At 44.9% G+C, this 286,168-nt stretch overlaps 8 protein-coding genes and 1 long non-coding RNA gene across 16 annotated transcripts; 6 read left to right on the top strand and 3 right to left on the bottom strand.

Moving 5' to 3' along the window:
- The first annotated feature begins 10,207 nt into the window (after positions 1-10,207).
- LRP11 (LDL receptor related protein 11) lies at positions 10,208-45,123 on the top strand. The gene is made up of 7 exons (XM_058665168.1): positions 10,208-10,938; positions 18,687-18,844; positions 25,952-26,093; positions 30,928-31,053; positions 32,300-32,509; positions 42,807-42,896; positions 44,954-45,123. The coding sequence occupies exons 1-7, from the start codon at positions 10,335-10,337 to the stop codon at positions 45,106-45,108; spliced, it is 1,485 nt and encodes a 494-aa protein (XP_058521151.1). The 5' UTR covers positions 10,208-10,334; the 3' UTR covers positions 45,109-45,123.
- LOC118758287 (sialomucin core protein 24) lies at positions 35,921-36,826 on the top strand. The gene is given in 3 exon segments (XM_036494048.2): positions 35,921-36,128; positions 36,131-36,438; positions 36,440-36,826. Coding segments are annotated over 3 exon segments (588 nt in total). The 3' UTR covers positions 36,512-36,826.
- Positions 45,124-55,749: 10,626 nt separating the features above from the next.
- Positions 55,750-98,609, bottom strand: PCMT1 (protein-L-isoaspartate (D-aspartate) O-methyltransferase). 3 transcript variants are annotated; one of them, XM_058665779.1, is made up of 8 exons: positions 98,334-98,609; positions 86,902-87,006; positions 85,685-85,716; positions 72,326-72,430; positions 67,592-67,712; positions 66,143-66,228; positions 61,789-61,958; positions 55,750-56,539 (listed from the first exon to the last, which is right to left on the bottom strand). In XM_058665779.1, the coding sequence occupies exons 1-8, from the start codon at positions 98,551-98,553 to the stop codon at positions 56,527-56,529; spliced, it is 852 nt and encodes a 283-aa protein (XP_058521762.1). In that variant the 5' UTR covers positions 98,554-98,609; the 3' UTR covers positions 55,750-56,526. The 3 variants fall into 3 exon arrangements, with proteins under 3 accessions (XP_058521762.1, XP_058521825.1, XP_058521884.1); XM_058665842.1 differs by having other exon boundaries at positions 61,745-61,958; XM_058665901.1 differs by lacking the exon at positions 98,334-98,609 and adding an exon at positions 93,884-94,013.
- A 1,652-nt stretch (positions 98,610-100,261) lies between these two features.
- NUP43 (nucleoporin 43) lies at positions 100,262-114,272 on the top strand. The gene is made up of 8 exons (XM_004587302.3): positions 100,262-100,747; positions 100,962-101,084; positions 103,543-103,620; positions 104,497-104,677; positions 105,742-105,877; positions 108,380-108,531; positions 109,907-110,029; positions 113,934-114,272. The coding sequence occupies exons 1-8, from the start codon at positions 100,625-100,627 to the stop codon at positions 114,161-114,163; spliced, it is 1,146 nt and encodes a 381-aa protein (XP_004587359.2). The 5' UTR covers positions 100,262-100,624; the 3' UTR covers positions 114,164-114,272.
- Positions 114,273-119,981: 5,709 nt separating this feature from the next.
- LATS1 (large tumor suppressor kinase 1) lies at positions 119,982-158,149 on the top strand. 3 transcript variants are annotated; one of them, XM_004587301.3, is made up of 8 exons: positions 119,982-120,395; positions 133,054-133,550; positions 141,206-141,353; positions 143,734-145,223; positions 147,983-148,565; positions 151,912-152,094; positions 152,302-152,408; positions 157,603-158,149. In XM_004587301.3, the coding sequence occupies exons 2-8, from the start codon at positions 133,200-133,202 to the stop codon at positions 158,110-158,112; spliced, it is 3,372 nt and encodes a 1,123-aa protein (XP_004587358.2). In that variant the 5' UTR covers positions 119,982-120,395; positions 133,054-133,199; the 3' UTR covers positions 158,113-158,149. The 3 variants fall into 3 exon arrangements, with proteins under 3 accessions (XP_004587358.2, XP_058521331.1, XP_058521295.1); XM_058665312.1 differs by lacking the exon at positions 119,982-120,395 and adding an exon at positions 120,410-120,836; XM_058665348.1 differs by lacking the exons at positions 152,302-152,408; positions 157,603-158,149 and having other exon boundaries at positions 120,004-120,395; positions 147,983-148,260; positions 151,912-152,045.
- LOC131480547 (uncharacterized) lies at positions 142,544-171,034 on the bottom strand. Its single transcript, XR_009245620.1, has 3 exons — positions 170,947-171,034; positions 159,535-159,646; positions 142,544-142,721 (listed from the first exon to the last, which is right to left on the bottom strand). It is a non-coding gene; the product is annotated as an uncharacterized LOC131480547 (long non-coding RNA).
- Positions 171,035-171,095: 61 nt separating this feature from the next.
- Positions 171,096-213,495, top strand: KATNA1 (katanin catalytic subunit A1). 4 transcript variants are annotated; one of them, XM_058665458.1, is made up of 12 exons: positions 171,376-171,700; positions 171,827-172,007; positions 178,811-178,985; positions 183,342-183,499; positions 192,275-192,455; positions 200,849-200,970; positions 202,033-202,138; positions 203,643-203,801; positions 208,160-208,286; positions 210,829-210,963; positions 211,268-211,394; positions 213,146-213,495. In XM_058665458.1, exons 3-12 carry the CDS (start codon positions 178,824-178,826, stop codon positions 213,342-213,344), a joined length of 1,476 nt encoding a protein of 491 aa, XP_058521441.1. In that variant the 5' UTR covers positions 171,376-171,700; positions 171,827-172,007; positions 178,811-178,823; the 3' UTR covers positions 213,345-213,495. The 4 variants fall into 4 exon arrangements, with proteins under 4 accessions (XP_058521370.1, XP_058521441.1, XP_058521492.1 ...); XM_058665387.1 differs by lacking the exons at positions 171,376-171,700; positions 171,827-172,007 and adding an exon at positions 171,096-171,247; XM_058665509.1 differs by lacking the exon at positions 171,827-172,007 and having other exon boundaries at positions 171,376-171,657.
- Positions 213,496-223,063: 9,568 nt separating this feature from the next.
- GINM1 (glycosylated integral membrane protein 1) lies at positions 223,064-243,379 on the bottom strand. Its single transcript, XM_036493805.2, has 8 exons — positions 243,185-243,379; positions 238,539-238,598; positions 237,936-238,032; positions 229,068-229,219; positions 228,521-228,677; positions 227,794-227,927; positions 227,054-227,217; positions 223,064-223,264 (listed from the first exon to the last, which is right to left on the bottom strand). Exons 1-8 carry the CDS (start codon positions 243,305-243,307, stop codon positions 223,126-223,128), a joined length of 1,026 nt encoding a protein of 341 aa, XP_036349698.2. The 5' UTR covers positions 243,308-243,379; the 3' UTR covers positions 223,064-223,125.
- Positions 243,380-249,143: 5,764 nt separating this feature from the next.
- Positions 249,144-275,510, top strand: PPIL4 (peptidylprolyl isomerase like 4). The gene is made up of 13 exons (XM_058665592.1): positions 249,144-249,302; positions 252,820-252,887; positions 252,970-253,034; positions 253,830-253,947; positions 254,565-254,707; positions 256,185-256,281; positions 257,562-257,678; positions 259,126-259,250; positions 262,113-262,179; positions 264,799-264,910; positions 267,416-267,512; positions 270,929-271,076; positions 274,960-275,510. Exons 1-13 carry the CDS (start codon positions 249,233-249,235, stop codon positions 275,203-275,205), a joined length of 1,473 nt encoding a protein of 490 aa, XP_058521575.1. The 5' UTR covers positions 249,144-249,232; the 3' UTR covers positions 275,206-275,510.
- Positions 275,511-286,168: the final 10,658 nt, after the last annotated feature.

Consider the following 286,168-nt stretch of genomic DNA (forward strand, 5'->3'; position numbering starts at 1 on the left):
GAGTTTAAAAGAGAAAAATATTGTTTTATTTATTTATTTATTGAAAAGTCAGAACTACACAGAGAGAGGGAGAGACAGAAAGATCTTGCATCCTCTGGTTCACTTCACAGGTCGCCTACAACAGCCAGGTTGAGGCCAGGCCAAACCCAGGAGCAAGTGCTTCATCTAGTTGTCCCACATGGGTGGCAGGACCGGACACTTGGGCCACCTGCTGCTTTCCCAGGCCATTAGCAGAGAACTGGACCAGAAGAGCCGCAGCCAGGACAGGAACAGGCACTCAGAGGTGCTGGTTGGTGTCACACGCAGCAGCTGCACTTGCTACACAACGATGCCAGCCCCTAAAACAATATTTTCAAAGCTCTTTTGAGATGTATCAATGAATTAGAAGAAATCAACACTGAAGATAATACAAATAAAAGTCTGACCTCCAACCAGCGGGATTCTCGCTGAGCCCAGAGTTCTAGAATTCCTTGATGGCTGCAAATGATAGAGGAAGAGAAGGGTAGCTCCCACTGCTAGTGATCGTTGTAGATAGCTGGGAATGTAAAGAGCTCCTTACTCAACAGAAAGCTGAAGGACAAACAATGTGCAGAAACGGAAAGCATCGTGTAGGGGCAGACAAAGGATTCGAGTCACAACTGAACTGACGCAAAATGGAAAGTGATGCAGATGAAACAACAGACCAAAACCCGGGGTCCAGTGTGGTAGTTTAGTGGTTAAATTCTCACCTTGCATGCACTGGGATCCCATATGGGCACTGACCTGGCGGCCCCACTTCCCAACCAGCTCCCTGTTTGTGGACTGGGAAAGCAGTGGAGGATGGCTCAAGGTCTTGGGACCCTGCACCCGTGTGGGAGACATAGAGGTTCCTGGTTCCTGGCTTTGGATCAGGTCAGGTTTGGCCCTTGCAGCCACTTGGGGAGTGAACCAGTGGACAGAAGATCTTCCTCTCTGTCTCTCCTCCTCTCTTTAATTAATTAATTAAAAATTAATTCATTAATTTTTCTCTAAAAAAGAAAAATTAAAACCTATCAGACACAGACAAAAGAACATTGAGAGGTGCATTTGAAGCAGTTCATCCTAAAAAGTGTTCAGTGGAGAAGTAAATTTAAATGAACAGCACTGGTTGTGTACAAGGAGCTGCAATTCCTCCATGCAATGGCATAAACTTCTAACTAAGCCTTAGGTACTCCTGCCGATTTCAGGACCTACTGGTCAGTGTTTCCTCACCATAACAAAACAGGGTTATTTCAGCTCATGATCCTGAAGGGCAGGGTGTAAGGACCTCAAGTGGCAATGACCTGCCTGGTGGAGCCCTGGTTGGCATAAGGCGTGCCATGACAAAACACAGCGAGCTGCGTATCCACCTGTATGTACCTGTCCTGTCACATTCAGGCTTGAGAGCATCACCCTGATGATCTTATCTAACCTGGTTCACTTTCCAAAAGGCTCGCTTATAAACTCCACCATTTAGAGTTAACTCTTTACCTTCATTGTAGCTCAAAATGAGGACTGCATTTCAACATGTGAACACTTGGTAGATGTTGCAGCCACAACCAAACCGCAAGAAATGGAATACAGCCCATAAGAACTGTTAGAAACAGGTCTGCATAATCTTCAGCGTTTGGAATCACTGGACATAAACTGTAGCTGGGTTTAATGTTTCTTTCAGAAAAGTGAACATTAATATTTACTTATAAGTAAGGAATAAGAACATAAAGAACCAGGCAGCAGATTTGGGGAAAACAACAAGTAAATAACAACTTGCAATTCAAAATGTGAAGACTTGAAGGACGGACATCTCCCACTAAGGATGCAGAAAACTACACGAGAAAGCTATTCCCCCAACAGTGACGGAAAGTCAGGTTATCTGCAAAGTCACCACATTGCTTGGACCTGTTAAGAGCTGACCTTAAAACCAACAGGAGGGCAGAACTCTAAAGGACCGGCTACTTCCAAGAGAAAGCTGTCCCCTTTCATTGCTGACAGAGAGGAAAAGGAAGATGCGGCCGCTCTCTCCTCCTTTCCCCTCAAATTAGAAATAGGAAACTCCCAGTATACTTGAAACAAAAGGCAGGCACACACACAATTAGTTAGAGGGGGCAGTGCTCTATCTTATAGGAAACAGAATAAATGAACAAATTAGTACACCCATGAAAACCAACCTAATTTTGGGGATGTCTGTGGAATGCCTTACCTCACAATAGCCAAATACACACTGTTTGCAAGTGCACATGGAACATCACCAGGAACGGCCATTGTTGGATATAAAATGATCTCCGTAAGTATAAAGGGTTGCAACTATGGAAAGCATTTTGTCTTTTTACCATGAAGTGCACCACCAATCAACAGAAATTATATGTCGGGAAAATCCCCAACTGTTGAAATATCCAGCACAATACTTCTGAGTACCCCATAAGTCACAGAAAATCACTAGAAAAGCTAGAAGAAAGTTCCCTGTACATAACCACTGCCATTCCTTTAAATTTGCTTCTCCACTGGAGACTTTTCAAGCTGAACTGCTTCAAATGCACCTCTCAATGTTCTTTCATCTGTGTCTGATAGGTTTTGATTTTTTTTTTTGGAAGAAAGACTCATTTATAAAATTTATTTCCCTGAGGAAATTATTTGCAATGGGAGAAACTGGTGTCTCCAAATAATCATATAGAGAAATTCTATAAATTATACAGTTCAACTAGCTTCTGTCTAGTACATTAATTATGCATAAAATACTTTTTCTCTTATCAGTCTTAACTTTAAAACAGAAACACTGAGTGTCTTTCTAATATAAATAAGATATGGAAATTTTTTTCAATGTCCTCTTAATCTTAACCAAAGCGTTGTTGCAAATTTAGTTATTCGTGAACTTTTTTTTTTAAAGATTTATTTTATTTTTATTACAAAGTCGGATATACTGAGAGGAGGAGAGATAGAGAGGAAGTGGAGCTGCCGGGATTAGAACCAGCAGCCATATGGGATCAAGGCGAGGACCTTAGCCACTAGGCCACACTGCCAAGCCCTATTCATGAACTTTTAAACAAATTTATAAATTTGTTTGCAGCTCTGTTTTCACACTATCCCTTCCACCACAAACAGCATGACGTTGCATAAAACAAACAGACAACTACTTTCAGGAAGTTTCCAAGAAGCAGTGCAAGAGTGTAATCATTATGAGGATGGAAACTTGTGTTCTCCTGCCTGTGATCCTATGCCTTGCTGGGTTCTCTGCCCGGGGTCCCCTTGCCCCCGGTGCCACGGGATGAACTCCTCTCAGTGCACAGTGGCCCTCCTGAGCAGAGCAGGCAGCGACCAGAGCAGCCAATGTAGGTGGAACCCACCAGCGAGCTCTGAAGTCCACGGCTAAGTGGACGGGGTGGGGCTGAGGGCTAGAGTTCTGTGCCAAATACTGGGACACAGGCCAGGCTCCAAGGGCTTGCCAGGGAGCAGCCGAAACCCTGCTAAGAATGACACAGTGGGAGCAGGGATCAGGCAGGGCTATGGGATGTGGGAGTCCAGTCCAGCCAGGAGGACAGTGCTTCCTGTTCATGGACATGGTGTGTGTGTCAGGGGCGGGTGAATGGGGGAAGAGTGTCATCAATAAATCAAGTAGGAGTTGCTCAGGGGAAGGAATTACTTACTTGGCACAAGTAAAGGGGATGGTGGGAAGGTAGAGTTCCCTATGAAACTGCCTCCCTGAGGAGCAGTCTGCCTAAATTTTACAGCAAGGCTTAGGGGGTGTCCATGATCAGAAAAGGGGGAGTAGGAGGGCCCTTCTGGCTCACCACATACATGCAGGAGGCACAGGTGAGTCCTTCCTGCTCGAGTTATATTCATCTGCATAAACTGTACAGGCATCAGGTTTAAAAGCTATTTATTATATTGTCTAAAAGCAGAGAGACTAACAGGGAGAAAGACTTTCCATCTATTGGTTCATTTCCCAAATGCAACAGTGAAGACTGGGCCAGGATGAAGCTCAGAACTCCACCGGGGTCTCCCCTGTGGGTGACAGAATCCCAGGATCTCGGACCAGCACTTGCTGCCTCCCGGGACGTGCATTACCAGGGAGCTGGACAGGTAGAGACGTAACCCAGACCCAAACTGGGCTCTTGGTTGTGGGACACAGGCTTCAAAAGCCCAAGCCATTCATGGCTCCACACTTTCACTCAACTGGCTTCCTCTAACTTTTCTTGGTTGATTGGTGGCTGGGGTTCCTCTACATATCATGTTGTACCACCAGCTTTCTTGGCACATGTTTTGAAAAAACAAGTTGAGGCCCCAATGATTTCAGGTTGCCTCTGTTCCCTCTTACTGTCAGTTACAATATCCGAGTTTAAGTCCCTGTTTAAAGGAGCAGAGACACAGAATTTGGAGTGAGTCCTGCCCACCTAGAAGCTCTCAGGAACCACTCTGCACTTGCATCTGACAGCCAAAAATCATGCCAGTGAAAATACCAGATGGCCAACAGGTCATATCACGGCCTACTGGAACAAAAATTAACACACTAGACAGAAAAGCAAGCCAGAGTTTCTATAATGTGTCAGCCATGATATCCAAGATGTAATTTTTAAAAGTGCTAGGAGGCTAGTGCTGTAGTATAGCCAGTTAAGCAGCTGCCTGTGACACAGCATCCCATATGGGCTCCAGTTTCAACTCACCTGTTCCACTTCAATACATCTCCCTGTTAATGCATCTAGGAAAGCAGTGGAGTTTGGTGCAAATCCTTGGGCCCCTAGCACCCACATGAGAGACCCAGATGAAGCTACTCACTCCTAGCCTAGGCCAGGCCCAGCCTCAACTGTTGCACCCATTTGTGGATTAAATCAGTAGGTAGAAGATCTCATTCTCTGCACACACACACACACACACACACACACACACACACACACACACATATCCTTTCCTCTCTTTCTCTGCCATTCTGCCTTTAAAGTAAATAAAATAAATCTTCAGAAAAAATATAGAAGAAGTAGTGCTAGGGACCCCTGTATCCTGCTGTAACAGGAGCTCAAATGAGCTTAACAAAAGCTCACTGCTGACTGTGCCACTAATCAGAGTCTGTTTAACTTGACTAGAGAATGTTTGCTTGAGCTTTCTAGAAACTGGCCTTGAGGCCGGAAGCTCTGATTTATGACTACAGGCTGGGAATAGTCACTGGACCTTGGGCAGGCCACCTGGCTGGAGGCCATCACAGCTGACCTCAACTTCTGACTCCTTTGATTCTGATACTCCCCACCCCTTGACCTTCACTTCCCGTGCCATTCAAAAGCTCTCCTGCTGCTCTATAAGACAGTCTTGGTCATGGCTGTGCACTCTCTCAGGATTGCCAGCATTTTTAATATGCCTGATTTCCTGGCATCAATCTCAACTAATAGCTGTTGAGCAGCTAATTCTGGAACTTGAGGAGCTCCAAATACCAGCTGCTGCCACACCCAGTCGACCGTATTCCTATAGTGGGCAGTGTGCAGGCAAGAGGAGAGTGCAGCAGATGCCAGCCTAAACACTCCTCCTGGCAAAGGCCCAGGGACTATCACTTTCCAATCATCCTGGCCTTCCCACTCGGCAAGTTACTCATTCAAAGGGCCAGCGAATGGCTGCAGAACACCTAACCAGTCAAGCATTCTCCTGGACATGGTCCCAGCCCCACAACAGCCTGCAACGCTCCCTGTGGGTCTGGATGGAAACTCAACCAACTCGGTGCCGAACAGCACTTGGGGAAGCTCTGGGGAGTCTGTGTTTAGTGCAGGATTTTGCAAACTGTGGGTTACCTGAGAGAGGCATACCATTTCCGTGTTCAGAAAATGGCTCCAAAGAAATGGAGAAATTTTTCAAGACTGCACTTCAAGTTTTTTGTTGTTGTTTTGGTAGAAGCAGGTGTTTGTGTTTGGGACTCATGCACATATCAGAGGCCTGTGCTGAGGCCTGCTCCATTTCTGATTTCAGCTTCGTGTCAATGTACACTCTGGAGGGCATTATGAGGTCACGGTGGGAGACCCAGATGGAGTTCTCAGATACTGGGTTCTTGGGCAGTAATCTAGCAGATGAGAAGTTGCTTCCTTTTTCTCTACCTTGCACATAAATGAAAAGAATTTTCTTTTTCAATTTGCAGAACTGCAAATAGTGTTTGATACATCAGTCATTTTAATGCACTAGTGACACTTTTCCACTTTCAAATGACAAATTTTGGCCTTTTACATTTAATACTAATATATTCCTTTCACTAAAGAAATTTTTTTGTTTAATTTTTTGTGTTTGAAAGACAGAGTGACAGAGAGAGGGAATTAGAGAATCTTTGATCAACTGGCTCATTTCCCAAAGGGTCACATGACAGGGCCAGGTTGAAGCCAGAAGCCAGGAGCTCCATCTGGGCCTCCAACACATGTGGCAGGGGCCGGAGTCGTTGAGCCATCTTCTGTTGCCTTCCCAGACACATCAGCAGGAAGTGGGATCAGAGGCAGAACAGTAGACACTCAAATCCAGGAAGCTGGCGTCACAAGTGGCTTAACCCACTGCACCCCAATGCAAGCCCCTCTACAAACTTGCTGTAGTTCCCTCACACATATACGCAGTGGAACACTGCTGAGCCGTTAGAGAAGTTCTACCACCTGTGACAACAAGGATGAAGCCAGAGGATATTATGCTAATGAAATCATCCAGAAGCCGAAAATCAAATTCTACATGTGGACTCTTAATAAAGTCAAATTTGTAAAAGCAGAAAGTAAGACAATGGTTGCCAAGGGCAGGGGGGCTATTGGTCAAAAGAGTTCTCAGGCAGCGGATGTCCAGCACGGGGACAATGGGTAATACTGCATTGTGTACTTGACATTGGCTGAGAAAGCAGACCTTAGGTGCTCTCTCCACCAACCCACACAATCACAGTCACTGTTGTGATGGGTAATTCATTAACACGACTGTGGAAACCATGTACAATGTATATTAGAGCAAGTCATCACGCACCTTGGATAGATACAACCTTTCTTTTTCAATTATGTGTCAATAAAATCGAAGCAACTTCATGTAAACCAGGTGGGATAGAAAGCATGCTGGATGACAGAATCCAGCTGGAAAAGCTTCCCAGCATGATGTATCAACGGGCTGAGAGAAGCTAACCACAGCCAACAGCCATGGAGTCTGCCATAGGCCTGCCTCCACGGCAGGCACTTCAAATGCTTTGCTTCCCTTTATCCTCATCACAACCCTGGAAAGCACAGTGACACACTTATCCTTACATTACAAGCAGCAGGGGCTTCAAAAGGCCATGAGGCTTGCTTGAGGACAACAATCACCAGACGTTGAGAATCCCGACTCAATATCATGTTGCATTTAGCCAGCTGAGTTGTACAATGAGTTTTCACACATGAAAGGAATTCAAGACGTTCGTAGAAAATGAAACTAAAAAGTAAGTTTATTTTGGTACAAAAAGACATTGTGAAATCTACTCCTATTTTCCCTTAAACACACACATTCCCCCAAATTTAGGGGCTTGTGTAGGAAGCTAAGCCACCACCTGTGTTGCTATATCTGATACAGGTGTTGGTTCAAGTCCCGGCTGCTCCACTTCAATCCAGCTCCCTTTAATGGCCTGTGAAAGCAGCAGAGGACAGTCCAAGCGCTTGCATGCTAGTATCCATGTGGGAGACCTGAAAGACACTTATGTCTCCTGGCTTTAGACAGGCCCAGATCTGGCCATTACAGTCATTTGGACAGTGAATCAGCAAACAGAAGATCTCTCTCACTGTCTCTCCCTCTCTCTCTCTAACTCTGCTTTTCAAATAAAAATAAATATTTTTATAAAACAAGATTTGTCATTTATTTGAAAGGCAGAGTAACAGAGCAATAGGTAGAGACACGAAGAGAAAAGTTCTTCCATCTGCTGGTTCATTCCCTAAATGGCTGCAACAGCAAGGGTTGTGCCAGGCTGAAGCAAGGGACCTGAAACTCCACCTGGGCCTCCAACAGAACGGCAGGAGATCTGCTGCTGCTTTTGCAGGTCCCTCAGCAAGGAGCTGGATCAAAGTGGAGGGATCAGGAGTCAAACTGATGTTCTGATACAGGATGCTGGCAAGACAGGTGGCAGCTTAACTTGCCGCACCACAGTGTCGGCCCCCTGTTATCTCATGACTGCATTCCATGACTTCGCTGAAGATCCCAAGCACTCGGCAGGGAGAGCATCACCACATTTGGGATTACAGCCTGTCTATAACCCTCAGAGACCCCCTTACGCTCCTCTGCAATCCTTCCCTCCCTGTGCACCTCAGGGGCACTGGAATCACAAGGTCTGGCTGCACTCTGGTTGTTGTGAACATAATTCCCAGAGCTATTTTCTTCATCAGAGGAACTGTCAGGCTCTCTGTGGGTGTCCTTCCCAGACGCAGCTTGGAAACCTGCTCTGGACAGTGAGCTGAGGCCCACTGCTTCTGCCTTCCCCCCTCTGGGTCCAGCATGATCTGTTGTCTGATGTCTGAGAACATGTCTTCTACATTTTATCCTCCAGTTTTTGTCAAATACTCAAGAAATGCTGCACCTCATCAGAGCACGGGAGCTCGGTCTCATCCTGAATTGACTAGTCTTTCGCTGTCCCCAGGCGGCAGTAAGGGTCATACGTGTTCCGTCTCACTGAAAACTAGGAGGAAATCATGTCTGTCAAAGTGTAGGGGGTGGGGCTTGGCACCGTGGGGAAGTCCTCCCTTAGGACATCGTTTTCCAAACTGGAGCGTCTGCATGGGATCCTAGCACTGCCTGCAAGAGCACCTCCTGGCTCCTGTGCGCCCTGCCTGGCAGCGGGGCATGGCTCAAGCCCTTGATTTCCTGCCACCTTCCTGGGAGACTGGGACAGATCTAGCTCCTGGCTTCGGTCTGTCCCAGTTCTGACTGCTGTAGGCTTTCAAGGAGTGAATCAACACTTCACAAAGCTCTCTGTCTCTCGGCCTTTCCAAAACACAAGTGTTGAAAATGTGACAGGGCAAACTCCGCACTCATTTATGATCACTACTTAATATAGTGTCAAACCTGTCTATTTCTGATACTAATCATTACTGTTATAAATAGAAGAGTGGATGGCATCCTCACAAGCCAAAGTTCTCCTCACAGAAGTCGGCTCCAGCCAAGACCCGTGGCAGCAACCAGACCTGACACTGCCTCAAGGTCACCCTAAAGTGGCCACAGCTGGCTGGGGTACAGATCTCAACAGGTAGAAGGATGTCCAACCCAAAGCCGTCTGGACACACACTAGGGTTCCAAGGCGAGGTAAGTCAGCCTCAAAGTCACTCAAATGCACTGCACCAAAAGCTTCCAGTTTCTCTTTCACAAAGAAACATTTGGGTTCCTCCCCTTCCTCTCAGCCTCACCCTCCTCCCAAGACACCCCAATGACTTCCTCAAGGTCAGCTCCTCAAGGTCAGCTCCAACAGTTAAAAACAAACAAACAAACAAACAAATACAAATATTTAACCAATATTCGATTCACAGCGTACAATTAACCAGTCCAAAAGTTCTGGACACCGCCAAAAAGAAAACGAAACCAAACCAAAACAACGTAATGTTGTTAACAACAGAAAACCAAAAATAACACTAACTCACCAGAAACAATCCGGTGCAGAAGCCGTCGCAGCTGCGGACACCCCGAGGCGGGGACCCTGCAGGCTCGGCCACTTGTCCCGCATCCCGCTGTTTTTAGCCCGGCCCGGCTGGTGGTCCCCAGCCCAGGACCTGGCCTCTCCTCTCCGCGTGCCCGTCAGCGGCGCTGTCTCCATTCCCCATGGGAGTGGGGAACCCTGCAGGGACCCACGGTGCCCTCTGCTGGCTCCCGAACTGTTGGCCGTCCTCAGGTCGCAAAGTGACAGGTCCCTGAGGTCACTAGGGCTGCCTAGGCCGACGAGCCAACCCTGGCCTCCGTCCGCTGAGAGCACTGCTTAGTGAAGTTCGCCCACGCAGACGCAGCAGCCACGCCCGGCTTCCGAGGCCAGGGCGCGGGCTGGGCGGCGCGCCCGGGGCCTCCCTCCCACCGCCCGGCAGGAGCGTGACCGCGCGCCGAGGGCGGGACTCTCCTCAGCTCCGCCCCGCCGCGGCCGCTGTTCTCAAAGCCGGTGCTGATCCAGGACGCAGCTGCCTCGTTACTTCGCGGTTCGGGAATTAACGGCTCGCGGAAGAGCGAGCAGCGGCGCCGGACGGGGCCCGCTATGCCTCCCGTTTCGGCCGCCGTCCGCGCGCCCGCCACCTCGGGGCAGCAGCCGGGTCCCGGGGCCGCCGCGCTCTGAGGCCCGGGCCTAGCAGCCTCGGGGCCGCGCTCGCCCTCCCCCTCGCCACTCGGCCGCGCCTCAGCTCTTCCCTCAGGCCGCCATGGTCCTCGCCGCCCGCGAGGGTGCAGGCTCGGGGCGCCGGCGGCCGCCACGGCCCCGGGCTCTTCGCCGGCTGCTGCTTCTCTGCCTGTGGCTGGCGAGTGGCCGCGCGGCCGGGCCGCTCGCGGCGCCACGGCCGGATCTGCACGCGCAGCTTTCGGGCGTGGAGCAGCTGTTGGAGGAGTTCCGCCGGCAGCTGCAGCAAGAGCGGCCGCAGGAGGAGTTGGAACTGGAACTGCGGGCCGGCGGCGGCCCCCGGGAAGGCTGCCCGGGCCGGGGCGGCGGCGGCTACAGTGCCATGCCGGACGCCATCATCCGCACCAAGGACTCCATCGAGGCGGGCGCCAGCTTCCTGAGCGCGCCGGCGTCGGTGCGGGACTGGCGGCAGTGCGTGGCCGCCTGCTGCTCCGAGCCGCGCTGCTCCGTGGCGGTGGTGGAGCTGCCGCGGCGGCCCGCGCCCTCTGCCGCCGCGCTCCGCTGCTACCTCTTCAACTGCACCGTGCGCGGCCTCAACGTCTGCAAGTTCGCCCTGCTCCGCGGCTACAGCAGCTACAGCCTCAGCCGCGCCGCGGTCCCCGACGCCGCGTCGGCCTCGCCCGGACCCGGTAAGCGCGCGACGGAGGGGGCCGCTCGGGGTCAGGGTGCTTGGGTCTTCCTGCCCAGGCACCTGCTGGGCGCCGGGCTCTGCACTCCTAACGCTCGGGCCTAGTGACTCCAGGCGCCCCGGTGCAGGGATGAGCGGCTTTGCTTTTCCCCGGGCCCGAGGGGGAAAGGGCGGGGAGGGGGATGCAGAGCTGCTGGAATTTTCCTAAACCAGGAGAAGAAAGCAGCTTGGAGAGGATTCGCGGAAATTCGACATGGAGGAGGAGAACTCAGAAGAGAGACGCGACAAAGTTTATTTTAGCCCCGTGGGCTTTGTAAGGCGTGGTTTGCATCAAGTTGCTGCGACAGCTTAATTTCTGGAGTTTACCAACGTGCTCCTAACGCCCACCCTCATTGCCCCCGGCACTTCCAACCCGGGGTTGCCTCTGTCATCAGACCAAAAAAGAGAGGGGCTGTTCACTTTGGTGAGGAGCAGGAGAGAATTCTCACGTAGTTGAAAGAAAAGGGGGGGGAGTACCAGTACATCTCTTTTTAGCGCGATGGGTTTTGAGTTGCTTTTAATGAGGATTCAGCCTTTAGAAAGTGCCTGGGAAAGTGGCATTAGATGATGTTGCGGGGTAGCTCGCTGGATTCTTCCCTCAGTATAAAAGATGGCAGCAAAAGCCGGGAAGCAAGCACAGGCAGAGAGCTTCGACTAAGTCACAGGGCCCACAGAATCTTTAAGTCAAAGCCACAGGAAAGCACTTTGCCACGAATAGGGAAGTGGAGTGTCTAACCAGACACTCCACTTCAGGGGAAACGGCTTGGGGCTTTTAAGTTGTTTTTGTTTTTTTTTTTCTTACAATCATAGTGGATCCAGGAGTCTGGGCTGATAAATGTGTCCTGAATGAGGGTATTCAAGCCACTATCTTTCTTGTCCTAATCTTGGAGCATGGCCTGAGGCCTCACACTCTCTAGGATCTGGGCAGAGAAGCAGAAAGGAGATTCCCTTGGCCTTGGTTGTCTTGGCAACCACCAGGTCTTACTTTGCACAGCCAGCCCAGCTGGTGTGTGCAATGAACTGTGAGGTGGGGTCCAGTAAGTGCGCACTACCCCCTCTCCCACTCCAAGGCCCTGGACCTGGCCTCAGAAAATACTTGTTTTGGTGCAAAAACATTTCAAAGTGTCTTCATAGTTTTTTTGGTAAGACTCATCCCCACGAACTTTTTGACAGTAAGGATTATAGGAGTTGGAGATCGAGGTGACTGGGAGGCCTTGCCTGGGCCGCTTGCAGTCAGGCCCAGCGTGCTGTCCTCTGCAGTATAGCAGTTTGAGTTGCAGTAACTGGAATGATAGCATTAGTGGAGGGGGAAGTTTGGGGCAGCCTCAGCCTCTTTGGAAATCTTGATTCCAGATCCCACTTAAACCCTCCTCCACCTCTAATCTGAGATATCAGATGTCAGGGGTCACTGTGGCATGCTGGGCTTTGAGACAGTCACTGGAAGGCAGCGCCTCTGTCGGATCCCCAGCAGCCTCCCTGAGCCCCGAGTTCCATAGAGCCTTCCACTCTGCCCACAACCCCCTCAACCAAGAATCAGCCTGTGGTTCTCTCAGCGCCCATCTGGAAGAAGCCCACAATACCTCACAGAGTTACCGCAACCCAGGGCACAAATGAGGGAAGAGTGCACCTGGGGCAATCAACAGGAAAAAAATCGAGTTTCTAGAAGTTGCCGAATCATTTTTCTTCCTCCTTGCTTCTTGGCCCTTCCCTTCTATGGGGGGCGGGGGTTGTCTAAGAATTCCTTGTGGGAATTCTAAAAATGGCCCGTACAGGTACACGTCTCATTGTCAGAGCCTGCTTGGGTCATGTGGCTGGTTGGAAAAGCTGGGGGACTGAATGGGATGGTTAAATAAAGAGCCTAAGTTTGGGGTGGGAGCGGGAACAGTTAGGGTCCCAGAAGAGCTGAGAACATCATCTCCTTTAAGGGCTCCAGGACCACAGCCTGGAAGCCAGTATCTCCAGGCAGAGTTTGGGAACTCTGGAGAGACGATTAGAAAGGAAAAGGATAGGTGGTATTCATGTTTATAAAAGCTTATATAAAAAATAATTTTAGGCATACGTATGGTGACACATTAGATAAAAGTATTATATTAATAGAAAGGATTTGTGAGACAGAAGAAATAACAAAACGAAATGAATATGCAAAAACAGTTCCCCGAGTTAATAAACAAGGAAAGTGCTCAGTTTTAATTAAGGACAAATAATTTCAGCTTGTACTCACTGAATTGGCAAAGATAAAAGATTACTCTTAGATTGGCACACATGTACTTTATATGCTCTTTATTATTCATTTATTTCTACTGTTTTTGAAAGGCACAGAGAGAGAGAGAGCTGCTATCCACTGGTTCCCTTCTCAAGTGCCTGAAGCAGGCTGGGCTGCAGCAGGTTGAAGGTGGGAGCTGGGAACTCTGGTCTCCTGTGTGGGTAGCAGAGACTTAAGCCCTAGAGCGTCATCTTCCGCCTTCCAGAATGCATGCTAGCAGAAAGCTGGATTGGAAGAGGAGTAGCCAGGACTGAAAACAGGCACTCTGACCTGGAATGCAGGCATTCCAAGCAACATTTTAAACCTCTGTGCCAAATGCCTGCCCTTCTGTGGTCACTTATGGCGTAAATCAATGCCAGTTTCGTGGAAATCATTGAAGAGATACTTAACAGAGCATTAAAACACAAGTGATGTTCATGCATTTTTCTGAAGAATTTTTATTAAAATGATTCATGCTAAAGAAAAATATGGGACTGGCATTATGGCACAGTGGGTAAAGCTATTGCCTGCAACACTGGCATCTCTCGTGAGTTCTAGTTCATGTCCCAGCCACTCCACTTCCAATTCAGCTGCATGCTAGTGGCCTGGAAAAAGCAGTGGAAGATCGTCCGAGTGCTTGAGTCCCTGCCACCCATGTGGGAGACTGGCTTTAGATTGAAATAAAAGATAGAAGATTAATTTCTCTGTCTCTTTTTGAAATATATAAATAAGCCTTTTAAAAAAAGATGAACAGAAAAGCATTGTTTTGGCATTATTTATCATGGTGGAAAAAAAAAATTGTCACAAAACAAATGTCCAATGCTATAGGAAATCAAAATGATAGTTGTGAGTTTGAATTGTGTGGGCAGTACTAAATATATGAATAAAATACCCATAAGAAGAATATATTAAAAAGCTACTGATTAAATTCCAGATGTAAGACTGAAGGGTGTGTCAGGGTGTACAGAAGGACAGAGCTTGTGAGTGAGAAAGAGCTGGCCTGACATCTGACCTGGCGTGTATCACTTGTGTAATCTTGAGCAGCTAACCTGGCCCATCTGTGCAGCTTCCTTATCAGTGCTGCACAAATGCCTGCCTTAGGGACGTGTGGAAGTGAAGTGCAGTGCCGATGGAGCACTTGTCACGGTGCCTGGCACAAAGCTGGCATTCCAAACTGGCAGCTGGCAGCACTGTGAGCACCAGAGATAGGCCAAAACGGTGCCTACACAAAATACTTCTACATAAATAATATGTGGCGCCCAGCATGGTAGCTTAGCAGCTAAAGTCCTTGCCTTGCGTCTGCGCGGGAGACTCAGAAGACCCATCCAGCTCCCTGCTAGTGGCCTGGGAAAGCAGTCGAGGACGGCCCAAAGCCTTGGGACCCTGCACCCGCACAGGAGACCTGGAAGAGGCTTCTGTCTCCTGGCTTTGGATTGTAGCAGCTCCAGCCATTGCTTAGGGAGTGAATCAATTGGCGGAAGATCTTCCTCTCTGTCTCTCCTCCCCTCTGTATATCTGAGTTTGCAATAAAAATAAGTGAATCTTAAAAAACAACATTATCTCGGGCCCGGCGGCGTGGCCTAGCAGCTCAAGTCCTCGCCTTGAACGCACCTGGGATCCCATGTGGGCGCTGGTTCTAATCCCAGCAGCTCCACTTCCCATCTAGCTCCCTGCTTGTGGCCTGGGAAAGCAGTTGAGGACGGCCCAAAGCTTTGGGACCCTGCATCCTCGTGGGAGACCTGGAAGAGGTTCCTGGTTCCCGGCTTCGGATCGGCATAGCGCCGGCCGTTGCAGCTCACTTGGGGAGTGAATCATCGGACGGAAGATCTTCCTCTCTGTCTCTCCTCCTCTCTGTATATCTGACTTTGTAATAAAAAATAAATCTTTTAAAAAAAAAACAACATTATCTCTGTTATTCCAAGACACCAATGTAAAAGGTGAGGATTTTACCGGGCTCATAAATGGTATCTTAAAGCTCCCCTAAATAAAACTAAATAGCTATAATGATATTTTTCCTTTCAAGAAAGACAGAGTTTATTAATTTTTTATCATGTGTGTTATATAAGCAGTTACCTGATTCTTCCATCTTAAATCTTTGAGAGATAAAAAATAAAATATACATATATATGAATGTTCATATTGACATAATTTTATTCCCCTAAAAATAACATGTTAAATTTTCATACAAATAGCTGCTAACTCTAACGTGTACCTGCAGAACTAGAAGATGCTTTCCAGAATTATAAGTCGGTCAACTCTTGTGGAAACCATGAACCCTCAGAACCAGGGGGAGGTACCCTCCATAAAAGGCAGCTGGAGTGCAGATGCCTCCACTGCCGCCCGGGAGAAGCAGAACAAAGCTGTGGGATCGCCAAGGCAGGGAACAGACAGAACCAGTCCTCCTTAAACAGGATTGTTTCTTGGCTTACTTAAAAGTTACCAGACCTTAACTCTTTAAATGACTGTAAAAATAGGGCTTATCTCATAGACCCCTATAATAAGCAATTGTTTATTCCCTATAGCTATAAATTACTTAGTCGCTTGTGTCACAGAAACCCAATGTGATGTTTCTATTACCATAACTAGGTTTATTTTTAAGACTTATTTGACTTTATTTATTGGAAAGGCAGATATATAGAGAGGAGGAGAGACAGAAAGATCTTCCATCCTCTGGTTCACTCCTCAAGTGACCTCTAAGGCCGGAGCTGAGCTGATCCGAACCCAGGAGCTAGGAGCTTCTTCTGGGTCTCTCCCACATAGGTGTAGGGTCCCAAGGCTTTGGGCCATTTTCCACTGCTTTCCCAGGCCACAGGCAGGGAGCTGGACAGGAAGTGGAGCAACTGGGACACGAACCAGCGCCCATATGAGATCCTAGTGGTTACAAGGTGAGGACTTAGCCACTAGGCCACCCTTGGGCCTACCGTAACTTATTTTTAGAAGCTTTGACCCTCCAAAGAAAAACTGGATTCCAAAAACTTTTTATAAATGGGATTTAATTTAAATGGATCCACGTTTGCCTTAACTTTTAAAATTCAATCTGTCCTGTCTGTTAAACACTTTGTAGCACTCTTATTTTTAAAAGCTGAGGGTAAAAAAAAAAAAAAGAAAATCTATGTTAGAGATTAATTTGTTTTTATTCTGGTTATGTTCAAGAATTTTTTTTTTTTTTTTTTTTTAGTTATCTAATCGAGGTACAGACCTTGTGGCATGTGATTGAAGCTGCAGCTTGGAATACTCACATCCCATATTGTGGTGGCTGACTTGAGTCCCAACTACTCCATGCCTCTGATAATTCCCATTAATTCCCCTGGGAAACCGCATCGAAGTCCAAAATAGATTCCTCCCACTGACTTGGGGGCTCAGATGGAGTTTCTGGCTCCTGACGTGACCTGCCCAGGCCTGGCAGTTGTGGTGTTAGCGTGAACTTCGGGGCTCAGATGGAGTTTCTGGCTCCTGACGTGACCTGCCCAGGCCTGGCAGTTGTGGTGTTAGCGTGAACTTCGGGGCTCAGATGGAGTTTCTGGCTCCTGACGTGACCTGCCCAGGCCTGGCAGTTGTGGTGTTAGAGTGAACTTCGGGGCTCAGATGGAGTTTCTGGCTCCTGACGTGACCTGCCCAGGCCTGGCAGTTGTGGTGTTAGCGTGAACTTCGGGGCTCAGATGGAGTTTCTGGCTCCTGACGTGACCTGCCCAGGCCTGGCAGTTGTGGTGTTAGAGTGAACTTCGGGGCTCAGATGGAGTTTCTGGCTCCTGACGTGACCTGCCCAGGCCTGGCAGTTGTGGTGTTAGCGTGAACTTCGGGGCTCAGATGGAGTTTCTGGCTCCTGACGTGACCTGCCCAGGCCTGGCAGTTGTGGTGTTAGCGTGAACTTCGGGGCTCAGATGGAGTTTCTGGCTCCTGACGTGACCTGCCCAGGCCTGGCAGTTGTGGTGTTAGAGTGAACTTCGGGGCTCAGATGGAGTTTCTGGCTCCTGACGTGACCTGCCCAGGCCTGGCAGTTGTGGTGTTAGCGTGAACTTCGGGGCTCAGATGGAGTTTCTGGCTCCTGACGTGACCTGCCCAGGCCTGGCAGTTGTGGTGTTAGCGTGAACTTCGGGGCTCAGATGGAGTTTCTGGCTCCTGACGTGACCTGCCCAGGCCTGGCAGTTGTGGTGTTAGCGTGAACTTCGGGGCTCAGATGGAGTTTCTGGCTCGTGACGTGACCTGCCCAGGCCTGGCAGTTGTGGTGTTAGCGTGAACTTCGGGGCTCAGATGGAGTTTCTGGCTCCTGACGTGACCTGCCCAGGCCTGGCAGTTGTGGTGTTAGAGTGAACTTCGGGGCTCAGATGGAGTTTCTGGCTCCTGACGTGACCTGCCCAGGCCTGGCAGTTGTGGTGTTAGCGTGAACTTCGGGGCTCAGATGGAGTTTCTGGCTCCTGACGTGACCTGCCCAGGCCTGGCAGTTGTGGTGTTAGCGTGAACTTCGGGGCTCAGATGGAGTTTCTGGCTCCTGACGTGACCTGCCCAGGCCTGGCAGTTGTGGTGTTAGAGTGAACTAGCAAAGGAATCTCACTTTTTCTCTCTCACTTTGTTCTCCTCTCTCCCTCGTACTCTGTCCCTCTGCTGTTCAAATAAGTAAAGCTAAAATATATATATTATATGTGAATTAATATGCTAAATTTAATGTGCTTAATGTGATGTATAATACTATAATATACAATAAAACAGTATATCTTTATGTAACTACATGTACTTTAAATAACTATTTAATAAATATATATAAATATTTATTATTTGATAGGCTGAGTGACAGCAAATGTTTGAGAGAGAGAGCGAGCTCTTCCATTTTCTGGTTTCCTCCCTAAATGGTTGCAACAGCTGGGGTTGGACCAGGCTAGAGCCAAGAGCCTAGAACTCTGAGTCTCCTGTGTGAGTGGCAGGTGCCCAAGCACTTAGCCAATCCTCTGCGGCTTTCTCAGGTGCGTTATCAGGGAGATGGAGTGAAAGTGGAGAAGCTGAGAGTTAAACTGGCATTCATATGGGATACCAGCTTCACAGGCACTTAACTCATGGAGCCACAGCACCAGCCGCAATAAAAAGTCTTTAAAATTTTATCTAAACAAGTTTTTGAAGCCAAGTTGCTTATAAATATCAAGTGAAAAGTTCTTTTTAGAAAAATTCATATTTACACATATTTACACATTGGGTGGTCCTAGTGTGGTGTGTTATCAGCTTTGTGGCAGCCACTGCTACCTCCAGATTTCCTCTTCTGCATATATAAGAGCTACATTCCTTACTCCTCATGATTTTATTATGTTGTGTAACAACAGAACACAAGGAAAATCCAGAGGAAAATAATCTCCAGTGAATGTGCATTTTCTTGGCAGTTCTTGGCTGACCTGTATCTGTTCAACAACCAAGATACTTGCCTCATAAATTACCAAAGAATAGAGAATCCTCTCTCATGATTTATTTGCCTTCTTTCATAGAGAAGGATGAGCCTCCGCAAAGCAAGGCTGGACAGAATGTGGTCCTGCATCTACCCGCAGACGAGGTGACTTTGGATGGCCGCGAGAGCACGGACGACCATGCCATCATCCACTATGAGTGGACGCTGCTGCGGGGTGACCCATCAGTGGACATGAAGGTAATCCACGTGGCCTTTGCTAGTGGAAACTGGTGTCTCAGGGAAGGGTCTTCTCCTCTTGTGTCTGAATTTCTGTAAGCAGGCAGAGGAGGCTGAAGGTGGAGGATGCCATCTTGTTTGTCTGAAAGTGGATCATGCTGTAAATTTACTTTTCCACAGAGTAGGTGGTGATCAGGCTCCTTTGTTTTGAGTTCACCTTTGTTCTTGCTCCTTCTTCTTGACTTCAAGAACACAAAGACTGATGCTTTGCTTCCATGACCCACTTTTTGAAAGTTGTGTTTATTCATATGCTTGGTGCAGACTCCAGTAGAATATCTAAAGCTTACATAGTAGAGTTATATAAAGAGAAGAAATAACAGGGTGGGCTATTCTAACTCTTGTCCAGAAAGTGAACATTTTACTAGTCTGAGCCACGGAGTGAGGGTGTGAGTGGTAGGTGTTCCCATTTGGGTGCCCCACCCTTCTTCATGGACCCCTTCTGGGCTGGACTGGGATTGCTGCAGATGGAAGAGACCCACCTGAACAGTGGCTGCCTCGGCATCCTAGAGGGTGTTACGTTGAGAGACAAATGGTTTTTTTTATGAACTTTATCAGGTTGCTGTCCAGTTGGGAGCATTTTAAAGCTTGGACAGATCAACATCATGCAGACCGCTTGACTTAGAGAAGCTGGGAGGGGAGGAAGAGATGCATAAGAACTGATTTACAGACTCTGCTGGAACTAAAGCCAGGATGGTGGGCACCTAGTCCCTCAACACTAATTTAAGTTTTTCTTGTTTTATCATTTATTATTAAGGTTTCATTCAATGATTGTATAGCCTTAGAATTGGACTGTGCCCTCACCAAGCATCTTACCGAGTCCCTCCTTCATGCAGGAGTCCCTTCTCTAGTAACTCTGTCAGGCCTGCTACTCTGCCTGACTTTTCCAGGATAAAAACTCGCTGTTTCACCTGTGTCCTTCGACTTGCTAGTCTACCCTAATCGCTAGGGAACTGGGATGCGCCTCCCATCATTTGTGTGCATCGGTGCCAGGTCTTTCCTTGGAAAACTGTAGCATATGCCTCCTTTAGTTCTGAATAGAAGTCCTCAAAGTCTTTGCACAAAGTAAACATCACCACTTTGTCTACTGCTCTTAAACTCAACACCTCAGCTTCTCCTAGATGTTGCATACATGAATTTTTTCAGGCCGCCCACCCTCCAGCCCTTGGCTTTTCTCAGATTAATTTACATCCTTAAAATCTGCAAATGCTGATGGAACCCGGCTCTTTGGCAGCTGTCACCATTGATGATCCATACCTTGTCTTTGCATCTATTAATGAGGCATAATTTGCATGGATCATGTTAGTTGCACCACACAGAGGGTTCGTGCAGAGTATTCTGTTAGCCGGATCACCTGCAGCCTGCTCCACCTTTCATCGGAACTGCCATTCTGACGACTCCCCGTGCTATGTGATTGATTTACTGAACCTGAGTGCAGGGACTTCTCTCATCTTAGCTTTCGGCTTTTCATCTACAACAGAAATAATCCAGGACATTGAGTGTTACTGGTCATATTGACTATTCTTTCATATTTTGTGTCAGCTGCAAAATTGATGAATCAGGAATTTGGAGAACTGAAGTCGCTGAGGAGAGGTGTGGGGACAAGTCCCTGATCATGGTCCTGGGAAACTGCCCTGGGACAGACCCTGTTTCGAGGCACCTTGGGAATCTGTGTGTGCAAGCAGCTGCACATTTGCTTCTCATCATTTGGATCATCATACATGTTCCTAAAAATTTTATTAGCTAGAAATTACATTTATGGCTGATAAATAAAAATAGTGATAAACCAGGAAGTAAAGGTATATTGCAGTACATATCTGTACTCCCAAATAAAAGTAGCACTCCCAGTGAAGCATTTGAATATGCCTTCACAGTATCTTACTAGATTTTCTACCTTTGCCTATACCTGCCATGCCATAATATACTTAAATAACAGAAAGTTAAACTTGTAACTGTGACTAAGGGATTATACTACTGTGATAATATGAGGAAAAGTGGTGGGAGGGGAATGGGGGGAGAGAAGAAACACAGGAGGAGGGAAGAATCCTGTATCTGCAAAACTGTATCATTGAAAATAAAAGACAGAAAAAAGACTGTTGCTAGCAAATAAAAATAGGCAAAGATTCAATACTTAATTTATTGAAGATACTTATAAAGGAGTGAGAAAACTCGGTATATTCCTAGCCTTTTTGGCCTGAGTGCCGTGTCATCAAGCTCTGGAGCACTTCCTTAGTTGGGTGAGATGCCATCATCTTAGTGACAAAGTGGGAGAGCCATCTGCTACCGAACTGTGACTCTCCTATAATGATGTACATTCATTAACACTCCCAAAGTGCACATGCCTCTTACTGTGATGTCATCATAGTCGTACCAACCATTGATTAAGCACTGTGGTGACAGGTGGTTCCCCTCCTGCAGGCTTTGTCACTCTTAGGTGAGGCCTGAAAACTTTGTGGTCTGTGTGCCATCACTTCATAACAGGAACTTCATACAGAGAGATTTGGAACTCAAACCCACAGATTGATTTACATTCAGCTCAAGAGTTGTCTTAGTCCATTCTGAACATTGCAGCAGAACCCATAGCTGAGTAGCTTATAAAGCAAGCATTTTTCTGGCAGCTCTGAATTCTAGAAAGTTCAAAATCCAGGTACTTTAGTTCATAGGGAGCTGTTTTTGTTTGCTTGCTTGTTTGTTTGTTGCCACATCCTTCCTTGTTAGGAGGTGCAAAGCAGTTCCTGTTGCTTCTTTTCTGAGGTCACAAATCCCATCCATGACAACAGCATATACATGACCTGTGTCCCTCCTAAATTCCCTGTCCCCACAACACCATCACTTGGGATTCAGGTTTAGCAAGTGAATGTGGAGGAGAACAAACATTCTACAGCAGTGTTTCCAGAATATCATATGCAAAGGGAGCCTACTAAAGATGGATATTGTTTATACCAACAACTTCATTATTGAACCAAAGGCAGTTTCTCACTGACTTACCTAATAAGTACTTTCTGAAAATAGATCAGTGGGCCTATGTTGTTGCATATCGGGTTAGACCACCATCAGCCAGCTTCCCCATATTGGAGTGCTGGATTGAATCCCAAGTGCTCTGCTCCTGGTCCAGCTTCCTGCCAATACACCTGGGATGGCAGCAGCCATGTTGGAAACCAGGATGGAGTTCCTGGCTCCTGGCTTTAGCCCGATCTACACCTAGCTATTGTAACCATTTGAGGAGCCAGCCAGGAGATGAAAGGTAACTTGATCTCTCTCTGTCTCTTCCCCCCCCCCATCTCCTTCTGTTTGTTTGGGTCTGTCTGTCTTTCTCTGTAGCTTTACCTTTCACATAATTAATCTTAAAAAATAAAAATGGATAAGTGTTTTGTAACTAAATTATACAGTGATAAATATATGTGTGTATAAAACTTTGTGTATGTGTGTGTGTATCCACATACATGCATGCTTAAAATAAGCTCAAGCATGTATCCTAGCCATACTCTGAATTCCTAGAGCCTCAGTCCTGTAAGGGAGTACCTGATGAGTTCTGGCTACTCCATTTCTGATGTAGCTTTCTGGTCCTGTGCACCCCACCAGGGAGTGATGACCACTCAGGTGCTTGAGACCCGCCACCCTTGTGGGAGACCTCACTTAGAACCAAGCTCTTGGCTTCATGCTGGCCCAGCCCTGACTTGTGCAGGCATTTGGAAAGTGAACCAGCGGAAGGAAGTTCCATCTCTCTCCTCCTCCTCCATCCCTCCCTCCTGGTGTCTCTCTCTTTCTCTCCTTCCCTCTCTCTTTTCTCTCTGTATACATTTAAAATTAAAATGGGGTGAAAAAGGGTAAATTTGAAGAAGAAAGCAGCCCACTGTTTTATTAAATTGTTTAGGCTGTGTATATTGATACCTTTTATCCTGAAACTTAGATTCTGTGCAGTCCTGGAAATCTTTCCAGGGTCCTGTTACATGTGGGGCAATGTCAAGAAGGACCCCCGGGGCCTTGCACATGCACATCTTGCTGCTGTACTTACTGTAACCCTGTAGTGTTGGCTCTGTGAGTGGAAAGTGGAAGGGGGTGTGCTCTGGAGAAACCTTGAAGGTGATTGGTTCACATCTGCTTCTGGAGCCAGTCTCTCCTGTGTCAGAGCCGAGGTGCCCAGGGAAATGTGCAAAGTCCAGTGATTGGCCTTCCCCCAGGGTACTCTGCACTTCCAGCCCCAGCATGGGCAGGCACTTCCTGTGCACTCCAGGACTGGCACCTAGAACTCAGCAGGTCTCTCACCTTCATAGAGAGCCCTGGGTGACATCAGCACCCGTGGGACAGCCCCACCAGCTCCCTAGCGTCATCGCTTCCTCTATTGGCTTCACCTCTAACTCATTCTGTGCATGACTCAACATCCCTCTGTTACACACATTTGACAAATCCTCCAAGTGAGTGTCCGCCCCTTCACTTGCCCTACCCATGGCTGTGAGCCCTGGAGCCTCAGGGCTCCTTATCTACCTTCAGGCAGCGCAGTGGGGACGGAGCATTGCTCCTGCTGCACTCCATCCAGAGCTACAAGGCCCAGCACCAACACATTATGCACTGCTGCCATGTTCTCTTGTGTTCTTGAATCCTGAGAGTGCAGAGACTGCAGTGCTGCCCCGTGACAGTACTGCCACCTGATTCTGAGCTAGTTAGACGCAATTGGAGCCTGCTGTCACTCCAACACCCCCCTGCCCAGGCAGCCTGTACCAGGCCCTGATGTCATTGCTCAGGTTTCCTGCCCACTGCCCATGACCCCATCAAGGGGAAGCAGGAGGGCTCAGACTAGGATTGGAGCAGTAGGCATGGGCAGCTGTGGGCAGAGTCCAGATGTGTTCTAGAGTTTTAGTTACAGAATTTCCTGATGGATTCCGTGTGAGATGGGAAAGGGGGCCACATATAACCCTAGGTCCTCATGTGCAGTTCTGGCTTGAGTTCTGTATGTCTGGGACTTTGATCTTCTGTGTCTCCTCTCCTACTGACCTCCATCGTCGCTCACTGCAGACTTGTTTGAAGTTACTCTCTCCTTTCTGCTACCCTCTTTGCATTTGAATACTCAGTAAGTGGCTGCTGCTTGCTCTCCCTGTCAGCCTGGAGGTAAGGTAACAGCCTGGCAGTGAACAGTGCTCTCCCTCTTTGAAGCAAACAACAAAGGACAGGAGGCCTTCCCTGCCAGCTCTACAGCTTGAAGCCTTTATAAGGAACTGATGGACAGCTTGTTGGCCCACATAGACTGTTGTACATCTGCAGGCCTCAGTTCTGTCACCATCTCTGTAGGGAGGGACTCCAGGGACTGACCCCACCATCCCAGACTCAGTACCAGCTTGAACACCTGCTTGTCCAGTACTGCCCTGAATCTCCTAGGTCTTAGTCCCCTTGAATGCTCCGCCAGTCCACTGAGGTGTATATTCCTGGTGTCACCTACAGCCACAGGCCATAAAAGATGCCTTTCCCCTTTGTTCTCTCTCTCTGCTCTCACTTTCTCCCTGCCCCATGCTACCTCCCTCGCTGAAATAATCAAGGCCTCTCCTCTGGCTCACTTGCTGTTTCTGTTGTCATGGGTTTGTGGAAAAAAGCTAACCATCTCTCAGAATGAAAGTTTACCTACTGAGCTTCATGCAGTCATGGATTCTCTCAGGTTAGGTAAGGTGGCTGTTTGGCATGGCGGTTAAAATGCTGCTTGGGACGCCCACACCCCACGTCTGAATACCTGTGTGTGATCCCAGCACCGACGCCTGTCTCCAGCTGCCCATGCAGACCCTGGGGGACAGCAGTGACGGCTCAGGTAATTGAGTTCCTGCCACTGGGGAGCCCTGCATTGAATTCCCAGATGCCATGTTTGCTGCCCCTTCCTTCCCTGGACCATTTTGGACATTTGGAGAGTGAATCAACAGATGAGATCTCTTTTCTTTTCATACCTTTGAAATAACTAAATTTAAAATGCTGTAAGGGACAGGTACTAGTATTCCATCTTACAGATGAAGAAACTGAGGACTTAGGGCATAGGTGCAGTCACGTGCCGGTGTGCAGTATGGCGGGCATCCAATCTAAAGTCTGTTGAGTGACAGACTTTGTGGGTCACCTGGGTATGCAAACAAACTTGCCAAATCCCAGTGCCACTCGCCAGGCCCCTGACTCAGAACCCCCCAGCCTGAGGCTGGCAAAGCATGTCTTGATAAGGGCTTGGGTCATTAGTAAGCTGTGTCAAGTACATCACTGTGGCTGATTAGATTGTCTCTAAATTTGTGTAAGCATTCTTCTAGCATCTGTATGTAGGACTGACAAATCCTAAAGTGTCAAACAAGGTGATGTGTAGGAATCTAAATTGTAAAATTTCACACATGGAAACAAGTAGATGATTGTTATAGTTGGATGGGTTTTCTGTGATTTCAAAAGTCCAGGAAGGGATCCATGGAGTAGAATGTGCGACGGTCAGTGTTCATTGGCAGAAGACAATGTCTAAACTAGTTCCTTGAAGCAGAAGATTTTTCTGAAAAGCGCATTGAGCAGTTGACAGAATCATTAGGCGAGCTGAAGAAGCGGTCCTTGGGCTGAATGTCCAAAGTCACTTGCAGAGCCAGGGCTTGGATGCCATCGCTCTGGCCAAGACCAGGGACCGCCTGGGAGTGGTGCAAGGACGACAGAAGATGAGGCCCCCCCCCGGGTGGAGGGGGTGCTAAAGCAATGCCCACAGGGGGCTAAAGGCAACAAGTGGTGAGAGGAACTCAGCTATGTAACAGCAGCTGGAAAAGTGAGGGAACTCTCGGGTGAGTGCAGTGCTTGGAGAGGGACATACAGATTGGGACGAGCAACTACTAAGGACAGGAGAAGGGACCATCAGTCCATGGTACTGGCAGCTCAGAGAACACCAGAAATGAAGATTTCAAGTTGGATCCAAGCTGCCAGAATCAGGGTGTGGTTGAGTATTCATCGGCTTTGGACCCCAAGCAGAGGGGTGGCTGTGTCGCTGCTCCAAGGAGGAGCTGACTCCCCGTTCAGGAGCGTGAGGGGGCCTGTGCTTGGGGTCCTCGCCGACCGTGACGTGTCTTCTCTGTGTGCCAGGTGCCTCAGTCAGGGACCCTGAAGTTGGCCCACCTGCAGGAGGGAACCTACACATTCCAGCTGACTGTGACCGACACTGCAGGCCAGAGAGGCTCCGACAATGTGTCGGTGACAGTGCTTCCCGCGGCCCGCGCCACCAAAGGTGAGAGGGCAGTCCTTCTGCGACCAGCCCAGACCGGGCTGTCCGTGGGAGGGGGTGCTTGCCTGGCACTTTACATTCCGACTGTGCAGTCTATGGGCTCGTCCATTTTGGTTTTTGGTGTTGAATAAGAAAGTATAAAAATACAACAAAAATAAGTTCCGTTTTGCTTTGGGATAAGTTGGCACTGCTAGGTTAGGGGGGAAGGAAGGTATAAGAACAGACCATAAGATGCCCTGGAGTAGCCCCAGTCTTTTTTTTTTTTTTTGAAAAAAGACTTTATTTATTTTTATTGCAAAGTCAAATATACAGAGAGAGGAGGAGAGACAGAGAGGAAGATCTTCCATCCGATGATTTCAATCCCCAAGTGACCACAATGGCGGTGCTGTGCCAATCCTAAGCCAGGAGCCAGGAACTTTCTCCAGGTCTCCCACACAGGTGCAGGAACCCAAGGCTTTGGGCCGTCCTCGACTGCTTTCCCAGGCCACAAGCAGGGAGCTGGATGGGAAGTGGGGCCGCCGGAATTAGAACAGGCGCCCATATGGGATCCCGGGGCGTTCAAGGCGAGGACTTTAGCCACCAGGCCACCGCACCAGGCCCCCCAGTCTTTTCTTGACTTGACTCCATGAACGACAGTTTCTGGCTTTCCCAGGAAAGGACTTTGTTGAAAGTGATTCTGTTTGATGTGTAGGTTTGCAGCTCACAGCCAAGGAGCACAAATGAGGCAATCTAACTCATAGATGTAAAGTGGTGTGGGGGTTGGGGGCCTTGGAGGAAAGATGTTGGTCGCACTTTCAGTTGGATGGGAGGAATAAGTTTGAGTGATCTATTACACATATAGTGACTGCAGTCAGTAATACTTCAGTACAAAGGGGCTTCAGAAAGCTTACGGAAAAAGGACATTTAAAAGTAAGTTTATTTCGGTGCAAAAAAAAATTATGTCCATGCATAGTTTTTTCATTGTACACATTTTCTATGAACTTTTTGAAAACCTCATGTACAATTATTATTTGTCAATTTAAAGTAAAATATAAAAACAAGGGAAGGGCATACCACAGAATTAAATAAAAGCATGAATTGTTGGTAAAATTAATCATTCTAGAATTTAAAAAAAATTTTTTAAGGAATTTGAGTTAGGGAGAGACAGAAATCTTCCATCTGTGGGTTGACTTTCAAAATGATCCCAACAGCTGGGGCTGGGGCTGGACCAGGCCGGAGCCAGGAACCAGAGGCTCCCTCCAGGTCTCCCAGTGGGTGCAGGGAGCCAAGAACTTTGGCCTCTTCCACTGTCTTCTCAGGTACATTAGCAGAAATTAGATTGGAAGTACAACAACTGGGACTTGAACCAACACCCATACTGGATGCCGGCACCACAGACGGTGCCTTAACCCTCCATGCCATACCAGCAAACCTCACTTTAGAACATTTGCAAGAGAAGGAAGGAAAGAATGCAGCTAAGGACTAAAGTTAAAATAAATTGTAATATGCAAAGCACATTATATCCCTTTAAAAGCGCAATTTTAAAAATTTCCATGGATACTTTAAACAGATGCATAGGCACAGTAATATAGTTCAAACTGTATGTACTACTTTCTCACATTCTGTTGTACAATGTAAAACTCATTTATTTCATTCATTTGTGTTTCTTACCTTCCCAAACGTCCTCATTTCTCAGGTGAGCTTAGGTTAACAATAATACCCATCACATGGGACTTGGAGCATGGGAGTATATTCCAGAGAGATCGTTCTCAAACACAGCTGACTTGTGGATGCGTGCTGAGATTCTGGACACGTGAAGATCCTGATTCCTTGGTTTCTGGATTCAGCAGTTGTGCTAGCACCACGGACAGGGCAGTGCGCTGGTAGATGCAGCCCCTGTCCTCCTGTTGCTTGTAGTCTGTTAAAACCACTGTCATAGCCGTAGTAACTCTGGCATTCATCAGTATTTGATACTTGAATGGTAATGAGCCAGCACTTTGAGAAATAAGGGTCCAAGAAATGGAATGTGACTGTGACTTCTTGCACTATAGTGGATCTAGTTTTCCATCTAAAATGGGCCAGCACTGTGGTGTAGCAGGCTAGGCCTCTGCCTGTGGCCTGGCATCCTGTGGGGATGCCTGTCTGAGTCCTGCCTGTCCTGCTTCCCATCCAGCTGCCTGCCAATATGCCTGGGGAAACAGCAGAAGACAGCGGAAGTGCTTGGGCCCCTGCACTGACCTGGGAGACCTAGAAGAAACTCCAGGTTCCAGCTTGAGTCTGGCCAAGCCCTGGCCATGACAGCCATTTGGGGAGCAAATCAGCAGATGGGAGATTCTGTCTGTGGCTCTCTGCCTTTCAGATAAATTTATTTAAAAAAAGATGCATGTGGGAAAAGTTACATAGGTAACTAGAGATGTTAGCGTCCTGAGAAGCAGCTGTGGTGACTTGCATTAGCAGCATTAGAAAATGTGCAGCCGGTGACTCCTGTTCAGTTAGTTTAAGCTTCCCATGTAGACAGAGGGGAATGGCACATGCAGAGGCCACAGCCAAACTCAGTCCCTCTCTTGCACTATGGGGTCTCCCGTGATGATCGACGAAAGTGGAGAGTGTCCAGGCCAGCCTAGGTTGGAGTGGTGCTGTAGACTTGGTGCAGCTGCACAGCAGAAGCAGCCCATTGCCCAGCACCCCTTGCAGCAGGATCCCCAGAAGCATCACCTTTCCCATGTTCCCTGAGCAGGAGGACTCACCAGGCAAGACCAAGTCAAGTGCTTTGGGAGAAGTCATCCCCACAGAAAGTAGAAGATTGTTGCTTTTGTACACTCTGTACTGACATGGGCAGATGGCGAAAGCCTTGCCAGCCACTTGTTTACCTTGGCTGGCTCTCTCAGGCCAACTGCCCTGATCCCGGGAGTGATGTGCCTGCTGTACATTTCCAGACCTTCTCCACGATAATAGTAAAATGTTTCTGAAGTAGCAGCGAGTGATGTGAACCACTTCTGATGACTGATGAGCCACTTGGGTCGAGATCTTATGTATATGTCTTAATATAGAAAATGAAGAAGAAATCAGTATAGCATGAACTGTATCTGGGATCACTTACTGGTTATATTGGAAGGACTTATTACATAAATTATAGTTAAAGAAACATCACATGGAGACACTGAATAAGCAGACAGAGAAAGAGCTGTGTAGGATGGATTTGAGGAACATCAGAGTGCTGTTAAGGAGGAGGAAGCCCCAACCTCCCATCAACAGTGTCTAAATGGGATCATTTTCAATTTGTTCCACTCAGTGGATAAGTAATATACAGATGTGAGGCTTGGAACAAATCATCATGAGAATTCCAATGCCATAATGCTCCCCCACACTAGCAAACTCACAAAACCAAAGTCAGTTTCTGTCACCAATTGGGAAAATATAATGGCTTCTTACTTCCAAGAAAGAAAAAAAGAGAGAGAGAATGTTTCTGCCCCTTCTGTTGTGTCTGTTGGTCCTGTGATTAACTGCACAGTTGTTATAGTAACCAAGATGGCATCTACCTGAGTAAAGGTATCCTTTTTGTATGATCATCATTCTTTTTGATTTTGAATACATTAATATCTTGAACCTCTTTGTGTGTTGGGGAAAAATATAACCAATTCTAAGGGCTAGCATGCAGTTCAACTGTGATCAGGATCAGCTCTCCAAACAGATGTGTAAGATATGCCCTAGGCATCTCCTGGACCAACACATACTCCAAATGCATGTACCTAAGGTTCCACTCAAGTGTGCATGTTGTGCTTGGTCATTTGTTCCTGTAGAACATCATAGAAGTTGCCACTGTTCCCATCCTCCCAAAGAGAAACAGTGAGTCCATGCTGTCCCAATAAAACTGTGAGACTCCCTGGGCCCTTCAGGTCCAGTCACTCAGTGCTTGTGTAGCTAAGTGTAACAAAATCGCTGTAATCACACGTGCATGAAACGGCCTCTGAGACAGTTTTGGAGGCTCCTGTGAGCTGACTACAGACTCATTTTTTCATGGAAAAAGATCCACACCAGCAGCTTAACTGAAGTTAGGATTTTACAGTAGTCAGCAAATAGGATCCAGATGTAAAAAGCTAAGTCCATAAAGGGCATTACCCGGGAAACAAGAATGCAAGACACACTTAGGTGAAGTGGTGGTTCATGCATGTTCCACCAAGAGGTAGGGCTGTGTCAGGTGGCCTACCAAGAGGCAGTAAATGGCCCAGGGGAAAGGGATCCCCTGCTTGGGTAAGTGGGTGAATGCAGAGTAGAAGACTGAGGGGGCTTGGAAGTGGATGGAGGAGACCACCACTGCCTCATTGGCCATGCAAGCTTGGGACACAGCTCTCAAGCAGGCAACCCATGGGGTTTCTGCTACTCCTGCTCCAGCTGTTAGGTTTTTCCTGTTACCTGCATCTCTTTACCTCAGTACATTTTTAAAAATATTTATTTATTTTCATTGGAAAGGCAGATATGCAGAGAGGAGGGGAGACAGAGAGGAAGGTCTTCCGTCCAATGATTCACTCCCCAAGTGACCACAACGGCTGGAGCTGAACTTATCTGAAGCCAGGAGCCCGGAGCTTCTTTCCAAGTCTCCCATGTGGGTGCAAGGTCCCAAGACTTAGTACCATCCTCGACTGCTTTCCCCAGCCACAAGCAGGGAGCTGGATGGGAAGCAGGGCTGCTGGAATTAGAGCCAGCACCCATATGGGATTCCAGCACATTCAAGGCAAGAACTAGCAGCTGGCTACCGCGCCAGCCATCCAAGTACATCTTGGACACATTATTTGTCTGGCTGTGCTGGATGTCTGAGCTTTGCCTGTGCTCCCATGACCTGGGACTTGTTTACAAACAGGGTGCCTGGGCACTTGCTCACGCTACCACTTCTTCTGCGACGATGGCTGCTGCATTGACATCACCTTGGCTTGCGACGGAGAGCGGCAGTGTCCCGATGGCTCTGACGAGGCTTTCTGTCAAAACTGTGAGTTGGCTGTGTCACCTTGTCAGGGGAGGAGCTGGGAGGGGTGCAGAGGGCATGCCTGGGTTCTCAGAGTCAAATAGGAGACCAGTGTTCTTCCTCTTCCCGTTTATAGTTTACGTATATATGTATGTGTGTAAACTATATATGTGTATATATGTTTATAGTTTACATGTAAGGTTATGTGAAAAAAGATGGGTGTTTTTGAAAAAGATTGGGATTCTGCTAATTTGAAAGGCAGATTGACACAGAGAAAGGGAGAGATAGGGGGAGACTTCTGTTCGCTAATTCTCTCTCCCCAAATGGCTGCATTAGCCCTGGCTAGCCAAGAACTCTATCCAGATCTCTGACGCAGGTGCAGGAATAGGGTTAGTACTTGGGCCATCTTCCACTGCTTGCCCGGGCACATGAGCAGGGAGCTGAATCAGAAGTGGAGCAGCTGGGACTCAAGCCTGAGCTCATGAGACGCTAGCGTTGCCAACGGCAGCTTAGCTCACTGTGTTACAGGGCCAAGGCCAAAAGCTATGGGTAAGTGAGAATTCACTACAGGTCTGTTCTCTGTGTTATCAGTGTCCAATTATTGGTACTACTTATGTTTTTAAAACTTGTGAACTTTTTAGATTCTTCACATCCTAAAAAATGCTGTATCATATATGGCTTTTTCAATAAATGGCAATGAATTAATGTTCTGGCAAAATTTAACTTTTGACCCAAAGGTGTGGCTGAAGTCAGAGCTTACATATGCTATGTAAGTCACATACATACATACACATGCCTCCCCCACCCCCCGCCAAGAGAACCACCAGAAGCTCAGTGAGGCAATGGTTGGAGGAAACACGAAGTCTGAGAACCTTAGGATGATAATTTTCTCTTTGTTAATTTCTTTATACACAACATTTGGAAAACTAGTGGTTGAAAAAAATAAGGTTGGTTATCCATTCAAAAACTAGAAATAAGAGTCTTAGAACTATGTAAAGATTGTCAAAAATAATAAAAATAAGTAAATTAATTAAAAAAAAAGAAAAAATAGTCTTAGGGCTGTTTGTGCCTTGTTATTTTTTCTTTTTCTTTTTTTTTTATTAATTACATTGCATTATGTGACAGTTTCATAGGCTCTGGGATTCCTGTTTGCGCCTTATTAAGTGGGTTATTATTCCAAAGTAGGTACAGTTTTAAGTCAACTGCAAATGATTTTATGAAAAACGCAGAAAGGAAATCCAATATCTGACTAAGCTCTTCTATGCCTCAGTGGGCCTTGACCGAAAGATGGTGACCCACACAGCCACTACTCCTGCCCAGCCAAGAACGACAGCACTGAGTAAAGATGCTGGGGATGTGTCCTTATTGGAAAAGTCCCACAAAGCCACCGCCCCAGGCCAGCCAGCTGTGGTGTCCCACACAGAGAAGAACCACTTGGCCTTCGCGGGGATGGGAAGTCAAGTCATTCCTGTGATGCCAGGTGAGTTCTCAGGTTCAAGAGCCACATGAGTGTGGTTCCAAGCCAAGCTGAGCTTATACTTCATTGTAACTCTTCTTTCTTTTGGAAAGAATAAAAGAATTTGACCAAAAAACAAGTGTGGGGGAGGAAAAGCCTGATAAATTGCTTATTTGTAGGAAGGAAGACCTGCTTAAATAAAGGCTTCTCTCAGCATCCATGGGGAGTTGGTTCCAGGACCTCCCTAGGTACCAACCTCCATGAACCGCTCAAGTCATTTATATACAGTGGGGCAGTGAGCGCGCATAACCTGTGCTGAGTCCCACATACTTAGCTCTAGTTTGCGGTGCTACCAACTCGGTGTAAGTGTTGTAGGTAAGCATTGCACGCCATAATATTTAGGGAGCAGTATGAAGAGTGTTTAGTACAGAAGCAGTTTTTCTCTAAATATTACCAGTCCCTGGTTGATTGAATCCACGGATGTGAAACCCTTGTGCATACGTACATATGTACTCCAGGGACACCACCAGTGGGATGTGTTAGTATGTCCAAGTTGGGAAGAGAGGACACCTGGTGGATGGACACTGGTGCCCAGGATATTCTAGTTCAGGTGATTCTGAGCTGATGCTGCAGAATCCTGTGGTGTCTGGCACACAGCATTCACCCACAACATGTGATTGTCAACATGTTTCTCAGCTTGAGTCTGCCACCTGTGCTTGAAGTTCAGTGTTAGGCCTCCTGATTTAACCACTTCTATCCTGTTTTTATTTTCAAATAAGGCTGGTAAGATTTTAAAATACATTCAAGGTACTAATGGATTACTGATTCTATCCTATGAAATTTCTTCACCACATGCTTGTATTTGTATGATTATGTGACGTATGAAACAGAAATATACATGACCACACTTAAGTAAGCTTTTGTAAATGCCATTTCTGTTTCCAGTCTCTGCATACATTTTACTGAAGTAATTCATCACTGTTTTAATTGATGCCCATTGTCCAAGATATGGAAAGATGCAAAATAATTTAAAACACTACCCTTGACTGAACACTACTTTTTAAAAATACTGTGTGTTTACTTGAGAGGTAAACAGGCAGAGAGAGCTGTATGCTAGTTCATTCCCCAGAGGCCTAGAAGCTGGGAGCCAGGCACCCAACCCGTATCTCCTGAGGGAGTGACATTGAGCAGCTTGAGAACCGACGTCTAGTGCAGTGGGTCAGCCTGATTCTTTAAGGAACGTGATGGAACCTGGGTAAATCCGTGACCTCCCCATGGAGCCATGGTCACCTGGGCGAATCCGTGACCTCCATGTGGAGCCATGGTCACCTGGGCGAATCCGTGACCTCCCTGTGGAGCCATGGTCACCTGGGCGAATCCGTGACCTCCCTGTGGAGCCATGGTCACCTGGGCGAATCCGTGGCCTCTCTGTGGAGCCATGGTCACCTGGGCAAATCCGTGGCCTCTCTGTGGAGCCATGGTCACCTGGGCAAATCCGTGGCCTCTCTGTGGAGCCATGGTCATGGCTTCCCTGTGAAATAGTCCAGAGCTTACTTGTTCAGCTTTCTGTTGCAGGGACTAGAGTGAACAGCTTTGACCTTTAAATTCATTCAAAACTTTTTTTTTAAGATTTATTTATTTTATTACAGAGTCAGATACACAGAGAGGCGGAGAGACAGAGAGGAAGATTTTCCGTCCGATGATTCACTCCCCAAGTGAGCCGCAACAGCCAGTGCGCGCTGATCCAAAGCCAGGAACCAGGAACTTCTTCCGGGTCTCCCATGTGGGTGCAGGGTCCCAATGCATTGGGCCGTCCTCGACTGCTTTCCCAGGCCACAAGCAGGGAGCTGGATGGGAAGTGGAGCTGCCGGGATTACAACCGGCACCCATGTGGGATCCTGGCACGTTCAAGGCGAGGACTTTAGCCACTAGGCCACGCTGCCAGGCCTAACCCTAGATATTTCATATGTATCTGGACTTTCCTTTTGAAACTACAAGATCACACTTCCTGGAAGGTAATTGGAATGTGTTAAACCCTGAGAACCAGCACATCTGTTTAGCCACTTGTTTTATGATGCTATAGCATACCTGAGGCATGTACCCTATAAAGAAAGGGGTTTATTTTTCTTGAGTGCCTCGTCTCTTTGGCCTCCAGTAAGGGTCCCAGGGTGGGTAGTGCTGCAGTGGAGGGCGTGTGGAAGAGGTCACATGGAGGGACACAAAGCCATAAGGCTTTGGGTGTCAGACTTGCTGTTTCTGTAATCACTTGCTTACTTGGAAACTGAGAGAATACAATCCCTCCCAAGGATAGCATCCCCCGACTCTGATGAGCACTTTCCTAGGTCCTGCTTGAAGGTCCTGAAACCACAACCCCGCCAGCCTGGGAGCCAAGCTTCTGCCACATAAGTCCCTGGGGTTCGCATTTGAGCCATGCCCACACCCCAGTGTTTGTCATCTTACAGCACGGTGCCAGGATTCTGCTCTGTTCCTGCATGGAAGGAAGAGCAAGGGCGGGCAAGCTCCCTTCACACCCACCAGGATGCTCAGGTGGCTGTTTCCACGATTCTTCCAAGGGGAGCCGTTCCTCGGGAGTGGAGTTGCTTTCTGCTGAGGCCTGTGTCCTTCAGCCAGCTGTCAGCAGCAGCTGCTTCTGAAGTGCACCCTGTGATGCTGGGGCTCTCACAGGAACAGCCCTCTTAGAAGAGGCCCTCTCTGGGTTCACTCAGTCTGAAAGTTTTGGGTACTGTACTGGGAGAGATTTCTTTGTTATTGTTTGAAATTTATAGATGATCTACATAGCGAATTCTGTCTTGTAACCGCCCCCCCAACCCATATGTAAGTTGGTTCAAAGAACCACTTGATTTTAAATAAAATGACATGGCTCATGTTATCTAGAAATTAGTTAAATGCTACCAGCATTCTGACACGTTTAACTGTTACTCCTTTGTTGAGTAAAAATATGTTTGTAAGCAATGATATTTTTATTATTCCACTTTCATCAAAGGTTATTGGTACCACAGTATTCAACTGAGCAAAGAACATGTCAGGGAGGAGCTTTGTGCCACTATCATAAGACCTAGATTACATTTTTATAAAAGCAGACGCATAGGCCAAGTTTCAGAAGCTGTCCTGGTACAACGCAAAAGTTTCACAATACGAACATTTCCTGAAGGAACTTCCTCTCACCTGCTTCACAGACCTGTGGTTAGTCTCCCACTGAACAAACAGCAAGAAAGGACCACGCTAGTGTCTGTGCTGATTGGGCCACAAGAAACTCCAGAATATTCTGGAAGGCATACCTATATGGTAGCCACTTTCCCATCTAGTGTTTCCAGCTTTGTTTAAAACAGCCTCCATGGAGCCGAGTCTTGAAGGCGGCGCTGCAGGGCACGGAGGGACAGCCCGAGTGTGGTGCACCACAGCGCTGAGCACATGATGTCAGGCCTCTGCCGCAGGCTGCTTTGGGCCACCGCCTGCCTGGCTGCGCTCTGCATCCTGTGCGTGGACTCCAACAGTACCTTGGCCCTGGCCCTGGCCCTGACCCTGAGCAGGACTAACACCTCGACTGTAATGCCCACCATGATAGTGCTGACATCCAGTACGCCTGCCCCATCGACCAGCACTCCAGCACTAGAAACGTGTGCCAGCGTGGCAGCTGTGCCTCCTGTTCTAATACTGGTATTGGTGATGTTACCTGTGTTTGGTTAGAATGCAAAGAAAAGAGCTACTGTTCACATAATTCATCAGCGGGGTGCAAAGTGGTGAACAGCACTACTACTGCTACTGCTCCAGTGCCAACCGCTTCTACAGCTAAAACCACAACCCGGCCTGCAACTTCTACCACAGCTACTACCTCAGGTGCAACAAATACCACTTTTACCCTAACCTTATCACCTGGGCGGAAGTCCACCTTTGATACAGCCAGTTTTATTGGAGGAATTGTCTTTGTCTTGGGGTGTGCAGGTTGTAATTTTCTTTCTCTATAAATTCTGCAAATCTAAAGAACGAAATTGCCACACTTTGTAAACAGACCCATTGAATTCACAAGGACTGGCGATTCATTTGAGTAACTCACTGAAACCAAAATACTCTTTCTGAAGAAGTCCCACGTGGAAGACACTATTCCAGGATCTTTACATTTCCATGGGATGCATACAGAATGTGCAGGAACATCATTCTGGAAAAAAAATAGGTTAAACCATTTTGCTCAACAGGAATATTTACAATATTCTGCATAAATCCTTGTGGCTGTCACCTTTTATTTTAAATGGCTGCTGCTGTGGGTTATGTTTCTTTTCTTAACATGCCAAATGTAACTTTCTGTAAGTGATGGAAAATGTTGTCATAGCTAGACAACTGTGGGGAGTGGGGTGCTGAAGCCGCTCCAGGATTGAGAGGGGCCGTTGCAAGATGGCTGCTGGCCCAGGGCCAGGAGGCGGGGTTGGTCTCGCCAGCAGGTAAACAGGCAGTCACAGAGATAGGCTAATGCCCTCGCTGCAATTATGTCATTGCTACTGGCCTATCAGATAGTGCCAAGTGGACCCACAGGGAGAAGTGATTGGTGGAGAATGATAGCCAATAAAAGCTAGAGGACGGCGGACAGACAGACAGACGGACGGACGACCAATGACCAACAATGACGAGAAAGACGGAGAGACTACGACGGAGAAAGACGGGACAAGGGGGAAGAAGGACGGGCGGGAAGAAGGGTGGCGGAGAGAGAGCTGGAAAAGAGGGATACAGACAGAAACAGTAAAAGCAGTACGGAGAAACAGGACAAGAATGGAGAAATGCTGCAGAAAGTACGGGAGGAAATATGGGAATAAGGGTGGCAGAAAGAGGGCTGGAGAAGCGGGGAGGAAAGCTAAGGCCACTGGGGAAAAGGGTGGCGGAGAAAAGGGTTTAAATGCGGCCGCTTTTGGCAGTGAATGTCCACAACATTATGTCCAAATGTCCATTAACATTTACTTACATTTGCAAATGTCCCTTCTGCATCAATGGACTACTTGAGTGATGTCTGGCATTATTTTTGGTTGGGATAGATTTGGTTATGGTGTCCACCAAGCTTTCTTGAAAAGTCACTTCTTTAGTTAGGCAGGAAGGAAGTAAATTTCAGAATTACTTAGTCTTTAGATAAGATGATCATTTTAGGATTTTCAGACAGCAAATGTAACCGGTGTAATTTCAGAAACCCGAGGGGTTTTTAGTTGATCAGACTGTAGATTTTTAATGATGGTTTTTCTGAATGAATGTGGTTTTTCTCTTTTCTAATCTCCCTTCCTGGTTTTGATTCCTATTATGTAATAGGCATGCATAGTTTAATTTCTCTAGCTGTCTTGTAGCAGTTTTTGTCTAGCTGCCTCCCTCCCCTCCCAGTGGGTCACTTCTCCCTTGGCCTTTGACACATTGGATGAGCTCAGAGGCTTTTCTTAGTTTAAAATGGACTTTGGCTTTTCTAGGTCATAAAGGTTTTTTGTTGTTGTAGTTGTAATTTCTTTAGCCTTTATTGGCTGAATGTAGCACTTGATTTTCAATATTTTATAACAGGGAATGACAAATTGCTTCGGTTCGTTTCCTAAAATGAAACTCCTTGCATTTAGCAGATGGTATTAAAAGTTCTTAGGTGAAGATTTACTGTTGCCTTTGTTACTGGTACAGCTGAAGTTTGTTTTACTCGCACACTGTACATACACCTAATGTTTTCAAATGCCTTAATTGTTTAAAATCTCTGGCTTCAAAGGTTTTTGGGGAAAGGTAGGTTTACTTCACGTTTTTGTGTTTCCATTGATAGTACTACCCTAGGTACCTCACAAGTTTATTATGGTGCCATGGCTGGTAGCTGTTACAGAGTGCTACAGGATTCATTTGAAAATTGCAAAGTTTCCATTCTTCCTAAGGTGGTAAAATTAGCTACAGTGTAGTTATCATTTCCCTGAGTATGTGTTCCTTGCCACACGTTAATGTCCGCACGGGCAGCAAATGTGAAAATGCAGCTTGCTTTGAGGCCTCCGCGTTTTCCAGCACCCTCTGACAACAAAAGCGTTCTATTGAAATCCCTGAGATTTTGCAGATCTACAAATGATCCCTTGTAACAGAACTCAGCAGCCTTTTTCTAACCCTCTTCCCCCTCTTACCCCGCACCCTTTTAGTAATATGGTATCTTGAGCCATTAATAATTTTTGTTTTTTTTTTTTAATCTTGAAGATCTACGCAAACCTCTTCTGATTTGTCGTCTGATTTGTCCCTGCAGGTGTAGTTCTATCACGTACCTTATTTTACCTTTCAGATACTTGTTGCACAGGCAGACACTGCTGTGTTTAGGAAATTCTATTTTAGTTCAGCAGAACCAGTCTGTATCATGTACCAAACTGATTTAAAATAAGTCTACATGTTTATTGAATTTAAAAAAATGGAACAGCCTCCAGCCAGCTGCCCAGTCCCAGTGTGAATGTGTGCCTATGCATGGTAGAATCCAGTAGATCATGCAAAAGAGAAGGAAAATGGTTTCCTGCAACATGAACTCTTCTAGAAGGATCATTACCAAAAAGAAATAGTTGCAGAAGCTCTCACCGTCAGGGCTTTGTTCTGGTTGCCTATGCTGGGTAAGCCTGTAAAGCAAAGCCGGCCTCTTGTGTTCCATGTGCTGGAATCAGGCGGCCTGGGGAGTTACGGGAAACCCCTTCATGGAATGTGCACAGGAGGTTCACCTTTGAAATACCAGGGCCAGGCAAGGTGTCCTCTTACGGTTCATGGCCACCGTACCTCCCGAGGTCTCCTAAGCATATTCCCTTCCCCAGCATCTGATCCCTCCCCCTTCCTTCATCGCCCTCTTCCTATCCTCAGAAACCAGAGTTTCCAAGAAAATACAATTTAGTTTGGACAGATAAAGATTCAGATGGACTTGTGCAGTTTTATTTATTTTTTTTAAAGATTTATTTATTTTATTACAAAGTCAGATATACAGAGAGGAGGAGAGGCAGAGAGGAAGATCTTCTGTCCACTGGTTCACTCCCCAGGTGCGCAGCAACGGGCCGGTACACGCCAATCCGATGCCGGGAACCAGGAACCTCCTCCAGGTCTCCCACGCGGGTGCAGGGTCCCAATGCATTGGGCCGTCCTCGACTGCTTTCCCAGGCCACAAGCAGGGAGCTGGATGGGAAGTGGAGCTGCCGGAATTAGAACCGGCGCCCATATGGGATCCCCGGGGCGTTCAAAGCGAGGACTTTAGCCGCTAGGCCACGCCGCCGGGCCCTTGTGCCGTGTTTTAAACAGCATCCCCCTTCTCCCCCTAGGCCCCGCCACCCAGGTCTAGAACCTGTGCCAAGTACAGTTTACTGATCTCTTACCACATCTGTAATAGAGATTTGTCCGAGCCCTTTCTAAGGAAGCAGTTAAACGTTGTCTATAAGTAAGTAAATGCCATACTTCCTAGGTGTGTGCTCCGTATCTGTAATTTAAAACCAGCTGTTTCAAAAATCTATAATCATTTGCCTCAAATTCATTTAGGAACAAGGCATTGCATAATCAAATAAATCACAAAATAACGGGTAGTTTGTCCAGCAGGTCTGTTACATGTGGCACAGAGCCTCCCAGATCCCAATTCTCTGTCCCAGCAGGGGAACTCTCACTTATTCAGCCTGCAAATTAGAAAACTGAGATGATATTATGCTAGGAAATTCCTAACACATCAAGAGGACATAATTAGTCCTTTTATAATTTCTCCTTCCCTAGAGGAAAATTAGATCAAGAGCAACTATATGAAACCAACTATATGTCAGAAGCAATATGTGGTCTTATAATAAATGTGTTCTGTCCCTCCCCCATCCACCCAGGGGAAATAATAGGAAAATGGTAAGTTCCTTAGGACAAAATGGTAAGTTTCTTTTCATGCTTGGGATATGGTTCTGTGCATAGTAGGTAGGTACTCAGCAAATGTTCCTAAAGCATTGGTTCCTCAACAGTTAAATTACTGAGTACCTGCTCCAAGATAAACACTCCATCAAATCCTTTGGATGGAAAGGTAACTCAAAACATGTAAATGAGTTACTGCAGTACTGTGAGATAAGTACAATTAAGAAGCTAGCTATAAAGTATAGGGGTAAATAGAGAAATGATTATGTCTTGAAAAAAGTTGGAAAGTCTTGTCTTCTAGAGATCATTTTTAAGCTGATTGTTGGAAGAATTAGGGACTTGCCAAATGGAAAAGTCCAGGCAGAATGTAACACAAAGTGAAAAGGCCAAAATCTAGGAATGACAGAGTGTGTTCCTAGTTTGTTTGTTTGTTTGTTTGATTGTACTGCCTTTGTTTCAGGAAGAATTTAAGGTAATTTATGTTCCAGTCTTTTCACACTGGAGTGGTTAGAGATGAGACTCAAAGATGGCAGGAAGTATATTATCAAGAGTTTTGTAATTGATGCTTGAATATGAATTTTATATAATGGAAAACAAACCCAAGAGGACTGATAATCAGATTTGTTGTGAATTTTCTGAATATTGAATGAAGATAGAAATTGAAGATTAATATGTACATTTACATGATTTCATTTTTGTAAAAGGCAAAAGTGCATTTATGTGTGTTTATATATACTTGTATATACAAAGGAAAATGTTTCAAAGGATATACTTTAACTTGTTCACAGTGATAACCTCTGGGGAATGGGATTAGAGGGAAGGGGATTTATGTAGCTGTCTGTACACTGGGTGGGACAATTGTGCTTTTATTTCTGTATTTGAATTTTTAATAAATATGTATTATTTATATACTATTTTAAAAAATAAAAAAAAAACCAGCTGTGAGTTCTTAGAGCCCAGACCTCCTTGGTGCTGGAGTGATGTGGGAGCGGTGGGGTACAGTGCAGAGGCTCAGTCCTGAGTCCTAATTCCAGCAGCAGAGTTGCCAGGTAGTTAAGTTCTCTGAATTTCATTTCCTGCCTTGTAAGAGGGTAAGGTGGTTAAGGGCTGCAGGAACTATTATCTGTAAGTACAACTTACATCTCTCAGACGAGGTAGCAACTGACGTTTGGAAAAGTAGGGCATCATTAACTCCAAAGCAAAGTACTGCGCAGTCTCTTATATTATTATCAAGCAAAAGCTCTGGGGGCATGCACAGAAACTGACAGTATATAAGAAAATAATCTAAGGGATTACTTAAAACCGTAAAATATTGTTAAAGATACTCAGGTTTCTGTCTGCTGTGGTGACGAACAGGAAAGTGTTGAGTGGCAGGGAGCGTTAGAGAGGCTTTAAGGAGATAAATGTGTCGGCGCTCCCTCCATTTAACCCATGTCTGTGATGATCATTTTTAATCACTGATATCTGGCTCTTGTGGGTTCTGAGATTAAATTTACAATCTTCTGTTATCCAATTAACATTATGATAGAAAATCCCCAGGTAGTCTCAGTATAAATTATCAATAATTTTTATGCATCACCTTTCAGTAGTCTTATTTCAATCTCATGAATTACAGATATTTCTGTTGATGCCATGTGAGTTTAAAAAAAAAAAGCTTTAGCCATCTTGTCAGTAGATCACTTCTGATTCATTGCCGCTATTAGAACATTCAGATTCAGCCTTGAAGTCACACTATGAATGCTAACTACCCCCCATTCTGTATTATATTGATGTAATAGATACAAAATGCTTTAAAACTCTACATGGGAAAAAAGACGGCACAGCCATAGCCCATAAAGATCTCTGGATAAAATCCCCAAATTGGATCTTTCTTAGTGTGTTCCTTCAGTTGTATATGATAATGCTAGATGTGCTGGTTTTCATCAGCAAACTGGGAGACACACTTGAACTTAGACTCCCATTCTTGTTACCTACTTAATACTTGAGTGGACCCAAGTGAGAATCCTGAGCCTACACAGCAAAGCCTGAGGTTTTGGTGCCCCTGCCAGGGTGGTGGGGGCAAGTCCACAGCAGGGCTGAATGCCTTTTGCATGCACATGGTTCATTTTTCAGAGGCAAGCCTTTCCTGACTTTCTGCTTGCCTGGGGTGAGGTCCCGAGACCAGCATGGGCTCATTCTTTCCTTCCCTGTCCAGCGGGGGTGGAGCTGGAGTTGCAGCCCTTCCTTCCCCTCTCTGGCTGGTGGTTTTCTCAAGCTGGCCGCACCTAGGTATCTAGTGCTTTACTATCAAACAAGGACTTGATATTTATTAGAGAAAGAAATCCTGCAAGCCCTTTCTTTAAGTCCATCTTCTAAACACCAAGTAAGTTGAAGTGTCAATTCTGTATCAAGTAAAAGGGATTGGTTTTATTGCACATTATTTCCTGGAGTCTGATGCAGCTTCAGTGTATGCTCTGTTTATTTTCTGCAGACAGCAGTTCTCCAGCAAAGAAGAAAGAGGAGGAAACATATATTTTTGAGTCGAAGAGCAGTCGAGGAGAACACCCAGCTCCAGAAGCAGGTAAATGTGTGCTTTGGAAACACCTTGCCACCGGGTGAAGACAGGTGCAGGACTTTTAACCACTGTGCCACAGGATGAATGTTTTCCAGACAATGTGATGCCTCGTGAGCGGCTCCACTAGCAGAAGTGACAACCTTGGACGGGTCCTAACTCTGGATCTCAGTTTCTACATTGATGAGATGAGGACGGTAACCGCAACTGTCTTACAAGGTTGTTAGGGAGAAGAAATGGACAGTTCATGGGAAGCATTTAGAGCCTTGCTTGCCTGCATAATGAGCCACCTTTATAAATGATGGCCATCGTCCCTGAGTTACCTACTATTCAGAAGGGGTAAAGGGGGCTGGGTGCGCTTATGTACAGCAGACAGACTGCCACTCGAGATGCTCACATCCTGTAGCAGGTGCCTGGACCCTAATGCACACCTTGAAAGGCAGCAAGTGACTCAAGCAGCTCATCTTGCTATCCATGTGGGAGATCCTGAGTTCTAGGCTCCTGGCTTTGGCCTGGTGCAGGCTGCTGGGGAGTAAACCAGTGGGAAGGAGATAGCTCCATCTTGTCTCTCTGCCTTTCAAAAGGAAAGAAGTAAGGCCTGGCGTGGTAGCCTGGTGGCTAAAGCCCTCACCTTGCACGCACCAGGACCCCATACGGGCACTGCTCCACTTCCCACCCAGCTCCCTGTTTGTGGCCTGGGAGACACCAGAGGATGGCCCAAAGCTCTGGCCATTGCAGTCACTTGGGGAGTGAACCAGTGGATGGAGGATCTTTCTGTATCTCCTCTCTGTTAATCTGCCTTTCCAGTAAAAATAAATAAATCTTAAAAAAAAAAAAAGGAAAGAAACAAGATTTGCTAATAAAAATAAAATGGCATGAGAGTTCCTCATTGTGATGACAGAAGACCATGAACTGAAGGAGTTTAGGCAGTGCAGGGACTACTTACTGACCTTGAGAATACCCTGCTTCTATAATTTTGGTAGATCTCAATCAGAAAGAAGATGCTTTTGACACAGTTCTGTAGAAAGGCAGGCTTAGTCCTCTGTATCCTACAAACTAATTCATAAAGATGTAGGAAAGCAAAATATAATTCTCATAGATCTAAACATTGGAAAACACTTTCGCACGCCGGAAGTCTTCTTAGTGTCTAGACAATATTAAAATTCAATTTTTAGATGATAAGTGTCTGAGAATAAGGTAGATGTCACTCCCTGGAAGCCGCTCTGCTGGTCTGCTGGCCTCGTGGACTCGACCGGTCTCTTCCTGCATCGATCTGGAAGGAAAGCAGCCTGCCTCTGGCCACCATGCACAGATGGGCCTGGCAAGTCTCAGTTCTAGTTAGCCAGTGACCGCTCTGCTTGCGGGCCCTTCTGAACACCATCCCCATTGTGTGAAAAGAATGTGTAGTTCAGTCACCTTAACTGGGTATGAGGACATTATCATGGTGCATTTTAGAGGAAGATGGAAAACTTCCAAATCTCAAAACGCAGAAGAAACTATGGGAACCAAGGATTAAAAAGTAGACAATAACTTTGGATATTCATCAAATAACTTTAATGAGACAGTTCCTCTTCTACATCTTTAGATAGTCATATTTTATGGCCTGGCAACCTTGTATCTGGTTTGGCAGGTTGGAATGTTGTCTTAGCTTGTTGGTTCATTGTTAGTCTAGGATTAGGATAGTTAAATCTGAGCCCTGGAGTTGGGGTTGGGTCTCCAACCCAAGTCTTCTCAGCCTCCACACTAAGGCTTCTCTTGAAACTAGACAGACACATCTTGAGGTCTGGAAGCTGTTGTCTTCATTTACTACCCCCTGGATAGGTAGACCTGAGCTGACTGTTGAGTTTCAGTTCCTAAGAAATGGCTTAGGGCTCCTGGGATCTCTGCCTCCTTTAGCTTGCCCAAGCCCCTTGCACCTTCATCTGCAGCGCAGTGGCAGTGCTAGCACCCAAGGGAGCTGTTCAGCATGGACAGCTAGTGCCTGCAAGTGCTTGTCGCGTGGGAGGTGGCGGCTGTCCCTGGTACTGGTCACTGACGCCTCCTGTTGGCCTCTAACCTCTTCACAGGTGCCGTGCTGCCCCTGGCCTTGGGTCTGGCTATCACTGCTTTGCTGCTTCTCATGGTCACCTGTCGACTTCGACTGGTCAAACAGAAACTTAAAAAAGCTCGTCCCATTACGTCTGAGGAATCCGACTACCTCATAAATGGGATGTATCTATAATAAATGTAACCTAAGTAGCTTGCGACAGGGACGTGTTTCAAGTCCAGTTTATGCATACATCAAGCTCTGGCATTTACAACTGCTTTATCCATTTTTTTTCTTTTTTTGAATGGCCTAGATTCTGTAAATCTCAAATCTTTGTTGTAGAAAAATGTTTTTCTTAGGAAGTATGTGAAATATTTTAAAACTTAGCAAGTCGTAGAGTGAAAGACTTTTGCAAATCTAATTCTGATTTACATATATTGTCCCTGAAAATAGAAATTTGTAGTTAGCCAGGGCAAAAGGTCAGTCTATGCAGAGGTGAATTCCAGCTGGAGGGCAGTACTGACTTTTTGTATTTTAGGAGCCACCTGCTGGCCCCTTTAGCACAGCATTCCCTCGTTCTGTGGCCCAGATCTTTTCCCCTTCAGAATCTGTGGCTGAGAGTGGATCTCAAGAGAGCTTCTTCCGTTAGTGAGAAGTTATCAATGGCAGGGGCATCTGAATGCAAGCCCTGATGAGGAGGTTGGTGTAGCTGCAAGAGAGGTGACTGTGGAGTCCCCCCAGTACCTGTTACCACAGGAACTGGGGGGCATGTAGGTGGCATCAAGGTATGGTATGTAGGTGGTATCAAGGCATGTAGGTGGAAAAGCCCAGAATTTGGATGGCTGCTCCCTGGTCCAGAACGTAGCAATCCACTGATAATCATCTTTCCCCAGGAGTCTTTGCTGATGAAAGAGAAAAAGGAGATGTAAGTTAAAAAGGAGAAATTGACAATTTGTAAAATTGTCTCCGTGTCTAAGTGTCAGCAGGTTCCTCTATGCAATGGAATGAGCCAGCTCTTCTTATTTTTTAATATTATGAAGTGTTCTAAATGGGTAGCCACCAAAGCCAGGCTCATGTACTTTAACAGTGGGAGGGAGCGATCATTGAAATTCGTCCTTCTAGACAACGGGCACATCTAGCTTAGTATCACTCCCCTTGTCATCCATAGGCTTTTAAAGGTAATTTATTCCCATCCTCCCTTGATACCAGGTTATACACACTCTAGAAATTATTCTGCTAGAGGAATGTATAGTTTAGTGCCTGTCCATAATCACATAAAGTGTTTCTTTTTTTGTTTTTACCTTAAGTGGAAAATCTTAAAACAGTTGAAAAACACTCCAGGATCTACTACTCTCTATTTTTTAGACTCAAACTGAAGGAAGGTTGTTCCTTTGATAAAGGGTTTGATTTGGGGGGTGAGGGGAAGGTGGTTTAAGCCAAAATATATTCACAAAAGGAAAGTTAGTTCTAGAAGAATAAAATAATTGGGTAGCATTTTTGTTCCTTGAGAAATTCTAGCAATTCTTTGTTTGGAATTGAGTGAATTTAAAATTTTCAAGGGCAATTTAAAGTGAACTGCGTGAATGAACTTGATGTGTGTCTTCTGTGGTGTTGTGCAGATTGTTTTTATATAGAGAGATATCACCTATAGCCATATCTAATAAAATAAAAACTGTTGAGGCATGCATTGTTCAGCATATCTTTTATACATGAAAAAATTTAAACACAGTTTAGTGTCACTATGGTATTGAAATACTTGAGAAAGATGCCCCATATCTATGTAAGCAGTATTCCTCTAATAAATTGTATTTTGTTCTTAATCCTTTTTAAAACCTTTTACTACCAGTCTGTAAGCTGCTGTTGACTGAGCGCTTCCTGTATTATTTAGATCCAATCATCCCAATCCTGTTTGACAAAGGAGGAAACTAAGGAGAAAAGCAGCTTGCCCAGGGTCACACGAAGCATGTTGGGGGCAGGGAAACTTAAGGCACACAAAAATATTCTCAGATAAAATGGGATTTTTAAAACACTCTTCTTACATATGGTTATACGATTCGAAGAGTTCTACATCTAAGACATTAATTTGGGGGCAGATGTTGCAGTTCAGTGAGTTAGGCTGACACCAGGGAGGCCCACACTGACATCAGAGTAACACGCAGGAGTTCCAGCCGCTCTGCTGCCAATCCAGCTTCCTGCCAGTGAGTCCAGAGGCAGCAAATGATGGCCCAAGTGCCTGGATCCCTGCTGCCCCAGTGAGAGATGCACATGGCATTGCCATCTCCTGGCCTTGCGAGCAGGTGAGGGATACACCAGTGGGTAGGCCTGTTCTCGCTTTCCTGCTCTGCCCTTCTAGTAGGAGAAACTCAACATTCTGAAAAAACGATCTCAGAGGGAAAGGTGTCCACACTGTCCCTCTGAAGCCCACTCGTGTTTGTGTCTCATGTGCTTCCTAAGAAGGCCTACAGAAACCCTCGGGAAAATGCTCCAGCCTTCCACAGCAAATTCATGTTTCTAGTGTCCAAGTAGGAAGAGTTGGCCCTCCCAATGTCTTTTCAGAACCGAGGCCCTGGCTCAGTGGTTCCCCGGCAGGTTCTGCTCTCGTCAGCCACAGCAGGCCACGTGGGCTGCATTTTCTCTGGTTTTCCTTGACCTACACTGAGCTGTGTTTCTAGTTGTCCCTCAGGCTTGCTGTGGGAGGCAGGTGATACTGAAGGTTTTAGCTGGATTTCTCCCGCACACACACAGTGCGTGCCCCAGAACGCATGGCCCCTACACCGGCCATCTCAGCCTGCAGCTGTAACCAGGACCCCGTCCGTTCCGGTGTAACCAGTCTCATGTTCAGTTGACATTCTTGGGAAATCATGTCCTTTTATTCATAGTGGAGCTATTTCAATCATTTGTTTTCAAATCTCCAGGTTAATTACAAGTTCTTGCTATTAAAACTAGATGAGGCTGCCTACCCAGGAACCGCCGGGGCTGAGTACAAACGGGAAAGCTTAGTTTGCAGTTTGCTGTTCACAGATGTCCTCCTGCTTGCTCCCTTTCTGACCACCTCTGTGGGTATTGGCCCCACGCTGCAAGCGACTTTGCTGTCCCAGAGTCTGGTGTTCTGCAAATAAGGTGCATATTATAAGTTATGGCTGCTGTCATGGCTAGCTTCTTTGAAATTCTTTGGCTAAATATGCACCCACCAGTGGTGAAAATAAAGTCTGACGTCCCAGAGGTCTCTTCAAGGATGGATTGGCGTTTCCACATTTGCTTTGTTTGGGTCAAAGTATGTTTGCATTCCTACCTGCTTTATATCTCAAAGTGCATCAGTTTTCAAATCTTATATGAACTTAACTGTAAATCACAAAGAGATCAACTTACTCAAATTTCTTTTTAGAAAGTGACTTCAGGGGCTGGTACAGTGGCATAGCATATTAATCCTCATCCTGCAGTGCTGGCATCCCTATGGGAGTTAGTTCTAGTCCCAGCCATTCTTTTGATCTAGCTTCCTGCTTATACCTGGCAAAGCAGCGATGATGGCCCAGGGCCTTGGGCCTCCAAACTCATATGGAAGTCCTAGAATCAGCTTGTGGCTCCCAGCTTCAGACTAGCCCAGCTCTAGCCATAGAGACCATTTGGGGAGTGAATCAGTGAGTGGAAGCTCTCTGCCTCTCCTGCTCTCCCTTTCAAGTAAACAGAGTTATTTTTAAAAATTAGGAAACTCCTGAGAACAAATTTTAATTTAAAAATAACTTAGAAAATTTTGGGAAAACATATACTGATCATTTGATATTATTTTTAAAAAGATTCTAACATTGGGCCTGGCGGCGTGGCCTAGCAGCTAAAGTCCTTGCCTTGAAAGCCCCGGGATCCCATATGGGCGCCGGTTCTACTCCCGGCAGCTCCACTTCCCTTCCAGCTCCCTGCTTGTGGTCTGGGAAAGCAGTCGAGGACAGCCCAGTGCATTGGGACCCTGCACCCGCGTGGGAGACCCGGAAGAGGTTCCAGGTTCCTGGCTTCAGATCGGCACGCACCGGCCTGTTTCAGCTCACTTGGGGAGTGAATCATCGGACGGAAGATCTTCCTCTCTGTCTCTCCTCCTCTGTGTATCTGGCTGTAATAAAATGAATAGATCTTAAAAAAAAAAAAAAAGATTCTAACATTTTCATTTTTATATAGTCATCAATTCATGACCAAAGAACCAGAAATCCAACTAAATCAAGTAGCCTCAGGTGAGTCTCTGGAGATTTGTGTACGGAATAGAGAAATCAGAACCCTGAGCACATGCGTGTGAAGGCAGGTGAGGAAGCAACACCCGAGACTCTCTGGCCTGTTTCTCCAACTCCACCGCCTGTCTCCTGACTGCTCAGGAGCTCCAAGGTTCCAAAGAGGGCCAGGACTTTTCTTTTCCCAGAAAATAACCTTCTCATAATTGTCTTAAAATGTATTTAGTGTTTACATGAAACTTTACCATTTCTTTGATCCGTAATAGTTTCCACGCAGAATCCTCACAGGACAGTCACAACTGGAGGAGACAACAATGGATAGGGGTGCCAAGAGAAGTTATTCCCTGGGAAGTGATCGCCTGTGGAGAACTGTGAAGTGTCCAGGGTGTAGCATTCACATACTGATGTCCCCGGCTGCTTCAGGCCCCACTGTCCTGTCATTGCCATCACCTGATCTTTTGACATAATACAGTTTCTGTCATGGCCACCCTGTTGACACTGCGTCAGATGAGCTTTGCAGATTCAGTAGCTCTGGGATGGCCTCTGAAATTGACGAAAGGAAAGACAAATACCTGCGGAGGACAGAGGGGCACAAGCAGGAAGGCAGGTACCCGGGGCTCCCAGGCCCATGTGCTGCTGTCTGGGAACTAAGCTCCAGGCAACGGGCATCTCACAAGGAATTCTGGTCCAACACAAGATCGGCTAACAAAACAAAGCCCAAAATGGAAACCAGAACTCCAGTCCCTGCGGTGACACTAGAAGAATGGAGGAAGGCACAGCTCAATGGCTCAGTGGCTAAATCCTCACATCGCAGAAACCGGGGTCGCAAAAGGGCACTTGTTGGTGTGCCGGATGCTCTGCTTCCTATCCAGCTCCCTACTTCTAGCCTGAGAAAGCTTGACCCCCTGAATTGTATATAAACCCATGCCTTGGTCCCAGTCACCTGAAGCCTGTAGGCTCCCACTAGATCGGAGCCAAACCCCCTTTAGCTTCCACCCGAAGCCAACAGTCTCCCACCAGACCGGAGCCAACCTGTTGGGCTTTCACAGAAGCTAGCAGGCTCCCACCAGACCGGAGCCAACGCCCAGCAGGCTTCCACGACAGATAAGCTAAGAAGCGCTCTTGGTGGCTTACCCCATCCTGTTTGGTGTGTGCTCGCTGAATAAAGCTCTGATTGCAAGCATACATTCTCTTGACTGGTGGCGTTGTTTGAGTGACCGGGCTCGGTGTTCGCAACATATACCCATGTGGGAGACCAGAAACAAGCTCCTGGTTTCAGAACAGCTCAGCTCTGGCTGTTGCAGCCATTTGGGTAGTGAACCTACAGATGGAAGATGTTTCTGTCTCTCCTATCTGTAAAATCTGATTTGCCTTTCCAATAAAAATAAATCTTAAAAAAAAAATTCAAGGGTTCACTGCCATAGCCTAGTGGCTCCTTGCCGTACACACACGAAGATCCTATCTATATGGGTGCCGGTTCTAATCCCAGCAGCCCCGCTTCCCATCCAGCTCCCTGCTTGTGGCCTGAGAAAGCAGTTGAGGACAGCCCAAAGTCTTGGGACCCTGCACCCATGTGGGAGACCTGGAAGAGCTCTTGGCTGCTTGTGGGCTAAGGAGTTGATTAGCACTTGTTAAGCTGAGCACTACAGGGCTGGGGGCTAAAAGCGCCTGGTCTAATTGGACTCATCTGTACCCAGTAGTCTGCTAATGAGGGTGTGGGGGAAAGAGCATACAAGGAGAGCTGAAAGGGCAATAAAGGCAGACTTCGGAGAGACTTCCACCATCACGGGTCTCCTGTCGGTGCCTCATCCCCAGATCCTCGCCGTGTCCACGTTATTGGCTCTGCTGGCCAGAACAGCTCCTGGCTTCGGATTGGCTCAGCTCTGGCCATTGCGGTCACTTGGGGAGTGAACCAGAAGATGGAAGATCTTCCTCTCTCTCCTCCTCTCTGTATATCTGCCTTTCCAATAAAAAAGTAAATAAATCTTTAAAAAAATATATGACAGGTAACTTATAGATAACAGACTCGAATCAGCATTAGACATTAACGAAACTATAAAGACATACAGGGGGAATCAAGAGTGAGCCTGACAACCTCTTAACAGGTGGTCATGTGCACAGAGCAAGGGGTGGGGGGACCCTAGAGCAGAACAGGACAGGAGGAGGCTTGTATCCCAACCCTGGAGACTCCCGGATCCTCACCAAGGACTATCAGTATGGGCACCAAGGGCTATATCCCAAATGCCAAGGAGACCACAGGGAATTGGACTGCCCTTGTAGGCCAAGAACTCTGAGGTCATCCGTTCCATATCGGATCTCCCACATGGGATGGAAGAAGCCCAGATCCTTCCTCACAGGATCTCATGTCATCGGACAACAGCCAGGAGCTCCTAGCAGACCTCAAACAGAACAGTATACTTCCTTCGGGTCTTGGGAGGGGAGCTTTCTCTGGTCCTTACTTACTTCCAACTTTGAATCCCCACCCTCTCTTGCAATGACCATCAGGGTCGTTCCGGAGGCCCCCCCCCCCAAAAATAGAGACCAATAAGAAAAGCTTGGGACCAGACAGGAAGCAGTCAGCTTGGACTCACATATACCATACTAGTTACGACACAAAGATTAGTTACTCCTCACTAAGGTATTAAAGATTTCTCTGCGCACCCCCCTAAAACTGTTCTGTGCCTCAACTGTTGACATATGCCTTGTTAGAGTTATAAGCCAGTTTGGACTAGCCTAAAATGTGCCAAGTTCAGTAAAAATAATGCTTCAATACTATAAACTGCTAAATGCAAAAATGAAAATAGACACGAGACAGCTGAATAGTACCCTATAGCCATTTTAAGGTGTATAGCATCTGGTTGTGTATAAACTAAAATTGAAATGTCAACAAGAAAACTGAAAACAATCCAGGTAAAAAACCTGGTCTATTCAATAAATGCTGTTGGGACAACTGGATAGCAGCTTGCAGAATAAAGAAGCAAGACCCGCCCCTGTCGCACTATACAAAAATCAGCTCTAATTGGCTCAAGGACCTAAACCTACACCCAGAAACCATCAAACTATTAAAGGAAAACATAGGAAACACACTCCAAGATATAGGAACAGGGAAAAACTTCTTAGAAAAGACGCCTAAAGCAACGGCAATCAAATCCAAAATGAACAAATGGGACTACATCAAACTAAAAAGTTTCTGTACAGCAAAGGAAACAATTTAAAAAGTGAAGAAGCAACCAACAGAATGGGAGAAAATTTTTGCATTCTACACAAGTGATAGGGGACTAATATCTAGGATCTACAAAGAGCTTCAGAAACCCAGGGACAGTGAAAAAACAAACCCTCTAGCAAAATGGGCAAGGGAAATGAACTGACATTTCTCAAAAGAACAGGTTCAAATGGCTAACAAACATATGAAAAGATGCTCAGGCTCTCTAGCCATCAGAGAGATACAAATGAAAACCACCTTGAGGTACCACCTAACTCCTGTGAGACTGGCCTACATTCAGAATTCAAAAAACACCACATGCTGGCGTGGATATGGGGAGAAAGGCACCCTCCTTCACTGCTGGTGGGAGTGTAGGCTAGTACAATCATTGTGGAAATCCATATGGAGAGTGCTTGGAAAATTGCAAATAAAACTGCTATATGACCCAGCAATCCGGCTCTTAGGACTATACCCATCAGAAGTGAAATCTGCATATGAGAAGGGGATTTGCAATCCTATATTCACAGCAGCACAATCCACAATAGCAAAGTCATGGAAACAAACCAGATGTGCGTCCAAGGAAGAGTGGTTAAAGAAACTGTGGTACATCTACTCCATGGAATATTATTCAGCTTTTAAGAAGAATGATATTATTCTATTTAAAACCAGGTGGTCGGGCCCGGCGACGTGGCCTAGCGGCTAAAGTCCTCGCCTTGAACGCCCCGGGATCCCATATGGGCACCGGTTCTAATCCGAGCAGCTCCACTTCCCATCCAGCTTCCTGCTTGTGGCCTGGGAAAGCAGTCGAGGACGGCCCAAAGCTTTGGGACCCTGCACCCGCGTGGGAGACCCGGAAGAGGTTCCAGGTTCCCGACTTCAGATCAGCGCGCACTGGCTGTTGCGGCTCACTTGGGGAGTGAATCATCGCACGGAAAATCTTCCTCTCTGTCTCCTCCTGTGTATATACGGCTGTAATAAAATGAATAAATCTTTAAAAAAAAAAAAAAAACCCAGGTGGTCCCAACTAGAAACCATTATGCTCAGTGAAATGAGTCAATCACAAAAGAACAAATACCATATATTCTGTCTCCTATAAGGAAGCCAACATGGAAGGGGTGACTCCAGCGGTCCAATCTATGCTGTTTTTTGAGTGTCTGTTTGCTCTTTTGGCTGTATCTCACATGTTTTGATGCGGTTTGCTTTTCTCTAATAGAATTCATCAGGTGCCCATGAAGTGTGCGATGACGTCATGGTTCCTAAGAGACTTCTGTGTTTCCTTTTGGTTATGCATGTGTTGCTTACTCAGTGGCACATTATTTTATCAGGGTGCTACAATTCAATTTGTTTTTTTTTTTTACTTTTTTTTATTAATTATTATGCATTATGTGACAGTTTCATAGGCTCTGGGAATCCCCCCACCCCTCTCCACGCCCCTCCCCCCGGTGGATTCCTCCACCTTGGTGCAGTATTACAGTTCAATACAATTTGTTGTTGATGTTGTTGTTGTTAGTGTTGCTGCGATTGATGTGGCTGTTATGAAATGATGTCAATCCGAAAAAAAATAGCAAAAAAAAAAGTAATTTTCTTTGATGCTTTAATCATATTATGTCCCGTTAATAGGAGTATTTTCTTTTTTAAAAATGATGTGTTTAAATTGTATGAAAGGCCCGTGCTTTGATGATGATAGTCATGGTTTTTGTTTGCCAATTTGTTATGATAATATTTTTGTTGATTAGATAGGTATTAGAAGATGAATTAACCTTCCATTTAAGGGATGTGGAACATATTGTCTTGATGTATTGTCATTTTGGGTTTTGCCAGGCAAGACTTGACAACATTTTTTTTTTAAAAGATTTATTCATTTTATTACAGCCAGATATACACAGAGGAGGAGAGACAGAGAGGAAGATCTTCCGTCCGATGATTCACTCCCCAAGTGAGCCGCAACGGGCCGATGCGCGCCGATCCGATGCCGGGAACATATATATATATGTGTGTGTGTATATATATGTTCTAATCCCGGCAGCTCCACTTCCCATCCAGCTCCCTGCTTGTGGCCTGGGAAAGCAGTCGAGGACGACCCAAAGCCTTGGGACCCTGCACCCGTGTGGGAGACCCAGAAGAGGTTCCAGGTTCCCGGCTTTGGATCGGCCCTGGAAAAGCAGAGGAAGATGGGCTAGGGCCTTTTGTCTCTGCACCAACATGGGAGACCTGAAAGAAACTCCTAGCTCCTGGCTTTGGACCAGCCTAGTTCTAGCCACTGTGGCCACTTGGGGAGTGAACCAGCAGATGGAAGATCTCAATCTCAATCTCTAACTCTGCCTTTCAAAATAAATAAATAAATAAATAAATAAATAAATAAATAAATAAATAAATAAATGTCTTTTTAAAAAAAATAAAGAAACTAAGATCATTTTACAAAACCACAATGTGAAACAAAATCTTGGGCCCGGCATGGTAGCGTAGCAGCTAAAGTCCTTGCCTTGCACATGCCAGGATCCCACATGAGCACCAGTTTGTGTCCCACTGGCCCTGCTTCCCATCCAGCTCCCTGCTTGTGGCCTGGGAAAGCAGTCGAGGACAGCCCAAAGCCTTGGGAGACCTGGAAGAAGCTCCTGGCTCCTGGTTTTGGATTGGCTCAGCTCCAGCCATTGTGGCCACTTGGGGAATGAATCAACGGACAGAAGATCTTCCTCTCTGTCTCTCCCGCTCTCTGTATATCTGACTTTCCAATAAAAATAAATGTATCTTAAAAAAAATCTTAAACAGTGTTAACTGCCTTTTTATAAACACATTTTACAATCATCATATTAATAAGTCTATTTATAGATTAAGTATTGTTTGGGGCATGGTTGTCCTTAACCCTAATGTTCCTTGACTTTTTTTAAAATTTATTTTATTTTATTGGAAAGTCAGAGCGGAGGAGAGACAGAGAGGAAGATCTTCCATCCGCTGATTCACTCCCCAAGTGGCTGCAACAGCTGGAGCCGAGCTGATCTGAAGCCGAGAGCCTCCTCCAGGTCTCCCATGCAAGTGCAGTCCCAAGGTCTTGGGCCATCCTCGATTGCCCTCCCAGGCCGCAAGCTGGATGGGAAACGAGGCCAGTGGGACACAAACTTGCGCCCATATGGGATCCTGGCGAATGCAAGGTGAGGATTTTAGCCACCAGGCTACCACGCCGGGCCCACTTCCTTGATATTAATTCATTCACCCACTCATTCAGCATTTATTCTCTGCTACAGAACAAGCCCTCTTCTATGTGAGAAATGATACAATTCTTTGCCCTAAAGACATGTGAGCACATTCTACAATGGACTTTGGATTAATGCTCCTGCTCTACCGACTTTGTGATCCTAAGCAATATTCTGGGTCCAGTGGACATGATGTATTTTTCTTTCAGATTCAAAAACCACTACTGTGTCTTTTGCTTTGAACTTTATTTGGCAAAGCAGCACTGCATAAACTGTGCAGTAACAAGGACAGTCTACACAGCATGTTAGATTCATATACATTACCAGCAGCAAATTAGAAACAAAACAATACTAAGCTACAAATCTCCTATTATTTTTACAGAGAGAAAAAGAACTATGTCAGTTATGTCCAATCTGAACAGCTCAGTGTTTAACAGGACATCACCTGCCATCTGGAGTTTCAATATTTACAAATGCCTAGTTTTAAAGTAACAAAGCAGCTGATTGTATCTACAACATGCTATTCTATGACACCACATCAAAAGCTTTAAAAAGAAAGCTCATCTCTATGTTCTTAGTAGCATCTAACAGACATCCAAATACCGAGAATCTTAAATTGTAGAAGGTGGTGTTATCTGATACACAGAAGAAATTTGATAAATTAACATCAGAACAGAATTAAGTGTTCAAGAAAAGGAAAAGCACGCCTTAAACTCAATCATAACCTAAATTTTCCATTTTGCAGAACCCTTCTTTTTCTGTTTTAAAGTAAACTTGTGGCATGTGAAAGAAGTCACACACACAGTCTTACTCCGCAGCCTTCCTCCAGCAGTTGGGCTCTGTGCCTCTTTGAAGAATGAGAAAACCCTACAAAACCACACATTTTCATGCCGAAAATAAGGTGTGACAAAGTCCAAAACAGGCTGTGATGCTGTTGGTTCTCAAGAAGCTTTGAGGACTGAGATGAGCAATCCACAAATATTCTAGGCTCGTCAAGCTGATGCTCTTACAATTCATCCCTGGGGGAGAAAGACAGAAATGTGTGAGTAAAGGTTACACACTGCAAATCTCAGCTAAGAACTTAGGCAGAAGTTCCGAGTCGGCAAAGATGCACCAAGCCCCAAGCAGTGTACTAAAGACAAAAAATAAAAAGCAAGCAATTCCCAGGCAAAGCAAAGGTGGAAGCCAGTCACTTTGCACATCTTTCCTGCTACTACCAAATAAATATAAAACCTTGTGGACCTGGGTTGTTTGCTTTTTATTGCTAAAGAAAAACAATTTGTAAATGCAAGAACATGTTGAGAATAGAGTTTACATGACATTTTCTAGCTACAGTCACAAAACTGGACAAAATTTCTTTTGCTCAGAGAATCTGTTAGCTTCTATGAGCGGGGCAATCTCAACACAAACTATCAGGGAGAAATTCATCATTCCTCCTTCTACCCATGGCTAAGTTCAAAGGCAGCACTAACAACTCCAGAAGAAACCCTGTGCTGGGCCATGCAACATTGTACCTGGCCACATACTGGGCCATGCAACACTGTATCTGGCCACATACTGGGCCATGCAACACTGTACCTGGCCACATACTGGGCCATGCAGCACTGCAGCAGGCCATGCGCGGGCCGTGAGGCACTGCACCAGGCCATGTGCTGGGCCATGAGGCACTGCACCAGGTCATGCGCTGGGCCATGAGGCACTGCACCAGGCCATGCGCTGGGCCATGAGGCACTGCACCAGCCCATGCAACACTGTACAAAGCCATGCGCTGGGCCATGTGGACGGTAAAAGCCATACACTGGGCCATGCAGCATTGTACCTGGCCACATACTGGGCCAGTGTGGCACTGTACAAAGCCATGTGCTAGGCCATGTGGCACTGAACCAAGACAATTCCATATGGTATTTCAATTACACCTCAATGATGCCATAAGAGTGAAGAAAAAAAAAAAAAAAACCCTGAAGATGAGTACAAGAAAAGCCTACACCCCTCACATCTAAGGGTAATTTGAATGACAAAAATATTAGACATTCAACTACTTTATGGATAAAGAAGCATTTTTGCACTTTTAAAATATCACCTATAGACACACACAGAGAAGGAAAACGTTAATAACTAATGACCCTGGATGAAAACATTTAAGAATTCTTTGTACTAGTATAGCAAGAATTCTCCAATAAATCTTTTTGAAAAAGTTATTAAATTTGAAGAGAAAGTAAAATCAAGAGCTTTTATTTTATAAGCAAGCGGTGATTCAAACAATTCCCAGATAATCTGCTTTTTAAAAAATAAACCTTAAAAATTAGGCAAGAAAAAGTCTGAAAAATTGCTTTTCCCACAAACTGCTTTATCCTATTGCATTGGATTCTCTTTCAGGTGATAGAGTACCAGTTCTGATGCCAGCTGGTATGTTCATCTTAAGGACTAGTTTATAATTCTCATAGGACAGCTTTAGTTTAAATTCATGCAAACATTAAATATCCAGTCCACAAAGAATTTAACTGCAAAATGCTCTATTCATAAACTAAAATAAACAACTTTCAAGTTATACAGTTTTTCTGGATGATCACAATTTTTTTTTTAAAGATTTATTTATTTTTCTTGCAAAGTCAGATCTACAGAGAGGAGGAGAGACAGAGAGGAAGATCCTCCGTCCGATGATTCATTCCTCAAGTGGCCAGAACGGCCAGCACTGTGCCAATCCGAAGCCAGGAGCCAGGAACTCATCAAGGTCTCCCATGCAGGTACAGGGTCCCAAGGCTTTGGGCCGTCCTCAACTGCTTTCCCAGGCCACAAGCAGGGAACTGGATGGGAAGTGGGGCTGCCGGGATTAGAACTGGCACTCATTTGCGATCCCGGCACAGGTAATGCGAGGACTTTAGCTACTAGGTTACCACGCTGGTCCCAGTTAGTGGGTTTTTTGAGGTTAAAAAAAAAAAAAGCTTTATGTAGTTTGATAAAGTACTGAGAGGCATAAAAAGAAATGTAAAAGAGACAATTCAGAATATGCAGTGTAGGATCAGTTGGATTCTCTGGGGTCTACATTCTAAATTTTGAAATGGACAATTAATTCATAACTTTTTTTTTGTATGAAGGCATACCACCTAAGGAATAAATTAAGAGCTTAAAATATGAGAAACCCCGGCCGCTGTGGTCACTTGGGAAGTGTATTATCTGACAGAAGATCTTCCTCTGTGTCTCTCTTCCTCTCTATATATCAGACTTTGCAATAAAAATAAAAACAAATCTTAACAAAAAAAAAAAAAAAAAAAAAAAACAAGCATGAGAACCCTGAAACATTCCTGCTCCACAAACTAGGGAGCGACCTTGTTGCATGAATTATTGTGGCTATTAAGAACAACAAAAAAGCAGAGCCTTTGCCAGATTTAGCTGAAAGTTACACATATGTAAATACTTATTTAAAATGAAATACACAGTCTAATTGTGCTCCTTCACAACCTCCTCCCTTCACCACAGCGAGTCCCTTTCTGACTGAAGCTGGATCGGTTCACAGCTTGAATCACACTTCATTCCTGCTGCGAGTCTAAACTCCCTGCGCTCTAAGCGGCTGCTTGCCACGGTCGGTCTGGTTCTCTTACCCGACTACGCTCCCTGTGAGAGCAGTCAGTTTCAAGTTCCCAACTGAAGATTCCTGGTGCCAGGACTGCCTGGCAGAAGGGGCACACAAACACTTGCGGAGTTGATGCCTATCAAGGTCTTTAACACTGAACAAACTGCCGGAGAAAAGCAATGCATGCCACTTCTCCACAGGCAATTTCTTTTTCTTGTCAAGGACAGCTTAAGCATAGATTAGCCTAAAGAGGATAGAATACAGGGCACATAAAAACTAGATATCTACTCAAATCCAATCTAGACCTAAATGTTAAAGCCCCGTATCTACTAGGGAAGAGGAAGCAGGGTAATTGAGAACTGGTTTCCGACCACAAGCAGCACCTGAAGGCTGAGCCACATGCCATGCTGGTAAAAGTGAGGGCACACTGAGGCGACTCCACAGGTGGAAGTGACCTCTTCTCTCTGTCACTACTAGTTCTGTCAGGACCTCCTTCCCCAGCCCTCCCATGCCCTGGGCTTCCTGTCCTTGCTCTCAATGAGTTCTAGTAACGTTGTGTCCCCCTTCCCTGCTAGGCATAAAGTGGTAAAAGTGGCTGTTCCCCTGGCTATCCCTGGTCCCCAGACAAGTCACCATCCTTTACTGTTTCCCAAAAGCTTCCCCATTTTCCTGAGAAGACCTTCATTAAAGCCTCTGAAAACTCTTAAATACGATCCTTCCATACAATCATGTGAGGGCGTAACCATACCAGAAATGAAGGAAAGTCATTTATCAGCTGTCAGTACCTACATCTGATTCTAGCTGGCAAGCCCAACAGCTTTTCGCATGATCTCTTACAGCAGCGTCTGTGCTCCAGACTAAAATTCAAGGAAAAGAACTACAATGATATTAGGTGAGAAATGAACGCAATGCCTAATCAGATTCTTAGAAAAGTCAGTTTGAATTTAGTAAAATAAAATATAACTGTGAACAAACTATGATCCATTACCATTTTTGTAACTAAGCATTTACTCAAAAGGTGCTTTCCCCCTTTCCAGAAAACAAAATTGAGATGTTTATTAAATTTATAATCACTGTTTACTTATTAAGAAAATAATTGTCTTAAAATATTACTCCTGATGTCAAATGCAAACAGATTCCAGGACAAGGAAACTATAAAGCTTTTCTGACTCTGGTATCTACCTTCAAGTAAGTCTCAACCTGGCTAACGGCACCTGAATATACCGATGTCACTGCGTTCTAACCAAAGGGAGTGGGAGCCAAGGAGAGAGGAACAGATGGGGCTTGAGACAAAGCTGACATGATGACAGAACAATGGGCATCACATTTCGGGTGCCCCATGCTGTGAAGAGGGAAGGCATGCTCCTAGCCCTCTGGGTGGGCTTGTGAGACCTGGGCACTCATTGGATAGCTTACAGAATTCCCAACTTAGCGAGAACAGCTTAAAACTTGGCTGGTCTATTCTACAGAATGAAGAGAAGACATCTGCCTTTAAAATAGGCACAGCTCTGTCAAGACATCCATGAATCTGACTGAAAAACAGAAAACAAGATAGAATGTCCTTTGGGTTCCTGAGATTTTTAAAGTGGGACAACTGGGCCCGGCGAGATAGCATAGTGGTTAAAGTCCTCCCCTTGAATGCACCGGATCACATATGGGCGCCAGTTCTAATCCTAGCAGCCCTGCTTCCCATCCTGCTCCCTGCTTGCGGCCTGGGAAAGCAGTCAAGGATGGCCCAAAGCTTTGGGAGCCTGCACCACTGTGGGAGATCCAGAAGAGTTCCTGGGTCCTGGCTTCGGACTGGCTCAGCTCTGGGCGTTGCGGCCACTTGGGGAGTGATTCAACGGATGGAAGCTCTTCCTCTCTGTCTCCTCTCCTCTCTGTATATCTGCCTTTCCGATAATAATCATAATAATAATAAGTGGGACAACTGATCTCTTTTTCTCCTTGTAACCATGGCAGAATGCGGTGAACCAGGCAGGATATTATGGCCCTTTTTCCAGACTGAAGCTTTTGTTTCCAGGCCAGCAAAGCAGTTATGATACTGATTACACCTACAGGAACAGGGAGCTGGTAGTAAAACAACCTTAGACAGCACTGAAAGTTTTTTTTTTTTAAGATTTATTTATTTTTATTGAAAGGCAGATATATAGAGAGGAGAGACAAAGAGGAAGACCTTCTGTCCAATGGTTCACTCCCTGAGCGACCGCAACGACTGGAGCTGAGCCAGTCCGAAGCTAGGAGCTCTTCCTGGTCTCCCACGTGGTACAGGGTCCCAAAGCTTTGGGTCATCCTCAACTGCTTTTCCCAGCCCACAAGCAGGGAGCTGGATGGGAAGCAGAGCCACCGGGATTAGAACCAGCGCTCATATGGGATCCCGGGCGTGCAAGGCAAGGACTTTAACCACTATGCTATCACGCCAGGCCCCCAAGCACTGAAAGTTTCTTAAGGAAAAAACTACTAAAAAAATCCTTTGTGCCAACCAAGTCTCACCCTGCCTTTCCCAAAGATATGAGCTACATTGTAAGAAGGGGAGACCATGCAAAATGCTTCACATTCAATATGATGATTTTTGATGTTTCCATGACAGCATGAAGGTGGAACCAATACACAGTTCTTACAATCTAATATCTTAAAATTCACACCCTTTCACCTTGCATGTGTGGAAGAAAGAGCAGAAGATAAAATCACTTCCACCTGGACCACTGCTTTTCTTTATCTGTCAAAGGCACATATATCACCCCCATCAAAGGCTTCATTTTGACGCTTCCATCTTGTAGCTTATCGTACTGCTCCAACATTTGGTTTCCACCTGCAGGACCGACTGGCAATATCAATCTTCCACCAGGCTTTAACTGGTCTATTAGCTGGAGAAAAAGAAAAAACACCCCCAAAGTTAATAGATTTTAGATCTAGTCAAATGCACAGTCATCATTGTATGGGCAGAAAGAAGAAATGCAGTTAGTATACACAGGTGGCTTCAAAAAGTTCAGGGAACCATGGAATGAAAAGATAGTTTCATTTTGCTACAAAATATTTTGAAATCCATGCAATTATTTCACTATTAGCTTTTTCACTATACTTTGTAAGAGCTCTTACATGGATTTTGTTTTGTTACATGTTGGTCTGTCATCCTTCTCCACTACAAGCTCCTGGCGGATGCAGACTGTCTACCTCATCTCTATGCTTCTGGCATCTACATGGTACCCGGTACAACTGCAGTGCTTAGAATGTCTGAACTCAATCACCTAATATAGACCAATCCTCTTGGGAAGGGCAAAGGCAAGGCAGAAAATTCTAATGCCCTCGTGCCAATTTTGACTCTTTGTGAGTTGGACTGACTAAAGTTGGCCAAGAGGACAAGTGCAGAAAATCGATAAGAAATATCTCCTCTTAGCGGCATCACTTAAGCAAAGCTAAGGATACTTCAGTTGTGTAACACAATTTGGGAGTACTGGCAAGAGGAGTGACGTAGAATGGGAGAGTCTGCAGAATCAGTGAGAACACTCCAACTAGCGAAGAATCAAGACTGGCCAACAAAAACCTGTGCAGTCAGAAACTGCTGAAGTCATATGCTACCCTTTAAACATAGCTTTATGAATCACTACTCAACAGTAAGGAGCTGGCAGCAGCACCCCAGGAAAGGGTGTCCTCAATTAAAATGAGGTTTACCAGCTAGCCTATCTTGTTTTTCCCATTTCACTTTTTCTCAAAGTAACAATTGCAGGTGGTTTTTTTTTTTTTCCTTCTAAATCTCCAGGTGTATAATAAAAAGCAGCAACTGCTTCTCCATCCCAATCTTGCTTCCCACATCAAGCCAATTGAAATCCCTTCAGCTATGTCTCCTAAGTACCTTAATATTACCAATTATAAGGTAGATAAAGATTGAGCTTTCTCCAAAAAAAAAAAAAAAAAAAGGAAAAAAATTATTTGAAAGGCAGAGTTACAAAAAGGGAGACAGAGAGAAAGAGTGAGTCTCCATATCCACTGGTTCACCTCCTATTGCCAAAACAGGGTAGGCCAGGCCAAAACCTGGGGCCAGGAGCTCCCTCTGGGTCTCCCACATGGACACAGAGGCCCAGGCACTTGGGCCACCTGCTCTGCTTTCCCAGGCCCATTACTGGGGAGCTGGATTGGAAGCTGAGCAGCCAGGACTCAAACCCACGCCCACAGGAGATGCTAATGTGGGAGGTGGGAGCTTTACTGACTATGCCACAAGCCAGCCCCTGGACGGAGATCCTGTCAACATAGTCACAACTGCGCTTCCTTTCCTCAGTGCAGCCAATCATGTTTTTATGACAAACATTTTCAGTTAATGACTTCAAATATATTTTGCTGCCGAGTCAAGAGGTATTTAATGCTTACTTCCTTATACGACAATTTTCTTTCCCAGGCAGGTCAAATTAAAGACTTTTCTTTATTCATCACTTAAATCTTAATGCTAAGTGTCTAATTTTTCCACCCTACAACAGCTTCTCAGTGAAATCTTCAATCAAATTCATTTAGCTAGTGTTTCCCCAACCCTCCCTCTTCTTTTCTGTATACTCCCTTCTTGTACCTTCTTCCTCTTGCTCCAGATCTGAGCTGGTTATTCTCCAGGCCTGCAATATTTATGGCGTTCAACTTGGGGCTACCCACTGCAATAATCTTGGAAACTCCCATCACCTCTTCTTTAGCAAAATGCTGTATGTCCTAGGCCCCATGGCTTTCTCTTTTTGCTTTTTCCTACTGTCTCCCCATCCTCAAATCCTCATTTTTTAAAGGCATGGATTAAAAAAAAAAACTTATTTAGTTATCTAATCCTGAAAGACAACAATAGTTAGGCAGAGAGAGCTTCCACCTGCTACCTCACACTCCAAGTTCCTGCAATGGCCAGGACTCAGCTGGGCCAGGCCAAGCCAAAGCCAAGGACCTGAGTCCTCCTTCACTGAGTGTCAGGAACGCAATAGCCTGAGCCATGGCCTAGCCTCCCTGTGTCTACCTGAGCAGAAAGCTGGAGGCAGCTAGCTAGCTCAGGCACTCCCATGCGTAACACTGGTGTCTCAATTGGTGCCTTGACCAGCAGGCTAGCAACTCATCCCCAGCAAGGAATATTTGAAGAAAGAGAGTTCAGATTTGTAAATCTAAAGCTATCTGTATTCTATCTGCCCAGAGTTTAAGGCTAGGAATCATTTTTAAGTCAGAATCCAGTCGGCTTCAAAGACTTGATTCTCATGCTGTTATTTTATAATCTGATGCAGTTGTGATTACCAAAAGAAATTATCTTTTTTTTTTGAGAGCTTTTAGAATCTTCTTGTTATCCCTAATATCCTAAAATTGCATGATGATACTGTAGCTATTTTTTGTTAACTAGAAGAATTCACTGTACCCAGTAGACCTATCCAAGCTACAGAATCACATCGTTCAGTTTGGGACTATATTTTGCATAGGGCTAACTGTTCCTCATACGTCACCCTCTCTTCAGGCTCTGCTTCTCCCTCAGTCCCTAAGCCATTCTGGAGTTCCACAGAGCAAGCTTTCAGCACTGACATTCCTCTGTGCTTCTTTGGTTTCTGCTTTCTTGAGCCTCCAGCCATCAGCTACGGCCTGCTTCCTGTGGAATTCAAACTGCAAGGCTCCTTTGCTGTTTAACTGAGAATGCAGTCTCTGCTCTGGTTTGTTGTTTGGAGGTGAGATCCAAGAAGTGACATCAGCATCTTTACTCTGATATTTCAACTGTAAAGCCTTATGGATCAGCTATCTTAACAGTTCCTATAAGATATATATATAGACATATATAATACTTTCAAATCCTACAACATACAAGTTCATGTTGAGCTAACGTGACAAAAGTCCTCAGACCATCTCAGGGTTTCAGTGGGAAAGATGTGCCCCACACATCTACCCTCTTCCTAAGAAACACAAACTATTTCAGATTTGGACTGTTCACTCTAGGCTGCCAATCTAAAAACAAACCAAAAAAATTGATTAATTAATTAATTAATTAAAAGCCCTGCAGCCACGGGTACATATATGGATATTCACTGAGCTGTTCACTCATGACTTGTATGCCATTCTACTTTATTAACACTTCAGTTAAAAGCTACTGCAGCCACAGGCCTAGTCTCTGTTTTAAAATTACAACTGAGACACAGAATAAGGCATTTTTCCCAAAGTCACTCAGCCAATGGACCATAATTCAAAGACCAGAACTAACTCCCTAACTTTTACCTTCTCATAACTGATATGAACATACCAAAACAACAAAAAACTTTTACGTTAGGTATAGATAAGACTAGGCTGAAGAAACTATCATTTTCACTTCCTGGTCATCTGATCAAGAATTGGGTAAAGTTCCTAGGTAAAGGAGACTTAAGATTACAGTAAATTCATCCAGAGATTATTAAATATCAACACAACCTGACCAGCATTTACAAAAAAAAAGAAAAATACTGTACCTTAAACGTTTTCTTGACTATGTAATATCCATTTCGGTGACATCCTTCCTTGTTATTACCAAGTATATAAGACCTCCTCTTCTCTAAGATACAGGCAATGTCTAGCCCTATATTAAGTCGCCTTAACTACTCATCACAATAGTCCATCCTTGGTATACATATTTTCTTTTCCAGACAAATTATGTATCACATACTAATTGCATGCTTTGAAATCATTAAATTCCCTCTTAACGTGTATGATATATCTCTTCCAGAATACCACTTTTGTGAGAGTACAATTTATACATTTTTTTAGTATCTCCCATGCACTTAATATAACAAACACACCAAGCTAATTATCAGGTAAAGAATTCCACAGGAAATTTCCCACTTCTATTGCTGTCTTAGTTCTTACCTGGATAGAATATGGCTTCAAATAAGATAGCTATGTGCTGGAGACAGTGATTTTTGTGTCACTTACATAATTATTTACACATAAAAAAAAGAGCCAGCTAACTATAGCCAAAATGAGAAACATAATTACGTAATATCCTTCCAACATCTATAAGTCAGTTCTATATAACTTTTAAAGTTTTAGTTGAAGGAAACACACAGAGAAAAAAATCCCAACTCACTGCCTGAGGCACGACTGGGGCTGCAGCTCCTACATGAATAGCATCATATGGGGCTTCTTCGGCATAGCCCATTCGCCCATCCCCCACTGGAAGAAAACAAAGTTAGGCTTAAGAAATCTGTTCAGAGCAAAGAGTGGGAAGAATTACAGTACTGGAGATTTAAAATAGAGAAAAGACAGATTTTTCCGGGACAACTGCATATTCGTATGTAAAAAAAGTAAAATTAAGCCTCTACCTCAAACATATAAAAAATCAACATCAGGAAGACCAAAAACCTAAACAACTTAAGGAGTTTAGGATCATCGTGAACAGGACACAGAAATTAATGGAAAAAAACAGGAAGCCTAAATACATCTCAAATTAAGAATTTGTATTTATCAAAAAAATAATCAAAAGATGAAAACATAAGGGCTGGTAATGTGACTCAGTGGGTATAGCCTCCATCTGCAGTGCTGGCACCCACTTAGGCCCCAGTTCACATCCCAGCTCCACTTCCAATCCAGCTCCCTGTTCATACACCTGGAAAAGCAGTGGAAGCCGGCCCAAGTGCTTGGGTGTCTGCACTTACATGGGAGACCCAGAAGCAGCTTCTGGCTCCAGTCTTCAGGCTGGCCCACCACTAACCATTTGAGAAGTGAGTCAACAGAGTGAAGACCTCTCTGTCTGTCTCTGTAACTCTGCCTTGCAGTGAAATAAAACTTAAGGAAAAAAAAAGATGAAAATGGTATACCACAGACGGCAGAAGAGCTGTAAGACTGTAGCCACCAAAAAGCTAGTCTCTACAGCTCCAAAAAGCAAAGAAAAACACAATCCAATGTCTGAACAGGCATGTCAAAACAGAGGGAAGCTCAATGATCAAATCCATTAAAAAGTATGCAGCCTCACAGGTTAGAAAACACAATGCTAAAATCACAAAAATGTACATTGCTACCCACTCGCCAGGTGAACTGAGCCGCTGTTTTCCTGTCGTATTCTTAAAAATGAATGGAACAGAAGACACTAAGGGAAAGAGGGAGGCCGAGACTAGCATTACGTTTAGAACTTATCTATAAATCATATGGAATCTGTTAAAAACCAGCTGGGAATTACATTTTAAAAATTGTTTAAAAAGATACACATTCCTCATTAGTGGAGGGGTATGTACACCTCACTAATATTTCAAGATAGCCACTTCTTTTGTTTTTCTTGAGGGAACTTATTTAATAAAACTGTGGATGTGTGTTCATGATGTGTCTATAGCCGTATCAATTCTGTACTGCCCATTGAAATATTTCCTTTCCAAGTACAAATGCTAATTTGTGTGCTATGTGAATCTTCCATAGTCATTCAGTAAAATGATTTTAAATGAAAAAAAGAAAAAGCAATAATTAGCTCTTAGTATTAGCTTGCATAGAATCCTCTAAAAATAGAAGTTTTGTAGAGAAGTGTTCAAAGTTTGCTCATACTCACCAACCAGCTGCACCCTGCCAGAGGACAGAAGCGTTGGGTCGTCCTTTCTGACATTATTTATGGAGTCATCAACTAGCTCTTTAATGTGATCAATTCCTATTACTTTTCCACTACATCCCACCTGGAAAAGAAAATAATTCAACAACTCATTGAGGTAAATTCATTCTTCTCAAGTGTCATTCCTATTTAAAGCCTTATTCTCCAATAAGAAAAAAAAAAACAAACAAACAGCTTAAGCCTCCAATTAGATTGTTAAACAGTTTATCATAAATAATTAATCATGTATAAGTATAATCCTCACTGGCCATTTCACCTATCCAAAGTAAATTTTAAACTAATCAAATGACTGCAATTAGAGTACTATAATATTTTTAACCACTGGTTTGACAAAGCATAAACAATGATTTATAAAACTGTATTTACAACAGTACTCATACACACAAACATTTTTGCTTTCCCTTGTTTTCGTTCTTAGATTCTAGTTTTGAAACCAAAACTTTGGAGCAGGGTTTAACTGTCAATATTTGGCGGTGGGATTTGGTCAGTGATCAAGCTGGTACTTGGGATGCCTGAGTCTCTCACATTGCAGTGCTTGGCTTGAGTCCTGGCGCCTCTGATTCCAAACAGCTTCCTGCTAATTAATATCTTGGGAGCCAGCAAAAGACAGTTCAAGTCCTTGAGTCCCTAACAATGGCTCAGCTACGTGGGTTCTGCCACTTGTGTGGGACACCATCTGGGAGCTCTGGGCTCCTGGCTTTGGCCTGGCCTAGCACAGGTTGCCGTGAGCATTTCGAGAGTGAAGCAGCAGTTGAAAGATCTCTACATCTCTCTGCCTTTCAAATGAAATGAAAACAAATTATTTTTTAAACTTTCCAGTATTTGATGGTAGCACAATAATTTTTAATTTAAATTCCATGTAACCACTGAACCACCCAGAACATACAAGATCCAGGGCTTGGAAAGGCCCTAGTAGGGAAATTGTGGGCACTCCTGTGATGGGCTGCAGCTTCCAATGGTAAGCATGGGAACCTTGGTTGGGGATGGGCCCGGCTGGACAGGCAGTGGCATCCAATGGCATGAGTGTGGGCTGCACAGTCGTGTTGGTCAGGTTGAGCTAGGCTCCAACATTCATTGATGTATACAAGAGCCTAATGGATCGCGGGACAGATTAGACCAGTCTACTGCACACACTGACATGTTCAAGAGCTGAGGCTGGGGTTTGGCCTGGTGAGAATTACTGAGGGTTACCCCAACTAGGCTGCAGTTTTTGTTGGTGTGCGTGAGGACTGTGTGGTGGGCAGGAATGGACTGGGGACAGAACTGACCAGGTGACTGCAACCACCAGTGTGTGTGTTTGCTAATATGGGTGATGGACTGAGCCAGACCCCACACAGCCTGGCATACACAGGAGTCAGGTCTGGGGTCACCTCTGGTGAGGTTTCTTTGGGGACCCTCCAAACAGGACCATTGGACTCAAAACTCCAACCACGGGGAAAATCACAGATTCTGTGGTCTGACCGTGGAGTGAGTGCGTGAGAATTGGGTCTCCTCAGATGCAATGGACAGCATGCCCAGATGCACATGGGAAACATGACAACCAGTTTATTGAGGCCTGCAGAGGCTGTCTAGTAGTATAAAGGACAGAACAGATAGGACAGCTGGGCAAGAGGAGGCCTAAGGTGGACCAGGTCAGCTAGCAGACCTTGGAAGGATTTCCTCAACGCTTGAACAACAAAATCAACAGCATCTCAGGACTACTGAAAGCACTTAAGCAGCACCCTTGGAACATGCTCCACATCAGGGACCCTGGGATGACATCAGGTGGCTGTCCCCCAGTCCCAGGTGCTGATGTGGTTGGTCTGCTGGGAGCGGTCCTCTTCCCCTTCTACCCACATTCCCCAGATACAGGAAGAAAAAAGGAGATTGGAGGCAGTTGTCTAATCCACTTCCCCCATTCATCGACCCTCCCCACCCTAATCAGTGGTTTACATGAGCATGCATCCTTCTTAACCACCAAAAGAAAAGAAACACTACTTTTAAAAAAAGAATACAAAAATTTCATCTAAAAATGTAACTTTAAATATTAAAATATTACATAAAATATTTTATTTTATAAATGCCTAAACCTGTTTCTACTGCTTTAACTAGAAAAACACAAAAAGGACCCACCCAAAAGTTCGACCAAATTTACCAAAAAAGGCTATGAAGTCAGACTACCACGGTTCACATTTAAGCTGCATAACTTAGTTTAAACTGTTTGACTTTGTAGTTGTATACGCTAACTTCTCTTCCTATGGACTTCACTCCTCATCCACAAAATACAGGTGGAAAATGGCATACATCCCCTAAAGAATATGAAGATTAAATAGAAAACATAAAGCACCTGAAACGCTATCACATGGGAAACATTTGAAAAACATAAAAACCCAGAAATCTAATCATCGTTTTAATTTTTTTCACTATTAAAAGATTCATTTATTTGGAAACAGTAAATGTTCTTCAAAAACCAAAAACATGTCAATTATAAAGAAATTGTCATTACTTAAACATTATGCATTTTAAAAACATTTGTTCATGTATCTATCTAATAGGCAGACAAGGACACATGGAAAGACGGAGAGGTCGTCCGTGTGCTGGCACACTCCCCAGATGGCTGCAGCAGACAGGCTCAGCCAGCCCAAAGGCAGCAGCAGGCACTCCAGTACCCCAGGGTCTAGGCTCGACACCTGCCTCTGTTTCCTCCTGCTGCAGACCAGGAAGCCAACATTGATGGCTCAAATACATGGATCCTTGTCTCTCAAGTGAGACCCCTGGTTTGAGGTTTCAGTTCCTGGCCTTGGTCCAACCCCAGCCACTGCAATCCTTCGGGAAAAATGAGTGCATAAGAGCTCTCTCTTCTGAAACAAATAACTAAATAAATACATTTTTTAAACCCTTGCCATTCATTATTGAGAACCTGAAATTTGCAAAACAAGCAAAGCTTCTGGAAATAAGCATGTGAGCCCTTTATACGTGCCAGATGCGGTTCTCTATGTAGGGACACAATCATGTAAGGAATTAGCTCACTCCTGTCTCTGCAGAGCTTTGATTCTAGAGCATCTGCTGGCTGAACACTGGCAGCAAGGGACAATGGTTCTAGATGGATCCCCAAATCCCTACTCAATTAGACCAGAACCTTTCAATGGGGCTTCCAGACACACAATTTCTTGCAATTACCTGACTGACTTACCTGAGTAAAAGTGAACCTATTCTCCAAGCTGCTTAAGTGGGTCCCCTGCTTCTACCCTGCAGAATCCTCTATCCCTGGTACTAAGAACTGGAGAATAAAGAGTGCTTTTCTTAAGATTTATTTTTATTGGAAAGTCAGATATACAGAGAGGAGGAAAGAGAGGAAGATCTTCCATCCGATGATTCACTCCCCAAGTGACTACAACAGCCAGCGCTGTGCCAATCTGAAGCCAAAAGCCAGGAGCCTCCTCCAGGTCTCCCATGCGGGTGCAGGGTCCCAAATCTTTGGGCTGTCCTCGACTGCTTTCCCAGGCCACAAGCAGGAAGCTGGATGCGAAGTGGAGCTGCCGGGATTAGAACCGGCGTCCACATGGGATCCCAGCAGGTTCAAGGGGAAGACTTTAGCTGCTAGGCCACCGTGCCGGGCCCATGAGTGTTTTTCAAAAAGCCCTTTTCTGCCTAGCAGTTAAGCCACTGGTTAAGACAATCATGTCCCACACTGGAGTGCCCAGGTTCAATTACTGGCACACCTTGGGAGACAGTGGCAATGGCTCAAGCAAGTTGCCACCCACATGGGAAAACTGAATTGAGTTCCTAGCTCCCAGAATCAGGCTGGTCCACCCCAGGCATTTGGATAGGGAAAGGGCTAGCAGGAGTTCTCCATGCTTCTCAAATAACTTTAAAAACATGTTTAACTAAAACATAACAACAATAATAAAGCACTCCCTTCATTGCTAATAAGCCTGCAGGAGTGTGGACAAACTGGGCTTCATTCTATTCTGGCATGCCAAATGAAAACTTGGAAGAAGATACTTTGGGAGTATTATCTTGGGGTCACAAGGGCACAGCTTGTCTGATAATAATGCAAAATGGTAGAAGGAAGTAAAGCCGGACCAAGAATCAAAGAGAAAGCCACTGTCAGTAACAACGCCTGGACGTCTTCCAAACCTGCCAGACAAGAGACCAGCTGTGCCAGCAGACTTTTCCATTAATATAAACCAAATATATCACCTGCCAGTTGGGGCTGAGTGCTCTGTCACCTGTGACAACAACAAAATTCTAAGTGATGGAGTGGCCAGGTGTTGTCAAGAGCAAATTCTGCTGCTTGTGATGCCAGCACCCCCTTGCAGAGAGCCAGCTGCAGCCCTGGCTACTTCATACACTTCAACCCAGCTCCTGGCTGTACCTAAGCAGCGGAGGAGGATGGCTCCAGTAGCAAGTTCCTCCACCCACCACCCCAGCTGCCGCAGCCATTTGGGCAATCAATCAGCAGACAGCAGCTTTCTCTCTCTGTCTCTGTGACTCGTCTTTTCAAATAATTAAACAAATGAATCTTACAAAAATAAAAAAAAAACCCTAACTCATGCATCTGTCTACTGCTACCTTAACCAAAAAATAAATAAAAATAAAGCAAACTCAAAAGCCATCAAAACCACTATTGAACATTATACAGCCAAATCACAGCATATGCTTATGTTGGGGGTAGAATAAAAATAAAGTTCTTACCATACGTGCAAAACATGCAGTAAGGATTCCACTTCCAGATCCTACATCAAGAGCTTTAGCTCCTTCATGTAGCTGATCAAATAGAAGTTCTAGTGCGTATGCATGCTGCCAAAAAAACAGAAACCAAATGTTCACTTTTTCAAAACTCTCAGGTAAACATACCACGGCATATAACTAAATTCACCAACTTTCTCCCAATATTTTTCTATTGTCAGCTAAACAGTGAAAACATGTTATAAATGCATATATATATATATATTTACATGTATTTGCATCTATAAATTACATAAGAAAACTTCCATTATTTAATCAGAATTCTTACATTTGGGTAAAGAATTTAGGAAAAAATTCTCAGTAATTTTAGACTTTGTATGTGGAATTTTAAAGTTGAGTTAAAATTCACACAAAAGGATTCACAGTCAAAGCCCCAACCCACTCCAATCCCTAGGCGTCCAGTTTCACTCCCTAACGTAGGCAACCAAAGTTACCAGTTTCTTCTGGCTCCTTCCAAAACATTCCTTCTATGCATGTATGAGCAAATATATATGCATGCTTAACATATTATACTTTGAAAGACCTTTCATATCAATACTTGCTTGCTCATTCATTTTTATGCCTGAGGAATATATCCTCACATGGATATATTATAACGACAAATATCACAATAACAGGTTTTTAAGTAAGCTTTAAGTCTACAACAAACAGAACTGAAATAATTTTATAAGGTATATTTGTATGACAAAAATATAATCTTTATAAAAGTCTTATAAATTATTTCTGTATAATAAATTCAAAAATTGGAACTGAAAGAGCCAAGGAATACACATTATTAATAAATTATAAACAAAATCAGTTTATGCTTTGGACCAAATGAAGAAATAAAGATTTCCCTACTCCATCCTCTTTATAAACTTAAATTTTAGTATTTCTCAAAATAGAAGATTGAAACTAACAAATACCATCTCAAAAGCGATCCTTACATGTCTAGTATTTTCACTATTAAAATCATCAAATCTAGGGGCTGGCACAGTGGCTCAGCAAACTATCCACCTACAGTGCCAGCATCCCACATGTGTAAAGTTCAAGCTCCCACTGCTTCACTTTCAGCTCCCTGCCTATAATGTGGCAAAGCAAAAGAGGAGGGCTCAGGCCCTTGTACCCACATGGGAGACCCAGAAGAAGCTCCTGGCTCCTGGCTTTGGATCAGCTCAGCTCTGCCCATTACAGCCATTAGGAAAGTAAGCTAGCAAATAGAAGATCTCTCTATATACGTATCTTTTTTGTTCTCTCTCTATAAAATGCCTCTCAAATAAAAATAAATAATTTTTATGCAAATCTTTATCTTTGTCTCTCCTTATGTAACTTGCCTTTCCAATAAAAATAAATCTTAAAAAAAAAAAGGGGAAGAGGGACGGCATGGTAGCCTTAATGGCTGAAATCCTCATCTTGCATGTGCTGGGCTCCCATATGGGTGTCTGTTTGTATCCCAGCTGCTCCACTTCCCATTCAGCTCCCTGCTTGTGGCCTGGGAAAGCAGTTGAGGACAGCCTAAAAATTTGAGACCCTGCACCCATGTGGGTGACCTGAAAAAAGTTCTGGCTTCTGGCTTCAGATCAGCTCACTTCTGGCCACTGCATACTCTTGGGGAGTAAATCAGCAGATAGAAGATCTTTCTGTCTCTCCTCTCTGTTTATCTGACTTCATAATAAAAATATTTTTAAAAGGGGGGGACGGATGTGAGAGCGTTGGAAAACCAACATGATGGCTCAGTAGCTAAATCCTTGCCTAGCAAGTACACGGATCCCATATGGGTGCTAGTTCATGTCCTGGCTGCCCTACTTCCCATACAGCTCCCTACGTGTAGCCTGGGACAGCAGTAGAGGAAGGTCCAAAGCTTTGGTACCCTGAACCCACGTGGGAGAACCAGAATGAGCCCCTGACTCCTGGCTTCAGTTCTGTTTGGTTCCAGCCCTTTTAGCCACTTAGGGAATGAACCAACACTTGGAAGATCTTTCTGTCTCCTCTTCTCTCTGTAAATCTGTCTTTTGGATAGAAATAAATAAAATCTTTTTTAAAAACCACCAAATTGGGGCCCAGCACACTAACCTAGTGGCTCGCCTTGCATGTGCTGGGATTCCATATGGGCACCGGTTTGTGTCCTGGAAACCCTGCTTCCCATCCAGCTCCTGCTTGTGACCTGGTAAAGCAGTCGAGGATGGCCCAAAGCCTTGGACCCTGTACACAGGTGGGAGACCTGGAGAAAGCTCCTGGCTCCTGAATTTAGACTGACTCAGTTCCAGCTATTGTGGTCACTTGGGAAGCAGACAGAAGATCTTCCTCTGTCTCTTCCTCTCTATATATCTGACTTTCCAATAAAAATAAATAAATCTTTAAAAAAAAAGCTTTAAATCTAGTAGCAACAAACAGATTTTCTACCAGATCTAAGCTAACAAAAATATGTATCTATGAATCCACAATGATACATGCTTCATGCCAGATGACAACAGAGGGACATCATTCCCAATTTATATGCTAAAAAAATACTGAACTTAAGAAAACTGTCTTTGGATAACCATTACAGAAGTAACTGATTCAGGCGAAATCCATAAACAGATGCTGAAAACTAATGGATAGCATTTGATAGTTACATAATCACAAAGATACTTGTTTACTAATGAAGACATGTAGCTTTACAATAGAGTTCAGAGAAGCTTTTTCCGTAGTGTTGACAGCATCTTAACCTGATGTTCAAGGTTAACATCACCACTAAAGGGACATGTCTGCTGGGCATCACTTGTGGGGTAATAATAATTCCAGACAAACATACCATTCAAATTGTGCAGGAAACATCAAATCCAAATAGAACAACTTTCATAAAAATGTTATGGCCATAAAAGACAAGACTGAGGAACTGTTATTCAATCTTTCTTTAATGGCAACACGATCAGAACAATAAAATATAGATAAGGTTTGTAAACCGACTAACAATGTTGTATGCATGTTAATTTTGGTCAGATAAGAGAATGCCCTAAAATGCAAACTTAAAGAGCATCATTTTAAATATTTTAACTCTCTACATTTACAGGTAGACAGCCTAAACATTAAGATCTCAGGAAAAAAAACACATACTACATACACTTACACACACATGCATAAATGAGGAGGAGCTGAAAATAACAGAAAAAATGACAAAACAAATGTACTAAAACACTCTCTGGAGGACACAGGTAATGAACACATGAAAACCACACTACTCTTATTACCATTTCTTAAAGTACATATTTTTATCATCAGAAACCAGCAATGTCAAATGAAGGAATAGGAATTCTCTACTGTGCAAAATTAATCTAGGTCATAAAAGCCAGAATGCTAGCTACCCTGGGCAGGGGCCAACTAGGAAAGAGGAGGCGCGAACCTTCTGAAGCACTTTGTTCCACAAAGTACCTGATCTGAGCACTGGCTATACATATGCCCATGTATATAATTCCTGACATTTGAATGTTTGTGTGCTTTCCTGTGTATATGTCATAACAATAAAACTTTTTTAATTTTTAAAACTTCTATTTGAAAGGCAGAGCAACAGAGGAAGACAGATTTTCCCATCTATTGGTGCATTCCCCAAAAGCCCAGGGCCAGGCTGGAGTCAGGAGCCAGGGATTCCATCTGGATCTCCCATCTTGGGGACAGGGATCCAAGTACTTTAGCTTTGGTCACTGCCTTCTGTCTTCCAGGTGCACATTAACAGGATGCTGGAATCAGAAGTAAAGCCAAGACTTGAACTTAGACACTACAAAACGGGATGAAACATCCCAGTGTCTTCAGTAAAATCTATTACTTAAACTACTTACTTACATTTATCAGTCTAAAAGGCGAAGAAACAGAGAAATTTCCTTTCCATCCATTCACTCAATAGTAAAGGCTGGGTCAGCGTGAAGCCAGGAGCCAGAGAGTTCATGTGGGCCTCCCACATGGGTGGCAGGAACTCAGCTCTAGAGTCATCGCCTGCTGCCTGCCAGGGTGTACCTTAGCAGGAAGCTAGTTTGCAGTCTGACGGGTACTCAAACTCAGATGTCCAATACAGGATTGAAGCAGTCCATACGGTGACTGAAGCACTATGCCAAATACCCAACTCACCGAGCACTGTCTTAATCACTGTACCAAATGCTCATCCCTCAATGTTTAGAGGCTATTTTAATCTCTAAAATTTCTATGTATTATATAACCTGTGAGGTGAAGCAACAAGACCTTGCTGTTAGGAACTGTTTTTTTTTGGGAAAAAAATGTCTCTTCAGGAGCAAATTCAACATCAAAACACTCACATTCAGAATATAGAAAATTCTATAGGACAAATGGTTTTTGTCAATAATCAAAGGCCCTTTAAAATGAGGAGTCTATTAGAATTAAAAGCTTATGAATACAATATATGAACACTATTTTGATATTGATTTAAACAAATTAAAAACTGTTCAAAGGGGCAGGGATTTATCCCAATGGTTAAGAAGGCGCTTGGGATGCCAGCACATCATATTAGAGTGCTTGGGATCGAGACCTGGCTCTGTCCCTAATTGTAACTTCCTGCTAAGGTGTAACATGAAAGACAGCAGATAATGGGAATTCGTTACCCATAAGGGAGACCGAGACAGGATTCCTGGCTTCAGGATTTGGCCTGGCTCAACCCCAGCTGCCACAGGCATTTGGGAAATGAGCTAGACAACAGGAAATCTGTTTTTCTTTCTCTGACTCAAATAAATAGAATTTTTTTAAAACTTTTTTTTTTTTTAATGTGAAACAGGCATTCCATACAGGCACCAGGTGGAGTACTGGCTGCTCCACTTCCAGCCCTGCTTCCTACTGATGGTCTGGTAAAGCAGCAGAGGATGGTCCAAGTGCTTGGACACTCATACTCACATAGGCAACTTGAAATTCCACACTCCTGGCTCGAGACCAGCTCAGCTCCAGGCATGAGTGAACCTTCCTGGAAAGTGAACCAGAAGATGGACGATATCTCTGTCTCTCCCTCTCTCTGTAGCCCTGACTTTCCAATAAACACAAATAAATAAATCTTTTTGAAAAAATCTATGATTAGCACATTGTTGGTGGTGACTTTTAAGCGCTAAGACTGTTACATAAAGTTTCATGATACATACAATTTTGTGTTTGTGGTGTTGGAAATCTTCTATGATTCTCCACAAGACAAAGTTAAATATGTTAAGGCTATGTCTTCCTACAACACATAGAGAAAAACACCTTTAACAGATGCAGCCTCAAATAAATCAAGGGTCAGAGAATGAAATGACTTGGCTAATCTTAAAAATCTTAGTAACAGCCACTTTTTCTCCCCCTCCCCGCCCCCATTACTCTATCTCATCCCTCTCCTTTCTAAACAACTCAATTCTAAGTTGATGAAATTGAACTGAAAGAAGTGTAGAGAGAGGCTAGCAGCAATGTACAGACAAAAGTACCAGGAGCAGAGCAAGGGGGCATCTGCATTCACACGGGGTGTGGACCCAAGGCAGATGATGAAGGCTTCTGCCCAACAGGTATGGGATGTAAATAGTGGAGAAGGAGCAGCAAAAAAGACCAGCACTGACAGCAGAGGGAAACTGGCCACATACAGGAGAAGGATCAAACCAACATGTGAAGGAACAGGAGCCGAGTTCCTCACTATCCGAGAAGGGAGGTAAACATGGGGAAAACAGAAATCATGAATATATTCTAACATGAATAAGGTACACATCCTCAAAGTATCCCTCTTATAAAGTAAATATGAATTATAAATGAGTAACTCCACCATGGAGAAGTCTGTCAGATGGTACTTCAATGGGGTGAATATCTTCAAAAACAGGAAAAATTAGGGCAGATACTACGGTACAGTGAGTTAAGTCACCGACTAGGAAATTCACACCCCTTGTTGGAATGTATGGTTTGAATCTCACCTCCTCTTCCAATACAGATACCTGCTAATGCACACCCAAGTAACTACATCCTTGTCACCCATTTGGGAGATCTGGTAGAGTACTGTGCTCCTGGCTTCAGCCAATCCAACCAGGCCGATGTAGCCATTTGGGGAGTAAACCAGTGGGTGAAAGATCTCTCTTTCTCTTCCAAACGAAATTAAGCCATATGGTGAATCAAAGGTGCATGCCAGTGATGAGATAATGAGAACACAGAAACACTACCATCCTATTGCTACCAAAGAAGCATAACCTGAATATGATGATAAGGGAACATTAGACACACAACTGAATGAGCATAAACAAAAAAACAAAACAAAACAAAGAAGCCTGAATTCGTCTAGAGCCAATTGTGGCAGCGAGTGGTTAGCCAAGACATTAAGATGTTCACATCCGGGCCTGGCATGATGGCTTAGCGGCTAAAGTCCTTGCCTTGAATGCCCCGGGATCCCATATGGGTGCCAGTTCTAATCCCAGCAGCTCCACTTCCCATCCAGCTCCCTGCTTGTGGCCTGGGAAAGCAGTCGAGGACAGACCAAAGCCTTGGGACTCTGCACCCGTGTGAGAGACCTGGAAGAAGCTTCTGGATCCTGGCTTCAGATCGGTATAACATCAGCCGTTGCGCTCACATGTGAATCATCGGATGGAAGATCTTTCTCACCGGCACTCCTCCTCTATGTATATCTGACTTTCTAATAAAAAAATGTTCACATCCCACAACAGAGTGCCCAGGTTGGATTTTCAGCTCAAGCATCTAGATTTTAACTTCCGGCTAATGTATACCAAGGGCAACAGCAAATATAGCTCAGAGTAGTTCCCCTCGACCATGAGGGAAGGCTGGACTGTAATTCTGGCTCCTGGTTTCATCCTTGACCCAGAATTAGCCTGAGATATTATGGGGATTTGAACAGTGAACCATCGAACAGGAGAGTGTTCACTCATCCTCTATGTGTCTCCGTCTCTCCACTTATCAAACAAAAAATTGAAATTGCCACTGCCTAGCAGCAACACTTAAAATGACGAGCCACACTCTTGAGGGTCTGGGAAAAGCCGGAACTGCAACCGGACCCCTCACTGCCAAAAGCGGCTGCGTTTAAATCCTTATCTCCACTGTTCCTGTCCCCATTGGTCTAAGCTTTCCTCTGCCGCTTCTCCAGCCCTCTTTCCGCCACCCTTATTCCCATATTTCTTCCCGTACTTTCTGCTGCATTTCTCCGTTCTTATCCCCGTCTCCCCATACTGCTTTTACTGTTTCTGTCTGTATCCCTCTTTTCCACTTTCTCTCCGGCACCCTTCCTCCCGCCCGTCCTTCTTCACCCTTGTCACGTCTTTCTCCATCCGCCCCATCCTCTAGCTTTTTTACCGGCTACTTTTATATCATTCTCCACCAATCACTTCTCCCCGTGGGTCCACTTGGCGCTACGTGATAGGCCAGTAATCACAGCGAGGCCACTGGCCTATCCCTGTGACTTCCTGTTTACCTGCTGGCTAGACCAACTCCTCCTCCTGGCCCTGGGCCAGCAGCTATCTTGCAACGGCCCATATCAATCCCGGAGCAGATTCAGCATCCTGCTCCCCACAGAAATACTAAGGCCTTCAATCACAACTATCAGCTTTTTACAAACTTTTATCACTATAGCTAATATTTTTCTCTGTAACTCTTGCTCATCTCTTTTTAAGTCTAAATATAGTTTTTAAAATTTATTTTTATACTTATAATAGCAATTTCAAACATACAGAAAAATTAGAAATACAATGAACAAAGTTTTCTCCTAACATCAATCACCATCAGTCAATTCAGCACTTTTTACCAAACTATCAAAAAACAGACTGTAGGCATCATGACACTTTACTCCTAAATGCGCAGCATGCACCTGCCCTAAACCAGAATACCCTTCTTCACAACCACTACCACCAGCACAGCATCATCCAACATACTCACGACACCCAATTCTCTTCCATTGATACCAAAATGTCCTTCACACCTATTTTCTCCTAACAGTCAAGGTCAAGACATTGTTTTTACCAATCTATTCTCCCACTTGATTGTTCTCCAGAACACTGACTTAGAGTTCTGCCCAGTTGTCCCCACACAAATACCTCCCATTCTAGATGTGCCTATTGCCTCAGCATTAGAGTGAGATGCAAAATTCTAGCAAGAACACTGCACAGTTCCTAGCTGTGCACCTCCCACTGTGTTGCATCAAGGAAGGTCATAATGCAGGGCCATCTAACAAACAGCTACAGAAAGCTCAATTACTCAGTGAATATGGTGACCACTGACTGGGACACTCTATTTTCAAGCTGTATTTTCTCCTCATAATTACTAAGTAATACATGAAATAATTATTTGATACTACATGAATAATTTGTTCCCTAATAATTTTCTTCTGAATCATTTTAGATTCATTGATATTCTTTATTCATACACTGATGATTACAGAAATTTTAACCAATTATATCCTATCATAAATACATATAGAACATTTGTAAAAAGATCGTCCACCCGCTGGTTCATTCCCCAAGCAGCCACAATGGCCAGAGCTGAGCTGATCCGAACACAGGAGCCTCGAGCCTCTTCCGGGTCTCCCATACAGGTGCAGGGCCCCAAGGCTTTGTGCCGTCCTATACTGCTTTCCCAGGCCACAACCAAAGAACTGGAAGGGAAGTGGAGCAGCCAGGATAGGAACTGCTGCCCATGTGGGATCTCGGTGTGTGCAAGGCAAGGACTTTAGTCACTAGGCTACCACACTGGGCCTTAAATGCATACGTCTCAACAGTAAAAGGGCAACACAATTTAAAAATGGGTAAGGTATTTGAAGACATTCCTTCAAGAAAGATACACAAATAACCAATAAACGTATGCAAAGATCAACATAATTAATCATTGTGAAAATTTAAAGTAAATTCACAAGAAAATACCACTTCAATGTCATTAATAAATAATAAACACTAAAAATGTGGTAGGGCGATTAGAAGATTCAATCATTTGTAGAATTGTAAACCTGTATAGCCACTTTAGAAGAGTCTGAGAACTATTAAGCAGTTATAATACACCTGAACAAGTTCATTCCTAGATAAATACCAAAAAAAAAAAGTACACCCACACCAAAACTTGTATATATTATTTAGAAAAGGTAGTAATAATCCAAATGTTCAACAGCTGACACAGTATATCCACACAATGGAATATTATTTAGCCATAAAAAGGAATGAAGTGCTGACTTACACGCATAGACTTGAAAAAAGAAAGCTAAATTCTAAATGCCAATCAGAAAAGGCCAGGGGCTTGCATCATGACATGGCAGGTACAGCTACTACCTGCAATTACCTCCTTCCACATGGGTGCCAGTTAGCGTCCCAGATGCTCCATTTCTGTTCCAGCTCCCTGCTAATGGCCTGGACAAACCATAGAAGAGGGGCCAAGTGCTTGGGTCCCGGTACCCACGTGGGAAACCAAGTGGAAACTAGTGGCTCCAGACTTTGGCCTGGCCAAGCCCTGGCCACTATAGTCATTTAGAAAGCAGCCATTAAGAAAGTGAACTACCAGGGGCCCAAAGCGAGGGCTCAGAGGCACCAGGATCCCATATGGGCACCAGTTCTAATCCTGGCCACTCCACTTCCCATTCAGCTCTCTACTTAGTCCTAGGAAAGCAACAGAGGTTAGCCCAACGCCTTGGAATCCTGTACCCACATAGAAGACCCAGAAGCAGCTCAGATCAGCTCAGCTCTGGCCATTGCAGCTATCTGAGGAGTGAACCAGCAAATGGAAGATAATGCTGGCATTCAATAAAGATTCCAGTTTCAGTCCCAGCTGTCCCATTTCCAATCCAGCGCCCTGTTAATGAATCTGGGAAAGCAGAAGAGAATGGCCCAAACACCTGGCTTCTGTACCACATAGGAGACCAGGAGGAAGCTCCTGGTTCCTGGCTTCAGCTCTCTGGTCATGTGGGGAGAACCAATAGATGAAAATGTTTTGCCTCCTTCTCTGTCTTTCATATATACCCACACTTGCTCTGTGTGTGTGTGTAACTCTGCCCTTCAAATAAATAACAAAATCTAAAAAAAAAAAAAGTTTCATTTCTTTCAAAGGCACAGAAGCAGAAAGAATCCACCCATTGGTTTCCTCCTCAGGCGCCCACGGCAGCCAGGGACAGGTCAGGCCTAAGCCAGGAGTCAGGCACAGAACCTAGGCTTCCCACACAGGTGGCAAGGGCCCAGGCACTTGAGCCATCACCTGCAGTCCCCCAGTGTGTGAACTAGCATGAAGCTGAATCACATTTGCAGGAGCCAGGACTGGAAAGAAGGCACCTGAACAGGGTGTGCAGCATCCCAAGCAGCACCTCAGCCACCAGGCCAAATACGCAACAGCATAATTTCTTACTCATTAATTTAATTAAATGGGTAAAGTATAAAAAAGCAACTACTATTCCATGGTAAACAAACAAAACGAGATAACAGCTAAAGTGTAAAAAGCAGTAAGAAAAAAGCCTCAAAAATCAGATTTTATTTCTATTCCTGCACTTCCAATCATCTAATTCCCTGCCTTAGAAAAATTTAGCTTTAGTTTCTCTAGGAAAATTACATACGTATGTGCATCTATTCGGCTTTCATGTTCTACAGATCACTCTAAATATCCTCCACATCCTACTTTAAGTACTGTTTCTTGAAGATCTTCCCTTATTCATACTTTTAGCCCTTCCTCATTTAACAGCTACACAACACTTCACTAGAAGGATGTATTCTAAACTACTGTTAGTAGATTATTATTGGTTATTGCTACATTCTTCTATTACAAATAATGTGCCAATGAACAACTTCACTCACGAGATTTTTCACTTGTACAATATAGAGTAAATACCTTGAAATTAAAATTGGGGCTCTAGGATAGGTGATTGGCAAAATGGTTAATCCATCATTTGGGATATCCACAAACACTGAAACACCTGGTTCAAGTCCACTTCCAGTCCAGCTTCCTGGTAATACACCCTGGGAGGCAACAGGTAATGGCTCAAATAACTGACCACATAAGTGGGAGACCTAAATTGGGTTCCCGGTTCGTGGTCTCAACCTGGTCTGGCCCTGGCTCTCGAGGGCATTGGAAGAGTGAACCAGTAGACACAAGAACACTTTGAGTGGCACCAGCTCTAACTTCAGCAGCCCCCACTTTTATTTTTATTGTCAGATACACAGAGAGGAGGACAGAGAGCGAAGAAGATCTTCCGTCTATTGATTCACTGTCCAAGTAACCGCATTGGGCGGTGCTGTGCCAATCCGAAGCCAGGAGCCAAGAGCCTCTTCCGGGTCTCTCACACAGGTGCAGGGCCCCAAGGCTTTGGGTTGTCCTCGACTGCTTTCCCAGGCCACAAGCAGGGAGCTGGATGGGAAGTGCTGGGATTAGAACCGGCGCCCTTATGGGATCCTGGGCGTGTTCAAGGGGAGGACTTTAGCTGCTAAGCCATCATGCCGGGCCCTTTTTTTTTTCAAGGATTTATTTTATTTTTATCAGAAAGTCTGATATACAGAGAGGACAAGAGACAGAAAGGAAGATCTTCCATCTGCTGATTCACTCTGCAAGCAACTACAATAGCCAGAGCTGAGCCGATTTGAAGCCAGGAGTCAAGAGCTTCTTCTGGTCAGCCAACAACACTGACCCCACACCTGCCAAAATAATCTTGTCCTTTTCTCATTTTCCTCTGACTTACCAGTGTCTTACTTATTAACGTAAGGAATACACATATATTATCTATGCATATACCTATACATACTGAAATATGTCCTACAATGTCATTTGTGTTACCAATACTTCTCGTTGACAAGAATGGCAGGTTAAGCTGCTTCCACGGACAGCTGTATCCTGCACCAAGAGGCCTAGATTTGCATCCAGGCTCCATTTGGACCCAGCTTCCTGCTAGTGTATGCTGGGAGGCAAGAGATCCTGACACAAGTGTGTGGCTCCTACCACACCCATGGGAGACGGGAGATCAGGTGGAACCATGGGCTTGTGCTTCAGCCTGGCCCAGACCCTGGCTCCAGCAGACACTTGGGAGTAAACCTGAGGGCAAACATCAGTCCTCCCACTCGCCCTCATTCTCTCTCTACCTTTCCTCCCTGTCGCACTACCTTTCAAGTATTTCCATAAATAATGAAAAAATACAAACAAGTATTTCCCTCAGTTTGTCTTCCTTTATTTTTGCTTGTAATATTTTTCTTACTACAAAAATCCCAGGGCCTGGGACCATGGCCTAGCGGCTAGTCCTCGCCTCGAACACACTGGGATCCCATATGGATGCCGGTTCTAATCCTGATTGCCCCGCTTCCCATCCAGCTCACTGCCTGTGGCCTGGGAAAGCAGTCGAGGACGGCCCAAAACCTTGGAACCCTGCACCTGCATGGGAGACCTGGAGAAGGCTCTGGGCTCCTGGCTTCAGATTGGCACAGCACTGGCCATTGCGGTCACTTGGGGAGTGAATCATCAGACGGAGGATCTTCCTCTCTGTCTCTCCTCCTCTCTGTATATTTGACTTTGCAATAAAAATAAAATAAATATTTTTTTAAAAATCCCAAACTTTTATCATGCAAAACAGCAAATTTATGTTACAGTTTTTGTGTTTTTTTTATGCCTTAAAGAAGTCTCCTATTTCTTCTTTTAATATAATTATCAATTGACTATAAATAAATGGGCAAAACTTACTTACAGTAAATTTTATATATGAGCTTTTGCAACTCCAAATATTTGCAGAGAATTTGAAAAGCCATTGTTCTCTCCAGCTAAATCCAACACAGTCTTCATTCAAATAACTGACATTTAGAACACAAGAAAATTCTCAACAGATTAAAAGCGCTAGATCACTGCAAACAGGTCCTCCAAGGTCATGATTTTACAGCTCTTAGACTTAACTTCCCAAATAAACTGTAAAATGTTTAACTCCAGATTTTTTTTGTTGTGGCTGTTAATTTATTTATTTGAAAGAATTACAGAGGGAGAAACAGTGAGAGCAATCTTCCATCTGCTTTTCACTCCCTAAATGGCCATCACTCTCTCAGGGTTGGACCAGGTCCAAGCCAGGAGCCAGGAGCTTCCTCTGAGTCTCCCCCATGTATGTAGTTGTAGGAGCCCAAACACTTGGGCCATCTCCCACTGTTTTCCCAAGTGCTTTATAGGGAAGATGGATCAGCAGTGGAGCAGCTGGGACTCAATCAGTGCCCACATGGGATCCCTGCATTTGAAGAAGTGAATTTAATGGCTACGCCACCATGCCAGTCCCAACTTGAGATTTCTATAATATGTCCATTATGCTACTTTAAATTCTCCCCTTAATTCGTCACTTTTTTTTTTTATTGAAGAAGTTGCTCATAGAGAAAATACAATCCATTTACAACAAAATGAACCAAACTAACTTACCATGTGTGGAGCACTGATTGTTGCTTGGAAACCTGCAAAACAAGAGACTACTGATACATTCTGCCACAAAACACCAAATATTTCACATAATTCTGGTTCTAACGCCCATACACTATTTTCCTAATGATCCCTTTTTATTTTTATGATTTCAAGATGTACACTAGCTAACATGAGAACACAGAATCACGCCAAGGGCTAACATGCTCATCTCAAACAGTCCCAGGACTTCCAGAAATGCCCTCTGTACACTTAGTTAAGAAATGAGGGACTACAAAAAGTATTAGATTTTTTTGCATTTTTTCTTCAGATTTATAAAAAGAAAATAAGCTTTTAAATATATTAAAAATATTCAAAATCTTTGTAAAATTAAGTTGTTTCACATTTCCAACAACTTCAAAAGAACTTTCTGTGAACTTGAGCAAGTGACAATTAAAGCAGCTTCTGAGAGTAATGACCTACTTCCATCTAGCCTTTATCACCGATGCTAACTCACACAGTCCTCTCCTGGCTTTGAACTCCTACTTTGCTCCAGTGCTACGTCTCACAAAGTCTTTACCTGTTTCTGCCTCTGAAGCAGTTTTCACTGAGCACTGGGAGCAGGTGCCTTCGGGGTTCAGAAGTCCCTCAGGATCTTCTCTGCTGACTGACAGAGTACTTCCAGAGAGGACCGCATGGCAGCCCGTGCCGATGGCATGCTGAGGCCCTTCTAAGCCTCAAAGGCGCCCACTGCCAAGGCTCAGCAGTTAAGCAAAACCTGCTTCAGGAGAGGGAGGCAAAGGTAGACATTTCTAGATACAAACACAACCCAAAAAAATCAGGGCCAGTGAAGTAGAAAAATCAACAACAATTACATTCTTTTCCTTTAAATATTTAGAAAATTCGTGGCTTCCCAAAAAAGTCAGCAGAAAGGCCTGGAAAGAAAACTCAGCCCTCACCTACAACCAAGTATTGATTAAAAGTCCTGCTTTTTATTAAAATATTCTCTACGAGTTTTTTTTCTTTTATTAATCATTACATGTATTACAAGCCATGTGAGAAACAGATAAAGATACATCATCTCAGTAAAATGGATACGCCTGGGATTATGAAACTTACTGAGTCATAACATTCAAATTAGCAAGGCAATAAGAAATAAACATGTGTCCCAGTCCTTTTCCACTTACAAAAATAATAGTAAAAGAGAAAAATTCTCACATTTTCAGAAATTTAAAGCTTACCTATTGATTGTGGAGAATCCATATAAGGGTTACATTTTGCATAGTGGGAGCGATCTGTAGCCAGCATAACTTCAAATACTTTATCTGTCTTTATGATACCATTTTCTGAAATGAATAAGGGAAATCTTTTACTCAGGGAATGACAGGATCAAATAAATGCATCTTAGAATAATTATCCTAGCTACGCTACAGAGACTGGAATGAAAGAAAGCAAGATAAAGTATTCACAACACAAGTTAATACCAACATTACAGCTTCAGTGATGATAGCAGGAATGGAGGAAAGTGGAAGGATTCGTGTGCCTTCCATCGGGAAGCTCCACCTGATTCACTGTGCTTGGCAACAAGAGTGGGTGCAACAGGAGGAATGCCTGAGCTGCTGATCCCATCCACTGCTTTGAAAATTCCTCAACAAGGGTAAGAAATCAGGAAAACAAGTTATTCAGAGGCTAAATATCACAGAAACTGTCTGGGACTTGCAAGTTCAAAGCAATGGTCATAAAGAAGGAGTTTGAAAACCTGTGGGTTTTAAAGGTGCCAAGATCATTCAACAAAATTGTGGTTTTTTTACTGTTTTTTTTTTTTTTTCAACAAATAGTGTTAGGACAAATGGATGGCCACATGTGAAAAAATGAAGTTCAATGCTTAACTCGTACTGTGTGCAAAAATCATTCAACAATGATCAAAGACTTAAATATAATATTGTGGCAGCAGTTAATAGCTCAAGTACCTGAGACCCTGTCACCCACATGGGAGACCCAGATGGACTGCCTGACGCTGTCTAAAGTCTGGCTCATTCCCTGGCTTTTGGGACCGTCTGGGGAATGAACCAACAGATGGAAGATATCTGTCTCTGCTATTCTTTGCCTTTTAATAAAAAAACTTTTTAAAAGATGTAAGAAGACCCACATGATAGCCTAGTGCATAAAGTCCTTGCCTTGCATGCACCAGGATCCTATATGGATGCTGGTTCTAATCCTGCTTGCTTCCCATCCAGGTTCCTGCTTGTGGCCTGGGAAAGCAGTTGAGGACAGCCCAAAGCCTTGGCACTCGGCACCCATGTAGGAGACCCAGAAAAAGCTCCTGGCTCCTGGCTTCGGATCAGCTCAGCTCCAGCCTTTGGGATAACTGGAGAGAGAACCAGTAGATGGAAAATCTTTCTTTCTGTCCCTCCTTTTCTCTGTAGATCTGTCTTTCCAATCAAGATTAAAAAATCTAATAAAACACAAAAAAAAACAAAATATGACCCTCTGTCACATCAAAGTGCCTGGGTTTGCTGCCAGGTTCCAGCTCCAGATTCTAGCTTCCAGCTAATCAAAACCCTGGGAGGCAATGGGAATGGTCTAACAATAAAGTTCCTACCATCCACATGAGAGATCGATTAAATTTTATTTTTTATGATATTTACATAGTTGATGGGGGTGGGAAGGGTTGAGTATGTGAGAAAGGTGGGCAAGACCATTCTTTTACACATTTTTTTCTTCCTGTATCTAACTGGAACTATCCCCACTTTTGGAAGCACCAAGAGAATAAACCACTGGATGAGAGATTTCTCTATTTCTCTGCCGTTCAACCTGTAAAATTAAATACACACACACACACTTTCTTTGATTCTTTTCTTATTCCACAGGTGTAGAAACCTATGACATTAACTAAAATTACTAAGTGACTCAGAAATATACTAAAAAGCTAATATGGAGTAGGCACAGAGGCTAACGGATTAAGCTGCCAGTATTCCATTCTCTTTTTCTGTGTGTGGGGGAGGGCAGGGTGAGTGGTATGTGTGTCACTCTTCCTTTCAAATAAATAAGTTCTTAGGAAAAAACCTGCCTACATCAAGGTTCAGAATTCAGGTTCACTGAGCTAATACTGTGCAGTTCCCCACAGTAATTGCCCCTACAAGGTTATTATTTATATTTGAATTTGATCAGGATTCCACATTCTAAAAAATGCTTAAACAAAACCATCCTAAGTTACTGCACTGTTCTTCTAATTTAAAAACCTATGACATGTGTCAGTGTCCTGAAACATTTCTAGTAAACAAAGATATATGATACTTCATGTTGCATGTGTACCCAAGTTAGTGGTAAGTCTGCAAACATACTAGGCTTTTTGAACAAGTAAACAGCTAAAGAACCACCCATACCCAATCTGCATGTAGCCCTAGAGTCTAATAATTATAACAAAAAAGCAAACAAAAACAACGAAAAAGTAACTGTAACAGTTAATTTGGTTCAAATATCTAAGAGACCCAAATGAGAAGTTAGCAGGATGCAGAAGGGAAAATGGAATAGCATCCAAGCTATAAGCCACTAGAATGCTTGAAAAAAATAGGGCTTTGTTAATAAGGCATACATGTGCCTTCAAACTGGAGAGGCAGAGAGGAACACAAAAGAATCAAATCCCAGGAAACCAAATAAAACATACTATTCAGGACCTATGGATTAAATACGAAGAAAATGAAACTGTGGCATGATTTCAAGCAATTGGTGAAGTGTAAAAATAAGAAAAACTTCTGGGGCCCCTGCACCCATGCGAGAGGCCTGAAACAAGTTCCAGGCCTAGCTCCAGCAGCCACAACAATCTAGGGAATGAAGCAGCAGAGGGACGTGCTCTTCCTCCCTCTCCCTCTCTCATTGTCTGTCTCTCTCCCTCTCTCTGTATGTGTGTACATATGTATGCATGTCTCCCTCTCTGTAACTCTTTCAAGTAAATACCTAATTTTTTTTTAAAGTCAGCAAAATAAAACACAGCTTTATCGCCAGAACAAAAATCCCATTGACTCTGGCAAAAGAGCTGTTAACAAATTCAGAAAAGAGAGGGGAGAGGAAGTTTCCTAATACCCTTTTCCTACAAAGTAGTGGGGAGAGGATGAGGGATGTGCAGCCACTTTGGACATCCACACCTCCTGCTGCAGTACCTGGTTTGTGCCCCAGTACCTCTGCTTCCAGTCTAGCTTTCTGCTAACAAGACACCCTGGGAAGCAGACAATGGCCCAAACACTAGGGTCTGCCACTTCTGTTGGCATCCTGGAATGAACACTAAGCTCCCAGTGTTGGCTAGGAGGACAGTAGGCCTCTAGGCAGTGAACTAGTGGACTGAAGATTTTTTTTTTTTTAAGTAGACAGGCTTGGGAGCTGGCATAAGTTTGTAAATTACAGAACAGGAAAGAATTAAGAACACAAACTAGAGGTTAAAGGATACAACGTAAAGTTTCTGTTGTAAACCACAAAAGAGAAACCAAAAGGTACAATGTAACTATCAAGGCAAGGTTATGTCTCTAGTGTACAAGTGCTCATCCAACTTGGCACTATGTCAGCAAATGCTGTCTACAGTTGATAAAACGAGGAGTAGCATTTCAGGCATATGGCTTAGATATGAAAATAATCAGAAAAAAAATAATTCAAAGGGGCTCATCAGTCTGAGTTCAGGAAAGGAAATGTGGTAGACAATTTTCACTACATCCTTCTTACATTTTGATCATGTACATACAGTACTCAACTTAAAATTTATTTTTAGTTATCTTCACTGAATTATCATAATACGTGTTAATAAGAAGTATGATGAAAAGGGTTGTCTCTTCTTCAGTAATACATTTTAACTGGGTGCATTCAGGAGGATTCCGTAACTATGAGTAGGATTACAATTAAGTTCTTGTCAACGGGAGGTAGACAAAAATGACGCATGCAACCTCCACATTGATTCCCTTGGAAGGCCCTGCTCTCCTGGAATATGGAAATGTTTTCAAAGATTTATTTATTGGGCGTGGGGTGATAATGTAGCAGTTACAAAGTCCTCTTCTTGAACGCACTGCAATCTCATATGGGCACCAGCTCTAATCCCGGCAGCCCTGCTTCCGAATCCAGGCTCCCTGCCTGTGGCCTGGGAAAGCAGTTGATTACGCCCAAAGCCTTGGGATCCTGCACCCACGAGGGAGACCTCGAAGAAGCTCCTGGCTCCTGGCTTCAGATTGGTTCAGCTCCAGCCATTGCAGCCACTTGGGGAGTGAACCATCGGATGAAAGATCTTCCTCTCTGTCTCTCCTCCTCTATGTATATCTGCCTTGCAAAAAAATAAATAAATCTTTTTAAAAATTTAGTTATTTATCTATTTATTTATTTATTCATTTTTATTACAAAGTCAGATTTACAGAGACAAGGAGAGACAGAAAGATCTTTCATTCACAGGCTCACTCCCCACGCAGCCACGACGGCCGGAGCTGAGCCCAGCTGAAGTCAGGATTCAGGAGCTTCCACCAGGTCTCTGACGTAGGCACACAGTCCCAAGGCTTTGGGCCATCCTCTACTGCTCTCCCAGGCCACAAGCAGGGAGCTGTAGGGAAAGTGGAGCAGCCAGGATATGAACCGGCACCTATATGGGATCCCAGTGCATGCAAGGTAAGGACTTTATCCACTAGGGTACCACACCAAGCCCAGAATACATTAACTTTTGTTTTTAAACATTTATTTATTTTTATTACAAAGTCAGATATACAGAGAGGAGGAGAGACAGAGAGGAAGATCTTCCGTCCGATGATTCACTCCCCAAGTGAGCCACAACGGCCGGTGCTGCGCCGATCCGAAGCTGGGAACCTGGAACCTCTTCCAGGTCTCCCATGCGGAAGCAGGGTCCCAAAGGTTTGGGCCATCCTCAACTGCTTTCCCAGGCCACAAGCAGGGAGCTGGATGGGAAGTGGAGCTGCTGGGATTAGAACCGGCGCCCATATGGGATCAGGGGCGTTCAAGGCGAGGACTTTAGCCACTAGGCCACACTGCTGGGCCCCAGAATACATTAATTATAAAGGTAAACCAGCTCCAACCTTGCCAACGACAAGAGCATAGCAACAGGACAGAAGGAGTCTCGCTTCCCAACACCACTCAACCACCATATAAGCCCTGAACTGACAGTATTGGATTGTTTTTTTTTAAGATTTATTTTTATTACAAAGTCAGATATACAGAGAGGAGGAGAGACAGAGAGGAAGGTCTTCCATCCGATGATTCACTCCCCAAGTGAGCCGAAACGGGCCGGTGCGCGCCGATCCAAAGCAGGGAACCAGGAACCTCTTCCGGGTCTCCCACACGGGTGCAGGGTCCCAAAGCTTTGGGCCGTCCTCGACTGCTTTCCCAGGCCACAAGCAGGGAGCTGGATGGGAAGTGGAGCTGCCGGGATTAGAACCGGCGCCCACATGGGATCCCGGCGTTCAAGGTGAGGACTTGAGCCGCTAGGCTACGCAGTCGGGCCCAACAGTATTTGGATTGTTACGGGAGACAGCCACTGTGATTCTGGTCTTTGTTACAGCAGCTTAACACATACATAATGCATAAGGTATAGCAGTAGGAATGTGAGATCAGTCTGAAGAACAGAATCAGAGTTGGCGCATAGGAGCTAAGCAAGAAAGGCTTGTGCTTGCTACAGCAAGCTTTAGGCCTAAGCAGAAGAATGACATACACAAAGCAGCACACTGGGAAATCCAGCATGAGACAAAATGGACTTGAAAGGAGGGGAATTCAAAGGGAGACAGGACACAACATTGTAGTACTGAGGGAAAGCCATGGCTGACACCGACATCCCATGTCAAAGCACTAGGTTAAGTCCTGCCAGCTCTGGTGCAGATCCAGCTTCCAGCTAATGTGCTTTGGAAGGCGCTGGAGATGACTCAAGTACTTGGGGCCTGATCACCCGTGTACTAGACCCAGATAGTGATTCTGGCTCCTGGCTCCAGCCTGGCTTTTCCAGTTGGGAGATGCTGCTTGCAATGCTCACATCCCTATCAGAGTGTCTGACTTAGAACCAGCTTCCTGCTTACGAGCACCCGGGGAGGCGGCAGCAGGCTCAAGTATTTAGGTCCCTGTCATTTCTGCAAGAAACCAGACTGCGAGCCTAGCCCCTGGCTTCCATGTGGTCCAGCCTCCATGCTATGGATATGCAAACGGCAAATAGCAGGTGGAAAGATCCTTTCTTTTCTTTCAAATAAAATGAAAATAAATAATAAACAATGGCGGCGATAGGGTAGTGGTTAAAGTCCTTGCCTTAAATGCACCGGGATCCCATATGGATGCCGATTCTAATCCCAGTGGCCCTGCTTCCCATCCAGTCCCTACTTGTGGCCTGGGAAAGCAATCGAGGATGGTACAATGCCTTGGGGCTCTGTACCCACAGGAGACCTGGAAGAAGCTCCTGGCTGCTCCAGCCGTTGCGGCCACTTGGGGAGTGAACCATCGGATGGAAGACCTTCCTCTCTGTCTCTCCTCCTCTCTGCATATCTGCCTTTCCAAAAAAAATAAACAGATCTTTTAAATAGTAATAATAATAAACTATGTCGTTAAAAACACACTAAATCGGGCCGGCGGCGTGGCCTAGCGGCTAAAGTCCTCCCCTTGAACACCCCAGGATCCCATATGGGCGCCGGTTCTAATCTTGGCAGCTCCACTTCCCATCCAGCTCCCTGCTTGTGGTCTGGGAAAGCAGTCAAGGACGGCCCAAAGCATTGGAACCCTGCACCTGTGTGGGAGACCTGGAGGAGGTTCCAGGTTCCCAGCTTCGGATCGGTGCGGAACCGGCCGTTTCGGCTCACTTGGGGAGTGAATCATCGGACGGAAGATCTTCCTCTCTGTCTCTCCTCCTCTCTGTATATCTGACTTTGTAATAAAATCAATAAATCTTTTAAAAAAAAAAACTCACTAAATCTTGGAAAGGTCTTTAGAAACCTAATGTGCATTCAAATCTGATGATGGAATTCCTTTCTACAACATTCCTTAAATTGGTCTCAACTGTTAGCGATGTCAACAAATTCAATAACAGAAAACACTATTTTTCTTTATTTTTTCCGCATTAATATTTTTTTTTTCTGTATCTGGGGTGAGAGGAAAGATAAAAGGAAAAGCCCCACCCAGCCCAGGTTCCCGACATGAGGCATGCTCCGAGGGTCCTGCTCATTCAGTTTTGATAGTTCAACAGTTCTGAATTGCTGCCAGTCTCACCACTCCAAGCATGATGAAATCTCTTCAGAATCCACTGGCTGACATAGTCTCTTCATGGTTGTGGTTCTGAGATCAGCAGTTCAGTTGGAGGGATCCCCAGAGAAACTTCATCTGAGGTAATCCAAGACCCGATTCTTGCGAAAGTTTGCCAGTACAGGGCTCAACACAGTCCCTCACCCCAATTAGCTTATGCACATGCTGGTGGTTGCATTTGCTGGGTCAGTTCTGTGTCCAGCCCTGTCTCCAGCCCTGTCTCCACATGAACCAATGGGTGTTGCAGTCCAGCCTGGTCCTGCCCACTTCACAATGGGCCTTCACGCAAACCAGTGGGAGCTGCAGCCTAGCTGGGGTGACTCCCCATAATTCCCACCAGGCCTGCCCCCTATCCTGGTTCCCACACTTGCCAGTATGTACCAAAGGCTTGTCCAGTCTGTCCCACATCCCATTCAGCTCTCATACATGTCAATGGTCATTGAAGCCTAGTGCTACCCAACCTGCCCTATTATCCAGCCCACACACACTCTGATGGGTGCTCTTCTGTCCAGCCACCTCTGCCCCAATCCTGGTAGAAAACACTATTTTTCAAAGCTGACTTTGATTGTGAACTCTTTATGCCTTACAATACTCTGGTGCCAGCAAGGTGGTTCAACAGGCTCATCCTCAGCCTGGTAGTGCCAGCAATCCCACATGGGCACTGGTTGGTGCTCACTGCTCCACTTTTGAACCAGTTCCCTGCCAATGAATTGGGAAAGCAGCAGACGATGGTACCGGTCCTTGAGCCCCTCGAACAACCTCCAACCATGGTGTACATCTGAGGAACGAACCAGCAGATGGAAGTTCTCTCTCTGTCTCTCCTCTCTGTAAATCTGCCTTTCAAATAAAACAAAAATAACAACTTTTTTACAAAGTCAAAATCTGTCTTTCATTTTTCCTGGTTTGGGCCCATTTTAATGACATTTCTTCAACTATTTAAGCACCCTTTCTCTCTGCTAAAGGAAGAATCTCTGTCTGTAGGAAGGCATTGTGGCCCAAAGGGAAAGACACCGTGAGGTCAGCATTCCTCACCACCTCAGCTGCTCAGCTCCCAACGCAGCTTCCTGCTGCTGTGCCTGGGAAAGAAGCAGTAGATGGCCCACACCTGCGGCAGCTCCTGACACCCACGGGGGAGACCCACACCTGCGGCAGCTCCTGACACCCACGGGGGAGACCCACACCTACGGCAGCTCCTGACACCCACGGGGGAGACCCACACCTGCAACAGCTGCTGACACCGGTGGCAGAGACCCACACCTGCGGCAGCTCCTGACACCCACGGGGCAGACCCACACCTGCGGCAGCTCCTGACACCCACAGGGGACACCCACACCTGCGGCAGCTCCTAACACCCACGGGGGAGACCCACACCTGCGGCAGCTCCTGCCACCACGTTAGAAACCCACACCTGCGGCAGCTCCTGACACCCACGGGGGAGACCCACACTTGCGGCAGCTCCTGCCACCACGTTAGAAACCCACACCTGCGGCAGCTCCTGACACCCACGGGGGAGACCCACACCTGCGGCAGCTCCTGACACCCACGGGGGACACCCACACCTGCGGCAGCTCCTGACACCCACGGGGCAGACCCACACCTGCGGCAGCTCCTGACACCCACGGGGGAGACCCACACCTGCGGCAGCTCCTGCCACCACGTTAGAAACCCACACCTGCGGCAGCTCCTGACACCCACGGGGGAGACCCACACTTGCGGCAGCTCCTGCCACCACGTTAGAAACCCACACCTGCGGCAGCTCCTGACACCCACGGGGGAGACCCACACCTGCGGCAGCTCCTGACAACCACAGGGGAGACCCACACCACGCGCCAAGCTCCTGGCCTCTATCTACCCTAGCATCAGAGCCTGCAGCCACCTGGGAGTAAACCAGAGGATGTAAGCTCACTGGATTTCCATCTGTCTCTGTCTCTCTCTTTCTCTTTCTCTCTCTGTAACCCTATCTTTCAAATAAATTATTTTTTAAAAAAGAATCTCAACTCATCAAAGAACCATATAAAATACCAATCCTCCTATTATCTTCATCTTCCATATCTGACAATCTTTCATTGTCACTTTTAAAGCAAGTCTGCCAAAAAAGAAACTTGCTTCTTCCATAGCCTGAAGTTCCATTACACAGAACATGATACCACCAAGCATCTAGGTCTAGCAGAGCCCAGAACCTTCTGTGAGGTAATGCTGCTGCATCTACTCTGTCCCACAGGACAGCCACTAGCTTCATGTGGCTTTTACCTCTTACAAAATGATCAGTATGATGAAAGAACTGAATTTTTAATTCTATTTAGCTTTAAAGTAGATGTACATTGATATTGAAAATAAAAACATCATATAAATTGAATAGCATTCAATGTACTATAAATTACTTACTAGTATATTCCCACACATAAATAAAAAAGGACAATTAGCTAGAATTACTTAAGCAAGAAGCTGAAACTAAACTTGCACAAGTGTTGCAACCTGACTACTCTAACTTCCTCTCCCCAATCATAGGTCCAGTAGGAAGCCAAGCGCTTTCAATACCAACTGTGCTAAATACTCCTAACTAAATTTTCTGGGGAGAAAAAACTCCTTGGAAATTTTAACTAAGAACAGTAATGCAACACATTACAGTGATTATAAAACCACTGGGTAAAGATCTAGTCTTGGCTCACCACAAAGCTACCCAAAAAAGAAAACTTTTAAGAGCCTGATTACACATTCCAGCCACAGCCAAGCATCTATGGTGATCATCTACAGTAGGTGCAAATGACTTGATCACAATTCATGCACAGACTATTTCAGATACATATACTGCAAGAGCAGGCACTCAGACCCCATTAGGAAACCTTACACATGTATTTACGGCATATTGAGATTATGCACAATTATATGGGGACCCAGATCACACACACTTTACAATACTGCCTCAGTTACATATATGTCCCTTTCCAAATATCTGTTCGGAAAGTGAACACTGGCAATGACCGACAAAACTCTAGCATCTAAACCGTTTTTATTACTAAACACTAAAAACACAACTTCCTCATTTCAAGTATTGTTTTTAAAAGTCGGATGACAACAAAGTGCCAAGGACATGACTTGCCAAACACTATTTCTCTCTTTTGCCTTTGCAGTCCTAGCACAGAGCTAAGCACCTGCAGCCCTCAAAACACTCATGGGAAACCTCTCCTGAAGAACCTGGGGCGGAACCTAAACATTTTTGCAGCAAAACCAACAGTATTCTGTCATTTCATTTTCCACGAACTATTTGAAGTCCTTTGATACAGTGAATAATCAGTACGTATTAGGCAGGGAGGGAACGGATGAGTATGACTTTATTTTAGAAGATTCAAAGACTACTTTTTAAAAAATGTTCCCAGATGCCAAGTTGATTACAGATCCAGTGTGTAGGACAAACACGAAAAAGCAAATGGGGAGGAGAACAACAAAAATACAAAAACAGGATAACTGAAGATACCACGTGGCAGCATACGATTATTCGCAAAGTCTTCCCAGTTGGGATTATGTATGCATCGCGTTCTTTCTGGTCTCCTCAACAGACGGCGACACTGTATTTCAATTTAAAAAAAGAAAATGACACAGCATTCATCCCACCCTAAAATTATCATCAGAGGAAGGAATACAATAACTAAAGAGAATGGTATAAAGAAACTTCCTCCGCTGGGTTTTAAAGCCAGCGGTAGCTCTGAACACAGTATTTTTTGCTGGATTCGGGAATTCTGAACGCCCCCAAAACACAAGTCTCCCGGGAACAGCGTCCCGCCTCCGCCCCCACCCACCCCGGGCCCATTCTGTCCTCCTCCGTCCCCCACGGAGCTTCCCACTGGACAGCAGCCCGAGAAATTTCTCCCCGCATCCACAACAGCAGGACGCTCTCGCCTTCCTCCCCTCCCCTCGCGGGTATCAGACAGCCGCATCTCCCTCCGGAGGAAAACCCGGAGGGCGGGGGAGGCGAACAGGAGAGAAGTCCACGGAGGAGGAGGAGGAGGAGAAGGAAGGTAAAGGACCGCGGGGGCCAGCCTGCGGTCCCCTCGGCTCCCTGCCCAGCGGCCAGGCCCACCGTGAAATCACGCCCCTCGCCGGCCCAGGCCGGACCCGGGCCGCGCCCCCTTTTCGCCGGCGCGCCGGGGGACACTGAGCCCCAGCAGCGGCGGCGGCGGGGACCCCAGTGCACCATCTCCCGCTGCCCGTCCAGCAGGGACAGGTCCCGGGACAGCCGGTGGCAGCGCCTGCAGCTCGCCACCACCGTCCCGGCTCCGCAGCAGTCCTGCAACCGACGCGGAGTGGAGGTGGGGGCGGGGACCGGGGCTGGCCCCCAGAACGTTCCGGACGGTCCAGGGGACCTGGTCCAGGCCTAGCCTGCCCCAACTGCCCCACACCGGGCGGGGGTGGCACTTACTGCGGAGATTGTGGATCAGCTCCGAGTGGCTGGCGCCGCCGGATTTCCAGGCCATCGCTAGGCACACTCGGAGCAGGTACAGAACCACCTTCAGGGCGGCGACGGTCCCCAACAGTTTGGCCAAGAGTGAGACCACCTCCCACACGGTCACCGCCCCGCTCGCGTCCCCGCCGGAGCCGCCGCCGCCGCCGCCGCTGCCGCCACTGCGCGCTCCCGGCATCCCCCGCGGCACGCATGCGCCCTGCGCCGCCGCGCGGCCCGGGGCGCGGCCGGGCGGGGCCTCGGGGCCTCGGGGCGGGAAGGCCTGGCGTGTCCTGCCCCGGGCAGCGGCCGCTGCGGGCTCCTGAGGGCCGCAGACTGAGTCGGCGCCGCCGCAGCCGCTGCGTGACCCCTTCCCGGGCCTCGGGATTGGCCGCCCGGCCTGTGCCTGCGGTCCCCGAGCGCGGCGGCGGGATGACAGGCCGATCTGTACGGCGGCTGCTGGTGGCTCCGCTGTCGTCGCCGCTGGGTCAGCTGAGGCGAGCGGCGGGTCTGCTCCTATAGCTGTCCAGATTGTTAGACGGTGGGGGCTTCCTGAAGTCCTCCCTCACCCAACCCCGTTGACCAACGTTTCGTTGGAGGAGACTGGACGCTCGCGGTGCTGGAGCCGGGAAGGACCCCGAGGTCTGCAACCGGCTCTGCCCCTAATGCTCCGGTCATTAGCTTTTGTGACAGGGGCCTCCCTGTTAACCCTGGATTGTTCCCAACTCCCGCACACATGCGGGAGGAGCAGCGCCCTTCGGGGGCGTGGTGGGGGGAATGCTTGGCTGCTTCAGAACAAAGGGATCAAGCTACCATGGGGGACAGGTAGCGCAGTGTCCTAGGGCTAAAGTGTCCTCGCAACACGGGTGTGCGCTTTCAGCCCACAGAGCCTCAGAGAGGTCACTCTCGGTGTGGACGCTAGCTGTGTCCCTTGAGAGAGAACCCCTGGCGTGGACACTGCCTGCGGCGTCCGCATCCCTGACTCCTAAACTAGCATGGAGAGTGACAGAACCCAGCCACCACTTAGACCGTTTGGTAAACTTTCAGGAAACCAAAATAAAAGTCACAACTGATAATACAGCAGCCACAGATTTGAAATTCTAGTTCTTACCAGAGCTTGTCTAATGTGACATTCCAAACATACGCAATTCCTATTTTGTGGGATTCTGTGATCCGAAGTGGGAACACACACAATTGTTCTTTACACCTGCATCTGATAGGAATAAGATTGTTGGTGGGAAAGGAATCGCTTTACCAGCTGCCCCCTGCTACAGATTACCGAGGGTCTTCAGCCGGAGAGTCAGGTCCTCAATAGGACCACTGTCCTGGGGGGGGGGGGATGACATGTCCACACAGTGCTTCCATAAACCGCCCCTGGGAAGTGGGACCACCACTTGAGGACAGCAACCCATCTCAACCTCTCTCAAAGAACCAACACATAGAAATGAATACCAAAGGCCAAAGCATTTTTAAAGTGGAATGTCATGTTTCTGGTATTCAGTAGGATTCACATTGTAACTGCAAAGGAACTGCAATAAAAGAAAATGAACAGGGGCTTGCATGATGGCTCAAAGGCTAAAGCCTCCCCTTGCAAGTGCCAGGATCCCATATGGGTGATTCATGTCCCAACTGCTCCATTTCCCACCCAACTCCCTGCTTATGGCCTGGGAAAGCAGTGGAGGATGGCCCAAAATTTTGGGACCCTGCAGCTACATTAGAGATCCAGAAGAAGCTCCTGGTTCCTGGCTCTAGATCGGTTCTGATATTATACATTAGCAATGTAGGCAAAGAATTTGGGTACAAGGTTTAGGTTAATAAAATAGGTGCTTTCCCGGAGAAAGTTCCGTGAGAATTTAAGGATTTTGTGTTGTTTGCTCTTCACAGTGCCGTGCAACTGAATATTTAGGTCTTGGTGGGAAGGTGGTTTCAAATGCAATGATTCTGTTTCATAAGCTCTTTAAGTTTCACATTGCACAGTGCACAAGCACGTTGTCTCGGTGTTTCTGTGCTGAGGTTGCATGTCAGGAGCAGGTCCCACTGCACACAAGCCGAGTAGTGCTTGGTCGAGTTCACAGCCACCTCTGCCATCCCGGATCGCTCAGGCTCCGGTGCTCGGCGTTGTCAGCACAGCCGGCCGATGAGGATTGGCTCAGTGCAGCCACCGTCGCCCTGGCGTGGCCCGACCCAATCAGAGCTCCGCGGGAAGGGGCGGGGCGGGCCCGCGAGGCGCGCGTTGTGCCGGAGAAGTATCCGCCGCGGTCCCTTTAGGCATGGAGGAGCTCTTGTATGCCAAGTTCGTCTCTCAGAAAATCAGCAAAACCCGCTGGCGGCCGGTGCCCCCGGGGAGCCTGCAGATCGCCGAGACCTTCGCCACGGGCTCCTGGGACAATGAGGTACCGCTGCTGGTGGGGCGGGGGTGCCAGGTGCGCGCAGGCATCTGTGGCCGTGCTCGCCCTACGGGGTCCTCCCCGGCCAGCCTCGGTGTGCCGGAGCCTCCCGTCTTCCCGTGCTTTGGAACCCAGGTGGATTTGAGGCACTGTAAATTTCATTCCCTTTGCGAGAGTTGTTGTTGCTGTCATCTCAAGAGGAAACTTTACCGCTTTGTAGGAAAATCATGTTTCCCTGTGGTCTGTCGGGGATTTCGGAAACTCGGACTGCGATGGAGGCTTAGAAGGAGACCATCGCTTGCTGTGCAATATCAGACACCACGGCGATGTCATGGACTTACAGGTAAGTGTGTGAAGTCGCACTCAGAGCTTACAGGAAGCTGGCTTCTCTAGGTGGATTGACCCGACATAGATTCTTTGCTCACTGGCACGGTTAGAGAACTTGGAAAGGGGATGTAGGTGCAATAGGGTTTTAAGTTAGTTGCCCTATATGCAAACAATATTAACAGAGTTTTACGTAACTTCGTTTTAATTGCATGCCTGTGAATGAAATATTATTTCTCACCCACTAGAATTATCTTTGAGCACACACTGCTAAGGATCTCCGAAGTTTGTGGAAAATGCATGTTGTGAAAAAGACTCTGCACAGGTTTAGAAATTTTTTGTACCAAAATAATCTGTCTTTTCATTTCATTTTCCACAAACTTTTTGAAGTATCTTCATTTCTGACATACTCTGCTGGGCAGGTGTTTTTTGTTTATGTGAAATCCGAGTTACAGAGAGAAGAGGGACACAAAGAGTCGAACACTTCCATCTACTGGGTCACTCCCCCAGATGGCTGCAGTGGACAGGGCTGGCCCAGACCAGAGCCCAGAGCCCAGAGTTTCTTCCAGGCCTCCCACGTGGGTGCAGGAACACACACACTTGGGCCGTTTGCTGCTGCTTTCCCATTGGCATTGACAGGGAGCTGAATTGAAAGTGGAGCACCCAGGACTTGAACAGGTGTCCATTGGGATGCTAGCGTCACCGGTAGAGGCTTAAGATCCTGTGCAATACTGCTGAGCTTTGAAGTTTACTTTTCTTTCTTTTTCTTTTTTTTTTTAAGATTTATTTATTTTTATTGGAAAGGCAGATATACTGAGAGGAGGAGAGACAGAGAGGAGGATCTTCTGTTCGATGATTCACTCCCCAAGTGACCGCAACAGCCGGAGCTGTGCCAATCTGAAGCCAGGAGCCAGGAACTTCCTCCAGGTCTCCCACGTGGGTGCAGGGTCCTAAGGCTTTGGGCCGTCCTGGACTGCTTTTCCCGGCCAGAAGCAGGGAGCTGGATGCGAAGAGGGGCTGCCAGGATTAGAACCAGCACCCATATGGTATCCCGGCGCATTCAAGACAAGAACTTTAGCTGCTAAAGTTGGGCCCTGAAGTTTACTTTTCAAAGAAAACTTTCTTGAATTCTACTCTAAGTACAATTAGTGCTGTTTCAAAATATATGTATTTAAAGGCTTATTTTATTTTTTATTGGAAAGTCAGATATAAAGAGAGGAGGAGAGACAGAGAGGAACATCTTCCATTCACTGATTTACTCTCTAAGTGGTCACAATGGCTGGAGTTGCACTGATCCAAAGCCTAGAGCCCAGAGCCTCCTCCTGGTCTCCCACGTGGGTACAGGGTCCCAAGGCTTTCGGCCGTCTTCGACTGCTTTCCCAGGCCACAGACAGGGAGCTGCATGGGAAGCGGGACCGCCAGGATACAAACCAGTCCCCATTTGGGATCCTGGCACATGCAAGCCAAGAACTTTATCCTCTAGGCTACCGTGCCAGGCTAAGATATTTAAAAAAAAAATTTTTTTTAGAGAACTCCCATTCATTGATTCAGTTACTAAATGCCTTTAGCAGGCGGGAACCAGGCGCCAGACCCTCAGTTCAGGTTTCCATGTGTGTCCCTTCGTGGGTGGCAGGGACCAGTTTCTTGAGCCATCGTTGCTGCTTTGCAGGCTGTGCATTAGCAGGAAGCAGAAGTCCAGAGCCAAAATTGGTCACAGAACCTTGATCATGGAAACCTGAGTCTGTCAGCCCGCCATCATAGCAAGCCAAATGGCCACTCCATTCCAATACTCAAACTCGGAGTTACAGATACTGGAGGGAAGAGACAGAGAGAGATCTTCCATCTGCTGCTTCACTCTCTGCATCGCTACAACAGCGCTAGCTGGGCTGGTTCAAAACCAGGAGTCTAGAGCTACATCTGGGTCTCCTATGTGAGTGCAGGGGCCCAGGCTCTAGGGCCATTCTCTGCTGCCTTCCCAGGCGTACCAGCAGGAAGCTGGATTGGAAGTTCAGCTGCCAGGCCTCAAAGCAGTGCCCAAATGAGATGCTGGCGCCATAGATGGAGGCCTTGCTGACCATGCCACCACACTGGCCCCAGACTTAGAGAATTTATCTCGCCATGCTTTAAGTCAATAGTAAGAGGTTGGGATAAAAATTAGGCTTTCGAATCCCAGTCTGTTCTCAGAGTCTCAGCATTCTGTGCTATAAAAACCTGCCTGGCCTAGGAATGATATTTGAAGCTTTATTTATCATGGTTCAAAGCAATTATAGACGAATGAGTTAGGAAAAATTAACTGTCATTTTTTCTTCAGAAAAATACCTTTATTTGTATAGCAGTGTTAACTTTTAGGTCCAAAAAATTTTATTTGCTTGGCATTTATAGAATTGTTATATGATTTGCTATAAACTCAGTTAAACAAATGGGTTTCGTCGCTGCAAGTATTTCTGAATCCATAATAAGGAATTTTTTCTGTTCAGTTTTTTGACCAGGAAAGAATTGTAGCTGCTTCATCAACAGGATCTGTAACAATTTTCCTATACCATCCAAATAACCAGGTAAAGAAGTTTAATTTGAAAAATGAATCTGCATCTTGTTTTTTTTAAAAGCTTAAAGAAGATTGTAATTAATTAATTTGAAAGTCTTGAGATATGAATGGGGAGGTTTTCACAATACACTTTTTGTTAATTTAATTTTAAAACCATGTTTTTGTGAGTTATTACTGCACTGGAGTAAACTCAGTACATTCTGTTAGTTTGGATGTAACACTTGGGTAATATAGCTGTGTTAACTGGCCTGTGATTCTCCTTTTAAGTTCCTATTCTAGTCTTGGTAAGAAAGAGCAGCTGTTAGTTTAGACGTGGACACGGTCGGCTATTTTGCCTCTGGCCGGAACTCAGGGATTCATCAGAATACAGTTTGTGCTGTGAGAAAACTTAACAGCTAATTCTCAGAGCTTTCTTGTGTACTGAAGCCCAACAGTGAAGGCAGCTCTCTGAAATAACTCCATTCACAGTGACATTGTTGGAGTTGCTGGAGGAGAGTGTTGATTTAGGTTTCTGGGTTAAACACCTCCTTACTCATAGGTATGCCTAGCAAATGTAACACCCAGATGCTCTTAAGCTTTTTTCCCTCAATGAAGTCTCTTAGGAAAGACAATAGAGATTTACTTGTTACATATACTTACTTCCCGTAAGATTGTAAAGCATATGTTAATTTGAGATAAATGTGGGACATCATTAAGACATTGCTTTTGAACCTAGAACTGTGAGGGTCATTCTTTCTGAGTGTTGATACTATGACATGCAGAGGAGAGGGAGAGAGTTATGCTTAATAAAAACTATGAGTTAGAGCTTAAAATAGTCTGGTTGCGGGAAGGTGCTGGTGCCCTAGTGTTTGCTTTGATTACTTGCATCCTTGTTTCTGATGCCTAGACGCTGTCAGTCAGCCAGCAGTGGAACGCAGCTCACTTTCACACAGGTCCCGGCAGTCCCTCCTATAGCAGTGCGCCGTGTACAGGAATTGTGTGTGACAACCCAGAAATCGTTACGGTTGGAGAAGACGGTCGAATCAATCTCTTCAGAGCTGATCATAAGGAAGCTGTAAGAACCATAAGTAAGAAGAATTGTCCCACATCTTTTCTGTTACACAGAGTACTAAATACAGGGCCAAGAGGGGTTATAAATACACAGGGCAAGTTCATGAAAGTAACTGACCACAGGAGTGAAAGATGACATGCCGGAGAAGGAGTGGCACAGAACGAGATAGAGTGCAACAACTATTTGGAGCAAACGTACTTTAACCTGACTTTAATTATTTAAATTAGCGAGACAAACGATGAACCCAAAACGGTAAATTGAGCCCAGGTTGTGAAAATTCTGTAATGCTAAACCACAGGTGTTATGTATTTTTTAGCTGGAAAACTGAAGAGGCCTGAGAAGATTTGGGGCTAGCGAGTGATAGTCTCCCAGTCTTGCTTTTGCAGAAGAATCCTAGGAGAGTGCTCTCGGAGGCACTTCACCCAGACCGCTGGGCGGTTGCCAACAGCACCAGCCTAGACCCCTCAGTCAGCATCCCCAGGGAGTGAGCCCAGGAATCACGTCTTTGTATTACTTGCTACAGATTTTACTTCTGAAATACTTAACATCATTATTAAGAATCCTTGCCTGCTGGTTTAACATAAGTAGATTAAATTGTGTCCCATGAAAATCTGGTAATTCAAAGAAGAGGATCCTTATCATAATGGCAGTCAGGATCTTTTGGAGATGAAAAGAAAGACGAATAGATTTGAGGTGAATTAGCAGAATAAAGACTAAGTTCTATAGGGTATACTGAGTTTGAGTTCAATTTAAAATAGAAGTTCAGGGTCAGGGACTTGAAGGGAAAAAAATATAGAAGAGCTTATCAGTTATCAAAAACACAGGGTAACAGTCACAAGAGCAAATGAAGGAAGGTTTCTGAAAACGGTTCTCCATTAAGAAGCGGCTCAGATGTCAGTTCTGTTTTTCAATCCAAGCAAAGTCTAAACTGACACATTACCACGTGTTTTTCTATAGACGTAAAAACCAGGATTCATTGGAAGCTTCATTTGTGAAAGTTCAGTCAGTAGGTGTGGGATTTAACATTTCCTTAGATTACAAGGGATCCATTAACACGCGTGCCGTTTTTTAAATTTGTAGACAACGCAGATAGCAGCACACTCCGTGCTGTAACCTTCCTTCGCACTCCTGAGATTCTCACGGTAAATTCAATTGGACAGTTAAAAATCTGGGATTTCAGACAACAAGGAAATGAGCCCTCGCAGATATTATCACTGTAAGTGCTGTTACATAATTTCAGCGTAATGCAATATCAGTTTGTTCAATCATTTACAGCTGTTGACTGCAACCAGATTGCATTTTCAAATGATGCCTGATTCAATTTGATAGTGTAAGTTAACTTGAACTTGAGAATGCCAGGTTTCATCTAGTAAATTCTTGTTTCATAACTTCAGAGCCTTTAACTCTCAAATTAATATTTCATGGAGAACTTACTTGAGCTTATGGTGATTTTTTTTCATGATGATTGTAGAGAAAAATTCCATCCGAGCGTTTTCCTGAGCAGAAAACCTTGCTTTCTAGATATGCACTCTTTTTTGTTTTAAGAAAATAGAATGTGTCAAATAAAAAAAGGACATTTGTATAAATTGAGCATTCAGTAGGATTAGGGAATATTCAGCATATTTGATACATGATATACATGTTTTAATGTCAAGATTTTTGAGCAGCGGAGAGCTATGGATCATCCATCTACTGGATCACTCTTCAAACAGCTACAACAGTCAGGGATGGGCTAGGCGGAAGTCAGAAGCTCTGGGTGGCACTGGGTCAAGAACTTGAGCCATCAAATGCTGCTTCTGAGATGTATTAGCAAGGAACTGTGTCAGAAACTGTGTCATTGAATCAACATGCAAACATGGAACGTGGGAATCACAGGTGATGCCATAGTGTCTGCCCCAGTGTGTGGTATTTGTAAAAGCCTAAGGAATGGAAATGTATTTTATGTATCCTACCATCACAGTATCTTGCTTCCCATGTCTCCAGATTGAAGAAAGGAGTAATTTTCATCATGAATTTCAGAAGGGTTTTTTTGTTGTTGTTGTTAATTAGAAGGATATTTAGTTAATTTTCTTACTGTGTCTTTTCTTAAAAAACAATATAGATCGTTGACATAGTAATTGTGTGTTTTTTAACATACTGTGATATTTAAATACATGTGTACAGTGTGTGATGATGAGATCAGGGTGATTGAGTATCTATTACCTCCTTTGTCATTTCCTGGTGTTGAGAATATCCCTTATCCTCTCTAGTAACTATTCGAAATAGTCAATCAGTTTTTGCCAACCATTTATCCTGTTGTGCTAGGTAGAAAATTAGGAATTATTCCTTCTGGTCATCTACCTCTCTGTGCCTATTAACTGTCCTCTCTTCAAATATCCCTTCTCATAAACCCATCCCCATCTCTGACAACCATTGGTATATTTCAGCTTTTGTGAGACCAACTTAAGCTTCCTGCAAGTGAGATTATGCAATGTTTGTCTTTCCAAGCCTGATTTATTTCACTTAACGTAATGTTTTCCGGTTCCATGCATATTGCTGCAAGTGACAATTTTTATTATGTTCTCGGGCTCTATTTAGCTCATATATATATATATATATATATATATATATATATATCATACTTGCTTCATCCATCTGCCTGTGGATGCATAGAGTGATTCTGTGTCTTGGCTATTGTGAATAGTGCTACAGTAAAGATGGGAGTACAGATGGTTCTTCAGCGTAACAACTCAATTCCTTTAGAAGTATACTAAGTGGTAGGACTGCTGAATCATGCTAGTTATATTTCCTGAGATTGTTTATATGGTATTTATTTCCATTTTATTTGAAAGACAAAAAGAGATCTTCCCATTGATGGTTAACTCTCCAAATGCCCTTAATAGCCAGGAATGAGCCAGTCCTCAACTGTGCCTAAACCAGGAGGGTGGCCCTTGTGCCAGTCTTCCCGGTTGATGGCAGATATCTAACCACTTGGTGTGTCACCTGCTCTCTCCCAGGATGCACATGAGCAGGAGGCTGGCATTTTGACCAGGCACTCTAGTATGGGAGCAGGTGTCCCAGGGGCAACCTAACTGCTACAGGGAATACCTGCCGCTGTTCTAGTTTGTTTTTCATGAGGGCTGTGTTCAATTCCCACCAGGAGTATGTGGGAATTGCTCTTCATTCACATTTTTCTTGATTGATTTCTTTGGTGATAACCGCTCTAACTAAAATCAGTGGATAGTTCATTGTAGTTGTTTTTTTAATAGATTAATTTATTTTTTCTGTTTATTTTAAGATTTACTTATTTTTTTATTACAAAGTCAGATATACAGAGAGGAGGAGAGACAGAGAGGAAGATCTTCCATCCGATGATTCACTCCCCAAGTGAGCCGCAACGGCCAGTGCCCCGCCGATCCAAAGCTGGGAACCTTGAGCTTCTGGGTCTCCCACGTGGGTGCAGGGTACCAAAGCTTTGGGCTGTCCTCGACTGCTTTCCCAGGCCACAAGCAGGAAGCTGGATGGGAAGCGGGGCTGCCAGGATTAGAACCAGTGCCCATATGGGATCCTGGCTCATGTAAGGCGAGGACTTCAGCTGCTAGGCTATGGCACCGGACCTCTCATTGTAATTTTTAATTTGGTTAATTTTTTTGGCGTCATTAAGATTGAACCAGTAGCTCCAGCCATTGATAAACTACGCTTCACGACCTATCTGATGGCATTTTGTTTCTCCCAAAAGGACCGGAGACCGAGTGCCGCTGCACTGCGTTGACAGACATCCCAACCAGCAGCACATTGTCGCTACCGGAGGCCAGGACGGGATGCTGAGTGTCTGGGATGTAAGGCAGGGTACTATGCCCGTGTCTCTGCTGAAGGCTCATGAGGCCGAGAGTAAGTAAGATGCTGAGTCACACGACATAACCTTCCATCAGTGAGACTCATGTACATCATCTCACACCGTGACTTTTTTCTTTTTATTAAGATTTATTTGTTTTTGTTGGAAAGACAGGTTCATATAGAGAAGGAAAGACAGAGAGAAAGATCTTTCACCTACTGGTTCGCTGCCCAAATGGCCACAATGGCTGGAACTGAACCAGTCCTGAACTGGAAACCAGGATCTTCCTGAGTCTCCCAAGTGGGTGTAGGATCCCAAGACTTTGAACCATCCTCCTCTGCTTTTCAAGGTCACAAGCAGCGAAGCTCAATAGGAAGTTCAGCAGCTGGCACATGAAACAGTGTCCATATGGGTTTCCAGCACTTTAAAGTGGAGGATTAGCCAATTAAACCATTGCACCGGACTCCCACCCCCCAACATCATAGCTTTTAATCACTGAATTATCTACATTTAAATTGTCAGTCCCTTGTTTTATTTGATAGTTAAGTCCTACAACATGTTTCATTATTTGAAACTATAGTGAATATCATTAGTCTTTTTGTACATTACTAGGGTAATTTTTTAAATTAAAATTTATGATTCAAAACTTCTGCGTGATTTTTAAAGCTGTAATATAGGTTTACCAAATTGTTCTGTATAAAAATACCAATTTATTGGGCCCAATATGATGGCTCAACTGGATAATTTTTCCCTTTAAGTGCTGCAATCCCATATAGGTGCCTGTTCATGTCCCCAGTGTTTCACTTCCTATCCAGCTCCCTGCTTGTGGCCTGGGAAAGCAGTGGAGGACGGCCCAAAGCTTTGGAACTCTGCACCTGCATGGGAGACCCAGAAGAGGCTCCTGGCTGCAGATTGATTGGGCTCTGGCTGTTGCAGTCACTTGATCAGTGAACCAACGGATGAAAGATCTTTCTCTTATTTTCTCTGTAGATCTGCCTTTCCAATAAGAAAAAAGAAAAAACCCAACTCTTTATTTCACTGTATTGTGTCACACTGTCCTTTAACCATGTTATGGAAGCTATTTTTAATATATGCTAATATTTTGGGGGTGTATTATTCTATTGTCATGATTTTCCAGCAGAAATGTATTTGATTATACCATCATATGATTCACAGTTATTGTCATTCATTTTCTGGCTAATGTACAGATAGATTTCCTTGACCTCTTTTTCAGTGTACAAGCTGCAGCCTTTTAAGAACTGTGTTATGTCTTTGATTCCGAAGCTTTTTGGGGTTTATGGTGTGCGCTAAGAGGTTCATGGAGCATGCTGCCTGGAGACGGGGTTTTTTTGTTTTGTTTGTTTTTTGTTTTTGTTTTTGTTTCCCAAAGATTTATTTATAGCTGTAAGTGCCTTAGTTTCTGCCTTTTAGTGTGGGAAGTGCGCTTCCACCCTTCCAATCCCGATCATCTCTTCACGTGTTCTGAAGACGGATCCCTCTGGCACTGGGATGCCTCCGCCAACGTCCCTGAGAAGTCCTCACTCTTTCATCAAGGTAAAGCATCTTAGCAAAGATTCTCTTGTGTATTTTGATTGTGCTTTCTTAAAAACAAAAAGTGTATGTATTTATTTGGGAGAGAGAGCTTCTATCTGTTGGTTTATTCCCCCAAATTCCCACAGACTGAAACAGGGAGCTAGGAACATAGTTGAGCTGGAAGGACCCAACTGCTTGAGCTGTCACCTGCTACTGCCCAGGCAGTACATTTGCGGGAGCAGGAGTTGAGAGTGGAACCAGGCAATCTGACGGGAGATATGGGTGTCTTAACAGTGAGGCCGACAGCACATCCCTCTTCCTATGCTCATTATATTTTTAAATACCAAATTACACAATATCTTGGTTTGTTTTGTTTTTAAAGATTTCTTTTTACTTGCGAGTCAGAGTTACAAAGAGAGAAGAAACATAGACAGATCTTGCATCTGCTGACTCACTCCCCAAATGGCCACAACAGCCAGAACTGAGCTGATGGAAAGCCAGGAGCTAGGAACTCCTCTTGGTTTCCTGTGTAGGTGCAGGGACTGCAGGACCTGGGCCATCCTCCCCTTCTTTTCCAGTCCATAAGTAAAGAGGAGCTGCCAGGACATGAACCAGCGCCTGTATGGGATGCTAGCGCTTACAGGTAGAACATTAGCCTGATGCACCACCTCACCAGCCCCGACAGTCTCATATTTTTAACATCAATGAATGTCAGAATGTTTCTGTTCTCCAACAACAGGATATATTTTAATACTGTAAATCTTGAACTCTATGAACTAATTGCTGATGTCTAAAAAAATGCTGCAAGTTCAGGCACTTCAGACAACCAAGGTTCTTTGTGAGTGACATTGACCTGGGCCCACAGGGTATGCACTAATAGGTCTTTTATGTTGCATTGCCAAAACAGGGTGCTTGTCAGGCAAAACTAGATCTTTTATGTACTAAGGTGCTAGTTTCTTCTCAGCTGGAAAAGCCTTGTCTGCGGACTACTAAAGTCGGTGCCAGATAAAGGTTAGCCAGAAGCAATGCACTATATCCCAGGGTTTGGTTTTTTGAGTTGGTTTTGTTGTTGGTTGCTTCCTCTTTTTCAAAATTGCTGTGTAAAGGATTTTCCCCCCATTAGTTCTGAAGTTTTCACTTATCACTGACTGCTGTGTGATCGACACCCTCGTAAGTGTTAGGACCTACAGCAGCAAACAGGACATGTCAGTATAACTCGGACAGGCAGCCCAAGGGAGCACACATGATGCTGTCACTTAGAGTCCACTCAGAATCAAGGCTTTAGAAGACTTTCTAATTAAAACATGTGCATGGGTTACAGTGTGGTAGCCTAGCAGCTAAAGTCCTCACCTTGCATGCGCCAGGATCCCATATGGTTGCCTGTTTGTATCTTGGCTGCTCCACTTCCCATCCAGCTCCTTGCTTGTGGCCTGGGAAAACAGCAGTAAAATAGTAGTAAACAGGGTCCCAAAGCCTCGGGACCCTGCACTTGTGTGGGAGACCCAGAGGAAGCTCCTGGCTCCTGGCTGCTGGCTCCTGGCTCCTGGCTTTGGATAAGCTCTGCCTTTCCAATATAAATAAATAAATAAACTAACAAATAAATAAATAAATCGATCTTTAGAAAGTGTGCAGAAGCAGAACGACTAGCAGCGGAGCTGGGAGAGCAGCTATCAGAAATCAAAATCGGAAGGTGTTAGTGGCTCAGCTGCCGCCCTGTGGGAAAGGCTGTCGAAGCTGCTTCGGGTTCAGCAGAAAAGGTGCCTCCCCCTGCAGACTGGGGCTGCTGCTGTGTTCAAAAGCCTGGAGCAGGAAGGGGGCTGTTTTCCCCCTCCGCTGCAGTCGCCCAGCAGTAACGCCTCCTGTTGGCAAGGGAGCTGACCCCACAGGACAGAGGATCCCAGAAAAGTGGAAAAGAGGACGCGGGGGCCAAAAACAAACGAACTGGGCCAAGCACACGGATACCAATCAATGTAGAAAAGGGTAAAGCAGAACAGGGAGATGAAAGAATGAGACAAGGACGGGAAAGCTGCCCTAGTGAGAGGTCCGAGGAGAGGCAGCAGGTGTGAGTCACGGGAAAGCCGTCTGGGCAGAACAGAGGGCCACTGTGGCTGCAGCTCAGCTGGAACACAGCAGAGTGGCTGAAGATAAGGACAGATCTCTGGAGGCCTAGATGCAGACTTCAGATTTCATGCTAAGTGTGATAGCACGCCACCTGATGAGCCAGGGCTGGCAGGAACTGACCTGTGCTGCCAGTGAGTCAGTGTGTCTGCTGTGGCACAGACCACAGAGGAGGGTGAGAAAGTATCTCATTACAGTGATTCTTTTTTTTTTTTTTTAATTTATCTATTTTTATTGGAAAGGCAGATATACAGAGAGGAGGAGAGACAGAGAGGAAGATCTTCCGTCTGATGATTCACTGTTCAAGCAGCTGCAACGGCCAGGGCTAAGCCAATCCGGAGCCAGGAGCCAGGAGCTTTTGCCGGTCCCATGCGGGAGCAGGGTGCCAAAGCTTTGGGCCGTCCTCAACTGCTTTCCCAGGCCACAAGCAGGGAGCTAGAGGGAAGCGGGCTGCCAGGATAAGAACTGGCTCCCATATGGGATCCTGGTGTGTTCAAGGCGAGGACTATTAACTGCTACGCTATTGTGCCTAGCCCTGTTACAGTGATTTTAACAGAACGGCATAAACCACAGGGGCGGGAAAATGGGAAACAAAGGGGGGAAATTGGTGAAACCCCAGAAAAATTCTGAGAAGCATGCAGTGTGTAGAGTGTGCATGCATATCTTTGTCAACTTCAAGTATGGAGAAACTAGCAACTTTAAGCTAAAGATCAGGTATTTGGTTGCTAATTCTTTCCACTTCTACATTGCACTTGAAATTTCACTGCTTAAGGAACCTAGTTGGACTGGAAACAAAGCTGGTTACTAGATTCTGTTTGTTACTACTGAGAAAGTGAAACATGCAAAATATGCAACGTGCCTTTCATAAAATTCTAGCTTCTGGCTTGCCAACAGGCAGGGGCAGGTGGTGGCTCAAGCACTTGGAGACCCAGGCTGAGTTCTCAGCTTCTGGCTGCTGCTTAGTCCAGCTCCAGCCATCGTGAGCCTTTGTGAAATTAAACCAGCAAAGTGGAGATGTCTCTTCTCTCCCTATTTCTCTGCCTTTCAAATAAAGAATAATGGTCCTTGATACTACTTTTTTAAAAAAGGGAATATATGCAGAAATACATCCATCTATTTCTATTTTTTTTTTCTTCTTATTAACTCTACTTACCTTCTGGCTATTTTGGTGCCTTTCTGAGACTTTCCATTAAATTGTTAACAGAGTAAGGTCCAGCATAGTAACCTAGTGCCTCAAGTCCTCACCTTGCATGTGCCGGGATCCCATGTGGGTGCCAGTTCATGTCCTGGCCGCTCCACTTCCCACCCAGCTCCCTGCGTGTGGCCTGGGAAAGCAGTAGAGGACAGCCCAGGGTCTTGGGACTCTGGACCCGTGTAGGAGACTTGGGGAAGGCTCCTGGCTCCTGGCTTCAGATTGGCTCAGTTCCAGCCGCGGGGGCCACTTGGGGAGTTAACCGGTGTACAGAGGAGCTTTCTGTCTCTCCTCTCTGTAGATCTGACTTTACAGTGAAAATAAATAAATATTTAATTTAAAAAATTAATAGAGTAACAGGCTCAAATTTAATCCTCTGTTTTGTCTCAAGACTTTAAGTTTCATATCTGTGTTATCCCATGGAATATCACTGAATAAGCCATTGCTCAAAAGTGAATAAATGGTAATGGAATTATCAGGCTGTTAATTCTGATAATTTAGCAAGTTGAAATCATCACCTCACGTAAGTAGATGCATCTATAGAAATTTGAAAGTGTGCTAATACAGAGTTAGTCTTCAGAGGTTTTTTTTTTTCCCTTTCCTTTTTTCTCCCAGGAGGAAGAAGCAGCACGTTTCTGTCTCATAGCATTAACCACCAGGTCAATGCTCACCAGTCTCTAATCAGTTCTTGGCTTAGCACTGACCCTGCGAAAGACCGCATTGAAATCACCAGCTTGCTTCCCAGCAGGACTCTGTCTGTGAACAGTCTGGATGTCCTAGGTCCTTGCCTTGTTTGTGGAACTGATGCAGAAGCAATTTATGTTACTAGACAACTTTTTTCATGAACGTATGGAGGTAAAATGTACAGACAGCCTTGTTAATCCCAAACTGTGTGCAAATTTTATTAGAAAATATGAGATTTTCAGAATGTCAATAAACTGTGGTTGATATTGATGTTCAGCTTTGTCCTGGTCAGTTGGATCCTCTCCCACAGTGGTTGCAGAACCTGATGACAGCTGGATGGTATGCTGTTGGGAGCATGCGCACAGGCATCTGAGGGCTCCTTGTGCCTTCACGTAGACTGCTGCTGGCCGTTCATGGCACCAGCTCTTCATCATTGGTGCTGTCAAGCCGCCAGTGGGTCCCTTTACTATTCCTGTATAATTTTTTAACAACAGAGTATGGGTGCCATTAGTCAATGCTAGCATTTATTTTTCTTGCAGATATTTTTCTTACTCCTTCCACATTTTATTTCCTTAATTATTTTAATAAAAATTTTGAAGATGAATTGAATGCAGCAAAAATGACTCATTTATAGCTGAATTCAGGCTTTTTTTTGTCAGGTAAAAATTTTTTTTGACAATTGCCTGTGTTAGGATAGATTTGAACATAACTCTTATCAGCTACTTAGATCTAATTATTTTTCTTTAAAAGGGTAAATTAAAAAAGGATTTTGCTAAGCATTTTTGCTTTTAATTTTACAACACCCCTGCAGATTGCTAAACCAAACCTTGTGTAATAAAGTAGAATTTGATTTTGGTAAGTAAACTGACTTCCAAACTACATTTTGAAACAAGTGTGATAATACTATGATGATGTGTTAAGAATAAAGTTTACTGTCTTTATCCATATACAAAATGTTAATAATGGCCTAACGTGTAATATTTTAAGACAGTTTCATGGCACTGTCCAAAGTTTACTAGATTAAATACATTATTAATGTAAAACCTTAAAGGCAAATCATTGCGATTACATACTTGAAGTGTGTATTCATTTTTTTAATACCAGTAATAATTATGGTAGAGTTTTGCTGTACAGTTTCAATAAATATTGTACAATTTTTGGTACCACTTAATTGCAAGGATTTTGGGGTTTTGTCAGTACTCTTTATGTATATACATAGAGAAAGTACATATCTATGTATGCTTTTTTGGCTGTATTTGGGTCAAAGAATTCAGTACTTTGAATTCTAAAGATTGGAAAAGAAAAAATATATTACTGATAAGAATTTTTTTTAAAAGATTTATTTGTTTCTATTACAAAGTCAGATATACAGAGAGGAGGAGAGAGAGAGAAGAAGATCTTCCGTCCGATGATTCACTCCCCAGGTGAGCGCAGCAGCCGGTGCTGTGCCGACCTGGAGCCAGGAGCCCAGAACCTCCACATCTCCCACACGGGTACAGGGTCCCAAAGCTTTAGGCTGTCCTCGACTGCTTTCCCAGGTCATAAGCAGGGAGCTGGATGGGAAGTGGAGCTGCTGGGATTAGAACCATCGCCCATATGGGATCCCGGCGTGTTTAAGGAGAGGGCTTTAGCCGCTAGGCCACGCCGCCGGGCCCCATAAGAGTTTTTATTTCTAGTTTTGTTGGTGGGACTCTTTTAATAGAAAAGAACATTTTGAAGTACTTACAGTCTGAAAGTTCACTTTTGATACCCCATTTTATCTGTCAGTGTATAAGACTTATATAAAAGTGGGAATATACAAAAAAGTGGAAATATCTTTGTGGTTGCATATTCCCTAGGGATAACAATGAACTCTTTCAGCTCCTCCTCATTACCCTTACCTATGAAGTATAGCATAATCTATTTTAATTGTCTGCTTATTATGATATCACAGGGTCCCAGGTTCTAATTTATCACTGCTCTGTTGTCTATGTAACATACATTTTTTTTTTTTTTAAGATTTATTCATTTTATTACACAGTCAGATATACAGAGAGGAGGAGAGACAGAGAGGAAGATCTTCCGTCCCATGATTCACTCCCCAAGTGAGCCGCAACGGGCCGGTGCACGCCGATCTGATGCCGGGAACCTGGAACCTCTTCCGGGTCTCCCACACGGGTGCAGGGTACCAAAGCCTTGGGCCGTCCTCGACTGCTTTCCCAGGCCACAAGCAGGGAGCTGGATGGGAAGTGGAGCTGCCGGGATTAGAACCGGCGCCCATATGGGATCCCGGGGCTTTCAAGGTGAGGACTTGAGCTGCTAGGCCACGCCGCCGGGCCCGTATATTTCTTTTCAAATTTGCTTAAACCTTTGCCATTTTTGTTTTCTGAGGTAATTGCATTTTCTTAATTTGCAACATCTTTTTATATAATTCTTTTTGAAGAATTTTTTGCCTTTGGTCTCTGATACAAATATTTTTCAGTTTAGCTGTTGGCTACATTTGTGCTGCTTGTTCTACAAATTTGTCATCTGCATATGATCAAATCAATTATTTTTTCTTTCTTTACAATTTCTGCCCTTGGTATTATGCTGCCCCATCTGAGGTTTATATAGATGTTAGTCGGGGCTGGTTGTAGCATAACTGGTAAACCACTCCTGCGGAAGCCTGTTTTGGTCCTAGCTACTCCACGTCCAGTCTGGCTCTTTGTAATGGCCTAGGATGGACATCACAAGAGGGCAACTTTTGGGGCCCTGCCATGGATGTGGGAGACCCAAATGAAATTTCTGTCTCCTGGCCCAGTACTAGCCATTGCAGCCATTTTGAAACGAAGCAGCAGGGCCTGACGTGATGGCTTAATGGCTCAAGTGCTGGGATCCCACATGGGCACTGGTTTGTGTCCCAGCTGCTCCACTTCCATCCAGCTCCCTGCTTATGAGCATTGAAAGCAGTAGAGGATGATCCAATGCCTTGGGAATGCCTTGGAACCCTTCACAGTGTGGGAGACCCAGAGGAGCATACTGGCTTCAGATTGGCTTAGCTCTGGCCATTGTGGCCATTTCAGGAGTGAACCAGTGATAGAATATCTTTCTGTCTCTCCTCTCTGTAAATTTACCTTTTCGGGCCTGGTGGCATGGCTTAGCGGCTAAAAGTCCTCCCCTTGAACGCCCCGGGATCCCAGATGGGCGCCGGTTGTAATCCCAGTAGCTCCACTTCCCATCCAGCTCCCTGCTTGTGGCCTGGGAAAGCAGTCGAGGACAGCCCAATGCCTTGGGACTCTGCACCTGTGTAGGAGACCTAGAAGAGGTTCCTGGCTCCTGGCTCCGGATTGGCATAGCATCGGCCATTGCAGCTCACTTGGGGAGTGAATCATTGGATGGAAGATCTTCCTCTCTGTCTCTCCTCGCTCTGTATATCTGACTGTCCAATAAAAATAAATAAATCTTAAAAAAAAATTTACCTTTTCAATTTAGATAAACAAATCTTTGATACCAAAAAAAAAAAAAATGTGAACCATCAGATGGAAAGATCTCTCTCATCTCTTCCCCACCTCTGACTTTTAAAAATAAATACATTTTTTTTAAGATTTATTTTATTGTTATTGGAAAATCAGATATACAGAGAGGCGGAGAGACAGAAAGGAAGATCTTCTGCCTGTTGATTCACTCCCCAAGCGGCTGCAACAGCCAGAACTAAGCTGATCCTAATCCAAGAGCCCAGAGCCTCTTCCGGGTCTCTCATGCAGGTGCAGGGTCCCAAGGCTTTGGGCCGTCCTCAACTGCTTTCCCAGGCCACAAGCAGGGAGCAGGCTGGGAAGTGGGGCCGTCAGGATTAGAACTGGTGGCCATATGGCATCCTGGTGCGTGCAAGGCGAGGACTTTTGCTGCTAGGCAAACACGCTGGGCCAGTTTGTTTTTCTAAGATTTATTCTATTTTGAGCAATGAAATAAAGCATCTAAACTAGAAATAGCCGTGAGTCCATATTGATGGAAGTGTTTGATTAAATGGAAGAGGAATCTACTCAGAATTAGAAATTGTCCTTCAAGGAGGTGGAGGACAACTCCACATAACTTAAATTTGAGTCATGCCTAGTCTAAAGTTTTCCCCTGATTAAACGAATTTTCAGGGCGTAGGGAGGCTATTATTATTTGATGAAACAGTTCCTTAGGCTCTGGAATTTTCCTTCCTCGCCACGTCCCCTCCTTCCCATTGATCCCTCCCAGATTATTACAGTAGTACAGTCCTTCATAAACAATCCTAAATCCATCATTCTGCTCTTTAAGTGTATGCTGACATTGTAGGTGTCGACCATGGCAAGAGAGTACATCATCTTGTCAAGATATATTTAACAGTTTCACTGGGAGTCCATCTTTGATTTGGAAGTAGAGATGCGTACTGCATTGTATCTTACATCTGTCCATCAAAAGAGTAGTAAATAAAGAAACAGGTACAGCTACTCATTGGAATATTATTCAGCCATTAAAACAATGAAATTCTACCCTTTGCAACCAAATGGTCCCAACTGGAGATCATCATACTCAGTGAATAAGTCAATCCCAAAATGACAAATATCTTATATTCTAAGGCAACCTTCATACTGTTTTTGCTACATCTCATGGGTTTTGAAATTTTTATTTTCCTTTCTTCAAAAGTTTTTTCCTTCTGAATTTGTTCACTGACTCAGGTCATACAGTAACATTTGCTTCAAGAAGGGTTTTTATTTTCATTTCTTCAGAGAAACATTGTTTATTCAGCAGCATGTTATTTAGCTTCCTGTTCTAGTAAATTTCCTATTAATTCCTTCTCCGTACTCAAACATGGAATTACATCTATACTTTAAAAAAAAAAAAAAATTCTGAGAAGCTAAGCTGGAGCTGAACTAGACCTTCACGGCTTGAGAGGTGCAGCACCCCCCATGGAAAACACTTCCGGTCTTTCCTTACCATGCCCACACAGCCATGGCCACTTTTCCTCTTGTCACCTGTCCTCTCCCTTCCCTTTCCGTTCCCTGGTTTCACAGGAGAAAACTTCCAGACCCATATGGAGCGATTCACTGAGCTTGAATGGTCTCGCCATTTTCCCCGAAGACAATAATTTCCCGTCACTCTCCATCATGCTGACACAAGTTCCTAAGGTTGGTGAAGGGAGGGGACAAGAGCAGTATGTTCTCCCAGACAGTCTTACACAGGGCAGGCAAGCCCGTGAACCCATGTGATCCATAAAACTTTCCATCTGTCAGGTGAACAAAGTGAGACCTGGGGGTGATGAGGCCGTTGCCTGCGACGCCCACCTTCTACCAGCTCAGTCCTTGCACAAAACAAAAATGTTTAATTAAATGCTTTTAGAATGCATGATTTTCTAAACAGCACTTTTCACATTCCAACGTGCAGATACAGTAGCCAGTTATTAACAACATTTTTCCCCTGTTGGGATCGGCTTTAGTAGAAAAATGACCAAAAGAGTTATCTGAAAATATGTCTATATTCTCTAGAGTCAAAACTGGCAATAATGCTGACAAAAGTTGGGCGGTACCTGCACACCCACGGACCCCATCCTAGTTTTCTAATTAATTGAACAGGAGATAAAACCTCGCCCTGTGTTGAAGTCTGGCTCTAATACCCTCCTCTGGGGGGAAAAAAAAAAGACTGACAGAGAAGGATCTTAAGACTATCATCCATCAATCCCCAGGGGTTCTTTTAAAAAAAAAAAGAAGAAGAAGAAAGAAAAGCACCCCCTCCGCTCTCAGGACTTCACTCGCGGAAGGAGTGCCGAGTGCCGAGCGGCAAGAATAAAACCACTTTCCTTCCAAGCCCCACGGGCGTCGCCGGTGTCCGCGGCGAGCGGGGTTGTCCCCGGGACAGTCAGGCCTCTGGCGCTGAGTGCGCTTCCGTGTGGAGCGCGAACGCTGGACGGACGAAGTGGGCTCGCGCGGGGGAGGGCCCGCTCCCACGGCCGCGGGCGAGCCGGCCCCGCCTCGGCAGGCGCGAACACGTTGGGGGCTCCGCTCCCCGACGCTCGAGGCCGCGAGGGACCCGACCCGGACCCGGAGGCCGCGAGCAGAACGTCCGCCCCGCGCCGACCGGGCGGCCCGAAGCCCCCAGTCCTCGGCCCCGCGCAAGCGACGCCGGGAAATGCCCACATCCGGGAAACCTGCAGCGGAGTTTGGCGGCGGCGGCGGCGGCGACACGGAGTGGAAGGCAAAATGGCGGCGGCGGCGGCCTGGTGCTGAGGGGAGAGCCAGGGCCCGGGGACCCCCCGCCACAGGCCGCGCTGGCCCGCGGCAGCCCCCTGGCGTCTCTGCCCCTCCTGCCCCCCGACCGGGGACACCCGCGGGTCCCTGGCACGGGCTCCGGCCGCGTCGGCGCCCGCCCGCCAGGCCCGTGGCCGCTGTCCAGGAGCCCCGCTCTCCCCAGCAGGTAGGTCCGGGGCTGGCGGAGCGGGTGGGGCTCCCTCGCTCCTCTCGAGCCCGAGACAGCGGGGCGGTGGCCGCCGGGGCCCACGCCCATCCCCGCTGGCGGGGGTCCAGCGCCTGAGCCGGCCCGGTCCGGGCCTGGCGTGTCTGCTGGCGTGGACGTGCCCCCCGGGGAAGCGAGGGCTGGCCGCGCCCGGAGCTGCGGGGAGCGCCCCGGGCTCGGCGGCCTCGGGCGGGCAGGAGCCTGCTGGGCTGGCGGCCTCCGGGCGGCTGTCTCCTTCCCGGCCGCTCCGCCGTGTCCAGCAAGGGAAGGAGAAAGGTGGTTCCGAAGGAAAAGTTGCAGAGAGCTCCGGTCCCTCGGCCCCGAATCGCCCCCCAGTCGGCTGTAATGTTAGCTCCGTAGTTGGAAGTCGGTGGGAGAAATGGAGGCTTCCTTATGGAGGAGGTATGTACCTACCTACGGGAAAACCGAGCAGGCAAGACAAGGTAACATTGTTCATTATAACTTGAAGCAGAACCTGGAGTTGCAGAGCACGACTCTCAGGTGACTGGCATTTATAACCTGGTTCTCGTTGAGTTGCCCAACTGGAAGTCATTTACCGAGGGAACAAAGTTTAATGCTTGTCTCCTGGAAGTTATTCCTAAGGCTGTAGCAGTAGGTTGGGTCTCACACGCAGAGGCTATTGTATCGCTGCAGTGGAAACGGGTTTGAGTGTGTGAAGTTTTTCAGACCTTTGGGAATTATTTCTTGAAGGTTTTTGGCCAGAGGAGGACAAGATAGGATGTTAGGATTATGCTTGGATGTTCTCTGCCTGTGAATTGTTTTTCCAAAGGTTTTCTCTTTCTGTTAAGTAATTGACGGATAGATAAAATGGACTGGCTGATTCCCTAGGGCCGTGGAGGGTGGCGATGTTCAGCTGATTTTACAGTAATAGAAGGAGCATTGTCTGCCACTGCAGGAAACTAGATCGAGGCTCCCTGCGAAAGGCACATTGTGACCATAGCGCGAATGTGCTGCACCTTTCTCCAAAAATAAAGAATACTCCTGCAGTTTTCATGAATGACATACAGCTTTCCTCCTGCAGTTGCTTTGCTTTGACTCTTAGTCTTTGTTATTGTCTGTCAATACAGTCGTCAGACGGTTCCAAGTAATTAGTTAGTGGTCACTTTAGATGCCGTGATGGATGATTTTGTGTTTTTTTTTTCATTTTTGCAAGACCAAGACAGAGAACTCGTATTTGCTGGCGCAGTCCCCAGACACGCCCAACAGCAGGGCGGCGGTGGGTGCGGTGGGCGCGGTGGGTGCCAGAGCTGATCCAGCTCTCCTGGGTGTGTGCTTGACAGGCGTGCTCAGCACCTCTAGGGTCTGCGTGGGACAAAGCTGAAGCTGGAAGTTGGCCCGAGATTATCTTAACTGCTAGGGTGAAACACACATTCTCCACAGAATTTATTTCAAGTCATTGAACAACATTTTTTTTAAGTGTTGAAAATTATTGTTTTCCTTTGAGAAGCACAGAGAAAGAAATCTATCCACTGGTTCAGTCCTGATATGTTCACAGTGTCTCGAGCTGGGGACCAGCAAAGACAGGAGCCAGAGCTCAGTCCAGATCTCTGTAAGAGACTAAGGCCCAGCTACCTGTGACTTCACCTGCTGCAGCCAGGGTGTGCTGGGCTTGAGTGGAGCCAGATATAACACCAAGGATTCCAATATAGGATCTTAATGCTGTTGAAATCAAGCCAGGCTGATTATCACTGAACAGCCAATTCATCAAATGAATTCATGTGAAGAAACCAATTTATTCAAGAGGCCAGAAGAATTATGGGAGGAAAGTAGACATCTTTACTTGCAAAACAGCTTTTCCGGGTTTGCAAGTTAGAAAAGCTTTTAAAGCAGGAAAGGGGAGTTAAGGGAGGTTAGGGAAGCTAGCCAGTTCAGTTGATTGATCATCAACAGGTTCCCACCTGATGCCAAACACTTGGATGTTGCTTTGACATGAAGCTGCTCGTTACAAATTGTTGACCAAGCAGTGGTGTGGTGGTGTGCTTGCAAATTTATTCCTTATCTGTGGTCTGCCATACTGGCCATGTCCCTGTAGTCAGTCTCTGGAATTCCTAAGCAAGAGTTATTTGTTGAGTTGAACAAATATTCTGATTAGTCCCAAGATCGGCAGTTACCTTTTCTTAGTTAGAATGGGAAAAGGGGGCCCTGGCAGCATGGCCTAGCAGCTAAACTCCTCACGTTGAACATGCCAGGATCCCATATGGGTGCTGGTTCTAATCCCAGCAACCCTGCTTCCCATCTAGCTCCCTGCCTGTAGCCTGGGAAAGCAGTCAAGGACAGTACAAAGCTTTACGACCCAGCACCCGTGTGGGAGACCTGGAAGAGGTTCCTGGTTCTTGACTTCGGACTGGTATAGCACCGGCCATTGTGGCTCACTTGGGGAGTGAATCATCAGACAGATCTTCCTCACTGTCTCTCCTTGCTGGATATCTGACTTTGCAGTAAAAATAAATAAATCTTAAAAAAAAAAAAAAAAAAAAAAAAAAGAATGTGAAAAGGAGGGCTTTGCACTGGCGTGCAGCGATTAGCCTGCAGTTGGGTTGCTGGCTTCCCTATCAGAGTGCCAGTTTGAGTCCTGGCTGCTGCTCTTCCAAGCCAGTTTCCTGCTGATACACTGCGAAGGCAGGTAATGTAATGATGGCTCAGGTATTTAGTCATACCTTATGTGGTATATGGTTGGAGCTTCTGGGTCCTGGCTTCAACCTGGCCCAGTACCAGCCATTGCAGCCGTCTGGGAAGTGAAGTACTAGATGAAAGATCTTCCTCTTCCTTTTCAAATAAAGTCTCGAATGTGAAAAACAAAAGAAGATACATTCTATTTACAGTTGCAGATACATGGTTAGCTGCAAAGTTAGAATGTGAAATGGGAAAGGAAGATGTACTTATACTTACAAATTCCCTTATTCCGTATCTGTGGAAAGGAAGCGTTGACTGATACTTTTTGCTGTTGGCTATAAAGTGAGAAGTTTTTTTTGTTTGTTTGTTTGTTTTGTTTTTTATTGGAAAGCATTGACAATGGTGAAATATGTGTTCTTTAGTTTTCTTTTTTTTTTCAAGATATATCTATTTTCATTAGGAAGTCAGATTTACACAGAGAAGGAGAGACAAAGATATTCCATCCGCTGGTTTACTCCCCAGGTGGCTCCCCAAGAGCTTCTTCCGGATCTCCCACCTGGGTGCAGGGTCCCAAGGGTTTGGGCCGTCCTCTACTGCTTTCCCAGGCCACAAGCAGGGAGCTGGAAGGGAAGTAGAGCATCCAGGACACGAACTGCAGCCATGTGGGATTCTGGCACATGCAAGGTGAGAACTTAAGCCACTAGGCTACTGCGCCAGGCCCTAGTTCTATTCTTTAAGAGAGTGTAGGCCAAATACCTTGCTTAGCTATTAGCTGAGATGAAGCTTCTGTGTATATGACATAATGACTTAAGCCTTCAGAAAGTTCCCAGTATTACTAAGAGTGTTGATCCTCATTGTAGAATTTCAAAGACAGACCTGATTCTAGATAGTATCCGGAAAACAATTTGAAAGCCAGTCCCCAAACCCTTAGAAGAAGGGAATTTAACGAACCACAGACTGTTGGAGTCAGGTGGCCTCCTAATATTAGCATTTATTCATTTTTAGCTGTGATGAGTTTATACAAGCACAGGAGGAAAAATTGTCCACCATACAGCACTTTATTCAACTATAGGCTAGTCAAACCTGGCCTATTCCTTTAAAACTTCCTTGGCTGAAGATTTCAAATATTTTTATAAGTTTGTAAGAAAGTTATCAGTTTTATTTATTTTTCTAGATTTTAACTTCATATTTACAGTTTTTATTCTTGCCACTAAGTACAAAGAGAAAGGTTTCATCTTAGCATCTCAGTGTGCCGTCTGTGCAGCGTAGCATTGGAAGGGTGTCTGTGTTTGAAAAGGTGGCTCTGCAAAGAGGTTGTGGCTGCGACAGTCATATGTGATAGTTACAGTCACGTGTCAAAGCCTTCCTTCATAACTTCTTGTCTATGTATTTTCATTGAGGTTTTATCCCATGTTGATGTAGCTATACCCCGTCTTACCTTGTATTCCTGAAAACACCTCTGATCAGTCACCCTTTAGACAGGCTGTGCCTCACTGCCAGCCTAGACCTCTCCTGGTTGCTGGTCTGGCTTGATCCTATGTTGAGGAGAGAGAGTGACTTAACAACCAGGTAGCAGTTTTAAAAACCTTTTAGCCGCAGATTTGAGGTTGTAGAAGGAGTGAGTGGTTTTTAGGCTAAGTTGCCCTGGAATCCTCTGTTAAACTGTTGAACGGAACCTTCCCTGTTCTGTGGCAAGAAGCATCATCTCAAAGTGCCCAGCCAGCACATTCTTGCTGTGCGTTATACTTAAGTACAACAGGACAAGTAGCATCACTATGAAGTAATCCCAGATTTAGAAAACTCTCACAATCAAGAAACTTTACTATTGCAGGTAAGAGGCCATTAGTTTGTTTATTCCAGGCTCTTGTCATGCAGAAAGACAGGAATTCTGTCTGGTAACTTGCACAAGGTAAATTTTATTCAAAAGGTGAATGTGGGGCCCAGCGTGATAGTGTAGTGGTTAAAGCCCTCACCTCACACACGCCAAGATCCCATATGGGCACTGGTTCTAATCCTGGCAGCCCCGCTTCCCATCCAGCTCCCTACTTGTGGCCTGGGAAAGCAGTCGAAGATGGCCCAGTGCCTTGGGACCCTGCACATGCATGGGAGACCTGGAAGAAGCTCCTGGCTCCTGGCTTCGGATCTGCGCAGCTCCAGCCATTGCAGTCATTGAGGAGTAAATCATCGGATGGAAGATCTTCCTCTCTTTCTCTCCTCCTCTCTGTATATCTGCCTTTCCAATAAAAATAAATAAATTTTTAAAAAAGTGAATGTGCAAGTGTGTGCACACACACACACATGCACGCACCCACACATGCACACGCGAGCATGGGTTGTCCCACAGAGGGAAAATATTTGTCACTGAGTGGATGGTGGGCCAGATTTGCCCAAAAGCAAGGGTGGCAAAAGAGGCCAGGAGGGCGCTTGGCATCTGTGCAGCCATATTCTGTGGTGAAAGGAGGCCTCCTGCCAGTTGGTGATCTCCTTCAGGAGCTCGGAGCAGCACCTCTGCAGGGGGGGAGCTGCCTGAGGGTTATATGGCACCTCCGCCAGTTCCCCATAGAGCTTGATAGCCATATTTTCATGGCACCTTTCCCCAGGTACAGGATGAAACAGATTCGAACTGCGAGAAGGGACATTTTGGTTGACAAGTAGCTTAGAACTACACATGGTGGCATGTGACTTCCAGCTGGGCTGCCATGCCGGGTAAATGTAAATGTTTCCAGGGAAGAACAACAGCTATGATGACAAAAGACTTAAAAATCATCTTGATTGGGCCCAGTGCGGTAGCCTAGTAGCTAAAGTCCTCACCTTGCAATCCCAGGAACCCATTATGGACACAGGTTCGTATCCCAGCTTCTCCACTTCCCATCCAGCTCCCATCCAGCTGCTTGTGACCTGGGAAAGCAGTAGAGGATGGTCCAAAGCCTCAGGACCCTGCACCTCTGTGGGAGACCCAGAAGACGCTCCTGGTTTCTGGCTTCAGATCGGCTCATCTCTGCTGTTGCGGCCATTTGAGGAGTGAACCAGTGCGTGGAAGAGCTTTCTCTCCTTTACTCCTTCACTCTGTAAATCTGACTTTCCAAGGAAAACAAAATAAATCTTTTTAAAAAAATCACGGTGGTTAAAATTTGGATGGCATAGAAGGAGATTTAGTTTTGGAACTTTCAAGGTGAAAAATAGTTAATTTGAAACCAATTCTGAGAAACTGTCCAAGATATCAGAAGCTTTAAGTATTTTAACCAGAACTACAGACCAGAAATTAAATGTTTTTCAAAGAAATTAAATATCTGAACTCCTCAGACTTCATTTTTAAGCACTCAAATCCCAAGAAAGACAGTAGAGAAAGCAACAGATAATTCTGACAAAACACAGAATGTCACTTATTCAAAGGTAAAGCACACCTCTTGTAGTGTATTTGTTTCTCCATGTAGGAAGTTCACGCAGGGCACTTGGATGTCAGATCTGATGGGAAGGCGCTCTGATTGAGTCAAGTAGTGTGTGTCCACAAGAATGTAAACAAGATAACTTTGACCAGAAGACTCCTCTAGGGATTGGTACAAGCAAGTAAAAATGGATCACGTGGACCAATTTAATACATCAGTAAAAGCCAGCGATTAACAGTCCAGTTATCCTGTCATCCTGGGCTTCTGAGGTAAATGTTTTCAATGACAGCTCGTAATAGAGTCAGACTAGGGAGGACAAAAGGGCTTTTTATGTGACTACCTAGAATATTGAGAAAAAAACAATATAAGAAAAGCTATAGTTCAAGAGATGGTTTTAAGAATTAAAAATGGGGTCCAGCACGGTAACCTAGTGGCTAAAGTCTTTGCCTTGCATGCACTGGGCTCCCATGTGGGCATGAGTTTTGTATCCTGGCTGCCCTGCTTTCCATCCAGCTCCCTGCTCGTGACCCGGGAAAGCAGTTGAGGATGACCCAAAGCCTTGGGACCCTGCACCAGTGTGGGAGACCCAGGAGACGCTCCTGGCTCCTGGTTTCAGTTCGGCTCAGCTCTGGCTGTTGCGGCTACCTGGGGTGTGAACGGACGGAAGATCTGTCTCTCTGTCTCTCCTCTCTGTCTGTCCAATAAAACTAAATAAATCTTTTTTAAAAAAAAGAGAGAGAGAGAGATTTGCCATTCACTGGTTCGTTCCCCAAATGGCTGCAGTGGCCGGAGCTGGCCCAGAAGGAAGCTAGGAGTCTAGAGCTTCTTCCAGGTCTCCCCGATTAGTGCAGGAGCCCCAGGCACTTGGGCCGTCTTCTGGTGCTTTACCAGGCTAGCGCCCATGTGGAATGCTGGCACTGCAGGCTGTGTGTGGCTTTGCCCACTGTGCCACAGTGCTGGCTCTAAACCTTGTTGCTTTTACACAGGAGATCAAGTTATAGTTCTATGTCAGTGTATCTTTGTTATTTTTTTAAATTTTATACCATTTTATGACACAGTTTCATAGGCTCTGGGGTTCCCCTAGCCCCTGTGTCTTTGCTATTAATGCTTAGTTTTCATAAACCATATACATTGTTCTCTTCCAATCTCAGGTAACCTGATCTTACAAAAGATTCATCATCCATAAACTGTCTACAACCTTTTCTTTAAAAAAGAGTATTGATTCATTTGAAAAGCAAAATGATAGATACTCATTGTACTGGTTCATTCCTCAGATGCCCACAACAGTGCAAGATAAGCCAGGTTGAACCCAGTGCCGTAAGCTCAGTCCAGTCTCCCATGGCAGAAACCTAAGCAATTTGGTACCAGCTGCTTCCTAGAGCAACCATTTTGTGAGGAGCTGGGCATTTTTGCTTGTAAAGAAAATGATGTGGGGCCTGGCACAATGGCCGAGCAGCTAAAGTTCTTGTCTTGAATGTGCCAGAATCTCATATGGGTGCCATTTCTAATCCTGGCGGCCCTGCTTCCCACCAGCTCCCTGCTTGTGGCCTGGGAAGCAGTAGAGGACAGCCCAAAGCCTTGGTACCCAGCATCCATGTGGGAGACCCGGGAGAGGCTCCTGGCTCCTGGCTTTGGATTGGCTCAGTTCCGGCTGTTGCGACCAATTGGCCAGTGAGCCATTGGACGGAAGATCTTCTCTGTCTCTCTTCCTCTCCGTATATCTACCTTTCCAATTAAAAGAATAAAACATCTTTTAAAAAATGAAAATGATATGTTCATGTCAGAGCCTTCAGTTGGCACTCCAGTAGTTACACAAAAGCTTTTGTTAAATTCTTGTGCATCTTAGTCGATGCCTTCAGTTGTACCAACGACTTTTTGAAAGTTAACAGCCGGCCTCAGGAGATGAAGGGGACCCCTTGGGTGATCTCATTCTTGAGTATCTGATGTATGCAGTCTGTGACTGATGCCATTTATTAAAGCTTCTAGTCATAGATCATAGCTGTAGGCTGGTCTAATCAGCTAGGTTAAGAACCAAACAGGAAACAGGATGGAACTGAAAATGAATTATTCATATTATACCATAGAGAATGAAATATTCACACAAAGTACTCTTTCAGACCAAATCTTTCTTGTAAAGGGATTGAAACAAGCCTTTTTTTTTTTTTTAATTTATGTATAAGGCAGAATTACAGAGTCCTGTCCTATAGTTTGCCCTCAAGTGGCTACAACAGCCAGGGTTCCTTCCAGATCTCCCAGTGGGTGGCAGGACTGAATTTTTTTTTTCTAATTTTTGATGATGTTTACATAGTTGACTGGCCAGGGTGGGAAGGGTGGAGGACTAGGAGACAGTGGGTGAGAACATTGTTTCCAAATTTTCCCTTTCTTGAGCCTGTATCTGGGGGAAGGAGGGAGATTAGGCTGTCTCGCTCCTTTCCGAGGTGCTTTAGCAGGTAGCTGGACTGAAATGGAGCCGCTGCAACTCAGACTGAATGGGATGCCAACATCTCAGGCTTAACACACATAGTGCCACAGTGCCTAGGGGCAACAGTCTTAGAATTTCATCTTCCATGAATCAGTATCAGAAGCAAACAACCCAAAGTAGGACATAGGTGGCATAAAGCCCAAATGGCAGAGATGGAGGATTTCCAGTGCGTACCCAGTTAAACTTTGGGCTCCCTGACTCGCCAAAATACTGTTTTCTTGTCACCGTAAAAATACTTACAGGCAACTGATACCACATCGGGGAGAAAAGGTAGTCTCTGAGCAGAAGGACTCTTGGCACCTGCTAGATGCCCTGAAATCCCAGGACCTGGGCTGGCTTGCCATGAGCAGCTAGGACACACAAGCAGTTGTTAATTTCTCCACTACTGTAAGAAAATTAGAGCACATGGGGAGTGCACTCCCTACCTTGGCTGGCTTGCCTCTTGATGCCGTTAAAGTTAGGCCAGGGGCCAGTCCTGTGACTTACTAGGCAAAGCTTTCACTTTTGGCACTGGCATCCCATATGGGCACCGGTTCAAGTTCCGGCTACTACACTTTTGAGCTTGCTTTCTTATTATATCCTAGAGAAACATCAGAGGATGGCCTGAAGTCTTGGGAACCTGGACCCTAGTGGGAGACCCGGGAGAAGCTCCCGACTCCATGCTTCAGATCTGCTCTGATCGGTTCAGCTCTGGCGATCACAGCCATTTGGAAAGTGAACCCGTGGATGGAAAACCTCTTTGTCACTCTCTCTTTGCAACCTGCATTTCAAATAAAATTTAAACAATTTAAAAATTATGCAGGGTTATGGCTTGGTGGTTCAACAAATCCTCCACTTCCCATCCTGCTTCCTGCTTGTGGCCTGGGAAAGCAGTCGAGGATGGTCCAAAACCTTGGGATGCCGCACCCACTTGGGAGACCCGGAAGAGGCTCCTTGCTGTGGATCAGCTCAGCTCTGGCCCTTATGGCCATTTGGAGAGTAAGCCAGCAGATAGAAAACCTTCTCTGTCTCGACTTCTCTCTGTAAATCTGCCTTTCAATAAAAAATATATCTTAAAAAAAAAAAAAAAGGAAGGTGACGCAAAGAAACAGACTTATTCAAGAGACGAGCAGTGTTAGGAGGAAAGCAGGTATCTTCAGTCTCAAAAGTGCTTTTCCCAATTTGCCAGTCAACAGAAAGACTTAAAAGGAGAAAGGGAAGTTGATAAAGGGTTCTGTTGAATGATCATCAGGCAGGTTCCAAGGGTCACTTCTGTTAATCAACTTGATGCCACTGGTTATGAATTCATCAGGCTGAGAGGTCAGTTAAAACTAAACTTGGTTGCAAATTTCCGCTTTATCTGCGGTCTGCTTTTCTAGCCATGTCCTGGAATTCCTAAGCAAGCATTATTCATTTGTGTAACTGAACAAACATTCTCATTAGTGCCAAGATTAGCAGTTAGCTTTTTAAAATTAGAATGTGAAAAGGGAAAAGAAAATGCATTTATTACAGTTAAAATACAGTGTATTAAATTTGTGCATCCCAAGCAGCTTTAACTGATAGGCCAAATGACTGTCCTTAAGCAACATATGGATCAGGTAAAAATGGTTATCATTCGTAAACATGGAGAAAAAATTATAATGGTTTCATTTTTATTCAGATCATTCTATTTTTTTTTTTAAGATTTATTTATTCTTATTGGAAAGATACACAGAGAGGAGGAGACACAGAGAGGAAGAGCTTCTGTCCATGGATTCACCCCCCAGGTAGCCGCAACAGCCGGAGCTGAGCCAATCCAAAGCCAGGAGTCGGGAGCTTCTTCCGGGTCTCCCATGCGGGTGCAGGGTCCCAAGGCTTTGGCCTGTCCTCGACTGCTTTCCCAGGCCACAAGCAGGGAGCTGGATGGGAAGCAGGGCCACCAGGATTAGAACTAGTGTCCATATAGGATCCCAGCACATGCAAGGTGAGGCGAGGACTTTAGCCATTAGGCTACCCACACTAAATTGAACTCTCAGATTATTAATTCTTAGTGAATGGAAGAAATTGTTGCTCAGAGATTGTTGGCTAGTACTGTCTAAACAAGGCTATATTTCTGGGAAATTTTGCACATTATTGTTACTGTCCTATGATTTGGAAAAAAAAAAAAAGGTTTATTTATTTGAGAGGCAAAGAGATCTGTCTGCTGGTTCACTCTCCAGACTGCTGCAGAAGCCAGTGCTGGAGCAGAAGGCAGATGCCGAGCCCTCTGTCCAGGTCTCCCCTGTGGTGGCAGGAATCCAGGCTCGTGGGCCGTTACCCACAGCTTCCCTGGCGGAATTAGCAGCAAGCTGATGGGAACTGGGCTTTGATGCTTGGATCTCCGCAAGCACCAAGACGTCGCACTCTGTGTAGGTTAGCAGTGATTGGAAGTTACTTGGCACATGAAATACTTTTATCTCGCTTGACCTACACTGATTAGTATTTTCTGTCAAGGGTTACTGTTATTTATTCTCAGTTTCTTGGTTCTGTTCAGTGTTGTCATTAGAAGACGCCAAAGCGCTCACTCACTGCTATTACTCAGAAGCCACGATTTTGGTCATTGTTTTGTTCTTTGGAAACAGATGTTCTCTTTTTTTTTTTTTTTTTTCTTGTGCACTAATTGAATATTCCCTCAGTGCCCTTCTTTCCCACGCTCATGAGAAGCTGGCTGGAGGATTAGCCTGCTGTACCACCATGCCGCCCCTTTCCCTTCTTGCTGGTTTTGTATTTTTTTCTGTACTTGAATTATTTATCACTGGAGATTGAACAACTCCCTCTGAAGTTAACTCAAAAAATTATAGTCTGTCTGATCTTTAAAGCTTTTGTGATCTTGCCTAAATTTGACATTTATGCATTTAATTGCAGTTCTGTATGATAGTGGAATCTTTCCTAATCATTTTGAGAGTCATGGTGCTGGTAATGAAAATAATGCAGTTGTGGATTTACCTTTTTTATGGTTAAGTTGGACATGTGAAGTGTCTCCTATGCTAGAACTTCTCTGCCTTGGAGCTGGAAATCTTAATGTATTGATTTGTTTACTTGAAAGGCAGAATGACAGGGGAAGAGTGAGTGGTGGAGAGATAAAGAGATTTGGCACACTTTCCAGACCTCTGCAGCAGCCAGGGCTGAGCCAGGCTGAACCAGAAGCCTGAAACAGCATCTCAGTTTTCCATGTGGGAGGCAGGTGCTGCTTTCCCAGGAGCATTAGCAGGGAGCTGGATTAGAAGTGGAGCAGATAGGACTTGAGTTGGCATTCCAATGTGGGATGAGAGACACACAAGAGTGCTGTCCAGGTAACCCAGTATACTGTTTTATATTACACCTCTTTTTCTTTCTTTAATAAGTAGAGGGATCACAGTCTAAAATAACGGTAAAAAGTATAGCGTAGCAAATAGCATAACCCAGTAAGACCACCATTTGTCATTTCAGCCATATGCTTCCCAAAACAATCACCTAGGGCAGTGTGCTTCTATGTAGCCCATCTTCAGCTTCCCCATGCCAACAGTCAAAGCATACTGAAGTCTTCCCTCTTGGCTCATTTAGTAGTCCCTTGCGTTTGTATATGCTTTATGTGCTCATCAAGACACTTTTAAAAATGAGCGTCGTATGGTGCCATTGCAGTGGCGTTGCATACTAAGCCTCAGCCTGCAGTACCAGCTTCCCACATGGGCACCAGTTCAAATCCCAGCCTCTCCACTTTTGATCTAGTTCCTTGTTAATGACCTAGAGAAGCAGCAGAGTCTCCCCATGTGGGAGAGTAGGAAGAGGTTCCTGACTCCTGGCTTTGGACTAGCCCAATTTTGGCTATTCCAAGCCGTTTGGGGAATGTATCAACGGATGAAAGATCTCTCTCTCTCTTTCTTTCTCTGTAACTCTGCCTGCCCAACAAAAATAAATAACTCTTTAAAGAAAAATTACCATCATATCTATTACTTGAGGTAAATAAGGTACATCATTTAATATAGCAGGAAATAGGCGCTTGTCCTGACCTTATGGAAATCCGTAGTGTAGCCAGAACTATGCTGCAGGTCTTGTCTGTATCAATGAGCTATTCCTCTGCTACCTGGTACTGTGTTATAATCACTGCACAGTTTTTTATTTATTTATTTGTCTTTCACAGGGTTAATTATTTAGAAAATAAAGAATTTGAACATTCCTGGAAAATTATCAAAAGATCGTTATCATTTTTACTGACAAGGAAGTTTGGAATCTATCAAGAAACACTGAAAGAAATCTTTTGTGTGGGTTACAAATATAGATGTTTTCATGAAGAGGAGCGACAAGCCAGAAGGTTACAGGCAAATGAGGCCTAAGACCTTTCCTGCCAGTAACTACACTGGCAGCAGTCGGCAGATGTTGCAAGAAATTCGGGAATCTCTTAGGAATTTATCCAAGCCATCCGATGCTGCTAAGGCTGAGCATAACATGAACAAAATGCCGCCTGAAGATCCTCGACAAGGCAGAAACCCACCCAAATTCGGGACATATCACAAAGCCTTGCAGGAAATTCGAAACTCCCTACTACCATTTGCCAATGAAACCAGTTCTTCCTCCCGCAGTACCTCCGAAGTTAATCCCCAAATGTTTCAAGACTTGCAGGCTGCTGGATTTGATGAGGTAAGAATTTGTAAAGGCGCAGGAGTCTCACCTTATGCTGCACAACACTTTGTGTGTGCTCTCACGTTGCAGTGTTTCTTTTGAAAGAATTTATGTATACATACTGTTTGTCAAAAAGAATGTTGTGTTTACAAGTCCATTACTTTTTCTAATAAAACAACTGTTATTTCTTTGGTTTCTTCTGTGATACCTAATCATGGAATTCTAGAGTTTCTAAAACTTAAAAGCCAAGTTTTGAAGTTACAGTGGAAATGCAGTTAAGAGGGCCACAGGGGAGGGTAATGGAGAGACATCTGTGTGAAACGGGAGCCGGGGAAGCTGAGCAGCCGATGAAGAAATAGAACCTCCAAGGAGAGGGAGCTGGCAGTGAGGAGAAAGAGTTATAGTCATGGAGTTGACCCAGCAGTTGACTGTGGTTCAAATGTGAAATTTACAAGAACTAATAAAATTTCACTTTAGGCTAACTGTACCTAGTCATCTTAGGATTTATCTTCAGAATTCATTTTCACCTTTTTTTAATAGCATAATTACTTGCATAATGTTTTGGTTATTAATAAAATTTGTTTTCAGGACCAGTGCTGTGGCATGACTGGTTAAGCTGCCGCCTACAACACTGACATCCTATATGGGCACTGATTGAGGTCCCAGCTGCTGTACTTCTGACCCAGCTTCCTGATTGTGTCCCTGGGAAAGCAGCAGAGAATGACCCAAGTATTTGGGCCCTGTCACCTGTAGGAGACCGTGGAAGCGTCTTCTGACTTCAGCTTGGCCCAGACCTGGCTGTTGTGTCTATTTGAGGGATGAATCAGGAATGAAGATCTCTCGTTCTTACTCTTTGTCCCTCCCTCTGTCTCTGTAACTTGGACTTTAAAATAAATAAATCTATCTTTAAAAATTTGTTTGCTGTAACATACATGGAAGTATTTTAGGTGGCAGAAATCATAAATAGGCCCGGCGCTGTGGCCTAGCGGCTAAAGTTCTTGCCTTGCATGCGCCAGGATCCCATACGGGCGCCAGGATCCCATACGGGCGCCAGTTCTAATCCCAGCAGCCCCACTTCCCATCCAGCTCCCTGCTTGTGCCCTGGGAAGGCAGTCAAGGATGGCCCAAAGCCTTGGGACCCAGCACCCCTGTGGGAGACACGGGAGAGGATCTGGGGTCCTGGCTTCAGATAGGCACAGCACCGGCCATTGTGGTCACTTGGGGAGTGAATCATCGGATGGAAGATATTTCTGTCTGTCTCTCCTCCTCTCTGTGTATATATCTGACTTTGGAATAAAAATAAATCTTAAAAAAAAATCATAAATTTGGCCCAGCGGCGTGGCCTAGTGGCTAAAGTCCTCGCCTTGAAAGCCCCGGGATCCCATATGGGCGCCGGTTCTAATCCCGGCAGCTCCACATCCTGTCCAGCTCCCTGCTTGTGGCCTGGGAAAGCAGTCGAGGACGGCCCAATGCTTTGGGACACTGCACCCGCGTGGGAGACCCGGAGGAGGTTCCAGGTTCCCGGCATCAGATTGGCGCGCATCGGCCCGTTGCGGCTCACTTGGGGAGTGAATCATCGGACGGAAGATCTTCCTCTGTCTCTCCTCCTCTGTGTATATCTGGCTGTAATAAAATGAATAAATCTTTTTTTAAAAAATCATAAATAAAAATTGGCCATCCTGGGTACTGATGCGATTGGACTGGGGGGAGTCGTCTCCGCTTCTGTTCTCCTTCCCCCAGATACAGGAAGAAAAGAGAAATTGGAAGCAATTGTCTCATCCGCTTTCCTCCATTCCTCTACCCGACTCTGAGTAGTGGTCCAGGTGGGCATGCATCCTTCTCAATTATGGAAATGTCATCATAAATAAATTTGTTTTTTAAAAAATTGGTCATGGAGGAGGCTAGGATTATTCCACAGTAGGCTAAGCTACCGCCTACGGCGTGTCATCTTATGTGGGCAGCGGTTTGAAACCAGGTTGCTCTGCTCGCAGTCATGCTCTCTGCTAGAGAGCCTGGGAAAGAAGCAGAGGACGGCCCAAGATCTTGAGCTGCTCTGCTCACGTGGGAGACCAAGAGGAAGCACACGGCTCTTAGCTTCGGCCTGGTCAGCGCCAGCTGTTCTGGTTAGGGAGTTTACCAGCAGGTGAAAGATTTCTGTATGTCTATCAAGTACATCTTTTTTTTTAATTGGCCATGGAAAATGTAAATATATTTGAATAATTAAAAGGATTTGTTCAGCTTTTTTTTTCTGATTATAAAACATAATCTCTTAAAATATAAATTATGAAGAAGGGACTGAAAAATACCTTTGGTTCAACTCTGCAAGGGTAACTGCTTAAAAGGGTAGCCTTGCTGTTGCTGACATTTCTAGATAGGATCTGTATAGTTCTGCATCACTTTACAATGGAGATCAATTACACTGACAGAGTTAGGTGATTCTGTTGTAACCACATCACAGGATGTACTTACGCAAACTGAGCTTGTGTAGCCTATCATACACCTGTGCGTGTGTGTGACCACCATCATGGATGTCTGGTCTTTTCTTGACCAAAAAGTATGCAACACATACAGAACTGTGTTTTTTAAAATGAGAAACCAAGGCTGGATTTCATTAAAGGCTTTGAAATGAAAGATTTGAAACTAAACTGAAGTAGAAGGGACAAAAGGTCATTATTTCTGGCTCATTCTGTTTTCTTATTTAATTAATATTTCCTATCATTTTTACACTTAGGATGTTCATTTTTAAAAATCTGATTTATTTATTTGAAAAGCACAGTTACAGAGAGATCTTGTATCTGCTGGTTCACTCCCCAAATGACCACAATGACCAGAGCTGTGCCAATCTGAAGTCAAGAGTTTCTTCCAGGTCTACCACATGGGCACAGGAGCCCAAGTACTTGCTCCATCTTCCTCTGCTTTCCGAGCAACAGTAGCAGGGAGCTGGATCAGAAATGGAGCAGCTGGAATGGAATGCTAGCACTGTAGATGGTGGTCGGTGTATCAGCTACACTGAGTACCAGCCCCTCAAATATTCTTAAAATACTGGATTTTCACTAGAAAATAGAACCAAGGGAAGGAGGACAGGAGCTGGATAATGTTTCTCTAGAGTATTAAGGAAGTAACTTCAGTGGAGATTCTCCAAAACACATTTCCTAATATTCCTATAGGTGGCAGGCAAAGGACAAAGTCGTTGGTCTTTTCCTTTCCTTTTGTGTGTTGTTCAGGAAAGAGTTTATGAAGCCCCTCCTGTGATGGTGGTGTGGCAGCTAAGTCCTCCAGCAGATGTGTGAACCATCAGGCAGGATCGTGAGTCATGCCAGATGGGGCTCATACCGTAAAGGAATGTCAGCATTCTATGTGTAGACAGTTTGAAGAAGTCTGAAGCATGGGTCATTGCTCTCTTGTTTATTGGCAGTAGTAACTGTAATCACTGTATTGCAGAGATATGTTAGCTTTATTGTAGTCACACTTCAAGTGGGCACTTTGTGACATTAATAGCCCAGTAAGGAAGGCTGCTTCACTGAAACATTGTTTTTTAGCTTTCGTTATTCCTCATTCATCCAAATAGTGAAGGTGGTGATATAAATGTGGAAATCTGCTTCTGCATTCGTGAAGCACTCATTCTAGTAACCTTCCTGTTATTCTGTAGAATTTACATTCTTCAAAACCCTCATCTGGTTCTCACATCATTCATTTTATTAGGATTGCCAAGTTTAAAGTAAAAAAAAATTTTTTTCAGGGAAGATTGGTTCTTGTCACTCCATATAATCAAAAGGCCAAAGAGCCGGTGTTGTCCGTTAGTAGTTTAAGCCGCCACCTGCAACACTGACATCCCCTGTGATTACTGGTCTGAGACCCAGCTGCTCCACATCCCATCCAGCTCCCTGCCAATGAGCATGGCAAAGAAGCGGAGGATGGCCCAAGTGTTTGGACCCCTCACCCACAGGGGGAACCCTGATGAAGCTCCTGGCCCAGCTCCAGCCATTGCCAGCCAGTTGGAGAGTAAACTAGTGGATGAAAGTCTCTCTCCCTCATCTCTCCCTCTCCTATCTGTACCCATGGATTTCAAATATAGAAATCTTTAAGAGATCAGATATTTCAGTATTTATTTCTTCATAAAAATAAATCTTTTAATTTTTTAAAAGATTTATTTAATATTTTTATTGGAAAGATGGATATATAGAGAGGAGGAGAGACAGGAAGATCTTCCGTCCAATGGTTCACTCCCCAAGTGAACGCAATGGCTGGAGTTGAGCCAGCCCAAAGCCAGGAGCCAGGAGCTCTTCCGGGTCTCCCACGCGGGTGCAGGGTCCCAAGGCTTTGGGCCATCCTCAACTGCTTTCTAGGGAGCTGGATGGGAAGTGGAGCCGCTGGGACCAGAACCAGCACCCATATGGGATCCCGGTGAGTACAAGGCAAGGACTTTAATCATAAAAATAAATCTTAAGGGTCCAGCAGTGTGGCCTAGCGCCTAAGGTCCTCGCCATAATGCCCCGGGATCCCATGTGGATGCCGGTTCTAATCCTGGCAGCTCCACTTCCCATCCAGCTTCCTGCTTGTGGCCTGGGAAAGCAGTTGAGGACGGCCCAAAGCTTTGGAACTCTGTACCCACATAGGAGACCCGGAAGAGGTTCCTGGTTCCCAGCTTCAGATCGGCGCAGCACCCGCTGTTGCGGCCATTTGGGGAGTGAATCATCAACGGAAGATCTTCCTCTCTGTCTTTCCTCCTCTGTATATCTGACTCTATAATAAAAATAAATAAATCTTTAAAAAAAAAAAGTAGATCTTGGACCTGGTGGCGTGACCTAGTGGCTAAAGTCCTCGCCTTGAACACCCCGGGATCCCATATGGGCACCGGTTCTAATCCCGGCAGCTCCACTTCCCATCCAGCTCCCTGTTTGTGGCCTGGGAAAGCAATCAGGGACAGCCGAAAGCCTAGGGCCGCTTCACCCACGTAGGAGACCCGGGGGAAATTCCAGACTCGAGGCTCCAGGCTCCAGACTATGCAGAAAGAGAGACAGATTTTCCATGTGCCGGTTCACTCCGCAAGCAGCTGTGGCCAGAGCTGAGCTGATCTAAAGACAGGAGCCAGGAGCTTTTTCTGGGTCTGCAACATGGGTGCATGGCCCCAAGGCTTTGGGCCGTCCTTGCCTGCCTTCCCAGGCCACAAGCAGGGAGCTGGATGGGAAGCAGGGCCATTGGGATTAGAACTAGCACCCATATGGGATCCTGGCATATGCAAGGCGAGGACTTTAGCCACTAGGCTACTGTTCCAGACCAACACTGTTAGTTTATTTCAGTTGAAGAAATGTTAACTCCCCAGAGTTGAGACAGTTTTTTTTTTAAGATTTATTTTATTTTTATTACAAAGATATACACAGAGGAGGAGAGAGAGAGAGGAAAATCTTCTGTACGATGATTCACTCCCCAAGTGAGCACAATGGGCCGGCACGCGCCAATCCAAAGCCAGGATCTTCCTCCAGATCTCCCACTCAGGTGCAGGATCCCAAAGCATTGGGCCGTCCTCAACTGCTTTCCCAGGGCACAAGCAGGGAACTGGATGGAAAGTGGAGCTGCTGGGATTAGAATCGGTGCCCATATGGGATCCCAGTGTGTTTAAGGCGAGGACTTTAGCTACTAGGCCACACCACCCGGCCCCGAGTTGAGACAGTTGTAAAGGGAGCTTTTACAACTCCAAATCGTCTTTTTTTTTTTTTAAAGATTGATTTTTATTAGAAAGTCAGATATACAGAGAGAAGGAGATACAGAAAGAAAGATATTCCTTCTGCTGGTTCACTCCCCAAGTGGCCGCAACGGCTGGAGCTGAGCCAATCCAAAGCCAGGAATCAGGAGCTTCTTCCAGATCACCCATTTCGGTGTGGGGTCTCCAACCTTTTACTGTCTTCCACTGCTTTCCTAGGCCACAAGCAAGGAACTGGATGATAAGTGAAACAGCCAGGGCACGAATCGGCGCCCATACGGGATCCTGGCACATGCAGGGCAAGAACTTTAGCCATTAGACTACCACGCTGGGACTCCAAATATATATTTCTGCATTGTCTTACCTGAAATTCTTTTTTTTTTTTTTTTCTGAAATTCTTATCACATGTTTTCTTCTACTTTTTGTCCTGTTTCATGTCCCTGAAAATATAGTTCCCGGAAATGTAACAGGTTAAGAACCAAAACTGTGTAGTTCCTTTACTAGTGCACATATTGGCAGAGTGTTCAGTAACATGCGTTCATGATAGCAGAAAGTTATTTCCAGTGTTCTGACTGATATCTTTTAAAACTGTGGTGGCTTTTCTGTTTATGTAACAAAACAATTATGAGAAATGATGAGAATTACATTAGCAGGATTGACTTCTAAAGTTAATCCTAAAAGGAAATGGTAATATTTTATATAAAGGTGAAAACATCAAGGAAATATTTGGAAGATATGAGGGCCTGTTTTATTTAGTATATTGAAGTTGTATGGCATTTTCTGAACATTAGCATTATTGTTTGAGGCCTTACTCATAATTGTGAATTTCTCCTTTTTAAAAAAATTTATTTATTTATTTATTGACAGTTTTGACATAATTAGGGTAAAAAGGTTCAAGCAATACAGGAAGATGGGCAAGACAATTAGTTCCATATTGTTTCCTTAATATATCTGATGTAAAAGGGGATTTTAAGGGAGAAGCCCCACCCAGTCTCCCACCCACCCCAGGTCCCAGATGTGGGGCATGCTCCGAGGTTCTTGCTCAAGTGGTTTTGATAGTTCACCAGTTACGAATTGCTGCCACTCTCACCACTCCAAGCACTATGAGATCATTGGAGAATCCACTGATTGATATAGTCCATCATAGAGTCTCCGTTTGCCCAGTATTTTCATTGCCAACATATAGCTGAGGTGGTTGATTGACTTGTTCTGTCCTCTGTCTTTTGATGGTTAGGGTTCTGAGTCCGGAAGCTCGATTGGGGGAATCCCCAAAGAAACTTTGTCTGAGGTGCTCCCAGACCAGATTCTTGTATGTACTAGCAAGTACAGGGCCTGGCACAGTCCATTACCCCATCAGCTGGTAGTTGCAAGTGCTGGGTTGGTTCTGTTTCCATCCCTGACTTTCACTGGAACCAGTGGGAGTTGTAGTCCAGCCTGGTTCTGCCCAGCACATACTCGGCCCTCACATAAACCAGTGGGAGCTGCAGCCTAGTCAGAGCGACCCACAATAACCCCCACCAGGTCTGCCCCCTGTCCTGGTTTGCCAGTATGTGTGGCAGAGTAGTCCAGTCTGTCCCACATCCCCTTCTGCTCTCATACATGTCAATGGATATTAAACCTTGTTCCATGTAACCAGCTCAACTGTCCAGCCTTCACGGATGTTGTTGGGTGTCTCTCTAGCCACCCCAGCCTCTGTCCTAGTTCTCGTGCCCTCCTGTGGGGGGTGGCAACCCAAGAGGAAGAAGCCCACTATTTCCCTCCCAGGCCACTCCCACTCCCAGATTATGCACTCTCCAAGTGGTTCTGTGTTTTAACTTGACAGAACTAGCCCCCAGTGCCAGCTTCTGCCAGCTGATGCTGTGGATAAGCCCCAACAACCCTCATAATTGTGAATTTCTCTAATAGAATTCATAGTGTTGTTTTCCTCTTATGAAATTTAAATTTTGTGTTTTGTCTTTAATCTTTGTTTAAGGATATGGTTATTCAAGCTCTTCAGAAAACTAATAACAGAAGTATAGAAGCAGCGATTGAATTCATTAGCAAGTTGAGTTACCAGGATCCTCGGCGGGAGCAGATGGCTGCAGCAGCTGCCAGACCTGTTAATGCCGGTTTGAAACCAGGTAATTCGTCAAAAGCCTTTTTCTAGCCTCTTTTATAGCTTTAAAATACTAACATGCAAAACATTGTTGGCCTTGAAAGTTGTTGAAAGTCTGAAGATAATAATGTTGCAAAATGGATTTGAGAGTAATGCTCTTACTTTTAAAACTCTGTAATTATGATAAGCAGCAGTCAAGATTGAGAGCTTTTGGGACTCGTGTTGTGTAGGACCTGGTTAAGCCATCGGCTGCAGTCCCAAATGGGCCCTGCCTAACCTGTCCCCAGACCTGGCCGATACAGACATTGTGAGTGCTACAGACTTGCCTGGCCTGCCCATGCCCAGACCTGATCTTGTGCTCCCCAGCAGGAGATGTGACCTGTGGGTGGTAGGCAATGCCAGCCCAGGTCTCCTACATGAGCAGGTGACTTGGCCAGACATGTATTCTGGTTTGCTCTCTCTAAACCACTCAGTCTCCACTCTCTTATCTACCTACATCCATGGAAGACCTCAGAAGTCATTCCTGCCCTTTTAAACATGCCCTCAGCTGCTCCCACTCCAGTTTGTCCCCAGAACCCCTTCCTCAGGCAATCTGCTGCACCCCCACCTGGAGGCTGCCTTCCCCACTTAAGTTTAAAAAGACAGAAAAGAAAGAATAAGCAACTATGCTGGTGAACTGGTGTAATCAACACAAATTTTGCATTAACCAGGCCCAGAATGCCCACCAGCTGCTAGCTGCTTTTCTCCCAGCAGCGTAGCACTTGCCTAGATACAAGGCAACAGCTGGGAAGTACTGCCTTCAGCCCGGTTTCCAACTCATGCCTCTCTATGCCCTGGCTGTCTCTATGATTTCATGGAGTGCCACTCTTTCCCTCACATACGGACTCCACTATTTGAGCTCTTGTGGGTTTCTTGTTTGTTTTGTTTTGATCGATTCTTGGAAGATGCTGAGCTCTCATCTCAGAACCTTATTTATTTGAAAGGTAGTATATGAGAGAGAGTGATAAATCTTCCATCTGCTGGTTAACCTCCAAACTGGCTGTAACGGCTGGACTGGATCAGGCCAGAGTCGGGAACCAGGTTTCCCGTGTAGGCGCAGGGGCCCAGGTGCTTAGCCGTCTGCTGCTGCTTTCCCATGTGCATTAGCAGGGAACTGAACCAGAAGTACAGCAGCCAGGACTTGAACCAGCACTCGTGTGAGAACCAAGGTTGTAGATGGCAGCCCAAAGTACTGCACCACAATACCAGTCCCATACCTTGCTTATATATTCACTTGTCTGTCTCTTCCCCAAGAAGATAGCTTCAACAGGGCTGACCTCTTGTTCAGCAGTTAACTTCGATTACTGAGGAAAAGGACTGACCCAGAGTAGATGTTCAACAAATATTTTAAAAACTAAAGAAGAGGAGAAAAAGAGTACAGCAGGAAGAAGTGGCATGCCACAGGCTAAATTAAATAAAATATTCCCCCAAAAAGAACTTTGTTGAAGAACTTTGTGGCTGGAGTAAACAAAAGTCACATCTCGGAAGAATATCAACCTTGAATTTGTGAAAGGAAGGCACATAGCTGATGGTACTTTCTTTTTTAAGTTTTTTAAATCTGACTTATTGATGTTAAAAACTTGGGCCCAGTGTGATAGCCTAGTGGCTGAAGTCCTCACCTTGCATACACTGGGATACCATATGGATGCTAGTTCTAATTCCAGCAGTCCTGCTTCCCACCCAGCTCCCTGCTTGTGGCCTGGGAAGGCAGACAAGAACGGCCCAAAGATTTGGGGCCATGCACCCATGTCGCAGACCCAGAAAAAGCTCCTGCCTCCTGGCTTTAGATCAGCTCAGCTCTGGCCGCTTGGGGAGTGAACCGGCACATGAAAAATCTTTCTCTGTTTCTCTCTGTAAATCTACCTTTTCAATAAAAATAAATAAATCCTTTTTAAAAATGAAAAAAGGAGGCAGATAGAAGCAGATTCCACATTTATGTATCTCTCAGGTAACTTACTGATGATACGGGTAACTTCAGGGAAGGAAGCTGAGGGATTAATGACAGAAATGTTCATCATTTTGTGCCTAGTGAATTTTTAGGCATGAAAATTTATTATCTAGGCAGAAACAAAATTCTAAAAGATGAATAACTTACGGAAGTTTTTATAATTTTTTTGTTAAATAAGCAAATTATGTATTACTTAACTTTTTTTGTTATGAGAACAGTTAAAATCTCTCTAAGCAGTTATCAAGAATACAAAAAGTAAACTAGGATCACCGTGTTGTACAACATATCTCTTGAACTTACATTTTTAATTCTTGCAAGAGAATTGAGTATCATTTAGTAATATCAAAATTCCGATCTGAAGTCTTCTGCAGTAAAAGGTTAAACCTGTGTTTTCCTTCTCTCTCTGTTACGACCACAGGGAGTGTGCAACAGCCAGTTAACCGCAAGCAGAGCTGGAAAGGCTCCAAGGAGTCCTTAGCTCCTCAGAGACATGGCCCACCACTTGGAGAAGGTGTGACCTACCGTTCCGAAAGTCCCAGCTCACAGACAGATGTGGGAAGGCCTTTGTCTGGCTCTGGCTTACCAGCATTTGCTCCAACTCACCCTAGCAATGGACAGAGAGTGAACCCCCTGCCACCCCCTCAAGTGAGGAGTGTCACTCCTCCACCACCTCCAAGAGGTACAACCCCACCACCCCCATCATGGGAACCAAGCTCTCAAACAAAGCGCTACTCTGGGAACATGGAATTTGTAATCTCTCGCATCTCTCCTGTTCCGCCTGGGGCCTGGCAAGAGGGCTATCCTCCACCACCTCTTAACACGTCCTCCATGAGTCCTCCTGGTCAGGGGCAGAGAGCAGTGAGTTCTGTTCCTGTGGGCAGACAGCCAATCATCATGCAGAGCTCTAACAAATTCAGCTTTCCCCAGGGGAGGCCTGGAATTCAGAATGGTAGTGGTCAGACTGATTTCATGATTCACCAAAATGTCGCTCCTGGTGCTGTGACTCGGCAGCCACCCCCTCCATATCCTCTGACCCCAACAAATGGACAAAGCCCTTCTGCTTTACAAACAGGGGGGTCTGCTGCTCCTTCATCATACACAAATGGAAGTATTCCTCAGTCTATGATGGTGCCAAATAGGAATAGTCATAACATGGAACTTTACAATATTAATGTACCTGGACTACAAACAACCTGGCCTCAGTCATCTTCTGCACCGACCCAGTCATCCCCAAGCAGCGGTCATGAAATCCCTAGCTGGCAACCTAACATACCCGTGAGGTCAAATTCTTTTAATAACCCGCTAGGAAACAGAGCAACTCACTCTGCTAATTCTCAGCCATCAGCCACAACCGTCACTGCAATTACACCAGCTCCTATTCAGCAGCCCGTGAAAAGCATGCGTGTATTGAAGCCGGAATTACAGACTGCTTTAGCGCCTACCCACCCTTCTTGGATACCCCAACCAATTCAGACTACTCAAACCAGTCCTTTTGCTGAGGCTACCGCTTCAGGTATGACAGTTATGGCACCTGTTGCTGAAGCTCCAAGCTATCAAGGTCCACCACCACCTTACCCAAAACATCTGCTGCACCAGAGCCCGTCTGTTCCCCCGTATGAACCGACCAACAAGTGTAGCAAGGAGGATCAGCCTGCCGTGCCCAAGGAAGACGAAGGCGAAAAAAGTTACGAAAGTGTTGATAATGGGGATAAAGAAAAGAAGCAGATTACAACTTCACCTATCACTGTTAGGAAAAACAAGAAAGATGAAGAGCGAAGGGAATCTCGGATTCAAAGTTACTCTCCCCAGGCCTTCAAATTCTTTATGGAGCAACATGTAGAAAATGTGCTCAAATCTCATCAGCAACGTCTACATCGTAAAAAGCAGTTAGAGAATGAAATGATGCGGGTAAAACCTTTTAAAATACTATTTTTTATACCTGATCATCTGCATTCTTTTGTTGTACCGCAGGATTTTCCTTTAAAACAGTTATGAAAAATATATTATCAATTATTTGGAAATGAATAAACTGGGACAGGTATTTGGCTTACTGAGTTGGATCCTTGCGAGGATGCCCATGTCCCAAAGGAGTGCCCGGATGTGACCTTGGCTCTGGCTTCTGATTCCAGCTTCCCGCTAATGTTGGCGTTGGAGGCAGTGGTGATGGTTCTGGCAGTTGGTTTCTCACCAGCCGTGTAGGAAGCCTGGGTGCTAGATTGAAGTCCAGCTTCATCCCGCCCCTGCCTGCCCTTGATATGCATTTGAAGAGTAAACCAGTAGATGTGAATGTTCTCGCTCTTAAATAAAAAATAATTTTTAAAAAATGAACTTTAAAGTAATTTTGATTCTAGGTTTATTCTAACTTACTTTCCTGTGATGAAAGTTCCGTGTAAATTAAGAAAAATGTAAGAGATTTACATTCTAATCCCTTTATAGGGGAATTCAGACAAGAGTTGTTGTGTTTGTTTTGTTCAGAGAGAGATTGCAGAGCTCCTCTCTGCTGGGTTCACTGCCCAGATGTCTGCAACAGCTGGGCTGTGCCATTGCTGAAGCTGGAAGCCAAGGCCTCATCCCATTCTCCCACATGGATGGGGAAGCCAGTTCCTTGAGTCGGCGTGATGACTCTCCTCCAAGGTGCACACCGGCAAGGTGATAGAGCTGGGAATAACCCCTTACCCTCCAGAGTGGAACCCAGGCGTCTAACTACTGTCTCAACCACTAGGCTAAATGCCTGCACCCTGCATCATCTCTTGATACCCTTATGAAACATGCCTTTTACTTCTGAGTTTTTGAGTTTGCAGGTTTATCACATAAACCTCACTAGAAACTGTCAGAAACAATTCCCTGCAATTATTTCTTGCAATTTCATTTTTCAGTGAAGTAGAGAAAATGCGCTAAGATTATTAAGTCAAAGGATACCTAAAGGAAATTGGACTCTGAGAGCATTCAAATAAACCTGTGCTGTATGACTCCAGTGGTTCTCTTCACTGAATTATCATGACATTATTGTTTTCATGGTATGCTCAGAGCTGATCTCACATCTGTCACTCAAAAATCCCAGAAGCTTAAATTTGTGAGGAAACTTCTTTGGATATTGGAGAGAGCTGTTGTTTTAAAATTATTTTCCAAATTGATTTCACAATACAATACTGCTATTCCTGCTATAAATTGAATTTTGTTGATGAGATACATCATGATAATCTCAAAGACTTTTTCATATTTTAGCTCTTAGAATTTCTTACTAAAGTCTTCCTGTATGTATTTTCTTAGTTTATTTTTCCTTTTTCCTCTTCACTTTCACTAATAGCTGATTTAAACTTTTATGGTGTTGGAAGCTTTGCTGACCTCTGTAGCCTCCATTACTGTGTAGACAAGTAAGATTTTAAGAGCAACAGTTCTATACTAAGCCTGGCATGTCGTCCTTCTGAGAAGATTTTGCATGCAAGTGCGCATCCTAACAAAAGCATGAGGTTACAGTTTTTTAATTAGTTTTGCATTTTAAGAATTAGACCTGACTCTTGGAATTGAACTCCTTTTGTATTTAAACTCTTTAATTAGTTCTTAGTCTGCCAAAAGAAACTTCCTCACTTCTAAATCCAGGTATTCTGTATCTGTTTTGAAGATGGCTTTTGTTTTGATAGCTTCCTAAGTCAAACTGTCTTTGAAATATTCCAAATAATAAGTGCCAACACTAAAGCAGAGCAGGTAGATCTGCCTGTGTTAACAAGCCATGTGGGTGCCAGCTGGAGTCCCAGCTGCTCCACTTCCAACCAACTACCTTGGCAAGCAGGAGAGGATGGCACAAGTGGTTGGGTCCTTGCTGCCACATTGGTAACCCAGATGAATCTCCTGGCTTTGGACCAGTGCAGATCCGGCCATTGCGGCCATTTGGGGAGTAAACTGGTGGATGAAAGATCATTGTCTTACCCTCTCTTTGTAACTGCCTTTCAAATAAATAAATAAGTATATTTTTTTAAAAAATGAATGCCGAACGATGTCCTGTAAGCACGTAGCTTGTCCGTCTTAGATAAGGTAACAGGGACTCTGGTTTTTGCCTATGTCATGGACTGAGTCCCATCCCCTTCTGAGCGACCTTGAAGACTAAATGACTGTCGTGTGTTTTCTGAAAGTGGGAAGAGGCTGGTAGACTAGAGAAAACATTCTTTTGTTGTTAATATTTGTTTTGTTTTGCTTTTTGATTTAAGAACAAATGATCCTGGAATAGAAGATTTTCTTTCTTTCTTTCTTTTGTGAAGGCAAGACTGTTTGAGGGCCAGGTATTATGTGAAAAGTAGCATTTGATGAAGGCAAGCTAATCCTGTAACTTGGAATGAATGCATGGAGAGAGATGGGAATGCATGTTAACAGATTGTATTTTCTTAGTGTATTAGACAAGATTAGAAAGCTAACTGTTGGTATCCTTTTCTGAATTTCCACAGCTGAATTTGCATATGCATACTCCCTTTTTATATCTTTGTTAACTGTCTCATAAATTGCACTTTTCATCATTAATTTTCTCTGAAATATATTACAAATTTCTAACATGCTTTGTTAAAAATTATTATGCATTTAACCTTTAAATATATGCTTGAGTTTTTTTCTGAGCTATTTATTGTTAAATACTAAAGAAGAAACTTCCTCATTTAACATCCGATTTATTTGCCTAGGTTGGATTATCTCAAGATGCCCAGGACCAAATGAGAAAAATGCTTTGCCAGAAAGAATCTAATTACATCCGGCTTAAAAGGGCTAAAATGGACAAGTCTATGTTTGTGAAGATTAAGACACTAGGAATAGGAGCATTTGGTGAAGTCTGTCTAGCAAGAAAAGTAGATACTAAGGCTTTGTATGCAACAAAAACTCTTCGAAAGAAAGATGTTCTGCTTCGAAATCAAGTGGCTCATGTTAAAGCTGAGAGAGATATTCTGGCCGAAGCTGACAATGAGTGGGTCGTTCGTTTATATTATTCATTCCAAGATAAAGACAATTTATATTTTGTAATGGACTACATTCCTGGGGGTGACATGATGAGCCTATTAATTAGAATGGGCATCTTTCCAGAAAATCTGGCACGATTCTATATAGCAGAACTTACTTGTGCAGTTGAAAGCGTTCATAAAATGGGTTTTATTCATAGAGATATTAAACCTGATAACATTTTGATTGATCGTGATGGTCATATTAAATTGACTGACTTCGGCCTCTGCACTGGCTTCAGATGGACACATGACTCTAAGTACTATCAGAGTGGTGAGTAAACTGAGAAAACATCATTTTTTCCATAGTACTGGAATGAATTTATTGGGGTGAATGGTCAGCATAGGGTTAGTCACAGTTGGGACGCATGCATCCCTCTAGAGGGCCTGGGTTCACGCCCTGGCTGTGTTCCCAATTTCAGCTGCCAACTGATGTGTAGTGTACCCTGGGAGGCAGCTGGTGATGGCTCAAGTTGTTAGGTCACTGTTACCGTCATGAGAGGGACTGAATGGTCCAGCCTGCCATAACACATCTGGAGAATGAGCCAGCACACAGGAGCTCTGTCTGTATCTGACTCTCAAAAATAAATTTCAAAAAAATTAGTATTTATTTTTATTGGTAAGGCAAATTTATAGAGAGAAGGAGACACAGAAAGATCTTTCCGCTGATTCACTCCCCAAGTGGCTGCAACAGCTGGAGCTGACCCAATCTGAAGCCATGAGCTTCTTCCGGGTCTCCCACACAGGTGCAGAGGCACCAAGGCTTTGGGCCATCCTCCACTGTTTTCCCAGGCCACAAGCAGGGAGCTGGATGGGAAGTGGAACATCCGGGATGGGAACCAGTGCCCATATGGAATGTGCACCTAGAGGTGGAGGATTAAGCAGCTAAGCTATTGTGCCAGCCCCAAATTTTTAAAATCTGAATGTGACTAACTGACACAACAAAGGAAAGAAAGAAAGAAAGAGAGAGAGAAAGAAAGCAAGAAAGAAAGAAAGAAAAAGAAAGAAAGCTGTCACTGAATGGGAACCAGAAGGCTTAGGTCTAATCTTGCCTTTGTTGGGTGAACATGGGTGAATTCTTAGGAACTTAGACATATATGTGTGTGTTTGTGTGTATCATATAGACATGTGTATTATAAAATTAAAGAATATTAGATTTGATGATGTCTAAATATTCCTGACATTTCTGAGTTACTTTATAATTCAGTTTTTAATGTGGCCATTAACATTTTTAAGATAATTTCTAAATTAGGCTCCATAGGGACCTTTCAGCTTGAGAAGTGATCAGTCATTCCTTCCAAGGATCAGGGTTACTGAGGGAACCTCACAATCTGTGATTGTTGACTGCATGTGTGTTATCTCCTGAAACAGAGCATTTTCGTTTGCATACTTAAGTGTAATCACTCTGTATGTGTTCTGCTGTTGATGTCTTGTAAATGTAAAGTTCCTCCATGTTAACAGATGTGACATTCATTTTCACTGTTATTTAAAATTCCATTGTGTGACTATGACGCAGCTTAGTTAATCCTAAACAGTTTATTTACAGAATTCCATTTAATCCTCATAGCAACTTTGTGGGGCAGGATAAAATAACTGAAATGTGGTTGGATGAAGTACCTTGCCCAAAGGCAGGCAAAAATTAAACCTTGCAAGGGGGATGCTTTAAACCACAATTGTCTGATACAGGGCCCATGTTGTTTTTGCAGGGTCAGGTTGCCTCACCAAGATCTGTCCAAGTTTGAAACTCCATCCAGGTTTCCCCTGTAGGTGGAAGAATCCCAAGTACCATCTTCTGCTTTCCTAGGCCCAGTAGCAGGGAGCTCTCATGGCCTGCCTCCAGCCCCAACACTTTCCGTTGGGTGCTGCAGGCTAGCCCAGCCCATCCCCAGCCCGAGTCCTTGTGCTCATGGACGGAAGCTTTGCCCTGACCCAGGCAGGCCCTCTGGATTTCCCATTCTGAGTCAACCTGGTCTCGGTTCCCACTGCAGGTACAGTGGCCTGGTCCATAGAAGCCCCCCCGCCAACTAGTTTATACACTTCAAACAAGCCTTCAGTGGTCTCCATTCCAACTCGGCCCCATTCCCCTGACCCCTAGAAATGCATGCTCTCCCACCACCATGTGCTTGGTGGCAGCGATAATGTTGGGGTGGCCCCAGCCAGCATAAACCTGTGGTAGCACAGTGAACATGCCATGCCCATCCCACCAGATCTTTAAAAAAAAAAAAAGATATAGAATAGGCATCTGTGCTGATTAACTGATGCAGTTAGCAGATTTGGTATTAACCTGGTACAGAATGCCAGCCAGCTGTTGACTGCCATTTTCCCAGCAGTGTAACACCTGCCTGTGTACAGGGCAACATAGGCAGTTGCCTATAGCTGCGGGAAGATGGGACTTTTGTAAATGACATTGCCAGTAAAAAGTCCTTACTTAGTGCCTGTGTTGTGGTGCTGCACATTAAACTGCCACCTCCAGTCCTAGCATTCCATATGGGTGTCGATTCCAGTCCCAGCTGTTGCAGTTCATTGCAGCTCCCTGCTAATGTGCCTGGAGAGGCATATAACTATCCCTGGCCCAGCTTCAGCCATTTGTATCTATTGGGAGTGAACAAGCAGATGGAAGATTGCTGTCTCTCCTCTTTCTTTCTGTAATTCTGCCTTTCAAATAAATGTCTTTAAAAAAAAAAACTTTAAAAATATTTTTTTTAATTGGAAAGGCAGATATACAGAGAGGAGAGACAGAAAGGTCTTCCATCTGTTGGTTCACTCCCCAAGTAGCCACAGTAGTGGGCCAGAGCTAAGCTGAACCAATCCAAAGCCAGGAGTCAGACACCTTCTGGGTCTTCCACATGGGTGTAGGATCCCAAGGCCTTGGGGCATCCTATACTGTTTTCCCAGGCCATAAGCAGGGAGCTGAAAGGGAAGTGGAGCAGCTGGGACACGAACCGGCACACATGCGGGATCCCTGTGCTTGGAAGGTGGGGATTTAGGCTACCACGCCAGGCCCACTGGCTACTTTCTGTGTTCCTCTTTATTAGCTGCACTGGATTCCTCTCTGTGACTGTTCCCTTGTGGAACACCTTTGCCCTGATTTTCAGATGGTTGAGTGCCTCCTGTTTTTATATCTTGGCAATAGAATTTCCTAGTCATCTCAGCTACCACCTGATCTGTAAGACAGCTGTCCTGTCACATTTGTCATATAACCCTGCATTAATTCTCAGTGGAAAGTGCATCATTATGTTTCTTCCCTACCTGAAACAGTGTCATCTTTCTTATTGTCGTTGGTTGAATGAATTTGTTGAAAGTTTGTCCAAAGTAGTCAGAGGGAGCAGCCAGATTCTCATCATACCTTCATATGATTTAATGTTATTATTATTTAATATTGAGTAAATTGCTCAGTCTTAGGATGATTGTTGTTCTCGTAAAGCCTTTCCTGTTACCATCTCAGAGAGCCGACCCTTGTTGGTAATAAGCACCCTCAGTGATTAGTCATGGGTGATGTTTTAAGTATTCTTAATTTGTCACAAGGGAGATTGTTGTTAACTCTAATCCATGATATCAAAAGCGTAAATGAACTTAAGGCTTATTGTTGCTTTTACTTAATCATTTATTTTACTGTACAGGTGACCATCCACGGCAAGATAGCATGGATTTCAGTAATGAGTGGGGTGACCCCTCAAACTGTCGATGCGGAGATAGACTAAAGCCACTGGAGCGGAGAGCTGCACGCCAACACCAGCGGTGTCTGGCACACTCTTTGGTTGGGACTCCCAATTATATCGCACCTGAAGTGTTGTTACGAACAGGTAAAGCTCTTAGTCCTTTAGTAAAAATCTCCTAAGTCCTTAGGCCAGCTAAAACTTACCCTAGCATATATCTTAACTTTCAAGTTTATAATAAAATTATTATCTTTATAGCATAAACTAGTGATTTAGTGTTGATTACATTAGTTCTGAGCAGGTTTGGGAGGGGTGCTGTGCTTGTGGATAACTAACTTTGGTATTTTGTTTTAGGATATACACAGTTATGTGATTGGTGGAGCGTTGGGGTTATTCTTTTTGAAATGTTAGTGGGACAACCTCCTTTCCTGGCACAAACGCCATTAGAAACACAAATGAAGGTAATGTATCATCTGCATCGAAAGAATTGCCCAATCTCTGCCATAGACCTTTATTGCTAAAGCAGACTGAGTATCCCTTATCTGGAAGGCTTGGGCTAGAAGTGGTTTTGGATTTTGAATGCATTTCAGATTTAGGAATATGTATATACTGTATATAATGAAATCTTGGAGTTAGGACCCAACTCTAAAAATTAATTTCTGTTTAATATATACCTCATATACATAGCCTAAAGATAAATTTTTATACTTTATTCCATTTTGTTTTTAGTGTTCCTGCATTTTGACTCCATCTGTCATGTTGTATTGGTTGTGAAATTTTCTTTTGTTTTTTTGAGAATTTTGTTTTCACTTTTTTTTTCTTCCTTTGTCTTGGGGAAGGGGAGAAGCCACAACCAACATCCTAACCAGGGGTAGGGGGACAGCCACCCAGTGTCATCCCAGGGTTCCCAATGTGGAGCATGCTCCAAGAGTACTGCTCAAGTGGTTTTAATAGTTCTGAAATGGTGATTTCATTGATGTAAGGGTTAGGAAATCCTTCCAAGGTCCATTGGATGACATAGTCCACCTTACAGTCCTCATCTACCCAGATACATGCTGTCAACATTTGGCTGGGAGTCACCCAATTTGTTCTGCCCTCATCCCCTGCTATGGTACTAGGTGTACTCTGAAGGTCCCAATAGACAGCCATATCCCTCATGTGCATCTGGGCATACCATCCTTTGCACTGCCTTCAACAACTGAGGCCCAGTTCTGACACATGCACTCCATGGTCAGACGACAGCTCATGAGATTTTCAGCCATGGTTGGATTTCTGAGTCCAGCGGTTCATTGGGGGATCTTCAGAGAAACCTTGTCTGAGGTGACCCCAGACCTGACTCCTGTGTGTGTCATCCAGTGCAGGGTCCGACTCAGTCTATCACCCACACCAGCCTATACATACACTGATAGTTGCAGTTGCTGGGTCAGTTCTGTCTCCAACCCCATCTTTTACACAAGCCAACAAACGCTGCGACCATGCCCAACCTTGCTCACCACTTGACCCTCATGTACACCAGTGGCAACTGCTGCCCAGTCGGGGCAACTTCCAGTAACCCCCACCAGGCCTGCTGCAAGCCCTGTTTCCAGACTGGTCTGTCCCACATTCTATTCAGCTTATGTACACAAACAGTGGGTGCTATAGCCTAGCTCAGTCCAACTGACCCCACTATCCACTTATACTGGCAGGTGCTACCGCCTGTCCAGCCAGGTTCACCCAATCTCTGGTTCTCATACTAACTGGAGGGGGCTATAACTCATCAGAGAGGTGCCACAGTTTTCCCTACTAGGCCCACTCTCAGCCCTGGATTTTGCACTATCCAGGTGGTTCTGCAGTCTAGCTTGACAAGACTTCCCTCACCCCCAGCACTTGTAGCTGAGGCTGTGGCAAAGCCCAACCAACCTGTACTTACTCTGGCTCATGCATGTACCAGTGGATATAATTGATTAGCCCACCTTAGCTCTTACCCTAACCTAGCTCATTTGCAGGCCAGTAGGTATTATAGCCCTGCCTAGCCTGTTTTTGTCTCTGGTTCCAATTCTCACGTTTACCAGCAGGAGCAATTGTCTTATTTCTGGGTGTGCCTACAGGTGCTATATCCTGGACCAGCCTGACCTGTTCCCAACCCCAATACTCGTGAGTGTCGGTGGCGGGGGGTTTCCATGGTCATGCCTGGCTTTGCCTGTCACCACCCCAGCTTTTGAGCAAACCAGCAGATACTGTTGACCCACAGGGATGAACCACATATTCCCCACAAAATCTGCCCCCAAAACTGGTTCTTTTGTGTGCTGGTTAGTGTTATAATTCAGCCTCATGTGACCCATCCCCTATTTTGACACTCAATGGCAGGTACTGTGGTCAAGCTGACAGGTAGGCTCCCAGCCCTAACTTTAGTGTGCGCCAGTGGTTAGTGGTCACCTAGTGCTAACTAGCCCAGCTCAGATCTCCCATGTGGACAGATGTATCGGTCTGACGCAGAAAGGTCCTCCAGGTTCCGTCCTCCAAATCCCTCCGCCTCAGGCCCTCCTTCACCTGAAAGTACAGTGACCTTGTCGCCAGAAGTTATTCCTCACCTGCAATGTACTCCCGCAACAGTCCCTGCTCCTACTTATCCCATACCCTTTTCCCTGAAGAATCCATAGCCCTTGCGCCCATGAGGGCATGGGTTCCCCAGCCCAGTCTTCTGGTGGAGCAACATGCTAGCCTGGAGTCCTGCCTGCCACCCAGGACCCCAGAACTAGTCCTGCAGCACACCTGCCAGCCTAGCACCCCACCCCTCTGCCCAGTCAGGATGAAGCATGTTAATGAGTCCACGAGTCCAGTCCACAAGCACACCATGCCAGCATGCCAACCTGGCGCCCTAACCCCACCCCAACCCCACCTACCTGGGACCTAAACACATGGGAGTTGCTATACTTCCAATCCAGTTCCCTACTTGTGGTCTGGGAAAGCAGTGGAGGATGGCCGCCAAATCGTTCTTTCCCTGCACCCTTGTGGGAGAACCAGAAGAAGCTTCAGACTTCCAGCTTTGGACTGATCCAGCTGTGGGCCATAGTGGTCATTTGGGAAGTGAACCAGTGAATGGAAGATCTCCGTCACCTTCTCGGTCTGTAATTCTGGTGTTCAAATAAAAAATAAACAAAAAGGAGAAGGGAATTCTGTCTTTTAAAAAACTCTTCCAGGGCCCAGCGGCGTGGCCTAGCGGCTAAAGTCCTCACCTTGATTGCCCCGGGATCCCATATGGGCACCGGTTCTAATCCCGGCAGCTCTACTTCCCATCCAGCTCCCTGCTTGTGGCCTGGAAAAGCAGTCCAGGACGGCCCAATGCCTTGGGACTCTGCACCCGCGTGAAAGACCTGGAAGAGGTTCCTGGCTCCTGGCTTCAGATTGGCCCAGCTCCAGCCATTGCGCTCACTTGGGGAGTGAAACATCAGATGGAAAATCTTCCTCTCTGTCTCTCCTCCTCTCTGTGTATCTGACTTTGTAATAAAATAAATAAGTCTTTAAAAAAAAAAACTCATCCAACAGAGGAACAATTTTTTCTTTAAACTGTCAACGTACTTTAAAGAACTTACATGACTAGTCATTTATTTATTAAGATTTATTTTTATTTATTTGAAAGTCAGTTACAGAGAGGGAGAATTAAAGAGAGAGAGAGATCTCTTCCATCTGCTTTTGCACTCCCCAGAAGTTCACAGTGGCTGAAGCTATGCCAAAGCCAGGAAACCAGAGGTTCTTCCGAATCTCCCACATGAGTGCAGGGGCCCAAGCATTTGGGCCATCTTCTGCCTTTCCAATCACAATCTATTTTTTTTTTTTTAAGATTTATTTTATTTTTAATGAAGGTCATATATACAGAGAAGAGGAGAGACAGAGAGGAAGATCTTCCGTCCAATGATTCACTCCCCAAGTGACTGCAAAAGCTGGAGCTGGGCCAGTCTGAAGCCAGGAGCCTGAAACCTCTTCTGGGTCTCCCACGCAGATGCAGGGTTGCATGGCTTTGGGCCGTCCTGGACTGCTTTTCCAGGCCGCAAGCAGGGAGCTGAATGGGAAGCAGGGCCACCGGGATTAGAACCGGCACCCATATGGGCACATTAGCAGGAAACTGGATCAGAATTGGTGTAACTGGGTTTCTAACCAGTGCCCATGTGGGATCCCGGTGTTGCAGGCACTAGTCTAAGCTGTAGCCATTGTGGCAATTTGGGAAGATCTTTTCCCTGTCTCTCCTTCTCTCTGCAAATCTTTCCAATAAAAACAAATAACCATTAAAAAAAGAAAAGCTAGTTAGGATGCCTACAGCTTAGGGCAGGCATTGTGGCATAAAAGTCGAGCCATTGCTTTGAATAGTTACTTTCCATATTGGAGTGCCTGGGTTTGAGTCCTGCCTTTCTTCCCATCCAGCTAATGCATACCCTATGAGATAGTGGAGTCAAGTAGTTGAATTCCTGCCACCTCATTGGGAAACTGAGTTAAAATCCCACCTCCCAGCATCAGCCTGGGCTATGTCAGCACAGGCATTTGGAGAGTGAGCCAGCAGATGGGAGCATGCGTGCTTGTTCCTTCATTCCCTCTCCTTTGTCTTTTTGCCTCTCAAATAAATAAACTTCTTCAAGGAAGTATTTTAGATCAGGAATTTTTTTTTTAAGATTCATTTATTTTCACTGGAGAGGCAGATTTATAAAGAGAAAGAGAGACAGATCTTCCAGCCTCTGGTCACTCTCCTAGTGGCCGCAATGGCTGGAGCTTAGCTAATCTAAAGCTAGGAGCTTCATGTGGGTGCAGGTGCCCAAGGACTTGAGCCATTCTCTGCTGATTTCCCAGGCTATAAGCAGGAAACTGATTCAGAAGTGGAGCAGCCAGGGCGCAAGCCATTTCCCATCTGGAATGCTGGTACCACAGGTGGAGACTACTATACCATGATGCCAGTTTTATACCACTTCTAATACCTCCAAAAGTTTAGGGAGAGAGACTGTGTAGTCTGGCTTTAGTTGGCTTTCTTTTCTTCCTCCTTTGTTCCATTTTATCAAAAACCACAGCAAGGTATTGTGTTGTAGCCTAAGTGGGTAAAACCACCACTTGTGACACCAGCATTCCGTATGGGTACCATGTGTCCTGATTGTTCTATTACCACATCCAGCCACCTCTTCCCCCCACTCTATTTTCTTTGCTAACTCTGTAACGCTGGCTTTCAGAATCTTAGAAAACAAAGATTTATCGAACATTTATTAATTATGTACTAGGCAATTTACCAAGCTCTGGGAATACAAAAATAATTTAATACATGGTCCTTAGCCATAGAAAATTTTATACTGTAGTTGGACATACATATAAATAGGTGCCAAAAGGTCTGAAAATATTATGATAGAAATACACGTATGATACAGAGGGGGCAACGTAGAGGTAGTGGGAAGAGTCCTTTCTACCAATTGTAGAAGAGCTTATCAGGAAAGAAAAGAACTTATAGCATTCTGTGAAGTGTGTGTATAAGCTGCGTGGAGAGGTAAGGCAAGCTGTATCCTGCAGTTAGCGCTAAAGGCGTGGAGGTGAAGCACCGTGGACTTCACCGAAGCAGCACAAGTAGTCCAGTAAGACTCTTGATTCACACTTGTTTTGCTGCTTTATTTTTTCCTTCCTAATTATTGAAAATCTTCTTTAAAGGTTATCAACTGGCAAACATCTCTTCACATTCCACCACAAGCTAAACTGAGTCCTGAAGCCTCTGATCTCATTATTAAGCTTTGCCGAGGACCAGAAGATCGCTTGGGCAAGAACGGTGCTGATGAAATAAAAGCTCATCCATTTTTTAAGACGATTGATTTCTCCAGTGACTTGAGACAGCAATCTGCTTCATACATTCCTAAAATCACACACCCAACAGATACATCCAATTTTGACCCTGTTGACCCTGACAAGTTATGGAGTGATGATAATGAAGAAGAAAATGTTGGTGACACTTTGAATGGCTGGTATAAGAATGGAAAACACCCTGAACACGCCTTCTATGAATTCACCTTTCGGAGGTTTTTTGATGACAACGGCTACCCATACAATTATCCAAAGCCTATTGAATATGAATACATGAATTCACAAAGCTCAGAGCAGCGGACGGATGAAGATGAGCAGCACACAGGCTCAGAAATCCAAAATCGGGATCTGGTGTATGTTTAGCACACGAGGAGTTAATTGAAATGAGTATTGGCAAAAAGACCTGAAATGCAGGAATTTTTGAGGTTCTCAGTAAAATTATGCAAATGTGTCAGAGCTTTCTGTGTATGGTGCTCTGTACAATATTTTATTTTCCTAAATTATGGAAAATCCTTTTAAAATGTTAATTTATTCCAGCCTTTAATCATTAATTTAGAAAAATTGTTATAAGAAAGTAAATTATGAGCTGAAATTATAGTCAGTTCTTGGTACTTAAAGTACTTAAAATAAAAAAAAGTAGTGCTTTGTTTAAAAGGAAAAACCTGGTATCTATTTGTATATATGCTAAATAATTTTAAAGATAAGAGTTTTTGAAATTTTTTTGAAAGACAGTTTTATCTTGCTTTAACCAAATATGAAATATACTCTATACTTACAGAGCTCTTCTTTTTTTTTTTTTTCACAATTACCTTCTTTTTGGTATAAAATAAGCTAGAGAAATTAAGCCATCGTTTTGGTATACATTCCCAGACTAATGATAATCTGTGTAATTTACATCCTGAGAGAGAGACAGGGTTGAAACAATAGTAAGGTATCCAACAGAAGGAAAACTCACAACCACTTTTCCCCCTCTGGCGTGTTTAATCTCAGCATTTGCTTCTTCATCCTCATTGGCTTTACAAGAAGTCAAAGCACTGCTCGTTTTCTTTCTGTCTTGGTGTTAGCACTGCCTCTGGCTTTAAAAGGGAATAAAGTTGCTGTAAGTCAAAAGCTTCAAACACTAAAAACTAAGATCATTTTTTTCTTTTTACTTTGAAAAGAAAATCCTATCATCCTAAGCAGGAAAATTATTTTCAGTTTTATACAAAACTAGAGATTATTTGTGGGTATTCAGTAGAAAAGTATTTTTTTTTCAAATAGGGATCAGTTTAAATTGTATTTCAGTGTTACAGTGCTGTGTGAACAGATTGTAATTGGCAGTGGATGATCTGGCTAATTGGCAGTGTTTTATCAAAGACCAGATAAATTGGTGAGAAAGCAATTATTACCAGTTCTCACTTTGGTCATTAGTACTTAAGAAAAGGGTGGGTGGTCTTAGTAGAAAATTCACATTGTCTTAATTTATTTATGCCTATTTATACAATGCTTAGGTTCTAAGACTTGTGATATCATACCAAAATATGTATATCTTACCTTTTAGGAAGAGAAAACAAGCTCTATTCCAGCCTTAGTACAGTTTGCATTTCATTTTCTTAAGCTCCAATGATACAGAATTGTTTCATTAAAATTCAATATCTGTGAGTCAGAAGCATAATGTTAGTCATTTTCAAACTTTTAGCTTTTCTCATATAAAAGGTAATGCAAAACAAACATCCAAGTATCGTCATTAAAGGACAGCTGTCCCCCTTGAATCATGGGGAAGACACAGAATGTTTGCTAGCTTACCTTTCCCACCCTCCTCAAGGTGGCCCTGAGCTCAGTGGGAGAAGCTGCCCTCTATTCTGGGGGTCTTCTGGGTCACTAGTTCTTTGGCGGATCTGATGAAAGCCATGGAATGCTTGTCCCAGAAAAAAAAATGGAGATCAACATAAATTATAAATGTGGCATGCAGTTTCAGGAGGTTCAGGACATTCTTAAACTTATCAGAGACACTACTTTAGGTACCTCTTCCTGTAAGAGTTCTTTTAATTTACTGCTGAGGTCTCAGAGTAGCTCATCTATAAAGTCCATTTGGGTGGAAGAGGTCTGTAGCACATGCTAAGAGGACCCTGGGAATACCTCCCTCTTGGTGCTACAACTCTCAGATAGTTTAGACACCAGTTCGAAGACACTGACTCGTGACAGGCTTGATACAGATATAGTAAAGAAGAATTCCTCAAAAGAATTTTAAGAAAATGCACTAATGAGTTGGCAGTCTTCACCTCATGAAACATTTAATCAGTCCTGTAAAATTCTATGCAAAACAGCTCATACTTGGTACTCGCATCTAGAAGACATGCCTCTTGTTCTTTGGGCTTTTTCAGTTATTTTACTTCTGGACTATGGTGCAATACAGTAGAAACCAACTACCACGTAGGAAAACTAAGGTGCTGTTTCCCTGCCTCCACCTCCCCACAAAATTGCCTCTATTCCTCAATTGTAATAGACACTACACATTTTATAGTCTAAAATTTCTGCTGACAGCATAAGCTTGACAAGTCTTTGGTACCTGCAGTTTTAATACTTTGACTATCTTATTCCCAAACTACATCTAGTTAACTGATATATAGGATGGTGCTTCCTGACAAAAAGGGTGACAACATATAAAAAAAAAAAATCCAGATGTTCTTGACTGAAATGGAGTGAAAGCACTGTTTCTACTTGTTTCTTTTTGAAAGTAACATTCTGATTCATTAAAAAATTTGCTGTCTTTCTTATACGTAACCCGTTTTATGCATATAGTATTTATAAACTCTGTCCTATAAATGATGTAATTATACTGTTATGTATTGTCCAGTGAAATCCCAAGGCAGGACCTAATGCTGTATCTTTTCTACCTTATTTGTAGTTTAAACTAGAGAATGTATGACTAAGAAGTCACTTTGAGACTGACTTTTCTAAAAAGTTAACTACCCTCTGCTGTTGCGAAGTGCAAAACTGTGAGTGGATATGTTTTCATTCTGACTTAATATGTTAGAAATTAGAGAATACAGTGGGAGGATTTTTAGACATTGCTGCTGCTGTTACCCAAGGTACTTTAGAAATTTTTCTTTAATAAAAAAAATCCCTTTGCTATTTAAAGTGAAGCATTTAGCCTGTTCGTCTTAATCTAAAGCAAAAACTAATTTGGATCAACATACTGGTATATTTGTAAAGTGCCTTAATATATCCTTTTGTAAAAGGCACTGCAGTTTACTTTTGTATTATATTGTGTATATAAGTATTTTGTATTAAAATTGAATCAATGACAACACTACAGTTTTATGAAACAATGCTTTGTTAGAAATGGAATTAGAGCTCTGCAGTATAACTAATTGTTATGCATACTTCTGCATATAATAGATTCGAATAATCACCTTGTGTTTTAAATGAACCTATTTGTATTTTCCCAATCATTTTCTCTAGTGTAACATTTGCTGGGATAATAAAAAACAAAATTCAAGTCTTTCAATCATGTGTGGGAAGTTGACTTTTAAAAAAATAATAAGATTTATTTACTTGAAAGGCAGAGTTAGAGAAACAGAAAGGAAGTCTCCATCGGCTGGTTCATTCCCCAAACGGTCCCAGTGGCTGAAGCTGGGCCAATTTAAAACCAGAAGCTTCTTCCAAGTCTCCCACATAGATGCAGGGGCCCAAGCGCTTGGGCCATCCTCCACTGCTTTCCCAAGTGCATTAGATGGAAGTTGGATTGGAAGCGCAGCAGCCAGGACTCAAGCCAGTGTTTATGTGAAATGTCAGCATCAAAGGCAGTGGCTCTATGTGATGCGGTAAGTCCAAGGAAGTTGATTTTTTTCTGTCTTATATATGTTAACTTTTTTATACAAAGATTTTTTTAAAATGTATTTTTGTTGAAAGGCAGATTTGAGACAGAAAGAGAAACAGAAAGATCTTTCACCTGGGGAGCTGTTTCACTCCCCAAATAGCCAGCTGAGCAGATCTGAAGGCGGCTTCTGGGTCTCCCACGTAGGTGCAGAGTTCCAAGGCTTTCGGCTGTCCTCCACTGCTTTCCCAGGCTACAGGCAGGAAGCTGAATGGGAAGCGAGACAGTTGGGACTCAAACTTGTGTCTGTATGGGATCCTGATACTTGCAGTAGGAGAATTACTCAACTAAGTCATCGTGCTGGTCCCTTTTCAAAGATTTATTGAAATCTTTCATCTTTTTATTCTCAAAAAATGTATGACTAAGAATTTGATGCTTTGGCATTTAGCATTTGTGTAACTTGGAGGATGGTACCTAGTCATATTAAGGGTAGCGATGTAGTGTATGCCAGCAAAATGTTTTCATTTTGTCTGGTGAAGTATACACATATTTTGTGTTGAAGGCTTCCTTTAGAGTACAGGTCTTGAACTTGTATTTAGTACCATTTGGATACTGGTTATTACGGGAAGTTGTTGATTAATGATTTTCTTTATTTACAATCCTTTATCACATGAAATGCTTGATAGACTATTAATGCTGTGGTATCTTTTTTTTTTTTTTTAAGATTTATTGATTTTTATTGAAAGGCAGATAAACAAAGAGGATAGACAGAAAGGAAGATCTTTCGTCTGATGATTCACTCCCAAGCGACCGCAATAGCTGGAGCTGAGCCAATCCGAAGCCAGGAGCCTCTTCCGGGTCTCCCACGCAGGTGCAGGGTCCCAAGGCTTAGGCCATCCTCTACTGCTTTGCCAGGCCACAAGCAGGGAGCTGGATGGGAAGTGGAGCCGCCGGGATTAGAACTAGCGCCCATATGGGATCCCGTTGCGTTCAAAGCCAGGCCCATGCTGTGGTATCTTAAATCAACTTTATGCAGATGATCAAATATGAAATTTTTTGTTGTAATGTCTCTTGAAAGTTATTTGCGTGAGCAGCAGGGAAAGAGAATGCTGCCTCTGCTGCTTCAATCACTGAATACCCACAACAGCTGCAACCAGGCCAGGCCAAACCAGGAACTAAACATAGGTTTCCCATGTGGATGGCAGGAAACAAGTTACTTGAGTCTTTGCCTCCCTGGATCTAGCTGGGAAAAAGCTGGACTCAGAAGTGAAAGTTAAGTATTGAACCCAGATACCCTGATCCTGGGTGTAGGTGACTTAATTTGCATTAACTGCTAGGCTAAATCCTGCCCGTTAGGTCTTCCTTCATCCTCTTGTTTGCACCTCCTTTGAAATCTGTCTTTGGGCTATACAATGCTGTAGTGTAGCTTACACAAAACACATTGTTTCCATGATTAATTTTTACTACATTATAGACCCACGTTTAGCATGCTTAGAAGTATGACTTTGCTGTGCCAAATCCCTTCCTGTCCTCCCACATTTCTGTTTATGACATTTGTGGAGGGGAAGGGAAGTTGCCAAATATATACTTGAAGCATAGACATCTGAGTATCCCAGAATCCAGTCCCTCCCTTCATGTTACCCACTAGATCCAAAGCTAGGAAAACTTGGCGTTGTTTCCCCTAGACAGGAATTAGGTTTGTTCTTGGGCAAGAGAAAGTCTCACAAGTATCCAGCTCCCTGGGGGACTAGTGACCAAGGCTGCTCTTGCTCATTAGTATTCATTCTTCCAATGTTTCCTTTCACTGTCAGAGCCCCCATGTTTCCAAGTTCATGACTGCCACACAGTGCAGTTCATGGTTCTCATTCTCCCTTGTAATTAGTTGTGGTCACACGACCAGGTGTTGGCCATTAGGATAAGAGCAGACATGACACGAGCAAATCCTACATGCCCTTACCTTGTTCGGCCTCCACTTGTTCTTGCCCCTGCCCGCAGGACAGAACATATTGATGACTTGTATCAACCATGAAAACTAGGGAAGTACTGAAGTGATGATGGATCAACAAACAGAATCTGGTAACCTGAGGGATTGTGTGAAGCAGGGCTGTCTGTCCAGTCATTACTGTTCCTGAGCTTATTACATCCTAGGTAACATGTGCCATTTGCAGAACAATTTAAAGAAGTCAGTTGGTACGTGTACCACACCCCATCCAACCATGAAATTTAGTTATTTTACCCCTGAGGTATTTCTCCAGCTCATCATCCTTGTCCTTATTATTCCAGATCAACCCAACTCCAGGTGTTGCAGCCATTAGGGGAGTGAACCAGTAGATGGAAGACCTTTCTTTGTCCCTCTTTCTCTCTAACTGGTTTTAAAGTATGTAAGTGTTAAGAAGGAGGGAGGGAAGGAAGAAGGAAAGAAAGAAAAGAAGGGAGAAATGGATTTTAAAAAAAAGGAAGGAAAAAAAAAGAAAAAGAAATGGCCAGCACTGCGGTGTGGTGTATGAAACTGACACCTGCTGGCCCAGATCGGGAGCAGAGCGGCTGAAGTCCTCACCTTGCACAGCCACCAAGATCCCATGAGTGCCAGTTCATGTCCCGACGGCCCTGTTTTCCCTCCAGCTCCCTGCTTGTGGCTTGGGAAAGCAGTAGAGGGCAGCCCAAAGCCTTGGAACCCTGCACCCACATGGGAGACCTGGGAGAGGCTCCTGGCTTCAATTCAGCTCAGTTCCAACTGTTGCAGCCCATTTGGGGAGTGAATCAGCAGACAGAAAATCTCCCCCTGTCTCTCCTCCTCTGTGTATCTGACTTTCAAGTAAAAATAAATCTGTAAAGGAAAAAAAAAACTGCCACATGGCAAGTGCCAGCATCCCAAATGGGTACCGGATTGTGTCCCAACTGCTCCACTTCCCATCCAGCTCCCTGATTAAGCTCCGGGAAAGCAGTCAAAAATGGCCCACTTGTCTAGGTCCCTGCACCACCTGGGAGACCCAGATGAAGCGCCTGGTACCTGGCCTCTGCCTGATCCAGTGCTGGCTATGGCAACCATCTGCGGAGTGAACCAATGGATTCAGGATCTCATCTCTCTGTCTCTCCTTCTAAATAACTCTTTCAAAGAAGAAACTAAAACCCACAGGAGCCAGACACTTGGCAATCATGAACATGAATGTCTCATACTCTCTTGAGAGCAAATAGTTAACTAATAACTTCAGCTGCTGTGATCTGAATCTATTGCCTGAGATCTGAATCTATTGCCTGAGATCTGCGCCAGGGCATCCAGTGACTGTAGCGGTGACTGATCCAGCAGGCGTGCTGCAGCAGCTTCTTTCCTGCAAGAAGTGTGATTCCTCTGATGCATTGCCTTGAGTTGGGATTTTGTCATTGGCCCTGTCAAAATGTTCTTAGAACAGAATTACAAGCTGAGATCTTTCCCACACAACCTCTCTCCTCTCCTTCACAGAGTTTAAACCTACATTATTGCTATAGTTGTCTCTTCCTTCCTCCTACCACCCATATATTCTCCTACACAGATGTCTTTTAAAACGCTCTTACAAGTCTAATTTTTGTTTGTGTATGTATGCTTCTTGGAGGACTTAAACTATCATACCACCTAACAGACACATTGCTGGAAACTAAAATTAACAAGAAAACTTTAAAAGAGAAAAGGTAATACATCTGAATATGCACTGACATAACTTTAAAAAACAATAAATTAAAACAAGGAGACCATAGAACAACTATATCTTTAAAATCCTAAGGGGCAGTGACATTGTGGCCCAGTAGGTTAAGTTGCTGCCAGCAATGATGGCATCCCAAATGGACCCCGGTTCGAGTCCCAGCTATTCCATTTCTGGTCCGGTTCTCTAATACTCTGCTTGGGCAAACAGCTGAGCATGGTCTAGGTACCTGGGCCCCTACCAGCAATGTGGGAGACTCAGATGGATCTCCTGGATTCTGCACAGAACAGTCCTGGCTGCTGCTGCCACATACAACATTTTTCTCTTTCCCTCTGCTGTGCTGCCCTTTAAATAAATCAAAGCTTATTTTTTAAAAGCTGAGTGAAAAAAATTAAGATGGGAAAAAATAAACTCAAAATTTAGATTGGAAGTGAAATAAGGTAATTTCAGATGAAACAGCAGAAGACCTTCATTACAAAAAACTAAAAAAAAAAAAAAACTGATCCTTTAGGCTAAAGAAATACTTGGATTCCCAGTAGTAAAGAATTCTGGGGAATATGATTATCAAAAAATATTTATTTGATCCCAGTGCAGTAGCCTAGCAGCTAAACTCTTCGCATTGCATGCACCAGGATCCCATATGGGTGCTGGTTGAAGTCATGGGCCTCGCTTCCCATCTAGCTCCCTGCTTGTGGTCTGTGAAAACAGTTGAGGATGACCCAAAGCCTTGGGACTCTGCACCTGCATAGGAGACACGGAAGAAGCTCCAGGCTCCTGGCTCCAAATCAGCTCAGCTCCGACAGTTGTAGCCACTTGAGGATGAATCAAAGGACAGAAAATCTTTGTCTCTCTGCTATATGTATCTGATTTTCCAATAAAAATAAAATAAATCTTTTAAAAAATATTTAATTTGAAAGGCAAGATGACAAAGATCTCATTCATCCTCTGATTCATTCCTTAAATGTGCATAACAGCCAGGATTAGGATTTTCTCAACCTTGGAGCCATGAAGCCAATGGCATCTCAGAACCATGTAGACTACTCACGCGATACCCTTGGAGCATTCTCCACATTGGGGTTTCTAAAATAACCCCAAGTAAACATCCCCCGTCCCCAGACTGATCTAATTTGGCAGCTAGGGGTGGCTCCCTCCCCATGCCCTACCTAAATACAGGAGAAAAGGGAGGAAAAGATGAATCTAATATTCTGGATAAAATCATGTGCAATGAGAGGAACAGTGAAGCTGAGAGCCTACTGAAATGACCTAGGTAAGGAAGAGAGGTGTGAAAAGCTAGAGGGAGAACTGATAGGATTTAGCTGCAATACTGGATGAGGGAGTCGGAAAATGAAAGCAAGTGACTTTTAACATGGGTGACATTAGAAATGAAGGGGCAAGTTTGTCAAAGGGGGAAAAAAGCACAGAAAATTTTTCTGCACACAAAAATGCCTGGTAAGAAGTGCCCAGTTACACGTTTTCCAAAGGCTAGATGGGAAAAAGTGGACACGAAAGAATGGCTAGATTATGTAAACACAGATATGGAAACTAAGAATCCAACAAGAAAGCAAAGAAAGCAGGCAAAAACAGGAACAGAAAGAGATGTCTCCAATGAGCTCATCAGTAGACTGGGCAGGGCCAAGAAAACAATCAGTGAGCTTGAGGATATGTTGCTAGAAACTTCTAAAACAGAACAAATAAGCAAAAATTTTAAAACACTGGTGATGGGAGCTCAGTTTGTTACTGTAACTACTGTGTGGTACAATTAAAAATTCAGCAAAGCTGACTTGTGGTTTGGAGTTTCAGTAGTCCGTATATTCTTTTATGCTAAGATATGACTCAAAAAGAATATCAGATTGGTCAATCAAGTGAGTGAAAATAATAAAGGGAGTCCTAAGGGATCCTGTAGGATTTCCCTGATGACATACAAAGGTCTCTCATTTATTCTGCAAATATCTAGGTCATGCGTACAATATGCGAGGCCTTGTTCTATTCTAAGGCTGGAGAATCTCTCAAGGGCCACTGGATATTTATAACATGAATTATGGGCCACATAAAATTACCAGCTTAAAAATTAGCCTGCTCTAGATTTAAGCATTTGAGTCCTGCCTGTGATTGCCTTAGCTGGGCCAGACCAAAGGATTTCATGGCCTTTATATTCAGCTAACAGGTCAGACAATCCACTCTCCTGTCAGTCCAATGGACAATATGTCTGACTCCAGTAAGTTCACCTACTTCGGCAATAAGCAAATATATGATGTCAAAAGGTGGTCATTGGGCTGGCATTGTGGTAGAGCAGGTAAAGCTGCTACCTGTGATGCCAGAATCCCATTTAGGTGCAGATTTGTGTCCTGGCTGCTTTACTTCTAATTCAGCTTCCTGTTGATGGCCTGGGGAAAATAGCAGAAGGTAGCTTGTGGGCTTGGGCCTCTGTTACTTCTGTAGCAAACCCTGATAGTGAGTGAATAAAAGGATGGAAGATCTTTTTTTAAAAAGAATTACTTATTTTTATTGGAAAGGCAGACATTACAGAGAGAGAATGAAAGACCAGGAGCTCTTGCATCTGCTGGTTCATGTCCCAAAAGATACAAAAGACACAGTGGTCAGAGTGGAACTGATCGAAGCTGGGAGCCAGGAACTTCCTTGGTGTCTCTCACATGGGTGCAGGGACCCAAGGTCTTGGGCCATCCTCCATTGGTTTCTCAGGCTAACAGCAGGGAGCTGGATGGGAAGTGGTGCAGCAGGGACTTGGAGCAGTGCCTATATGGAATACCGGTGCTAGCAGGCATAAGATTAGTATGACAAGCCTCTGTGCCAACCCCAATAATAAGTAACTAAAAAAAAAAAAGAAAGTAGTAAGTGTATATCACACTTTGAGATTTTTTTGCTTAAAATATCTGCACAGGTATGATTTATGTAACAAAATGCATCCATTTTATATGTATAATTCAGTGAGTTTTAGTAAATTCACACAATTATGTAACCACTACCCCCAAAAAACACTTGTCTCCTCCTGTCTTTTTGTAGTCAGTTTCTTCTCTTCCACTTCCTAGATCTAGCTTCAGGCAATTAACTATTTTTAAATTTAAAAAAATTTAATATTGATTAAATGGGCAAGGGGATCGCAGTCCCATGTGAGCATCCAATTAAGGTGGAGAGGTTTGGGATGTGGAGGGAAGGTGGGTAAGATAAATGTTCCAGTCTTTTTTCCTGTGTCTGACCAGGGACTTGGGAGAGTGCATCATCCTTGCTGTCAGACTACATCAGCACTCAAGAACTAATTAAGTCTTTGGATGTTGCCTTGGAGACCCCAGTATGGGGAAGACTGTTCTGAGGGTGTTACTTGAGTAGTGTTGATTATCCTAAGAGGTTGTCGGCTTCATTGAACACTAGAGGTGAAAAGTTCTAATGTCTGTTGGCCGGTCATGTCTAGTTCAATGTATCCACAGACCTATGTGCAAAGCTTGGCCAGGAGTGTTGTTCAACCTGTCCTGCCTTGTATCTTTTGATAAGGTACTTGAAGTACTCTGTTGACTTAAGTGAGCTGGCTCTCTGACCTTTTGTGTTCATCTGGCTGTGCTCAACCAAGATGGCCCCATCCTGCAACATGGGCCCCAGGTTGAGAACGTATATTCTTGTGATTTTCCCTGCAGCTGGGGTTCAGTGCAGCAGTCCAGTTGGGGAGCCCCCAAGCAACCTTGCCTGGGAAGTCCTCAGACCTGGCTCCCATGTATGCCAGTTGGCTCAGGGTCAGCTCCAGCCCATCCCCTGCTCCCTAGGGGCTGGTGCTGCTGCTAAGGCACTAATATCCCATTCAGGACACTGGTTTGAGACTCAGCTGCTTTACTGCTGACTAAGCTCCCTGCTGATGCTCTTGGGAAAGCAGTGGAGGATGGGCCACGTCTTGGGTCTTGCTCCCTTATGGGAGACCCAGATGAAGCTCCTGGCTTCGGCTTGGCCCAGCCCTGGCCTTATTCTCATCTGGGGAGTGAGCCAGGGGATGAAAGATCTCTGTATCTGTATCTTCCTCTCTGTGTAATTCTGCCTGAAGATTTTACATTTTTAAAAACATTTCAAAATAAATTCAATTTTTAAAAAAAATTGTAAAGTAGTAATGTGAACAGGTCCATAACCCTCCTTGATTAGTTTTGGCTCTTTTGGAACTTTATATTTGTGCACACAGGACACGTTGATTTTTGTAGCTTATATCAGTCACGTGTGTGCCGCTATACTGCCTGAGAAGCTTCTTGGGAAGGTGGATGACTTACTTTGGCTCATGTTTTGTTAGGTTCATAGTACAAGGCTGGTGAGCCCCATGAGTCTAGCATGTGATGAGACTTGAGGACAGAGGCAGGCCCAGCAAGAGCCAAGCCAGCCAGCTCATCATCCACTCTGGAGGTACACTCTCCTTTGCACACGACTGGAATCCATGCTGGGATCCACCTACAAGCCGTAGCCCAATCCAGGACCTTGCAAAGACCCACCTTCACGCACCAAGTGTGAGCCGACTCCCCATCTTGACCCCTTCATGTAAGACTCAGGACTGAAGCCCTCCTATGTGGGACCTTGGAGAAAAAGCTAGTGTCCAGGCCACAGAGATTTAAAAATTATAACAACTTTAGGAAATAGCATACCTTTGCACTCACTTAAGGATGATGGTTGAATTACATGATTAAAGTTTCTCTCTGAACTGGTTTTGGTACTAAATATTATGTACTGATTGATGGTCCCATGCCTCATTAAAATGGAGCTCAGGTCCACCACGGTAATCCTGTGATTTTTTTTTTTAAGATTTTATTGTTATTGGAAAGCCGGATATACAGAGAGGAGGAGAGACAGAGAGGAAGATCTTCCATCCGATGTTTCACTCCCCAAGTGAGCCGCAACGGGCCGGTACATGCCAATCCAATGCCGGGAACCAGGAACCTCTTCCAGGTCTCCCAAGCGGATGCAGGGTCCCAAAGCTTTGGGCCGTCCTCTCCTGCTTTCCCAGGCCACAAGCAGGGAGCTGGATGGGAAGTGGAGCTGCCAGGATTAGAACCGGCGCTCATATGGGATCCCGGGGCTTTCAAGGCAAGGACTTTAGCCGCTAGGCCACGCTGCCGGGCCCAATCCTGTGATTTTTTAAAAGACTTATTTATTTCAGAAAGTCAGATTTACAGAGAGAAGAAGAGACAGACAAAGATCTGTCTGCTGACTCTCCCCAAATGGCCACAACAGCCAGAGCTGAGCTGATCCAAAGCCAGAAACTCTGAGTCTCCCATGTGGGTGCAGGGTCCCAAGGTTTTGGGCCATCTTCGACTGCTTTCCCAGGCCATAAGCAGGGAGCTGGATGGGAAGTAGGGTAGCTGGGATATGAACTGGCACCCATATGGGATCCCAGAGCATGCAAGGCAAGGATTAGCCACTAGGCTATTGTGCTGAGCCCGATCCTATGATTTTCTGCTGAAGACTTCAACCCCCTTGAAACATTGCATCTTGCAAACCACTGCACATTCTGGCACAAGGTAGTTGTCGCTCCAGGAACACCTGTTGGCTGAATAGATGGATTTCCCGTGAATTTCACCTCTTCATTCACTGGCCAGCGTTAAGGTTAGAACTGTACAGTGCATCCTCATTGCCCTTGCTCCACTGCAGGGGGAAGCCGAGGATGGAGCCGGCGCCCGGAGGGACCACTGGTACCGAGGCCCCTGGAGTCCCTGCGAACCGCTAACCTCATCATCTTACCTGATGTCTGGCTGTGTTTAAACGGTGCCTCAGACATATCAAGGAAACAAAGTTCCTCTGCGACCTGACTACCCTTCCCTGTTTGTTTCCCTGGTATGTTCTGGCAAAGGCCCCAGTTAAGAAATTCTGAGTTCTAAGTTCTAAACCAGGGTTTGTCAGTTTGTCATAAACGAGTCGCTAGACCCTGGACACTCACTTTTAAACCGGACAGTCAATCTTCCTAGCCTCCAAGGCGTGTGGTGAAAAATCAAATGGGAGGGAAAATGAGCAAGCGCTTGAAAAAGATAGTGAGGCACACGAGGTAAGCTTAACCAGTGTTCCCGCCAGCACCTCCTCTCTGGCGGAGGGCCAGCGGCGCGGGACTGCGCAGGCGCGCTTGCAGCGGCCACACCCCCTGCTCCTGGGTCCCGCCCGGCGGCGCGCACGCCCCCGACGTCCTCGCTCCCGGGGCGTCGCCCGCGTGCGTCCGAGTCGCCCAGCCGCCTCCGGCACCGGAAGTGACCCTGGCGGGTTTGCCTTCAAATTCTCTGCGAGCAGAAACGGCGTTAGGGGGCGGTGGGGACGGTTGAGCTGTCCCGAGTGGCTGCCGGGAGCTGAGAGCCGGGTGTCGGGGCTGCTCCGGATCCGCCCGCTTGCCCTGCCTGGAACCCGGCGTGTACCTTCGCTCCGTCGGACCGTGGGCGGCTTCCCGAGGCGCCTGGGCCGCTGCAGGTGCGAGTGCTGTGGAAGGACTCCCGGCTCCGCGGGGGCGCAGGTGAGGGTCGCCCCGAGCCTCGCCGCGGTCCTCGGTCCTGGGTCCTGGAGCCTTGGGGCTCGGTGACACTTCCCGCACCTGGACAGTGCTGGTCGGGGGCTGCTGTCCTTCCTGCTCCTTCCTCAGGCGGGGGTCGCTGGAGGAGTCACCGGCTGACTTGCGTGTTTCATCCCCCGACTGTGTCCACTCCCCGCGCTCACCGCCGATAGCCCCCTTCAGTTAAGTGGGTGTGAAGGTGTTGCGGATGATAGTTTGGGGTTTAACCTAGAGCCCGGGGAAGATTTACTGGCCCTTTGTTGTTCAAGTGGTGAGTGGTCCGTTTTAGAACTTGTATGCCTTGAAACATCTGTTTCCTGTGATACCTGTTCGCTGCGGGTCCTGGAGAGCGTAGCACGATCACAAGCCCATATTTAATCCAAAATGGTGTCCTCCTGTAACTGCCACGGGCCACTTCGATATCAGTTACCTACTAAGGATGCAGTGATACACCCTTCCCTCTTGAAAGCGCTTATTTTTGTCTTCTTTGAAGTGAGAGTTGAGTCACTACTTAAAACATTTCAGATAGGTGTTTGCACAGTCGGATTGTAATCACCTTAGAGGGGATTAAAGAAGATTCTTAACAGGGAGTGCATACCTCGGTGTGTGGCTACGCTGTATTCCACTCCTTCGTGTGTGTGTGTGTGTGTGTGTGTGTGTGTGTTTTATCATCAGTGAACTCTTATGTCAAGAAATTGGAACAAAACTCTTTGTGTTGTGTTAGCGTTAACAGCTTGTGGGTTCTGTTGTGTTTGGAAGAAGACCCTGTTGATCCACTTTTCCTATAATCCTAGATGGAAAAGCCGCATGAGCTACTTGTTGGCGTTGGTTGTTCGCTTCTACAGTGCGTTAGCATGACACACAGTCTACAAGGGATCCGGCTTCTTGTTCTGAAACTGGAATTCCAGTTAGACCAGTGTGAGAATTAGACAATCTTGCAGAGTCCATTTTATTAACACTGTTGAATTTTTGTTTCTAACAAGTGCTTTAGGGTTGGTTGGTTTGTTTTTAAACTATTTGACTGTCTAAAAAAGATAACATATCAAAGAGTATGGTTCCTGGTGATAACACTAAAAGTAAATGTTGTTTGTGGTATTGATTGTTAGGACTTTGAGTGCTACCCTTTAAAAAAAAAGATTTGATTTTTGTTAGAAAGGCAGATATAGAGAGAAGGAAAGAAAGATCTCCCATCTGCTGAAGTGACCACAGTGGCCAGAGCTGAGCAGATTCAGAGCCGGGAGCTTCTTCCAGGTCCTCCACGTGGGTGCAGGATCTCAAGGCTTTGGGCAAACATCCTCTGCTGTGTTCGCTGGCCACAGGCAGGGAACTGGAAGGGTAGCAGCAGGCCGGATTAGAGCCGGTGCACATATGGGATCCCAGCACATACAAAGCAAGGGTTTAGCCACTAGGGTCGCGAGTAGTGGCTTTTTAATTACATTTTAATTATACTTATTGATTTGTTCAGGTAAACTGAAAGAAGGTTTAAAATCAGATATTTGGGAGACTTTTTTCTTTCTGAGCACATTTTTTTAATATATAAAATACCGACAATTTTTTATGCCTGAGTGTTTCTGACGTGATGAGTATAAAGGTGAGAGAACTGTCTGCTGTACTCTAGGGGGTCATGGTCAGCTGTGTGGTTGATTATGATCATTAATGACTGGCCAGGTTTGCATGGGATTGCCGCTGTAGCCCGGAGATGGATGTTGTGAAAATTGTTTGCCAGTGTATTGCCCTGTGCAAAGTCACACACAGTTTATTCACTGAAATCCCTTCAGGAAACGCGAGATTGGGTTTCACGATCTGCTTTTTGTTTTAGAAAATCAGTTTTGCAAATAAATACTGTTTAAATACCTACACGCTTCCAACACTGATGCTAATTTAATAAGTCCTTGTTTTTCTCCTTTTACTAAGTAAGGAAGAAAAATCTGTCTAGAATAAAGCTATTCCCTATCCACAAACTTCAGAAATTTCCAGGTCTGATTCTGTTTTTGTTTTTTTTTTTCATTCTATTACTTGCAACACGATGGGTGTTCCTAAATATTTCCTGGGTGAATGACCTATGTATGTTATAGTAGAAATGGCAAGGTTTGCAGATTTCTGACCAAATTAAATGGGTACAGTAGCCTTCCTACATATGGAGTAAGGAGGGACTCTAGTGTGTTACTTAGGGAGAAAATAGGAATCCTGGAATTGAAATATTTGGATCCATTGCCGGCTCTTTTACAGTCACTTTCATCTGTTGCTTGTTCTCATTGATCACTTTCTTAGAGGACACAAGCTTAGAGGAGAAAAACCATCTGCAGGTCTCTCCGTGGAGGCTCTGTATTGTGTCGCATACTGAGACTGCTAGAAAGTTGAATTTTTAGTATTTAATTTTGAAACGTTATTGAGTTAAAACTTTATATTGCAACTTGATCTGCTTAAAAAAACTAATGCAGTTGTAAAGTCATAAATACTCAAGCTCTGTAAGAGGGGTGGTTCTGTAAGAAAAATGTAGAGGAGAAGCTGGCTGTGAGATAGAGCAGGCAGTCTAGTTTTTTTTTTTTTTTTTAAGGTTTTATTATTATTGGAAAGCCGGATATACAGAGAGGAGGAGAGAGAGAGGAAGATCTTCCATCCGATGTTTCACTCCCCAAGTGAGCCGCAATGGGCCGATGCGCGCCAATCCGATGCCGGGACCAGGAACCTCTTCCGGGTCTCCCATGCGGGTGCAGGGTCCCAAAGCTTTGGGCCGTCCTCTCCTGCTTTCCCAGGCCACAAGCAGGGAGCTGGATGGGAAGTGGAGCTGCCGGGATTAGAACCGGCGCTCATATGGGATCCCAGTGCTTTCAAGGCGAGGACCTTAGCCGCTAGGCCACGCCGCCGGGCCCCTAGTTTTTTTTTTTTTTTAAGATTTATTTATTTTTTATTGCAAAGTTAGATGTATGGAGAGAAGGAGAGACAGAGAAGATCTTCCATCCAATGATTCACTCCCCAAGTGACCGCAACAGCTGGTGCTGTGCCGATCTTAAGCCAGGAACCAGGAACTTCCATCAGGTCTCCCATGTGGGTGCAGGGTCCTAAGGCTTTAGGCCGTCCTTGACTGCTTTCCCAGGCCACAAGCAGGGAGCTGGATAGGAAGTGGTGCTGCCGGGATTAGAACCGGTGCCCATATGGGATCCCAGCGCGTTCAAGTCGAGGACTTTAGCCGCTAGGTCACTGTGCCGGACCCCAATCTAGTAATTTTTTCCTCCACTATGTATAACCAAAGTTCTGAATTGAAGGCATTCTCGTTTTGGTAAATGTTCTGTTAACCTACTATGCCAGTTCTGTAAATATTTCAACAGAGTTGACACTGGTGCAATAAAATAAGTTCTTTATTATTAAAAATGAAAATATGAAAATGAATGAAAATGAAAATACGCTTGCAATGGGGAAATCTCAACTGAACTTGAGCTGTGGTTATGCAATAAGGTGGAGGAATCCACCATGGTGGGAGGGTTTGGGGAGGGGTGGGGAGAACCCAAGTATCTATGTAACTGTGTCACATAATACAATGTAATTACTGAAGTTAAATAATAAATAATTAAAAAAAAAAAATGAAAATATAGGGGCTTGCAGTGTGGCCTAGTGGTTTGGAAAGCTGCTGCAGATAATGCTGGGATCCCATAACAGCACCAGTTCATGTCCCAGCTTCCTGCTTATGAGCTGGGAAAAGTATCAGAAGACAGTCTGAGTGTGTGGGCCTCTGCTACCCATGGGGGAGGTGGAGAAAGCTCCTGGCTCCTGGCTTCGCCTGGCCCAGCCCCAGCTGTGGTGGCCATCTGGGGAGTGAACCAGTGGATGGAAGAGCTCTCTTGAACTATGACTTCAAATAAATAATTTAAAAAGAAAAAAAAGATGAGCATATAGATTGTCCGATAATAGGGCGGTTGAACAATGTAGTATCCTTTGCATGATAAGCTGGCCTATAAATAGGACATTGAGCAAATATGATATCCTTTAAAACATTATGCAGTGTACAAAGAAATGACTTTCATGGCCTGTTCAGTTATTTTTGGTGGAAAGGAGCAAATAAAAGGCTTTGTCACATTTTTGACAGTGTTATTGGTGTCACACGACACGGCTGGTTTGACATTGTCGTTCTTGTGTTTGCGTACCATGCCTTCTGATGTGCTAGCTGACGTCATTAATAGATTCATGAGTGTTGGGCTTCAATCCGCCTGACGTCATTAATAGATTCATGAGTGTTGGGCTTCAATCCGCCTGACGGTTTTTCATTGCATCATTTCAGATATGCTTAGTTGATGTCTCTTTTGAAATCCAACAATTTCATGACATCTTTCTTTGTTCACAAATTTGTGAATAATCTATGTATGATATACATATCAATTATTTAAACAAAAGCCAGTAACATTTTGTACTTTGTAGTAGAAGTGTGATATTTGGAAACCAACCAGTCGTGTAAATCTGCTCCACTATTGAAATTGTTATCAATTCCCAGTTACTTTGGTTGAAGCACCATTGGCCCTGCTCCTGTAGTTGAGCTTTGCCGAGTAATTGCAGTGCATTGTAATTCATTCCAGCAATGACACATTTATTATCTAGCAATTTTACAAGATTTTCATTTTAAGTCTTTAATCATACTACCCTCTTGTCAGTTTCAGAAGGAACTTGGTTTATTTTCCCCTGTGGGTCCCTGTAGCTTGGAATCTAGTATTTTCAAGCTGTACTACCAAGTTATAAGCAGTGAATTTGTGAATGGGTATTCACAAAAATGTGACTATGGAATCTCTACCACTGCAGGCATTTGTAGCACTGCCACACTGCTCAGTACACAGCATAGCCACAAGCAGTAACACATTGGAGTTGGTCACGAGCTGTGTGGCTTGCTACGTGTTACTGTGCTGTTTACATCTTCCCAGAGTCCCAATTGTAGGACAGCTATTTTCAAACATTGATAATCTGAAATACAGCAATCCCCAGAAATAAAATGACAACCTAGTTGCAAAAAATGCTTTGACAAATGCTTCTTTCTTTCTCTGTCTCTCTTTCAGTTTGTTTTGTTTATCTGAAAGTCAGAATTATAGAGAGGCAGACTAGATTTATTTATTTATGCTGGTTTGTTTGCCTGCTTCTAAAGCACAGTTTAATTAGGAAAGGGAGAAAGGACAGGAGGGGGTTTGAAGGGAGGAAAGACCCAAGGAAACCTAAGAGAGAAAGAAAGAGCTCTCCTGCCATGGCCCAGGAGCAGGCTTCTAGGAAGCAAAGACCAGAGGACATCTAAGAGTTCCTGCTGTAGCGGCCAGAGGGACTCCGAGGAAGGCAAAGTCCCAAAAGAACAGAATTTTTAAAACATTAATGTATTTCAAGTGGTATATTTGTTGCTCAGTTTAAGGTTTTATGAATTTCCTGTGTATAGATATATGGGTCATTACGAGTTAATCTTGAACCAATAGGTAAGGTTTATAGTTCATACTTGCTATAAAGTTGGTCTACTGACTTCTTAAAGTTGTATTTTGTTTATTTGAAAGAGTGACACAGAGCAAGGGAGAAGCAGAAAGGCATCTTCCATCTGCTGATTCATTCCTCAAATGACTACAATGGCTGGGCTGGGCTGGGCTATAGCTAGGAACCCGGAACTCCATCTGAGTCTTCCAAGTGAAGTGTTTGCACAATCTTCCACTATGTTCCTGGGCACATTGGCAGGGCGCTGGATTGGAAACTGAGTAGCCAGACTCAAACCAGAGCTCTGTTATGGAATTCTGGCTGTCACCTGTTGGCTTCCCCAACGCCCCCCCATAGGTATTTGTTCAAGTATTTCTAGAAATGATAGTAGGTAAACTCAGTTCTTGTCCTTCACTGTAATTTTAGCAATGATAGGACATATTCTTGAACACTGGAGAATATTATAAATATGTAGTGCTGACATTGAAGAAGAACGATGTTTTTGCCTTAAAGAATATTATAGAAACAGCAGGAATTGGGCCTGGTATGATAGCTTAGTGGCTAAAGCCCTCACCTTACATGTGCTGGGATCCCATATGGGCACCAGTTTTAATCCTGGCCCCGCTTACCATTGAGCTCCCTGCTTGTGGCCTGGGAAAGCAGTCGAGAATGGACCAAAGTTCTGGGATTCTGCATCCACATGGGAGACCTGGAGGAGGCTCCTGGCTTTGGATCGGCTCAGCTCTGGCCATTTTGGCCACTTGGGGAGTGAACCAGCAGATGGAAGATCTTTCTGTTTCTCTGTAATTCTGACTTTCCAATAAAAAATAAATCTTAAAAAAAAGTAGAAGGTCTGGAATAATTCCTATGAGGTTGGGTACATTGAACCATGAGCTTGAAAAAATAAGAGAGATGCCAACCTGTGTATAAGTAACAACTAATGAAGATTTTTGTGAAGTGGGAGAAAGAAGAATATGGTAGCGATCCATTGAGGAAGCAAGGGGTAAGAAAAAGAGGCTTGGTACTCATGCTCAGCCAGATGAGCCCAGTGCTTCCAGCAGCCAGCTGCAGTTGTGTTCGGCTGACGTTTGGCAGAGTGTTACCGTGAAGGCATGGGCAGAAGCCACCACAGGATCAGGCGGAAATGCTGGCTCGCTCGGATGAGCAGGGACTCGTGAATGTGATGGTGCTGAGGCTCAAGAACTGGACAAAGGTAAGAACACTTGGTAGTTAGGACAAAAACATGGCAGTGTTGCTTCATTGAAAGATTCGTCGAGATCTGTTGTGTTCTGTGTGCACAGGCATAGTTGTAAGTGAGGACACATCAGTAAGTGACAGACATGGTTCCTGATCATGAAGCTTTTATGAGCATGGCATGTTGTCAGTCATCATGACTCAAGAGAGTCACTGGATTGCAGTGTTTAAGGAACTGTACTGGAAGCACCGCGGTGTGAGCTGGGCCTTGATGCTTGGGTATTTTGGGATCAGACAGCGGAGGATCCATTCTGAAGGAGTGGAAATACAAGAGCTAACTTGGAGAGGTGGGAGGTTGGGAGTGTCTTGCTGGAGCCCCAGGAGGTATGCTTTTGAAAGCTTTTAAGAGACACACGATATGAAAATGCATCTTCTTTTTTTCTTATTTAGCCTACAGTTGAGCATGAGTCTTCTTATGATTAGTGAGAATGTAAAACTGGCTCGTGAATATGCGTTGCTGGGAAACTATGACTCTGCCATGGTCTATTATCAGGGAGTTCTTGACCAAATGAACAAGTATCTGTACTCAGTTAAAGATGCTTACCTACAGCAGAAATGGCAGCAGGTAAGACGCTGGCCTGCTTTGTGTTATGTTATGTTATGTTATGTTATGTTATGTTATGTTATGTTATGTTATGTTATGTTATGTTATTTTTTTTCTGGAAAAAGATCTTTTTCCTGGAAAAAGTATGGCTACAGAGAAAAAAAGAGAATGAGAGATCTTCCACCCACTAATTTGTTATCCAAATGGCTGTGATAGCTAGGGCTGAGCTGATCAGAGCCAGCAGCTTCCTCAAGTCTCCCATGTGAGTCTGGGGGTCCAAACACTTGGGCCATCTTCTGCGGCTTTGCCAGGCTCTTCAGTAGGGAGCTGGAATAGACAGAATATGAACCAGCACCCAAATGAGGTACACACTGTAAGTGGCAGCTTAATTCACTGTGAACAATTCTAGCTCCTTAATTGTCTTAAAAACTGATTTTTAGGCTCGATACGGTAGCATAGTAGCTAAAGTCCTCGCCTTGTACACACTGGGATCCCATATGAATGCCAGTTTGTATCCTAGATGCTCCACTTCCCATCCAGCTCTCAGCTTGTGGCCTGGGAAAGCAGTCGAGGATGGCCCAAAGCCTTGGGATCCTGCACCCATGTGGGAGACCTGGAAGAAGCTCTTGGCTGCTGATTTCAGATCAGTTCAGCTTCCAGCTTTTATGAACATTTAGGTAGTGAACTAGTGCATGGAAGGTTTTTCTCACGGTCTTTCCTCTCTGTCAATCTGTCTTTCCCACAAAAAGAATAAATCTTAAAAAAACAAAACTTTTAGCACTCCCAACTCTGCCATATTTTTAGTTTCTGTAGTCAGAATTCGCTTATTTTTATATTATATATTAATTAGCATATTATTTTTTATTTATTGTATTAGGGCTAAAAATAAATAATGTACTATAATTATGGTATCTTCTTTTATAGACATCCATGCTTATATATGACTTTCACCAGTGAGGTTTATGTATGTTTCCATTTCTATACTTATTTTAATTTCTGAATCAAAATACACTTATTTTGACATGTCTTAGCTTGTATGTATTTAGTCTGTATCAATGATGTAATAATTTTTGAAATCATTAAGAATTCAGGAAGTTTTGATTAGAATTATGCACACATTAAACAGCACATGAGAATTAAACTTCTTAGGATGTCTTCCTTATCAATTATTTAAATTTTTAAAAACGCGAAGTTTATTTCTGTGATGATTTTCTTCTTTGTTTAAACCAAGCCTTCTATTTTGGAAGCACACTTGTATTTTTAAGACCATAGTCTTAAAACAACTGAACACACCCCATCTTTGTATCACCTGCATAGGAGACCTAAAAGAAGTTTCTGGCTTTGGGGCCCGGCGGCGTGGCCTAGCGGCTAAAGTCCTCGCCTTGAAAGCACTAGGATCCCATATGGGCGCCGGTTCTAATCCCGGCAGCTCCACTTCCCATCCAGCTCCCTGCTTGTGGCCTGGGAAAGCAGTGGAGGATGGCCCAAAGCTTTGGGACCCTGTACCCGCGTGGGAGACCTGGAAGAGGTTCCTGGTTCCTGGCTTTGGAAGATCTTCCTCTCTGTCTCTGCTCCTCTCTGTATATCTGACTTTGTAATAGAAATAAATAAATCTTTAAAAAAAAAAGTTTCTGGCTTTGGATCGGCTCAGCTCCGGCCGTTATGGCCACTTGGGGAGTGAACCACGGGATGCAAGATCTTTCTGTCTCTCTTTCTCTCTGTAAATCTTTCCAATAAAATAAAAAAATATTTAAAAAGAAAACTATATTTTTTAATTGGACCATTAATGCCTCCAATTCTGTTGAAATGCCTTCTTTATGTTATTCTGTATTTGTCCTTTAAAGAGAAAAAAATAACCCTATGTCTTTGAACGTGACCTCTTTCTCTAACCCTGCCACAGCATGTTTTTAAGATTTATTTATTTTTATTGCAAAGTCAGATATACGGAGAGGAGGAGAAACAGAGAGGAAAGATGTTCCATCCAATGATTTACTCCGCAAATGACCACAACAGCTGGTGCTGTGCAAATCTGAAGCTAGAAGCCAGGAACCTCCTCCAGGTCTCCCACATGGGTTCAGGGTCCCAAGGCTTTGGGCCATCCTCGACTGCTTTCCCAGGCCACAAGCAGGGAGCGGGATGGGAAGTGGAGCTGCCGGGATTAGAACTGGCACCCATATGGGATCCCGGCACATTCAAGGCGAGGAATTTAGCTGCTAGGCCACCGCACCAGGTCCTCTCATTTGACTTTTAAAGCACAGCATTACCAACTTAAACTGCATTTCAGTATACACATATAGCTTCTTTTCCAGTTTGACTTTTTTCTTTTTTTTTTTAAATTTATTTATATATTTTGCAAAGTCAGATATACAGAGAGGAATATCTTCTGTCCCATGGTTCACTTCCTAAGCGGCGGCCACGGCTGGAGCTGAAGTAATCTGAATCCAGGAGCCAGGATCTTCTTCTGGGTCTCCCACGCGGGTGCAGGGTCCCAAAGCTTTTGGATGCCCTTGACTGCTTTCCCAGGCCACAGGCAGAGAGCTGGATGGGAAGCGTGGCTGCCTGGATTAGAACCGGCAGCCATATGGGTACTGGTACTTTCAAGGCTAGAACTTTAACTGCTAAGCTATCACCCTGGCCCTTTTCCAGTTTTTCTATTGTGGTAAAATATATAACATGAAGTATGAGTGTACACTTTAGTAGTGCTGAGTACATTTGTGATGTACAACCATTTTATATATACATATATTTTTATTTATTAGGGAGAGTAAATTTGGTTGTGTGCTCCCAGAAATATGCAAATGCCAGGGCTGAGCCAGCTTGTTACCAGGAGTCTAGAGTTTCATCTGGGTCTATTCCATAGGTGGCAGACACCCGGTTCCTTGAGCCATCGTCTGCCTCCTAAGGTTCGCAGGAACAGAACGTTGAGCCGGGAGTGACAGTTGTTAAGTTCAGCTGTTGTGATGTGGGACTTGAGTGTTATAACCAGCATCTCACTGCTGGCTATGCATCTGCCCTAGATGCATGTGTATGTCTGCCTCAGTTTTCAAATTGAGCCATGACAGCTTTCAGGGAAATGGCTTGGCGTGGGTCTATCCCCTAGTGAAGACACTGGTTAGGACAGCCCAGGCCCACAGTGTGGCTCCTGCAGGAGACTGTTGCAGGCGCGTGAGGACTGAAGTAACTGATGCGAATATGTGCTCTCTTTCCTCCTCTCTTTGTATCTCTGTTTCTGAAGTAAATAAAAGTAATTGAAAGAAAAAAAAACCAGTCTTGGTTGGGGCCAGTGTTGTGGTGTATCAAGTTAAGGCCACTTGCTATGACACCAGCGCTGCGTGTGGGCCCAGTTTGTGTCCTGATTGCTTTGCTTCCCTCCAGCTCCCTGCTAGTGTGTCTGAGAAAGCAGCAGGGCACAGTCCAGTCCTTGGGCCCCTCACCCACCCAGAAACCTAGAAGAAGCTCCTGGCTTCCACCAGGCACGGTCCTAGCTGTTGTGGCCATTTGGGGAATAAGCCAACAGATGGAAGATCTCTGTCCCTCTCTAATTCCAGCTTTGAAATGAATGCTTATAATTATTATTATTATTGCTTGTGTATGAATTGAGACCTTTGCTCTTGAAGGTTGGGATTCATTAGTGTGCTGTGATATTAGTGGATTCTAAACAGCATTTTAAAAACTAAAGTATGGGCCCAGTGCCGTGGCCTAGTGGCTAAGGTCCTTGCCTTGAATGCGCCGGGATTCCATATGGGCGCCGGTTCTAATCCTAGCAGCCCTGCTTCCCATCCAGCTCCCTGCTTGTGGCCTGGGAAAGCAGTGGAGGACGGCCCAATGTTTTGGGACCATGCACCCATGTGGGAGACCCAGAAGAGGTTCCTGGTTCCCGGCTTCGGATCGGCGCAGCACCGGCCATAGTGGTCACTTGAGGACCGAATCATCATACAGAAGATCTTCCTCTCTGTCGCTCTTCCTCTGTATATCTGACTTTCTATAATAAAAATAAATAAATCTTTATAAAAAAAAAAACTACTTAAGTGGCACAGAAACCAATTAAGTACAACCTCTGAAAATTTTGTGTTTGTCAAATTTTAAAGTTACAGCTACCTTTTAATTGTGTTAGCTGTTTGAATGAGGATCATAAGTCGCATATGTTTTAATTATCCAAGGTATTAAATTCATTTTATCGGAATGATTTTGCAACTGAAGAAAAGAAAAAAAACACTGTGGAAATTTGACAAAATATGCTGGTGTGGTTTATTCAACACCGAGTATCAAATTCGGGGCTTTTGACATCTCTAATGAATGCCATAGTAGAATCTGAGTAGTGATTTAGTGATTTGTAAGTTGTAGAAATTTAAAGTGCTTACTCTTCTTTGAATACAGGTGTGGCAGGAAATTAATGTGGAGGCAAAGCATGTGAAGGATATCATGAAAACCCTAGAGAGTTTTAAACTGGACAGCACACCCTTGAAAGCAGCGCAGCATGAGCTTCCAGCGTCCGAGGGAGAAGTCTGGTCCTTACCAGTACCTGTCGAACGAAGGTGAGCGGGGCCTTTAAGAAACCAGTTCATTCAGGAAGTCAGCAGTGGTTACGTCTAGATGGAGACTGTGTGACTGAGAATCAGGAAGGAGAATTTTTTTTATGAATATCTGTTTATGACCCTGGAGTTATTGTTTAAAAAAGATTTATTTTTATTGGGAAGTCAGATATACGGAGAGGAGGAGAGACAGAGAGGAAGATCTTCCATCCAATGATTCACTCCCCAAGTGACCACAATGGCCCGTGCCATGCCGATCCGAAGCCAGAAATCAGGAAGTTCCTCCAGGTCTTCCACCAGGTGCAGGGTCCCAGGGTTTTTGGGCTGTCCTCGACTGCTTTCCCAGGCCACAAGCAGGGAGCTGGATGGGAAGTGGAGCTGCCGGGATTAGAACTTGCGCCCATATGGGACCCCAGTGCGTTCAAGGCGAGTACTTTAACCACTAGGCCACACCGCCGGGCCGACCCTGGAGTTTTATATCAAGTGATTCTGTGACGTATTTGGATAAATAAAATCTAGATGGAAATAATTTTAAAATATTCTTTCATGAATAAACTGGAAGTAGTCAAGACATTCTCTTTTTGAAGGAGAATGGGTCTGGGAACAGGTATCTGGGCTTTGTTTCTGTGTTTGCTTCTCTATGTAGCTTTTCAGAAATATTGTAACTTTTCTGGGCTTCAGATTTTTCTTATGAGGTAGTTGGACCAACTGGTTTTCAAACAAGGTGTTCCAGAATACTACCTTTAAACAATACAGCTGCTAAAATTGAAATATGGCTTTTTCAACTCACAGAAATATAGGATAGGGCTTGGCAGCGTGGCCTAGTGGTTAGGGTCCTTGCCTTGATCCCATATGGCCGCTGGTTCTAATCCCAGCAGCTCCACTTCCTCTCTATCTCTCCTCCTCTCAGTATATCTGACTTTGTAATAAAAATAAAATAAATCTTAAAAAAATATATATAGGATAAGGTATTCTAAATTTTCAGATTTTTCTGATACCTGTCCCCTGCTTCTTCCTACTGAGAACCTGCAAATGAGCAGTTAGTGAAAATTATATTTGTTAAAATTCTGTAAAATAGCCAATCATACTTAGTTTCACTGTTTTTTTTTTTTTAACAAGTAGCAGTTAGATTCCTGTTTTTCACGTAATAGATTTCTGAGTACTGTGGCTGCACATGACTTACGGGTCTTGAAATGCAGGCTGTGAATGCAGGTTTTCTCTTTTTCTTTAATATTGATTGATTTTTCATTAGGCAGATTTAAAGAGAGAAGGAGAGACAGAAAGATCTTCTATCTGGTTCACTTGCCAAGTGGCTGCAATGGCTGGAACTGAGCCAATCAGAAGTCAGGAGCTTCTACTGAGTCTCCCACATGGGTGCAGGGTCCCAATGCTTTGGGCTGTCCTCGACTGCTTTCCCAGGCTACAAGCAGGGAGCTGAACAGGAAGTGGAGCATCCGGGACACGAACCCAGCATCTGTATGGGATCCCAGAGCGTGCAGGGCGAGGATTTAGCCACTCAGTTGTCGTGCCAGGCCCATGAGTGCAGCAGGGTGTTTTGCTTTCTAATGAGTAAGAGATGTTGCTCAGAGATTTTCCAGTTTAACATTCTGTCACTGTAACTGTTAACTTTGGATTTTATTTTATAATAATAGGAGCTGAATACTTAGCACCCAAAGTGTTATGAGCACTGTTTTAGGCTACATGTGTTCATTTATTTTTCACAATGAGCCTTTTATTTAAGCCATGTTTATCCTTACGAATGAGAGGAAAGAGCTGGGTGTAGGTGACTTTCCTTCAGTATCACTAAGTTAGTAACTCTGTAACTGGAATTTGAACTCAGATACTTCATATTTTATAATAACAGTCCCAGTTGGCACTCTGCTGTAACGGTCCTTCTCAAATATTGCAGATATTCAGAACATTCTCTTAGGACACTAATAAAAAAGTGAGCTTTAGGGCTGGCATTGGGCATGACAGTAGAGATGACACTTTGGGTGCCTACAGCCTGTAGCAGAGTGGCTCCACTTCTGTTTCCAGGTTTCTACAACCTGGAGGCAGTGGGCTGGCTTCAGGTAGTTGGGCTCCTGTGACCCCCGTGGCCCCAAGGGACACCCAGATTGAGTTTCTGGCTCCGGCCTCAGCCTGGCTCTGCTGTGGTTGTTGTAGGCCTTGAGGGGAGTGAATCGGCAGACAGCAGATCTCTGTGTCTGTCCTTTGTTCTCTGCCTTTCAAATAAATAAAAATAAGTACATTGGGGCATTAGGCATCACTGCCTGGGTCTGGTATAGCAGTAGGTGCCGTGCTGGGATCCACCAGTGCTCATCGTGACATTGTTTCTGACATTTTAGACGAGTAGGTGAGAATGGGTTGCTTCATAGCCCTTGTAAATTTTCTTAAGCTCCAGATAAAAGTACTAATGTTGTCTTGTTGATTCTTGGTATCTGTTGATTTGTTGCTCAACTTTTATGTCATTCATTAATACTTTCATACGGATAATATTTTGTTTTCTGTCTTTATTCACTAAATCAAGGATTGTAGGCTAATTAATGAAAGCTAGGAAAATGCATAGAACTAGTAGGGAAATTGGTTTATTTTCTTCTGGTGTTTTATGCATTGCTTAGCTTTTGTGGTTATAGCTGTACTGTATCCGTTATAGACACCTTTTTTTTTTTTTTCGCTACTAGCACAATAGCCTAGTGGTTGAAGTCCTCACCTTGCATCCACCGAGATCCCATATGAGTACCAGTTCTTATCCAGGCTGCTCCACTTTCCATCCAGCTCCCTGCTTATGGCCTGGGAAAGCAGTAGAGGATGGTCTAGGGTCTCAAGACCCTGCACCGTTGTGGGAGACCCAGAAGAAGCTCTTGGCTCCTGGACTTGGCTCAGCTTGGTTTGGTTCTGCTCAGTTCAGCTCGGCTCAGTTTCGCTCAGTTCAACTCGGATCAGCTCAGTTCCAGACATTGCAGACACTTAGGAAGTGAACTAGCAGACAGAAGATATTTCTCTCTGTATATCTGCCTTTCCAATAAATAGCCAAAATTAATAAATCTTAAAAAAGGAAGTGTACCTTAAATAGCAGAATGATGGACTTAGCACTGCTTCTGAAGGGCTATACTATTGTAATAATATGGGGGAAATCAGTTGGGAGGAGGAAATTTAGAGAGAGGGTAAAGGAAATCCCAGAGCCTGTGGAATTGTATCATGAAATTAAAAATAAAGTAAATGGGAAGAAAGGTACAAGAATTAATAGTAAGTGCACCCAATCTTAAAATTTTTTTAAAAATTGATTTCAGAGTTAGAAAAAACAGCTTCTGTATGCTGAGCACTCCTCAGATGCCCACACGCCCCTGAGCTGGGAACAGAGCTGCATACCAGAACTCATCTACATTTCCCCAGAGGTGAAACCTGTCCTCTGGGCCATCAGCATTGTCTCATGGGGTGTGCTCTGCCAGGAAGCTGGTGTCGGGATCCACAGCCAGCATCAACCCAGGCGCCCCAACGAGGGAAACTGGTATCTTAGTCCTCATTTTAAGCACTAGGGCCAGACAACTCAACCGTGAGCATTCTAATACATAGGAAATGAGCAACGCATCCTTACATAGTGCTAGGCACTGTGGCAAGCTGCCTTAAATGCACTGTTTTAATTCTCCAAGTAATCATGGAAGGTAGCTGCAAAAATGTTTTTCAGCCTCAGCTTCTGATGAGGAAAACTTAAGCTGAGAGAAATAATTTGATATTGTTATTTTAATGTTAATGATTTGAAAGCAATATGAAACTTTTCCCTCTGTGGCTTTTTTAAGCATTGTTGGCTCTTCTGAGTGGAATGTGACCTCTGTAGTTTTTTTTTTTTTTTAGATTTATTTATTTATTTGAAAAGGCATATCAGATTTATAAGGAGGAGAGACAAAGATCTTTCATTCACTGGCTCACTCCCCAGTGGCCACAACAGCCAGAGCTGAGCTGAACTGAAGCCAGGAATCAGGAACTTTTTCAGGGTCTCCCACATTGGTGCAGAGTCCCAAGGACATAAGCCATCCTCTGTTACTTTTCCCAGGCCATAAGCAGAGAGCTGGATAGCAAGTGGAGCAGTCAGGACATAAACCAGCTCCCAAGTGGCATCCCGATGCTTGCAGGTAGAAGATAAATCCATGGAGCCACAGTACCAGCCCTTCCCTTTGCTTATTATAAGTAAAATGGTAGTGCATATTTGCAAATAAAACTTCTTCCAGATTTACATTACCTTTGTTTTTAATTTCAGAAAATCTGTTTTGGAGTTTTGCTTTTGTTTCCTCTTGCCTATTAAGACATTTCTGTCATATTGCTTCCTCTTCCTTCTCTTGGCCATCAGCCCTCAGTCCTTGCCTTATCAAGCTGCAGGGCCGTCATGGCCAAGGTCCTAGACGGGATGAAACAGCAGCCCTTGGCCTCCAGTTCTGGAGCATCAGGCTGAGGCCCCTCCTCCTGAGCACAGGGCTGCCTTCTCTGCCTTCTCATGGGGCAGAGAGGGAGTGCGCTCTGTGATGTCATGTGTAAGGACACTCACCTGGCAGGGCAGGGCCAACCTGTATTTCATTTTGGTTTATTGACTTCGTTCAAGTAGCCATATGGAGGTTGAGGTTTTCACCATAACGAAGTCTGTCAGTGCACAGTTAGTACCAGCTCTGTAATTTCTCTTTCATGTATTGTTAACATCTTTTTTTTTAAAGATTTATTTATTTTTATGGCAAAGTCACATACACAGAGAGGAGAGACAGAGAGGAAGATCTTCCGTCCGATGATTCACTCCCCAAGTGACCACAACAGCAATGCTGTGCCAATCCGAAGCCGAGAACCAGGAGCTCTTCCGGGTCTTCCAAGTGGGTGCAGGGTCCCAAGGCTTCAAGCCAACCTTGACTGCTTCCCAGGCCACAAGCAGGGAGCTGGATGGGAAGCAGGGCTGCTAGGATTAGAACCGGCGCCCATATGGGATGCCGGCGCGTTCAAGGCAAGGACTTTAGCTGCTAGGCCACGGCACTGGGTCCTACTGGTAACATCTTTTCAATGAATACATGTGCCCATGTATAAAAAATCCATTGATTTTGAAGTTAATGATTTATTTGGTCACCTCAGCTTCACAGGCAGTGGCAGTAGGATTCTCTGGGGGAAGTGGGAATTTAAGCCACTTCTTTTTTGCTTCTTAACTTCTTTCTTCCTTTTTGTTCTTCCTTCCTTCCTTCTTCCCTTTTTTTTTTAATATTTTAATCTTCATTCATTTTTATTAGATAGGCAGATTTTACAGAAAAGGAGACAAAGATCTTCCATCTGCTGGTTCACTCCCCAAGTATCCACAACAGCAAGAGTTGAGCCAATCCAAAGCCAGGAGCCAGGAGCTTCTCCTGGATCTCCCATGCAGGTACAAGGTCCCAAGGCTTTGGGTCTCCTCCACTACTTTTTTCTCAGGCCACAGGCAGGGAGCTGAAAGGGAAATGGAGCAGCTCAGATACAAACTGGTGTCCGTATGGGTGCCAGCACTTGGAGTGTTAGTAGAGCCATCACATTGCTTGCTCTTCCTTCTTTCCTACTTTTCTTTCTTTCCTTCTCTTTCTCTTTTCTTTCTTGTCTTTCTCTTTCTTCCCTTCCCTTCCCTTCCCCTTTCCCTTTCCTTTCTTTTTTTTTCTTTTTTTTTTTTAGTGCTAATTAAATACTTTATTGAATAAATACAATACCAAACAAAATGCATTCAAATCCTTTCCTTAAAAAAATCAGTTTTAAAGGCCTTTCTATTTAGGCTAATAACAAACACAATAAAGGCAGGTATGCTAGTTTAACATAATTGGCTGATTTTATACAGCACTTATATCTTTTAGTCCACAAGTATATTATTAAATGATACAGAACATCTAATACAACCATTTCTACATTGGAAAGTCAGTTACAGAGAGATGGAAAGATCTTTCATTGTATAAATTACTCCCCAGCCAAATAGAGAGCTAAGAGCTTCGTCCACCTCTTCCGTGTAAGTGATGAGGATTCAAATACCTGAACCATCTTCTGCTGAATCAGAAGTGGCGCGTCCTGGACTGGCCTCCCTGCTTGCCTGGGCACTGGCATTGCAGACAGTGATTTAATTTGCAATGCCATGATGTCCAGCTATCTTCTTCTTTCTTTTTTCTATGGTTTTTTTTAAATGATAAATTGTTTTATTTTTGATGATATTTACATAGTTAAGAAGGATGTATGCTTATGTGGACCACTGATAAAGGTTGGAAAGGTCAAAGAATGGAGGAAAGTGGATGGAACAATTACTTCAAAATTTTTTAAATTATTTAATTAATTTATTTATTTATTTTTTGCTTCCTGTATCTTTGGGAAGAGGGAGGAGAAGGGGAGAGGGCTGCTCCCTGCAGTGTAACCACATCAAAACCCAGAGACTGGAAATGACTACTTGATGTCATCCTAGGGTCCTGTAAGATGTATGCTTTTTAAAAAAATAAATATATGTATCTTTTAAAAAGAGTGACACAGAAATCTTCCATCTATTAGTTCATTTCCAAAATGTCTACAACAGCTAGAAGTAAGCCAGGCCAGAGTCAGGAGCCATGTTTTGCGTCTGAGTCTCCCACATGAGTAGCATGGACTTGAGGACTTGGGCTATCGTCCTCCACTTTCCCACGTGTGTTCCCAGAAGGCTGGGAACTGCAATGTGTGGTGCTGGCATCATGTGCCACCATGTTGACCCCATTTCTTGATTTCTTTGATCTTTTTTCCTATCCCAAATTTTAAATACTCTTAATTACTGTCAAGTTTTTATCTTTGGCTCTAATTTTTGCATATTTCTGCTGCTGCTTATATTTAACTTGCTTCTCTAACGGCCTATCTTTCAAAACTATTATTTTTCTGTTTGTCCTCATTTGTACTTCAGCTGTGTTGGTGATTCTCACTGTTAATCACCTAAAAGATAGTCCCTTTAAAGAATAGGTTCAACAATAAGATGCTGGACTCTATGTTTGGTATACGCTTGCAATGGGGAAATCTCAACTGAACTTGAGCTGTGGTTATGCAACAAGGTGGAGGAATCCACCATGGTGGGAGGGTTTGGGGAGGGGTGGGGAGAACCCAAGTATCTATGTAACTGTGTCACATAATACAATGTAATTACTGAAGTTAAATAATAAATAATTAAAAAAAAAAAAAAAAAAGAATCTGGAAAAAAAAAAAAAAAGAATAGGTTCAGAGGGCCCGGCGCCGTGGCCTAGCGGCTAAAGTCCTCGCCTTGAAAGCCCCGGGATCCCATATGGGCGCCGGTTCTAATCCTGGCAGCTCCACTTCCCATCCAGCTCCCTGCTTGTGGCCTGGGAAAGCAGGAGAGGACGGCCCAAAGCTTTGGGACCCTGCACCCGCTTGGGAGACCTGGAAGAGGTTCCTGGTTTCCGGCTTCGGATTGGCGCGCACCGGCCCGGCCCGTTGCGGCTCACTTGGGGAGTGAATCATCGGATGGAAGATCTTCCTCTCTGTCTCTCCTCCTCTCTGTATATCCGGCTTTCCAATAATAATAAAATCTTTAAAAAAAAAAAAAGAATAGGTTCAGCGTCCAGCATTGTGGGTGGTGTATCAGGTTAAGCTACCAACTGTGACACTTACATCGTATGAACACCAGTTCATATCCCAGCTGCTCTCTGCTAATTCACCTAGGAAAGGAGCAAAAGGGAGCCCAAGTATTTGGACCTCTGACCCCCATGTGGGAGACCTGCACATAGCTCCTGGCTCCTGGCTTCCGCCTGACCCTTGCAGCCATTTGGGGAGCAAACTAGCAGATGGAACATCTCTGTTTCCTCTCCCCTCCCCGCCACCCATCTTAAAAATAAATAATTTTTAAAAAAAGATTTCAACTGATTATTTCTCTTTTCACAGTTGTGACTGCAGGGAGATCCAGAAATTAAGTTAGAAATAGTTTAGTGTGACTAGCTATGAATTTTTAAAAGCATCTTTAAAGTGTTGGCTGGTGGGAGGGAACTTTTAGCCTATGGTTAAGATGCCTGTGCGCCACCTCAGAGTACCTGGGTTTGATTGGCAGCTCTAGCTCCACCTCCAGTTTCCTGCTGATGCAGATCCTGAGAGCAGCAGTGATGGCGTGGGTAACTGGATTCCTGCCTTCCATGTGGGAGACCTATTTTGAGTTCTTGCTCCCAGCTTCAGCTGACGGGTGAACCAGCAGATAGCTGAGTCTACTAAAACAGTTTTAGGAGGATCAGTGCTTTAAATTTTATGTTACTTGTAAGAGGGAGAGACAAGAAGAGATCTTTTATCCACTGGTACAAAATAGAGTCACCATCCATACATCCTAGATTGGAAAATGCATAGAATTTATTCATTAAAACTAGAATTATAATAATGTCTAAATAAAACAGTATCAGATTGATCACATGCCAGTGGATAAGTGTAAATTTAGTGTCAATTGTGATTGTTCCCTTTTCAATTTCTAGCAAGCCTTCATTTTTCATTTATCTTTGGTAGATAGTAACAATTTCATTTCTAAGCAGTGGTAATCATTATTTTCCTCTTACTGTTTCTGTAATATAATTGTCAGGTATTCTTATCATTAAATCCCCAGAGCTGATATATCAGAATCAAATTTTAGATTCTCAGTCTCAATTTCCTGCAGTCTGTTCAGTCTAATCTCATTCAGTTGCTGCCTTGACATCTTTTGTTCAGAGGCTAACGTAAACACCGCGTGTGTTTAGTCATATTTAGACCAGCATCCGGAGTAGCTTATGACTTTAATATGTTGTGTTTGCATAGACCGTCGCCAGGACCCAGGAAACGCCAGTCTCCTCAGTACAGCGAGCCCAAACCACATGGTAACCGGCCAAGTACAGCTGTCAGAATCCACCGTCCATCTGCACAGAATCTGCACAGTGACAAAGGGAAAGCTGTGCGTAGTCGTGAAAAGAAAGAACAGAACAAAGCAAGAGAGGAAAAGGTGACATAAATGTTACTGGTTTTCATAAGTGAGGTCTTTATAAACAACGATAATGTAGGCTGCACATATTTTTCCATCAGTTTGCAAGTGTTGTCACAAAACCTTCGCTGTAGTACACTTAGGGTGGGATTTTTCCCACTTATAATTCAACAGATATTTTTGGGTATTGTTTGTAACTCTATATTGTGATGTAATTTCAGATTGGCAGATAAGTCACAGGAATGGGATCAGGAATTTGCATATATTCTTTGCCTAGTTCTACTGTTTTTTTAAAGATTTATTTATTTTGATTGAAAAGTCAGATGCATAGAGAAGAGGAGAGACAGAGAGGAAGAGCTTCTGTCCATGGATTCACTCCCCAAGAGGCCACAAAGCTGGAGCTGAGCTGATCCGAAACCAGAAGGCAGGAACCTCTTCCAGTCTCCCATGCAGGAGCAGGGTCCCAAGGGTTTGGGCTGTCCCCAACTGCTTTCCCAGGCCACAAGCAGGGAGCTGGATGGGAAGCAGGGCCACCAGGATATAAACGGACACCCTTATGGGATCCCAGTGCATGCAAGGCAGGGACTTTAGGCCCTAGGCCACCGCGCCAGCCCCCCTAGTGGTTTTTAATCCCTTGTACTCCCCCCTTTCATTTCAACTGTGTATATTTCATTACACTTTTTATAATACCATTCTTTTTCTTTTTTTTTTAAATTATTTTTTAATAATCTTACTTAGTTAATTAGGGAACAAAGGGTCAAGGGCTACAGGGTGAAAGTGGGTAATACCATTGTTTCCACACCAATGTCGTTTTTCCCTGTATCTGGGGTGAGGGAAAAAAACAAAGGGAAAAGCCCCACCCAACCTCCCACTCATCCCAGATCCCCAACGGGAGGCGCGCTCTGAGGGTCCTGCTCATACAGTTTTGATAGTTCATCAGTTCTGGATTGCTGCCAATCTCTCAGTTCCACTCGCAATGAACCTTATTCAGAATCCACTGGCTGACAGTCTCTTCATGGTTGGGGTTCTAAGATCGGCAGTTCAGTTGGAGGGATCTCCAAAGAAACTTCATCTGAGATGATCCCAGGCCTGATTCTTGCGCGAGTTTGCTAGTATAGAGTCTGACACCATCTGTCACACCAATCAGCTTATGCACATGCTGGTGGTTGGGATTGCTGGGTTCGTTCTGTTTCCAGCCCTGTCTTCCTCGTGAACCAGCGGGTGTTGTAGTCCAGTTCGATCCTGCCCGCTTCATGCTCGGTCCTCACGCAAACCAGTGGGAGCTGCAGCCTAGTTGGGGCAACTCCCCATAACCCCCACCAGTTCTGCCCACTACCCTGGTTCCCATGCTTGCCAGTATCACCGCAGGCTTGTCAAGTCTGTCCCACATCCCGTTTAGCTCTCGCACATGTCGATGGGCATTGAAGCCCAGCTCAACCCAACCAACCTACTATCCAGCCCACACACCTACTGGCAGGTGCCCTTCTGTACAGCCACCCCTGCCCCTGTCCTGGTGTTCATGCTGTCCAATGAGAGTGGTAGCCCCGAGGGAGGTGCCCACTATTTCCCTTCTAGGCCACACTCACTCCCAGATTATGCACTCTCCAGGTAGTTCTGGCATTTGACTTGACAAAATTAGCTCCCAGTGCCAGCCTCTGCCAGCTAGTACTGTGGCTAGCCCAACCAACCCTCACCCACTCTAGTTTTTGCTTGCACCAGTTGGAACAGTCAGCCCACCGTGGCCCTTCCCTTATCTAGCCCACATGCGGCCCGCAGGTATAACAGCCCTGCCTATTCTGATCTGCCCCCATCCCGACTCACACTTTCCAATGGAAGTAGTTGTCCAGCAGGGGAGCCCAGGTTCCCGTGTCAGCTTTGCCTCCTCCCCGTGATTGTCACATGTGCTGGTTGGGTGCTGCAACCACATCTGGTATGGCTTATCTCACCTTGGCATTCCTTATTGTGTACTAGTATGTGTCGCAACCGAACCTCGGTCGACCCACACTCTGTTCTGGCGCTTGGACTCACCAGTGGGTGATGTGAACAGGTTTAGCCTGGTCTGCCCCCAATCCATGCCATGTGTATGCCAGTGGGATAATTTCCATAGCCTGTTCTGGGCTGTTTCCTATTGTGCTTCTTGCGCTTACCTGCAGGGACTGTGTCCTGCTAGAGGAGTTGCCCAGGCTCCTCCATCAGAAACTCTCCCATTGCCAGGTTTTGCGCATACCAGTGGGTCCACGAGCCAGCTCTGTTCAGTTCACTTCCTGTCCTAGCAGGAACAGTTGTGTTTCCTGACTGTTCTTCAACCCAATCTGGTTCTTATTGTTGGATGTTTCAACCCAGCCATGGCTCTTCCTTACCCCCATACAGCTTACACATGGTTCAGTAAGAGCTGAGACCTAGCCTAGTCTGTCATACATTTCCCCTGGTCCTGCAGAGCACCAGATGGTGTTGGAGTCTGGCCCGGCTTGGTGCTTCCATTCTCAGTCCACACTTGTGCCAAGTGGGATTACACTCGTATCCTGATCGGAATGCAGCCCCATTTACAGCCCATGTGCTCACTGGTGGGAAACTCAACCCAGCTAGAATATCCCCTTAGCTGCCCAACCGGGCCTATTCCCAGCCTTAGATCTTGTGAAGGCCAGTGGTTGCTCTGATTTAACTTGATAGAGCCCCTCACTTGTCCTGTCCCCTTAGATGCTGTGGGTTTGCATCCCCATCTTACACAGATCAGTAGATGCAAGGACCTACTTGGCATGACCTGTGCTCCAACCTGATTTCTGTTGTTTCTTGTGAGTTAAGGTTAGCTCAGCCCTGCCCATTCTGTCCCCTTCCAGTGGCAGCACGGCCCACCCCACATCCTGTTAAAGGATGCACTTTCAGGTGCTGCTGCCTTGACCTGCCCTGTTTTGGGTTCCTGCACCCGTGTGTGATGGCAGGTGGCATGGTCACATCTAGCTTAGTCCATCCCAACCCCAACTTGCGAGCTAACCAGGGGAACTTGTATTTCCACAGGGTTGGGCCCACACAACCCCATAGAGTCTACCCCCAGACCAGGTTCTCTCGCGTGCTGGATAGAGTCTTGACCCTGCCAAATGTGACTACTCCACCACTCCACCAAACAGTTGGGTAATGGTACCCATCACTGCCAAAGAGGCCCCCATCCATAGCATTGGTGTGGGCTGGTGTGTGACGATAAGTGATGTTCTAGGCTAACAGGCCATTTCTGTATTCCTAATTGGGCCGGTGTATCTGTCTAACCGAAATTGTCTCCTGGGTACTTCCCTCAAAACCACCAGGTTTCAGTCCCCACGCATGCCTAAAACTTCCATGACCCTGTCACTGGGAATCACCCAAGATTCATTACTCACCTATACTAAAATTGGACTTAGTCATGGGTGTCCCCAGGCAGCAAACATATCTTAAAAAACCACAGAGTTTGCCACCGGGCAGCCAGCAGGCAAAGCCTGGCACCACATGGTGCACTGGCCGCCCTGGGGGAGGCTGAGGACTCGTTCACTGCCTTGTGGCAGTGTCTTTGGCGTGAGCCCCCAGCATTGGGTCCGACCCAGCAGGGGCACCCCCCACAGCTGCCACACTGTGAGGAGCGGCACTTGCCCCCAAACCCAAGGCCCAAACCCCTCCCATTCTTTTTCTAAATTGAGTTAGTTGTACATGAAATTCTCCTTTACCTGTCAGTATTTCACTGTATACATCCTAAGTATTGGGACATTCTTTCATATAAACACAAAGTTCTCAAAAGTAGGAATTTCAAGTTGATGTATAATTGTTAACTAATCCTCGGATTAATGAAGTTTTGTCAATTGTTGCTGTCATTTGCAGGTCTCCCTATTATCACCCATGAACCTTATAGAAGGACAGCTTACATTCATTTGTCATATACCTTTAGGCTAGTTTAAATGTGAACATTTCCTCAGCATTTGTCTTTTCTGGTCTGCTATTTTTTTTAATTTTCTTTTTAACATTGTTTACATGTATTCTCTTAGCCTCATTGATTTTTTTTAAAAGATTTATTTTTATCGCTAACTTAGATATACAGAGAGGAGGAGAGACAGAGAGGAAGATCTTCCATCCAATGTTTCACTCCCCAAGTGACTGCAACCGCTGGTGCTGCGCCGATTTGAAGTCAGGAGCCAGGAGTTCTTCCGGGTCTCCCACGTGGGTACAGGATCCCAAGGCTTTGGGCTGTCCTCTGCTGCTTTCCCAGATCACAAGCAGGGAGCTGGATGGGAAGTGGAGCTGCCGGGATTAGAACTGGCACTCATTTGTGATCCCGACACAGGCAATGCAAGGACTTTAGCTACTAGGTTACCGTGCTGGTCCCAGTTAGTGGGTTTTTTGAGGTTAAAAAAAAAAAGCTTTATGTAGTTTGATAAAGTACTGAGAGGCATAAAAAGAAATGTAAGAAGGCATACCACCTAAGGAATAAATTAAGATTAAGAGCTTAAAATATGAGAAACCCCGGCCGCTGTGGTCACTAGTTGGGAAGCGTGGCTGCGGGATTAGAACCGGCACCCATACGAGACCCGGGTGCATTCAGGGTGGGGACTTTAGCTGCTAGGCACAGCGCTGGGCCCTGTCCCCTTGATTTTTAAGAAGTCTGCTTTCATTGGAATTGTTTTTCTCTATAAGTGAGACATTGGTTTTCCATAGCTGCCTTTGTCTTTGCTCTTCAGAGGCTTAAGTATAATGTTTTGCCATCTCCTTTTTGGTTCTGAAGCTTTCTGCTTTCATTTACCTCAAGAATATTCATCATCACTTATTGAAGCATTTAAAGCCTCAAAACTGTGAAAACTCCACAATCTCTGTCTTCTTGGTCTTGACATTAAAATGGTTTTTTAATATTAATTTTTATTTATTTTTATTTGAATGTTTGATTTGCAGAGAAAAGGAGAGACAGACTCCCCAAATGGCTGCAAGGGCCAGAGCTGAGCCTATTCAAAGCCAGGAGCCAGGAGTTTCTTCCCACATGGGTACAGGGGTCCAGGAACTTGAGACATCCCCTGCTGCTTTCCCTACTAGGTTGTACGCAGGGAGCTGGAAGGGAAGTGGAGCAACCATGACACAGACCAGCACCCATATGGGATGCCGCGGCTGTCGGCACACGATAAGCCTGCTCTACCACAGCACCACCCCTTCGACATCTTCTTAGTCTTTTTTTCATTTACTTTGGGGTCTTAGTTTAGAGTTTGTGCTTTTCTATTGCAACCTAGATGTTTTCACACTTTGAGACTCTGATGTTCTGTTTAGCAAACTTGTAGCACTTCTTTGACAGGGAAAGTAGGGGCATTGCTATTGGCAGGTGGAGGGAGAAATCTAGGTTTTGACATCTGGGTAGGGACAAGTCTTTGCTGCCAGGCTTGGTGGAAGTTCTCCCTATGTCTCCAGTCTGGTGGGGTGATCTCTTCCGATTTTCTTCAGGTCTCTGACACCTTACCGTGCCTCAGTGACTCCTGGGTCGGGGTTTGTGTACAGGTGGAAGTCCAGGTTCCCTCAGCGGTTTCTCCTGCCTGGTGGTATGGAAGAATTTTAAGTTCGAGCTCTCTGCTTGGTCTGCAGCACAACCACTTTGGGGACTGATGTCTTTCATTACCAGTTCACAAAGGTGCAAGTGCAGATTCCCTACTTTGCCCTTCCAACAAAGGCCACAGCTGCTTTGTGGTGCTTGACCGGAGTAAAGTGTTACTGTCTGAAGGTTCTCTCTTGCTGGGCTTCCTTTGTTTCACCCGGCCCTTTGGCTGTAGAACACAAGCTAGTTTGAATGGGTGCTTTTTTTCTTTGCCCGTATTGGTGTTTCCACGTTGTCGCTTCTTCTACCCAAGCCTCTATATGTGAAAGAAAAAGAATACCCTGGGAATATGCACCATGGCTGAGTTCCCTGGTGGCTCTGCTGCCTTCTCTACACCTTTTGGAATCTTTTCCTGTTTCTTTTATACTTATTGGTCAGGCATTTAGTTCTATTTCCATGGAAGGAATAGTGAAAAGTGCAGCTACTCCGTTTTCCTGCAAGTGAAAGCCTAGCTAGTGTTTTTAATTTTCTCTTTTGAGGAAGTGAATTTTATGTTTATGATTAAGCACAGTGATTTATCCTCTTGTTCATTAGCCCATCTGCAGCTTTATTTTGAAGCAGAGAAGGGAGCTTAGGTGTGGTTGGTGGAGAACTGACAGCCCCTGCTGTGTGCTGGCAGCAATGAGGAACAGAGACAAGGCTGCCTCTGATGGTCAGCAATGTACAGTATAAGCCAAGGAGGACACAGCAGAAGGCACTTGGAGTTCTCTTTCTTTTTCTCCCTTAGAACACAGTGTTAAGGAAATGTGGGCAAAGCAAAATAAGCCTAAGCCATTTTGCTGTGAACGGTCAAAGCTGTGAAATTTCAAATATTGATTGCTTTAATAGGATTCTATTGAATTAGCTCAATGAGTATAATGTACTTTTAGGACACATGTATGTAGAAAAAAAGAATAGCTAAAAAGAATCTAAACTTCTGCATGCACAGACCTCCACCCGTTTTTATTTATCTGAAAGACAGGGTTAGAGAGAGGTCTTCCATTCGCTAGTTCACTCTCCATTTGGTCACAATGGTCAAAGCTGAGCTGATCTGAAGCCAGGAACCTTATCTGAGTCTCCCACTTGGATGCAGGGTCCCAAGGCTTTAGGCCATCCTCAGTTACTTTCCCAAGCCATACGCAGGGAGCTGGATGGGATTAGAGCACTTGGGATGCTGACTAAAGCTCATGGGACACTGGTGTTACAGCACGAGAATTAGTTGCTGCACCACCTTGCCAGCCAAACCTCTGTTTTTTTTTTTTTAAGGCAGAGTTGTGGGGAGTAGGGTGGAGACATAGAAATCCTCTGCTGGCCCACTCCCCAGATGACTGTAAGTGTGGCGCTGGGTTGGCCTGAAGTCAGGAACTGCTTCCAGGTCATTCATATGAATGTAGAGTCCGTCCTCCACTGCTTTCCCAGGCACACTGCAGGAAGTTGAATGAGAAGTGGAGCAGCCAGAACTCAAAGTGGCACCCACATGGGGTAGCGTCATTGGCTGCTATGCCATAATGGCCGCCCCATTACCATATCTGTCATTGCAGAAACTGACAAATGCCCAGATTCACAACAGTTGGCCATTACTGAAAGGAAATAGTAGTCTTTCCCCCAACCCCCACTTCCTTAGATAGTGGTATTTATTTATGTATTTATTTATTTATTTATTTATTTATTTATTTTGGAAAAGGAAATTTGCAGAGAGAAGGAGAGACAGAGAGGAAGATTTTACATACACTGGCTCACTCCCAAGTAGCTGCAACAGCTGGAGCTGAGCCCTGAGCTAATCAGAAGCCAGGAGATTCCTCTGGTTTTCCTATGCAGGTGCAGGGTCCCAAGGCTTCAGGCCACCATCAACTGCTTTCCCAGGCCACAAGAAAGGGAGCTGGAAGGGAAGTGCAGCACCTGGGATACAAACTGGCGCCCATATAAGATCCTGGCACATTCACGGCAAGGACTTTAGCCGCTAGGCTACCACACGGTTCTGATAATAGTCTTAATTTAGGAGCTATGAATTATTTCTAGCAGATAACTTGCTTACACAGTGCTCAACGGCTTGAGGCTATGTTTCTCTCAAAAAATTGAACTTTCCCACAGTGCCTTGTGAATTTGCCATGATGCCCTGGGTACTTCAGTAAAGTGTGGAATCTGGCCCCAGTGACCCTCATCATGCAACCTGAGAGGAGTCCCACCTCAGGCCTAAGCTGTCTCTTCAGGAGGATTAGATGAACAATTAAAGGACTGATGTTAGTAGCATTCACTGTCTCAATATAAATTTTGTGATGCCAGCCAGTTCATATGCATGGTTATTTTTGTTACTTTCCTTTAATGCAGTAATCATATATATATTTTTAAATATTTATTGTATTTTCACTAGAAAATCAGATATATAGAGGAGAAGAGACAGAAAGATCTTCCGTCCGATGGTTCACTCCCCAAGCGACTGCAGTGGCCAGTACTGAGCCAATCCGAAGCCGGGAACCTGGAGCCTCTTCTGGGTCTCCCATGCGGGTGCAGGGTCCCAAGGCTTCAGGCTGTCCTTGACTACTTTCCCAGGCCACAAGCAGGGAGCTGGATGGGAAACAGGGTCGCTGGGACTAGAGCCGGTGTCCACATGGAATCCCGGCATACGAGGTGAGGACTCTAGCCGGCAGGCTACCATATTTTGATAAAAGTGAAAATTGAATGTGAAACTCTGTTGATGGAAGATGATCTAGGGTCTTTGATATTATTCTCATCATTTGTATTGTATTAATTTTCCAAAGAATATCAGTTGAATCCAATTTTTGCTTCCCTCTTACAGGCAAAAAATATAATTTTGAGTCAGTCCTAATTTTTTTTTCCTATATAGAACAAATCACCTGCAGCAGTTACAGAGCCAGAGACAAGTAGATTTGATAGTACCGGATACGACAAGGACTTAGTGGAAGCTCTGGAACGAGACATCATTTCTCAGAATCCCAATGTCCGATGGTAAGTCGCGTTGCAGCAGGCAGTGCCGACGGTGCCCTTGGGGACTGAACGCAGAGCGGATGTCAGCCTTCCCTGGGCTCTCTGCAGGCTGAGAGTGGACGCAGCAGAGCAGGACAGAAAGCCAGAAAGTGCATTTGCTTCTACCGGCACCAATTCCTTTGTCTTGATTTTTTTTTTTTTAGTATATAAATTATCCACAAAAAGAGATGAAGATTTTGGAGATTTCATTGTTTTTGATATTTTTGAGATATGCTTACAGTGGTGAGGCAATGATTTTAATGCATGGCTGTTCCATGTTATTGGTAGTAGCCTCAAGATATTTTTATTTTCTATTAGAGCAGCTGGTTTTTTATTAATATTTCTAATCACAGATGTGTACTTTAATCATGCAGTAGGAGACATTGATTTAGGGGACAAAAGATTTTTGGATTATCACAGTAACTTTTCCACATTGTTACATATGTTCTATTAACATGTTTTTTATATGAACCTTAGTGAGAATTAGGCATAGTTTTGGGTAATACTTGATTGTTTTTGATTTTTGGTATGTGATATTTAAACCATGAAAAACCTTTGCATTCGCCCCAGGGAGCAGCAGTCGAGGAGTTCTGGTGCTTATGAATGACCTCAGTGCAGTCGCTAGGCTCCTGTTCAGCCTCGCTCTCTGCTGCCCAATAGAGTCAGGGCAGAGCAGCAATGTTACTGTCTGTCTCTGCTGTATGCTTTATTTATTTGTTTTTAAAAAAGCTGATTGTTTCGAAGTTAGGGATTTTATGGAGTGAGAACCACAAGAGCAGTCATTTCAACCGAGATGGCATGCTAACACTTGATGGCGGGCCTACAGATCTGTATTCTCATGAGCCAAGCTGAAAAGCTGATACTGCCCCACGCTGAAGTTGTAGATTGTACTCTAGATGCACTGGTTGACAGGGAGGCCTTTCCACTGTGCTTGGCAGCAGTGCCTGGAGAGCGGCCGAGCACTGTGTCTCAGTGGTTCTCCAAGGCTCTGTGTAGTTAAATATAGAACCAAAGGGATTGCTCATCAAGGGTCCTCTCTTTCAGGGATGATATTGCTGACTTAGTAGAAGCTAAGAAGTTGCTGAAGGAAGCTGTGGTGTTACCAATGTGGATGCCAGAGTTTTTTAAAGGCATTAGGAGACCATGGAAGGTAAGTTTACAATGGCTGCGTCATCAGAGCAGATTGCACCACATTGATAGACCCCATATTAACCTGTGTTGGGGAAAGTGTAGGGAAAAAAATGGAGCAGTTAAACTTTTCAATTAAAAGGTAAGTAAAAACTATTGCAAGTTTCCCAGAAGAAGAAAAAGATGCAGTCTGATCTCAGGAGGTGGACTACATAACAGATTTGAATAATCATGCATTTGTAGATAGGCCTCCTCATCTAATGCAAAAATACTCCATTTTATGCAGCCTGTCACATGACTTACCATCTTAAGAAATTTATGCAAAGTGTATACATTTAATGAGTACTTTTTTTATAAAGATTTATTTACTTTTATTGGCAAGGCAGATGTACAGAGAGGAGGGGAGACAGAGAATAAGATCTTCCATCTGATGGTTCACTCCCCAAGTGACCACAATGGGTGAAGCTGAGCCAATCCGAAGCCAGGAGCCAGGAACTCTTCCAGGTCTCCCACACAGGTGCAGGGTCCCAAGGCTTTTGGCCGTCCTCAACTGCTTTCCCAAGCCACATGCAGGGAGCTGGATGGGAAGCAGGGCCGCCAGGATTAGAACTGGCGCTCATATGGGATCCCGGCACGTGCAAGGCAAGGACTTTAACAGATAAAAGTGAAAATTGAATGTGAAACTCTGTTGATGAAAGATGACCTAGGGTCTTTGATGTTATTCTCATCATTTGTATTGTATTAATTTTCCAAAGAATATCAGTTGAATCCACCGGGCCCTATTGAGTACTTTTTAAAGTCATGGGCTGATCTGAAGGAGACTCAAAAATGTTTCTTGGTGGCCCGGCATGGTAGCCTAGTGGCTGAAGTCCTCACCTTGCACTCCCAGGATCCCATATGGATGCTGGTTTGTGTCCCAAAGCTGCTCCACTTCCTGTCCAGCTCCCTGCTTATGACCTGGGAGAACAGTCGGGGATGGCCCAGTGCCTTGGGACCACACGCCTGCGTGGGAAACCGGGAAGAGGCTCCTGGCTCTGGATCGGCTCGGCTCCGGCCATTGCAGTCACTTGGGGAGTGAACCAGCAGACGGAAGATCTTTCTTGCTGTCTCTGCTTCTCTCTATTTATGTCTGCCTTTCCTATAAAAATAAATCTTTAAAAAAGAAAAAATGTTTCTTGGGTTTAAAAAATGTGCTAATGGGTAATCCTGCACAAACTGATATTTTAAAAATACTTTAAAGGCTAAACGATATGTAATTAGACATACTTTGTGTAAACTATTTCAGATAAATAGCTAATTTGAGCAGAAAGTTTTGCAGATGCCGGTGGTGCCTGTCTTAGAGCATCAGTATTATTAACTACTTTTTCTCATCTCTGATTCCCAAATTTTTAACAACGTGGTTGTCTTCCTTTTGTAATGGAAAAAATGAATTTGAGTTAAAATACTTTTCTACTTACCTGTTTGTCCTTTATTTATGTTAATACTGTATAATGAATCATTTCCTTACGGTATTGTGTTCCCAATAGGGAGTACTGATGGTTGGGCCGCCTGGCACAGGGAAGACCCTCCTTGCTAAAGCAGTAGCTACAGAATGCAAGACAACGTTCTTCAATGTCTCTTCATCAACTCTGACGTCCAAATACCGAGGCGAGTCAGAGAAGCTTGTCCGTCTGCTGTTTGAAATGGTGAGTGGCAGAGGTGGCTCTCGGTCCTCAAGGCAGCCTGCCTGCCTGCCTCCTGACAGGCACGAGTGACTCAAGTTTCTTTCTCCTTTGCTCAATAAGTACATGGATACCTGCTGATTTATCGAATTATTTTTGTTTCCTTATGTTCATAATAATTATGAAATTGTCAAGTTTTAAAATCACCAGGCTTATTTGCTACATTGTGGCAAGTATTTTAACAATGCTGCCAAAATGTGGGTCATGAGGACTTGTTGGAGTTGAAACACCTCTGATCTATTAACTATACCAAAAATTTAGTGATCCAGTCATTAGATTAAGTTCTTTACTTTTTTCTAATTCCTCAACTTTTAGTAAAAATATTTTAAAAAATTAATTCAATACATTCTGTTGTACTTCAGCAATTATAAAATCTTCCTTCTAAGAAATAGAGTAGTCGTAGGGCTGGCATGGTACGATAGCAAGCTAATCTTCCGTTTACAAGTGCCAGGATCCCATAAGGGTTCTTGTTTGTATACCAGCTTCCCAGCTGCTCCTCTTCCCACGCAGCCCGCTGTGTGTGTCCTGGGAAAGCAGTGGAGGGGTAGCCTAAGGCCTTGGACCCTGCACCTATGTGGAAGACCGCTCAGCTGAGCTCTGCTCACTGTGGCTGTTGGAGAGGGAACCAGCAGATGGAAAAACTATCTGTGAAAATCTACGAAAACTTACAGTTACGTGTACTAGGGCAGAGTTATACTATTACACAGATACTGACCAAGTTGTGCATTCTTAACAATAGCAAACTATACTTAGATGACGTGGACCCAGTATAGTAGCATGGTGGCTAAAGTCCTCGCCTTGCACACACTGGGATCCCATGTGGGCGCCAGCTCTAGTCCCAGTGCCCCCACTTCCCATCCAGCTCCTGCTTGCGGTCTGAGAAAGCAGTCAAGGACGGCCAAAAGCCTTGGGACCCTGCACCCATGTGGGAGACCTAGCGGAAGTTCCTGGCTCCTGATTTTGGAGCACCAAAATTTTGACTGGCAGCACCAGTCATTGCGGCCGCTTGGGGAATAAATCAACAGACGCAAGATCGTCCTCTGTCTCCTTCTCTCTGTATATCTTCCTTTCCAATAAAAATAAATAAATCTTTAAAAACAACTAACTTTCAGAATTTCAGATTATTCAGTTTTTGAAAAAGTTCTTCCTGTTTAATTCCCATTTTCTTTTGAATTCTGCAATTCTTAGCCACAATGCGAATTTTAAGTTTCTTCGTAGCTTTTTTTCTTGCTTTTTTTTTTTGAGAGAGATTTATTTATTTTTATTGGAAAGGCAGATATACAGAGAGGAGGAGAGACAGAGAGGAAGATCTTCAGTCCAATGGTTCACTCCTCAAGCGGCCGCAACAGCTGGAGTTGAGCCAATCCAAAGCCAGGAGCCAGGAACCTCTTCCAGTTTGCCATGTGGGTGCAGGGTCCCAAGGCTTTGGACTGTCCTCGACAGCCTTCCAGGCCACAAGCAGGGAGCTGGAAGGGGAGTAGAGCCGCTAGGATTAGAACCAGCACCCATATGGGATCCCAGCGCATTGAAGGCAAGGACTTGAGCCACTATGCTATTGCACCGGGCCCAATATCTTCTTAATAGTCCATCTGTTAGATTCCTTTGAGAAGATATTTTGTCCATTGCTTAAATAAAATTATATTACTAATATTCCAAAATGATGTCCTTTTAAAAAAATAGCCAAAGAGAGTGAATAGTTAAATGTGCATTTGTTAGTCAAGTGACCTGATCAAATCCCTTCTGAGTTACTTTGCTGACTGGTTACCTAGAGGCAGCTTGCTTCTTCTCCCCATCCTCAGATACTTTGTCTGCAAGACCTGCTGGCGTGTGCAGAGGCTGAACAAGCAAGTGTGTGTGCATGGCTTGATACAAAGCTGTTGGTAAATGTTCTAAAGTAGAATTTAATTTTATTTTTACTCTTCAAAGATTTATTTTAATTTTTTGATAGAAAGGCAGATATACAGAGAGGAGGAGATACAGAGAAAAAGATCTTCTGTCTGCTGATTCAACCCCTAAGTAGCTACAAAATGGCCACAACAGCCAGGGCTGAACCCATCCGAAGACAGGAGCCAGGAACTTCTTTCCAGGTCTCCCATGCGGGTGCAGGGTCCCAAAGGTTTGGGCCGTCCTCAACTGCTTTCCCAGGCCACAAGCAGGGAGCTGGATGGGAAGTGGAGCTGCCAGGACATGAACCAGTGCCCATGTGGGATCCTGATGGATGCAAGTCAAGGATTTAGCCTCTAGGCTGTAGTGCTAGGCCCCTAAAGTAGAATTTTATATTTAAGAGTATTATTTTCTGCTGTGGGAGAACTCTTACTAAGTGCCAACTTGCATCATTATCGTTCATGTGTATAAAGGCATATTGGGAACCATTTTTTTTTTTTAAGATTTTTATTATTATTGGAAAGCCGGATTTACAGAGAGGAGAGACAGAGAGGAAGATCTTCCGTCCGATGATTCACTCCCCAAGTGAGCCGCAACAGGCTGGTACGCGCCGATCCGATGCCGGGAACCAGGAACCTCTTCCGGGTCTCCCACGCGGGTGCAGGGTCCCAAAGCTTTGGGCCGTCCTCTCCTGCTTTCCCAGGCCACAAGCAGGGAGCTGGATGGGAAGTGGAGCTGCCGGGATTAGAACCGGCGGCCATATGGGATCCCGGGGCGTTCAAGGCGAGGACTTAAGCCGCTAGGCCACGCCGCCGGGCCCGGGAACTTGATTGCCTTGAGAGGATCTTAAGTATCGGTAACTCCTGCTTGCTTGGAGTCTGCGGCCTGATTGGCAGCTACCACTGCAGCTTGGTGCTTCTGCTCTTGTGGTCTAAGGTTAGGGCTCGATCTGAATCCATTTTTTTTTTCTTTCTGTTCATCACACGTAGTTTTTATTTCTTGAAGAGTGCAGTTGTACTGCTTCTTACAATTGGGAGGTTTTTTTTGAAAGGCAGAGAGAGAAATACAAAGCTCTTTTATGTGCTGGTTCATTCCTAAATGCTCACAGCTTTCAAGGATGTGCCAGGCTGAAGGCAGGAGCCCCCCCAGGGCAGCAGGACCTGGTGCTCGTCCTCCTCTGGGTATGCACCAGCAGGAGGCTGCAGGAGTGGGACAGGCACTCTCCCACATCCGCCCGTGGGCGCCAGGGTCTCAGGCGGCCGGCTTAACCCGTCCCCCACTTCTCAATTCAGACTCGCAGAATATGTCCTTCCTCTCCCAGAATTCCTTAAAGTTAATGTTGAGTATGTCTTCGGACCTATATTTTACAATGACCTAAATTTGATAAAAATGTGTCTAGAACTTTTCACATAACATTAACAAAAACTCAAATGTGTAATTTTTGTTATATTGTCAGGAACTTTGGAGGGAATTACATGACTTAGAATTCAGATTTTGAACTTTAAGTAGGATTTAGATGTTTGGATTTTCAAAATAAACAGACTAAATTTGTACTTTGAGAACATAGTACTTTCAATACAGTTAACTCGCCTCTTCGGTTATACTAGATCATAACCTCACAGAGCAGAGAACTGATAGACAGTGTGGTTGAGCATTCAAAGCTGTAATAGTTCCCGTTCTGGACTTGTATGTGTAAAAAACATACATTTCAATGCAGTGAATAAAAGGAGTCTCGGAGGCAGTCTCTATGATTTTATGTAAGGTGATGGTTCTGTAAACCATTTTTTGAAACCTTTAAAATACTTGCTAGTATTAGTATCTATAAACGTTCCCCCACCACAGTTACCCACATTGTTATAGTATACCAGAATAATCTTGGGTATGTGTCAGATAAGTATATATTCGGGCCCGGCGGCGTGGCCTAGCGGCTAAAGTCCTCGCCTTGAAAGCCCCGGTTCTAATCCCGGCAGCTCCACTTCCCATCCAGCTCCCTGCTTGTGGCCTGGGAAAGCAGTTGAGGACGGCCCAATGCATTGGGACACTGCACCCGCGTGGGAGACCCGGAAGAGGTTCCAGGTTCCCGGCTTCGGATTGGCGCGCATCGGCCCGTTGAGGCTCACTTGGGGAGTGAATCATCGGACGGAAGATCTTCCTCTCTGTCTCTCCTCTGTATATATCTGGCTGTAATAAAATGAATAAATCTTTAAAAAAAAAAAAAATAAATAAGTATATATTCACTTGCATTGTTGAGTGGAAAAAAATACCAATATATTCAAACAAGTAAGTGTGCATTAGGAGCTATGTTTGCTGCTAGACTATCCTCTCTCTCCAGTATTAGGGCCAGAGGGAGTGATGTACTGACCTGCTTTCTCATTGCTAACTTGTGGATTATTTGTAAATGAAACAAAAATTCTGTGTTGTGTGGTTTCTTCTTTTAGGCTCGGTTTTATTCTCCAGCCACCATATTTATTGACGAGATAGATTCCATTTGTAGTCGCAGGGGGACTTCTGAAGAGCACGAAGCCAGCAGAAGGGTGAAGGCAGAGCTTCTGGTGCAGATGGATGGTAGGTATGCCTGGGCTGCCCTGGCGGGAGGGCAGCTGGCTCTCCCCAGAGAGCTAACTGCACAGCTTTTTATTATTACATTTTGTAAAAAAATTACTGTTTTCAGGCCCGGCGGCATGGCCTAGCGGCTGGAGTCCTCGCCTTGAAAGCCCCGGGATCCCATATGGGCGCCGGTTCTAATCCCGGCAGCTCCACTTCCCATCCAGCTCCCTGCTTGTGGCCTGGGAAAGCAGTTGAGAACGGCCCAATGCTTTGGGACCCTGCACCCGTATGGGAGACCCGGAAGAGGTTCCAGGTTCCCGGCTTTGGATCTGCACGCACCGGCCCGTTGTGGCTCACTTGGGGAGTAAATCATCGGACGGAAGATCTTCCTCTCTGTCTCTCCTCCTCTCTATATATCTGGCTGTAATAAAAAATGAATAAATCTTTGAAAAAAAAAAAAAGATAATGGTCTTTATCAGGCCTGACCAGGAACTTCCTTTTAAAAAAAAAAAAATTACTGTTTTCCATTATATACTACATTTTTGTAGGTATAGGACTTCTTCCTCTATTCCCCCTTTCTTCCCTCCCCGTCCGTCTTCTCCCTGCGCTCTCTCCACAAAGCCTTTAAGGGTTGTTGATAGCCCCAGAGCATCAAAGGAAGCTGGCAAGGTACAACTCTCCCAGCGGCCATCTACGGGAGCCCTTTGGCATATTAGTGATCTCATTTATTGGTAGCCATTTTGAAATAGAAATAAATGCAAAATAAAGTAGCCTTAAGTGGTTATGTATGTTTTGAAAAGTATTATATGATATAGTTCAGCTACTTAAAAGATTGAACTGTTTATCTTGTTATTTATTTTAAAAAGCTAAAAAATCTTCCATCTACTGGCTCGCTGCCCAAGAGATCACAACAGCCAGGACTGAGCCAGGCGGAAAGCCAGGAGCTTCTTCCCAATCATCCATGTGCTTACAGGGACCCAAACACTTGGGCCATCTTCTGCACTTTTCCCCGGGCCATTAGCAGGGAGCTGGATGGGAAGTGGGGACATGAAATCTGTAAAATGGGATGCTGGTGCTGCAGGTAGCAGTTAAAGATGCTATGCTACAACACTGACCCCAAGCTGAGCTACTCTTTTTTTTTTTTAAAGATTTATTTATTTTGTTACAAAGTCAGATATACACAGAGGAGGGAGACAGAGAGGAAGATCTTCTGTCCAATGATTCACTCCCCAAGTGAGCTGCAACAGCTGGTGCGCGCTGATCAAAAGCCGGGAACCAGGAACCTCTTCCCAGGTCTCCCACACGGGTGCAGGGTCCCAAAGGTTTGGGCCGTCCTCAACTGCTTTGCCAGGCCACAAGCAGGGAGCTGGATGGGAAGTGGAGCTGCCGGGATTAGAACCAGCGCCCAAATGGGATCCCAGGGCGTTCAAGGCGAGGACTTAAGCCGCTAGGCCACGCCGCCAGGCCCTGAGCTACTCTTGATGACATCTATTATGAGTCAATTTTTGCACTTCACAGAAAACTCATTTTTCTTAGATTATAAATTCACTTATAAGTAGGTTTCGGGCCCGGTGGCGTGGCCTAGCGGCTAAAGTCCTCACCTTGAAAGCCCCGGGATCCCATATGGGCGCCGGTTCTAATCCCGGCAGCTCCACTTCCCATCCAGCTCCCTGCTTGTGGCCTGGGAAAGCAGTTGAGAACGGCCCAATGCTTTGGGACCCTGCACCCGCGTGGGAGACCCGGAAGAAGTTCCAGGTTCCCGGCTTCGGATTGGCGCGCATCGGCCCATTGCAGCTCACTTGGGGAGTGAATCATCGGATGGAAGATCTTCCTCTCTGTCTCTCTTCCTCTGTGTATATCTGGCTGTAATAAAATGACTAAATCTTTAGAAAAAAAAATAAGTAGGTTTCGGAATCTCACGGAAAATTTATTCAGGTTTTCTTTTAATGTCATATTCTATGAACATTTAGAAGCTATGTATGTACGTATGTATTTGAAAGGCTGAGAAAGAGCTCGCAGTGCAAGTGGGTGGCAGGAAGCCAGCCACTTGACTACCACTGCAAGTGTGCCCCCTCTATTCAACATGTACCGGTTAACTTTCTGAATTTGTTTTTCAAGCTTTATTCTTTTATTGGAAAGACAGTTATACAGAGAGGAGAGACACAGCTAGATCTTCCATTTGTTCGTTCATTCCCCAAAAGGCCAGAGCTGGTTCATTCCAAAACTGGTAGCCAAGAGGAGCTTCTGCAAGCCTCTGACGTGGGTTTGGAGGCCCAGGCACTTGGGCCAGCCTCTGCTGCTTTCCCAAGGCATAAGTTGGGAGCTAGATTGGAAGTGCAGCAGCTGAGACTTGAACCAGTACCCATATGGGTTGCCAGATCCACCTGCAGAGGTTTAGGATACTCTGCTACCATGCCAGCCCCCAGCTTTCTAAATCCTCAAGGGCTGTGAACTGTACTATCTTGTAGTGTGCTAAATATTTGCTAATCTTTAAACCCTAAGCTTTGTTTTGTGCAGTGCACTTAATGTTTTTTTTACTGTCTCTTTACTCTTCTTTCAGGTGTTGGAGGTGCTTCTGAAAATGATGATCCTTCCAAAATGGTAATGGTTTTGGCAGCCACTAACTTTCCCTGGGATATAGATGAGGCTTTACGGCGACGTCTTGAGAAGCGCATCTATATTCCATTACCATCAGGTATCTTCATTCGTGTCTTGTCAGGAAAGGTATTAACCCTTAACTAGTTTTGATTAAGATTTGGTTTAAAGTGGCTGTCTTAACGAGATAAGAAATAGAAGCTATCCTCATATTACCACTTTGGCTCTATCTGGAACCTGCACACCTTGATACAAAGAGATCAAAAACTCAACGGAGGAATAGTTCATGAAATTCCAAGTGGATAAGCTGTAAGAACTGGAAAACAACTCGCAGGAAGTAAACTTGAGAAAAAGTGCACTCTGCTTGTGCTGAGGCTCACGTTTTCAACTGCTTGTGCCCCCAGCCAAGGGCCGGGAGGAGCTGTTGCGGATCAGTCTGCGTGAGTTGGAGCTGGCCGAAGATGTGGACCTCGCAAGCATCGCGGAAAACATGGAGGGCTACTCAGGGGCGGACATCACCAACGTGTGCAGGTATGTGTGACTGAAAGGAGAGGTTTTTGTGGGCATATATATATTTCTATTATGTTTTTGTAAGATAGATCAGAGTAAAGACCTGCCTTTCAGTCTGTGGTCAGAGCCACACTCTGCAAGTTAAGTGCGAGCGGGTGTTAGAATGATATTTGGGTATCTTTCATGTCAATGAAGAATCTGTAGTATATTTAAAAGCTACAAGTTGAAGAATGTAAGGTTACAGCAATTTGTGAAATGTAGTAAATCAGTTATTGTCTTAGATTTTAAAACTTACCAGTGCATTCCATATTGTAACATAGAAAATGACTATAGTAAGTAAACTGGTTTTGGCCTATCTAGAGCGGGTCTCATTTTCAGTGCACGTATCCTAAATATGATAGGAACAGCAGTAATAAGTGATTTAGTAAGCTTCGACCTGACCTTAAATACTAGCTTGGATGCTTGTCAGCAAGAGGCTTGACTACGTTAGTGTCTGTCCCTAGAAAGCTTACTGCACAGGGTTACCGAGCTTGGGCAGGACAGATGTATACATACATACAATATCTGTATAGGGGGACTCCAAATGTTTGTGGAAGATGGTGAAAAAAATAAACTTGAGGCAAGTGTTTGGACTAGCCATTAAGACACCCACATTCTCATAGTGAAGTACCTAAGTTTGTTTCCCAGCTCCTGACTTGATCTTCCTGGGATGTTGGCTTACGTGCCTGTTGCTGGGTAGAGATGGCCTGAGTTGAGTTCCTTCTCTGGGCCTTGCTTGCATGCGTTGGGGAGTGAACCAGTAGGTGGGAGCTCTCCAGCTGTCTGTATCTCAAATGTTTAATTAATTTGGTACCAAAGTAATGTTAAAATTCATGCATACAAAGGGTCTTCAAAAAGTTTATGAGAAGTGCATATTCTTAAGAAAACCATGTTGATTTTAAAGTTTCTTCTGTCAACCTGGCAGTTAAGATGCCCACATCCCCCAACAGAGGACTTGGGCTTGAAAACCAGCTCTGTCCAGCTCCTGAAGGCAGTCTCCTGCTAAGGCAGAGGCCCTTGGAGGTAGCACTGCTGACCAGCAGTGGGCTCCTGCTACCCTCTGCCGTACCTGAAGTACATTCCTGGCTCCCACCTTTGCCCGAGGTCAGCATTGGTCATTGTGGGCATCTGAGAGCAGATGGGAGCTGTTTCTTTGATAAACTAAACTACAAAGTTGTTGCATGAAAATTGCCTTTGAATTTCATTTCTCCATGAACTTTCTGAAGTGCCTTTGTCCTAGAAGCTGAAGTTTCTCCACCAGAACAGGAAAGGAGTAAACACTTCCCTTGATTATCTAGCTTAGTCAGTTGTTACTTATTTTCAGTGTGCCTTTTTCCCTTGCTACAGCACAACTCAGAACAGATCTGTATTCCAGGGCACGGTCCTGAGCAGTACACATACGTAAATGTAAGACTATTAAATTTTACTTGACAGATTGACTCTTCAATGCTCACTGTGGCTGTGGTTGGGCCGAGCTGGAGCCAGGAGTCAGGAACTCAGCCCAGGTCTCCCTCCAGGGAGTGAGAACCAACCAAGCCCTTCCTGCTGCCCTGCCAGCTTCCCTGCATCAGTAGGAACCTAGAGATGGCAGAGGGAAATGTAACCAGTGTATTCCAGTGGAGGTGTGGGCAGCTTAGCTGCTCAGTGTCCCTCCTGTAATAAGGTCATAATTAGAGAGTTTTACATTTAGTCAGAATAATCATTTGTGACTTTTTTTTAAACCTAAAATCTAGGGATGCATCCTTGATGGCAATGAGAAGGCGGATTGAAGGTCTGACCCCCGAAGAAATCCGAAATCTTTCCAGAGAAGAAATGCACATGCCTACAACGATGGAAGATTTTGAGATGGCTTTAAAGAAGGTTTCCAAGTCGGTATCTGCTGCAGACATTGAGAGATACGAAAAGTGGATATTTGAATTTGGATCATGTTAAATTCTCACATGTAAATTGTAAGAAATTTGCCTTAAGTCTTTGAAAAATAAGTAAATGTATTTCACTAAGTGCTGTATTTTTTTAATGTTCTTAATGGTAAGATGTAAAAAAACAACATGATTCTAAATAAAGGCAATTTTTTAAGCTGAAACTTTGTTTTAATTTAGCATTACCTCATTTCTGTTTCAGTGGTACAACTGTTATAGCACACGTACTGTTAATTAGCTTGTGAACTGTTTTACTTATTATTATTATCATTTTATGATACATTTCCATAGGCCCTGGGATTTTTCTTTTTTTTTTTTAATTCTTTTATTTTGATAATCTTTACATAGTTGATTAGGGCACAGAGGGTCAAGGGCTACAGGAAAGTGGGTAAGACCATTGTTTCCACATTAATATTATCTTATTTTTCTGTATCCAGGGAAAGGGAAGAGAGAAAGGGAAAAGCCCCACCCAGCCTCCCACCCAGCCCAGGTCCCCGACGTGGGGTATGCTCCGAGGGTCCTGCTCAAGCAGTTTCGATAGTTCAACAGTTCCGAATTGCTGCCAGTCTTGCCACTCCAAGCACGATGAAATCTCTTCAAAATCCACTGGCTGACATAGTCTCCTCATTGTTGGGGTTCTGAGATCAGCAGTTCAGTTGTAGGGATCTCCAAAGAAACTTATCTGAGGTGCTCCCAGACCTGAATCTTGTGTGTGCTTGCCAGTACAGGGTCCCGCACAGTCTGTCGCCCCATTCAGCTTATGCATGTGCTGGTGGTTGCAATTGCTGGGTCAGTTCTCTTTCCAGCCCTGTCTTCCACATGAACCAACGAGTGTTGCAGTCCAGCCTGGTCCTGCCCACTTCATTTACTGAGCCCTCATGCAAACCAGTGGGAGCTGCAGCCTAGTCAGAGCGACTCCCCATAACCCCCACCAGGCCTGCCCCGTACCCTGGTTCCCACGCTTGCCAATGTGTACCACAGACTTGTTCAGTCTGTCCCACATCCCATTCAGCTCTCGTACTTGTCAATGGGCATTGAAGCCTAGTGCTACCCAACCTGCCCTATTATCCAGCCCACAGACTTACTGGTGGGTGCTGTTCTGTCTAGCCACCCTTACCCCAATCCTGGTTTTCATGCTCTCCAGTGGGAGTGGTAGCCCAAGAGGGAGGTGCCCACTATTTCCCTCCTAGGTCACTCCCACTCTGGGATTATGCACCCTCCAGGTGGTTCTGCAGTTTAAATTGATAGAATTAGCCCCCCAGTGCCAGCCTCTGCCAGCTGATGCTGCGGTAAAGCCCAGACAACCCTAACCCATTCTAATTTATGCTTGCATCAATAGGAACTATCAGCCCAACCTGGCTTTTCCCTGATCTAGCTCACATGAGACCCACAGGTGCTGTAGCCCTGTCCAATGTGATCTGCCCCCATCCCAGCTCACTCTCTCCAGTGGGAGTGGCTGTCCAGCAGGGGAGCCGTCCACATTCTCCCTACCAGCTTTGCCCCCTCCCTCTCTGGTTTTCACATGTGCTGGTTGGGCACTTCGGCCACATCTGGTACGACCCACCTCACCTGGCATTTGCCAGTGGGTATTGTAGCCTGGCCTGGCCCGGCCCACCTCCAATTCCAGCTGACGATGGTGAGGGTTATAGCCTAGCCCAGCCCAACAGGCATCCAATCCAAGCCGTAATGTGCACTGCTATGTGTTGCAACCATACCTGACCCGAAACACACTCTGTTCTGGTGCTCAAATTCGCCAGTGGGTGATATGAACTGGTTCAGCCTGGTCTGCCCCCATCCTGCGCCAAATGTATGCCGATGGGTACCATAACCTGGCCTGGTCTGGGCTGCTCCCTGTTGTGGTTCTTGCACTCACCTGCAGAAACTGTGTCTTGCCAGAGGAATTGCCCAGGCTCCTCCATCAGAACCTCTCCCAATGAATGCCAGATCCTGCACACACCAGTGGGTCTATGAGCCAGCCCTGCTTAGTCCACCTCCTGTCCTAGCAGGAACAGTGGCCTTTCCTGACTGGCCTTCAACCAATTCCGGTTCTTACTGTTGGATGTTTCAGTCCAACCAAGGCTCATCCATACCCAGAGACAGCTCACACATGGCTCAGTAGGGGCAGAGACCTAGCCTTGTCCATACTATCTCTACCCTGGTCCTACAGAGCACCAGATGGTGCTGGAGTCTAGTCCGGCCTGGTGTTCCCAGTCCCAGTCCACACTTGTGCCAAGGGAGACTGCAGCCATGTCCAGACCAGAACACAGCTCCAACTCCAGCCCCCACACTCACCAGTGAGAATCCCAATTTCTTAGCTCCCCAACCGGGCCTGTTCCCAGCCATAGATCGTGCACTTGCAGTGGTTGCTCTGAACCAGCTTGGTATAGCCCATCACTTGTCTTGGCTTTTGCTTTTAGTGCTGTGGCCTAGTATCCCTGGCTCATGCAGACCAGTAGGTGTAAGAGGCTAGCTCGGCATGACCTTGTGAGTTAAGTTCCCCTCTCCTCCACTGAGTTTCCCTATATTATTACTATAGCATAATTCTTGATAAACAGTCATATGTCCATCACTGCGTGCATGGACAATGGCAGAGTCCAGCATCTCGTCAAGATATAGTTAAAAGTTTCATTGGGAGTCCATCTTTGATCTGGAGGTAGAGATGCATAGTGCATTGCATCCTCACATCTGGATATGATAGTGTCCATTACAGTTACCGTACCTCCTCTTAAATGAAAAACTACAATACAAAATCAACATCAGGAAGAAAAATAGAAATTTATAGTGCCATGAAGTTTTCAAGAGATTTTGACTGTTCAACAGTCCTGAATTTTTGTTGATCCCACCACTCCATTCGCAATCAGATCTCTCCAGAATCCACTGACTGCTATGGTCCAACTTACAGTTTCCATCTGCCCTGATAATTCACTGTCAACACTTGGTTGGAGTAGTTGGTCAGTTTGTTCTGTCCTCTGTCCTCTGCCATGGGTACCAAGTGAACTAGAGGCTCCAGTGTACTGCCATATCCTCCACGTGCCGTTGGGAATGCCATCCACTGTTCCATCTGAGCCACTGAGGAGGCCCAGCTCTGACACATACACTCCACACTCAGACCATGCAACCTGCAATTCTCTCCATGACTGGGGTTCTAAGTCCAGCAGTTCAGTTGCTAGGAAATCACCAAGGTCCTAGACCTGATTCTTGTGTGTGTTTGTCCATACAGGGTCCAGCACAGTACATCACTCAAATCAGGCTATGCACACACCGGTAGTTGCAATTGCTGGGTCAGTTCTGTCTCCAGTCCCGTGTTTTACGCAAACCAAATGGTGCTGAATTCCAGCCCAATCCTGCCCACCACATACTTGGCCTTCACGCAAACCAGTGGGAGCTGCAGCCTCGTCGGAGCGACCCATAATAAACCCCACCAGGCCCGCCCCCTACCCTGATTCCCATGTTTGCCAGTATGTACAGCTGGCTAGTCCCATCTGTCCCATATCCCATTTGGCTCTCATACACATCAATGAACATTGAAGCCCAGTTCATCCCAACCAGTCCCACTATCCAGTCCACAACGGTGCCAGTAGGTACCACCATCTCTATCCATGCCTGCACCTGACAGAATTTGCCCCCATGCCAGCATCTGCCAGCTGGTGCTGCGGCAAAGCTCAAAGAACCCACACACACTCTGACTTATCTATGTACCAGGAAGTGCAGTCAGCCTTTCCCTGATCTAGCTCACATGTAGGTCATCAGATGTTGTGACCCTGCCCAGCTTGGTCTGCCCCCATCCCAGCTCTCATGCTCAACAATGGGAGTAGTGGTCCAATAGGGGGACCCCTCAACCCCCCATTGGGTCAATCCCTACCCCCCCCTCTCTGGTTTTCACATGTGCTGGTTGGGTGCTGCAGCCCAGTTTGGTACGACCCACCTCACCTTGGCATTTGCCAGTGGATGCTATAGCGTGGCTGGGCCCAGCCAACCCCCAATTCCAGCTCTCACTGGTGGGGGCTACTGCTTAGCCTAGCCCAACCCAGCTGGTCCCCAATCCTGGCCCTCATGTGAACTGGTTTGTGTTGTGGCCCAAGCCAGCCTGACACACACTCCATTCTGGTGCTCAGATTCTCCAGTGGGTGATATGAACTGGTTCAGCCTGCCCCCATCCTGCGCCAAATGTATGCCGATGGGTACCATAACCTGGCCTGGTCTGGGCTGCTCCCTGTTGTGGTTCTTGCACTCACCTGCAGAAACTGTGTCTTGCCAGAGGAATTGCCCAGGCTCCTCCATCAGAACCTCTCCCAATGAATGCCAGATCCTGCACACACCAGTGGGTCTATGAGCCAGCCCTGCTTAGTCCACCTCCTGTCCTAGCAGGAACAGTGGCCTTTCCTGACCAGCCCTCACCCTCTCCGGGTTTTACTATTGGGTGCTACAGCCAAGCCAAGCCTGGCCCATACCCAGAGACAGCTCACACATGGCTCAGTGGGGGCAGAGAACTAGCCTAGCCCTTCTATACCCTCCCTGGTTTTCACAAGCACCAGAGGTGCTGGAGTCTAGCCTGGCCTGGAGCATCCCATACCCAGCCCACAGACATGCTGAGGGATCCTGCAGCCATGTCCAGACCAGACCCCTGCCCCCACGCTGGCCCTCACACTCACCAATGGGAATCATTCCCTGACCAGGGTGTCCCCTTAGCTCCCCAACCAGGCCTGTTTCCATCTACAGATCTCGCACATGCCAGTAGTTACTCTGACCTGGCCTGGCATAGCCCCTCACCTGTCTTGGCCTTTGCCTTCAGATGCTGCAGCCTGGCGTGACACAGCCAGCTCCCAATCCCAACTGTTGCTGGTGGGTGCTGCAACCTGGCCCTTCTCAGTCTGCTCCCATTCCTGGCTCATGTGAGCCAGTAAGTGTGATACCCTGGCCTGGCATGACCTGCACTCCAGCCTGGTTTCTGCACTCACCAGTGTGCTAAGGTTTCCTTGGTCCTGCCCAGTCCGCCTCCTTCCATAACCAACCCACACACATGCCAACCAATGCATCTACTTTACCCAGCTTGCCCGACCCCTAGTTCTGGACCATGTATTCACCAGTGGGAGCTATGACCCCAAAGGGGAGTTTCCCAGGTTCCCCCACTCAGCCCATTCCCAGACCCAGATCTCTCATGCACCAGCAGGTGCTAGGCCCTTGCCTGGCATAGCCTGCCCCTCTATCTTGGCCTTTGCATGAGCTAGAGGATGTTACAGGATGGCCTGCCCCAAACCCTGTTTTAGGATGCACATGCAGGTGCTACAACCTGGACCTGCCCAGCCTAATCTCGGCCCCAGTACCTGTGAGTGTTGGCAGGTTCCATGTTCACACCTAGTTCAGCCCATCACCATCCCAAACTCTTGAGCTAACCAGAGGGACTTATATTTCCACAGGGTTGGGCCCACACTTCCCCCAAAGAATCTACCCCTGGACCTGGTTCTCTCGCGTGCTGGCTGGTGTCCTGACCCTGCCTAATGTGACCCATCCCCTGTTCTGATATGCAGTAATGTACTGGGATCTAAATCTGCTGGACAGACCCCCAGCCCTAGCTTTCATGTAGGCTGGTATGCGGTGGTCAGCAATGTTCTACGCTAACAAACCCACCTCAGGACTCCCTTGTGGGCTGGTAAATCATTCTCACCCATACAAATATTCTAGTCTCTCACCTCCAAACCACCAGGTGTCTCCTCACTTATCTGCAAGTACAGTGGCCCTATCATAGGCTGTCTCTCAGGATTCATTCCTCACCTGCATGTACAGTGGCCTTATCCATGGATGTCCCTAGGCATTAATTCCTCAACCCCAAGTCCCCAGAGCTCCTTGGTGGGTGGCCAGCAGGCGGAGCCAGGCACCGATAGGCACACTGGCCTCCCGGGTTATGATGAAGCCAGCAGCTTTTTAAGCAGTCGGGCCAGGCTGAGCACCCCCACCCTCATCAGCCAAAAGCGGCAGATGGAGTGGAGGTTCCAGTTCGCGTGCCTGGCCCTAACTAGCTTCTTACATAAGCCAGTGCGTAGCTGGAAATTCCTGAATATTTTTACGGAAGTAGTGAATTAAAGCAAGGCTTAATCCATGCCCACTATGTGCCCTTTCCCACCTGCCTTCACCACAGCTCCTTCCTCTTCCTGGGGGAGTACACTTCGTTTACTGTGCATTTTAAAGCGGAAGGGGGATGTGGAGAGGAGGACCATGCCATCTTGTTCTTTCCACATAAATGGCAGTGCCACAGGGAGGTGTTTCTAAGCCCATGCTGCTCCTTGTACTCTAATCATACTTTTTAAGTCAAGGTACTATCACAGCCCCCTGCTTGTGACTGGGAATGCAGTTGAGGACGGCCCAAGGCCTTGGGACCCTGCACCTGCGTGGGATATCCAGAAGAAGCTCCAGGCTCCTGCCTTCAGATTGCCTCAGTTCCAGCCACTGCGGTCACTTGGGGAGTGAACCAGCAGATGGAAGATCTTCCTCTCTTTCCTCCTCTCTGTATATCTGCCCTTCCAATAAAAATAAATAAATCTTTAAAAACAATTTATTTATTTGAATGATAAAGATGAGAGGGACTGGAGAGAGATCTTCCATCCACTGGTTCACTTCCCAAATGGCTGCAATGGCTGGAGCTGGGCTGGAATGCAGCCAGGAGCCTCTTTCAGGTTTCCCATGTGGGAGCAGGGCCCAATGACTGTAAGCCTGCTTCCCAGGCACATCAGCAGGAAGCCGGATGAGAAGTGAGAACTGGGGCCCATGTGGAATGCTGGCATCATAGGGAGCTGCCCTACTTTCCACCCCACAATGCCAGCCGGCCCTGGAGTTGGTGCTAAAACTCATGCAATGAAGAAAGAAAGTGCTGATGATTTCAGTGGCTGGTGATTTCAGGATCAAATTGTACACTGCAGGCATATGTTCTAACAATATGGAGATAGAAATAGCAGCTATGTAAAGTGTAATAATTAAAACAGAATAATGCTGGGGTCCGTGCAGTAGGTGTGGATGACACGAAGGTGTGAAGAGAACAGCTCCTCCGCTTGGCAGGGCCCAGGGGAGCTTCCCGCTGTTTGGCAGGGCCCGGCGGATGTCTCTCTGACCACCTTGATGTGGTTTCACCCCCTTTTTGCATGGGCACTCAAGCACCCCACTAAGAATTCTGTAATCTCTTGAGGCATTGTTGTTTGCCCCTGTGAGATGGCTTTTGTAACTGGTGTGAGCTTGGGAGTTAATGTTATTGATAATGTCCTGGTGAGTGGGCCTTTAACTGCGAGCAGGAGTACAATTAAGCCCATGCCGTTTCTGGACACCTTATTGTGTGCCTACTCATTGCCCTGTAATCTGGCCCAGACAGGTAGCATGCCTTATGGGAAATGGCTTGATAAGAATCTTACAAACTATTGAAGGGGATGGGAGTATGAACTGAACCTGCTATGGCAAAAAATATAGCTACTGTGATCCTAAAAGGTTAGCCTGTCCCTGCAGCTCTTTAGAGCATAGAAAATGTAGCTGCTTTAGCTGCTTTTATAATTTAACTAGAGGAATTATAGAGTGATTTTATTAATATTATAGAGATACGCTTTTGATTATTGTTTGATTGTTTACGGGGTTATACAGCATGTAATTGTAGGGGGATTTAATATTTGAAACTTTTGTCTTGGATTTTTATGTTTTTTCCCTTGTAACATATTTATCCCATTAAAAGATGGGCAAGTTGGGGAAACAGAAATGTGGTAGGAGGTGCCAAGGCATGTGCCTTGGCCTTGGAGTCCTGGCTGTTGCCCAAAGGCTACTACCGAAGAATGAATAATGGCTTGGTTTGAAGAAAATTACCATGGTAACTTACAGAATTATCTTGAAGAGCACCTGGTTGACCATGAAGTAAAGAATAAAATAATCAAACATCTGTGCATACCCACTTAGTTCTGAAGTAAAAATAGAACAATCAAATGATTGTGCAGAGGGGTGTAATGTGTCTGAGTAAATAAAAAGGACAGCTGCTTCTTGAGCTGTTACAAGAGGGCGCCAAGTGACAGTGACTGTGTCTTTTCTTACGGCCGACGCCACACACCCTTCTCGAGCTCCAAACTTGGCTAGAGCTGGACTCCAGCAGAATAAATCATTAAGGGCAGGTATTTGACCTGGCAGTTAAAACACACTTTCAGCCTGGATCAGAGTGCCTGAAGTTGAGTCCCAGCTCTGTTCTCCATTTGTTTCCTGCTGATGAGGACCCAGGGGGGCAGCAGATAAGAGCATTACCCTGTCTTTATCTCCCTGTGAAAAAAGCTTTTTGTTGTTTTAAAAGTAGTGTATGTAACTAGTCATTGCTGGGCCCTGCTCAATTGGTTAATCCTCCCTTTGCAAGTGGCAGGATCCCATATGGGCGCCAGTTCTGCTCATTTCCAATTCAATTCCCTTATTGTGGCCTGGGCAAGCAGTGGACAGCCCAAGTCTTTGGGACCCTGCCCCACATGGGAGACCCAGAGGAGGCTCCTGGCTCTTGGGTTTGGCTCAGCTCAGCTTTGGTCATTGTGGCCACTTGGGGAGTGAACTAGCAAATGGATAATCTTTCTGTCTGTCTTTCTTGCTCTCTGTGTCTGCCTTTCCAATAAAAATAAATCTTTAAAAACAAAAGCAGCAATTACTTTCTGGGGCAATGTTTGCAAAAAAAAATTTTTTTTGAAGTTTTTTTTTTTTTTAACCGAAAGGTGGATATACAGAGAGAAGGAGATACAGAGAAAAAGATCCTCCGTTTGCTGGCTCATTCCTCCAGTGGCCACAACAGCCAGAGCTGAACAGATCTGAAGCCAGGAACTTCATCTGGGTCTCCCACGCAGGTGCCGGGTCCCAAGGCTTAGGGCCATCCTCCACTGCTTTCCCAGGCCACAAGCAGGGAGCTGGAAGGCAAGTTGGGCGGCTGGGATAGAATCAGTGCCCATATGGGATCCTGGTGTGTGCAAAGTGAGGACTTTAGCCACTAGGCTACTATGCCAGGGCCTGCAATCAAAACATTTGTAATGAAATAATATGTCAGAAGAAATAAAGGTGAATGTCCTAGGCCACCAGATAAAGTACCCATTGAACCTTAACTACAAAGATGCATCCTGCATGATACTGATGGCCTCTGACTGATCACAGCCTGGGTTTCAGGCTTGCGTACCGCAGGGCTATCCTCGCCCCTGTGTGAAAGCAATTCTCATGGGTAACTCTCATTAGTTTCTATGTAAATTTGGACCAACATAGCTGTACTTCCTCCTCCCCCCCCCGCCCCACAAAAAAGTTTATTTTATAGAGTGAGAACGTGTCATTCCTTTCAAATCCTGGTGCTGTGGAGGTAAGTATTCTGGGTACAGGATACAACCATGGCATGACATAGTTCGGTGATTTTTAGAGTGCAATGAATACAAAGGCACATAATATTGAATTTAAAAAAAGGTTAAGTTTTTGAGCTTTTAAATTAGAATTTGGTAAAGTGCTTTTCATAAACTCATACATTACACTACACAAGTAAGGTCGTCTGGTGAGCAAAGGCACTTGGCACATCACTGGCATTCTGTCTCGGCTTTTTCTTTTTGTCATTTCAAAGTGTCCTCACATGTGTTGTCTTCCACTTTGTTCAGATTTTCTCAACAATGCAGCTAAATCACTATCCTTTCATAAAATCAGGTGAAATTTTAGCGTGGCACCATTAAAGAGGTCAGGAGTTTAGCAAGTTCTCTATGTATGAACTGATTCTTAATATTTTAATGAAAGTTAGACTCAAGTGGAAATGTTTGAGTCAACAGACTAATTCAAAGTCCATGATTTGCAATGATGGCTTCAGGACATGCTTTGTCTTCAAGGTCTTCTGCTTTTTTCTCAGGTCCATCTGGATATAAGCTGACAACTGTCACAGGTATAATATCCACTTGATCCAACTGAAGAATTCCTCTGAAAGATAAAATTATTATTTCCTATAAAAATTAAGTATTTCTTCCACTTAATAGCTTGGCAGAAAGCTAGGGCTACCTTAAGGTCAGAATTAAATATACACCTAAGGTTGGGTGTTTCCCTTCATTTGTACAAACGAAACCCCAAGTTTACTTGAATCAGAGGGACTAGAAACCCATAGAGGAAGTGTATTCAGTTGGTACTATAGGAATGGAGTGAGCACAGATCTCCAAGACAGAGTGAGGTCGCTGCATCTCTGCAGGTGGGGCAACAGCCCAGCTTACTTCCAAAAACTCTGACTGCAACACGATCTTAGATCTTTAGACAGCATAACTTTTTTTTTTTTTTTTGTCAGTGAAAATCTGATTGGAGGGGCAAGTGCGGTCCAGTGATGTAAGGCACTAACTGCAACTACAGCATCTTAGGTATTGGTTTGAGTCCTGGCTGCTCCTTGCTGATGTGCTTGGAAAAGCACAATATAGCTTTTTCAAGGTAGCTGCACCCCAACACATACAAGGGAGACCCAGACTGAGTGCAGACTCCTGGCTTTGTCCTGACCCAGCTCTGGATGTTGCAGGCAATGAGCAGTGAACCAGAAGATGGAAGACCTGACTCTGTCTTTGAAATAAGTAAATATTGAAAGAAAGGGGGAAAAAAAAGGAAATACACCTGATAAGGCCTGAACTGCACCCAAGACACATTTTTAAAATAGTATTATCCCTGTCAGGACATCAGCTCAAGTAGTTTACATACCAAAACAACTTGATCATAAAATTTACAGGAGAAAAACTGCAGACTGTCACTTCTTTTTTTTAAAGAAAAAAAGAATAATGGGGAGACAGAAGAGAAGACTGTTTTAACCAGCTATCAAATGTCTCATTAGGGCCCAGCGAGGTGGCCTAGCAGCTAAAGTCCTCGCTTTGAATGTGCCGGAATCCCATAGGGGTGCCGGTTCTAATCCCGGCAGCTCCACTTCCCATCCAGCTCCCTGCTTGTGGCCTGGGAAAGCAGTCAAGGACGGCCCAATGCATTGGGACACTGCACCCGTGTGGGAGACCCAGAAGAGGTTCCAGGTTTCTGGCTTCGGATCAGCGCAGCACCGGCCGTTGTGCTCACTTGGGGAGTGAATCATCGGATGGAAGATCTTCCTCTCTCTCTCCTTCTTTCTGTATATCTGACTTTGTAATAAAAAAATAAATAAATATTTAAAAAAAAAAACAACCCAAATGTGAATCTTTTGTAGGAAACATAATACCATAATCAAAAGCAAAGAACAAAATGTTAGTGTGGGATAAAACATATCTACAAGGCCCGGCACAATAGCCTAGCAGCTAAGGTCCTCACCTTGAATGTGCCGGGATCCCATATGGGTGCTAGCTCTAATCCTGGCGGCCCCGCTTCCAATCCAGCTCCCAGCTTGTGGCCTGGGAAAGCAGTCAAGGATGGCCCAAGGCCTTGGGACCCTGTACCCATGTGGGAGGTCAGGAGGAGGCTCCTGGATCGGCTCAGCTCCAGCCATTGTGGCCACTTGGGGAGTGAACCAGCAGATGGAAGATCCTTCTCTCTGTTTCTCCTTTCTGTAAATTTGGCTTTCCAATAAAAGTAAGTTTTTAAAAAAGGCAACAGAATCAGAAAATGCACAAAAGCAATACATCTATAAATCCAAAGAGAAAATGCACAGCCAGTTACCACAAACCCTAGTAGACTTAAACTGGCAAAGATAAGATAGAATACAAAATAAGATTATATTTTTGTATACAGCAGCAGCAGAAACAGGAAATATTGTCACCAGGTTTGAGGGGCAGAATGCACAAACCCTTGACCCAGTCATTCTGCCTGTAGTAATATACCTACACACCCACATGTGTCAAGGGACATACAGACAAGCATGCACACTTGGGCCTTATGAGAAACAAAACAGGAAATTACCTAATGTCTATACAGGAATGATGACATTATGCTATCTGCATCCCATGCAACAGGACTGAACTGTGATCTGTACGATGACTTTCAGCACACAGCTCCTAGGATCCTTGCATTTGCATAGCGTTAAGCCAACAACTGGCTCAGGGCTCCTGGACAGGCGCAGGAAAAGAGGTGGGCTGCCAGGGAATCTGCTCTGATGAGAGCTCCAGGATGCACAGCCTCCCCACCCCACTTTCCAGGAGGGGTAGAGAGGGCACAGGGGAGGCTGAATGCTGAGCTCATCATCGGAGGAGGGCAGTGACCTGCTCAGCCAGGCCCATGCAGAGGGCTTACGGGGTGAGGGGGAGGTTATGGGGCTAAGAGGAAGGGCCTGAAGTTGCTGGCCCTCCGACACACCATACCTCACCCTGCCCATCTTTCCTGTCCAGCTGCTCATCTTTAATATGCCTTACAATAATAATATTATCCTTTCTAATGAACAGTAAATCATTTCTTAAGTTCTGTGAGCTGTCCTAGCAAATCAAACTACAAGAGGGTCTCTGGGAACCCCAATTTATAGCCAGTTATGCAGCAGCACAGGCCTGAGGCATGCGATCTGATGTTAGCTCCCAGTAGATACTGGCAAAACTGTGGTTTGTGTCCCAGTGGCCCCGCTTCCCATCCAGCTCCCTGCTTGTGGCCTGGGAAAGCAGTCGAGGACGGCCCAAAGGTTTGGGACCCTGCACCTGTGTGGGAGACCTGGGAAGAGGCTCCTGGCGCTGGGCTCCTGGCTTCGGACTGGCTCATCTCTAGCTGTTGTGCCCACTTGGGGAGTGAACCAGCAGGTGGATGGTCTTCTCTGTCTCTCCTTCTTTCTGTATATCTGACTTTCCAATAAAAACAAATATATCTTAAAAAAAACCCACAAAACAAAGAAAGCAAGCTTGGGTATGTCTGTCTTAAGTGAAAACAAACTGCAGGACTGTGAGGAGGCTTGTGGAAGCGCAGTGAGGTGGCACAGCTGGCTCAGCCCCCAGCTGGTATTCCCCCATCTCATCTCATGGGACCCCTCTGAGTGTTCTGCTTCAGATCTAGCCTCCTGTGAATGCATCCTGGGAGGAGCAAATGGTGTTCAAGTGTTTGGGCACCCCCCCACACCATATGGGAGCCCCAGCGTAGTGCTCTGGGCTCCTGGCTTCCCCCTGGCTTGGCCATGACTGCTGTAGGCATTTGAAGGAACTTGTGGAAGATCCCTCTCCAAGTGTCTCTGTCACTCTGCCTTTTAAACTATCTTTAAAAAGAGTCCAGGTTAATCATGACTGGTTATGATCTGTACTACTGTAACAATGTGGAGGAATTCAATGTGGGGGAGGGTTTGGGGAGGGGTTGGGGGAATCCCGGAGCCGTTTGGGGAGGGGTTGGGGGAATCCCGGAGCCTATGAAACTGTGTCATAAAATGAAATAAATGTAGTTTTTTAAAAAAAAGTCTAGGTTGATAAATAATTGCAGTTACCTAGCACACACTGAGATCAACATGTAGATGTGAGAGAAAAGATGTCCAGCAGCTTTTAGTGTCAAATGATGGAAACTAAGAAGTGAGAGCATAAGAAATACTTTCACCTGACTGCAATTTCTAGCTCTGTACTGACTTTATCTTCATTATAAAAAAAGCATCCGCAGTATGACAACCGCCGGTAAAGTACACTGCAAATCCTGTTGAGGACTTACTTATTTGAAAGACAGAGAAAAGAGTGAAAAGAAAAAAAAAAGAGGGGTAGGGGAGAGAAATCTATTAGTTCACTGCCCAAATTTCAATACAGTACAAACCACCCACTTTCTAATGCTTGAAAACATTGCCATTTTGGAAACAGGAGAGACACTTACTTGTAATCAAACACGGGGCAAAGCACCTTTAGGATGGTTATCACCACGGCCGCTCCAATAACTCCAACCAGCATGACGTTGAGAAGCATAAAGAACAGTGGGAGCACGCTGCTCCAGAAATTGCACAGCACTCTCCGGAAGTCTTCCATCCACTGACACATCACCTGCAGAGTCCAGGCTAAACACACACGTGCCACCAAGCACCAAAAAGAATCCTTGCCTCTTCGGGACTAACAAGTTGTAGTGTTTGCATGGCTACCCACGTTTTTCAAGATGGGCTGTATCTTATTCTAAAACCTGGGTTCCAACAATACAAGCCTAGAAATGCTAGCATCCGTTAGGACTGTTCATACCATTGTCTAACTACAATCATGTGAAGGTAACTGCTAATACATGAGGAGACTTAGGTCTGTCTGCTTTAACCCAGATGGATCCACATCAACTGTTTCTCTGTTTGTAGTAGCTGGAAGGACGTGAGAAAATTCAAACATCAGTAGCTTATGCCACCCATGTGGGAGCTTCGGAGGGAGTTCCAGGTGCCCCACTTTAGTCTAATCCAGCCATGGCCATAAGAGGCATTTAGGGAATGAACCAGCAGGTGGTAGATGTGTGTGTGTGTGTGTGTGTGTGTGTGTGTGTGTGTGTGTGTGTGTGATCTCTTTCTGTTGCTCTGCTTTTAAAATCAATAAAAATAAGTAAACCTTAAAACAACAAGAATTAGCACTAAATACTTGGTTCACCTTATAGGAAGATGGAGGCTCTGCCCGGAGGGGCGTTTCGGGTAGTTTGCCAGGTAGGGCCTCTCCTTCTACGGTGGTCTCCACGTTCCCAGTGAGGTACTGGCTGGTGGTCTGCAGCAGACTAACACCTTCTCCTGCGGAAGAAGAGCAAAGCCACCCAAATGCAAGGGTCCTGCTGGTGTCCCTCCCCAGCCCTAGGACTGCACAACCAGCAACACTTGGGATCCTAAGCGCGTATTCTTTACCATGGGAGAAAAACAATTAACGTAGTTAAATTATTCACTGGTTTAAATGCCAGAAGGCATCAACGAAACTAGTTAGGAGGGGATACAACAGTTGTGAATTTTGTCACATCAACTGTGAACAGTTTAAAAAGTCTTATGGAAAAAGAAGTCTGTATCAATAAAAGGTCCTACTGAACAGTGGGAATGTGGACAGTCCTTCCTCTACAATATTCTCATTACATATTCTGTGCTGAGCGCATAGAGTAGGAAGGGATCGTGACTGGACATCATTGCACATTCTACCAGGGCTCAGAATGGATTTCTAGAGTCCTGAAACAGACACATCAGGCATTTTCAAAAGAAGCTTATTTCCAAAAATACTTGCTGCAATGAGGAAGATAAGGCCACTTTTACCAAGATTACATAAATTATGAAGTTAAGGACTATGTACAGCTACCAACTGAAAATTGAATTCCCTTAAATCTGTAGTGGTCGTTACTTGCCCTTTCTGGAGAGGCCGGGGAGGGTGAACAGCGTGTCGCTGTCCCGAGAGAGAGCATGCAGCATGCTCTCCTCCAAGCGGAGGCTGGAGCGGGCCTGTCTCAGCATCCTCTGGTCCCTCACTAAGATATCAACTTCGGTCACGTCCTTCTGCTGAGCCTGGAAAAGGTAAAGTTCATTATTCTTCAGATAACAGCAGCCCTGTAGGATTTTACAGGTTGATTTTTCCCCTCTAACTGGCCCCCCCGAACCAGTTTGGGGCTTCACTCAGATCTGCTCTGGCGCTTACTTGCTCACGTTTACCCTGCCTCACTTCATTTGTGCACAGAGACTTGGAGGAACTGGCAGCACCTACTTCAAATGTAAATGTAAGTGAAGAAAAAGTCTAAGTGTTTAGATATAGGCAACATATGGGCAATTTTTATTAGCCAAGTCAGAAATAAATCAAATCACCAAACATATAATATCCATCACATAATATCACTGAACATAGTACCTAGCACCTGCTTAAATCCTTCCAGGCCCCAGTTAGCAAGCATGGTATCCTACCTGCCTCCCATCAAGCTCTACCACCTCTTCTTGGATGATGAGTAGTCGCAAATCGGAGCCAGATGCCTTTGGCCACTCATGGACTAAAATCCTCACAGTGACAATTCCAGAATACTCTTTCTCTTCCAAATTTCCCAGACTTCCGTTTTTCACTGTTTTAAAAGAAAAAGTAGTAAAAGCTCTGAACAAAAACTTACTAAATCTGACAGTAAATTCGATTTCTCTTGATAACACTTACATGGAACAAGACAATATTCCCCTTTCTCCATCCCCAACCTCTGCTGCCTCAAAACCAAGTCAGTGTTTAGCAGTTAAGTACAGTCATCCGCCCATAACATCCGGGGATGCAAGGGCCCAAGCAATAAAGACACTGAGCTTTTTTCCCTGTGTGTGATTTGTTACTGTTGGGAAGGTCAGGAATGGGGCAGAGGGTGAGAGAAGGCTGCTTTTACTCCCTGGGTGTGGGTAATGGGACAGGAGGACTAGCCATGGGCATGGTTCTCTCCGGGAGGCAAACCTCCACGCCCACCCCAACAGAGCTAGGGTGGAGTAGTCACAGCTCTTTACAGAGCCAACGGTTAGTCTAGTTAAAGGGCAACAGGAAAACAAAAACAAACAAACAAACAAACAAACAAACAAAAAACCAAGGCAACAGACACCAATAAAACTGCCATAAAAAGGGTGCTGAGTTTCTGACCCTCAAATAATGAGTATTAGCTGCCCAAACGGAAGCAGATGTATGTCCGAACCAGACCCGAGCTCTCTAGCGGGACTAGGCGCCTTCCCAGGGCTATTCCTTCTGTCTGAACCACCCCAGCAGCTAGTTCATTTACCACATGTTAACGCAACAGTTAGCTTCAGGTCATTCACACAACAAGGTCCGATTAACCGCACTGGGTTCCTTCCCACCTCTAACACCTGCAGTGGTCTCCCCAGGACTCTGCCGGTGTGAGGGAAGCCCTGCTCTAGGGAGGGCCCTCACCTGGGCTTCCGGCTCCTCTCTGTAGGATGCCCACCCCTCCACGCCCGGAGCTCCTGACTGTGAAGGAGGTCCAGCTGCACTCCCTCCCAGCACAACAGACTCCAGTCACCCCGGGCACAGCACAGCTTCAGCACAGCTTCGGTGGAGAAGAGCCACCATGCAAACATCCAAGGGCTCACTCTTCACCCTGGCAACCTAGCGCCCCCACTGGAGAGCTGATGCTAAACTAAAATAAACTTTCTCACATCCATGAATGCAGTAGTCAGAAATTGCTGCCTTCAGGGCCCCGGCAGCCTTGGGCGAGTCCCTCGCCCCACCCAGTGTAGGCTGCACCTGCAGAGCTGTTTCCAAGCAGGCTGAGGTGATGGCACCTCCATGAGGAGATGGCACAGGACTGACTCTGCCCTCACTCGTGCTTTCTCTGAGGAAGTCGGCCGTCAGGCTGCCAGGCGCTCCAGCGGCCAGAGAGCTCTGTGTGGCAAGCACCGAGAGAGGCCTGCACACGCCTTCCACCAGGACCCCACTGCTGCCCACAACCATGGGAAAGAGGCGGGGGCATTGTCCAGCTGAGTCCTGAGGCAACAGCCTGTGAGAGATCAAGGCCCCAGCTCAGTTCTCAAAGATTTCTATCTGTATTTATTACCATTTAAGGCAGAGTGGCAGAGAGAGAGATCTCCCACCTCTTGGGCCACTCCCCAGATGCCCACAACAGCCAGAACTAGGCCAAGCTGAAGCCAGGAGTCAGGAACTCCAGCACGGTCTCAGGGTGGGTAGGACAAAAACCAAATACTCGGGCTATGATCTGCTGCCTCCCTTCCAGGCACACTGGCGGGCTCACTAGTGAAGTAGCCAGGGCTTCCACTCTGATGTATAGCCCAAGCAGCAGCATGTAACAGGGTGCACCGTAACATCCAAGTCAGGTTTTTGACCTACAAAATTGTGAAATACTCAATATTATCTTGGGCCACTGAATATTGGTTTAAATTGTTAGCAGCAGCCATATGTCAACCAAAAAAGAAATTTTAAAAGAGATTTGAAGGGCCTGGCACAGTAGTCTAGTGGCTTAAGTCCTCACACGTGCCCGAATCCCATAAGGACACCAGTTCTAATCCTGGCAGCCGCGCTTCCCATCTAGCTCCCTGCTTGTGGCCTGGGAAAGCAGTCAGGACGGCCAAAAGCCTTGGGACCCTGCACCCACATGGGAGACTCAGAGGAGGCTCCAGACTCCTGGGTTCAGACTGGCTCAGCTCCGGTAGTCGCAGCCACTTGGGGATTGAATCATTGGACGAAAGATCTTCCTTTCTCTCTTTCCTCTCCTCTTTATATCTGCCTTTCCAATAAAAATAAAATAAATCTTAAAAAAAAAAAGATTTGAAGACATGTTGTCTTTGGTATTGTATTTAATGCTCCAGAGATTCTTCTTGGAATTGGAGAAGATGAACACTGATTTCAGCTATCACAGAAATTCAAGGCAGCAACAGGATGAAAAGCTATGATAAATAAACTGGCTGGATTACATTCCATAGCAAATACCTAGAGACTACAACATCAAAGACATCATTGTTTTAATCATTTCTAGCACTGCTTTCCCTGGTTGTCACAATTAGCCTATTGAGTACCAACCCTTACACTGAAAAACGGTACAAAAGATGTGAAAGGGGGTCAGCATTGTGTTCACTGGGTTCACCCACTGCTGAATGACCTGGCCATCTGCCTCTGCTTTCCCAGGTACATTAGCAGGGAGGTGGATCAGAAGTGGAGCATCTGGGACTCTAATTAGCACCCATGTGGGATCCTGGTGCAGTAGCTGGCGGCTTTACCCACTGCACCAAAGCACTGGCCCAAAATACATAAAATTCATGTAAAAAGAAATGTTCACTTCAGCCTACATTCAGAACTCTACTAATAACACCTGCTGGCACAGATGTGAGGAGAAAGGTACCCTCCTTCACTGCTGGTGGGAGTAAAACCACTATGGAAATCAGTATGAAAAGTGCTTAGAAATTTGCAAATAAACCTGCCATATGACCCAGCTATCCCGCTCCTAGGAATATACCCAAAGAAAATGAAAACCGCATATGAGAAGGGGATCTGTAATGGTTATATTTACAGCAACACAATCTACAATAGCAAAGACAAGGAAACAATCTAGATGCCCATCCAAAGAGGAGTGGTTAAAGAAACTGGTATGTCTACTCCAGGGAATATTACTAGCCATTAAAAAGAATGAAATTATACCATTTGCAACTAGATGGTCCCAACTAGAGACCACAATGCTCAGTGAAATAAGTCAGTCTGCAAAAGAGAAATCCCATATTTCTCTCCAATATAAGGAAACCATCATGCAAATTGGAATGTATAGTGATGGAGTAATAGAGACTACCGTATCCAGATGTGAAGACACAATGCAACAGGCATCCCTACTTCCAAACCGAAGACGGACACCCAATGAAGCTGTTGCATATCTAAGCAATGGGATGAGAGACTGTCTGACACAGTACCAGCAATGTAGGGGCACACTTAAATAACAAACTGATGAAATTAAAACTCCTCATGGTGCCTGGCGGCATGGCCTAGTGGCTAAAGTACTTGCCTTGAACATGCCGGGATCCCATATGGGCACCAGTTCTAATCCCGGCAGCTCCACTTCCAATCCAGCTCCCTGCTTGTGGCCTGGGAAAGCAGTTGAGGACGACCCAAGGCTTTGGGACCCTGCACCAGCATGGGAGACCCGGAAGAGATTCCAGATTCCAGGTTCCCAGCTTCGGATCGGCACAGCACCAGCCGTTGTGGTCACTTGGGGAGTGAATCATTGGATGGAAGATCTTCCTCTCTGTCTCTCCTCTCTGTATGTCTGACTTTGTAATATAAATAAATAAATCTTTTAAAAAAAACTTCTCATGAAGGACTATGCTATTGTAACAATAAGGGGAAAATAAGCTGAGGGTGGCAGGGGAGGGGGAAATCCCAGAGTCTACAGAAATGTACCATAAAATTCAAAATTTAAAATAAAAGAAATGTTCACTTCTGTGTGGACACAGCAGAGAGCTAAAAATCCAGCCAGTATCTGGAGGACAAGAAAAGCAGCTTATTGAGGTGAATACAGCAGCAAAAGCTGGAGCCTGGCACTGGGAAGCAATAGGCTAAGTCACCACTTGAAATGTAAGTCCCACATCAGAGCACTGGTTCAAGCTCTGGCTGCTCTGCTTCGAACCCATCTCCCTGCGAACACACCTGGCACATCAGCAGAAGATGGCCCAAATATGTGGACCCTGCCGCCCTTGGGAAACCCAGATGGAGTTCCAGGCTCCTGGATCTCACCTTCTCCATCACTGGGACTTTCAAATAGACAAAAACAAAAATAAAACTTTCCAAAAACTAGTCTATGCCACTCTTCCCCTGCAAACCATTTGTCAATTCTCAAGCTGAATAACTAGGGAAACTGAAAGCCAGAACGGAAAGAAATGATTAGGAGGCAGCAAAACTAAACAAAGTACCTGCAGTCTTACACCGGCTGAGGCTAAAATAAGTTCCATTACTAACCCAGGGATGACGGCATTTGGTCTGCTGCTCAAGACCCACACATCCCACCACAGAGTGCCCAGGTTCAGCCCTCGCCTCCAGCTCCCAACTCCAACTTCCTGCCGATGCACATCCAGGGAGCAGCACCGGCTCCTGTCACTCACATGGGAGACCTGGATTACGTTCTTGGCTTCCAGCTGCAGCCTGGGCCATTACGGGCACCTGGGCAGGGAGCCAGCAAAAGGAAGCATGTCTGTCCCTCATAACAAGAACCTACTTAAAATTAAAAAAAAAAAAATCATTTGAAAGGCAAAGAGAGACAGAGAACTCTTTCACTGTTTGATTTACTCCCCACATGGCCACAGTGGCCAGGGCTGGACCAGGTCAATGCCAGGAGCCTGGAACTCCATCCACATCTCCCATGTAGACTACAGAACACGGGCCATTTTCCATGGCTTTCCTGGGAACATTAACAGGGAAGTGGATAGAAACTGGCGCTCAGACAGGATTCTTAGCCAAAGAACCCACTATGCCACATCACTGGTTCCCACAAAATACTTATAAAAGTGCTAACCTATGTCCAGTAAAAATATCCTTCTAAAATGAAGGTAAACATGCTTTCAAACAAGAGTTCACATAATTTACTTATAGCATATTTAGACTCAAAGTACTAAAAAAAAAAAGAACAGTTTAAATATTAAAGAGAATTCCATAGGTAAAGTATAATGGTCCCAGAGGGGAACAGAGACAATCAGGGGGGAAAGAAGAGCATTGGAAAGAGTAACATGAAAGTGAACAAAGAAATATTGGACTCCGCAAAACATTAAGGACAATTACATTCCACAGGCTCAAGAATGCATGAAAAAAAATAATACAAGGGAGAAGCAGAATAAATGAACTATAATTGCCCTAAGGTTCTTGGGACGTTTGGAAAGTGTTAAAGGTTCTAATTTGGGGCAGGTGTTAGGGTACAGAGGGTTAAAATGCTGCTTGGGATGCCTGCATTCCACATGAGAGAGAGCCAGAACAAGTCCTGGGACTCCTCTTTTGATCTGGCTTCCTGCTGATTCTCTTGGGAGTGCAGCACGACTTTCAAGTACCAGGGCCCTGGCCAACCATGTGGGAGACCTGCATGGAATTCTCTGCTTTTGGCTTCAGGACTGCCCAGACCTGGCTACCGTAAGCATGTGGGAAACTGAACCACAGAAGGAACACCTCTCTCTCTATCCTCTCCCTACGTCATTCTGCCTCTCCAATAAACCAATCACTAAAAACAGAACAAAGCAAACAAACAAAACCCACTCATTTACTGATATTAAGGGTAAACACTAAAAGGACAGTACAAAAATATAAAACTAAGAAGACCAGGGGAGCTACAAAACAAAAAATAACCCAGAAAGTAGCAAAAAATGGGGTGGGAAAAAACACAGAATATGCGGGACAAACAGAAAATAATGAAGACAGGGAGCTTACATTCAAATATATCACTAATTACATTAAAGTAAACAAATAAAATCCAAGTTGAAAATCACTAAATTAAACACTGAATTAAAAAGTAATAGGGGGCCCGGCGGTGTGGCCTAGCGGCTGGAGTCCTTGCCTTGAAAGCCCCGGGATCCCATATGGGTGCCAGTTCTAATCCCGGCAGCTCCACTTCCCATCCAGCTCCCTGCTTGTGGCCTGGGAAAGCAGCTGAGGACGGCCCAATGCATTGGAACACTGCACCCGCGTGGGAGACCCGGAAGAGGTTCCAGGTTCCCGGCTTTTGCTCGGCACAGCATCGGGCCCGTTGCGGCTCACTTGGGGAGTGAAACATCGGACGGAAGATCTTCCTCTCTGTCTCTCCTCCACTGTGTATATCTGGCTGTAATAAAATGAATAAATCTTTAAAAAAAAAATAAAAAAATAAAAAAGAAACAAAAAAAAAGAAGAAAAAAAAAGTAATAGGGCTGTCACTGTGACATTGCATGTTTTTTTAAAGATTTATTTATTTTCATTGCAAAATCAGACATATACAAAGAGGAGGAGAGACAGAGAGAAATATCTTCCCTCTGATGATTCACTCCCCAAGTGATCACAATGGCTGGAAATGAACCAATCCAAAACCAGGAGCCCAGATCCTCCTCCAGGTCTCCCACACGGGTGCAGGGTCCCAAGGCCTTGGGCGGTCTCCAACTGCTTTCTCAGGCCACAAGCAGGGAGCTGGATTGGAAGTGGGGCCACTGGGATTAAAACCGGCGCCCGGGCCCAGCCGCGTGGCCTAGCGGCTAAAGTCCTCACCTTGAATGCCCCGGGATCCCATATGGATGCCGGTTCTAATCCCAGCAGCTCCACTTCCATCCAGCTCCCTGCTTGCGGCCTGGGAAAGCAGTTGAGGACGGCCCAATGCATTGGGCCACTGCACCCGCATGGGAGACCCGGGAAGAGGTTCCTGGTTCCCGGCTTTTGATCAGCACGCACCAGCCCGTTGCGGCTCACTTGGGGAGTGAATCATCGGACGGAAGGTCTTCGTCTCTGTCTCTCCTTCTCTGTATATCTGACTTTGTAATAAAAATAAACCTTAAAAGAAAAAAAAAAACGGCGCCCATATGGGATCCCAGCGTGTTCAAGGCGAGGACTAACTGCTATGCTATCATGCCTGGCCCTGCTCCACTTCTGATCCAGCTCCCTTCTGATGCACCTGACAAGGCAGTGAAGGATAACTCAAGTGCTTTGGCCGCTGTAGCCATGTGAGAGGCCCAGATGAGGCTCCTGGTTTTGGCCTGACCCAACCCTGGCTGTTCCGGTCATTTGGGGAGAGAACCAGTAGATGAAAGATGTCTCTCTTTCCTTCTTTCTCTCAGTAATCTTGCCTTTCAAATAAACACATGAATGAATCTTAAAACACACACACACACACACACACACACAATGTGTAACTGCTTAAGACAGGTTTATCTTAAGGACAAGGCTGTAGAAAATCTGAAAGAAAATGAAAATAGACACCCTCACACCAATCCACGTCCCTTCCTGCCCCACCAAAGCTGAAATGATACAGGTAAGATCAATTTTAAGGTAAGAACATCAGTAGAGATTAGAGTGACATATCATAATGACAAGCGGCCAATCTGCCAGGAAGACCCAATAGTGAATATGTGTGCATTTTAGTAACACTGTGTCAAAACACGAGACACAAACAAAAATCCCAAAACTAAAAGGAGAAAGGACAATTGCACGGATGTTAACATACCAGTTTGTAATTAACACAGTAATTAAAACTTCTAATTGGACGTGATTAAAAATTTCATCTGGCATCCATATAACATAATATCAAAATAACATAATTTAGTTTCTAAGTATACTTTAAATTGCCACACTAAGCCATAAGTCAAGTTTAAATTCAAAGGACTGAAATTATACAGAATACAGGCCTATCAATAACAAACATTTGGGAAAGCAGCAGAGTACTTCTAAAGTACCCATCGGACAAAGAAACAGCAAAGCAAATGAGTAGGAAACATTTGAACTCAACAGAAGTTGGAATACAGAACAAATCAAGCACAGAAGTTCTTACGGAAAAATTTATTCCCTTAAATGCACATAGTAACAACAAAAAGAATCCTATTCTATTTCACATTTTGGTTTTTTGACTCAAATAATATGGACTGTTACAAAGTAACATATCTGCTTCTCTTCAAACAACTCAAAAATAATTTTAAAATTTTTATTTATTCTCATTTGTATTTGAAAGGCAGAGAGAAGAGCAGACAGAAAAATAGCAAGATCTTTCACCCACTGGTTCACTCCCCAAACATCTGTAACAGCACAGGCTGAGCCAGGCAGAAACCAGGTGACCAGAAGTCAATCCAGGCCTTCTGTGTGGGTGCCAGAGACCCAATCATCCCAGCCAGCTGTGGGTCCGAACAAAGCTGGAAGTGACCAACCAAGGTGGGACTGGAACCCAGGCCTTCCAGTACAACAGAAAGGCAGCCCAAAGAGTGCCTGCCACAGCAACTCAAAATTTTAAAAGGCTAAAAAAGTTTTACTAACATAAGAGTAGAAGAAGCTAAAAAATGTAGAATCACAGGCAATTCATTTTCTCGTTTTTTTCTGCTTTTGAGGTAAGTTCTCCTCCACAATCTTGGCTCTCTCCCTCCCACTTTTACACGCTATTTTATATTGATAGCAACCTGCCAACAATACCAATTTCATGACAGAAAAACAGTAAATACTCCATCAATTGCTAATATAAAGTATAGAATTTTAAACATGTTAGCATTATGAACTATAGTAATGATATTTATGCATTCATAACACCTAGAAAGTGTCTTACTAATTTAGTATTATTATAAACAGAACTATTGGAAATAATTTAGCGTACTCACCTATCAAAGTCTGACAGCTTATTCGGGTTACACCACTATTTACAGGTAAGTCATTTACATATACCTGTCCAGCCTCATAGGTTATGTTAAGAACAACCTTAAAATAAAGTAGCATACACATTAATTTCAATGATTCACAAATGACAAATTTCATGTCAAAAACACATTATATACCCACATCCAACATGCAGGTGCTATGGCATGGACGTGGCTTGTCCCTACGGAGTTTGGTGTCAGGCGTTAGGAAGACCTGGATCTCACATGGTGGTGACAGGTGCAGGGGCTCTTAAGAGGCAAAACCTCCCTAAGTCACTGAGGGATTATCCTTAGAAGGAACTGTGGGACGTCTCTGTCTCTCCCTCTGGCTCTGTGACAGCCAGCCTCTGCCCTTCTGCCAGCATGCCTCCTGCCAGGAGGCCTTCATCAAAACAGGGCTGACGCCAATACCGTGCCCTGGAAGCTGCAGAACGGTGAGCTACCTAAATGGTTCCTTATAAACTAATCTGCTTCAGGCCTCTCAGTCACAGAGACCCAAGAAGCACAAAACGAGTTTTAGAACACACCCAAGTGATATCCTAAAGGCATAATCCAAAGGAGACGAACCTGTGCGTTAGATACCTCGCCATCATCTTTCAAGGTAGTTACATTAACTCTGATACTGTCCTGCAAAACAAACAGCATATAAATTGGACAGGTATGCATTGCATGAAGTGAGACTGGTGCAGTCCTCTTTTCTGCCAATGACCTCGTACTGGAAGGAAGATGTTGAAGACCATCAGTTTCATTGTTGTGATTTTTACTAAGTCCTAGTCACAATTCCAAACTTTTGTAATTCATATGCTTTTTCCATTTCTATATATATGTGAGCATATAATATATGCAAATATAGTGCTTAAAAGATGAGTCATCATGTATCTCTCAGCCAGGAGTCCCATCATCACACATTAGCACGTTCTCCCGCCGCCTCCCCCTGGAAGGAATCCTTAGTGACTTCCATGTTAATCACTTCCTGTTCTCCTTTATACCTTGACTACCTCTGCGTCTCTCTGTAGACAACGCACTGCTTAGTTTTACTGGTTTCTGAGCTTTGTGCAAATAGCATGTTAGGCATTCTTCTGGAACTTCTCTCCCTGCACTTGTTCATACGTGTAGCTGTAGCCCCTTGTTTGATGATGCTGTGTAACACCCATCTTACGATCACCAGTTGACTTCATCATGGCACCACTCATGAGCAGAGGACTTTTTCCCAATATTTTGCTTTCATAAATAGAACTACTCTACCCCTCTGCGTGTGTCTCAGGGGTAAGTAGCTGCAGGGCGGTTCTACTGTCTCCAGGTAGATTAAAAGCAGTCTGCCCGAAGATTTCAGTTTACTGAGGACATGCTTTCTCTACAGAAGATGGCACTATTTTAAGTATTCATCACAGGAACCGCAATTTGTCATGTGTAAGCCAATTCTTCCCTCGGTTTTTCACATTGTTAAGCTACAATTACAAAATTCCTTTTAAATACTTCTTTTTCCCCTGCAGCTGTATTAACTTTTAAAATAGGAAAATTAATCATAAGCATCAAAAATAATATGCCAGTATATTTCTTGGCATTGTGAGTAACCCTGACACCTTACGCAAAGACATCCAACGGCACTTTGCTGATGATGGACCCCACTCCTGCAGCGGTCCCACCACATCCAACGGCCTTGTGAAGGCACAGAGCCAGTCCGTCTGAGTACCCTCTCTGAGGAGCACAGGACAACAATGAAACTACCTCAGGGTGCATGTCTCCAAACACCTCCCTGTCCTTACATCACGCATGATTACGTCACTTCCATTTTCCCACTGCAGAATGAGACTGACAAGCTTTCATGAGGTTGAGCTGAAGCCAGGGATAACTTGGGGAATAGGAGCCATACTGTGTCAGGCCCATGTGACACATGGGAGCTGATTCTAGACCATTTCCCCAGCACCCCCCTCAGGAATCTAGAAGCTTCTCATCTAGTTACTTCTCAGAACAGGCTCAGCATCCTCCAGGCCCACCCTATCTAGGGGAAGTTTAAGTGAGAACCAACAGTACCTCCAAAGCAAGTCAACCTCAATCAGCCAGCAGGTTGCAGCAGTATCGTCCTGTGTCTCAATCCTGCCCAAAGTTCCTCTTTCCAAATCAGAGAATGTGTTTCATGTAGGTTACTGTTCCAACAGTACAGAAAAAGTACCCAACGCTATTGTTCTAAGATTTTTTTAAAAAAAAGTTTTTGTCTCTCATCAGGGAACATATAATATATTGCTCATGATTTAGTGCACTTACATACTTGACTAGTAAAATACAGGCCTTTCAGAAGACAACTGTATGTTCCATTGAGCCAAGTTTAACTAAATTCTGTTGTGGCCTTCTGAATGATCTTTGTTGGAGGGCCTTCCAGTCCTTACTGGCTCTTGACATTACAGAGATCCAATCCCCTGGCTTGGATTGGGCCAGTCCTGGCTATGACAGACATCTGGAGAGTGAACTAGCAGACAGAAGAGCTAGCTCTCTGCTTTCAACAAAATGAAAATAAACTTTTAAAAAAATTTTATTTATTTAAAAGGCAGAATAACAAAAAGAGACAGAAAGAGATCTTCCATCTACTGATTCATTTCCTAAATGGCAACCAGCTCAAAGCCAGGAGCAGGGCACTCCACTGTGGTCTCCCACATGAGAGGCAGGAACCCAAAGACTTGGGCCATTTCTCGTGGCCTTCTCAGAAGCATCAGCAGGCAAATGTGGCTGGGACCTGAACTGGCACTCCAATAGGAGATTTGCAATCTAACGTATGTGTTAAAATGTGTACAATTCAAAATAATTTAAGCCATTGCACAGATGAGAGGGAAAGAAATTTCTGGACTTCAATTTTCTTTTTTCTAAACAATTTACAACCCGGGGCCAGCTGAAAAGATAGATGATAAAAGCATGTAGAATTAGATGTTCATGACCGTCAAGGTCTACAATGTTCAACCATGACAGCAACTAACCACATGCAGCTAAACTTAGTTGAAATTAAATAAAAAAAAACACTCCCTGCTCACATTCGCAGCACGTCAAGCGCTCAGCCCCCAGTCACTTAGTGCCTACCGTAATGGAAACAGCAGGGATGGTACCACCACTGTCCATGGTGCTACTGAAATGGATACAGAGGCCCACTGTAAACTTCCAAATTCATCATGATAAAACATTGGGGGAACACTTAGTTTAAATGGCTTTAGCTTTCTATATATACATCTCTCCTTCTTGCTACTCAGCACATGCTCAATGATGAGTTTAAACTTATCAAAAGTGAAATTAAGACTTACAGGGACCTAAAACAATGGAATCATCCATCCTTCTGGGGCCAGCCAGCACTGGCGTATAGTATGTTAACACTCTGCCTGTGTAATTGGCATCCCATATGGGTGACAGTTTGCATCCAGGCCGCTCCACTTCTGATCCAGCTCCCTGCTAATGGCCTGAGGTCTTGGGCCCTTGTACCCCTGGAAGAAGTTCCAGGCTTTGGGCAGCCGCAGCTCCATCCAATGCAGGCCTTTGGGGAAGTGAACCAGCGGAAGAAAGATCACTCTGTCTCTAGTTCTCTCTATATAAGCTCTGCCTTTCAAAAAAAACAAAAACAACCTATCCTCAGACTGTTCCAAAATACCAACACCAGGTTATGGTGTGGCAGCCCAGCAAGTGAGATCACCAGCAACACATTATCAGGCTGTGGGTTTGTGTCCTAGTCACTCCATTTCGGACCCAGCTCCCTGCCAAAGAGCCTGGGGAAGCACAGAGAATAGTCCATGATCACAGAGACCACCAGGATGGAGTTTTTGGCTGTCCTGGCCATGGTGAGAGTGAACTGGCCAGACAGAAGGTATCTATGTCACCCTGCCTTCCACATAAAACAAATCTTACAACACACACAAAAGCCTGGGTCAGCTCACCTAACACACAGCAAGGCCCACAATGACACTGGGGTCCTCAACAAAAGGAAGAGTCTAATTTTTGCCAAGTGCAGAGCAAGGAGTCGGGCAGCTACTGTTTAATTCTTGAGCTCCATTGGGTGCGGGATGGCAGTGAGTTTGTAAAGTGGATCTCAAACAGTGTGTGATTAACTTATAGGGTGAGTGTGGGGGAATTCCCTGATGACTCAACAGTGACCCTGGCCTTCCTCTGGTCAGGGAAAGCAGGCCAGTAGATTTCTCTTGTAGTGGTAAAGTGGTCTCGAGTGTATCCAGGGTCTATATAGGCAGATGGGTCATTCCTTCAGGTTTGCCTCAAGCTCTCAGGGTGAAGTCTGGCAGTGTTATGTCCAGAAGGGTTCAGTGGATTCTGGGGCATTCAGCTGGTCCTATTCTTTCCTGCGCCCTTAACTCTGTGCTTTAATCTTTGGGAAGGAGCTGACTTGTCACTATCAAGGGGAATAAGATAAAGAAACTGCAAGCCGAGGGCAGACGCTGGGGCCTCAGAAAGCCTGCATTAAAGGTCCTGGGGGTAGCAGCTCCGTTGCTACACAATTCTGCTTCTCCGCCTTTTGGCTAAGATCAAGTGTAGTATCTACACAATTCTACGGTCAGACCCAAACACACTTTCAAAGTTGGTAAAGGAGCAAAACAATGTCCAGGTCTCTGGAACATCAGAATTAGTTCATTTTTATTTGGTGACTTGGTGATTGGAGCCAGATGTAACAGGGCCCGCTTGCATGATCACACATATGGTTCCCAACAGCGGCTTCCTGGGCCGCCCTGGCAGACCCGAAACAGGGAGAGCGTGGGGTCTGTGGAGTCTCCCTCGTGCTCCAGAAACCACGTACCCAAACTTTCCCCATCACCAACCCAAGTCCCGGGGAGCCCCCAGTCGACACAGATGGCCTGGACACATAGCCACCGCCTGCCCGGTGCCTGGCTCTGCCCCTAGCCTGGCGCCATGACCAACGCCCCAGGTCAAGGCGAGCGGGCACTTCGACGGTGCCGCCCCTTTGGCCAGCGCCGAGCGGGGACCGCCCCAAGAACCTCCAAGTGCTGCGGCCCTGGCTTATCTAGGGACACCCCACAACCCCCGCCTTGGGCGCCTCCCGTCCTCCGCTCTCCCGCTTGCCCGTGTCAGGCTGCCCGCCCCTCACTTCCGTGTGCGTCTCCCCAACTCCTCCTTGGGGGAGCCTGAGCGCGGAGCCGCCGTCGCCCGTGCCTCCCGGCCTCCCGGAGGGTCCAAGCGACGCCTCCTGGCCGCGCCCGCCCTGCCTCTACCTGAGGGGCTCGGGATGGCGGCTGCGGCGACTCCGGGGCGCCCGTCGCCCACCAGCCGGAGGCCGGCAGCGCGGCGAGCAGGAACAGCCGGAGGGCCAGCGGCGCCGGCCGAGCGCCCTCCATCTTGGACGAGACGAGAGGCGGGCGGCCGAGAGGTGAGGGCGGAGCCGGCGGGAGGCCCAGGCCGACCTTCCGGGAGCCGCACTGGGCCGGCCTCAAGGTGCAGGGGACGGCCGGGGAAGAGCGGCTGCCAGGTGCCGAGCCCGTCGGGAGAAAGTAAACATCCCGGGATTAGACCCTAGCTCTGGATGTGTAAATGGGAGTTATTTTATTAAACGAGTGTTGGTTAATATAGACTGTATTCAGGAGGGAACATGGAGATTGGCATTGTGGTGTAACAGATAAAGCTGCCACCTGCAATGATGACATCCCATATGGGCACCAGTTTGAGTCCTGACTGCTCCACTTTCAACCCAGTTCCCTGCTTATGAGCTGGGAAGTAGTGGAGAACGGCTCAAATACTTGGGCCCCTGTCCAGGTGGACCTGGAAGAAGCTCTTGGCTGATGGCTTTGGATTGGATTAGCTCTAGCTGTTGCAAGCATGTGGATGTGAATCAGCGGATGGAAGACATCTCTCTCTCTCTCTTTTTCTCTGTAAAATTTACCTTTCAAAGAAGAATAAATTAATTTTTAAAAAAGAAAAGAGGGAACTTGTGCCATGCTAGGAGAATAATTTTGGTGTTTGTTTTGTTTTCTTTGTCAGTCTGGCAAGCTACACATCAATCTAAAAATATTATCAAGAGCCAATTAATTCTATAAGCTGAGTTATGGTGGGACTCTGCTAGAATTTCAAGGCCAACTTTTAGTCATGGTTCTCCTTTTTGAGTTCCAATAACAGCTTTCCTCCTGCTATTTTTCTTGGGTCCCTGTCTCCTCATGTCTGACTTCCTTTCTGAGGCAAACTTTACATAGGCAAAAATGAAAGCAAAAAATGATGCTCCCAAGTATCCCATCCCCTACCAAGCAGTTCTGCCCCACTCTCTTAGGACAGTTCCGTGACCCTGCGCAGCAGGAAATAGTTATAGAAGACTGATCTTCACCCTATTCATAGGCACATTCACCAAACAACGACAGGAAGGAATAAAGGACTTCTTTGGTTCAAACTAGTGTGTACATCCAACTAAGGTATTTTTGCTTTATAGGAGCTTCTCATACTGGCTGTCTTGGAAACTTCCTCAGAACAAAACCTCCTGCTTTACCTGTACTGCAACCATGAAAACACCACTTTGGCTGGTACAGTTTCCTGCCCAGCTGATGCAGGCAGCCGCAAGACCTGCAAGACATGGTTCTTAGCTGGCGCTCACGCAACTCTGTCCTCCAAACCCTGTTGAGGCACAACCCTTCCTCTGAGATGTGAAATTTTGCCTAAATCTTAATTGTCTCATGTACCTTGGATTGCTAAATATTTGTCAATTATTAGATGCACATATGAGTGGCACATGTAAAGTAAAAACACTAGTAATATTTTACAATACTATTAGATGTTAAACACTAAAGATATTTAGAGAACATTCTTTAAAATTTGTAGTTTTTGCCTTTGGTTGCATGTGAGAATCATCTAGGCAGCTGTAGAAAATACTGAAGTGTCTTCCCAGGACCACAGATTTCTCCCGAGTTAGGGCGCCAGCAGTCCTGGACTTCCTGCTGTGACTTAATTCTGCATCATGGCTAAGAATCAATGAGGCATTAAATCTTTCATGTTCAGCACATACCTGGAGGGCATGAAGACACTGCTGTGAGCCAGAAGTCATCTCCTTAGGTTTCGGACTAGTTGCCTGTAAATGAATTTGATGCTGCTTCTTTGCTGTTGCTGTTTGTTTTTAAATTTTTCAAATCCTTTAGAACAAAGAACACCAAGAAGTCCAGGCATTTTGGTGAATAGAATTGCATACTAAATGAGAACAGCTGGTCATCCTGACAATAAGAAATATTTTTAGTCTTTCTTTGAAATAAAAATTTCAGATGAAAAAGAAAAACAAATCTCTTTTATTTTCAACCTGATTCTCTCTCTCTCTCTCTTTTTGAAAAGACAGATATACAGAGAGGAGGCAGGCAGGGAGAAAGATCTTCCAACTGCAGGCTCACTCCCTAGGGCCACAAAGGCCAAACTGAGCCAATCTGAAGCCAGGAACTAGGAACTTCTTTTGAGTTTCCCACATGGGTGCAGGGTTCCAAGGTCATAAACCATTTTCTTTTTACTGCTTTCCCAGGCCACAACAGGGAACTGGATGTGAAACGAAGCAGCCAGAATAGAACCAGCACCCATATGGGATCTTGGCATTTGCAAGTTGAGGATTTAGCCACTAGGCTATCACACTGGGCCCAATTTCTCTCCTTTTTTAAAAAATAATATTTATTTGTTTATTTATTTGAAAGGCAGTAGCTGCAATGGCCAGAGCTAAACCGATCTGAAGCCAGGAGCCAAGAGCTTCTTCTGTGTCTTCCTTATGCATGCAGGGGCCCAAGGCCTTGAGCCATCCTCTGCTGCTTTGTTAGATCACAAGCAGGAGCTGGATGGAAAGTGGAGCTAGTAGGGCACGTACCAGTACCCGTATGGAACACTGGTGCTGCAGGTGGAGGATCAGCCTGCTGTGTCACAGGTCCAAACATAAATTAAATCTTTTTTTTTTAATAAAACAAATATATCTGTAAGGTTTCCAAATGCGTGTATTTGAAAAGGTTGATCCAGGTGAAGCCGAATGTATTCCCCCCAGCCCTTCCAATGGGGTGACCATCTGCACTTTCGCTCTTGCCTCAGCCCCTTGAAGAGGGCGGCCAAACCTCGAGGAACTCATCCTGCTGGGACGGACCCTTAACACAGGCCTATGGAATGAATAATGGCTAATTAGCTGCAAGTTTACAATTTTGTCTGACATGCTTCTCTTTAAGCCATTGTTTTTACTATATGCATATGAACATCTTGGAATTTCATGTTAAATTGGTTCAAAACAAAACAAAACAAAAAAACCCCACACCATAGCTCAGATAGGTTATAGACAAAATTCGAAGGAGCTTCAGTTCAGGGTTCCACTCACTTGTCATCCATTAGATGACTCTGCTTGGTGCAGCTGAGTTCACACTCATCTGGAGAACAAACAGAGCTGGCTGAACGGTTGCTTATATGACGGAAAAAAGCCATCAGTGTCAATACAGTACGTCCTTTGATGTTGTTTCAAGTCAGCTCATGTCAACTTGGTTTCTTTGATCACAAAACTCATTGAAATGACTTCCATTGGCCTAACAAAGCAACTGATGGCCATTTTGTGCTCATTAGATCTTTTAACCCTTTTAATACAATCTTCTACATAGCAGACATCCTTTAAAAATTCTTAACACTGAGGAAAGAGAAAATTCTTAATACTGTAGAAAATAAAGTATGTGGGACACAAAAAAATAGATCTCTATTCTCTCCTCCAATGATGCACTTGGATCCCAAACCTTGACTTCCTTCCTTCTTTGTCATCTTCCTTAGTTTTGTTGTACCAGATCTTGAGATCATTAAGAATCACCAAGAGTCTGAAGTCGATGCAAACGCATAAGGGCAGTTTATTCAGGCATCGCCCACCCAGCAGTGGTAGCAGCAACAGCAGCAGAAGCAGAAGGAGCACAAGAAGGGGTGGCAGAAGCAGCAGAAGGGTCGATGTTGGACAGCACAGGGTTTTTATACATTTTAGACTAATTCCACACAATTCCATAGTCATGATTGGTCAGTTTAACTGTAAACTTTTGAAAAGAGCAGGTTGACAGGCTCCTATTGGTGGGTTTGGAGCAAGCAACTTTCAAATAGTACAAACTGGTGGGCTATAGGGTAGTGAACAAGTCTTATCTAAAACGCACACCAGGGGTCTCCTTCCTGAGGAGTGGTCTGCCTATGTGACCCACCAGGTGTCACAGACTGCCAGGTCTGGAGTTCACACATCCCCAGCCAAGCAAGCAAGGCAGAAATCACAAAAGCAGAAAAAACACTTAGGTTCTTCATTCTCACAATCAAAATCTGGGCTCATCTTTTCCCACAGTTCAAGGCAGACTTGACAGAAATACAGGCTATGTCCTGTAAGTTTTTAGTTTCTGGGAGAGAGTGCTGCTATGTTACTGCACCAGACACACTTTTTTTAAAAAGATTTATTTATTTTTCTTGGAAAGGCAGATATACAGAGAGGAGGAGAGATAGAGAGAAAGATGTTCCATCTGATGGTTCATTCCCCAAGTGGCCACAATGGTTGGAGCTGAGCCCATCTGAAGCCAGGAGCTCCTACCAGGTCTCCCATGCAGGTGCAGGGTCCCAAGGCTTTGGGTCATCCTCCACTGCTTTCCCAAGCCACAAGCAGGGAGCTGGGTGGGAAGGAGAGCTGCCGGGATTAGAACTAGCACCCCATGGGATCCCGGTGAGTTCAAAGCAAGGGTTTTAGCCGCTATGCCACCATGCTGCCCCCCCCTTTTAATGTATTTTTTTTCATGGGTGGATGTGATGCCTCAGTGGCTAAATTCTCACCTTGCACACACAGGGATCTTATATGGGCACTGGTTCATGTCCCAGCTGCTCCACTTCCCATCCAGCTTCCTGCCTGTGGCCAGAGAAGGTAGTAGAATGTTCTAATGCTTTGGGACCCTGCAGCCGTGGGAAAGATCCTGAAAAAGCTCCTGCTCCCCTGTTGGACCACCACTCCCACTGGAGAGCGTGAGCTCGGATGGGGGCAGACCACACCGGGCAGGGCTACAACACCTGTGAGCCTCCTGTGAGCTAGATCAGGGGAAAGACGAGCTGGGCTGACTGTTCCTATTGATGCAAGCATAAATCAGAGTGGGTGAGGGTTGGTTGGGCTTTGCCGCAGCATCAGCTGGCAGAGGCTGGCACTGGGGGGCTAATTCTGTCAAGTTAAACTGCAAGATGTGCGAGTGGCTCAGTAGGGAAAAAGTGGGCACCTCCTTCTTGGGCTACTACTCCCACTGGAGAGCATGAAAACCAGGATTGGGGTAAGGGTGGCTAGACAGAACAGCACCCACCAGTAAGTCTGTGGGCTGGATAATAGGGCAGGTTGGGTAGCACTAGGCTTCAATGCCCATTGACATGTAGGAGAGCTGAATAGGATGTGGGACAGACTGAACAAGTCTGTGGTACATACTGGCAAGCGTGGGAACCAGGGTAGGGGGCAGGCCTGGTGGGGGTTATGGGGAGTCGCTCTGACTAGGCTGCAGCTCCCATTGGTTTGCATGAAGGCTCAGTAAATGGAGACGAAGTTGTATTAAGATAAATAGGAGTGCACGTGTGGGGCTGATTTTAATTATGGTGGTCAGGGAAGGCTTCACCCAAGACCTGCAATTAGGAATAAGTTTGAACCGGAGGGAACAGTAGAGAAAAGACCCTGTGGCGGTGCCCAGGGAGATTAGCAAAGAGGCCCAAATGGCTTGGGGAGTTGGGTGATGGGGATAAAGAACTTGGGATATGAGGTTGACGGTTATAACTAAGTGTAAAGTCATATTAAATAACAGGCTTTGTCAGGGGTGTTTGGGGAATAGACTCTGCGTAGAATTTAAATTTTTAACACCTGCAATCCTCGGTATAGGCCCTCTAGGGTGGAGCACCGATGCCGCCGGCGGCAGATTCGGGGCTTCCTAGCCCATCAAGTCAAAGTCTGGACCACAAAACCTCATCATGATGTGTTGCCATAGTAATGTCGGGTCGCCCTCTGGCCAAGAAGGCGGCCAGCGGGAGAGCCGCGCAGTCCTGCAGCGGGTCAGAAGGGCTCCGACCCCAGGGAGCGTCCCCCTGGGCAGCAGGCCTCTCCACGCGTGGCCTCGTGTCAGCCGGCCGGCTTTTTCCAAATGGGTGGATCCGTGAGGGACGCGCGCCGGCGGCCGGAAGGAGACGCCCCGAAAGGGGCGTGGCCCTGCCAGCGAGCGTCGCGCCCGGGTGACGCGTGGCGTGGACGGCAACGGGCTGCGCCTGTCAGCGGCTTCCCCGCTGGTAGCCGAGGCGGAGTCGGCGCCATGGCGGTTCTGCTGGAGACCACTCTGGGCGACGTCGTCATCGACCTGTACACGGAGGAGCGGCCGCGCGGTGAGGCCCATGTCCCTCTCTGCTGCCTCCGGGACCCCCGAGCCTGCTCGGCTCCTTGCTTTCCTGTCTCTTCAGCAGTGCCGGGCCCGAGTCGACTCCCACGTCGGGGCTGGTGCCCGCGGCCGGGCTGATTTCTTAGAAGGGAGCGAGGGGGTTTTTGGTTAGAAAAGTTTTATTGTTATTTATTTATTTATTTATTTATTCATTTATTTTTGTGAGGAGACTTGGCTTGAACTGGCTGTCTTGATTGGGCCGACGGTTGGATGGAGGGGCGTGGGATGCCGGCTGTCTCGTGCAATGCCATGGCTTCTGTGGCTTTTTTTTACTCACGAGAGGAGCCACCATAGCGAGTGCTCGGTAGATAATCAGTGAATCTCAGTGAAGCGGGTGGGAGGTGATGCGCTAAGCGAGTGTGGGCATTGTGCCTAGACGGAGGTGGCTGGGAGGTGTGGACAGAGCCTGCAGGGCGCTGGGCTGACTCCCAGGGATGGGCAGGCGTTTTCTGATTTTTTTCCATTAGGGGAAATCAAAGCGGGAGCCCATTTTTTAACTTGGTTAAGTGTTGTGGTCGAGTGTGTAGTTGCCATGAAAACCGGCATGTTTGTTTTTTTTTGCCCTGGTGGATTTTGAGGGTTGGGGGTCAGGGTAGTAAGAAATGGAGCTGGTGGGCTGCAGGACATTTGCGCCAGTGCTTTCCAAGAGAAGTGGGAGTGGGGTTTTTGCCTTAACCGTTTGCTTGGAATTTTCTGGAAACCGCCAGTGGTTCAGTAAGGTTGCAAGAAATGTTAAGTGAGGTGTAGTGACAATCTGTGAGTTTGGTCCGACGGTTGAAGCATGGTTTGGATAGTGTGCCACAAGGTGGATATAGCAAGGACTTGAGTAGGCAGAGAGAGTGGACAAGTAGTTAGTTGCGGTCAGGGTTCTGCCCTGGTGGAATGCAGAGTCGATGGGAGAGAAGAGGAGCTGTGAGGGCGCTGCACCGCATGTTGCTCCCGTGCGCAGCCATCCCCTCCACATCCTCACCTTGCCCAGGACGCAGCAGACTCTTCCATAGGCCTTGTTGTGGTCTCAACTGTTGTGTGCCTTTGTACATACTGTAATGGTACCTCTCGTATGTGCTGCTCTCCCTTGTCCCTCTGCTGTTAGATTTTTCTGCGGTGTCTCAGGTCTTTTTGTAGCCCACATGGCCTGTGTTTTACCTTAACTTTTGCTTGTTATCTTGATTTACTTGCAAGTCTTTCCTTGTCTCAAGAGCAGAGACTCCAGGCACAGAAGGGACTGTACCTTCACTATCTCTATCTGGAGTGGCTAGTGCCAGGCCTGCCACTTGGAGGGCATGCACTAGAGGTTCCTTTCGTTGGTTGGTGCACATCAGCATGTTCTGTTTGTGGGACTGTGTGGTTTGTGGGAACCTGCTCAGTTGGCACAAAAAACACAACATTGATTGCCTCATGTTACAAGATAAGCTGGGGCTGAACCAGGGATTCAAAGAATGTTATGGGGAATTTTATCAGTCAGTGGTTCTGCAAAGAGAAGCTACCAGAAACAAGTCTACTCATTGCATATTAGAGCGTGTGACTAGATATCTACTTAGCAAGCACACATACCTATTTATCAATCTATAGCAGGTTTATACAGGCCTACCACCTCTCTTCCTTTTCATTTTTGTAGAAAAGGTGAAACAGAAGTAGAGTCCTGTCAGTGACTCCTTATGGACCCATGTTCAGCTTCGTTTAACAGTTGTCCACACCTAACCCATCTTAGTTATAGTATTGTCTGCCTGCATTGGAATTACTTACAGTGTAGTGACTTTAAAAATAAGGACTCAGTGGGACTGATATTGTGGTGGGGAGGGTTAAGCCACTGGTTGAGATGTCGCATCCCACGTCAGAGTGCTGGCTTGAGTCCCAGCTGCTCTCCCCTTTGACCCAGCTTCCTGCTAGCTTACTGAGAGAGCAGCAGAGGGTGGCCCCAGTACTCAGATTCCTGCCACCACGGTGGGAGACCTGGATGGAGTCTGTGCTCCTGGCTTGAGGCTGGCTCAGCCCTGACCGTTTGGGAAGTGAACAGTAGAGAGAAGAACCAGTCTTACACACTTTCTCTGTTGCCTGCCTTTCAAGTAAGTAAATAGATTTTTAAAGCAACATCTTAATTATTTTTCTTGGAAAAGCAGATTTACAGAGAGAAGGGGAGATAGCTCTTCCATCTACTGGTTCACTCCCCAGGTGCCTACAGTGGTTGGAGCTGAGCTGATCAGGAGCCAGGAGCCTCCTCTGGATCTCCCATGTGGGTGTTGCCCAAGGATATGAGCTACAAGCAGGAAGCTGGATCAGAAGTGGGGCATCCAGGATATAAACTGCATAGGCTTTGCCTACTATGCCACAGTGCAAGCCCTTATTTTGTTTTTTAATAAAAGAATTACTATCTGTTTAACAGTAAGCCCAGAAACACTTGCAATAAACACAACTGAGAATCTAATATTCAACATTCTACAGCAAGCTTTTCTTTTTCCTGTGTTTTTACCTTCTGTTACTCTGTAATACCAGGATATTATAAAACTTAAGCTAGTCTTTTGTAGTGTCACTTTCCCCCATCCACCCAATTTAAATTCCCACTTACGGGCTTGAATTTCATGTCTTTCAGTCTGTAATTTTTACCTTTTAGTCTCTGCCAATATTTACATGTAAAAATTAGTGATATTTGTGGGATGTCGTGATATTTTTCTATAACCCTGTTTTAATTCTTACATTTAGCTTTCACTAGGTCTTCTAATTTCCCCAGCCAGAAAGTCTAGCTCTTGCTAAAGCTCTTTGTGCATGTTGCTGTTTAGGTAGCACAGATGGTAACCTCGGCACGCCCAGGACTGTACTTGTTGGAGTGAGGCTCTCCTTTTCCAGCAGCTGCGTTAGGGCAGGACTGCCTCCCGTGTGTTCTGTGTCTGGTTTCTAGTTAGTGTCTTATTAGCAGGTCTCTCTCCACACAACTTGGCTACGATGGACTTGTTGAAGTCAGCAAGAGGGGTTAAATGGCACATGAACTGGCAGTGATAAGAATTCAGAATGTAGACAGTAAATGCTGGAAAAAGTGAGTGAATTTCTATGAGAAATCTTGTTTTATGCTAAGTATATGGGTTTTTTGTGAAGTACTTTTTAATAATTTTTTAGAAGTCTCTAAAGATTTGTCTGATTTATAGAATCTGTACTGCTTTGTTCTGTATCCTTTTCCAATGTGTTTTCTGTAATTGCCTCATAGTAGGTCTAATTCATCAGTAAATGATTATTTATCCTAGATAAATGTCAATTTCCTGTATTACTCAGATGCCCAAAACATCCTGAGAAAAAGAAAACAATAATGTACAATATGTTGCCTTTTTCTGGGCTTTACTTCTTTTTTTTATGGCTTTGAACATTTGATGGTTTCTTTTTCTTTTTTAGTAATTTAGAAATTATAGTAACTGCTCTTATCTGTTTAAATGTCTGTGGATTACTGTGATAATTTAATATTTATTTTCTTTCAGCTTGCTTGAATTTCCTGAAGTTGTGCAAAATAAAATATTATAATTACTGCCTTATTCACAATGTGCAGGTGAGTTGGGGTATGGTAGTTATGTCCTTTGGTATTGGAACTGTTTAACAAACTGACTTAACAAAGAGCTTGTATTTTACAGAGGGATTTTATCATACAAACTGGTGATCCTACGGGCACTGGTCGTGGAGGAGAGTCTATTTTTGGGTAAGTTCTTTTATTGTAATTATATTTAACTTTAATTTTTATTTGTTTTGAAGACAGGAAGATGGATAAAGATCTTCCGTGTACTAGTTCATTCCCCAAATGCCTGTGTTAGCCAGGACCGGGGCCAAGCCTCAGTCAGGAGCCCAGAACTCTCCAGGTCTCCTGCGTGGGTGGCAGGGGCCCGGTTCCTTGTGCCGTCACCACTGCTTCTCAGGGCCTGGGCAGGCAGGAAGCTGGGCTTGAACCCAGACACTCAGATGTGGAGGGTGGGCATCTTGACCGGGTCTTAGCTGCTAGACCACATGCCTGCCCCTCACTTTTTTTTCCTTGGTAAAGTTTTTATAGCTTTAACTTATTCAGAAGGAGAGAGAGAGAGAGGGAATCTCTGTTTTCTAGTTCAAATGCCACAGTGACAGGCTGGGCCAGGCTCATAATCTGCGGGTCAGGAACTCAGCCCAGGTCTCCCATGTATATGGCAAACCGATTATTTGAGCCTTCTTGCTGCCACCCAGTAGCAAGAAGCTAATGTGGGAACTGGAAGCAGGTGTTGAACCCAAGCATTCCTGATACAGGAGTTAGGCCTCTGATCAGTATTTTAACCCTTAGGCCATATAGCCATCATACCATCCTTGCGTGCTTAAATGTGGTTCAAGTATAGCTATGTTTTCCTCGTAACTTGCCTTAATATAGCAAAAAAATAGAAATGGTTTGAGTCATAGTATTATTGTTAACAGTTCTAGGTACATTTTGTTTGAGAGTGCTGGTAGTTTATAACCTGATTGTGTTTATTTTCAGTCAGCTGTATGGTGATCAAGCAAGCTTTTTTGAAGCAGAGAAAGTCCCAAGAATTAAACACAAGAAGAAAGGCACGGTGTCCATGGTGAACAATGGCAGTGATCAGCATGGATCCCAGGTTAGAAAATGGGTGGGAAGCGGAGCTGTGCTTAGGGATGAGGGCTGGAAGGAGTCTACGTGCTTATCCTACATTGTGTAGCCAGAAAGAATTTCAGTCAGAGTTGTTCTTTAGAAAAATATTACATTATTATAGTTTTTTCTATTAAGATACATTTTTCTTTTGAAAAATTGTAAGTCATGCCCATTTGTGAGAAATTTAGAATATACAGAAACATACAAAGAAGAAAATAACGTTTTGACATTTGTGGCATTTCCTCTTGGTCTTCGGTGCTTACTTTATTGAGTATTGTTCTTTTTCTGTCTTGTTTAATCCTCACAGCAGTCCCATTAGGGTTTGTGCTTTTGTTTGCCGTTGATTATGTGAGAAAAATCAGTCGTCGTTTGTCAACTTATTTTAGACAACCGAGGGAACATCGGTGTACATATGGATATTTTGTGCAGCTTATTATATTTTATATATAAACTTCATAACTTTTTACTTGTAATGTGTGAAAATTTGCACGATGAATGTAGTCTTGTATGGTTTTTGTCAGTCTGTTCGGTTACAGACTGAAACCTTGTATATACTAAACTGTGTGGTTTGTATATTTTTTCATTATGTACCTTTCTGTATAGTTTCTTATTACTACAGGAGAGAATCTGGATTATCTGGATGGTGTGCACACAGTGTTTGGCGAGGTGACCGAAGGCATGGACATAGTTAAGAAAATTAATGAGACCTTTGTCGACAAGGACTTTGTGCCATATCAGGATATCAGGTGTGGTTACAATTGATTTCCTGACTGTACTAGAATACTTTAATATTGTGATGTTTGGCATGGGTGGAAGGAATAGAGCTGATAAGCATGAGCCAGTTTCTGAAAAATGCCAGAATAGAATTTAGTAACAAATGGTGAAAGTCTTAACAATGAAAAAAAATTTTTTTTTAACTTGTGCTAATTATTTGCAGTTGCTTTGTTGAGAGGAAATACTTTAATCTTTTTAAATGCACATTGAGAAATAGGGAAAAGTACCAACATTTACATGTTAGATTTCACAATAATGTACAGTAATGAATGATATCTTGTTTTTTTTTTATTAATTACATTGCATTATGTGACACATTTTTATATGCACTGGGATACCCCCCACCCCTCCCCAACCCTCCCCCCCATGGTGGATTGCTCCACCTTGTTACATTACCATAGTTCAAATTCAGTTGAGATTTTTCATTGGAGGTATTTACCAAGCATAAAGTCCAGCATCTTATTGTCCTGTAAGATCAATGGTTTCTTGGTGAGACCATCACTGGTCTGAAGGTGAAGCCGGCAGAGTATCATCCCAATCAATTAAAAGCTCCAGCATAAGATGTCTTGTTTTTTAAAAAATTTATTTATTTTTATTGGAAAGGCAGATATATAGAGAGGAGGAGAGACAGAGAGGAGGAAGATGTTCCATCCAATGATTTACTCCCCAAGTGGCCGCAACAGTTGGAGCTGCGCCAATCTGAAGCCAGGATCCAGGAACTTCTTTCCGGGTCTCCCACATGGGTGCAGAATCCCAAGGCTTTGGGGCCATCCTCGACTGCTTTCCTAGGCCAAAAGCAGCGAGCTGGATGGGAATCAGGGATGCCGGGATTAGAACTGGCGCCTCTATGGGATCCTGGCGTGTTCAAGGTGAGGACTTTAGCCACTATGCTTTCGTGCTGATCCAGTGAATGATATCAAACAATGAAAACCAGTAACGTGCATTGTCAGTGTATACTATGGGCTAGTAACATGTCCTTGTGCAATATAGATTTTTTTTTTGTTTGTTGAGATTCTCAAGTTTTCTGTCATATTTAAAAATAAAATATAGGGCCTGGTGGCGTGGCCTAGCAGCTAAAGTCCTTGCCTTGAACATGCCGGGATCCCATATGGTCGCCGGTTCTAGTCCCGGCAGCTCCACTTCCCATCCAGCTTCATGCTTGTGGCCTAGGAAAGCAGTTGAGGACAGCCCAAAACCTTGGGACTCTGCACCCGTGTGGGAGACCTGGAGGAAGCTCCTGGCTCCTTGCTTCAGATTGGCACAGCACCGGCTGTTGCGGCTCACTTGGGGAGTGAATCATCGGACGGAAGATCTTCCTCTCTCTCTCTCTCCAGCTCTCTGTATATCTGACTTTGTAATAAAAATAAATAAATCTAAATAAAAATAAAAACACAAAATATAGATTCTCATGTTCATAAATGAAATATTTCACTTGAACTTGTTTTTAAGGATAAATCACACAGTGATTTTAGATGACCCATTTGATGACCCTCCTGATTTATTAATTCCTGACCGATCCCCAGAACCCACAAGAGAACAATTAGATGTAAGTAGAGCGTTGCTGTGACTAAATGTTTATGCATTTTCATGATTTTCTTGTATTTAGCTGTAAGTCTGTTAAAACTTACATGTAATGATTGTTTTGCTTGATCAGTTGCTCTAAAACAAGTTTAGAGTTCTTTTTCTGTTCACAGAGGATAATTTTTCTAACTTTTTTTTTTTTAATTTATTTTAATTTTATTGGAAAGGCAGATTTACAGAGAGCAGGAGAGATAGAGAGGAAGATCTTCCATCCAATGGTTCACTCCCCAAGCGGCCGCAATGGCCGGAGCTGAGCTGATCCGAAGCCAGGAGCCAGGCGCTCCTTCTGGGTCTTCCATGTGGGTGCCGAGTCTCAAGGTTTTGGGCCATCCTGTACTGCCTTCCCAGGCCACAAGCAGGGAGCTGGATGGGAAGAGGAGCTGCCAGGATTAGAACTGGCGCCCAAATGGGATCCTGGCATGTTCAAGGCGAGGACTTTAGCTGTTACACTGTCATGCCAGGCCCTGTAACCATGTTTTCATTTTACTAGTTTTTAAATTTTTTTTTAAGATTCATTTCTTTGAAAGTTAAAAGTTACAAGAGAGGGAGAGAGACAGATTTTCTACTCCCTGGTTCACTCTCTAAATGTCCACAATGGCTGGAGCGGGGCCAGTGCAGAGCCAGAACTTCCAGGTCTCATGTTGGTGCCGGGGCTCAGGTACTTTCTCAGGTGCATTAGCAGGGAGCTGGATCAGAAGTGGAGCAGCTGGAGTCAGTGCTGGCATTGTGGCTATGGCTCTACCTGCTACACCACAAGACTGGCATTCTGCTGTTCTACAAAACAGCATTAGCTCTGGAAGATTGGATGGAAAATGCTTCCCTTAGCATCTCTGTCTAGTAAGGAGAATAACTTCAAGGACAAGCCACATCATCATCTTAAGAGGGAACTTCTCCCCTGGGAATGCTCTGGAGCCAGGCCAGCTCCAGGGATTTCTGCAGAACAGTACAGATTCTCCCAAAGCCGAGTTGGTGTTTTTGGTTGTGATTGGTGCTTCATTCCCAGATTTTTTCTTCTCCATTCAACGAATGGCAGATAGTTCACTCTACCAATGCTTGTTTTGATTTTCTTGTCGATCTGAAGATCTAATGTTTTAGAGTTAATTTAAAGTTGTTTTTGGTGGGTTGAAGTTTGTCTTAGCTGCTTTTTAAACACTTTTGATGGAACTAAAATAGAGCCTGATGTCTTCTGTGTTCCTCAGATTTTTTTAGTTTAAGTTTATGTATCAAGTAACTTCTGCCCTACAGAGTGGTCGAATAGGAGCGGATGAGGAAATTGATGATTTTAAAGGAAGATCAGCTGAAGAAGTTGAAGAAATAAAGGCAGAAAAAGAGGCCAAAACTCAAGCGATTCTTCTAGAGATGGTAAGATTTTAAGCTTCATTCAAATATCTTTTCAGTATATTTATTTTTTAAAATTTCTTTTAAATATTTTTTTATTTGAAGGGCAGAGTTACAGAGAGGAGGGGAGGCTGAGAGGGACATCTTCCAGTGACTGCAAACAGCCCGGGCTGGGTCAGGGTAAAGCCAGGAGCCTGGAATTCTTTCTGGATCTCCTACATGGGTAACATGGGTCCAAGTTCTTGGGCCCTTTTCCCATTAGCAGAGAGCTGGATTAGTGAAACAGCTGGACTTGAACTGGTGCTTATGTGCGGTTGGGAGCATCCTAGGCTACGTCTTTAACACACTGTGACATAACTCTGGCCTCTTGCAATATATTTAATACATCATTGTGGAATTTTTTTTTATGAATCTATGATCATTTAAAATATTAAACATTTAGTTAAAAGGAAGTTTTTTAGATTACATTTTAAATGGCATGGAATTATGAAAATAAAGCTGTTTCTACTGTTAGTATAGTACCAAGTGCTTTGGAAGAAAGTGGGAAGAAGATACAGTTTAGATTAGACTTCAGTGGATTACTGTTCATCTCATTTTTAAAGAATTTATTACATTAAATTTTATGTATATTAAAGGATAATTTTTGTTACACTCAGAAAAGGTAGTACAGTAGTATTTGAAGATTTAAATCTTGGTGGAAATTTAGCATTGTAAAGTGTACTTCTAAATTACTAATAGTATGAAGTAATTCGTAGAACAGATATTCAGTAGATGATTTAGTGGTTTACTAGGAATTTTTTTCCATTTCTTATTACTATGGAATAAGTATATTTTTCATATACTAGATAAATAAATATTTGAATGAGTAGATGTAATTATTTTATTGTGTATATATTGTGCATATATAATGTGTATATATAATGTATACATATATTTCATTTTTATACATATTTGTATTAAATATAATTCAAATTTGTGGTCTGTTTTAAGGTTTGTATTAAGATCACCTGTCTGGATGAATCAAATATAAAAGGCTGTAATTCAAGAGAACTTTACGGAGAAAAAAAAGTGCACAGTTTAATGAACACACTGTGTGTCAGAATACTGACCCAGAAAAAAACACGAAACTTCTAAGAAAACTACTGGGGAAAAGGGATAAATAACTTACAAGGGAAAGACGTTAGATTATTATCATGCTTCAATTTCTTAATTATGTGTATTTTTCATGACATAATTTTGAATAATATACAGATAATGTATTTTGTATTCTCCCACTTAGGTATTCTTAGATTCAGGTTATGTACCCACAACCAAAATAGCCTGCAAGAGATACAGCCTGATTTACGCTGGCTTTCCTGAGTCTGAAAATATTGATAGAAATTGAAATGTTTAAAGGAAATCAGTGTTGGGGACTTGGGTAGGATATTTAGAGTGAAAATTAAAAAACTAATTTATGTTCTTCGTAATTTAGGTGGGAGACCTACCTGATGCAGATATTAAACCTCCAGAAAATGTGCTGTTTGTTTGTAAATTGAATCCAGTGACCACAGATGAGGATCTGGAAATAATATTCTCAAGATTTGGGCCAATAAGAAGGTAATCCCAAGAAATTGTGAAGGAGAAGCTTAGAAAGACTGTATAGTAATTGATCATTTTCTTTTTTGTTTTAAATATTATTTTTTTTATTGGAAAGTCAAATATACAGAGAGTAGGAGAGACAGAGAAAGATCTTTCATCTGCTGATTCACTCCCCAAGTGGCCACGATGGCCAGGAGCCAGGAGCTTCTTCCGGGTCTCCTATGCGGATGCAGGGTCCCAAGGTTTTGGGCTGTCCTCAGCTGCTTTCTCAGGCCACAGATATGGAGCTGGATGGGAAGCAGGGCTGCTGGGATATGAACCAGCTTCCATATGAGGTCCTGGTGCATGCAAGGCGAGGACCTTTAGCCATTAGGCTACTGCAGCGGGCCCAGTGGATTTCTAATGATAGTTATTGTTGAGTCTGTGAACTCTAGGTCAGTTTTTTTTTACTGCTTAAATTTTATTTTAAAGATTTATTTATTTGAAAGGCAGAGTTACAGAGAGAGAGAGGCAAAAAGAGGTACTCCATCTGCTGGTTCATTCCCTGAATGTGTGCAATGGCTAGAGGTGAACTGGTCCAAAGGCAGTGGCCTACAGCTTTATCCAGACCTACCATGTAGCTGCCCAAGGATTTAGAGCATCTTCTGCTTTCCCAGGCGGATTAGCAGGGAGTTGGGTTGGAGTTGATGCCAGAGTTGCAGCTGTGCTGTTCCATATTGCTTTAGTTTTGGTTGATTTGTCTTTGGACTGTGGGAAAGAAAACCATGTTAGCTAATTGGATCATTCAAACAATCAAAAGCAACTGTTAATCGAGTCAGTTCCGCTTATTCCACTCCCAATTAATCAAATCATTAATTGAATCATTAGTTCTGTTCCAAGTACATTTTCAGTTTGAACGAGGAAATGGATAGTTTAATTCCATAATAATTTTGACGAACTTTTCAAATATCTAAGATATTCATCTAAGTTAACTCCTTCTATGTCAGAATGCATTTAAATTTTCTACAACTTTAATGTTGGTTAATATTTGCTGCATTATTAATCTAAAATCCTACAGAATAATATATTATTGAGATTTTTGTGGTTAAAAAGTAAAAGGTTTTGGAGACTGGTTTTGTGGCATAGTTTTTAAGCCACCACATACAGTGCCAATATTGCAAATGGGCTCCAGTTTGAGTCCTAGCTCCTCCACTTCCAGTCCAGCTTCCCGCTGATGTTCCTGGGAAAGCAGCTGAATATGGCCCAAGTTGTTGAACCTTAGAGCTTATGGGGGAGATTTGGAAGAAGCCCCTGGTTCCTGGCATCAGTCTGGTGCAGTCCTGGCCCTTGCAGCCTCTGGAGGATTTATCCAGAGGATGGAAGAGCTCTTTCTTATCTCTCTCTTGCTGTATGTAACTCTGCCATTTAAATAACTAAAGAATCTTCAAACAAACAACTAAAAAATCTTCAAACAAACAAAAAGAAACTCCAAATGTTTAGGACTTTGTTGGGCCCCCAAGTCAGGGACCTTGAACTCCAGTGGATTGGCCCTTCCACGGAATTATTACATGGTGGATTTGTTCTGTGCGGCAGCTGTTCTTAAGAGTTAAATTTGAGCTTAGTTGATGCTAAAAATTAAAATTCCAAAGCGTGAACTTCCTGAGCAGGCTATATATGTATTGAATGTGCGACATTATTGTACAGTAACAATAGCTACTTTATTATCTTTATTTGGACTGGAAGTGCATTGTCATTCATAAAAATTGTATAAGCAGTATACTTTTACCAAAGGAAAATTAATTTAAAAAATTTTAGTCTTCCTTCAGTGCTGAAGGAATTTAGGACTGTAAACCTAGATAGTGCACTGAGAGTCCAGTTTGAATACTTTCATTTCTAGATTTGTGAGCTACTTGTAAATATTAGTTTTCATTTTATTTGGAAGGCAGAGACAGGAGTTCCACCTGTTGACTCCCTCCTTCAGCGACCACTGGAGTTGGGACTAAGCCCAGGCAGAGCCAAGAACCCAGAACACCCCTGAAGCCTTGACTGCTGTGCTGGATGCTTGCCTCATGAACCATTTATTTATTTATTTATTTATTTATTTATTTATTTTTATTGGAAAGTCAGATATATAAAGAGGAGGAGAGACAGAGAGGAAGCTCTTCCGTCTGATAATTCACTCCCCAAGTGACGGCAATGGTCGGAGCTGTGCCAGTCCTAAGCCATGAGCCAGGAAACTCCTGCAGGTCTCCCACATGGGTGCAGGGTTCCAAGACTTCGAGCCATCCTGAATGCCAGGCCACAAGCAGGGAGCTGGATGGAAGTGGAGCTGCCGGGATTAGAACCGGTGCCCATGTGGGATCCCGGCACATTCAAGGCGAGGACTTTAGCCACTAGGCCACTGCACTGGGCCAGAACCATTTATTTATTTTTAGGATTTATCTTGTTGGAAAGGCAAATCTATAGAGAAAAAGACAGAAAAATTTTGTATCTTCAGATTGACTTTTTGAATGGTCACATCTTCAGGACCTGAGCTGAGCTGATCCAAAGGTAAAAGTCAGGAGCTAGGAGCTTGTTATGGGTCTCCCTCATGGATGCAGAGTCCCAAGGGCTTGGACCATTCTCCACTGCTTTCCCAGGTCACAAGCAGGGGAGCCAGATAGGAAGTGGAGCAGCTGGGACTTGAATTGGTGCCCATTGGATCCCAGTACTTGTAGGCAGAGGATTAGTCATTTGAGCCATCGTGCCAGCTTTGAACCGTTTATTGAAGTAATTTTAAAAAATACAGCTCTTTTAGTCTAGCTCTGTCTTTTATAATTGATTTTCTTTGCTCTTCACTTTGGAAAAGTGGGAGTGACTTTTTTCTTGCTGTTTAAGTCACTTCTTAAAATTTCCCTTCAGTTGTGAAGTTATCCGGGATTGGAAGACAGGAGAGTCCCTCTGTTATGCGTTTATTGAATTTGAAAAGGTATGTTGTGATATACTGCTAGTGTTCAGTTTGTTTTTATGTGATATTGAAATGAGTACAATTATAGAATATTATTTCTGGTTTCTAGAGTGACCCTTTATTTTTTTTCCATTTTTTAATTATATTTTTGACAATCTTTACATAGTTAATTAGGGTAAATAGGTTCAAGGGCTACAGGAAAATGGGTAAGACTATTAGTTCCATATTGTTTCCTGCATGTATCTGAGGTAAAGGGAGATTTTAAGGGAGAAGCCCTGTCTCCCACCCACCCCAGGTCCCGGATGTGGGGCATGCTGTGAGGGTCTTGCTCAAGTGGTTGTGATAGTTCACCAGTTATGAATTGCTATCAGTCTTGCTATTCCGAGCACGATGAGGTCGCTGCAGAATCCACTGATTGACAGTCCATCATAGAGTCTCTGTTTGCCCAGTTTTTCATTGCCAACATATAGCTGAGGTGGTTGATTGACTTGTTCTGTCTTCTGTCTTTTCATGGTTAGGGTTTTGAGTCCGGCAGTTCGATTGGGGGGAATCGCCAAAGAAACTTTGTCTGAGGTATTCCCAGACCAGATTCTTGCATGTACCAGCAAGCACAGGGCCCGGCACTGTCCATCGCCCCGATCAGCTGGTGGTTGCAATTGCTGGGTTGGTTCTGTTTTCAGCCCTGACTTTCACTGGAACCAATGGGCCTTGTAGTCCAGCCTGGTTCTGCCCAGCACACACTCAGCCCTCACATAAACCAGTGGGAGCTGCAGCCTAGTCTGAGCAACCCACAGTAACCCCCACCAGGCCCACCCCCTGTCCTGGTTTGCCAGTATGTGTAGCAGACTAGTCCAGTCTGTCCCACGTCCCATTCGGCTCTCATACATTTCAGTGGGTAGTGACCCTTTGTTTAAACAATCAAGAACATTTTTATTATGGCCAAGTAAGAGATAAATTCAGCATCCCCAGAGTGAATACATGTATGTTACCTTACATTTGTGTATATAGTCTTCATGAATATGTCTTCAGAACTTTACATGTTCAGGTTTTAGCTAGCAGTTTTCACAGGCTGTTTGGATTTCTGTATTATGTGTGTGGAGCTGTGGTTGAGTAACAAGAAAGAGAAGTGGGCTTTGTTCAGACCTGGGATCAGTTGGGCTGCCTCACTGCCCAGCTGCTATGTGATACTGGGCGGTTGATTTAATCCTTCTTTGTAGGTTTTACTTTATAGATGAAACTTGAGTGTTGGTTTGGATGTCCCTTCTAGATCCAGATGATAACTTATGTTACCCAGATGCTTGATCGAATTCATCCATTGTAATCCTCACAATTCTGTAAGATATGTAGCATCCTCCTTTTCCAAATTGGTAAACCGAGACAGATTGTGGATAACATACTTGTTTAAGATCATGTACCTAGTAAATGTCACAGCTGGGACAAAAACAGCAGAACATGGGCCAAGTACCTGCCCACATATAGACAAGTGACTCTGTTGAGCTTAACTATTGTTCAATACTCTTATTTATTTATTTATTTATTTATTTATTTATTTACTTACTTTTCCTCAGCTTTATGCTGATGATGTGTCCAGTAGTAGTTATGCTGAGGTTTAATTGTTCAGAGCATTTATTGAATGCCTTCTGAGTTTCAGTCAGTGTGGTAAGTTCTAGGAATGAAAGTTTCGTATTGAAGGATTAAGGACTATAAACACGTAACACATTATGTCTAGAAAGTGTCAGATGTACCACAAATGATACATACAAGATACCGTAGTACCAGTATAAAGGAAATCTTTACCAAAGATTTTTACAAAATGTTTATTTGCTTATTTGAAAGGCAGAGTGAGCATTGGCTAGGGAGGGGGCACTCCAGAGCCTGGCCTCCATCCAGGTTCTCCCTTGGATGCCAGGGGTCCAAGTATTTGGACCATCTTCTCTTTCCCCAGGGAGCTGGACTGGAAGCAGAGCAGCTGGACTGTCACTCTGGTATGAATTACAGGTTTTGCAAGTGCTGTACCTAACACTGACCCCTGGGATTTTTCAGAGTTTAGAAAGATGATATTTTGTAGATAGATTTCTGTATGTATCTACACATTATATCTGCATTCTGTGTAATGCAGCTCCTGGGTCAGCTTCCTAGAGTCAGTCATTAAAAATAGTTCTGCAGTGAAATGAATGAATATTCAAACAAAGTGAGGTTGGGGAAGGCAATAGCTTCCCATTAGCTCCGGTGTGTAATTTCAGTATAATTTAGACACCAGATTTATAAAAGCGGCTTTCGTGCTTCAGCATATATTTAGGTTCTGAGTAGAAAGACTGGATTCAACCATACAGTCCGGAAGTATGTAGGTCAAATACCAACAGCCTGCCTTGGTTCAGAACCCTGACTCTGACTATTGTCAGCTGGGGGGGCCTCAGCAGCTTCTATAACTCTGATTTTCCAATTGAGAAACTGAAATAATAAGTAGTACATCACAGGATTGTTACCAACGTTGAAATAATAGATGCAGAACATTTTGCAGCATCTGGTATGAAGTATTCACTTTAGTGACAGTAAAGCTTTCTGTATTTTCTGTATTTGTTCTAGCTATAGAAATGCTTTTCTTAAAGATTCGTGCATGAGTTTTTATCGTTGCTACAGGAAGAAGATTGTGAGAAAGCTTTCTTCAAAATGGACAATGTGCTTATAGATGACAGAAGAATACATGTGGATTTCAGCCAGTCGGTTGCGAAGGTGAAGTGGAAAGGAAAGGGTATGTGGGTTTGTACTCCTTTATCCGTTCTGTTTTGGTGTTTGTGTATGTAGCCTTGCACTTGGTGCCTTTAATTAGGAGAAATCTTAATTGATCTAACTTCTGCTGTTGATGAGTTTACAAAACTGAAGTCTTTTTTTAAAGATTTTATTGTTATTGGAAAGCCAGATATACAGAGAGGAGGAGAGACAGAGAGAAAGATCTTCCGTCCGATGATTCACTCCCCAAGTGAGCCGCAACGGGCCGGTACGCGCCAATCCAAAGCCGGGACCAGGAACCTCTTCCGGGTCTCCCACGCGGGAGCAGGGTCCCAAAGCTTTGGGCCGTCCTCTCCTGCTTTCCCAGGCCACAAGCAGGGAGCTGGATGGGAAGTGGAGCTGCTGGGATTAGAACCAGCGCCCATATGGGATTCCGGGGCGTTCAAGGCGAGGACTTTAGCTGCTAGGCCACGCCGCCGGGCCCGAAAACTGAAGTCTTAAGATGAAGAGAATGTGCATGTTGTGTATTTTAAACATGAAAAATGCCTAGCTTTCTTGTGTTTGTGTTAAAAAAAAAATCTCACTATAGAAATGGTGTTTCCAAAGTAATTACTGTGACTTTACGGTATCATGATATTTTAGAGGCTTTCATAGAATTTTTTCTTTTCTTTGTTGTATGATAGTAGATAACCGTCTCTTGCATCGCCCCTCGTCGTTGCTCTGCATGCGCACTCTGAGTGCGTGTGTGTTCACAGCCTTCACCAAGTGCACAGGAAATGCATATGAGGAAAAACCTATATGTGAATTTTTTTTGCACCAAAATAGCTTTACGTAATTCCATTTTCCACAAACTTTTGAAAGTACATCTGTATGTATTTTTTTCTCCCTTATTACGAAAAGGAAAATGCAGGGGCTAGCACAGTGTAGCAAGGCAATCCTCTGCATGTGGTGCTGGCATCCCGTATGGGTGTCTGTTCGAGTTCCAGCTGCTCCACTTCCAATCCAGTTCCCTTCCTACAGCCTGGGATTGCAGCGAGTCCTTGGAGCACTCACATGGGAGACACAGAGGAGGCGCCCGGCTCAGTTCTGGCCATTGTGACTATTTGGGGAGTCAGCCATGGATGGAAGTTACTGCTCTCTGTCTCTGTAAATTTGCCTCTCAAATAAAAATAAATAAAATCTTAAAAAAAAGAAGAAGAAAAGGAAAATGCTTGTTGCCTTCCATTCTCCTGGGGAGCCTGTCCATGCTGTTCACCATGCTCACCTGTTCCTCCCAGAGAGCTTCTGCATTCGCCTGATGGCTGCCGTTGATACGGGCTGTGTAGACAGCTTCTAAACTTTGTAATTTTCGCAGATATATCTGAACATTAGGTTCATGTCAGCACATAAAATACCTTTTCCGTGGCTTCTCAGCATTCTGATGAACGTTTACATGATTATTTGTTGAACCAGTTCTATTAATGGACACTCAGGTGTGTTTAATCTCTTACTCTTTGTGTTCTGAGTACATAGTCCTGTATACTTTGCCTGCATGAGTGACATTTCCTACAAATGCGTACATGAATATCAAATTCCTGGTAGTGACATGCCAAACTTAAGTTAAATGTTTAATGCATTGTTTTTTAAGATTTTATGATTACTTTTTCCTATATAGAATTTTCCTTTATTTTCCTTGATTTTCATATAAACTAAATGGTAAAGATTTTGTTTCTGTATCTTTGTTCATTTTAAAACAGAGTGAGGGAGACAGAAAGAGTAAAAGAGAGGAAAAGAAGGGCTTTAGATCTGCAGGCAGCTCTCCCAGCTCCCATACTAGCTGGGCTGGCCAGGTCGAGGCTGAGCACCTTGCACTTGGTCTGGGTCTCTCAGATATGAGTGGAGGAACCTGAATCCTTGAGCCTGCTACCTCCCAGCGTGCGTTCGCAGGACGCCGACGTTGGAAGCAGAGCTGGAGTCCAGCCCAGGCCCTCCAGTGTGGCTGTGGTGTCTCTACTGGCATCCTCGTTGCTGTGCTCCCCCATTTCTAAGAAGATAGTAGAGAACATTGCTTGGTAGTGGAGTGTTGAATTGTTGCTGTACAGACGTTTAGAGAAAAATAATCAGAGACTGGAGCTGACGGACTCCGAAGGCACATCAGGAGTGTGGTTTTTGGAAGGAGACGCTGCACTGGATAGAGGTTCCCCGTGCTGTTACTTTCTCCCATGAAGCCTTTCTAGCATTGCAATCCATGGCCAGTTTTTGGCAGTGGCTATTGGTTGTCCCATATCCATTGAACTTCATGTTACCTTGGACGCAATGGCTGTGCCCACACTGAATTACTGCATCTAATGTATTTAAGTTTGCCATTGTAATATTCACATTTATCATTAGATGGCAGTATATGGCTGCCCAGCAAAATTGTAGAGTTTGGATTACTATGATTGTTTTGTTCTCCATTTCTGTCTCCTGTTACATGCAATTTATAAAGTAGTTTGTCTTTTACAAAATAGTTACTGTTCTTACTAAGCGCTTTTTCTTTTCTTATTAGGTGGGAAATACACTAAGAGTGACTTCAAGGAGTATGAAAAGGAACAGGATAAATCCTCCAACTTGGTGCTGAAAGATAAAGTAAAGCCCAAACAGGAGTATCCTTCCCAGGAATCTGCCAGGCAGTGTTCATTGAGCGTCACTGCGTGTGGAGTGCTGGGTAGTGGGCCAAGGGGCAAGGTGCCGATCCAGGTTGTGACCAAGTGACTTGGCTTGTCATTTCTTTCAGTATCTTACGTTTGCTTTGCTCTTCCATTGTATTCTGCCGTATGGAGAAAGTTAAGGTTGAGGGAAATATTAAATTCCTCTGCCTTCTTACTCTTATAGTGCTTTCCTGCGTATTCTCAGAAGATCTAAAGGTACGATTTACATTTTCCATGTATCAGTGGAGTGTTATCCTTGTAATCAGAAATTTATTGTAACTTGAGCTAAATTATTAGTGCTTCCCACTCTTACCTTTAACTTCCTTATCTAGATAACAGAATACTGTAGTTTACTGTAGTTTTTGTTACAAGGTTAGGTTACATTTTTCTGTATGGTATATAGTAGTTGTCATTTTGGCAGCATGTATTTATTAGGCTCCTATGAGTTGACTTTTGTAGGATTTAAAAGAAATGCATTGATTTGACTGTTTAATTTCATTTCTTCCAAGTTTTAAGTTGAGACAAGTAAAAAAAGCAATGAAGCATGCTGCTCATATTATGTCATTTTAATTTGTTCACTGATTTTCTCCATTATAAATCAATCACTCCTCACATGGCAAAGGTTATTTCTTTTGTGATTCTTTCTGGTAAATGGTGTCTTTGTCTCCTAATTTCTGTTGACGCTTCAGAAGTCTGTTTCCCATGCTCGGTAGACATTTTTCCTTCAAGTATTCATCAGGGGAAGATGAGTATCAGTTTGGCCTATTAAATGTGTTAGAATGTGTTGACTCGCTGTAACGTCTGGAGTACCTTGAGGTGTTCGAGCTTGAAAAGTCTGCGGGACTGCCAGCAGCCGCACCAGGAGAGGCCTTCACGCCTGGGCAGGCCACTCTGAGGCCGAGAAAGGATCAGGCGACTGACGCAAGAGGGCAGGTGACTCAGAATCATGAAATGGATGGAGAGAGTACACTGGAGGTTTATTTACCAAATCTTGGAGTTACACTTAGCTTAGCCGCTCATAATTGTGTCTGCAAGAAGGGAAGCGTGTAGGATAACTAAAACACTGGGCAGTTGAAGAGCACAGACAAAAAAGTACTTTTTCCTGTAGCAGTAATTCAGTCAAAAAGAAGGAATATGCAGTAGAAAGTGTTCCTAGGTTTCAAGATTATAAATTCAAGGTTATAGATTACGAAGAGTTTATAGATTACTAAGAGTTGAGGAAAGCAGGCATGTTTGAGAATAAATCTCCAGCACAGTAGGCTGCGCTAGAACTTTCTTCAAGGATGGAAGTATACTACATCTCCACTGTCCTACATTGCAAGAGCTCGCCTCTGGATCTCTGCCTGCCTGGCCTGTGTGGGAGGTCATAGGGACATGGTACACTCTGTCCCCAAAGGGAACCCCTGACAGGAGTCTCGGCTGGCTGAGACCTCCATGTGGCTGGTCACTGGGCAGGCAGCAAGAGCGATGGGCTGTACTCTAGTCTGCCTTTCTCTGCCCCTTTCATGAACTGTGCTAGGACTTCCTTTGTAAACAACTCTAGAAGTCAGGTACTACATTCATCCTGCTTTTTAGCAGGCAACAAATTTGCCATGAGACACAGCTTCCTGTGCTTCTTGACCTTTAACTTCATAGCCATAGCTGTTAGCCAGTCACAATGTCGTTGGGTGGAAGTACTGCCTATATAAGCTCGTGACTTCTCTCACCACCAGTTTGTCCACAGTGTCTCTGCTGCAGAAGAGCTCTGTCACCTCACACGTTATCCCACCCAGTTTCCCTCCGTCCCCTGGTGGTCTTGGGGCCTGCTGGACAGAAGACCCCTGAGACTACATAACTACTAAGCACAGATGGCTGTTTTTAAAAAACATACAATTAAAAACTTTAAAATGTGCCTTTTATTTGAAAGAACTAGAAATCTCTCATTCACTGATTCTCTTTCCAGATGCCCATAAGAGCTGGCTAGGACTAGGCCAGGCAGAAGCCAGGACCTGGGAACTTAGTGTGTCTCCCGTGTGGGTGGCAGGGACCTGAGCAGCTGAGCATCCTTCACTGCCTCTCACACTGTGCGTTAGCAGGAAGGCAGAACCAGGAGTGGAGCTGGGACTTGAACTCCAGCACTCGGATGTAGGCTGCAGGTGTTCCAACGAGCTTAACCAAATACCCACCCCATGTGTGACTACTAAGCCTATGAATGGGCTGAGGAATTGAATTTAAAGCATTATTTCAGCAAAGCAACTACATATGCCTAATATTAAACAGGGCTGCTTCTAGACTTTTGGAGTTGATGTAGAAGAGTATTTTAGTGCAAAACTATTGTTAATTGTTCTTAAATGATTAACAGAATATTTAAAAAGTTCATGCAGGTGACGCAGTAAGTCTAACTTGATATCATTTTAGTAACATAGATCTCATTTTAGTGAGGTATTTATAGTTTTGGATCAGTGGTAGAGGGCTAGAACACATGTAAGATTCATGTTCATTTTATTTATTGTGTCTGTTATATACTGCAAAGGAAGGTAGTTCAGAGACTAATCCAAATGCAGAAACATTGCCTGAAGTCAATTTAAGAAGGTGTGGTGGGGGTGCCTTGTGTGTCATGAGAGAAAGAGAACTTACCACAAATGCAGATATTAGGGGTCAAAGTAGAAGCAGGAGAAGGAAGTTTAACTGGCAAACTAGATCTAGGGAAGGAAATTGGGGGAAAGAAGAGATGCTTGTATTTTATGTAAAGGATTTTGAGGAACTTGACATCTAAAAGTCTTGGTTGTAGTGGTCAATAGGTAAGCTAGGAAGGAAGAGATACAGCAAGTGTGTTTGTTCGGTAATAAACATACTTGCATTTGCGTTTGACTTACAAAATTGTATTCTCGGGGCCTGGCACGGTAGCCTAGTGGCTAAATCCTTGCTTGCATGTACCAGGATTCCATAGGGGTGCAGTTTATATCCTGGCTGCTCCGCTCCCCTTCCAGCTCCATGATTGTGGCCTGGGAAAGCAGTCGAGGACAGCTCAAAGCCTTGCTAGCTGCACCCGTGTGGGAGACCCGGAAGAGGTTCCTGGCTTCAGATTGGCTCAGCCTCAGCTGTTGGTGGCCAGTTGGAAAGTGAATCAATGGATAGGAGATCTTCGTCTCTGTCTTTCCTTTTCTGTAAATCTGTCTTTCCAAGACAGATTAATCTTCAAAAAGGGATTAGTTTTCTTTTGCACTTTTTCCTAGCTGTGTAATGAAAAAAATATGCGTTACTTTGATTTTAGACATGTACTCTCTGCTTTAACAAGTTACTTTTGCCTTTTGATTTCCATTGTTGAGCAGAGTTGTAGGTGGAGGTGCCTTACAATGTCACTTCTGTTTGTCCTTAACTGACTGCCACAGTGCAAAATATGACCTCATACTAGAGGAGGAGGCCGAAGACCCAAAGTCCAGTCATTCGCACACAAGTAAGAAACACAAGAAGAAAACTCGGCACTGCTCAGAAGAAAAGGACGACGACGACTACATGTCAGTCAGAAACACTAACCAGGTAGCTGCAGGCCAGTCCTGGGTGTGGAGACACGAGCGTGTAATCCCGCCGTTAGGTGCATGCTGGTGATGTGGTGTAGAGGGTCAGGGATGGCCAGCCCGGGACAGGTGTGTGCCTGCCTTCAGAAGGTAAGATGGCTGTACTGGGGTGAAGGGCTTTAATTTTTAAGAAATTGTAAGTTATGGAAAATTGCCTGTCAAGTAACCTGGTGTATCTTCCACTGCCACATCAGGAAGCAGGGATGCCTTCCATACCTGTGGGCATTCGATTCTGCCCACCAAAACCCACTGTGGTTATGCTGGAGAAGTTCTCATCAGCTGACACTGTCGCCATACAGCCCTTGAGGCTTTCCGCTCTGTAAGCCACCGAGGCCGTTCCTTACTGTGTGTAAGAAAGGCAGGAGCGATGGTCACTCACTTGATGGTCTGAAAGCTCTTTGGACCATGGTGATGGTACACCAAAGAGAAGTCATTCCCCTCCTGCATGTAGACTCGCGGTTACGTGAGAAGTGAATTCCCTCTGAGCCTGTTGCTTGGCTTTGACCTCCTGGACCCTTGTGAGTGAGAGGGCTGTCACTAGGCTGGGGGAACTAGGAGGGGACTCAGGAAGGTAAGAATGGGTCTTGTGTCTCAGCGAGTTAAGCTGCCAGCTGTGGCTCTCGCAGTGCATATGAGTGCTGGTTTGAGTGCCTGCTGCTGCTCTTCCTATTCAGTCCCCTGCTACCGTGCCACCCTCTGCTGCTTCTCCGAGGCCACGTGAGCAGCAGGCTGGAATCAAGCAGAGCTGGGGCTTAACCCTAAATGGGATATGCTTGTCCTAAGTGGTGTCTTAACTGCTGTCCCAAAGCTCTATCCTGTTTCATGCTTTTATTCATTTTTGTTTTTAAAGATTTAATTTATCTGAAAGGCAGAATTCAAGAGAGAGAGATCTTCCGCCTGCTGGTTCGTGTAGTTTTTGGCTGAGTGAGGCTGAAGCCAGCAGCCAAGAGCTTCACCTAGGTCTCCCAGGTGGATGTCAGGGACCTAAACATTTGGAGGCCCTCTTCCTCAGGCATCATGGAGCTGAATTGGAAGTGGAGAAGCTGGGACATGAACTGGAGTCCGTAGAGGAAGCTGGTGCTGCAGGTGGCAGCTTTGCCCACTGTGTCACAATGCCAGCCACAACCCCGAGTTTTTTTAGAAAGTATTTTATTTTATTTTATTTATTTATTTATTTTTATAAAAATACCTCTCTCTTTTATTTTTAAATTCAGGTTTTCTGAGGTGTAATTTACACCATGAAATTCAGTCTTTTTGGGCATACAGTTTTGAAGTATTTGGGCAAACATATACAAGTGTATTATCACTAGCATAATTGAAAAATCAATTCCATTACCCAAAAAGTTCATTCAGCCCCTCTGTGATCAACCCCTCATGCTCCATCACCAAGCACTGGCAGCCTCTGCTCTCTCTATACAGTTTCCAGGCCCTCTGATGACACCTTTCCACAATGTCACCTAAACAGACTCATAGAGTGTGTTACCCTTTGTATCTGACAGAAAGTATTTTAAAGCAACTGTCAATTACAACATTGTTTTGAAAAATAATTTTTACTATTTTATTTTTCTCTTTGAAATAATGTGCCTTTGAATATTTTGATTTAACAACAGAACAATATTTTCTCTTTTCAATAAAACTGAGCTTCAAATTTAAGATATTAGGGGGTCATGTTTTTTATTTATTTTCCTTTTGATTTCAGTCTCAAAAATATGATCACTAAAGGGAATTTTCTATATTAAATTTCAGGTATAAGTCTGGTAAGTTTGGCTTCTTAAGAACATTTCAGTTTGGGGCTCGGCAGCGTGGCCTAGTGGCTAAGGTCCTCGCCTTGATCCCATATGGCTGCTGGTTCTAATCCCGGCAGCTCCACTTCCTCTCTGTCTCTTCTCCTCTCAGTGTATCTGACTTTGTAATAAAAATAAAATAAATCTTAAAAAAAAAAAAAAAAAAAAAGAACATTTCAGTTTATTTCTTCAAACTTTTGTTTTTTGTTGCGTAACAGCCTTACTATTCAACATGAAAGTCTTTTTAATTTTCCAACTCATGCCTTAATTCTAGAGATAAAAATTTTTAAAATTAATTAATTTAAAGAATTTATTTGAAAGAGTTTTAGGAATTTGGGGGCCGAGAGAAAGAGAAAGAAAAAAAGAAGACTGCCATCCCTTGGTTCACTCCCCAAATGACTACATTGGACAGGGTAGGCCAGGCTGAAGCCAGGAGTCTGGAACTTCTTCACTGTCTTCCATATGTGTGCAGGGGCCCCAAGCACGTGGGCTGCCTTCTGCTGCCTTCCCAGGGCGTTAGGGAACTAGATCAAGAGTAAATCAGCTGGGCCCGGCGCCATGGCCTAGCGGCTAAAGTCCTCGCCTTGAACGCCCCGGGATCCCATATGGGCGCCGGTTCTAATCCTGGCAGCTCCACTTCCCATCCAGCTCCCTGCTTGTGGCCTGGGACGGCCCAAAGCATTGGGACCCTGCACCCGCATGGGAGACCTGAAATAAGTTCCTGGTTCCCGGCTTCGGATCGGCGTGCACCGGCCTGTTGCAGCTCACTTTGGGAGTGAATCATCAGACGGAAGATCTTCCTCTCTGTCTCTCCTCCTCTCTGTATATCTGACTTTGTAATAAAATAAATAAATCTTAAAAAAAAAAAGAGTAGATGAGCTGAGATTTGAATCAGCATAAATGTGGGGTGCTGGCATTGCAGGTGGCTTAATGCATATGCCACAATTCTGGCCCAACAAATTATCTTGTGGTAAGAGCATTGCGTCTGTTCTCTTTTAGGTTTCAGACATAAACAGAAGTAGAATTGTTAACTGGTATTCTTCTATATTGGAAAAATACTGATACATTTTGTTATTAAGAAGAGATGTGTCCATTTTATTGTCTTTGAACAATGGATTATTTGTGAATTGCTTACTTTTTAAGAAATTGGTCAATAATTTTTACAGAAATGTATTTTCTAAGCTAGTCTAACCATGAGAAATTTATTTGAGGATCTTGAGAGGAGCTATTAATTTTTTTTCTTAAAGATTTATTGTATTTTTATTGGAAAGTCAGATATACAGAGAGGAGGAGAGAGAGAGGAAATCTTCTGTCTGATGATTCACTCCCCATATGGCCACAACGGCCAGAGTTGAGCTGATCCAAAGCCAGGAACCTGGAGCCTCTTCCGGGTCTCCCATGTGGATGCAGGGTCCCAAAGCCTTGGGCCATTGTTGACTGCTTTCCCAGGCCATAAACAGAGAACTGGATGGGAAGTGGGGCCACTGGGATTACAACCAGTTCCCATATGGGATCCTGGCGCGTTCAAGGTAAGGACTTTAGCCGCTAGACCACTTCGCTGGGTGCTATTATTAAAAGTTTTAAAAAAGTCATCCTTGGCTGGCAGCATGGGGCTGTGCAGATGCGCCTGTTGTCATAACTTGTAGAGTTGCGATGAGGCGAGAAAGACTTGTTCTGATTTCTGCTCGGCTACTTTAGTTTTAGTTCCTTTTTGATCTTATCTTTCTGGCTCAGCCTCCATAGCAGATAGAAAGTGGTGAGATTGGTTAAAAGGATAGTGAGTTTTTTTTCTGAGTTACTTTTGCTTTCAGAACTTTTTTTTTTCACTGCTGAGGCATTTATTGATCCACAGGCCCACAGATCTAAACTAAATACCCAGTGTGAGGCCTAGGCCGAGGCTTGAATGGGTGAAGGTGTTTTCACATTCATGACATTTTTGGCATTAGTGGTTATGTTCGAGCTGCTGAAACAGCTGTGGTGGAGTTCCTAGGCTTTATTTAGTTGGCAGTCCCCACAAATGGCTACAGATGAACTTACATGTTCTTTCCGTTTCTTTGACAGGACATCTACAGGGAGATGGGATTTGGTCACTATGAAGAAGAAGGAAGCTGTTGGGAGAAGCCGAAGTGTGATAAGAGAGACCGGGCTCAGCACCGCAGTCGGAGCCGATCGCGAGAGCGTGATGGCCACTACGGAAACAGGCACAAGCCCAGGTACCAGACTGATTCCTGCGAGAGAGAAAGGAGCAAGAAGAGAGACCGAAGCAGAAGTCCCAAGAAATCTAAAGAAAAGTCCAAGTACAGGTGAAAGATGAAGGATCAGAAATGAATGTAGAAAAAGTACCGTGAAAGCAGATGTGCGGATTGTGTGTCAAAGCAGGTGAAGACTCCGCTGGTTGTTACAGCTCTCTTAGATGAAGACCGATTTACTTAGGGCAATGAAAGGCGAGGAATTGGACAATTCCTTTTTTTTTAACATTAATTTAATTGTATTGCAATACCTAAATCGTCCTCTTCATTATTTAAAGTCTTTCACATTTTTAAAGTTAAGTCTCTCGTACTACAGAAATATGTAGCCATGTATGTAGAGTGTGAAGAATAATCAGTGTACATAGCTGTGCATCCGTCAGCTAGCTGAAGGAATACACCACCATCTGCATCTTCCAGCTCCTCTGTGTGATCTTCCAGTTACTGTGTTCTGAACTTTGTTAGTTTTTTTGCTACGTGTCATATTTCCACAATATGTATGTGTATCCCTAAATGCAATGTTAATTTTGTACAATTTTGGATTTTATATAAATGGTATAATGTATATTTACTCCCTTTGGCATTCCTTTTTGACATTTAGTATTTTTAGAGAATCACTCATTTTTGCTGCACAGTATGCACATACCACAACTTATCCATTCTGTTGATGGAATTTGGGTTTGCTGCATTTGTGTTTTTGCTCTCAGAAACCATGCTGCTGTGAATGTTGTCTCGGAATGTATTGACTGTTCATCTGCACCAGATAGTGCCAGATTCTGTGTTAAGATGGTTATCTGGTTTACCCCTACTAGCATGTACAGGTTCCCTTTATTATTATTACTATTATTGTTTTTTAATTGAAAAGTCAGATATACAGAAACAAAGAGGTTACATCTGCTGATTCACTCCCCAAGTGGCTGTGATGGCTGGAGCTAAGCCGATTGGGAACCAGGAGCTGCTTTTGGGTCTCCCACGCGGTCGCAGGGTCCCAAGGCCTTGGGCTGTCTTCGACTGCTTTCCCAGGCCATAAGCAGAGAGCTGGATGGGAAGCGGGGCGGCCAGGAAATGAACTGACATCCACATGGGATCGTGGCATGTGCCAGGTGAGAACTTCAGCAGCTAGGCTACCACGCCAGGCCCCCAGGTTCCCTTTCTTTACCATCAGCTTTAGTATGTGTTAACTTAAGACTTAAAATTTTGCGATTTAATCGCTATTAAAGTAGCATTTTGTTATGATTTCCAGCAAGAATATGACTATCTTTGTTTTATACATATCACTTTTTTTTCTGGTTGCTTTTTCTCCTGTCAGTGGTTTTAAACAGTTGGATTATGATGCGCTCAGTGTATTTTTCCTCTCATGTTTCTTCTATAGCTGTTTTTAAACCACCTGAGTTTATGGTTTTCATCAAATTGGAAAAAACAGCAGTATTTCTTTAGTTATGTTTTTCTGTCCCTTTCCTCTCAATCCTCCTCCGGGGCTCTGATCACTTGTGTGTTAGACTGCATGACATCTCACAGCATACTGATACTCTGCTCAATTCTGTTAAGCCTTTACATGTCTGTTTTCATTGCTGTATCCTCAAGTTCGTTAATTTTCTGGTTCTTTTCTGAAGTATCTCCTCTCCTTTTTTTTTTTTTTTTTATTACCCAATGCATTTTTTGCCTAGTACTTTAATCTTTCTTCTCTCTTTTGGACTTCTGGGGTATTCTGTGTGTCTATAGCTGTTGGCTCATTCCGTCATCTGTATCATTGTGGTATGTGCATGTCCATCGGTTGCCATCTAGCCCCTGATCTTAACCTCAAACTGCATTGTGAGTTTTTTTCTTGCATACCTGTAATTTTTGTTTTATACATAGTGCTGGAGTTTTAGTATTTTTTAAAACATCTTAAATTTTGTCCCAGGACATGATTATAAGTTACTTGAAAGAGTTTTGTCCTTCCAAAGTTTGGTTTTTCTAGGCTTAGCTGAGATAGGACCAGAACAGCCTTTAATCTGGGGGTGACTTGGCCCACTTCTGGGGTGATACCGTTCTGAACAGTCTTCCCTGTTAACTCTGTCTGCCCTGGCTGTTGGGAACATGAGTTGTGCTGAGTTCTAGATGAGCTCTCCAATTTTACCTCCTGTTCCTTTTGCATATTTTTCCTAGCCATGGGCAGTTTCCTCATGTGTGGTCAGTGTGGGGTTCAGCTGAAGGTCCATGGAAGGCCTGGGCTCTCTCCCCTGTGCTTTGCCTGACAGATTTGACCGCAGCTCCCCTGAATTCTCTGCCTGGGGAGATTCCCAGGCTTCTTTTGGATTTACTTCCCCAACCTTGTGCTGCAGCTTGCAGATTCCATGTGATGGGCTGTACCTTGTTGATTTTCTTTGTGAAGAGTTGCTGCCTGGGGTGGGCATGTAGGTAAGATGCCGCTGTTCTAGTGGAGACCCTGGGTTCAAGTCCCTGCCAGAGCTCCTGTTTGGGGCTTCCTGCCGAGGTACCCCGGAGGAGGCGACCCTGATAGCTCCAGGGATTAGGTCCTGGCTGTGCGCTAGGGCAGCTGGATTGCATCCCCAGCTCTGGCTCCGCCCAGCCTTAGCCATTGCAGGCCTTTGAGACTGAACCAGTGTATGGAAGCTCACTATTTGTCTCTCTGCCTCGCAAATTGGCTATTTTTTTAAAAGAAGTGTTATTGTCCTGCACTGGTTGTTGTCCAAATGTCTGAAAATTTTGTTGTATATAATTTTGTATAGGTTTTTAGTTGTTTAAGCTGATAAAGTTAATTATTGGTGGTATCGTCATGATGTCCACCGGTTAAATTTCCTATGAACTGGAAGTTCTAGTTGTTTGATTACAATTAGGTTATACATTTTGGGTAGAAAATTCTAAGGTTAATGATAAACGTATGAGACTTTTCTTTTGTATGTTATGTTTTTTGTATTTTAAGAAATCCTTACCTATCCTGAACTAATAAAGGTATTTTATATTCTAAACGTTATAAAGCTTTGTTTTTTTCACATTTATATCTTTAATCCATATGGGATTGTGTGTATGTGTGTTATAGGGATCCAAAATAGTTTTTTGGGTTTTGTGAGTCATTTTACGACGAATGTAAACTGTAGTCTAAGGGCTATCTCTATGGCAGTGAGTTAAGCCACCACGGGTAAGCATCCCAGTCCGACTTCCTGCTATGTGCCTGGAAAAGCAGTAGGGACCCCAGCACCCACCTGGGAGGCCCAGAGGAGACTCCCCGCTCCTGGCTTTAGCCTAGTCCATCCCTGGCTATTAGCCATTTGGGGAATGAACCAAACAGATGAAGACTCTGTTTCTCTGTAATTCCACCTTTCAAATAAAATAGCAGTACTCCAAAACCCACTGTTGAATTGTTCATTTATCCTCTATTGGTCACAGTTCCAAACCTCTGTCATGTTTTTCTGTCTCCCCTCTTCCCCTGCCATATGTTTATATATGGTGTTTTTTTTTTTTTTCTTCTATAGGCTCTATTCTGGATTTTGTCTATTCCAGAACCAATACCAAATATGCATACTACTTTGGCTTTACAAAAAGTCTCTGTGTTTAATCAAGTCCTTGTACATGTTTTCTTCACCAGGAATTCCTTGGCTCTGTTCTTTGCAGTGCTGGAATCTGTTTGTCAAGTTTCCTGAAGAATTCTGTTGAGATTTTAATTTCATTTTCATTGAAACAGTAGATGACTGTTTTCAGGAAAAAGAAAAACTCTATAACATTGAATATTTATGAAGTACATATTCTGTGTTTTTTCTATTCAGGTCTTTTCAGGGAAGTGCTGATCAATTTTGTCATCCATACTTCAGAGTGCAGAGCTGGCTTCTGACAGATACCTGGAAGTTGCTGAGTCATCTCTCTTTTAACTTGGGTGCACAATCATTCCATTGTTTAGCATGAAATTTTTGAATTAAAATTAGACCCTATGATTGTTAGTTTTTCTACAGATAACATGTTTTAAACTTGCCCCTGTGTAAGCTGGCTGCTTTGTCCATTTTTGCTCGTTGCTCAGATCTCTGGCCTGTCTTAATTGTGGTTCTGCACAATCTGTTGAGCATAAACTCAGGAGTTTCGTTTGTAAACATTGTTTTTAGTTCATTCATTTTTTAAAGTTGATCTTTTTCTGTGTATGTAATTATTTTAAAATTTTTTATTCTAGTTTTTAATACTGTATACATAGTTGAGGGATGGACATCCATGTGGGCCTGAGACTAGGGTAGGGAGGATTGAAGCAGGGAGGAAGTTGGCTGGGACAAATATTTCCATTTTTTTCTTTTTCTTCTGTAAGTGTGGGGGGTGGGGGTAGAGAGGCGAGAGGGTTGGCCCTTGCTGTCCAACTACATTAGCACCTGGGGATGGGAAGCAGCTGTTTGATGATACCTTAGAAACCCCCATGTGGGGAAGTGTTCTGAATGGATCTGATAGTTCAGAGACGTCAGTTTAGTTGCTGCAGGGTTGAGAAAAGCCCTTAGAGGTCCACTGGGTGCCAGCATCTGCCTTGGTGCCTCCACAGATGCTGACGCTTGCTGCAGAGCCTGGCCACGAGAGCAGTGTGTCCTGCTCCTTTCTTCCTCTGATGAGGCACTCGGTATCCACTGCTGGTCCAGATGAGCTGGCTGCCACGCCCTCTGTGTGGATGGATCTTTGCATGTTTTTCCACTGCATGGACAACAGGAACTGAGGAGGCCCAGACTCAATATGTGCACTCCAAGGTTGAGCCACATAGCTTGTGATTTTCCTTGTGACTGGGGTTTGAGTCCAGCCATCTAGTTGGGGAGTTCCTCAAGAAACCTCAGTTGGAATCACCCCAGACTGGACTCCTGTGCATGCCAGCCAGTGCAGGATCGGGTTTGGCCTATCACCTGCACCAGTCAGTGCACATACTGCCTCTCGCAGCTGCCTGGTCAGTGTGGTGCCCGGCCCCATCTCTCACATGAACCAACAGGTGCTGTGGCCTGGCTTAGCCTAGCCCAGCCTACCACAGGCCCAGTCTTCACACTCAACAGTGTGCTATTGCCTAGTTGGGGCAACCCCAATAGTCCCAACCAGTCCTGCCCTAGCCTTGGTTTTTGTGTTTGTCAGCTTGTGCTACAGTTTAGTCTAGTCTGTTCCAGGATAACTGGATAACTGATAACTCCCAGTAACCTCTCCAGGTTGTCCCAAACCCTGGTTTTTGCATGTACTTACATGTGCTATGGTCTAGCCTGATCAGTCCTACATCCCATCTGGCTCTTGCACACCCATGGGTGTTGCAGTTTAATTCAGCCCAACCTGGTCCCAGACTCAGCCCACACACATGCTGATGGGTGCTTTCACCTTACCCAGCCAGTCCACAACCAGCTCTGGCTCTCACACTCCCCGTGGGAGCTGCAGCCTAGCAAGGGGGTTCCCAAATTCCTATTAGGCCTGTTCCCGGCCCAGAGCCTAGCATGTGCCGTCAGGTGCTTTGACCCAGCATGGCATTGCCTGCCCGCAGTCTCAGCTCTCACTGGCAGGTGTTGTAGCCTAGCCCAGTCAGGAACAGCCCACACCCTCTCCTGGCTCTCAGGTATGCCAGCATATGCTGAGGCCTGGCCCAGCCTGGCCTATTCCCAGACCTGGCCTACACAAATGCTGATGAGTACAGTAGCCTTGCCTGGCCTGCCCCCAGCCCTAGCTATTGTGCTCCCCAGCAGGAGCTGTGGCCTAGCAGGGAAGTTCCCCAAGTTCCCCTGTCAGGCCCAGGATCTCACGTGTGCTGGTGGGTGCCATGGTTCTGTTTGGTATGGTCTGCCCTCAGTCCTGGCCTTTGCATGTGCTGCCAGGCCTAGCCTGACCCTGCCTGGCCTCTTTCCAGCCCTGGTTCCTGTATCAGGTGGGTTCCTGTCAAGTGAGCTACACAGTCCAGCCTGGCTTGGCCTGTCATCACACCCAGCTCTCCATGAAAACCAGCAGGTGCTGCAGTCCCACAGAGGTGAGCCTACAAGTCCCTTAAAGAATCTGCCCCCAGATCTGGGTCTCTCACATCCTGGTAGGTACTGAAGCCCAGCCTGCCCCCCTCTTGCTCCAACACTTTTGAACAGTTACTGTGGTCTAGTCCAGCTAGGAAGGCTCCCCAGCACCAGCTTTTGTGTACACCAGTGGGCAGCGGATGACGCTATTCAGCCCAGCACAGGTTTCCCACATGGGCAGGTGCCTTGGCCTGACCAAGGCATGCACTCCAGTTTCCCACCCAACCACTCAGCTCCCTCGCCTACCTATGAGTGCAGTGGCTGGCTCTGTGGAAACTCCCAGAAGTCATTCCTCTGTCTCAAGTGCCCCGACTTCCTCAGACCCTCTTCCTTAGGCAATCTGCAATGCCCTCCTTCTGGGGGGCAGGGTAGCATATCCCCCCAGCCCAGCATTCCCCATGTTCCCCTGCATATCTTTAAATAAAAATTAGAATAAAGTAGGCAACTATGCTGGCACATTGGTACAGTTAACACAAATTAGTCATTAACCATGCCCAGAATGCCACACCAGCTACGGCCACTTTTCTCCTAGCAGTGTGACGTTTGCCTGAGTACAAGGCTCCCTAGGCAGCCCCTAAAGCTAGGGTTTACTATGCTTTATTGTAGCTGTTTGCAGAGGTACTTAGTGACATCTCATTTCGCTTACAATTCCCATTTCCATAATTGCCGAAGATGTTGAACATCTTTTCATATACTCATTTTGCTTTCTGCATATCCCATTTGTAAGCAGGGACTCTGAGGACTGACCCCACCATCCTGGACTCAGTGCCACCTTGAATGCCTGCTAACCCAGTGCTGCCTCAAGTCCCCTAAGTCTCAGTCCCCTGGAATGCCTGTTACCCAGCACTACCGTAAACCTCCTAATTCTCACTCCACCTTAAAGTCCACTTGCCCAGGAAAGCTTAAGTGACCTTCAGGTTTAAACTGTGCACTCCACCAATCCCTTGAGGCGTATATTCCTGGTGTCCACCTGTAGCCACATCTGCTAATCCCTGACCCCCACATTCCCTAGCTCCCTACCCCGAGGCCATAAAAGATGTTCCTCCCTATTGTTCTCTTCTTACCTTCTTCACTTTCTCCTTGTGCTGTCTCTGCTCTCTGTCTCTCTGCTCCCTCCTCATTCTGAGCTCCGCTCTCATCCGACAGTGTCTGTCTCTGTTCTGTTCTCACCTTCTTCCTAACTCCATGCTACCACCTTCGCTGAAATAAAGGCCTCTCATGTGGCTCACTTGCTGCGTCCAGGGTCTTGGGTTTGTGAAAAAAGCTAACACCATTCAGGGAAATGTCACTTCATATTAAAAAAAAAAAAAAAAAAAAAAAAAAAAAAAAAAATATATATATATATATATATATATATATATATATTTCATTTTAGAAATATTTACTTGAAAGGCTTACACATGTGCATGTACACACACACAGAGTCTGGAAGCTCACGTGACCAGGACCCAAGTACATGAGTCATCCGTTGGCTTCCAGGCTGCAGATTTGTGGAAATTGGATTGAGGGATTGGTACTGTGTTGCAGTGGATGAAACCGTAGTCTGTGATTATGACATCCCCTATGTGCACTGGTTCATGTCCCAGTTACTCCACTTCTCATCCAGCTCCCCGCTAATGTGCCTAGGAAAGCAACAGATGGCCCACGTCCCTGGGCCCCTGCTCCCACATGGGAGACCTGGATGAGCTCCTGGCTCCCAACTTCTGCCAGGCCCCTCCTTGGTGTTGCAGCCATCTGGACAGAAAACCAGCTGGTGGAAGAGTTCTCTCCCTCTCTGTAATTTCGTCTTTCAAGTAAAATAAATGTGAGAGGGAAGAGATGAGAAGAAGAGCCGAGAGTTGGACCTAGCACTTCAATATGTTGGCACTCCAGGTGGCGTCTTAGCCACTGTGCCAAACACTGGCTCCTTCAACTTTTGACTTTGGAGAGTTGTTGATACAGTCTAGATCCTTGTTTCCATGCCAGGAACATTTGCAAAGATTTTTTTCTCAGTGTGTTAAAAAAAAAAAAAAGGCTTGGGCTAGTTGAGCTTCTGGTTTTTCCTTTTTTTCTCTAAAATGGTTATAATTTTTTCAAGATTTATTTATTTCTATTGCAAAGTCAGATATACATAGAAAGCAGAGACAGAGAGGAAGATCTTCCGTCCGATGATTCACTTCCCAAGTGACTACCACGGCTGGTACTGCGCCGATCCGAAGCCAGGAACCAGGAACCTCTTCTGGGTCTCCCACCCGGGTGTAGGGTTCCAAGCCTTTGGGCCGTCCTCAACTGCTTTCTCAGGCCACAAGCAGGGAGCTGGATGGGAAGTGGAGCTGCCGGGATTAGAACCGGCACCCATATGGGATTCTGGTGCGTTCAAGGTGAGGACTTTAGCTGCTAGGCCATGCCACCGGGCCCATACATTAAAGTCTGTATGCCATTTTTTTGTTTGTTTTTTTTTTGAAAGTGGGTAATACCATTGTTTCCACACTGATATTATCAATTTTTCCCTGTATCTGGGGTCAGGGAAGAAACAAAGGGAAAAACCCCACCCAGCCTCCCACCCATCCCAGATTTCCAACGTGAGGCATGCTCCGAGGCTCCTGCTCAAGCAGTTTTGATAGTTCAACAGTTCTGGATTGCTGCCAATCTCTCAGTTCCAATTGCGATGAAATCTATTCAGCGTCTACTGGTTGACATATTCTCTTCATGGTTGGGGTTCTGAGATCAGCAGTTCAGTTGGAGGGATCCCCAAAGAAACTTCATCTGAAGTGATCCCAGACCTGATTCTTGCCTGAGTTTGCCAGTACAGGGCCCAACACCGTCCCTTGCCCCAATCAGCTTATGCACATGCTGGTGGTTGCAATTGCTGGGTCAGTTCTGTTTCCAGCCCTGTCTTCCACAAGAACCAACGGGTGTTGTAATCCAGCTCGATCCTACCCACTTCATACTTGGTCCTCATGCAAACCAATGGGAGCTGCAGCCTAGCTGGGGCGACTCCCCATAACCCCCACCAGGCCTGCCCCCTACCCTGGTTCCCATGCTTGCCAGTATGTACTGCAGGCTTGTCCAGTCTGTCCCACATCCTATTTAGCTCTGGTACTTGTCAATGGGCTTTGAAGCCTAGTGCTACCCAACCAACCTACTATCCAGCCCACACATTTACTGGCAGGTGCCTTTCTGTCTGGCCACCCCTGCTCCTGACCTGGTTTTCATGCTCTCCAGTGAGAGTGGAGAGTTGCCCACTATCTCCCTTCTAGGCCACTCCCATTCCCAGATTATGCACTCTCCAGGTGGTTCTGGCATTTGACTTGACAGAATTAGCTCCCAGTGCCAGCCTCTGCCAGCTGATGCTGCGGCTAAGCCCAAACAACCCTCACCCTCTCTAATCGTAGTTTGCACCTGTAAGATCAATCAGCCCAGCCTGTCTTTTCTCTGATTTAGCTCACATGAGGCCCACAGGTGTTAGAGCCCTAACTAGTCTGATCAACCCCCATCCCAACTCACGCTTTCCAATGGAAGTAGTTGTCCAGCAGGGGAGCCCACATTCCCCTGTCGGCTTTGCCTCCTCCTCTTGATTGTCACATGTGCTGTTTGGGTGCTGCAACCACATCTGGTACGACTCATCTCACCTTGGCATTCCTTAATGTGCACTGGTAAATGTGAAGTCTGTATGCCATTTTGAGTTAATTTTTTCTTTCCTTTATATCTCTTAGACCTCTGCTTAGTACTGCTTGTTGATAGGCCTGTGGTCCTTCTAAGTTTTTTGTCTTTGGTACTTCAGCATTTTGTTGTAATATGTCTGGATATGGGTTTTCTTTAACTTTTGATATGTCGAAGATTTATTTATTTGGAAGGCAGAGTGAAAAACGAGAGGGGTGGGGAGAGAAAATATTTCTTTTTCTGGTTTACTCCCCAAATGACCTCGACAACCCCGTCTGGGCTCGGCCAGGCCAAGCCAAAGCCGTGAACTCCGTCCTGCTCGCTCATATGGGTAATAGGAACCCACGTACTTAGGCCATCCTTCGCTTTCCCAGGCTTCTCAGCAGAAAGCTGAATTGGAAGTGAGGCCGCAAGGAACTTGCCAGCATTGCAAGAGACAGCTTGACCTCTGCCCTGCAACACCAGCCCCTATTCCAATCAGTTCTATGTTTGCTTCCTCCTTCTGTGCTTTGTAACTCTCGGGTGTTCTGGAAGGAACATTCTGAGTAATTTCTTTGGGTTTGTAGTTCATGTATCCATTTTCAAATAATTCCAATCTGCTATTGAAGTCATGTTTTAATTTTAGTGACTCATAGAAATTCTTTTTGCTACTTTGTCTTTTAATCTTTCTAGTTATTTTGGATTTTCTGCTCTTCCTTGCTTGTGTATGTCCACTCTGTCTTATATAGTGGTTACTGTAAATTGCTTTTTGTTCATTCCAATGCCTTACTTTTTTGAGAATTAAGTTCATTCTCCCCTGGCTGACTCTGGTGGCTAGTGGTGGCTCCTTTCCTTGGGTGCTTTTCATTGTTTTCCCCTTAAATTTGGAGCACAGTCTTGGGGACTTGTAATGTCCCTGGGTTGAGGGTGCTCTGCTCCAGGCAGATTTACGTTTGCCTGGCATGCTCCACATTCCCTGACCTCCTGGGGTAACTTTTCACACAGAGACCAAAGCCAGGGCCCTGCCACCTCCCACCCACAGCCACACCTTCCCCAAGCTGGGGAAAGGCCTGTATGCAGTGTCTCTCTCACCCGGCCTTTGATGCTGAGCCTGACATAAAGACAGAAGTTCTAGCTTCAGAGCCTGGTCTTTTGACTTGTTTACACCCTAGGCTTGGTTGATGCTCTGTGTTTTTTATTTTTTGTCTTGTGTGTATTTTATAGCAGAGGTAGGTAGATGTGCTTACAATAAGAGCAGGTGTTTCCCCACTTTTGTACATCGTGTTTGACTATCAGAAGAAAAATCTTGTGGGGTTGGCCTTGTGGCTTGGTGAGTTAAACCATCACTTGTGACAGCAGCATCCCACAGGGGCGCTGGTTCATGCCCCAGTTGCTCCACCTCTGATCCAG

The sequence above is a fragment of the Ochotona princeps genome, chromosome 1 (genome assembly GCF_030435755.1).
Source record: "Ochotona princeps isolate mOchPri1 chromosome 1, mOchPri1.hap1, whole genome shotgun sequence".
NCBI classification, from domain to species: domain Eukaryota; kingdom Metazoa; phylum Chordata; class Mammalia; order Lagomorpha; family Ochotonidae; genus Ochotona; species Ochotona princeps.

Coding starts and splice junctions, on each gene's coding strand:
- NUP43 (XM_004587302.3), top strand. CDS start 100,625: ATGGAGGAGCTCTTGTATGCCAAGTTCGTCTCTCAGAAAATCAGCAAA. Junction 103,621..104,496: donor TATACCATCCAAATAACCAG/GTAAAGAAGTTT, acceptor TCTGATGCCTAG/ACGCTGTCAGTCAGCCAGCA. Junction 105,878..108,379: donor CCCTCGCAGATATTATCACT/GTAAGTGCTGTT, acceptor TTCTCCCAAAAG/GACCGGAGACCGAGTGCCGC.
- LRP11 (XM_058665168.1), top strand. CDS start 10,335: ATGGTCCTCGCCGCCCGCGAGGGTGCAGGCTCGGGGCGCCGGCGGCCG. Junction 32,510..42,806: donor AGTCATTCCTGTGATGCCAG/GTGAGTTCTCAG, acceptor TATTTTCTGCAG/ACAGCAGTTCTCCAGCAAAG. Junction 42,897..44,953: donor ACACCCAGCTCCAGAAGCAG/GTAAATGTGTGC, acceptor ACCTCTTCACAG/GTGCCGTGCTGCCCCTGGCC.
- PPIL4 (XM_058665592.1), top strand. CDS start 249,233: ATGGCGGTTCTGCTGGAGACCACTCTGGGCGACGTCGTCATCGACCTG. Junction 256,282..257,561: donor CCACAAGAGAACAATTAGAT/GTAAGTAGAGCG, acceptor TCTGCCCTACAG/AGTGGTCGAATAGGAGCGGA. Junction 257,679..259,125: donor AAGCGATTCTTCTAGAGATG/GTAAGATTTTAA, acceptor TTCGTAATTTAG/GTGGGAGACCTACCTGATGC.
- PCMT1 (XM_058665779.1), bottom strand. CDS start 98,553: ATGCCGGGAGCGCGCAGTGGCGGCAGCGGCGGCGGCGGCGGCGGCTCC. Junction 72,431..85,684: donor CAATCAGTGCTCCACACATG/GTAAGTTAGTTT, acceptor TTTTTTTGGCAG/CATGCATACGCACTAGAACT. Junction 61,959..66,142: donor CCCCAGTCGTGCCTCAGGCA/GTGAGTTGGGAT, acceptor CTTTTTCTCCAG/CTAATAGACCAGTTAAAGCC.
- LATS1 (XM_004587301.3), top strand. CDS start 133,200: ATGAAGAGGAGCGACAAGCCAGAAGGTTACAGGCAAATGAGGCCTAAG. Junction 141,354..143,733: donor TAATGCCGGTTTGAAACCAG/GTAATTCGTCAA, acceptor TTACGACCACAG/GGAGTGTGCAACAGCCAGTT. Junction 152,409..157,602: donor CATTAGAAACACAAATGAAG/GTAATGTATCAT, acceptor TCTTCTTTAAAG/GTTATCAACTGGCAAACATC.
- GINM1 (XM_036493805.2), bottom strand. CDS start 243,307: ATGGAGGGCGCTCGGCCGGCGCCGCTGGCCCTCCGGCTGTTCCTGCTC. Junction 229,220..237,935: donor AAGCTGTCAGACTTTGATAG/GTGAGTACGCTA, acceptor CTTTTAAAACAG/TGAAAAACGGAAGTCTGGGA. Junction 227,928..228,520: donor CCCCGGCCTCTCCAGAAAGG/GCAAGTAACGAC, acceptor CTTCTTCCGCAG/GAGAAGGTGTTAGTCTGCTG.
- KATNA1 (XM_058665387.1), top strand. CDS start 171,198: ATGGGAGGGAAAATGAGCAAGCGCTTGAAAAAGATAGTGAGGCACACG. Junction 192,456..200,848: donor ACAAAGCAAGAGAGGAAAAG/GTGACATAAATG, acceptor TTTCCTATATAG/AACAAATCACCTGCAGCAGT. Junction 211,395..213,145: donor GACATCACCAACGTGTGCAG/GTATGTGTGACT, acceptor CCTAAAATCTAG/GGATGCATCCTTGATGGCAA.